This window comes from Doryrhamphus excisus, chromosome 1 (assembly GCF_030265055.1).
Source record: "Doryrhamphus excisus isolate RoL2022-K1 chromosome 1, RoL_Dexc_1.0, whole genome shotgun sequence".
In the NCBI taxonomy this organism is placed as follows: domain Eukaryota; kingdom Metazoa; phylum Chordata; class Actinopteri; order Syngnathiformes; family Syngnathidae; genus Doryrhamphus; species Doryrhamphus excisus.
The window spans coordinates 14671848-14948621 of record NC_080466.1 but is presented as its reverse complement, the minus strand read 5'-3'; the positions used below and the strand labels follow the sequence as shown (position 1 = coordinate 14948621).

Here is a 276774-nt window from a genome sequence, read left to right as displayed (position 1 = left end):
TGATGATTAATCCCCATCAGATGTCCAGAGTGTCCCCATTGGTCGGATGGTTAGTTCGCTGATTGATTGCTCGTGTGTTTGCTGGATCCCTCGTTTGGTCCACTTGCTTCATCAATTAGCTGGTCAATCAATCCATGAGTTAGTTGATTGGTTTGTTTCGTTTAAGGGTGTCGAAAGTGCGGCTTGGAGGCCAATTACGGCCCACTGATGTTTTTTTTTATTGGCACGCCGCATACGTATTCTAAAAATATGATTCAACAAAACGACAAAAAAAACAAACAATGGCAAAAAAATGAGAATAAAAAGAGGAAATAAACGTCATTTTAGTAGCATAGAGTGGAATAATATTATGAGAAACAAACAAAACAGTGAAAAAAGTTGCAGAAAAAGTTATAATCTTACCAGAATAAAGTCAAAATATGATGGAAATAATTTGGGATGTCCGATAATTATCGATACGCATAATTATCAGCATAAAAATGCAATATTGGCTGATCAGAATTGTTCCGGATCATGAAAATCGATATTTTTTTAAAATGCTGTATACGAAACATGTGTTCATTCCACCACAGGAGATATGTCATGTTACACATATCGGTATTGGTACAGCCGTCTCTCAGGCAACGAATTTCTGCAATATAGGAATCAATATATTGTAGTTAGAAAATAGAAAACCTTTCTATTGACTTTCTAAATGTGTTTTTAACATTGCTGTGGGCATGAAATAAAACACATACAGTCATCTTTCCACTCCTAGTATTGATTGTTTACACCACAGGACACTGGCTAACACTCGCTAGCTTGCTAGCTAGCGAGCTAACCACGGGCTAACTGGCTAACACTTCAAAAAAATGGATGGTTAGTTCGCTGATTGATTGCTCGTGTGTTTGCTGGATCCCTCGTTTGGTCCACTTGCTTCATCAATTAGCTGGTCAATCAATCCATGAGTTAGTTGATTGGTTTGTTTCGTTTAAGGGTGTCCAAAGTGCGGCTTGGAGGCCAATTACGGCCCACTGATGTTTTTTTTTATTGGCACGCCGCATACGTATTCTAAAAATATGATTCAACAAAACGACAAAAAAAACAAACAATGGCAAAAAAATGAGAATAAAAAGAGGAAATAAACGTCATTTTAGTAGCATAGAGTGGAATAATATTATGAGAAACAAACAAAACAGTGAAAAAAGTTGCAGAAAAAGTTATAATCTTACCAGAATAAAGTCAAAATATGATGGAAATAATTTGGGATGTCCGATAATTATCGATACGCATAATTATCAGCATAAAAATGCAATATTGGCTGATCAGAATTGTTCCGGATCATGAAAATCGATATTTTTTTAAAATGCTGTATACGAAACATGTGTTCATTCCACCACAGGAGATATGTCATGTTACACATATCGGTATTGGTATCGGCTGATATCGGTATCGGAAATTGAGAATTGGATGGTTTTCGGCAAAAATCCAATATCGGATAAAATATCGGATATCGGATAAAAAGAATGTTAAAAACAAGAGTAAAAATTAAAAAAAAACATCTGTAATATTTCAAGAAAACAATTTCACCCAAATGAGCCTGTAATTTTACAAGGAAAAATAATGTAATGTTTTGGTCATTAGAGTTGAAATATTATTCATTTAAAAAATTGTCAAAATATTGTGAATAAGAAAAAAAAGATATATATTTTTTTAAGTTGTAACATTACTAGGAACAAAATAAATTTGTTTAGTGAAAAGAAGTTATGTCATCATGGGAATCAAGTCAAAATATTATGATCCTAATGTGATAATATTTCATAAAATTGTGAAGTATAGCATGGTGAGTTCACTGATTGGCTTGGTTAGTCAGTTGGTGACCTCGAGGCTTTCTTGCTCTTTTATTGGTTGGCTGTTGAGCAACTCGACCGTCGAGTGCTTTGATTGGTTGGTTGCGCACCAGGACTCGAATCTTCTAGTTAGCGTCCTCGTCTAGTTTGTGGCTATAGTAATCTTTGCGCGCTTGACTATTGTCATCAGCGCTCATCAGTGATGTCGCTGTAATCCTTTAAGAGGATTTCATTTTGTCTCCAAGCTGGATGCCGTAGGCAGACACGCTGGTAAACAAACCACTGCTGTGATTCAGCGTTCCAAGTTCAGACCTCACCTGAGGCCGCACCTTCCCAATAGCATAGCATTATTACTATATTTTCATTGAATTTCTCTCTGGGGCCAAATGAAAGAAATACATTCAAATACTAATGATAACCATTATAGTAGTATTGCTGAAAAAAGGTGTATTATAAATGATGAAGATCTTTGTTTTGCTCGTTTGTTCCATTTGTTCTTCCTGTTTTACTTCATTCCACTGCCTCTTAATGCGTCAAAGCGCTGTGACGTCACCAGGTGACTTCCGGTTTGGGCAGGTGATCGTGGTAGACGGACGCTTTGAACCAACGACGAAGAACCAAGAAGAACTAAAGAATACGAAAGCCAAAAAAAGACGCGATCGACGAGAAGCTTCCGTTTGTGATGAGCTCGTGCGGGAGTTTGACGCGCGTGCCGCAGGGGAGTCTCACCACGTGAAGCATGCTGCCGGGTGGTGCGTTCAGGGCCCTGTGGATGTTGCTCGTCGCCGTGGCGTCCGCTCAGCCTGGTTTGTTTGTCACTTCTTTACTTGACGCTTTTTGCAGAAACACGTTTTCGCACACAAGCAAGCTGTTTATGTTGTTAATATATACAATAACTACATAGATGTATATGCATAATAATCAACGAATGTCACTTTTTTTTGTCTTGTTCATGATTGTGTTCATGTGGAAAAAGTCCTTGGCAGTGATTGTTGACGGTGTAACGTTTGGACTAATGAGGAGGAAGGACTTAAAAATTAAGTACTTAGAATTAAGTTTCACTTTAAGAATAGTTTTACAAAACATCTGTTTTAAAAAGCTAAAAAAACAACAACAACGGGTGCGTTTCAAAGAAGTGATGTGTTCAAGGTTCAAACTCCAGCCTTCTTGTCACCTTTGCCTGATTGGCCAACGTGACAGTGATAAAACTTTGATGTTTGTTAAGAAAGACACACCTAAATAGCTTATGGGAAATATTGGACCTGGCTGGCACACCTTTTAAAAACCAACGAAGAAGAAATATTTTCATGTTGATCTGCTGCTTTAAAGGTCAAATGTCAGGTGGCCAGCCCACGGAATCGAACCCGTGTTCAACTCACCCGATTTTAAAGGAGGCACAATGTGGATGGTGATGATTCACATGGCGACAACGTCTGGCGCCCTACGTTTGACTCTTGGCAGCACATGAGCATGGAAACAGGAGTTCAGAACATTCCAATTGTGAAAATGAGCAACGTGGACGTTCTCCCTGTGTGCAGTGGCTCCACCCACCAACGTGACGGTCACCTGTCGCAATGCGCTGGCCAGCGTCAACTGGGATTACGGCGGCGACGAGGCGCCCACCAGCTTCCAGGTGTACGTGGGAAGCTCCGACAGGTGAGATCACCCCCCCCCCGCACCTTCTGTGTGTGTTTGTGTCCCGTGTGTCCGACTCCCGTCTTTAGACGCCACCTGGAGGACGTAACGGCAGAGCACAAGTACGACAACGTGAGCGCCCTGGTGTGGGACTCGCTGGAGAGCGTCATGGACGTCCATTACGTCACGCTGACGGCGGCGCGGGGCCGACGTTTCTCCGCCAACGTGTCCAAGACGTTTACCTTCAACCACTTGAAGATGGCCGACGTGACGTGTGAGTGACGCGTACGCCTTCCTCCCCCCGCCCTTTTGCTCCCATGTGAGTGACGCTGCTCCGTTTGCAGGCCAGTTGGACTTCCCTCCCGTGCACGTAAGGGCGGACGACTCGGGGACAGTCGTGACCTTCCCGAATCCGCTGCGTTATTACCCGGAACTGAGACAGGCCACCAGGATGTCGGCTGTCAGTTTGGACTTCAGCGTGTCCCCGCATGGCGTAAGACGGATTCCATCATTCGCTGTAGTAACCGCCGCCATCAAACGTTACCACGGTCCTCCTTTCAGTCTCAGGGGGACGTCCGAGGTTCCTGTCAAATTGAACAGAAGACGTGCAGAGTAGATATGTTGTTCCCAGACGGAGCGGACCATTGCGTCACGCTGACGGGCGCCATGAGCGACCGGGCCGGACGCTATGTTGCGTTCCAGAAGACGGAACCCGTGTGTGTGGACGAGTCTGGTGAGTGTCCTGCAGTGTTAGTGTCATTGAGCACCATTGTGACTCACTGTGTGTGTGTGTGTGTGTGTGTCAGCTTTAGAGCCAATGATGCTGGCTCTCCTGCTGACGTTCTTATTCATCATCATCACCGGGTTGGCCCTCGCCATCTGGAAGCTGAGGGCGTGGACCATGAAGATCAACAAAGATGAGCTTCCAAAAAGCCTGGTAAGACCATCTCCATGCATGGATACGCACAGCGACACGCTTTTGTGAAGAAACAAAACAAACATCCGACATCTTCTCACAGCGATCAGGCCGCATTTTGTCGAAAGGCGAGTGCAACATGGACGCCGACTGCAGGGTGGAAATGGTCTCTGGTGTGGAAGACGTCCGGTTGATCTCCCGGTGTGGTGAGGACTCCTCATGCGAGTCTACGGCAACGGAAAGCATTCCCATCCATCCAGAGGAGGAGGAGCAGGAGGTGGAGGAGGTGGAGGAGGAGGAGGAAGGGGAGTCTGCTTATGATTGCACGCATGTGGAGGTGCAAGTGGACCTGGGTGATGGAGCCACAGCTTGGGGTTACACCGAGAGGTAGAAGACAGACCTCCATCGTGTGGAACTTGAGATGGACAAGCTGTCAGTTCGATGGACGTCCCAAGACTTTTGTCTTCTGATGAGCCACGCCTCTCCCCTTTAAGGAATGTACCGTGATTCAGCATCACGCCTACGTGACGCCGTTGCTACGGTGACCCACCGACTGGAAAAACGGGTTCCCTCAGCAGGAGATTGTTAGTTCGTGTTACTGAAATAAACATTTTTATTTGCGTGGTTTGAGCTCTGGGATTGGTTCCGATGCCGAGCAGCTGAACCAACATAACATAAAAAAAACCAAAGCGATTTCGAAACCAGCATCACGTCTTCGGGGCAATGCCGGGTGGGAGTCGTGATCCAGTCCAACTTTTGACAACATCTGAGATGTTTTTACGACAGTTTGAGACCCTGGATGTTGTTCCTCAGGTTCAACATCTGCTTCTCCTGACGCGCCTTTTCCTCCTTGAACGCCGTCTTGTTGGCCTTCTTCTCCACTCGCCTTTCCTGCAAATGAAAAATGAACAGGAAATGGAACTAATTGCACAAGCTAATTTTAGGCTGCTAGTTGACTGCAGGAGGTCTCGAAAGGGTGAGCAGTTTTATTTGACTTTGATTATAGAACACTTGGGTTATATTGTAAATATTGTATATATGTTCATAATTATACACATTTCTGTTTAATTTAAGTAATACCTGATGTGTTTGTGTTGTCATGTTGATGTGGAACGCTAAGGCCGCCACCGTGTACCCCCTACTGCTCCTAATTAGTGCAACACCTCCTGTGTATAGAAATTTTGGCCACTGGGTGCTGGAGCCTATCCCAGCTGTCTTCGGGCGAGAGGTGGGGTCCACCCTGGACTGGTGGCCAGCCAATCACGGGGCACATATAGACAAACAACCATTCACACTCACATTCATACCTATGGACAATTTGGAGTGGCTAATTAACCTAGCATGTTTTTGGAATGTGGGAGGAAACCGGAGTACCCGGAGAAAACCCACGCATGCACGGGGAGAACATGCAAACTCCACACAGAGATGGCCGAGGGTGGAATTGAACCCTGGTCTCCTAGCTGTGAGGTCTGCGCGCTAACCACTCGACCGCCGTGTTGCCCAATGTCTTTAGTTTGGTCATTTTTGTCTTGTGTCGTAATCTGTGTAGGGGCACGTTATTCGGCCATATTTGTACTCCTACTCACTTTGTATAACGCCTATTCTATTCTTTCTATTCTATTCTTTGACGCGACTTCCCCTCACCTTGCGCTCCCCCTTGATGGCCTGCTTCCGGGCTTTCCTCTCCTCCGTGCCCTCGTCCTTGTGGCGGGCCTGAGTGGAGACGCGAGGCAGGTCAGAGTCGTTGATCCTGCTCATGCGCTCGGCCTGCTTGCTGGTGGGCCCTCTGGCGGGGAGGACGTCCAGGGGAACGCCGCTTCTGTTGGACACGCGGATGGGCTTCACCTGGAGAGCAGCAAAAGACACGATCGCCTGTGATTGGATCATTTTTTTCCCCCATCTGGTTGAAAGGAGGCAGGGGCACGGCTCGGTACCTTTGGAGGATGGTCGATGACTTTGGGTCTGTTGTGGATGTTGGAGTAGGTGCCTGGGGGGGGGGACCACAGGTAGGTGGTTACCAATTATCGGTGAGGACTTCTGGAAGCAGTCATCTTTGTCTTACGTTGAGCCACACGTCTTGCACCAAAATACTGGTGCCAAAATGTATTTCGTGACAACTTTCATCTCACTTTAACTAAAAATGATTTGACTTATTTCCTGCAGTACAATTCCTCAATACGATGTATAGTAAGTGTGTACACAGTACACACAAATGTCCGGTCTTCAAAATAGGCAATAAAATAAGAGTGTCATAAAAAATAGCCTCTGGACCTATGTCTTCTTTAATCACAAGCATGGATATGGTCTTTGGTTGAGGATTTTGTAGCAATGAAACGTTAGCAAAGCTACATCCGTTCCTGAAATACTGGGCACAATTGTCCAGTGATGTATCAAATGTACCAAGACCTATTATGCTTATTTTTGACCCATAGTATTGAGTTTTGGACTCCTACAGAGCGGCTACACATGATAACCCTCAGGATTATACCGCTTATCCTCAGTAGGGTAAAAAAACCAACAAAAAAAAAAACGGGTAAAAAACCTATTATGCTTATTTTCGACCCATAGTATTGAGTTTTGGCCTCAGAGCGGCTACACACGATAACCCTCAGGATTATACCGCTTATCCTCACTAGGGTAAAAAAAACAGAATTAAAAAAATGAATAAAATGGGTAAAAAACGGAATTAAAAAAATAAAAATGAAAAAAAAAAACAGAATTTTGTAAAAAAAAAAAACGGGTAAAAAAACGGAATCGAAAAAATAAAATGAAAAAACAAAACAAAACAGAATTTAGTTCAATAAAATGGGTTTCCGTGTTGGTGTGCATTGTTATCCTGCCTGAAAAATGTCCACTTCCTGTCTCTGAGGCTGTGGACGTGTCCTGACAGCTGATTGGATGAGCCAGGAAAAAGGAGGGGCATGTACCGGTATAGTAGTTTTAGCGTGGATGTGTCAATAAAGTTATTGTTGTCGAGCACCTCTTCGTCATCCTCTCAACGCCCGGACAAAAACTACTGATTTTAATGCCCGGGTAAGTTTGAGTCCAATTAGGCACCAGTAGTAACAATGGTTGTGCAATTAGTGCTAAATATAACTTGATGCTAATAATGCTACAGGACCAGTCTATTACTTTACTGGTTTTAGCTATTTTATAAACAAGGCCGTGGGCCTTGAGTTGAGACATGTGGTCGAGATCAGTGGTCCCCAACCTTTTGACCCACGGACCGGCTCAGGTGGACCGGGGAGGGCAGTATAAAGCTAGCTGAGGGTGATGGGACTCACTAATGATGGTCTCGCAGTCCCATTTCTCTTCTGGCTCCTTGATCAGCAACGTTTCCATCTCCTCCACCTCGTCGTCGTCATCATCTTCCTCCTCTTGTAAGACAGGAAGTTCTTTCGGGCCCAAGTCATCAGGCCTCAGCGAGCTGAAGCAGAAACAGGATCAGAGACTCGGACATTGACATGAGGCGTCCCTGCAGTAGTTCTGGACTCACTCTTTGTCTTTCTGGACAAAGTAGTCTTTGATGACTTCCTCCAGTCGAGCGCTGTCCAGCTGGATGAAGCCTTCCAGCTCCGTGTTGTCCAGGGCGCCGATCTCATCGTCATCGTACTGTTCGTAAATCTGGACAACGCACGCTTCCTGTAAAACGCCAACGCAAAAGCCAACCGGGCGCCAAGGTTAACAGCCACTCACCTTCTCAAAGCGGTCGTCCAGCAGGGTGAGCTGCTCGTTCCTCCTAATCACCGACGAGGTCATCGAGTACTCGGTGAAGCGACTCTTCGTCTCTACGTCTGAGAAGAGGAACTCACGAGGTCCGCCGTCTTCTGACAGCCCGCTCTCTGAGCCGAAATCGCCTTTGTCGTCTGTGTCCTCCCACTCATCCTCTTCATCACCATCGCCTCTGTCAAACAGGAAGTTCAAATGTTGAGCTGAAATTTGAATCAGGTGGCTGCCTGGCAGATAAGCCCCGCCCCTCTTAAACACCTGGGCTCGATGGTGCCGCACGCACGGTTAGCTTTGACGATGAAGTCATCTTCCAGCTCGTTTTCGGGGTCTTCGTAGTCAAAGTCCAAGTCGAGAGCGGCCACAATGTCCGGGTCCAGGTCCAGACGTGGTCCTGACAGAAAACACATGGCAATCAGCACTTAGACTCTCCCCTCGCTACATCGCGGTTTGAATATCTCTCCCTCACTAAAATTCATCGATGATTGCTCTTTAGTCGTTGAATACAGCCTCTTATTAGTAAAAAAATAAGAATAATATTTAAGGAAATTGTACATATTCTTGGCCTAAATTTAGTATTTTCAAGCATAAAAATAGCTACATGAACTAAAATACAAATATACAAATATAATATACAAATATACAAGTCAGAAAGTGTATGCAGTACTACACATTGGCCACTAAGTGTCGCCAAAACATCAACTGTGATGCCAGAACAGGCAGTTATTGTAGGTTTAAATCATCTCACACAATAACATAATAATAATAATAATAATAATAATAATAATACTAATAATAAAAAACATTGTCTACTTAGGGCCATAATCTACGATAAGTTAAAACTCAGCGGAGAACCTCCGTCACTTCCTGTCCATCTGGCACTAAGGTCCCCCAGGAAACATGAGCAGTTGCTTTATTTACATCTTAAATGGCTTAATTGCTTATTTATTATGTCTATTATATTGAGTAATATGAGTGTAAAGCCATTGAATGTTGCCATTACATTACATTGATGAGACAATAGCCACTGCATGAAATACGTCGTCCAGGAAAAAACACCAAACAAAGGCTGAATCTGTGAATCTGTTATCTTACTGATATGTCTAATATGTCTTTTCTTCTTAGCCTTCTTCTTCTAAGATCTTGGGCCCATCTCCTAACCAATACAAAACTAGCCAGTATGTGTTGTTCACCCATTAGAACAGGGGTCGGGAACCTTTTTGGCTAAGAGAGCCATGAAGACCAGATATTTTAAAATGTGTATCTGTGAGAGCCATATACATTTTTTTAAACATTGAATGCAATAAAATGTGTGCATTTTTATGTAAGACCAACAGTTTTAGATATAATGGGCTCTAATTACGTAGACCAGGCACACTACCCCACGCCAATGGGGTGTGGCCAGCACACTTTCGTGAGCAGTGCAGTGTCTAATAATAAATCAAATACTTGTTGCCATTAATACAACTTCTGCTGCTGCATGGTTTTGCACCATACTTGTATGCTCCGTACATGTATTTCATTCTTTTGGCCATCTTCGTCAGAAGGCTTGGTTCTACAGCTTTAGCTAGGTGACTATTTGACTAAAGGAGTCTACATTTACATGTTGACATCTCAATGACCGAGGTAGACTACCGCATTACCCAGTAATAATCGAGTTTTGGTGTTTGACCTGGAAAATATCATCAAGAAAGATGGATATGGTCGGCCGTATTGCAGTAGAAAATAGATGGACGGATTAAAATGCATAAGAAAGTTGTTGATTTTGAATATTATTTTTAACAGTCATTTCTGTGATGGTTTACTTTAAAATGTTAGCAAAAATGCATTTTTATTGTGGTAAGAAATGCTTGAGAGCCAGATACAGTCATCAAAAGAGCCCTACCTGGCTCCCGAGCCATAGGTTCCCTACCTCTGCATTAGAATGTAAACATCACATTGAGGTTGTAGCACAACGACAGCACCCCCGTGTGGTCAGTGATTAAAGTGTCACTTGTGTCATCAAGGCAAGCTCACCTGAGATCGGCGCTGCCTTGTTAAGAAGTCCGACATCTTCTTCGAAATCAGAGGCGAACACTGACGATGGCAGCTTGATTCTAGCACCCTGGAAGACACCGGGACACATTTTTGAGCAGGGAATTCAACACAAGTACACGTGGTGACGGATGAGTGGACGTACAGGTATGACGTTGTCCATGTCAACTTCCTCTCCATCGTCCTGCTCCCCATCATCACGGAGGTGAAAATGGCCGGAGGAGTCAGCAGCCACCAGCTCAGTTTGGTGGGACGCCTCCTTCAGGTGCTGCAGGTAGTCGTAGTCGTCGTCAAAAAAGACACCGTATTTCCTCTGCTCCTCTTGCCGCCTCTCCGCCTCCACCTGGAAGAAGACGTCCATCAATGTCTGGTCGGCACCCCCTCGCTGTGTGCGTAACATGTAACATGACCGTGACATGAGTGTACCTTGGCGGCGGGCAGGAGGATGTGCTGTGGAGCCGTCTCATCGGCGACCAGGGGGTCCCTCTGACTCCTGTGGACCAGGTGAAAGGTCACCGCCTTCTTCTTCTCAATGAATGACTTCTTCTTTCGGTGAGGCTGTGAGAGACAAAGTCGCACATCATTGCAGCTTAAAATACAGAACACTAAATATTTACTTCTTTCGGTTTTGTTACACGTCTAGACTAGTTCATTAAAACAAATGTATAATGTTTAAGCTTCACAGGAGCATATGATGTAGCTTAATGAAAATAGAGTAAAACTAAACGACGGGAGTGGGTAATTAGAACGTCTTTATTTGCTGTTATTTGCCAGACTAGAATAATATGAGTTAATACAAAAACTGTTAGTAATTCACTTTAAATCAAAAAGCCTCGGCACGTAAGTCAAATGAGGCGTTCGTTTACCTGACACGAAGCTAAGTTAGCTACCGTAGTTAGCTAGTGGCTAATAATAGCTTGCTGGATAAGACTTAAACTTACCATTTTCCCACACGGATTCGGTTTTGGGTTTCTTCGGGTGTTCTAACGTAGCGTTCGTCTAATTTGGGGTTGTTGTGGGTCGTTAACTAATAAACTATTAAAAGAAACAAACAAAAAACTCAGAAGAGCGTTTCATTATTTTTCTTGCGCTGCCATGCTGCTGGTATCCGCACTGACTGGACGAAACCATTACACGCAAAAACGCAGGGATTATTAAAAAACATAAAACATAACAGTTGGAAAAAACGTAACATTTATACTACGACAAAAACGTATATAATATAAATATATATGTTCACGATATGTGGATGCCAGCCAAAGTCATACTGAAAGTGTAATCAATATTTCGCCTTGCCGTATGGACTGATTAGAGTGGTATAGTCCATTTTTTTAATTCAAACTTTATTTAAAGTGTGAATGCAACGGTGAAATGTGATATTGATACAGTTGTATTCACGTATTCGTGGCATTATCTAATTGTGAATATAGCATACTGTTCATTTTTCATACATGTGTTGTAATACAATACTTTAATGACTTTTATAGCAGCAACAATATCAAATGAAAGTCTTGACAAACTTTTCACAGTAGCAGAAAAAGAAGCTTTATTCACAATTTATTAGTTCATTAATTTGTCATGAAGAAAAGTAAAAGTCCGTAAAGGTCAAAGTTGAATCCCTCAAAGATCTCACATTATTTTATTTCCGGTGTGGACTCACAGTGGAGAGACTTGAAGAAAATCAAATTTAAAAGAAAAAAAAAGAACACGTATGTCTGCATAGCTATGGTGCAATGGCTCCTTCAGGCAGTGTGCACTCTCAGACTGGTTTGTTCTTCTGTTGGCTTCAGTTTTCCGTCAGCCTCTTCTCACACGGACATGGACAAGATCAGAAACTAAGAAGGAAGCAAGGAGTCAAATTAGCAACATACTACATGAAAGCACTGTCAAAAAAGGGAATTAAACATCTATTTGCACAGACTCAGGTGTGTTGTGGATGTACTTTTACCTGCAACATGTTGATGTTCACCCTCCCCTTGTGGTGGGTGTCCATGGCCTGGAAAACTCCTACATGGGCACAAAGCGGACAGATGGTGTTAAAAGTGAGACATTGTTGTGGTGACGATCACGCAGCGCTCTTTGACGTACTGAACATGTTCTCCAGGCGGACGATGCAGTTCAGGTAGTCGTCAAAGTCGATGGTGTAGTTGTCGTCAGCGAACCTCAGGGCCAGCAGTTGCAGGAGCCGATTGTTCAGCTTCATCCCTGAAGGGCACACGGGCACATTCACACGGGGGGGGTTGGGGTTGTGGTTGTTTACAAAAACACTTGTGTGGGATCAATGACGGGGAGAACTAGGGCCCCATTGAGAAAAAAGTTGTTATTATTTTATTATTTATTGTTAAATTATTATTTATTTAATTATTATTTTATATAAATTATTATAATTAGATTTTAAGAATAAAGTAGTAAATTTACCCCCCCCCCCAAATTTTTTGTGGGTAATTAGAACGTCTTTATTTGCTGTTAATTACCAGACTAGAATAATATGAGTTAATACAAAAACTGCTATTATTTCACCTTAAATCCAAAACACCAACAGAAGTCTCGGCACGTTATTATTATTATTTTTAAATTATTATTTATATGTAATTATTATTTTATATAAATTATTGTAATTAGATTTCGAGAATAAAGTAGTAAATTTACCCCCCCCAAAATTTTTGTGGGTAATTAGAACGTCTTTATTTGCTGTTAATTACCAGACTAGAATATGAGTTAATACAAAAACTGTTAGTAATACACATTAAATCCAAAACACCAACAGAAGTCTCGGCATGTAAGTCAAATTAAGCGTTCGTTTACCTGACACGAAGCTAAGCTAGCTACCGTAGTTAGTTAGTTAGCTAGTGGCTACTAATAAAGTAGTAAATTTACCCCAAAATGTTTTTTTTTACAAAAAAACCTAATAGTATAAGAATAAACTCCAGCTCGTCTTGATTGGACGCCCCCTGGAGGCAGAAACGGTGCATTGAAAATCCTAGCAAGTCTTACCTGCAGCTTTGAGAGCGCTGCGGAGCTCATAAGAGGACATCGTTCCCGAGCGGTCGGTGTCGAAGGACAGGAAGAGCATCTGACAACAAGAAGACATCAACATCTGCCCTGGTGCATCATCACCAAGCTCATGAACAACAACAACAACACGTACGATCCACTTCTTCATCTTTTCCCAGAAGACCTTGAACTCTTGGAACTCCATCTTCCCGGTGTTGTCCACCTGGGTTTGCTGAGTCAAAGGAACCGTGATTTATGTCTAAACATGGAGGCATCAAAACGACAGAAAGGATACATCCAGCAGGTTTATGATGTTGTGGCACGTGTGGAGGCTCAGGCCGTCAAATTTGATCTCTCTCCCTGAGGACAAGAGAAACCAGACATGACATCATCATCATTATCATCTAACCGTCGGAGAAATGAAGAAGAGGAGAGTCGCTGCGTACTCGTGCTGAGGACGCCATTCAGTATCTGCTGAAGCTCCCTAACGGAGATGGCCTGGTCCTGTAGGAAGATGAAAACCATCAAATTCCTGATCCTGACGACAAGATGTGTTGATTCATGACCACAACTTACCCTTCCAGCCACCTCCTCAAAGAGCTTCCTGAGGGTTTTCTCCTCATCTGTCTCGTCCTCCGGAGCGCTGGGCGGAGGCGGCTGTAGGAGAACAAGGGGGGTCTCAAACGCTCTTAATTTTGGCTGATTAACAAAAGACTAACTCACCTCAGGCAGGTCAGCATCAACGTCGCTCCCCATTTCCCTGAGGGACACAGTCACATGACGTCACGTCTGAACGCCACTAAAAGCAGAAGTACTCTCTCTAGTGTCGCCTTTACTCACAGAGCCGACACCTTCTTCTCGGAGAAGATTCGGACCAGGAAGTCGGCCTCGTGGTGAGGCTGGAAGGTGGTGGGCACCAGGAGGTATCTGCCGGGGGGCAGCGTGAAGCGTTCAGACACCTCACGGAGGTTGATGTAGGTCTTGCTGCGAGCTTTGGATGCATGCATGCGGAAGAAATCTTTTCCCTGTTGATCTGCATCGTTTGGTGCCTGGGGAGTTCATACAATCGTTAATGTGACTTTAACTTCATCACTCATCAAGTCATCTCATTCTTCATCTTGGCAAGACATCACTGTATACTTCCAACATTGTGGGAACACATTGGGGAAGACCCTTTTCCGCAAGGGTCTATATACGTATAATCACGTGTGCATAACTACATCATTTTTGGAAATATGGGCCATTATTTTGTTTTTTGCCAGCGCCAACCCGTTCCACTTTGTTTGACAGTGCCTTGAACGCACCATGTATACATCATGTTGACCAGAGATTGTCCTTCACCTTGTATTTGCTCCCAAATGCTGATACTAGTATGTGAGAATGCATCAAGGTAATGGTAATGGTATTATTTCATTTGCATCAGATTACAATTGAGTGCATCCCATAATCAGTTCCACATGTCCAAAAGGAGTAGAAAGAAGCTAAGCTTATTATTATTATTATTATTATTATTATTATTATTATTATATCCTTGTTGTCCTTATTATTATTATTATTATATAATCCTACCCATCCATCTGGTACTTTTACAATCAGTAACTGTTACATTTGTTCACTTCCTGCTTGTCTAATATAATTTTTAATTTTTTAATACGTTTTTTGTTTATTTTATATTTTTTATATATTTTTATTATAATAAAATAAATAATTTATTATTTATAATAAATAATTTATTATTTATTTAATATTCTCTATATATTATATAAATAATATTCATTTTTTAATCACATATCTAAGTACGATGTGATATGACCATACAATGACATAATGGGTACCATAGCAACTTTAGCAAACATCAACTGCTTGTATTGTTTCTTGAATTAGCTCATCGTTGTGCATTTTTTGATTTCCTTACTCACTCCAGGTAAGTTTTGATGTTATTGAGGGCATATTTGTTCAGTGAACAACATCAAATGAACTGCTGCTAGCATACGACGTATAGCTATGTTGAATTTTCTCTTAAAAACAAACGCCAGTCTTGTACTCGTGGATGGTGGCTCTGGATTCGATTCAATTTGACGTTTTTTTTTCCTGTCTGTTTTACACAATAAGATCAATTTGATGGCTATAACATGCACCCCCGCCCCCTTCGCCCCCACTTCTGTGTGTGCGTCAGTCTAACTAACCTCGTAGACCGCAAAGCCGATAGTCTGCAGGTCCATGCCCTCCTTCCTCAGCCGGCGTCTGTTCTTCTGCATTAAGGCGATGACCACGCTGCACACGTCGTCTTCGTCGTCGGCGTCCACCAGCTCCAGTTTGAACTGAGGGTTGGTCCAGAATGTGTCTAAAGGGGGGTGGGGGGGTGGGGTGTCACGCAACACTTGCATTGGAATATTCGAACTTTGCTTGGGAGTCAGGTGGTTTCATTTCTCACCGATGAAGTTCCTGCATCCGCCAGCGGTGGAGCCTCGGATCCACTCGCCCTCGAACAACTGGACCTCCCAGTGGCGCTTGGTGTTGTCCGTTAGGGCGTCGGGCGTCATGTTGCATATCTCCACCTTGTCATAGCTGGCCTTGAAGTCCTCAAAGTCCATCCTGAGGTCACACACACACAGCATCACATGACCTTTGGAGCTCCAAAGGGCATGGATTAATCCAACTCAACAAAAAAGACTCACCAGAATTCACCATCCTCTGTGGAGTGCTGCAGAATGCGGTTTTTCTCGGCTCGGTCCACATAGTCCCACTCTTTGGAACTGAAAAACAAACAAGATCAACTTTACTTGGAAATTGTCACAAGTTGTCATCTCATTTTCATAATAAAAGCAGGGGTGCTGGAGCCTATCCCAGCTGTCTTCTTCAGGCGAGAGGCGGGGTACACCCTGGACTGGTGGCCAGCCAATCACAGGGCAAATATGTGCAACAACCATTCACACTCACATTCATACCTATGGACAATTTGGAGTGGCTAATTAACCTAGCATGTTTTTGGAATGTGGGAGGAAAAAAACGGAGTACCCGGAGAAAACCCACGCATGCACGGGGAGAACATGCAAACTCCACACAGGGTGGGATTGAACTCGGGTCTCTTAGCTGTGAGGTCTGCGCGCTAACCACTCGACCGCCGTGCAGCCAAGCCACAAAACAAAAACACATTTTTCCTTACTTGTCACTCCACGGGCCGTTCCACTCGACTTGACCCCAGGGGTTTCTGACACGGATCAGTTTGACCTTCCTGCCTCTGAAATTGATCTGAACGAGAGAGAGCAGACATTGGAACATTTGAGCTCGGTGGGTTTCTACCACCAGGACGCGACTCTGACCTCCTGCAGGCCTGTGATGGAGTAAGCGTGGCCCTTCACCAGGCCGTTGGACAACTTGGCCTCCGACTCTGCAGAGCTGCTAATCTGTACACGAGTGGGTGAGGACAGTGGAGGTCAAGGGTATTGAACATCTCCGGGAGACATAAAGAGGTACGGCTGCGCTCACGTCAATGGAGCATGCCATCATGGAGCCTCTGTCCAGGGCTTTCTTCATGATGGAGAAAAGATCACCGGAAGCTTTCTTGGTGTCGTACATTTCACCCACGCCGCCGGTGAAGTCCTCCATGGCCTCCATGGTGCTGCCGCCCTTCAGCGACTCGTAGCTGCCGTGCAGCCTAGAAGAGGAGGACACGGCTTTTGGGTTCCGAGAAGCTTAACAAGGCAGCGAAGTGGCCTCCACAAGTTAGCGGTGTTACTTGGCATAGGCTTTCTCCAGCAAGGCGCTCCAGAACTCGTTGTTGGAGGCCGAGTGAAGCATGATCAGCTGATTGCGCACCGTCGGCAGACGGTCGTCCACCACCACGTCCAGCCATTTGTTGTGCTGCCAGAACTAACGGAGCAGATATCAAAAGTCACACAAAGGACTCCTTTCCTCTTTGGAGCGGGGATTCCCACACACAAGTGAGGAACGCCTACCTGGAAGTGGAAGATCCCCGCGTAACGGTGGTCAAAGTCCTGGTCGTGGGGCACCACTCTGGCCAGAGCGTCCTTCTTCAGCGTCAATGATGCAATGGCAGCCAGGAGCCAGCAGTCCCCTGTGGAGACACGTAGATGCAAGGTGGGTCCAACCAGAGAGAAGATGGCACCTTGCCGTGACCTACCTAGCTGGCCCTGGCAGATATCGGTCCGGTTAGCGTCTCCTACGATGAACTTGGGCTTGGTGCAAATCTCCTGCAAAGAACGAGGAGAATGAGAACAGGTTTCGCTATCATGGCAGCAAACGGGTGTGCTCGCATTCCAAACAAAGCGATCATGACAAACACGCCACACACAAGCAGCTCAGGTATTCACGCAGGAGAAACGCCCCGCTAAGAAATGTGTAGTAACTTCCCAGAGGCCCATCACGCCCCTCTGGAGGTCATAAAGCATTCAGTCAGGTGTTGCACATGGTCTCGGAAGTCTCGGAATGGTTATTCCAAGACTGAATGAAAACACAAGACAGACTTTTCCTGCAAGACCAGTTTAAGTGCAATAAATCTTCTGAGTTCTGCTGCTTCAGAGTCCACCAACCGATCGGTTTTGTAGCCGTGTATGACCTGCTATGATGCACCCCCTGCCCCCCCACACACTGTACCGCGATGACAACAGAGCCGTACTCACCGTCGGCCTCTTCCACTCCATTCTGACAGGAACACTCTGACTGAAAAAAAGCGAGGAGTCCGCGGCGGGGAAGTCCGGATCCTCAAACAAAACCCTCCTCTGCAGACACTCCTGCCTCAGCTGCTCAAAGGACCTGCCGTCCATCTGCGTGTTGATGGCCGCGGTGGCGGTCCGCCCCGTCGAGTTGGACTGCAGTGGCATGGTGATCAGCGAGAGGAAAAAACCTGTGCGACGCCGCCGGTCGCCTGCTGTGAGTCTCTGATGCCACGGCCAGTGGAGGAGATCCGTGGCGGCTGAGCCGGGTCCACGCCCTCCTCATAAACTGGTTTGTCCTCTTGAGGTGCTCAACCTCGCCTCGTCACACTCGGGAAACAAACAAAGGGAGTTAATACACACAAAGTATTAGCCGCATTATTACTACTTGGTGTAATTATGTCATCATATACTTCAAGTAGGAACACACGTTTGCATAATGTTCAATAAGGCTTCTGCTGTCATTCGGTACACAAATAATAATGCTGACGTTTGACTGACAGTGTCAAGAGAGCTAATATTTGGTACCTTTTTAGTCAATTAAAGTGATTTATTTACACAACAAAGACGGTTCTTGGTTGAAACAAAAGAACATGTGCGTCCTAGCTCTGATAAAGCATGTTCTATCAAACATAATAGAAAAATACACTTTGATATTTATTTACATTAGTTGAGGAGCATTGCACAATTTGTGTTGCTCAGTGCTGAAATATACAAACTTGTTCTCCAGAAGCCCCGCCCGCCGTCTGCACCTTTGGCGACAGAACATAATCAGTGCACCGAGAGAGGCCTCGAAAAAAACAACAAATCATAGACAGCAACTTTGCTTGTCATCGCATTCACTCAACCACGTTTGCGATGTTTGAATCCAATCCTAACTCTGTCTCATCCGTCAGCACGACAAAAGACTAAATGTTTGCTTTGCCACTAAGATTCTGTGTTATCGTGTGCGCTTCCGGTCACCAGCAGCAGGTTGCACGCCATGAACTGCACATTGAGCACGTTGCTCGTGTTCCCTGCGTACGAGCCCACCAGCTCGCCGGATGAGCCGTCCGTCGGCGTTCCGCCGTGAGAGCCGCGGACGTCCCAAACCCTGACAGAGTTGTCCATCGACGAGGACGCCACCAGGCTGCTGTCGGGGCTGAAAGACAAGCCGGTGACGCTGTCCGTGTGTCCCCGCATGTCCTTGAACAACGTTCCCGAGGCCAAATCCCACAGTTTGATTCTCTGGTCCTCGCCGCCAGAGGCAAGGTACTTCCCATTAGGCGAGAAAGCTAACGACAGCACGGGGCCGCGGTGGCCGGTGAAGAGGCGAACGGACGCCCCCTGCTGGGTGCTCCACAGCCGCACGGTTTTGTCAGTGGAGCCAGTGGCCAAGTAGTTGGAGTTGGGATGGAATTTGATGCAGTCCACATCCGCCAGGTGTCCGGCGTAGAGCCGTAGCGGGTACGTACGAGAAAAGGTCCAGAGGCGTGCCGTGCGGTCGTGGGAGCCGCTGGCGAAGTAGAGGCTGCAGGGGCTCACGTCAACGTCCCACACGGGGTACGCGTGACCCTGGTAGAGCACCGTATTGGTGAAGCTGCCCAGATCCCAGTAGCGGATGCTGGTGTCCTCGGAGCAGGTCAGCAGCCCGGAGCTGTCCGTCAAGAAGGCGGTTCGATACACGGGACCGCTGTGGCCGCGGAGCATCTTGATCTCGCTGCCCGAGGCGTCCTCCTCATCCATCTGAGGACACACAAACAGCTGAGATGCGTCCCACCAACAAGAACATAACGGCTTCCGATGAAGTACTCACTTCCTCCTCCAGCACGTCGCACGCCAGGTGGACGCGGGACACGTCGGTCACGTGCGGTTTGGCTTTGAGCTTCCGGGCACGTAGGCTCCACAGCTTGACGGTGGAGCTGTCGAAGCCGGCGGCCAGCAGCCGACTGTCGGCCGACACCTCGGCGGCGTTGAGGAGCTGCTCCGTGTGATGGAAGGCGTAGAAGCACACGGTGGTGAGCGAGGGGGGGCCCTCGTTGACCTTTTTGATGCAGTCCTGCAGAGCCTCCAGTGCCGCCTGGCTCTGTGGGATTCCAGCAGGGAGCTCCACCCCGTCCCCGCCCTCCGCACCGTCCACTCCCGCCCACGTGGAAGTCGAGTTGGGCGCACCGGCATTCCCGCCTGCTCCGCCGTATAACTGGTAGTCGGTGCGCCGTGAGACGCTCACCTCCAGCTTCAGGTGCGTACTGAGGACCCTGCAGATGGTGCTGTTGTCCTCGCTCTGCAGGTAGCGTAGCAGGTAACTGTAGGCGGGCTCCGTTAGATGTACCACAAACTTGTGCTCCAGAAAAGCATTGAGCCTGGGGTTGGCGGCCACGTCCTGACTGGTGAGGACGTGACGGAGCTGCTCGATGGTGGCACGCTGCTCGCTGTCCTGAAGGAAGGCGCCGTGGAAACGGCTGTAGAAGCCGTCAACTGCCCCCTTCAGGCCCAAGTGCACCATGTCCAGGTGGAAGTAGACAAAAAGCGGGTAGAGGATGCTGCTCACCTCCTTTGCCCATGATATGTCCGCTTCTGAAGGGCAAAGAGAGACAGCGGTTATCCACGTTTATATCGGGTCTTCAAATCAACTTTATTTGTATAGCACTTTTCCTGCAAACAATTGCAACACAAAGTGCTTTACAGAATTAAAAACAATTACCACAATTAAAAGGAAAAACAATTACTAAGAAAGCCCCTCCCTCCCACCCTCCATACTAGACACACACCCACCAACACACAAACACACACAATCGGGAGACATGGCATGGCACTGAGGATCAAGGAAACGCCACCTTTGGGGCCGTCTACACTGGGAGGAGCCGCAGGCCGTGCCATCGGGGAACCAGCACCTGGGCCCCCCGACTCCGACACACGGGCGGACCCCCACATTAAAAGGGAGGAACCCCCAGCCGGCCGGGTCGAAGGGACCCAAGGATGACACCCCCTCAGCAGACCCGACACAGCCCCCAGTGTGGAGGACCCCCCCTGAGGAAACACTGGAGTTAAAAGCTAAAGACTAAAAGCATAAAATAGGACTAAAAATATATTAAAACAGTTTAAAAATCACTAATTGTTTAGGAAATGACTTTACTACCACCGACAATTTCTCTTTTACTTGAACTATAATTGCAGTTTTGCCATGTAATTCAGAGCAATAAAACAACACCACCAACCACGATTCACGGCCATTACCCTGAACGCCTCATTAGAGCCATTATGTGTAATTAGTGGAGTTATGTGGCGAATGCAGAGAAACACAAGCAGCAATGCGGGACGTCATACCTGACAGGAAGCAGCGCAGCCTCGAGTACTGCAACTCATACTGCTGCGGGTCCGACTGACAAGGCGCTGCGGACACCACATTGGCGCAGCCTGACTCGGTCTGAACTGCTTGTACACACACACATATAAAAAATACACTCAGAGAAGTACACTTAAACTAAAACTATACAACTTAAAAGCGCAATAATCTAATAATGAAATGGTGCCACAGCACCACCTACTGTATCTTCTGTGGACTACACAAATGTACACACCTGTGAGGCCAGCAGCCATTTCCTCAGCTGTCTGGAAGAATTTGGCTGCTTTCAGGGAACCCTCAGTGGAGTCCACATACTGTCTCCTCTTCAGGTACTGGGCCACTGCGTACTGGATCTGCTCCGTGCGGACCCGCTTCATGACCTGTGGACAAACATCCCACGTCACATCAGGCAATAAAACAGGCGCCACTAAAATACGCTCAATGATGACGTCACTCTGATTGGATGGAGTGCTAACTCGGTGCACTGTCACTCAAGCACCCAACGTAGCCACCTAACTCCAAAACTTGTATAGAAACAATCAGTACATCTTGACATGGCGGATAGAATAAATAAACAACAGGAAATAGATACACACAATCAGTCTTACCGCTGTCATGTTTCAACGCTAGCTGAGCTAAAGGCTAATTTACAGCGGGCCCGGCGGCTTCAACTATACACGGGATACTTCCGGGTCTTATGTGCAAACGACGCGAAACCGGAACTCACTGCATATCGGTCAGGTCTTCAGCGATCCGGTACTGGTTTCACTCGACGCAGGTTCAGAACAAACAGGACGTGTAGTTTAGCTGTTTCTCCATCTCGGCTCTTCTTCTCCAGCTCAGCCTCCAGGTTGCTTCTTCTTCTGCTGCTGGTGCTGCTGGCGAGTACTTCATATTATTTTGAACGTCATTACCGCCCCCTATGCTTAGAGATGGGAATAGCAACAACTCCTGATGCATACTGCACTGTAGACAGATTGAGCCGGAAAATATTTGGACATCAAGTACAAATTATTTATCACATAAAAATAATTACTTAACAATGCTTAACAATCAATATCTTTCTTAAATAAGTATTAATATAATCGGTACTATAGGTTTTCCTTACAGGATGAATGGATAGACAAACAAGTATTGACCTGGATGCACTGCTCACATTGCTATGATATGCTGTGATGTGATGTATTAACCAGCATTTGAAGTTTTTGGTTATGGTTCAATTCTGTCACATCACCTCTGAGCAGATACTCCGAGGGTCCTGGCATTAGTTATGGCATTTTGTTACATTAAATATGTAAATATTTGGTGTGTATTGTAATTAACCACTTATACTGTTGGAGCAACAACATTGAGAGTAGTCTAAGGAACTCTATAGTACTACAGTACTATTCTATACTACTATACTAGTACTACAGTACTACATGATCCTGTCAATAATTGTCACTGAGCCCACCTGAATCACGCGGAAGGTAAACTTCCCCCCGTTTTAGTGTCTGTAATTTAATATAGAATATTTGCCACATTATTTGCTAAATTTTTTTAATAAAATTCAATAATTGTGAAATTCCTTCCTTTACTTTGACCCTTTAATGCTATTTGAAAAAAAGTGTTTCTTTAAAAAATGCTCGAGCGGGTCCTACTGCTGTAACATGTTGATGACGTCACTTACAAGCGACTTCGCGCGCTGTTTTGGAGAAGCGTAGGAGCGGAAAGAAAAGAAGACTTTTAGATTAGAAATCGTTTCTTCTTCTTTCGGTCATTGAGCCTGAAGGCCACCGGGGCAGGGATGTTTTCTCCGCGTACCGGCCCGAGTTCGGCCCGCAGGCAGCAGAACAGAACACCGGCCAGGAGAGCGTCCAGTAGCCTGATGCTCACCCCGCGACGGACGCCTCTGTCGGCGAGGTAATGAAACTTAGGAGAATTAACTCCGTTTACGTTGTTTATAAATACCCACATGTGTTTGAATCAAAGGGAAAAAAATAACACACACACACAGAGTTAATTGTTGTTACATGTTGTCAGCCCCCAAGATGGCTAAATCAATGTAACCAACAATGTCATCCAAGTTGTCTTCTTATGAGACATGACTGTGTGTCGGCAGGCCGACACCAGGTCGTGAGCAAAGCCACGCCGACTGCCTCAGCTATGACGTGCAGACGTTTGGCTCGTCGCTGCCGGTCAAGGTGATGGAGGCGCTGACCATGGTCGACGGTAAAGCGAAGCTGGATCTCCTTCCGTGTAGATCGACATGTGTGTTTTGTCTGTTTGTTGACGTCTTCGTCCACATTCTCTCCAGCTGAGGAGCCCATTTCCGTGAAGGTGAGCGAGAGCGGCTGGGCCTGGATGGTTTGTGGTGACAGACTCATCATCTGGAAGATCTCCCAGAGGGCTGTGGCTAAGGTGGTCCTTTTAAGTTGCTTGGCGCTCAAAGCAGTGTCCCGTTCAGATGGAATACTGGTCGCTTGACAGCACGACTTTCTTGTCTTGTTGCAGCTGTGTGTGTGTAAGGAACTTCAGCTGCCGAACAGCCAGTACGATTACACGGCCGACCTCGTTGCCGTGACATCCATAGCCCCTTTGGAGACTGCGGCGGTCCAGGCCATCTCAGTCCTGGCCGTGGCGGCCGAGGGAACCGCTCGTTTGTGGCCCAGCTTGTCTCAGGAGGGAAATTACACAGAAACCGACCTGGACCTGGGAGACCTGTGCTCCTTCGTGGTGGCGGTCGCTGTGAGTGTCGCTGCTATTATGGGATTTCTTTGTAGTCACAATTAGTGGATGCATGGGGGGGGTAATAATGGCGTTCCTCTGTTAAGGATTAAGCATTGATGCTACTGAGGTGACGCATTTAAGCTGGTGGTCTTCCTCCCCCCAGGGTGACAGCTTCATCGTGTCTTCGGCTATGAGTCGCCACATGAGAGTCGGTGCGGATGCTTCCGGAAGACTGCAGTACCGAGCTGTGCATCAGGGCCAAGGTGTGCTGTCAGGCATCGGACGCCGAATGTCCAGCCTCTTCGGCATCCTTTCGCCACCTGCCAACGACACCGTGAGTTCCATGTTCTTCAGAGCATACGGACATCACATGGAAGACGGTGAAGTTTCTGAAGCTGTGTGTGTGTGTGTGTGTAGCTCCACAGTGTGCTGTGGGTGGGCGAAACCGGCTCTTTCTACACGCTGACCAAATCCCATTTGAGTAAATGGGAAGTGGACAAGAACTCGGAGCAGCAGACGGTCAGCTGGGATGCCCAAAGAGCTCTGACTGAGAGCATCACCAACGCCATCCTGGTTAGTAGACCAATCCAATCCAGGGTTTCGTGACACAGCTGATGTTGTGTAGTTAATAATTAAGTGATTAAAATTATTTGTCATGAAAAAATGCAGATGCAGCAGCGGCACGATACAGCGGCGGGAGACCCATGCATGTCCACAACACAGGTTTCCTCCGCCATTTTGTTTTTTTTTCCATAAATGACTCTCTTCAGGCTGGTGGCTTGAATGCACTTGACACCCTGCAAGCTAAGCTAGGGAGTATTTAAGACACTCAGTGTTTTGCCTCTACCAGGGCCCCAAGAGCAACTACGAGGAGAAGCGTGATGAAGTCAACGTGAGCTTTTTGGACATGAAGCACGGCCAGTGAGTGTTTTTTCTTTGCTCTCCTTCAAACAATGTCATCAAGTCTAAATTGAACCGTCCGCTGTGCTTCCAGAGCCGGATTGGTGGTTCTGGCGGCCGCCTGGCACCCATCAGACAACCCATGCCAGGTCTACTTTTGCCTGGTCACTTTGCAGGATCTGGGTGCTGCCATCTCTAACCAGTTCACCGTGGAGGTCACCAAATACAACCCCGTCTTCCAGGTGGGCTCCCATGTGGCTTCCGGTCACAATAACTAGTCTGTTAATCAGACCGGACCTAATTTGATATTGATCATGTTTTGTCAGAGCGAGGCAGAACTGCAGTCCACACGTCTCATGTTGCCGCCTTTTCCCGGCCTCACCGCTTTTATCTACAACGAGGAGCTCGTCTTCGCCTGCTCCACAGGAAGCAGCAGGGGGGGGCTTCCAGACGAGAGGATCCATTTTAGCTCACCCGGTGGGCATCTTGACACAGCGATGTTGTCCTGTTGGCTTTGGAGGTCTTGCAGTCCGACGTGACTATGCGCGTCTCTGCAGGTGACGGTGTGCGTGGTGGCGGATGCTGCACCAACCTGCCCATCTTCTTCTCTCAAAACAGTGGCCTGGTGGCTGTGGTGGCCCGGGAGAGCACCTCCATTCTGCCGGAGACCGTGGAGGACTCTCTGTGCTCGTCTCTGGCAGCGGCACCGGAGGTAAAACGACAAGATCCAACCCCCCTGTAGCTCAGAATGAAGAGTTCTTAAGACTTGTTCCTGTTAAAGGTGTCCATGATGGAGCAGCCAAGCCAAGCTGAACCTGTAGCTCAGGAGGACAAACCAAAGATCTTGAAGGCAGCCTTTTTGCAGTTCTGCCGGTACCGAACTACTTTAACCGAGATCTGCTCTCAGTATGATGCAATAGCTACAACTATAACCAACATGTTGTTAATCCAACCTCAGAAATGACCTTCTGGGTGCTCAGACGGTCACAGACGAGCTTTTCCCAGCGGGCGGCGATGCGGTGGAGGGAGGTGAGCTGGATGCCATGGTGATCCAAATTAACCTGGACCTGCTGGACGACTACCCGGCCTCCGACCCTCGCTGGGCCGAGTCTGTACCTGACGGTGAGGATATACGGACATACGCCCCGCTTTTACTTATGTTTTAACTGTGTATTAACGAATGAATGAGGTATTTTAATGTTATTTGAACTTTTACTCTGTTTACTTGCTTTATTCAACTCCATTCTTCTGTAAAGTGTCTTTGAGTATTTTGAAAAGCGCTATACAAAATGTATTATTATTATTATTATTATTATTATATATGAGGAGGTTGCATCATTGTTTAGACATTTTGTCTAAAAATGCACTCCCCCCTCTGTTTTCTTTTTTCTTCTTTTCTATCCCCTCCTGCTCCGGTCTGACCACTCCAAATTTACAAAACATTCATTCATTCATTCATTCATTCATTCATTCATTCATTCATTCATTCATTTTCTACCGCTTATCCTTACAAGGGTTGTGGGGGTGCTGGAGCCTATCCCAGCTGTCTTGGGGCAAGATGCGGGGTACACCCTGGACTGGTGGCCAGGCAATCACAGGGCACATATAGACAAACAACCATTCACACTCACATTCATACCTATGAACAATTTGGAGTGGCTAATTAACCTAGCATGTTTTTGGAATGTGGGAGGAAACCGGAGTACCCGAAGAAAACCCACGCATGCACGGGGAGAACATGCAAACTCTACACAGAGATGGCCGAGGGTGGAATTGAACCCTGGTCTCTTAAGGCTATCATGCATCAGGAAAAATCCATCTAAATTCACAAAGAGTGACAAAAAAGTCACAAAAGGCCCCATGGACATAATAAATGTTCTTACAGAGAGCGCTGGCTTCCCGCTGACATCCCTCATCATCCTCCACCAGCTGGAGGACAAGATGAAGGCCCACAGTTGCTTCATGGACTTCCTTCTGCAGGTACGCACCCCGTATGTTGGGGGTCATATGATGCTTCCGGCCCACTAATGCTGTGGTTCCCCATCAGGTGGGTCTACTGGACCAACTTGGCCAAGTGACGGTGCGCTCGTCTCCCATGGCGACGCGGCTGCTTCTGTGCGAGCACGCCGAGAAGCTGCAGGCGGCCATGGTTCTGAAGAACCGCCACACCAAACACGGGGAGGTGGTGAACCGCGCCATCGCCGCTGTGCTGCACAGGAACAACGCTACAGTTGCCCCCAGCCTCACTGTGGCCGACGTCTTCTTCAGGGAGGTGAGAGGCGGCACCAGAACCTCTGACAAGGTTGGAAGGCGTGGATCACTCACGCGTATCTTCATGGCAGGTGTCGCAGATCTCTTCCATCTTTGATTGTCTGCTGGAAGAGGAGGAGAGGAGCATCAGGGAGAACCCGGTGGACTCGGTGCAGTGGGCCGAGGTGGTTTTGACCGTCAATGCTATTGTCAAGGTGAGTGCGTCCTGATCCCTTCTCATTTATGTGATGTTTTCAGCAGGTCCTTCACAATAAAAGCATGAAAGAAGATGAATGAGTGAGGCAGTGAGAAGGTTCTAACGAGTGTTTTGGTCGGTGCAGGACATGCTTCACGCTGCTTTGCAGTACCGAGAGACCAAAGCGTCTGTGTACAGAGCTTCTGAGAATGCTGCTGCGGAACCAGAGTACATGCCGTGGACAGGTGAGTCCTGCTGCTGCTGCTCCTCCCACACGCTTGTCTGATCTGTGCTCCTTCTCCTCCTCCTCCTCCAGCGTTGGGAGGCGTGGGCGGCGTCCGCACGTTCATCTCGCGCCAACACGAGCTCATCCTGCGCTCCATGTATCCGCACGCCGACTCGGAGCTGCGCAGCGTCCTGTGCGAGCAGCTGGTGGCGCTGTTGGACTTCTACCTGGGGGGTTACGTGGCCCAGCTGAACTCTCTGCAGCAGCAGGCGCCCACTGGCGCCCAACAGGAGCGCTACAACAGCCTGGAACTGGAGTACAGCCAGCGCCGATCCGAGCTCCTGGCGCCGCTCCGTGAGTGGATCGTGACACTCGGTGTCATGAAGCACACGCGTGTTTTGGTATCAACCGGTGGTCTCTGTTGCAGTGGAGCTGGGTCAGTACCAGTGGGTGGCGGCGCTGGCTGAGAAGTACTGTGACTTTGACATCCTGGTCCAAATGTGCGAGCTGACCGACAACCAGAGCCGCTTGCAGCACTACATGAGCAAGTTTGCACACCAGGTGAAACTGCAGACTTTATTACAGTAAACCTCGGATATATCGGACTCTGATATATCGGAAATTCGCTCACAGCGGACAGATAAAAAAGAACCGATTTTTCTATAATGCATTTCCAATAAAAATTCATTGCATATATCAGATTTTTTATAACGGATTTCGCCTATTTCGGACAAAATCTCCAGTCCCGTTCCAATGCATTTCCATTAAATTTCCCTCACGTATATCGGATGGCCGCATCGTGGCTCTCCGATTCGCCGAATCGTGACAGGCCGCTATACGACGTCATTTGCAGCGTTTGCAGCGTTGCCTGCGCGTCCAGGTACATTGGAAACATAGTCAAGGAAGTGCCTTTTTATAACGGATAAAATCCGATTTACGCATATACCCGATATAAATCCGATATATGCGTAAAACGGACATTTTCCGGTATACGCATATAACGGATTTCGCTTATATCGGACAAAACCAGTGGGAACAATTGGATCCGATTATATCCGAGGTTTACTGTATTAATCTTCTGACCAACACCAGATGTGTCAGCTGACATGTTGTCATGTTTAAACAGAACTTTGCTGACTTCCTGTTTCGCTGGTACATGGAGAAAGGGAAGAGGGGGAAGCTTCTGTCCCAGCCGGTCGCTCAGCACCAACAGCTGGCCGGCTTCCTGCAGGCCCACCAACACCTCAGCTGGCTGCATGACATCCACGTGCATGACTACCAGAGCGTACGCTCGCCTTCGCTCTTCTTTTGTGGATGTGTTGCGGTTTCGTTTTGTTGCATTGTGAGCAAGTATGTCGTTTGTTTGATGCCGCCTATATATGTGTGCACAGGCCCACGGCACCCTGTCCAAGCAGGCCAGCATGGAGACACGTTACTTCGCCAAGAAAAAGACTCTCCTGGCTCTCAGCAAGCTGGCGGCACTGGCGTCCAACCTTCCGGATGATGAGCTGGGAAAACAAGTTGAAGGTAAACGTGTGAACACCAGGCTCGGACTCTGGTCTAGTAGCACTCCCGGCTGACGTCTCCCGCCCCCCCAACCTGTGTCCCATCAGACGTGGTGGAGCAGGAGCGCTTCCTGCTCCACCAGGAGACGCTACCCAGGCAGCTTCTGGAAGACAAGCAGCAGAATCCCGACACCATGCCCCTCCTCAGCGCTTACAACCTGATCCAGGTGAGCTAGCTCGCATCCTGGTACCACTGATGCCTCGGGACCCCCACCGTGAATAATCAATCGGCTTGTTTGTGCAGCTTTACATCTGTGACGACAACCGCAGGGCCAACGAGTATGACTTCAAGAAGGCGTTAGATCTCCTGGAATACATCGACCAGGTCACTTCCTGTTCTTCACGGCGTGTTTTAGACGCTTGCCTTTGGAGACGGCTTCAATTTCTCTGTTTTTTGAGCAGGAAGATGACCTCGACATTGACGCGCTCAAGTGTGACATCTTTGGAAAAGTTCTCAGGAGGGACGAGTAAGATGTTTTGGGGTTTTTTTTCTTCAAGTTTGGCATCAGTGTGACCACGATGAGTATTTGGCTTTGATCTGATTGGCTGATCATGTTACTCCGTCCCCAGCTGGTCCTCTTCTGACGCCAACGATGACCCTCTGGAAGCCGCCAAGGACAGCATCTTTGTCAAGATCCTGCTCAAGCTCATCGAAGAAGGTAAGAGATGCGACTTTTAAATCGTTTCAAGATGTCCTTTCTTCGCTCCACGTCCACTTGTGGTTGCGTTTCAGGTGTTCCTCTACAGACGTACCTGCCGGACGTCAAGGACCTGCTGGAGCTGGAAGAGCTGAGCAGTTTCAAGTCCAAACCTTACTTTGAATTTGTGCTGAGAGCAAATTATGAACATTATCTGCAAGCGCAGATTTGACCGTATCCTGTAAAATACACTACTTGTGTACTTTTCCAAATAAAGGTTTCTAGGTTTTTTTTGTATTTGGATGCCTGCTTGTTTGTGACAAGCAGGCACAATGACAAGTACTACAGCCGCAGGCAGACTTGAATGCGCAAACATAAAAACTATTCCGACACATCTTTGAATTTAGTGCTCAACTGGCTAAAATGTATTTACTTAAACATGACTCACTGAGGAGGAGACATCTCATTTCTGCTGCTGGATGACGAGCCTCCTATAAATGTTTGGACAACTCCGACTGGGACTGGCAAAGTGATCCTTGATCCACTTTCACGCTCCACTGTGCTCGACACTCCTACCTCCTAAAAATAGCGGAAGCAGGTTATATTGGAGCTCATGATAATAGATTTAAAAATGACAATAGACTAGTTAAAATACTGACCTTGTGTGTCAGCAGCTGGATAAACAACACCAGGCTTCAGTTTGTTCTCCATTTTGTTTGGGAGGAATTAGTGTGCAGCTGTCTGCTGGAGATCTGTCTTCTTTTAGACGTCACTTAAAAAGCATCCTCATGCGCTCAGCATTGTGCCGCAGTCCGGGTAGCAGTGTGCTACTTTTGTTTTTATATTAAAATGATGCATCATATGAACAACAGTAAGTATGTTGGTCCTATATTCATGTAGTGATGAGTGCCTTTGCAGGAAAGCTAATGGCCACCAGGGGGCGATAATTGAATTATGCTCTATGACCTCACTATGTTTTAATGTTATTAACATTATTAACTGTTGTTTTATATGTTTAATATTATTGTTCATTCTATAAACAGCCAATATTGGCCACACAACACTGTAGATGACGAAATATGAAAACCAAGCTAACAGTCATTATGTATTGTGTGTATTAAGTTGATATCATTCATAACATTTCACTTAGATTATTTTTTAGCTTAAATTAATTAGAAAATGACGTCTTCAAATGTGAGCTGGTCCCCTAATTGTCGTTATATATCAATGTGTTAAAAGATGCTATTGCAACCTCATAATATGACTAATGTAAAGAGAGCGAGAGAGAGTGTGTGTGTATGTGCCTTCCTTCCTTACACGGCCAGGGGAGAACCACGGTGGTCTCGCGGGGGTCTTCGTGTCCATGTTTGGGCCGTACACTGCATCCATGCGTGCGGCGACCAAATATGGAGGCAGCAGCGGCAGAATTCCAGAGGAATCCTCGGACATTCCGGGCGTTCGTCGGCGGGGAAGACAAACCTCCGAGGCCGCCTATAAGACAGCCGAGCCGGGGGGCCGACTGTCATTCCTTCGGCGACCACCGAGATTTCAATTGACTCACGCCGGGACACAACCCGAGGTAAGCGGCTGACAGGAGAAAGGTCTTGGGGGGAAATGACTAAAAGGTTAGTAAAAGTCAGTTTTAATGAGCAACAAAGCGACTCGTTAATGGTGGACGATAGTTTCACTTGGATGCATTTACCCACTCGCGAAAATGTTACAAACATGCGAAAAGGCAGGTTTTTAAAGACGATATATACTTTTTTTCGCTCACGTTTGCCTGCTGTCTACTATTATAGCTACCTTCATTTAATACAATTGACTAAAAAATACTTGTGTCCAAATGATTGCCGGCATAGGCTATGTTCACTGAGCAACACTTGAACGCCTCAGTAGCCATGTTTACATGAGGAGTCTCCATGCACCGCTATAGTCAAACAGCATAGTCAATGGGGCATGCGCAGTAAAGCGTAAACATCAACATCACGTGCCGGCTTCCCCGAGTTTTTCTTTCACTTGTTGGAATAACTCCATATTTCGAGTAGTTTTTCGTCCCTCCAGCCTTGAAAGTTAGTTTGGATCATAAACAAACTTTCAACGACAGTCCAGTTCCGATTGCTCGCCTCCATTTTTAAAACTGAAGACGGTCTCGAGCTTGCTGTTACGTCATATCTGAGCATGCGCTGAAAGAATGCACCCGGGATAAATGTAAACAGAAAAAGATACAATTGTTGCTGTGGTACAGGGGTTCTTAAACTTTTTGATGTCGAGGCCCGATTTTGTCATTGGCCCGGGGCCTATTAAATATTAACACTATAGATTTAATTGATCTCATCAATTTGTTTTCACTCATTAACCAAATCTACTCACAGTTTAACAAGCTAACAAGCTAAAACCGGAATAAAGTTTAATGAATAACATGACATGTGATCATCACGAAGATGATTAAACCCATCTTAACTTTTGCTAATAATTCATGGAACAAATCAAGCAATAAAAATGTGAAGGCTTAAGTCTGGTTTATTAATAAAAAAAGACCAATATTTAGATTTTAGCTTTAGATAGCGTCATGTCACACTCCACGCACTGCCTCGCTTCCTCTATTTACAAAAGTCAGGATTGTACTTACGTAAAAAATGTCGTCTTTTGGGGGGAACTGGCACCACTTTAGTCTTCATTTTTTGTTTTAAGAACTTCACCATTGCTAGTTGTAGTTGAATGTCTTCTTCGGATCTTATGTGAGCTTGTTAAACAACTGACTGACACACTACCGCCACCATCTGGTCGGAAGCCGCACTGTTATTGATCGTCTTATGGATAGCAAACAGTAGCTATGCTATGCTAGCCTACCTCTGGTGTCTTTAGGTGAAAACCTACTACCCAGTCCCACTGGTGCAAAACTCAAACGTTTTCGCAGCCCTATAGGTGGCGCTTGAGGTCCAAGTTTGAGGTCCTATGGTTAAGAATCACTGCTGCAGTAAACCATACACATGGATAAACGCCCTCATCTAGCACTGAGCCGTACGTCAACGTCGTCACCATATTGAAAAAAAAAACGTGATTGTGATTGTTTTTGGTGTGTTTTTGGTTTCCCACATATATTAGTACGTGTGTGAATGTATAAATTAGACGAACTAAATTAAATTTGTTTGTAGAAAGGCGCTAAAATGGCGCTAATACATTAACTTGTATTCATTTACAGCCAGCCTTGACACATCCAATATGGCGGCGACATTGATGTATGGACAGTAAAGAGTTGTTCAATGGCAGCCATCTTGTAAACAACACAAGAAGACTTCAAAAATCATATAAATCTGTTTTTTTTTATTCAACTTTGCACTTTTATTCTCTTATTAACTGTTCACATCTATTAAGTTGTTACTGTTAATTAATAGAGAAATACTTGTTTTAGCTACTGTTTTAGCTACTGTGCTAACTACTATTTTTATAAAATGTGTTAATGGAAAATATAGGAATTGTAATATACTGCTGAGTTTCCTGCAAAATCGGACGCCATGTGTGATGACGATGAGACCACCGCCCTCGTGTGCGACAATGGCTCCGGCCTCGTCAAGGCAGGCTTTGCCGGAGACGACGCCCCCCGCGCTGTGTTCCCCTCCATCGTGGGGCGCCCCCGTCACCAGGTTGGCCTCATCGTGCTGTTTAAATACCTTACTAGAATATTTTAGACATTTTCCTGCCTCACGACCTGGACGCTGCTCCCCGCAGGGTGTGATGGTGGGCATGGGCCAGAAGGACTCCTACGTAGGCGACGAGGCCCAGAGCAAGAGAGGAATTCTGACCCTGAAGTACCCCATCGAGCACGGCATCATCACCAATTGGGACGACATGGAGAAGATCTGGCACCACACCTTCTATAACGAGCTGCGCGTGGCCCCCGAGGAGCACCCCACTTTGCTGACCGAGGCGCCGCTCAACCCCAAAGCCAACCGCGAGAAGATGACCCAGATCATGTTTGAGACCTTCAACGTGCCTGCTATGTACGTTGCCATCCAGGCCGTGCTGTCCCTCTACGCCTCGGGCCGTACCACCGGTGAGAAAGTAGCTTTTTTATTATTATAAAACTTTATTTCACAATAAAGTTTTCATGGTCTTTTTGGGTCTCCTTTCAGGCATCGTTCTGGACTCTGGTGATGGCGTAACCCACAACGTGCCCATCTATGAAGGCTACGCTCTGCCCCACGCGATCATGCGTCTGGACCTGGCCGGTCGCGACCTGACTGATTACCTCATGAAGATCCTGACTGAGCGTGGCTACTCCTTCGTCACCACAGGTAAGATCTCGATACTGACAGTGAGTCCCGTCACGTCCAGCAAGCTGCGGTGCTCTCAAGATGATGTACGTGTTTGTTCTCCTCCGCAGCTGAGAGAGAGATCGTGCGCGACATCAAGGAGAAGCTTTGCTACGTGGCTCTGGATTTCGAGAACGAGATGGCCACCGCCGCCTCCTCCTCCTCGCTGGAGAAGAGCTACGAGCTGCCTGACGGTCAGGTCATCACCATTGGCAACGAGCGCTTCCGCTGCCCCGAGACTCTCTTCCAGCCCTCCTTCATCGGTTTGTACCACAGGACCTTCTTCTGACAAAGAACAAAGGACAATAGCATGTTCTTGTTGCAGGCATGGAGTCTGCTGGCATCCACGAAACGGCCTACAACAGCATCATGAAGTGCGACATCGACATCCGTAAGGACCTGTACGCCAATAATGTGCTGTCTGGAGGCACGACCATGTACCCGGGTATCGCCGACCGCATGCAGAAGGAGATCACGGCACTGGCTCCCAGCACCATGAAGATCAAGGTGCTCATCTTTAGAAACGGCAGAAAAAAGGATGAGGAGTCGTAAGATGATGTTTAAACCACAACAACCTCTCCTTGCCTCCACAGATCATCGCCCCCCCAGAGAGGAAGTACTCCGTCTGGATCGGCGGCTCCATCCTGGCCTCGCTATCCACCTTTCAGCAGATGTGGATCAGCAAACAGGAGTATGATGAGGCCGGACCCTCCATCGTCCATCGCAAGTGCTTCTAAGTGCCTCCTCAGTCCACATGTACATATGTTATTTATTCCTTTTTATGAGCATGATGGTGTGAATGCGAAACAGAAGAACGTGTCTTCTGAGTGTGCAAGCAACTGCCCGGAACATTAAAAAAACATGCAAAAAGACCAAAAACAAGAACATATCAAAGGAAATAAAATACTTTTATTTTCACACATGATGTCTTTGTATTTATTGTAGTGCTGGACAAAGATAATATCGAAGAAATTAAAAACCTGAAATCAGGAAAAAAAACCGAAAGAAACAAACAAAAAATAAACTGTGTGTAGTTTTACTTTGGAACCGCTACTTTTCCGGTTAAAATCTTTTATTCTGAAAGTCAACCACGGAAGCCCTTCTCAGTGTTCAAGCTAGCTTAATGTCTCCTGTCTGCGCGAGGTAGGTGATGGCCGTCTGTTAACGACAACACGACGCTTTAAAAAGGTTCGGTGAACACACCGAACACCTGCGGGAGGACTTCCGGGTGAGTGGAAATATTTTATGTCGCTGTGTCGTCGTTAACTTGGTCATTTAAGGCGAACGAGATTAACGCAGCAGGCAGGTGCGTAACGGTGGATGGGAATGTGTGGTGTGCGCGCCCACACGCTGTCATTTCGCCTTAAGAAATTAGCAGGACGCTAACAAAGGTTAAATATACAAATATCGACGTTTTATAACACAATTGGAATGACTGGGCTCATAAATAAAAGGTAGCTAGGATACTCTGATTAATCATTCATGTCGTTTCCGGTGACAGCTTGACCTGTCACGAGACCCTAATTAGCGCAAAGCCTCTCACTTGGGGGCGTGGCCCGCCCGCCTGACGGTCTCGTCAATAGAGGAACTTACTAATAATTAGTAATACGCTGGTATAGGCTCCGCCCCCCTGGTGTAGCCAATAGATGACTATAAATAGTTTATGGAAGGAGGCGGGACTTCTGTATCTTTCTGTCCAATCAGCAGCTATGTTGTTTGTCCTGATGCTTCAGTAACCCTGAATCTATGGCCATGGTGACCAAGAAAGTCCGCTCCGAGTACATGAAGCGGTTCCGGGACCCCAAATGGGAGACTTTCTCCAAATGCTACGAGGACTCCCTGAAGTACCGCCTGACCCGCCGGGTGATGGAGCATTCCCACAAGCCCTGGTTCTGGGAGGGCTGGGATCGGGGCTCGGAGTCCAGCGGCTGGTCCACGCCCAGGTTGAGCTGCAACAAAGTGGCACCGCTGCAATCCAATGATGGAGACCAGCTGCCCGAACAGCCCGGGTCCAGTCCAGACGCCAGGCAGCCATCGGAGGACGGCGTGGACGCGGTGGTGGCAACGGAAGTGGCCGTAGTCGATGCTGCGGTGCCAGCAGGTGAGAGGAAAAATATTTGGTTCTGTGGCATTCGGCCATCTTATTGTTTCCGTGTTAACCACTGACAGGCACTATCAAGCCAAACAGGAAGTGATTAACTTTCTTCTCTTGAAGGGGCGGAGACAGAAAGCGGCGACTCAGCGGCTGTGGCGCCTCCTTTAAACCCCGGCGAGGCCTCCGATGACACCGACAACGGGCCGCTTCATTCGCCCTCCTCGGACGGTGAGATCGCCAACTCGGTGCCGAGGCGACGTCACCACCGCCGCCGCACGCCCCACTCGGATGCGGGACGCTTGGACTGTTCCCACGGGGACAAGACAGCCGCCGTGAGAAAACCTCAGCGAGCCAAGAGCCAGCCGCCTGCCAGCTCGAAGGAGAACCGCTGGCCTGTGGGGCGACTGGATTGGACGGAGCGCCATGACAGGACGACGCCCAATCACGTAAGAGATGTAGACGTGTAGACTCATGTTTACTTCAGCCCGCCGTCTTTTGCAAGACGAGTCGGCCATGAATATTTAAACGGAAACGGGTGTCTCCTTCCACAGAGTCACGTGTCTGACGCCTGCGTTCAGACACGCCCACCCGACAAGCGTGGCAGTGCGGAGCGGCGCCGGGCGCGATCGGCCGACCTCGACAAGCTCCGGCGCTCGCAGCTGGCGGACGAGCGCTGGGTGACCGAGTACATGCGCTGCTTCTCTGCACGCACCAGGTAGACAAGACACGCCCACAAGCCGGAAAGACAGGAAGTAGTCTGACATCTTTCAAAGTAAAAGCACCCGTGTGGTGCTTTTAACATGAGCCAGCAAGAATGCGAGTGATCAGAATAATCAAATTTTTACCAGCACTCAGATTTTTACATTTACTATTAATATATTTATTATTATTATTATGTGGTTAGCGCGCAGGCCTCACAGCTAAGAAACCTGAGTTCAATTCCACCCTCGGCCATCTCTGTGTGGAGTTTGCACGTTCTCCCAGTGCATGCGTGGGTTTTCCTCCGGGGACTCCAGTCGCACCCCCCCCCATTCCAAAAACATGTTAGGTTAATTAGCCACTCCAAATTGTCCATAGGTATGAATGTGAGTGTGAATGGTTGTTTGTCTATATGTGCCCTGTGATTGGCTGGCCAACGATAAGCAGTAGAAAATTATTATCAGACAAGACCCCACCCCTTTTTCTTCTTCTGTCTGTGCAAACTATGCAAACACTCCGAAGTGAAGATAAAATATTAGTTATGACCTTTTTAGTGACTCATTTGAAGAACTCATGCGACTTTGATTGTTTTGCAGCGTAACTTATGTATTTTGTAAGTTATCGATATTGAACACTTGACAAAAAAAAAAAGATTGTCGTTGAAAAGCTAATGCTAATTAGCTGCCGGAAAGACAAAGAATTCACTGAAAGTTTGCAATGTATTTCATAGTTCAACAGTGGAGGTCAAAGGTCACATTGCTACTTATGTCTGAATGTTGACAATCAAAGCTGACATCAATGTTTACATTGTACATACATCAATAAAAGTACACATTTAATACGTGACCTTTGTCTCCATTCCGCATGTTTGTTCCGACGAACAAAAAGGTCAGTGAACACAACATTTGGATAAAAAAAAAAAAATCAAACATCTGTTGGTTTATTTTCAACAAATGTGATGTCAAAATTATTCTCAGCAAAAATGAGAAGTACGCCAAAAAAGAAAAATCAACTTTTAAAGTTTAGCTTAAAAAAATACAAATAAAACGCTCACGGCAGTCCAGCTGCCAGGATGCTGCCAACCAGCGTGCGATCCTTCAGTGCGTTCTCCACGTCCTTCTCCTCGATCTTCAGGAACACCTGCAAGGCACAGGAAGTGACTGTGTGAATGACGGGAAACAGGAAGGAAGGGACATTGGACAGTAAATGGAAACGGCATTGAGGGCAAACAGAAGATGGCATAGCATTGCGAGCGAATGGGGGCAAACAGGAAGTGAGTGTCAGCAATCAGGAAGTAGTTGAGAGTAAATGATGCAAACAAAAGTGATGTGAGCGAATGACAGCAAACAGGAAGTGGCATTGTGACTGAATGACATCAAACAGGAAGTAGAATGGGTGACAGAACATCATTGAGAGTAAACGATGCAAACAAAAATGTGATGTGAGTGAATGACAGCAAACAGGAAGCGCCATTATGAGTGAATGACATCAAACAGGAAGTAGAATGGGTGACAGAATATCATTGAGAGTAAATGATGCAAACAAAAAAAGTGATGTGAGTGAATGACAAAACAGGAAGTGGAATTGACGGCAACCAGAAAGCCACATTGTGAGTGAATGACATCAAACAGGAAGTAGAATGGTGACAGAACATCACAGAGTAAATAATGCAACCAGAAAGCGACATTGTGAGCGAATGACAGCAAACAGGAAGTGGCATTGTGGGGGGAGGCATACTTTGGTCAGACGTGCTTCTTTCGCCTTCTTCAGAGCGAAAACTCCTCGACTCTCCAGCAGCGTGCAGAGCGACAAACATTCCGCCTGGCTGACTCCGCCCACCTGCCTCTGAGCGCACAGGCGGCTGTGGACCTCATGAAGCTGAAAGGTCAAAGCGTGACGTCTTTAATAAAAGATGTGAAACGCCGACATGGCGGTGAATCTCCACGTGGGAAAAAGCAACATCTGCTCACCTTTCCGAGGACGACCTCTTTGCTCTTCCCGCTGCGTCCCAGCAGCAGGAGGCAGCAGACTAGAAGTTTCTGCTGAAGAGGGAAACTTTCCCCATCGGAGGCGCCGCCCTGCGACGCCATGCGGTCGCCGTACACCTCAGAGAGGACGCGTGCTACTTGAGGGACGCTCACGTGAGACTCTGCGGCGCTACGGTCAGTGGCGTCGGCCGCCCTCTTCTTCCTCTCGTCAGACTCCACGATCTCCACCGCTCTCCTGCGGACACAACTGGTCAGTTCCTGCGCGAAGCCAGCGACCCCACGGAGACGGCGAAAAGTCACCTGCAAATATCCAGAGCCTTCCTGGCGTCTCCCGACACGGCCGAGACTTTACGGGCGCAAAACTGCACGGCGGCGGCGTCCAGGATCCCGCCCACCGATACCTGCCGAACCAGAACATGAATAAAAGAAACCAAACCAGGAAGTAGTCAGTGTCTCGTGGCGAGAGCGCTACCTGAGCCAGGCGGTCCTGAACGATGGCGGTTAGCTCCTCTCGACTGTATGGGGGGAAGTTGAGCAGCTGGGGGCGGCAGCCGGGACGCGCCTGAAGTCTGGGAAGGATGCGGTCGGTCAAGTCCAACGCGTTGGCGATTCCTGAGGAACGACACCATCAGAACCGAAGACAGAAGGAGAAAGAAGATGGCCGCTGCACGATGGCACGCTCACCGATGAGACAGAGGCGGGACTTGGGGAGGTGGGGCCACTCAAAGATGGTGTACATGACATCCTGGCATTTACTGTCCAGCTGGTCCAACTCGTCCAGAACCAGAAGCCTGCGGAGCGTAGTCAAAGTTAAAGTTTCTTTTATGCCACAGTTTGACCCTGGAACAGATCATTTCTATATACTGTACATTACAGGGGAAAAACAAGGTATTTTTGTGCATTACTTCAAGTATGAAGTAACGTTGACTCACACTGCAGGTCCTGGTCTTGTCAGGTGACCCCGCAGACCTTTGTGTCCTCCCGACACTTTCAGTTTGTCGGCCAGCAGCGGGAAAATGGCGTGCGAGCTTCTCAGGCTCATACAGTTGACCACCAGCGTGCGAACGGACGCCATCTCCTCCTGGAAAAAAAACAACCCCAAAACACTGAGACGCTGTCAGGTGACATATTAAAAGCGCATCCTGAAGCGGACTCGCCGACGCCAACCTTCATTTCCTGCAGGACACAGTTGAGGCAGGCCGTCTTGCCGGTTCCTGGCGCCCCGGAAATGTAAAGGCTGCCGGGGAGGCTCCGCAGGGCCTTGTCCTCCAGGAAGGAGTGGATGGCGGCTCGCTCGTTCTCTCTGGATAAAAGGCGCTCCGGGACGGCGGTGTGGAGCGCTTGCTTCACGCTCAAGAACCTGGACTCTGAAGAAGCAACTTCCTGTTATGATCCGTGGGTGTTCACGCCACAATAAGACAACAAAATGACGCACTTTCTGCACAAAGTCGAGACGCCGCTGGCTTCTTCTCCGGACTCGGTCGTGCGGGACTTCCAGAAAGGACTTCCTGTTGCCTCGGTGATGAAGCGGTGACGGGGGAGTTTTCGTCGAAGGCCAGACGCCGCGGCGACAACAGAGACACTTTGCGCTGTTTGGGTGGAGACACCATCGGGGTGGCGGCCATATTGAGGATGTTGTCTTCGCCTTCGTGGGGACGAACAGTTTCATGTTAGCATGGTGGACCGAGCTGCTCGATCTCTGATGCTCACCTGTGCGTTTCCGCGGGCTGAGGGGCAGCCTGGCTGGCGAGGGAGAGGGCACCACGGCAGGTGGTTTCTGCGAATGTGGGGACAGGGCGGCGGCCTGCTGCCGCCCAGGTGAGAGCGGCCCGATGCCGTCTTCAAGCCGGGCCGGTGATGGGAGTGCACACTTTTCATTTTTGGGGGCTTTGGGCTTCGAGGACACCCGGGAGGACTTCCGTCTAGGGAAGGGCAGAGTGGGTTGTGTGCGACCCTGTGAGCGCGTGCTCGGCATTTTCTCCACCTGACCGGAAGTAAAAACACTCAACGTCACGAAGGACTTTATCTAAAAAAAATAGCCTGGTTATGCATTTAGCACAACATTAGCGACTTTAATTTCACCACAAACATCTAACAAAGCCAACATAACCACATTTAAAGAGTTTACATGCATTTACATTGTAGTGTGTTCGCTATACAGTTAGCATGTAAACAAAGGAAGTAGTTTGTTTAATGGCGCCAAACGATTTCAACAAGGAAACACATATTTAGACAAAATCACCGTGACTGGTTTAAGTTAGTACTTCTTCTAAACACTAGTACTAGTATTAGTACTAGTACGAGTGCACCACTGAAAAGGAATACTTACATTGTAAGCACAAAGCACTTTTAGCCGACATGCTGTAAACAATTGAAGCACAAACTACTCCTTCGCTCAACATTCGTTCATTCGCCATATTAAATTTTGATAGTTTAACTTACCCACCCTTGGATCAAGTATAAAAATATCTCGTCGGTGAAACGTTCGAACGTCCTCGTCCTCGAAAGTCCACAGAAACCAAACTTTTGCGCCAAATGTTCTTTGCCTCCGAAGCAAAGCAGCTGGTTCCCGCCGGCAGCTCTCTGATTGGTCCGTCCAAGCCTGACAACAGCTGGCCCTCGGCGCTCATTGGCTCACCCCGAGACGGAATATTACGTCATATTTAAACGCCCACCAAGGAGCTCGTTGGCGGGAGATTCGGCAGTGTAGAGAGAGAGAGAGAGAGAGGCAATATTTCCCGGGAACTTTTGTATAGTTGATTAGGCGCGTTTGGTTAAAGATTAGATTTTCAACTCACTTTTAATGGCGCGTTACGTTATTACGGCAATATTTGAAGTTATCTTTATTGACAACAGTTTTTGTTGGTGCACAGTATACTGCTATATATTGACGTTTAACATTTAAATTTAACTTTTACTTACTGAGGATCACACAATTCAAAATTACAGAGCTGCTTAACGGACCCGAGGGAAAATAATTTAATTTTTTTTTGTTTTGTGTTATTACGACCCCAAATTTGATCATGGACTTCCAACAAGAAGTCATGCTCTAAGTTATACATAATTTCTCAGATTCAGTGGCCATTATTATCTGTTAAAGCTCACTGGTGACACTTGGATCAGCAATTACATTACATCCTCTTAACATCAAACCAATAAAATGCTGCTGCGTCAACGTCATCGCGTACCGGATGTTTGCGTTGCATCTTCAAATTAAGAGCAGCAGTTTGCGACAGGACACTGTTTAATTCATGAATAGGACAAGCTGTGGACACAAGTGAATGATTTTAGCATTAGCAGTGTACCTGTTTGCTGTTGTCTCATCAACAATTACGTTGCTGACACCTAGTGGTCACACAGGAGCTGCTGTCAGCCACAACTCAGTCCCGTCAGTGACACTCTTCAATAGGCGTCAGTACATATTTGTATTGTATTACAGTATTTGGACCAAGAATACGTGCAATTTGCTTTTATATGTATATTTCGAAACAGTGGCCATTTTTTTAAAGAAACAATACAGTAACTGATGACTGTATGTTACTAGAAATAGCAAAATATTGTTCTATGCTTATTTACAGGCAATTTTAATTAGCAAGAATGAGATGGAATAGAAAGTTTCAAAGAGTTATTGCATTAATAACGAGTTTCTTTTGTGAAAGTGAAGTTATGGTCAGATGCAAGTGTAATAAAAGTGTTCCACGAGGATGCACCCTTTTCCCCAACAGGAATATATTTATTGAAAATGTTTTCAAGTGATAAAAAGATGTGATTAACAGGAAATGAGACATTGTAAAAATGCTCCCCTCGGCTGGTTTGAGTGACGGCGCTCCAACATCCACACAAGCTCATTTTCAAATCTTCACCTTCTCTCTCTTTCCTATATTACACTCTTTTTACAAGACAAAAAATAGAGCATTAATAACTAGGATTATCATATTCTATGTAAATATACATTTGCAAATAGACTCGGATCTTATTTATTTATTCACTTTAAAAAAATAATAAAAGTCAAAGCACTGGTACCGATGGGACAAGTGTGTAAGGCAAAGACCAGTAAAGTGTTTTTTTTTAATATTTTTTTTTTATAATATTCTAGCTTCACAGCTGAGTCTCGGTGCGACTAGGATGACGTTAGTGTTTTTTAGAGTCACGCTTGATGCTTCATGATAAGTGAAAGTGACGTAAAGAAGCTCCATCAGCTCCAACCCTCTGGCACTTTAGTGTTTTCTTTCTTTTTTTGGTTAGCAACTATGATGTGTACAAATTCTTGCATAGTAAAACCAGCTGATCATTTTCTGCAAAAAAAAAAACAATCCCTTATGATGGCGGCCCAGTGAATGCATTCAAAGTGAGAGGCTTCTGCCGTGTCCACGACCGGTCTGTGAGGACACATGTTACGTCACGTGTCCCCGAAGTGCATAAACGGGCTTCATGCGTCCCTGCTAGCCTCTGTGTGCAACATCTACCAAAAGACGGAAATGAGAATAATGCCCCCCAAAACAAAATTAAAATAAAAAAAGTGGGGGCGGAGGGGTGTCAAAGCAGGAAATACAACCCCCCCTTCCCCACCTCGGAATGCAATGAGACCAACAAGCAGACGACGCATCGTCACGTGTTGGCAGGAATCATCGTTAGTTACACTTACAGCATGGTTCACTTAACTCCGCCCACTTTTGGCACATGGTCGTTCCAAGCGCACCATCGGCCGCTGCTGGAGAAACGGTGACTCGGTAGAAATGGAAAAAAAAAGAAAAGCCGGCTGCAGACGCACGTTCATGCATGATCACCCGTACGGGACACCCAACCAAGCCAATCAATCAAGACGAGACCAACATGCAGGAAACAAAAAAGATACGGAAGCTCGGAGAGTTTTTGGTCCCGATATGCGACGCCAGACAAAAGCTGTCAGCAGGGAGACGTGGCGTCCATGAGTGGTTCTGATGTCTCGCGTCAAAGACAGAAGCTCGTCACAGCGGCGTGGCGGCGTGTTGACTAGGCTGGTGCTCGGCTTGTGTGTGTGTTGTGTGTGTTGTGTGTGTTGTGTATATGTGTGTGTTTGGACCCCCCCTCCCCACCAGACTAGACGACCACTCGCCCGCTTGGCTGATGAGAGTTCAAGTCCTGAGCTGAGGTCCGTTCACCTCCCCACCGGCGGTGCTGGGGGTGCTCCTCTCAACAAGGCTGTGGACACAAAGACACCCAACGTCACGCACCGAGGTTACACTGCGGCACACACTCTTTTCTCTGACCAACGTGTGAGCGTTGTGTTTGTGGGTAAGGCTGCGCCCCCTGCTGAAGGGAGGCGGTAATGCCCACACATGGATCAAGCGTAACGCCGTGCTTACTCTTACTGCTCTTGCTGGGGTAGACCTTGTTGAAATGACGGTACTCCTCTGGAGGCGGAAGGTCATCCATTGGATGGAAGTTGAACTTGGATTCAAAATCATCTGAGCAAGTAAAAAAAAACAGAAAAGACGTGAATAGTATATAATATACATATTATATAATATATAATATAATACAGTGGAGGAGATGACTGGGAGGATGCTGGCAGCACAGCACGACTCACCCAAGATGGACTTGGAGGAGGAGATGGAGGAATGGCCGTTCCGGATGGGAGGGGGCGGCGGAGGGGGTCCGGCGGGAGTGCGGGAGGAGGTGGATGACGATGAGGAGGAGGACGAGGAGGAAAAGGTGGGAGGCGGAGGTTTGCCCGCTCGGCTGAGAGACTCTGAGACCGCGGTGCTCTGGCCACGGTACGGGGGCGGCGGGGGCGGAGCGTCCCGGTTGCCGTTGCGAGCGCTGGAGAGGGGCACCTGGGGAGCTTTGGGAGGGGGGGGGGGGGGGACACACAGTTACACAATGAGCTGAGCACAACTGATGAGGAGGCGATGCACGGATGCAGACGTCCTCCTAGCTTGTTGTGTCCACATGAGAGCACGCTCTAATGCTACACTTTGAGGGGGGGAGAGAAGGGGGGGGGGGTGGAATGCTGGAATATTCCACGGGGCCTGAGGAATGCAGAGGAACCAGGAGGCCTGGTGGCGATGCAGGATGACGAATGTTGTCAGTGATAAATGCTGAAGTAAATCACGTTTGGAAGTGAAGATAGGTCACCAGCGGGGGTTGGGGGTTGGGTTTCTCCATTTGACAGGAGCCAACCATGAGCGATGACAAAATGAGCTTGTCAAGCCATCGGAAATCGCAGGTGGTTTTTACTCAACAAAGAACACTAAACTCATCACACAGCAACTTAAACAGAAAGGTAGTGAACAAATGGCCATGGCTGCAATGATTGACGTCATGAGCTCCTTGGCCAATGAAATGCGCTGTTGGGAAGAAATGCATGATGGGAAAAAGTATCATAAACCCTTATTGGTACTTGCATGTTTCCTAGCTACCTATTGAGTGTTAAGTTGCTGTCTGATGATGTTATAGGCGAAACATGTGGTCATACAGGTGAAGGTGTCCCTACCTGCTCGGCGGCTCGGGGGCTCTCTGGCGGGAGGCGGCGGTCTGCTACCTTGCTGCAGCGATGGCGATGACGAGGGAGGAGGGGGAGGGGCGTGGTTGCGTCCTTGGCCACCACTCCCCGACGTGTTTTTCTTAGTCAGGGAGTTGTGCCTCTGTGGAAGCTCGGGAGCTCCTCCCCCGTCGGGGTGGGAGGGGCCGTTGGACAGGCCGGTGTGCATCCTGTACGGCGGCGGAGGAGGTGGAGCCGACGAGCCGCTGGTGGGGGGTCTGCTGGAGGATGACGAGAGCTTACTGGCGCTGGTAGGGGCAGGGCCTCTGTTTGGCGTGGGAGGGAGGGGCTTCTCTCTGCTCTGCGCCGACGATAGCCCCGACGCCTTTTGGCTGGGAGTGGGCGGGGCGTTTCCACGGGCACCCCTGGTGAACGGCGGGGGAGGGGGCGGAGCTGACGTGCTGTGCTTCATCCCGCCGCCGGAGGACGAGGAGGAGTTACTGCTGGTGGTGGGGGGGCGAGTGATGTCAGGCAGCGAGGGCCGGTGGGAGCGCTGGTGCTCCGGCGGGGAGGGTGAAACAGAGCGGCCGGTGGGGGGGCGAGGAGCAGAAGGCCGGGACACCGGGGGCCTCAAGGCGGATCTGCCCACCGAACCCCCTGACGAACCATCTGAGAGGGACAAGACATGCGGTGTGTGATGTACTGCATGAATCCATGCTGGTTACTATGGTTACTTTACTTTACCTCCAACTGGACGCAACTTTGGCACACCTCCTTGGAAAAGACCCCCCATTCCCATTGGGCCTCCGCCTCCATGACCACCTCCTCCTCCTCCTCCAGATTCTGGTGATTGGACCTTCAGTTCATTAGTTAGCCTTGATGAGCAGCAATGAGTATTAAGTATGTGACGCGACTCACGCTCCAAAACAGGGGCGCTGCGGTCGTTGACCACGCCCACTTTCTTCAGCCTGGTGCCTTTGCAGATGTCGGACAGCAGCGCTCCTCTGCCTTTGGCCTCAGACGAGCTCAGCTTGGGAGGAGTGGTGTTCGCCTGTGGGGAGTGTGCAGTCACAGGTCAAAGGTTGCACCGGGCAGCGGCAAGCGAGTGCCAAGTGCGCAGCCTCACTGACCTGACCGAAGGTAGGCGGGGGCGGGGGCCCCGGGGGAGGCGGGGGAGGGGGAGGAATGGGCATCCTGTCCCTCTGTTGGCACTTTCCTGCGCGGATTCAATGACACCTCAGTTTCTCTGCTGGGACGATACGCTCACACTCCTGGGAAAAAACAGAAAACCATTGATTCCATTGGCGGCCATACATCAGCTCATCACATGACACAACGCTTCTCTTCTTTTTATACTTTTACACCAAACCACTGTTTGGTTAGTGTCCACACGATTTATGACCAAACAATGACCGGGTAAAGCCTGCATTCTAAGTGTGACAGTGCAAGATGATTGCACTATTGCATAATTAGCATGATTGGCCATGACTAATGTGCAGGTTATTTTTATGGATCCCTCCTGTCCCCAGAAAAAGTCCCGTCCGAATGGCATGAAACTCTGAAACCGGTGTGTGGAATTATTGACCGTTCTAAGATTCGGAGAACAGAGGGACTCATCGGCTTCCATTGTGGACCATGAAGTGTTCAGTTTAACTGATTACCAAAACACTGTAAACAAAGGCAGCATATATAATTGCACATACTAAGTGTCAATTTAACTGTCGTCCAAGTATTAGCATATGCAGGTTAGTTATGCTAGCTGAACCATCGAGCTGTCATTTTGTAAATAACATTAAATTTGATGTAAAGCCATATCAGTTTTGGAAATCCTCCAGTTTTTGCATGTTTAATACGAGCGGCGACTTGACCGACTTTGTTTGACACAATCTAACGTTCTCCCACGCGACAAAGATAAACTACTATACTGTATTTTTTTGTAGTTTTCTTTCTTAACTACACAACACTGCTGTCTAAAACACAACATTTCTGAAATCTGCACATGTACCATATAAAAAAGTATATAAAGTTGGACATTACTTTCAGAATACACAAACGCACACAATTCCCTCACAAAAAAAACACACACACAAAAGACACACACAAAAAAATAAAGGGAAATGTATACAAAACTGTATTGAGACCAGCTATGTTGTTTGGTCTGGAGACGGTGCCACTGAGGAAAAGACAGGAAGCAGAACTGGAGGTAGCAGAGATGAGGGATGCTGGGGTTCTCATTGGGAGTGACCGGGATGGATAGGATCAGGAATGAGTACGTCAGAGGTACATTAAAAGTTAGAGGCCTTGGAGATAAAGGTCAGAGAGGCCAGACTGAGATGGTTGGGACATGTCCAGAGGAGAGATAGTCAATGTATTGGTAGAAGGACGCTGCTGTAGAGGAAGACCAAAGAGGAGGTTTATGGATGGTTTGGATGGAGGCGGTTGAGTTGCTGTGGCGACCCCTGAAGGGAAAAGCCCAAAGAAAAAGAAGAAGAATCTCCATGGCACGCTTGTTGTGTATGCTCTTTAACATTCAATTTGTGGGTACTGAACTCCTTCACAGGTTCAATTCCACTAGATGTCACTCAATATTAAAAACAGTTCACATCCTGGAGGCCAAAACAGGCTTCAGATTAATATATATATATATTTTTTAATCATCTTTGTTGCAGCTCTAGTACAGTGGATGGTGTTCATATCTGACCAAACAAACCAAACACACCCTTAGTGTAAACATCTTCAAAGGAAGTAGTTTGTTAGCAGTTAGCCACAGGTCGTATGCACAGGTGACAAACCAATCAGAAAAGATCTCTAACCATCGGGTGTCAAAAGAGGAGGGGAGCTAACATCAGCAGGATTCAATATCTTGGCAGCTTGTGGCTGGGTTAGCATGAAATGTTTTCATGCCTGCCGAGGAGGGAAGCAGGAAGTGGCAGGCAGGGATGTGCTCAGACAGGTTGTAACACAGACGAATCGTCTTTTTCCTCGTGTGTTGAAATAGTCCCACGGCTCTTCTCAAACATGCTCCAGCTTATGTCCACAGACAGGCTTTCACCTTTTGGAGACACCAAATCCTAAGACACTTTTCAGTTCTGTAAGTTTTCGGTTTCTTCAGACTTCTGAGAGGTTCAAACGGTCTTACCATGAGAAGCAACGGTGCCATGGCTCGGTTTGGCGTGCACTTGGCAGCCTGTCAACGTGCGGTGAAGTTTACAGAGTTTGAACACGTGCGCCTAAACGGCGTGCGTCAGTCACTTCGGCACACAATGACCAAAAAAAAAAAAAAACAACCCTTCTAGGAGCTCCCCAAACAGGTTTGCTCCTCTCACGCTGCCCTTCCTCCGGCGGCCTGCTGCAACAGCGTGCAGGAATCTTGCCAAGCGAGCTGGCGAGTCAGCCAGTGACATGATTGTTCAAGCAGAAAGACACGGTGGAAGAGTGGGTGGGTGGGGGTGTGGGGGGCTCCGTTTCCTTGCCTGCAGGTAGATTTCATGTTTCTTCACTAATATTCACAACAATTAAATCTTGTTTAAGAGGGGAATTGTTCAGCAACTTTTAACTAACATCTCCTGAAAACGAGGCAGCTTTTCTCAGGACGTTAGGACAGATTCACCCATTAAGAGGACCTTTTTTTTTAATGTACTTCGGTACGAGGTACATTATTAAAAAAAAAAAACAACCTTAAACTGTATTATGGAAAGCAGGAAGTGAACAAATGTAACAGTTAGTGATTGTAAAAGTACCAGATGGAGGGGTAGGATTTAATAAGCTTTGCTTCTTCCTACTCCTTTTGGACATGTGGAACTGGGAACTGATTATGGGATGCACTCAATTGGAATCTGATGCATGTTCAAATGAAATTAAACCATTACCATTTTAAACATCTCGCACTTTAAGAAGCAATTTGAAGCCTCGGCTTCAAATTGGAGCCAATGCCAAAATGTTCTGCTGATGTGAGAACACGAGCTGACGCTAGACAAAAAAAAAACAAACAAACATCAAAATGGATATAAAACACGAGGCACTGGATGGGGGACGTTCACCATCAAAAACTCTATATTCTGACCACTTCCTGCGCCGTCACTGCAAGCCTCACCCCACGTAACACACAAACGTGTGTATTAGATATTTGCTGTTACAATTCTCGGCTGCACAGCGGTCGAGTGGTTAGCGCGCAGACCTCACAGCAAGGAGACCAGGGTTCAATTCCACCAATTTATCATAACCACGCAATGACTCCTTTTGTATACGCACGTGCCATACATTTATGTTAATAGCAGAAACCTCTTCTTACTCCTGAGTTAATATTTGAATTGTGACTATGACGGGCTAACGATGGATCTGCGCCATCGATCGATCGATAGCGCTGCGCCCGAGATGGATCCATCGTTAGCGCACAAATCGATCGATTTCTGCACTCACGATGGATATAACTGCCTTGCGGTGTAGACCGATGCTTTGACACTGCGCTGACGATATAATGACAATCGTTGATCTGCTAATTGCATACAATGACAGGGTTAGGGTTTAGGGTTCACATTCACCCCGCGAGAACGGTAACAAAGTGACAATTAATCAAAGATTTGAAAATTTGCATGCATCGACTTCTTGTTGATTCTTGTAAGTAACAACGCTCAGCGCTGCCATCTGTTGGCATCTAAACAAACTACACACATCCATCCCGGGCGCAGTAATATACCATCGATTGTGAGCGCAGAAATCGATCTATTTGTGTGCTAACGATGGATCCATCTCGGGCGCAGCGCTATCGATTGATCGCGCAGATCCATCGTTAGCGTGTGACAGTGACAACCATTTATTCATTTTTTTCTTTTTAACAACTATTGGTAACATCTGTTATCAGGCGGTGGTGTTGGTATACTTTTATGGTTGAAAAAACAAAGTGTAGCTTGCAACTGGTGGACACCTCTGGACAAAAGGGGCGGAGTATTGCTGGATCACCTATTGGAGCGATTAACCCCGCCCCTGAGAACAGCCTGCTCTATCAAATGTAACGCACCAAAACGTATGGGCGGTTATGGCATCCGTGCTCACAGATTGTTGCTAACACACACACACACGTTTCTTCACTTTCATGTCAACGAAACATACAAACGTTTCCAGTCGTTTCCTCTGATCAGTAAAGATAAGGGGAAGTATCACGGAAGTAGCATCAATGTCATTGTTTTTACAAGGCCCTGACCTTTCATCCCAAACAAGTGACTAATGGTTGCCATTAGAAAGCAAAAACAAAGCAAAAAAGTGGGTCGTTTCGGTATGGAGGTCCTGCCGTACTCATCCACAAAGCAGCTCCGGTGTTGACTTCACATGTTTTTGCGTGCGGAAATACATTGAACACGAAGGCCCAACCTGCAGCCATATTCGGGGCCTGACGTACATCACTGACACAAACAGGTTGGCCTTAAAGAACAACTCTGTGATGGTTGACAGCAATTAACAGTCATCACGGAGGCTAAATCACAGCCGCTTTCAACGATCAAGGTGAATACCAAATGATGAAGATAAAAAAACAAAACATGGTCTTCCGGTTAGGTTAAAATGATGACATGCCATATTGTAACTACTTCTGGCTAATTTCGAACACAGGTGTAAAGTAAGGTTAGCTTAGTTTACTCACCCGAATTCGATGACGAGGTGGCTAGACAGCGTTGCCCAAAACAACATGAATGGAAAGTGTCGTTGTGGCAATCCTTCGCTGAAGCTGAGCGACGAGCTTCATAAGACGTCAGGCCTCTGGCGGAGCGCAGGCAACGCAGCTGAAGGCAACCGAAAAACACCCAGGTTAGCCGGCTAACGACGCCCGCTGAGATAGCCCCCCTCTGCCAGAGGCGGTTAGCCTAGAGCTAGGTACAGCTAGCAGGTTAGCTTAGAGCTAAGTGAAGCTAGCTAGTTAGCACGGAGCTGTTTACTTCCAGCTGTCAAGTGTCGGCGCTCCGGGCAGCGACAAGTTTTGGCCGCAGAACGTCTTTGGGGTGGCGCCGCGCCGTTTTGAAAAACTACGCTAAACGTTCGAAAGCAACTTTTCAACTTTGGCTTAGAAACGGAAAACTTTAACCCCACTCTGGACGCGCGACAAGCGCCATCCTCTTGGCTGGCTGTTTTATCACAGCCTTCTCGGAAGCCCGGAAACGAACGACACAAAATGGAGGGAGGCAGCTCAGTGGTGCGTTTGGGAACTACGGAAATTGGAAAAGTTCAGCAGCGCTGCGAGTGACGTATGCAACAAAGCGTCACAATAATGCCGAAACAATTACATTTCGATTTACATAAATTATTTATGCTATAATTAACGTGAGGTCTGTACATATAAACGATCGTTTAAATCAGTTTAATTGTGGGAGTGTGGTTCTCAAAAAGATTTAATCGCACAAACATACACAAATATAAAACGCAGGCAAGAAATTATATTTTTAAGAATAATTTATAAACTTCTCTCTCTTTCAAAATGAGAAGTATTCTGTAAAGGCTTTTGTCATGGTAATTCGAAACGTGTATCTGAGTCATTTGGTAAACAAACTACATTAAAGTTATTTTTTAGCGACAGATGTAACCTATTTATGGCACATTACATTCGGCTTTGAAGCCAAAAATACAAAATAACACCCAAGACATGTCTGAATGCACCAAAAACTTAAATTAGATGAATTTTATGAACTTTTACTTTCAGCATTCCGAGAAACAGCGACACTCGTCGGTCGAAGGAAGAATATTTTAATTGAGCACATCCGGTAGACTACTTCCGGTAAAGATGGCGCTGAGCAGAGCCTACACGACGCTGTGGAGGACATGCAGGCTGTTGACACCCAGACACCCTGTCCCTCCTCTCGCTGCAGTCCGGACTCAGAGCTCAGTTAGCGGGGACATAGCGCCGCGGACCTCCCTGTCCATGCCTCCGTGGCCGGAGACGAGGTTGTTACCGGAGGAGGATCAGCGCAGACAGCACGCCTCCCTGGTGAGCACCGTCAACCAGCGGATAGAGAACAGGGACTTCGGTCGACTATTCGCTGTGGTCCACTTCGCCGGGCATCAATGGAAGGTCACAGATGAAGACTTGATCCTGATCGAGAACCACATCGATGCGGACTGCGGCGAGCGGATCCGGATGGAGAAAGTTTTGCTGGTGGGGGCGGAGGACTTCACCCTGATCGGCAGGCCTTTGCTGGGGAAGGAGCTGGTCAGGGTCGAAGCCACGGTGGTCGAGAAGACCGAGTCTTGGCCCAAAGTGCACATGGTGTTCTGGAAGAGGCATCGTTTCCAGCGCAAGCGGTTCATTGTTCAGCCTCAGACGGTGCTGAGGATCAACCGTATCGAACTGGCACCGAGACTGGTATGACCAACAAACCTGGTGGTCCTGAAGGGGCCACAAGTGCCACACGGGACTCTTTAGGCTTACGGTATTTGTCTCTTGTACCACTGTAAATATAAATAAAACGTTTGTAAATCAACTAACATCGTCTCAACTCTAAAAAAAGCATTTAGCGCCTAACACAATTACGAGTGCGTCTAAACACCTAGCGGTGCGAATAAACCGTAGCAGGAAGGAGTGTGCATCATATCAACAAATATTGGTGTACCAATCAATTCTTTGTCACTGTGAGTGGAGATTTACCCGAAAATGAGGTTTTATCGTTGTTTGTATGTCTTTTTGTATATCTGCTACTATTAAAGGGGTGGTAGTTCTCTTCAAAAACTAGCAAACTGCTATCGGTGCTAACCTAGCTGTGGTGCATTCGGGTGCATCACGTAACTCCTCTGGCAGACGTTGCCGCTGCATTCTCGTGATAATTTACAAAGTCACGTGATATTTACAAAACCAACCTGAATGTTGTACTTGTAACACACCTCAACGTTACACAAATTAACTTTCAGACTGAGTGGACAAAAAAAAAAGTTTGACGAGAAAGCAGGGCTCACTTCAAAAAGTATTTTATTTCTGTAATAAAATTCCTTCGATCCAGGAGGAAACGGAGAACCGACATGAAGGCACTGTGGGAACATTCCTCCTGCGTGCTAGCCGCAAAGTGGACAGCGGAGAAGTTGTCATCACGAGCGTGTAGAGCAAAAACAACCTGAGAGCTCACACGACGGAATAACAACCTGCTCGGGTTCTTCTTCACGCCTCGGTCGTCGCACACGTTTGACAGAAGACACCAGAAGGAGACACAATTTTGTCAAATATGTGAATGAACCATTTTCATTGTTTTGGGACAATTTTTCTCACAAACGTAATTATTCCGGGGTAATTCATAGAAAAATAACAGACTGAAAATAATCTATGAAGTCCAAAACACGGCACGCTAACTCGACAGGACATTCGTGCACGTAATAAAGTCTTTGGGGGGCGTTGGGAGATAATAGCGCAGTGTGACTAAAATTGCATTTTTTTAATTTTTTTTTTCTATTAAACGCAGATTATCGTATTTAAATATTAGTAGACTCAGCTAGCCACCAGCTAGGATAATCCCTGGAAACGCAACGTTTTGGTGTCTTCTCCCAAACATGTGTCCACCGACGCTTGCCTTGAAGATGAGCAGCTCGTTTTCATTCATCCTTCCGTTCTTCACGTGACTAGCCCACAAAAGCTTTCCATTTCTCGGAGGTGAAGATAGAACACCAAGCAGCAGCAATGAAGGCTTTCTTTCAAAATAAAATTTCTAAAATGATCTTCAGCAATCCAATTAGAATGGTCCAAAATATCGACTCCTCTTCCTCAACGTTCTCGTCGGCCGTCTGAGCGGGTTTCTTCTGTTTCTGCGCATCCTCCGAGCTCATATCGAAAGGATCCTGCGGTGCCGTCTGGTCGTGGAAGACCCTCATCTCGAACTCGCTCTCCCTGTGGGATGGGTGTCCATAGATGCCGATGCCCACGGGGCGTGCAAAGTCCATGGGGACCACCACCACGTCCCGGCCGCAGGTGGCCGACTGCAGCTTATAGCTGTCGAAACTGGGTCGTAGCGTCTTATCTGACACGTAGAGGTCGGCGTCGCCCTTCAGGCTGTGCATGTGCAGGACGATGGTGCCGTCGTGGTTGAGCCGCAGGTAGCTGTAGTTCCCCGCCCCGATGTGGCCCTGCACTACGTGGAGCAGAACCCATTCTCCGGGAACGCTGTGCTGCTCCTCCTCCTCCTCCAGGAAGCTCACCAGGCCTCGGAACTGAAGCAGCAGGAGGGCGACGGACAGGGTGCGGCGGCTCAGCATCATGGCCAAGACATCTGTCAATCAATCAGCGCCTGGGTGAGAACAGATGGTTCTGTTCCACTGGACACACCATTAGGTACACGACTTGTTTACTTTCATGACTGGTACTTTACGCTACTGCATCATACTGAACGTTCTTGTATCATCTTGTGTCACTCAAGGTTGGATATTGTTGTTGTATATTTGTAATATGCGGTTTCCAACTCATATTTTCATCTATTGTGATCCCAATAAATTTATTTTCCTTCACCCTTTCAATGTCTACACAGTTTATTTGTATTTGTTGGTACGTGTCCTTTCTGCTGTTAGCAAACAGCATGATTTTAGTTTTATTTAGGTTCAAGGACAATCTATTATCATCAAATGTGTGTGTACTGAGGCAAAGTACTGCATTTGAAATACAGTCACTGTCAACATACAGGTCCCCGTTTACGTTCTTACATTTTTAACGCACTTTTCGACACTTTAGGATGGTAAAATGAGTGTCGATTTCACAGAGTATTTGATATATGAAGAGAACTATTGAGTCACATGACACCTACAGAAGGAAAAGTAACCTACTATGCACTGTAGCTAATACTTATAGACAAACAAAGTGACATTAGTGATAGTGACAAAATAAACATGACTTGTTTTTAAAGGACCGGTAGCGCTAAACACGCACCTTCCGCGACCTTCTTATCGACAAGAGCCCAACCTTTTAAAGTCCGCCTTCATGCGTATGTTAACATTAACATTAGTATTTTATTCAACAATATACCACAACTCTTGTGTAGTTTTTGTCGGCATACATCGTAGTTATATACTTGGTTAGCTTCTTGGCTAAAGCTAGCACGCAGCTGCATGCTAGCTTGTTGAGACATAGCTAACATCGAGAAAAAGCCGAAAGCGATCAAAACAATCGACGGGGTGGCGTGAAATAAATATCAGTAAGAATACACACTAAAACAGCACTTTTTAATTAAAAAACACGAGGCTCACTTACATGTTTGTCATTTCCTCATCAGCATTATCAGCTCAACAACCTGCTGGAAGTTCTTCTCTTCCTAAAGAGACACGAAAGCGATAAATACGACACAGCGCCCCCAGCGGCTCCATGGTGTTACTGCAACTATACTGTATAATGCTTACAGGTGCTATTCCTGAATGGGGTAAGTGCCCAAGGGTTAAACCTTGTCAGTAAATGGGTCACACATTCATTCACGTTTACAATCCTTTCACTTTAATGAACACCAACCACACTTAAAGAAATAAAACCAAAATATGACCACATATGTTGTCAAAAAGCACATCAAATTTTTAAATTCTATATTAATATACTCGCTCAACAGTGTTGCATATTGTGACACATTAGATACGACATGTCGTGGAAGTCGTTACTTCAGCGTTTTGTTACTGCAAAGCAGTCGACCAATTTAAGGCTTCCAAAAGTTCCACAGTGGAGTCAAGTCTGATGTACACAAATTGTAGGTGGTGTGTGTGTGTGTGTGTGTGTAATGGTGGTGCAATACTTGTCAATGGACAATGTCACCTTGTGATATTTGCTTCCCTTTCCAGTCAGAGAAGATTTGATCAACAAAGCTCTGCATTGGATATCTTCTAAAAACATTTCATGATTAGGACACATGATCAAAAAAAAGGGGGTGGGGGGCTTAACCAGTGAACTTTTTCAGTCTTTGATTGACATGGGGCAGCTGAAAACCAAGCGTTTCCATGACGTGGTTTGGTAGGCAAGTACCATGACAACGCCGTTCACCTCGCCCTGACTGCTGCATCCTGACACAACAAGCTGAAAAAGTGCAGAGAAGTACAAAAGGACCCGCCCACCACAAGCCACCATCACATCCGTCACCGTTAGCGGGTGAAGATGAGGGTCCACCGCACACGCGCACTCATGCACACCTTCGCTCCTCAAGCAGCAGGAAGTGTAAAAATGAAAAATCGAGATGTCACCTTCTGTTTCTATGAATTATTATTTTAATATCAGTGATTGACTGCACTTCCTGTCTTGATCGTGTCCATTATGGTAACGATGTTGATGATGATGACGGTGTAGAAATCTCGTGTATTGCTAGAGAGCATGAACAACAACATAGTTGGCCAATAATGCTGAGTCATGCATGCACAATAAAAAGGGAGAGGAGTCTCACAGTTGTTGTTGGCATGTTAAGCGATTGAGTCTCGGTGGTGGGGGCAGGGTGGTGTCGGGCCGGGGGGGGGGGGGGGGGGCAGACTGGGCCTAAAAACAAGCATCCTGGTCCAGATGGGAATGGATTTGATGCCGTGGAAAGGAGTCTCGGATTTGTGGTGGAGACAAACAAAGCCTGCGGTAAATACGATCTCTGCTCTCCCACCCTGCACGGCCCAGCGCTCGGCTTGAGAAGGGGGCTCAGGCGACTGCGATGCAGGGAGATCCGCGCTGAGGGGACGAAGGGTGGGGGTGGGTCTCAGACGGGGGGAGCCTTGCGCTGCATTAGATAGTTGTGGATGTCGTCGGCGTCGCGCTTGAGCCAGGCGGCGTTGAGGAGGATGTTCTCGCAGCACTGTAGCACGGTGCGCTCCACCGCCGGCGTCGGGTGACTCTCAAAGAAACTCTGCAGCAAAACAACACAAAAGAGTTGTGACCCCCAACAAAAAATCAGGAATAAAGGCTGGTAGGGTTAGGACAAACACTGGCCGGCTCCCACCTTTATTTCTGCGGCCATTTTGTCGATGGCAAATCCGTCCACTGTGAGCTGGAACAACAACAACGATATGAATGCGGTTCCTTGCAGTCTGGTTCTTCAGCCTGGTCGGGATTTACCTTGATGAGACGCGATAGGAGGAACCCGCCCTGGTAGTGGTTGTAAAGCTCCTCCCAGTTGTCTTTTACAAACTTCCACGCGGCTTTGCGACCTTGTTTACTGCTTCCTGCCACACCCCCGATGACCGAAACCGTATCCTGAGGACGAACCTCTTCCTGTGGGCGAGGAGAGCGGTTACGCGACGTGCGACCATGTGATTCAGAGCCAGGCCACACGGGAGTGAAAGAAACAGGAAGTACCGAGAGGGCGAAAGTGAGGACTCTCTGAATGAGGTCGGGAGCGGCAATGGCGCCGAGTACTCGCTCTATACGATTCTTCTCCTCCTGCATGTCCGCTTGCTTGTGAAGCTAAAGGGGACGGACAAAGACCGGGTGAAATATTCTGGCCAATAAGGACTCGGGCCAACGCTGAACTGTGGAGAAGGTTTACCCTCAGCATGGTCTCTAACGTGGTGCTGTCTCCGTGTTTGAGCACTGTCAAATAAACCTGGAGAGAGAGACAATACATCCTATACTATTAGTCTACTGCCCCACATGGACAAATCGGGGCGTAAACAGAATTGTATTTGGAGGATCCGCCCTCGCCAATTACAGAATGAAGAATCGGGCTAGGCATTGAGTCTTGTGCATGGATTGGGAACTGGCACTAACAAATCGCTTCTCCTGGAATGGTTACTTTTTTTTTTGGATTCCTAGACGGGTGCACGAGCAACATGATTAAACACCTCCAGGATCATGGTGAAGAAATAGAAGAGCCCCGTCTTTGATGTTCTACATCAGACTTCCTCTGGACGGGCTCTGACTGGCCCGTCATCAACATGTGACCAAGTCAAGCGAAAGTGAAACATGTAATCATGCTCGCGGGCTGATGGCAGCGGCAGTTTGTGGGCGTATTTACGTCGGTTATTTTGGTGACGGCACTCGAAAACGAGCCAGTGAAATAATTAGCCAAGCGAATGAGAACCATCCATGCCTTTTCTATGTCAACGGACCAGTGCATGTTCATTCCATAACAAAGACATATTTATTCGTCTTTTTTTCCCAACCCGACCGCTCATTCTCAAAGATGTATTTATACGTCATTTACATTAGCTGCAAAAGGGGTGATGACGCAGTTATATAAAATAAAAGAGCACATTTGGTGCAGTTTTAAAAGGGATAGTTGGGATTTTTTGACATAAACTTGTATGACGCCTCCATAAAACAGTGTCGTGCACCCCGTAAGCTAGCACTAGCATGCTGTGCTAAACTAAGCTAGCCCAGCAAACTTCCACTCATGCTTGGTAAGAGAAGTTTTAATGCCAATGCTTCAGGTGGCCACTGGGACGTTTCATTCGGATCCAGCCACGACTGAGCAACCTCACTTGTTAGCAAAGTTAAACAGTGAAATAATTAGCAATGGCTTTGGTTCTTTTTACACTGTGTGACATGAATGTTAAAAAAAGTAATAAGTAAGATGGTGAGGCATACCGGGCTCCTGAGGTCTGCAGGTAGGATATGTTTTCCCTCCACGTGTTCCTTGAATCTCCGCCTGGCCTCCTCCAGCGTGGGCTTGTGTCCCGCCTTGCCCAGCTTCCCCAGAACCAGACCCCTCAGCAAAGCATCCAGGTGGCCTGCATCACACCAAGACTTCACGTTCGCAAACAGGAAGCTTGATAAGACCTCACGGCGCGCCTCACCTTCTCCGTGTTTGCTGTCCCAGCCCAGACGAAGGCCGATGGGGGTGAAGAGGTCGCGGATGAACTCCTGGATTTCCTCGTGGAAGTCGGTATGGGAAAGCAGCGAGGACAGGACGCCCAGGTTACAGCTGAGGTCGCTCCACACGGTGTAGTTGGGCTCGTTGACAAACGCCTCCATCAGCTTCAGCACCTCCACTGTGCTGATCATTCCTGCACGCGACTGCAACGCAAAATATACATGGAAAATTTGATTCATTCGAATAAAGGGATTTTTGATGAGGTGGTTTCTGGTCTCACCAAGGAGAAGAGGTCATTCTGGAGGCTGAGCCGGTCCACGGGCTGCAAGCTGAGGTCTCGGATGCCGGGCAGCAGACTCTGCAGCATGGCCGAGCTGTACTGGATGCGGTAAAAACCCACTGTGCCGGGATTGACCTGAGCACGAGTGGTGGGGCGATCCAAATGGGTAAAACAGGGGGATGAGATCCGTTTTAATGACGGGGGCACACTCACCTTGATCCACTGGTCAGAGGTGACGCCTTGAAGGGTGACGATGGTCTCGGGTTTGTCCAGTAGAACCTGGAGTTTGGAGCACCGGGGATCCTTGCTGGTACAAATACTAATGGGTACCATCCAGCTGGGGCAATCTCCACCTGTCCCAGCGATACAATAAGAAAATAATTCTTACTAAGGTTGGCGGAATCAGACCAAAAAACAATAATTTAATGGTACACAACTAAAAATGACACCACTGGCTATAATCTTGTATATTTAGTCATGCCGACGTTCAACATTTGCTGATCTAACAAGTACTTGCCATTATGAGGTCCGCTGGCGCAGAACTTCTTCTGGGATATCTTGAGAACGCGGTTGTCGCCATTCTGTCGACGACAAGACAGAGAAGTCGGCGTGAGCGAGAGCGCGACGACATGCGGATGCCAAACCTTTGATTTGGACCTCACCTGCTCCTGTTCGACTAGGATAATGGGGAAGCCCATCTGCTTGGTCCACGAGCCCATCACTGTGGCGATGGGTTTCCCGCTGGCCTGTTCCAGACAATCCCACAAGTCCTCTGCAGAAAAGCAGAACCCACACAGGAGGTGAAACTGCCGTCGGAGTACCGGTGGGTTTTAAATTTCGGGATCTTACCCGTGGATGCATTTTTGTGCTGGAACTTTAACAAATAGGCGTTCATTCCTTTCCTGAAGTCCTAGAGAAAACAGAGGCGGGGATGAAGATGAGATTCCCAAGATTAAAAAAAAAATAATAAAAAATATGGGGCCACCTCGTCTCCTATGTAGTTGTGCAGCATACGGATCACAGATGCTCCTTTGCTGTAAGAGATGGCGTCAAAGATTTCATCCACCTCGGACGGATGGCCAACATTCACCTGGAGAACAGAACCAGCGTCACATGGTCAGGTCAGGGAACCAGATAGGCGCCACAGGGACGAATTACAAGGGACGAATGTAAATACTTGGATCTCCCACACACACCATCTCCTCAAGCTAGAGCTGTCCTATCTAGTCCTGAGCACAAACTGACAAACAGTCCACCTGCAATTGATTTGATGCCAGGAAGTTGAAATATGAACATGGGATATCAAACCGTATCATCAGTTTATCCCGCCGATAACGATGCGGCCATACACAACAGACAGTCATCACGTCCGCAAAAAAAACACCTGCCCACCTCGATGGGATGGCTGCTGTCCAGGGCATCCAGGTCCAGAGCACGCGTGTAGTCTGCCGACACAAACTGAGTCCAGATGTCATATTCTGGGAAGCAGTGGTCCACGCACAAGTACTCGATCCAGGATGCAAAGCCCTCGTTAAGCCACAAATGCGTCCACCATTCCTACACACACACACACACACACACACACACACACACACACACACACACAACTTCCTTAATTTGGGCACACAAGTTGTAACGTTAGCATGCATGTCATTTAGGGGCTGCTCTGTCCACACGGGAATGTTTTTAGGTTGAAACTGCAACGTATTTAATCGTTTCAGCCCTTCATCCACCCGGCTACGGCGTTCCGGGCGTGTCAGAAAATCTGATTACGCCAGCTTTTGTCGTCGAGGTGTAGACAAGCAAATCGCTGCTTTCTGACATCGCTGTCACATGACCAGAAGCGAGTGCTGCCGACACACCAACATCATATCTGAATATTTCGACTGGCGAGACTCACCCCGGTCGATATTCTCCTGACATTTTGTTGTCTTATCCTCCCGGAAGTCATTCCGCTTTGCCGTCAGTCTAGACAAGCCCTGAAAAGCGCAAGACAACGGATTTGTGTACGCATTCTTCCTTCGTCTGTAGTTTTGGTGTCACGTGGTTCTGTCTGAGTGTCTGTTTACAGCATCAACAGGTCGTTGCGTCTCATTGACAACATCGCTTTCACGCAGTGATCCGCTCCGGATGCCAATGTTTACGAATCCCACACTGTGTGGACACGTTTTTTTTTTTTTTCAACCCGGCAAAAGAACACACAATCCCAAGAGCATTCGCGTGTGGACAGGGCCTTTGTCTTTTCTGAGGGCGTTCTGGCCGGTTACCATGGTGACTAAGTTTCCAAACCACTGGTGGGCGAGTTCGTGACCCACCACCAGCGCCACCCACTGCCTGGAGGACGCGCAGGAGTTCTTTGGGTCAATCAGCAGCGCGGTCTCCCTGCAACAACACACACAAGTTTAGATCAGGGGTGTCCAGTGTGGGGGCCCGACAGCGCCGTATCTAGTGTTCAATAGTGCTTTATTTATCACGTTTAATTGTTTTTGGTGCCATAGCGACCCCTTAAGTAAGTGTGCAGCTATGGATGTTCATCTTGTTACATTTGTAGTTTACACTCGCTAGCAGCTGTTAGCTTTGTGCACCCCGTTGCTATGCCGAGCAATCGGACATCCCTGTGGAGATGCGGCAGTGGAGAGGCTGCATAGTGGGAGTGAGCAGCGGAAAACACAGTATAAAGGTTGCTGGATTAAAAACTATATCAACCATGTCGTCATGGGGAAGGCGATATGGCAGCGCAAAACGCAGATACAGAGGGACTACCGTGAGTGCAGAAGGACTGCACATATATATTATTTTACTTTTCTATATTTATTTACAAAAGAATATAGTATTTTATTTCAGCGGCTATTTTTGTATAAGATTTTTACAATTTAATAAAATTTTGCACACACATTTGGCTTTGATTATTGTCTAAATTCAGTCTGTGGAAAAAAAACTGTTGGGATATATATCGTATATCCATATCCAACCTAAATATATCGGGATAAGATTTTGTAGCAGATGTGTGCCGAGGCTGACATCCCGAAATAAATGTGCTTTACAATTTGAGACAAGTGTATTGAATTATATAATTTAAAAGGTATATAGCTTCTTATACAAAACTCCACTGAATATACATTTTATATCGTTATCATCATATGGTGATATATCCCAAAAATAACGTGATAGGTCCATATCGCCAAACCTGATGATACATAGTACGTGATATTAGCGGTCAGCTGTTGAAAAATGTTTGATCCAGATTTGATCCAGGTTGTACATTAGGTAGAATTGTAAAACACAGTTTGTTCTTGTTTTGTTAGGGGAAAACTGCACCATAACATTGACAGATTTTGAGGATATTTTTATTACCTGTAAGTAACAAGGCCCCAGTTTTCCATGGCACCTGAAGGTGAGGAGAAACGCACAAATACATTTTACTTTCATGAGACTCGTTTGAGAAACGTGCGTGTTTACACAATGTGGTTCAGAGGACAACTAACCAGCAGCAAAATCTGCAATTGCGATGAGGTCAATCTTGGGCAAAGGATAAGGAACATTGAAGTAGTCTTTGTAGAACGGTAAAGTCTTTGTGGCAACCTGAAAAGACGACAAAGAAAGTCAGCCCATCTTAAAACGTTCTGAGGTCGGGCGAGATGTCGCTTACCTCCAGCGCAAAGCGGCCTTGCTCCGCCTTCCCCACCGGCGTGTAGACGCGCACCAGCACGCCATCCGACGACTGACTCTCCACAAAGTCAAACTCGCCGATGACAAACGCTACGAGGTAAGTGGACATGATGGGCGAGGTGGCAAATTTGATTTCCACCAGGTCTTCTTCGCTTGGATATGGCTGTCGCTCAACGACATTCTGGACACAGCAGAGCAAACGGAATGGCGGCTAGTCAGCGGTCACAAAGACACGTGCCGTGTCTCAATTGGCACACTTGGGTACGCAAAGCTAAACATTACACAAATCACAGTGTTAAAAATATAAAAACTCATGCATTTTAATTGATCCATCCATTTTCTACCACAATGAGGGGTGGCCAGAGCCAATGCCAGCTGTCCTGTCGTCGGTATTTTCCAGATCAGACAGCCAAACTCGACTATTATTGGATAATCCAGCAGCCTACCGGGGTCAGCTTCAGTAAAAGTGCTAAAAAAATATGATATGGCTCGCTTAGCCAAAAAGGTTCCCGACCCCTACACCAGGTCATGTGTCCACCAAGCCCCAGCCCAGTTTGAGGTTTAGAAGTGTAAATTCTGACTTCATAGCGTGGATGACCAGTCACTGTCCACCCACCAAAACGATGCACTTGGTGGACTTCCCCCCTTTTAACTACCGTACCACAGTTATGTCATTTTGGTGTCATTCACAACGGTGTACTGAACTAAAGAGCTTAATGGAAATGGGACTTGAAGCCTTGTTAAAGAGCCTGACTGGGAGTGCAGCTAAAGACTGCACAGTTTGACCTGACGGGGGCACTAAAGAGCAGTAAAAGTCACTCTTGTCCTCCAGTCAGCTCATTGAATTTAAGCACTTTCATCGGCAAAAAAACACCAACAAACATCAGACTTGACTAAGACCTGTTTTAAGAACCCAGCATGATATTTGATGTACCTTCTCAGTCACGGCCATGACTAAGATGGGCTGGGGGAGGGCCTGACCCGACCACATGACACATACCATGTTTGACAAGGCGATGCGGTCCTTGGGGACGATGAGAGTGATGTCAAAGGTGGCTTTGATGGCGGGCTCGTCCCAACAGGGGAAAGCGCGGCGAGCGTCCGTGGCCTGCAGGAGGGAGGAGGGGACAGAAAACAAACAGCATGTGTGTCGATGTCAACGTCGGGTCACAGATGTCTTCAGTGGGACTCCAACTATGAGCAAACATCACTTGCATGGTCGTCTACACTCGGACACTGCGCACCACTGGTAATTATTAACACAAAAGGTAAAATAGTACAACATATAAACACCTATCTGACACGGTCATCAGGACTATTAAGCATCATCTCAGTAACGGCTCGCTTCCTTTTATTATTAAACTTAAACACAGAGTGTTGAATCAGAGAAAAGGGACTCGCTTAGTTTTTTACTTCTTTGTTTCAGATATTGGAGAAGTTGGCATTCAATAATCGTCGTTGAAAGGTGACGATGGTTCCCGCACGGACGGTTGAGCAGAGCAAACATGCTTCCGAGGCGCGGATGAATGCGCCAAAGTCAACTGCAGCTGCTGGCGTTGTGGATGAACATGTTAAGGAGGAAGCCGTTCACAGATGGACAATACATGAAAGAGGCGTTCATAAAAGTATTGCAGCATCTATTCTCACACTTTAACGATAAACAGGAAGTGATTGCGAAAATGTGTGAACGTGAGTGTGAATGGTTGTTGGTCTTGACCCTGCCTGCGATGAGTCAAGCTATGCAAACCATATTGAGCATAATATATGAATTCTGATGGTCTTTTTTATGTTAAGGTTTTGCTTGAAATTTGACACAAATATGGGAACCACTCCCAAGACTACATAGTTCAGGGTTTTTATTATCTCAAAGTAGGCCTACACATGCACTCTATGCTTCTGGAGGCAAAATGGCAAAGGGTTGCCGCCGCATGGTCACACGCGGATATGCCGTCAAACCGTGATTCAAAATTTAAAAAAACAATAAAATAATGCGTTCTCTACAACGACAATAACCTGCGGCACAGCTGTGCTAAAATCACAACAGTTGCGTCACAGTGCATGATCAACGCGTACGAGTGGGAGGGTACTGACAAAAAGTTCTGGGAGTACACCGGACATAAAAGGTTAGGAAACACTACTTTATATGTCGTCGTCATCCCAGTCTTACCTCAAATTGCGTGACTGCAGCGTAGCGAGTCTCTCCTGCGGCGGACGTGTATTTACTACGATAGAATCCTTTCATTTTGTCGTTCAGTTCTCCTGCAAATTTGATCTTCAACACACCAGAGCCTGGACGTCACGCGAGAACAGAGAGACAGGAGGCGCCACTTTGGGTCAATTTGAAGTACTTTTAAATTACTACACTAAAATGTACATTTGTGCAAATATTTCATGCATCAGCAGGAGACAAATTACCTTTTTTTAGCGCGCTTGGAAACGACAAGGTCACTTTCTCATCCTCGTTTTGATAGTTAAACCCTGTGGCATCAATTTCTAAAAGAACAAAAAACAGTGGTCAGCATGTTACAATACATGACCTGATGGAGGAGGAAGCAATCAAGGACAGAATCGGGAATCAGATTCTCACCGTCTCCTCCGTTAGGCACAAAAGAGGCTGTGATGATGTCGATGTCGGCACAGTTCATCACAATCTGATTTGTGGCTTGTGTCACCTGCGCATGTACAAAACAAAAAAACAACACACTTGATTGAAGCACTTGTGTGCATGTATACAGTCTTTTCCCATACATTCATTCCTTTGTGGTGGCCTGCCACATATACATTTTAACCGCCACAGACCGATTGGGCGCGACCGGTTAAGAATTCTCTTTGGACACGCAAGTTTGTGTGGTGGCTCTTCCATAAAAATGACACGCACATGCGTCATGGTTGGATATGCAAATTAGATGATACAACACAACCGGCAACGGCATGTGTGCAGTGTATGTCGACTCTAATGCATCTTGCAACCTGTCGTAATCAAGCATAGAAGTAGGAAATCATATCATAGTTCATCTCCACATGATGATTCTGATGTTTGAACAACCATAAAAGCAAGGATGTGACAAGTGACGAGCGGCCGTGCTAGTTTTTCAACTTTGGCAGAGGAACTGATAATGGAACGAGAAAGCGTGACCATAATTTTGCGTACTGCTTCATCACCTGAGGAGCTGCTGCGTTCCTGCCAGGTGAATGTTCATTGTCTTGCCGGAGGGCACCTGACAACCTAAACAAATACACACACCCCTACTTATCAACTAGTTACGTTCCAGAAGCCCGCTTGTATAGGGATTGTTGTTTAGTCAGCATTTTGCTCATTTTTCCAATTGTTTTTTTTTTAGTACCATTCCTTACGCCTGTTTTTGTACGCTCCTTCTTCCTGCCAAGCATACAGGTCATCAAGACATCATGGTTAGCAAAGAAGGCAACTAATTCGTGATTATCTTATCGCGGAGGACAACAGACATCGAAATGTACATCAGGCTCATCCAAACACCGCTCAGTTTTTCCCACACAGCAGTGTGGGAAATCAAAAAAAAAATCTCAGAGCTCTGAAAAGGAAGCCACAAAAAACGAGGCTAAAGAGCCGCGGTTTGCCAAACCCATTACTCCATTCATTGAAATTCAGATTGACTAGGACAATAATCGTGGGTAGCGGCCCTACTCTTGATGAATTGAGGGATTTTACCCTTTTCTGTAAAGCACTTTGAATTACCTTGCGTATGAATTGTGCTCTATAAATAAATATACAGCAACCCCCCCATCAGACACGCATCTTCATGCCTACATTGTAATGATTTACTCAATATGATGTTACGCATAACGAAGTTAAGCAAAATGAGTAATTAAATGTGTGATATGACAGCTCTTATCACAACTACGTCAGGACACAGTTAATCAATTAGCAGCCTGATCAATAAACACCAATGAACTTCTTGTTAACTGTAGTCTAATTTTAACCCTGCTGTGATAACTAGCCACTCAGGATATTCCCATCATTTAGTCACGAAAATTAAATTCGACTTTAAGATTTGACCCCAGCGGAGTGAAGTGTGTACAAGGTGGGAGGGGGCGACGTGACGATGCCATGATTTAGCAAACACCAGCTAGCTAGCTAGCTAGCTGGCTAGCAGCCACTTGTCGCTTTATAACCACATTCACCGAGTCACAATAAATATCATAAACATAATCACTGCTGCGAAGAGTCGTTAGGGCGTTCAAGAGGTGTGCTCGGAGGTAGCCAACAATTGATTATAATTATAATATAATTCGCACTGCCAACCGTCTTAGCAGGCTATAGCCAAGTCTTGCTAAGCTAACAAGAGCGTACAAGTGTAGTCACACACACTTCAATAATAATAATAATAATAATAGTGTGCATATTCACTAGTGTCTCTACACACACACATATATATATATATATATTTATATAATGACGTGTATGAATGACAAAAGGCGCCATATTTGTATCATTTAGGTGTGCTAGCACAGGTGCGTGAGCGGCTAGTAGTTGGCCGTTAGAGACCAATCAGGTTAGCTAATGGCAGCTAGCTAAGCACATATTACATGGTAAAATGCACATTTTGCAGTGTAACAAGTGTTTGCATTTAACATACCTCCACCATAGCTTGCAGCTTGCCCGTGAACGTGAAGTTGATCAGGTCCGGTTTGAGACACAGCCCGTAGTTGACGGGGAAAACGTCAGTCGGTAGCCGCTCGAAGGGCCTCCTTTTGGCCATGGCTGCTGAACAGTGACCGGCAGCTCCCAGCTCCGTCTTATCTGCAAAGAGTTGGACTTTTATTGGAGTGCACCGAAGGACTGGCCGGGAGCGGACACGGATTGTTTGCACCAATGTCTGCGTCAGCGTGCGGCTCAGAAGGAGCGACATCAAACGGAACGCTCTGTCGGATACGAGTCTCCTCCCGATCGCTAGACTGAATTTCCCACTTCACCCCCCCCCCCCAAAAAAAGAAAACCCACATGCGCACGCGCGCACACACTGAAGTGACCGAGCTGCAAAGCTGTACATGTTCCACACTAGTCAATAAAGTCAGTAAATGATTTTCATACTCACTCAGAAGTTCGGAAAAGAAGTGTTAGAACATCAACAATGTTAGCCTTACTGGAGAACACTAAAGATGCATTTCGCCGTCATCATCATCATTATTATTATTATAAGTATTATTTTGAAAAGACATTTGTTTGCAGCCTTTAATTTGATATTGGCTGGCAGGTCGCAAAGGGCATGTGTGCGCGCGAAGCATGTGCTACGTCACGCCGGTGTGTGTGACGTCACCCTTTGACTGACCCGTTCACACGGGCACGAGCCATGTGACGTCACAGAACGCGTCTTCTTTGTTGGGCTGCACATGCATGTGTGATGATCGTCAGAGAAGCGAACTTTTTGCTGGTGATAATATTGCTATTATCAATGATTATATAATAATATAAATGGATAGATGGATATATCATAATTCACAGATATATTACGAAGTGAAACGGCGGCATTCACAACAACACTTGTTCGTGTTGAAAAAACAAACTATGTATTGTACACAAGTATGCATGCAGTATTCATATTGTGTATGCACAATATAGAGCTGACTTACGCACGGTCCAGATATTAGCCAATGAGGAATACACATTGAAATATTGTTTTGACCATCACTTACATGACCCAGTCCTACCAAACCAAAGCCATTATCTGAACGAACGCCACCAAGAAAAGTGTTTATTTTGAAAACCATGACCGGATATAGTTTTTTTCTGTAGCTTCCGCCCATGAGGCTTCCGCATCAACATGGCGGCGCCCATGACTAGGATACTCACAGCATTTCAGCGAGCGACATGGAGCAGTTTAAAGGTATGCGTACTTATGGTCACTATTGTCAAACAATTGAGGAAACGGACATTATTTCAGTACGTGGATAATAAAAAAAGTATAATATCTCACGAAGACACCGTGGCTAGCATTAGCTTGCAATAATACAACCAGTTGGAGGACAACTGTCTGCTGATGAATTGTTTATAATTTGGTTATAACTTAATGACCTAATAGTTATAATTTTAAAAACAAATACTGAGTGCTAAGGACATGTGTGTGTAATTGTACTGGCGCCAAACCTTTATACAGTGGAACCTGTATAATTGTTAGCGTCTCAATCCATTCCAGAAGGTCCGACTCTAACCGAAATGAACGCTAACCGAACACTAACCGAAACACGTTGTACAGTTTTACAGTTATAGTTTTACACGCAGAAAACAATTGGAAATGCATAAATACAAATAGATGATGAATGAAAGGTCTACATGAACATTTAAGGTTACTTTTACCTTAATTTATTTCTACAAAATCATCATCACATTGTAATGCCAGTGTTTGTGGTTAAGGAAGATTTAGTCACCAATGCAATTCTAATTATAAGGTTTTTTTTTATATTTATGACCCTTTTTTAATGAGTTGTGGACTAATATACAGCACACAATACCCTGCACAGAAAGCTTTCTAGATTTTCCAGAATCTGCACCTATCACAGCGGTATTTCCTTGGATTTCCAAAACTGTCTGTTTTAATTTACGGCCCTCCTTTGGACACGCCCACTCTGCCGTGATTGGTCACACTTCCAAGCGCTCCCGAGGACTTCCTGACTATCATCCTCTGCTAAACTAAACCAACCCAAGTAGCTTCCATAGATTTTTCCCAACTTTCGCCGCTGTATCAGCATGTTTAGTTCGAGAGGGGGGGGGGGGGGGGGCACCGGCTACTGAAACCATCGATTCACTTCTTTTTTCTCCCATCAGGTTGTCAAACCCTCAGTGGGTGTGCGGCAACACCCGGTGCCACTTCTCGTGCCCGTGAGGACCAAGAAGCGTTACTTCATCCCTCCAGCTGTGGGCCTGAAGAGCAAGAGGGACATGAACCCAGAGGCCAAGGCGCGAGCGGCCGGCGTTGTGCTCCGACAGGAATACATAGAGCGGCCCATCAACATCTCCTGCACCGGTACTGTGGACTTCAAACGTATATCACAACTGTTTGCACCAGATGTCAGATTTGATCATGTCTTCCTGGTTATTAGCGGGAATCTTTGACCCCTACGTCCCTCCAGAGGGAGACGCTCGTTTGTCGTCATTGTCAAAAGAAGGTTTAAAGCAGCGCACCGAGCAGATACGACAGAGCGCCTCCTCGCAGCTGGCGTAAGATGCTCTCCACAGCCATGTCTGATTCTTCTTGGGGCCAACAAGGCAACTCAAAGAGTTTGCTGTTTTGTCATCTTCACAGGATTCGTAAGATAAAAGAGTTTGATTCGGAGTTTTCCACAAAGGGTTTCGCTGAGCGAGCTCAAGAACTCTTCATCGAGGCCCACAACGCACTGTGCACGTAAGACGCGGAACGTAAAGTTCTCACACAAGCTGCTCCGATGAACATCTTCTGGCTGTTTTTTTTTCAGGTTCAACAAAGAGAAACTTCACTCGCTGGTGACAGAGCGATGTTACCCCGTAAGTTCCCCTCACCTGCCCGTCAGCACTTTTTTTTAATGCAGCTCCCATCACACGTACGTCTGCCGCACAGGAAATGACCAGAGGGAACCGCTACAAGACCCTCCGCTGGCGTTTTGTGGAGTCGCTGGAGGCCCCCAAGGTGGTCCACGCCCGCTGCCCTGACATGGTCACCAAGGGCAACTTGTACGGCCAGGTGACGGTGCGCATGCACTCCAGACAGGTGAGATGCAGCCAATCACATCGTCCTGTGTCAATCAATCCATTTATTCATTTATCGTGTCATTCATTCATTTATTTATTTATTATCGTGAGACTGAAATCTCATCCTGTTTTTATCTCGCAAAATCTTGCGACACACCTAGTAAATAATGACGGACATGTTTATCCAGCACAGTGGAAGAGTGGTTAACTGGACATGTGTTTACGATGAGTGTTATTGGTTCGACAACTCCATTTATTATTTATTACTGGCTACATTTGAACAGTAAAGACTTCATACATGTGAAATGCTTTCTTCCGGTGGTGGCTAGCAAATTAAAAAAAAAAAAGTAAATGTCAGATGTTCAGTGGTAATAAATTTGAGAAGAAACGCTAGAAGTGTCGGAACCGCGATGTAGCGCCGTAGTTGAGGTTGAGGAATGTGTCATCCTGCAGACTCTGGCCATCTATGACCGCTTTGGAAGGTTGATGTTGGGCAGCGAGGAGCAACCAAAGGACGTCTTGGAGTACTTGGTGATTGAGCGACACCTCGTCAACCCCTACGGCCGATGGCGGCTCCATGGAAAGATCATGCCATCCTGGGCCCCTGCCAAGGACCCCATCATTAAGGCGAGTAATGATAAATAGACCAGGGCAGTCCAAATTTTCATTTTTTATTTTTTGCTGAAAATGTAAGTGAGGCTTATTTCCAAGTTCCGTTTGTAAATATGGAATTTACAATGACCAAAAAGTGAAGTTTATGCGAGGCGGGGAGCGACACACCCAGTATGAAACACTGCCAAGTCACATGCAGCGGTTTTTGTTAGTCTTATTTTGCACAATTGCATCCCCTCGCTGTCACATGACCAGAACCGAGGTTTGACGACAAGCCAAAATAATATCTGAATATTCCGACGGACACGACTCACCTCCAAAACGACTCGCAAAAGTACTTTGTCCACTTTGTCCTATGTCTAGGTGAGCCTTGGGGAAGTGGAAGACGACGGACTTTGTCACTTTATAGCGCCACACGTAGGCGTGATTTGTGTATTACATGGTGTGATCAGTGATCCATTCCCGCCCGGATGAACCTAATCCCCGGAACGTTTCTGTGTAGACAGGGCCTAAGATCAGCTGTGAACTGTTCACCCATTTTATTATTTAAAGCAGGGGTCTCAAACTCAATTTACTTGGGGGCCACTGGAGCTCGGGTCTGGGTGAGACTGGGCCGCATCAGGTTTTCAAAAAAAAAACGCATTTATTAAAAACAAAAATATTTAAAAAAACTTTGCTTTGGGTCCAATTTTCTATTTTTTTTTGCTATAGTCACATTTATACTACAAATACTATTTATTTACAACATATTGCGCAACTGCAGGGTCTTGAGACACATGGTAACTCGCCAACTAGAGAGCTAGCGACCTAAACGGTAGCCTTCAAGTTATTTCCTTTAAACTTAAATAGCCAAAAACTTACCACTTCCACACGGATAGGGAGGATAACTATTAACAGTTATTTAACCTTTAACATGAACATTAATCAAACGTAATAATTTTTTCTGGGTACATGATACCATACAGCATCCATATCAAACTTGCGCGGGCCGCACTAACATTAAACTTTCATATCAAGGCGGGGGCCTCAAACTAGTGTCCTGCGGGCCACATTTGGCCCGCGGGCCGTGTGTTTGAGACCCCTGATTTAAAGCGTCCTCTCCATTAATTTCAATCCAACTCTTTCTTTTAGACTGTAGCGATCCCGGGTCCAGACCTGAAGCCGGGAGAAGAATTCGAGGCCCTCAACTATCAAGTTCCCAAAGCGCAGGCAGTGCAGTGGTCTAAATGAGCCACCGGGTGGTGCTGCTTCAAACCACAGTAGGACATGCAAAGCTTTTTTTTTTTTGTCACTAAACATCAGCAGGCAGGATGATCGTTGATCATTCACACGTCATGTGTACGAGTAGAGAAAATGGCGATAAACAGATGTTCACGAATGCTAAGATTTATTTCTCATGACTCTCCTGTATTGTTACCATTGGGAAGTACAAAAATAAAATGTCCCTACTTGCCCGGCAAAATAACAATAATAATAATCTGAGCAATCTGTCATAAAAGACACACACTCGCTTTCTTACTTCCTACATGAATATGTTTATACTTTCCTTCAACAAGACAAACATTCATAAAACTCATCCAATAAAAAACACCTGATAAATCATTAAATGATAGCAAAGGGAATGATATTGTACTTTTCCACCGTCATGCTGCTAAAATAACATTAGCATTGAACATAACCTTTTGGACATCTTCTTATATTTATGTATTATTATGAAATTATGTCCTTCCCACTATAATCTCCATTGGCTGCATTGCTTTAAATATATTCTCATTTAGTTTACTTGGAAAAACAGCGCCATCGCATGGGCTACATTTGCTATTGCAAGCACTATGCCTTGGCACCACTTCAGCTTGGTAATGAAAGGAAGGAACAGGAAGAGAAACGGGACTCCATCGCCCATCCAAAAGTCAGGGGTGGTCAAAGGTCAGGAGGGAATATGAGTGCCTCAGCGGCACATTCCGCATCGTCATCCTCATCCTCCTCGGGAATGTTCTCAGGTTCCCACGTGAAAACGTCCGAGTTGTTGTCTGTGAACGACCCGGAGCTGCTTCTTACCATCTCCCAGGGACACAAGGCGTCACGGCGACCTAGCGCCAAGCCGGCCTTAGTACCGTCGTCCTGCTCTTCGCTGAGAAGACCCTGATCCCCCAAGACCTCGTTGGGGTTGCTTGGGATGTACGGATCCTGGATCACACCAGGACAAACTTGGGTTCCAGAGCTATCTTGGTCTTGGACACTTCCTGTTCTTTCTTCTGTCTCCCACGGACAGACATCCGGACGTACGCTTTCTTGTTTATTCAGGACTGCTGAGTCCTCAGTCTCCCATGGACATACGCTGGTACGGGTGCTGTTAGGGTTTTCTTTGTCCGAGGAACAAACATCCGCTTTAGAACTGTCCCGCTCCTCTGTCTCCCAGGGACAAACATCTCCTCTTGTGCCATCTTGCTTCTTTGTGTCTTCACAAATATTCTCTCCAGAACTGTTACGCTTCTCCAAAACCTCCACTTCCCAAGGACAAACATCTGTTCTGGAACTGGACTGCTTTGTAAGTACTTTTGGTCTTTCAGTGTCCCAGGGACAAACGCTTTCTAAAGAACTGTCCTGCTTTTTGACAACCTTTGGTTCGTCCGTCTCCCAGGGGCAAACATCAGCTCTTGAACTGTCCTGTTTTGTCAGTACTTTTGGTCCTTCGGTCTCCCAGGGACAAACGCTTTCTCGAGAACTGTTTAGCTTTTTCAAAACCTTTGGTTCTTCCGTCTCCCAGGGACAAACATCACCTCTTGAACTGTCTTGTTTTGTAAGTACTTTTGGTCCTTCGGTCTCCCAGGGACAAACACTTTCTCGAGAACTGTTTTGCTTTTTCAAAACCATCGGTTCTTCGGTCTCCCAGGGACAAACATCGGATCTGACGCTGTCCTGCTTTTGCTGAATTTTCTGTGCCGCTGCTCCTTGCTGCTGTTGTTTTTCCGATGCTTCTGTTTTGACTTCCGTTGCGTCCTCTGTCTCCCATGGACAGATATTTGCTCGGGAAGTATCTTGTCTCACGTGATTTTTCGACATTAGGTCTGTTTTTGCCGATATTGACTGTTCGTTGTCCCAAGGACATACGTTGATGCTGAGATTGGCGGTCTTCCGTTGGAATGATGCAACGTCTGAAGTTAAGACGCCTTTTGGGTCATTTAGTTTGTCCTGTTGTCCGCTGTCCCAGGGACAGACGTCCGCCTTGATGATCATTTGTGAAGGTGAGATTCTAGTCGTTGGTTCTACTTCCAAAGGACAGCCATCGTCCATAATTTGGGGGGGATCTGGGAAATCCCATGGACAACTTTCTTCTGTCTTGGTTATTTTTCTTTCCATAAGCTGGACTGGAGATTTAGCGGGGTTGGGTTGTCTCTGACCGGACATAGTCGGGTATACCGCGGCTTTCATTGCTACTTGTCTTGAGGGCACCTTGAGGGATCCTTTGGTCTGGATGGGATTGAGGTTCTCATACACAACTTCAGCATTTTCCTGAACATCCCAAGGACAGACATCGGCGTACTCGCTGTCTTGTTTTATTATCGGTAGCGGTGTTCCTGTGGGTGTCTCCCACGGACAGATGTCTGCGGAACGTTTCAGAGACAGTTGTGTCTTTGAGGGGACGGCATGAGAACTCGACGGAACATCCTGGGACTCCCACGGACACACGTCTGAACGACCGCTTTCTTGTCTTTTGACGATATCTTGCTGGTGAGACTCCCACGGACACACAGCGGACGCCGCCGTCTCCCACGGGCAGATGTCTGATTTCATGCTTTGCTGCTGCTTGGAGGTCTCGCCTTTCTGTGGAGCTGAGGGTCCTTCCCATGGACAAATATCCGCATGAGACACATTCCGAAATGAAAGTCTTTTGCTTCCTCTTCGGTGAGTCGAAGGCGTCCTGGAGCTGCTGGAAGTGTCCCAGGAGCTTATGCTGCTTCGTTTACTGCTCTGCCTGGACAGAAGGACATTTTCATATGTTCCGTCTCTTTGAAGATCATCCGCATCTCCAGGATAGATGGCGGACTTGACAATGACCAGCCTTCTTGGACTCCTGTCAGAAGAATCCCCAGAGGACAGTCGGATGGCGTTCTGCTTGACTAGGCAAGGTTTTCCATCTGTGGTTGTCATGCTTCTTCTTTGAAGGTTGCTTGGATGTCTACTGGATGTTCCTGACCTGGATGTTGAGGAGACACTTTCTTGACTTTTCTGTGAGACGGAATCTTCTGTATTTAAAGGTTGGTCTTTACTGGACCTGCTTGCTGCTTCCACTGAAGTCAGGAAGGATTTGACCGACAGCCACTTGGTGGTGGTGTTTCGGAACGAAAATACTCGCTGATCTTTATTGACTTTGGGTCTTGGAGACCCCGGTGCGCTTGCGGACACTGGAGACTGTGGTTTTGGGGACTCGGATTCTGCCTTGTCTTGTGGGAGATTGTTCTCCAAAGGCAGTAAGTGGTCCCAGGGGCATACGAGAGCGACTGGCGAGGTGGGACTCTGCGTTTCTTCATCCTGAGATTCGGCGTAGGTGACGTGCTTGTGGCTTTTGTCTCCTGATTGTCCTTGCTCCACTTCCCAAGGACAAACCTCCGCTTTGTCAAAAGACTCGGACTGTAGCGCGCTCCTGGTCTGCTCGCTAATAGAGAGGCTCTGCCGGGACGTGGACCCGTTAGCCATGGTCATGTTCTCCACAGAATGATTAGTAGTCGACGTTAGACTCCAGGACTTGTGAAGCCTGGTGTGGTCTGGGTGCAACAGGTTGGTGTCAATTGTCAAATTTTGCGCACTGACCGATTTGCAGACTGCTGGATGGATGTCTAAAGAATCGGTCTCGGATCTCTGAGAGGATCTTTTCACAGCATTGATCTTCAGCGTGGACGAGTCCCGCGAGAAGGAGCCCCCGTCTCGGACATAGTAGTGATCACTTCGGGACTTATACGGAGACGGGGTTGGTGACTTGATTGAACTTCTGATGCTTAAGTTGTCCGCTGCCTTCCGAAATGACCCGGAGTGATTCCCGCTTCGGAAGGATCCGTCTCTGTCCTCGCGACTGCACTGTCGGCTCACCGCGATTCTTTTGATGATGGATCTCCCCAAAGTGCATCGAGAACTTCTCTTCTTTGGTAGATGAGGATTATTTGCGCTCATCTTCTTGGCTTTGTTGACTTCCAACTGGGAATATAATCTCTTCAGTTCATCCTGGTTACATGACGACAGAGGGATGGCGGGGAGGACAGATACGGAACATCAGAAGGTAACTTGGTGGAGAACGGTTTTGCATGACGACAGTGATAGATTTCCATTTCAGAATTATATTTTTGGTCGGAGGGAACAACGGAGTTTACCCGGAAGTCATCAGGATCCACGCTGCGCTCACTCCAAGCGGACCGGAAACTGCTGTTGAGGTACGACCGCCGCAGATCCACCTCGTCTTCGTACACCTCAGCGGCGATTTCCTCCCTGCCGGGTTTGCTCATGTACAGAAACTGCAACACGCAAGCAGAACGTCGATCCTGCGGCGTCACAATCAACGCACACGAGAAGACTACGATGTTTACCTTTGGGATGAAGAGTAGAGCCAGCGTCACGGTGATGGTCACGTGGGTGTGGGCGAAGGAGAGGAGCAGCATCCAGTCGGGATGCAGAGAAGGAAACGTAAACCTAAGGGACAGCACAACAACGACATTCCACCTGAGTTCCCGAGGGTTTTTCCTGTTGGGACCAGGGTTGGACTGCCCATTGGGACCACCAGGATATTACTAGTGGTAATTACGCTTATGGTAATTAACTTGGTAATTAAGTGGTAACTAAATCACCCCGGCTAGCCCCAGGAACATGCCAAATTTTTGTCCCCCGTTCAAATCAAATCAACTTTATTTGTAGAGCACTTTTCCTGCAGAGACATGCAACACAAAGTGCTTTGGAGCAGAGGTCTCAAACTCAATTTACTTGGGGGCCACTGGAGCTAGGGTCCGGGCGAGACTGGGCCGCATCAGGTTTTCAAAAAAAAAAAAAAGCGCATTTATTAAAAACAAAAAATAATTAAAAAAACTTTGCTTTGGTTCCAATTTTCTATTTTTTTTTTTTACTATAGTCACATTTATACACTTTTTATTTACAACATATTGCGCAACTACAGGGTCTTGAGACACATGCTAACTCGCAAACTAGAGAGCTAGCGACCTAAACGGTAGAAAATCAATCAATCAGTAATAAATAAATAAATATAATAATAACAATAAAATGGCAAATAATAAAAACTTAAGAAACCACATATAGTTGGTGGGTAGACAAATTATTTTTTCAGATTAAAATTAACAAAGCATTATTAGAGCCCTGTAGACATGACAAAACACGACTATAGTCACATTTATACTCTTTTTATTTACAACATATTGCACAACTGCAGGGTCTTGAGACACATGCTAACTCGCAAACTAGAGAGCTAGCGACCTAAACGGTAGCCTTCAAGTTATTTCCTTTAAACTTGAATAGCCAAAAACGTACCACTTCCACACGGATAGGGAGGATAACTATTAACAGTTATTTAACCTTTAACATGAAGATTAATCAAACGTAATAATTTTTTCTGGGTACATGATACCATACGGCATCCATATCAAACTTGCGCGGGCCACACTAACATTAAACTTCCATATCAAGGCGGGGGCCTCAAACTAGTGTCCTGCGGGCCGCATTCAACCCACGGGCCGCGTGTTTGAGACCCCTGCTTTATAGAATTAAAAATAATTGCCACAATTAAAAAGAAAAACAGTGCGGCACGGCGGTCTAGTGGTTAGCGCGCAGACCTCACAGCTAGGAGACCAGGGTTCAATTCCACCCTCGGCCATCTCTGTGTGGATTTTGCATGTTCTCCCCGTGCATGCGTGGGTTTTCTCCGGGTACTCCGGTTTCCTCCCACATTCCAAAAAAAAACATGCTAGGTTAATTAGCCACTCCAAATTGTCCATAGGTATGAATGTGAGTGTGAATGGTTGTTTGTCTATATGTGCCCTGGGATTGGCTGGGCACCAGAAGACAGCTGGGATAGGTGGGGGCCATAGTGGCTAAATGCTGCCTCAGTGTGGGTTCACACCAATGGGGGCCCAACCGGGTGCTTACCTGCACAGGTGGAACATGGTGGAGAGAAGCAGCTCGTTGTGGATGGCGATGCCCATATAACGAGGCTCGTGGAAGGCAGACGGCACCGGCCGGACAGCGGTCCACAGGGAGCTCCCCCAGCACAGGAACAGGAGCTCGGCTGCGGTACCACAGTCCCGTTAATCCTACCAAATCCTACCGCTACCTGGACACGGGGACACTTTCCTGATTATGTGTTCCAATTACTCACCCACAGCCATCATGTAGTCCCAGCGGTCCAGGTAGCACAGGTTGAAGTCCTGGCCCTCATATGTGCTGCCTGTCACAAACACCGGAATGTTCCGGTCGCGGTTTTGCAGGACCCCCACCGTCCAGGCACACAGGAACCAGCTGACGGTCATCAGCATCACTCCCAGAATCCTCAGCAGGTGGAGGCTGGACATGTACGGGACTCTCTGGGCCGTGCGGGACAGGAACACCTTAAGGACCCTGCAAAGAGGTGACCTGTCAGGTATTTGTGCCGACCTTAAAGTTGTACAAGCGAGTACCTCCACACATAATCATCTCACCTGTACATCTTCAGAGTGAGCGTGCCGTAGACGATGGAAAAACCCAACATCCGAACCCAGCGCAGCAGGATGCACCTGAACGTGCTGGGCCTGAAGTACAGGATGAAGACCTGCAGAGGCCCACAATGAGGACTTTTAGTGACATGTAGACGGGCCCGTATCTTTACAGTAATAGGAGTGTAAAGGTGACTATAGGGGTGTTATTTCATGTCTACAGAGCTCTATTTCAATAGTCAAAACTAGTTTTTTTTATGCTAACTATCAATATGTTCCATTTATTAATATTGAATCATACTTTACTATTAAATCCTAAAATCACTGATCACGGTCGGGTCTGCAACCAATTAACCGCGATAAACAAGGGATGACTGTAGGTGACCTTTGGCTAGTGTTAGCTCAGCGCTTCTGTGACTTTCGGACTTTATTCACGACTACTATTTGGTGAAGTAAAATATGGTTGACATTCATTCATTCATTCATTTTTCACCGCTTTCCCTCACAAGGGTGGCGGGGGGGTGCTGGGGCCTATCCCAACAGTCTTGAGGGGAGAGGCGGGGTATACCCTGGACTGGTGGCCAGCTAATCACAGGGCACATACAGTGAAGAAAATAAGTATTTGAACACCCTGCTATTTTGCTATTTCTCCCACTTAGAAATCATGGAGGGGTCTGAAATTTTCATCATAGGTGCATGTCCACTGTGAGAGAGATAAACTAAAAAGAAAAATCCAGAAATCACAATGCATGATTTTTTAACAATTTATTTGTGTGATACAGCTGCAAATAAGTATTTGAACACCTGTGTATCATCTAGAATTCTGACCCTGAAAGACCTGTTAGTCTGCCCATTAGAAGTCCACCTGCACTCCATGTATCATCCTGAATCAGATGCACCTGTTTGAGGTCGTTAGCTGCATAAAGACACCTGTCCACCCCATACAATCAGTAAGACTTTAACTTGTAACATGGCGAAGACCAAAGAGCTGTCCAAAGACACCAGAGACAAAATTGTACACCTCCACAAGGCTGGAAAGGGCTACGGAGCAATTACCAAGCAGCTTGGTGAAAAAAGGTCCACTGTTGGAGCTATCATTAGAAAATGGAAGAAGCTAAACATGACGGTCAATCTCAATCGGAGTGGAGCCCCATGCAAGATATCACCTCGTGGGGTCTCAATGATTCTAAGAAAGGTGAGGAATCAGCCCAGAACTACACGACAGGACTTGGTCAATGACCTGAAAAGAGCTGGGACCACCGTTTCCAAGGTTACTGTAGGTAATACACTAAGACGTCATGATGTGAAATCATGCATGGCACGAAAGGTTCCCCTGCTTAAACCAGCACATGTCAAGGCCCGTCTTAAGTTTGCATATGACCATTTGGATGATACAGAGGAGTCATGGGAGAAAGTTTTATGGTCAGATGAGACCAAAATAGAACTTTTTGGTCATAATTCCAATAAGCGTGTTTGGAGGAAGAAGAATGAAGAGTACAATCCGAAGAACACCATCCCTACTGTGAAGCATGGGGGTGGTAGCATCATGCTTTGGGGGTGTTTTTCTGCACATGGGACAGGAGGAGTGCACTGCATTAAAGAGAGGATGACTGGGGCCGTGTATTGTGAGATTTTGGGGAACAACCTCCTTCCCTCTGTCAGAGCATTGAAGATGGGTCGTGGCTGGGTCTTCCAACACGACAACGACCCGAAGCACACAGCCAGGAAAACCAAGGAGTGGCTCCGTAAGAAGCATATCAAGGTTCTAGCATGGCCCAGCCAGTCTCCAGACCTGAACCCAATCGAAAATCTTTGGAGGGAGCTCAAACTCCGTGTTTCTCAGCGACAGCCCAGAAACCTGACTGATCTAGAGAAGATCTGTGTGGAGGAGTGGGCCAAGATCCCTCCTGCAGTGTGTGCAAACCTGGTGAAAAACTACAGGAAACGTTTGACCTCTGTAATAGCAAACAAAGGCTACTGTACCAAATATTAACATTCATTTTCTCAGGTGTTCAAATACTTATTTGCAGCTGTATCACACAAATAAATTGTTAAAAAATCATGCATTGTGATTTCTGGATTTTTCTTTTTAGTTTATCTCTCTCACAGTGGACATGCACCTACGATGAAAATTTCAGACCCCTCCATGATTTCTAAGTGGGAGAAATAGCAAAATAGCAGGGTGTTCAAATACTTATTTTCTTCACTGTATAGACAAACAACCATTCACACTCACATTCATACCTATGGACAATTTGGAGTGGCCAATTAACCTAGCATGTTTTTGGAATGTGGGAGGAAACTGGAGTACCCGGAGAAAACCCACGCATGCACGGGGACAACATGCAAACTCCACACAGAGATGGCCGAGGGTGGAATTGAACCCGTGTGTCAGTTCCAAATGTGAAATTTGTAAATAGTTAATTGTATTATATTAGTAAATAAATAGTTATTTTCATGTAAAACGACCATTTTTGTGTTGTTTATGCTGGAGCCTATCCCAACTGTCTTCAGGCGAGAGGCGGGGTCCACTCTGGACTGGTGGCCAGCCAATCACAGGGCACATATATGCACGGGGAGAACATGCAAACTCCACACAGAGATGTCTGAGGGTGGAATTGAACTCGGGTCTCCTAGCTGTGAGGTCTGCCCTCAACCACTCAACCACCGTGCAGCCCCTTTGCATTGACATTATATGCTAAATAAAAGGAATTAACAATAATGATTCATATAAAATCATATTATTCCTGGGATTTACCCACTTAGTTGAATATCCCGACCACAGGAACAGGCTTTAAATTCTCCATGTTGACTTGAACCAGCAACCTAACTGACAGTTTGGTTTCAAAAGGGAAACAAGATGTCTGACAGCAGTTGTGCCTTCTAGTGAGCGGACCTCCGTAATCCAGGAATTAGCGCTCATTCCGCCGTCAGCCACTCGGGATGAGAGCATCAGCTAAAAGGTCAAAGTGTGAGTGCGGCTGCACATCATTGTGTCCGTAAAGCAGCTCAGAGCGAAACACACGCAGACAACGTGCACTAAAGATGGCAGCTTTTAATCAGTGCAAATGGGCGCCCCCCCCATGTATTACAGCAAGAAGCTCCCAAAACCTTAGCATACGCAACTTTAGCATTTGCACAGGCTAAACGTTCCGTGTTGTACTAGCTAAACGACTACAAATCAGCCTTTGAACGCACCAACAAATTCAAAGATTGATTATGTCGCAAGAACAAAAAAACACGTTATGCTTCTCCGCTAGTACCGCCCCTTCAGGCATTATGCTATAATCCTCATGGCGCGGTGCACTGAGCTGTAAACTTCTAATCTGGCCGCCGTGCACAGCCACAGATGCGTGAAAAGGAATCTGATTGGAGCCACTTCATTAGGGACGCTATCTTATGAGATCTGGCCATTCCAGTCTACTAGTAGACTAGTAGACACCGCCAGCAAGGACAAAACTCATGACGTGTTCAATTCCAGCCCTGACCATCACACTCATGCACACGACAAAGTGTTTTCCATCTGCTGGTGAATTTGTTGGTGCATTCAAAGGCCCCGATGCCAGCAGACTGTGACAGCCAGTGGAAAATACATTCCAATTCACAATTAATTCACAAATAGAATGGCTTCTCCTCCTTTGGTCATGTGACCGCCATTTATCTATCTTTCTTTGTGGAAGGTGTTTGAAGACAACATAACATCTCCTTCTGAGATGAACTCTTACAGGGAAGTAGAGGAGCAGCGATCCAAACAAGATGATCTCCAGCAGCAGGAGTCCAGACGCCCGTATCCTCTGAGGTGGGGAGTGACAAAGACGCCATCGTGTTAACATATTAGCTTATAAAAAAGCTTTCATGGAAAAGGTCATTGGCGTTCCGACCCACCCTGCTCCGTCGATGGCGGTAAGCCACCAGCATGCTGATGAAGATGAGCGCCATGAAGGTCCCCTGCACAGCCAGCACGCCAGCCCTCAGCGGCCAGTCCTCCTGCACCCAGCACGGGGCGCCATCCTGGCACCTACGGCAACCCGGCCAGCATGGCAGGCAGGTGGGCATGGACGGGTAACACCGACTGCTGGTGCCGCTTTCGCTCGTGTTCTCGCCGCCGCCATCTGCATCATCATGAACAGTCAGACTCATGTCATAAACATGTTTGTTTCCTGCTGCCATCAATGTGACAAAGACCATATTTGGTGTTGCCATGGTTACCTGTGTCCTGATTGGCTGCCTCAGGGTTGTAGTATCCTTCTTTACAGCGACAACAGTACTGACCCAGCCTGAAGCCCCGCCCCGGGATGGGCACGCACTGCGAGAAGGAAGTAAGTATTTTAGGCTGCATGGCGGACAAGTGGTTAGCATGCAGGCCTCACAGCTAGGAAACCCGAGTTCAATTCCACCCTCGGCCATCTCTGTGTGGAGTTTGCATGTTCTCCCCATGCTAGGTTAATGAATTAATTAGCGACTCCAAATTGTCCATAGGTATGAATGTGAGTGTGAATGGTTGTTTGTCTATATGTGCCCTGTGATTGGCTGGCCATCAGAAGACAGCTGGGATAGGCTCTAGCACCCCCCGTGAATCTCATGAGGATGAGCGGTAGAAAATGAATGAATGTGTGCGGGCGTGTCTCGGAATTACTACGCTGCGCTGGTCGGGTACCTGAACGTGTCACGGTAGCTGTTAGCTTCCGAAGTTGATGTCACTGGAACAGTTTAGCTCCGGGAGTTGATGCTATTTAAAGCCGTGTGCGTCTATAAACGTGAGTAACGTTTATTCTCACTTATTTAACGTAAGACGCCGCCGGTCTATATCCCTGTTGTATCGTGTTTTGTACCTTTACTCGCAAACTTTGCTAACTGCCTGTTAGTTAGCCTCGTTAGCATCGCTACTGTGTTGCGGTTCAGTTGTGAAGATATTGCTAACTTGTGTATATTGTATATTGGGCTTTGTGCTTGTGCTTGGTTCCATTGTAGTCTTATATCTTACTTATAAACTTAAAAAGTTTGTCCTCACTAGTATTGTTTTGTGTGCTTGTTCCCACACATACGTAAACCACAACAGAAACCACACACAGGTACATATACATGCCCCCATGCGCGCGCACCTACCTGTGATGTGACACGTGATCTAAGATAAATAAATCAGTATGTACACTGTACATTCTGTACACAGTATAGAATGGTTCTGTTTTTAAATATACTGTTTTTGTATCATAACCCGTGTATCTAGATGTATATAGAATCATCTCTCACCGAGATATATACAACCCTAGAAATCTTAGACCAACCTGAGTACATTAGTATAGTACATCAGTTAGTATTTTTGTGCATATTTTCACTCCAAAATAATGGGGGAAGGTTCATTTTCATTACTTCTGTGTTTAACAGCTGCTTGTGTAAATGTTAGCATCAATAACTCTCCCGTTTTCTGTGTCCAAATGCTGCAAAACACAGAAACGCCATATAACACATGCAACAGGAAAATGTAAAAATACTGCACTGGCATAAATACTACAAGATCAAAAACAAACGCAAAAGACTTAAGAGGTAATACTTTGCAATATAATAGACTGACTAAAAAAAAAAACAAAAAAAACCCTAAAACTGTATTATGGAAAGCAGGAAGTGAACAAATGTAACAGTTACTGATTGTAAAAGTACCAGATGGAGGGGTAGGATTTAATAAGCTTTGCTTCTTCCTACTCCTTTTGGACATGTGGAACTGGGAACTGATTATGGGATGCACTCAATTGTAATCTGATGCATGTTCAAATGAAAACCATTACCATTACTAATTAAGTGTTCTGGATCAATTCTGTGTCTGGATGTTGCTGTGCGTTTGTCCCTGACAACATATCATGCACACACACACACATACTGTATGACGCGTGATGATATAACACACACACACACATATGACACTAGGACTGCCTAAAACAACAGATGGCCGCCTCTAAACTACAGCGCGTTCTTCTGACGATACCTGAATAAAAAAACAAAGGTTAGAAAGGAGGTCGTGTTTCTCTGACACAGTTTCACTTTAGCCAGTTGGACGACAACACACACGCACACACACACACACACACACACATGTATTAGTTGTGCCTTAATCTAAGTTAAAAGCTAAATGGACACATAAAACCACCACTGAGTCTTTTATCCTTTTTCTGGAGAAATCTCATCCATCACCACACAAACACACACACACACACACACAACCCCGTATATCCTGTAACCCCGCCCTCTCAGATGCGGCGAGGTCTAATGGCACAGCCTGAACATTAATGTGATATGGATTATAGATAACTTAATGCTCAGTGCAGTTATGTTCATGCTTGTGTATGCCAACAACACACGGCTGGATGTGATCGTGTATCTCGGCAAAACGGGATGGCCAAACTTTTTCCACCGAAGGATGCATCCTCAAAAAAAAAAAGCCACTAACTGTGGCGGGAAAAGGCTATTAGCAAACCCCTCACCCTGTGTGCACACTCTATAATGCTACATAGACAAGCGCTTTTGCTCCATGACTCCCCTTCTGTCTTCCACACCACTAAGTAACGTTGGAAAGACGTAGGGATTCAGAAAGTTTGTTAGCTAGTCCAGCTGCATAGTGGCCCACAGTCCAGTTGGAAAAGCTGTTAACAGATTAAAATGCATTTTTTTGCTGGTCTGGAATCAGGAACTCCAACCACTTGTACCCGAAGGTGGCGTCTCTAGGAATTGTAAACAAATGTGGCTTTCCCGTACGAGTCGTTGCTAGCCACGTTAACAGAGAAGCAGAGAGCTTATCTGGCTTACAGCCCCGCCCATATAAGGAAGTCCGCTTCTCTGTGACATCACAAAGGGCCAGTTTTACCACGCCTTCTGAAACCCAGCGTTCAGAGCCATCCAAAACTTCTTTCAAGGCTCACTTCCAAATGCGCAAATCTTATTATCTAAAACTTTGGCATGGTTTAAAACGATAATATAACATTCTAACGACATTTATTGGTCAGAAAAGTGGAAAAAAGCATAATAGGTCCCTTTTAAAGGGAAGTCAGCTGTTCAAAAGCTGATCAAAAGTTAAAAAAAGCCCCGAAACTCTGCAAAATATATTAGTTACATGACAAGAGTATGACAGGGAAAGAGTTCCTGACCCAGTACAATCTCTGCTCGCTTTGCACCCGCTAAGCCAGGTAGGACGGGACAAAAGGTGCCCGCTGGATTTGGCGGATATTTAGGCCTTTTCTTCTTCTGCATGTGTTTGGGACCTCCACCAGGGAGGGGCGGAGCGGGAGGGAGTGTGTCAACGGGCCGGATTAGCACCGTAATCCATCAGATCATCTACAGGCCGCTGCCCAGCGCCGCCATTTTTAAATAGACAATGAGGTGACAGGTGGGCTCCGAGGGGCGGAGGGGGCGGGGGCAGATTGAAAGTGTGAATGAATGGAGCGAACACACACACACACACACACACAATGATGATGGGTAGTTTTTGATGATGTAAGAGGAAGAATTGTGCTTTTTTCACCATAGCGCCATCTGCTGGACATATCGAGTCCCTGCCCCCTTTTGACCTAATGCAAGCTGACGTTACCAGCCAAAACAAATAATGACATCTTCTCTTCCCTCATCCCATGTGACACGTTGTGTAGTGTGTGTTTTCATGGCTGATTGTCCACATCCATATCAACGTTTCCTTTCCTTTTGACGCCGTGTTTACCTCCATGCTGGTGCGGTTGCACTGGTGTGTGTCGGCAAACCAGCCGTCTCCTGTGACGCACTGATCCAAGTCCACATCCTGGATGTCCACGTCAACACGGATCACGCCTCTACATATGAACACACAAAAATGTCACTTTTTCACACACTTTGTGTTACTCACGGGTCAACAAAGAGCAAAACAGGAAGAATAACTAATAAGGTAAATATTTGACACACCAGATCGGGGGTGGGCAAACTTACTGACTCTGGGGCCACATTGGGTTAAACAATTTGGGGGGGCATCAAGCAGAATGACTTGAACACGGTGCAACAAAATGAAAACTAAGCGCTAAACATAACATATAAGCTAAAACTATTATTGCTGGGTAGTCCGTCTGCACCAACAATATGAACTATGAATAATACAACATTGGATATCAAGAGTATGTCAAAGCTACCCAGCATGCCTTGCGGCACGGATATAGGTTTTTTTTTGGCACGGGTATTGCACGTAGATATTTGTTAGTATGCCGACGTGGAAAATGACCAGTTGGTCGGATGTGGCACTAGATGGACAAAAGTATTGGGACACATCCGGTAATCAATGAATACATAAATGAGAGGCCGGACTTGAGTTGTCCCTGAATCTTCATTCTTCAGCTTAGCAAAACACTCAATTGTATGCTTCCAACTTTGTGGGAACAGTTTGGGGAAGACCCTGTCCGGTTCCCAGTGTACGCAGCAAAGTCCATAAAGGCATGCTAGGAGGAGTTTGGTGTGGAAGAACTACGACCCCGCAAAAGTCCACCTATGGACTTCAAGCTTCAAGCTGATTAAGACACCACATTGCCCTCACTTTTCACTTCCTGTAGCTGTCCCAAAACTTTTGGCGTGTTAGAAGTCCATGTGTGACATCATCAACGTGTGTGTCTGCTGTACCTGAATTCAGGTGTCAGGTCTGGCTTGAGTCCGTAGAAGGACGTGGACAAGGTGAGCATCCACCTGGGCACAAAGCGGCCATCTTGACAGTCCAGGTAGGGGGCGCTGGCCCAGCGGACCCCGCTGCTGTTGGTCACGTAGCTGTCGCCCCGGCCCCACTTGGGCGTGTCCAAGGTGCTGAGGTCATTGAGGAGGACCCTCTTGGACAAGGCGGGCTGAAGCGGACTGGACTCCGGGAACTTGAAGTGGCGGAACCAGCTGTCGTCGGGGGCGGGGGGCGGCAGGTGAAGGCGTTCCCAAGTCTTGGATAAGTCCTGCAGCACGATGGCCTGCATCTTGCTCGCCAGGCCACGACTGGCCCGGAGCACCAGCTGCGGCGCCGGGCTGGAGGGGTCGCTGTCGAAGGTGAGCAAGGAACGCCGGATGAGTCCGTCTGCCTCCAGGAGGGCCCGGACCAGAGCGTGGTACCATTCCATGTCCTCCTGCACTGTACTCTCCCGCAGGTCGCTGGCCTGGAAGATCATGTTGAGAAAATTGGCCGTGTTGGCCAAAGCGTCCAGCGCCGGTCTCAGAGGGGCGCTGAAGCTGTCTGGAAGTGGTCCGGACTGACCCAGTAGGCCGTAGGCCCGCGAGCAGCGCCTCACCTCCACTGCAGAAGAATCTCCAGTGTACAAGAAGTTCTCCGCGGGGGTCCAGTCATCCTCCAGGGGAGCTTGGGAGATATTTGTGGCCCCGCTTGCAGGTTCTGTCGGGTCTGAGGGACCTGGCGGGTCTCCTGTGCTGATGTTGTTGTTGCTCACGTCCTCCATCACATCTCCTGCTGGAGTCACCTGGGCTCTGAGGAGCGAGGGCAGCAGGAAAAACCAAACGGGGAGCATTCTGGAACTTTCTCTGGAGAGGACGTCTGCGGAGATCCTTTGTCCTCCTTCAGCAGAGTGTCACATGATGATGGAGGTTAGCAGCGAGTCCACCTGAACTGCAGCATCAGCAGGATGCTCCCCCTCGCTCAGAGTGCACCGCTCCATCACTCACCACACGCGGCACCCCGTCTTTAAAAATGACGTCCTCCAGATGGTGGCCAGAGGTCCCACTCCTTCTGAATGTTCTTCTTTTGCCTCCTCCTGCTTTGCTAACTGTTGCTCCAAAGAGCTTCCACAACCTCACTGACGCTCATCCGTCCTGCCTCCCTCTCTCCGCCTCTTTCCTCTCCCGCCTCCCTTCGCCCCGAGTCTCCCTCCAACATTCACCGTTTATGAAAGGTGATGAGAGTGGGACATCTGCTGTGTGTGTGTTTTTCAGAAATGACGGTTAATCTCTGCAGCATTTGAGATTAATCCTCCATAAAGACTTGTTGGATGCTCTGTTACTGCTCACACACATCATTGTTACCGCATCCTCAAGTGTGTGTGTGTGTGTGTGTGTGAACAGCAAAGTAACGAGGGCGTTGTGTTAAGAAAATAAAAGAAGTGTGGAGTGAAGTAGACCAGCTGGGAGATGTAATGCTGGCAAGAACTCTTGTTTTTGGTAACTATAGCAACTGATTCCTTTCCTCTATTACATGCAGGAGTAAAACATGTCAACATTTGTGGTGTTGTGCACAGATTGACAAGCATGATGGGCAAAGTGGGTAAAGACGATGCCTTCATTTTGTTTGTGGTCAAAGGTGTTTGTTGTGCTAAACGATGAGCTGACCTCACTTTGTCTTCTTTGTCCTCTTCTTCCCTCGTGATGTTGCACCGCCCCCTGTCGGCTCTTAATCAACACTTTTTAACTAATATATACGCTTAGGGACTTCATTAATGTCTTTTGAGATTGCAAAATAAACATTTTTTTACCCCACCAGAAACCATTATGACTGTGACCGCGATAAGTAAGCATTTAATATTTAAAAATTCACACTTTTGTACTCAGCGCATCGAAAACTTTGACTTTCCAAATATGAATCTTACTATTATTCCTTGTTTACACCACATTGCGCAACTCTAATGCGCAGGCTACGGAATCCCCACAGGGACAAAAGAGACGGCGATGGCGTTAGCAACCTAGCGAGCTCACTAGTTAGCTTCTCCAATTCAGTATAAACTTAAGAAAGAGGCTGCCATGGCTGACTGCATGCGGTGAAAAAGGTAATTAATCTAATGATGTGTAACATTTATGACGTCTAGTGACCAGAATACTATACATGACTTGTTTTTCAATATTATCACACAACAGGCACAATAGTAATATCATCATATAATCATAATAAAAAAACAATGAATGAATGAATGAACTCTGAACCCCAGACGTCACTTCTTGTCCGCCATCCATTCTTCTCCCCTACTGGAAGATACTGGAAGTTATGTTCTTGTTCAATTTCTTCTTCTTTTTTATTCAATGATTTGTTGTTTCTGATTGTATATATATTGTGTTAGATAATATGACCGAGAAAGTGACCGAGTGAGTGTTAGTTCATCTGTTATGGAGCTGTAATGTAAAAAAAATATTTAGGAGATTGTAAAAAGTGTGAAAAAATATGGAATTCAAATCCGTATGAACCCTGTCATTGCATCACTGCAGAAACAAAACAAAAAAATGTAAAAATATAGCGAAAGGCACAATGAGATATGTATATACAGTGTTTATATAATAAATGTATATACAGTATATGCAGTAAACCGTACAGTACGAGTGTACTGTATACTGCAGTACACCATTGCTCCTGTTTGTCTTTGCTGCCACCTGCTGGACAAACGGAAACTGCAACAACCTCCTCGCTTTGTTTCATTGTGACATCAATTATGGCTATTAATTTATGCTTTTTATTGATTTCTCTCGTGTATCTCCTGGTGGAGTCACAAGAGAGCAAAGTGACTGCAATTTTACTTTAAGTCTCTATTCGTACCAATAACTTGCATGCATACATTGTTTATCATATAATTGTAGTATTTGTAAGGCTTTTAAAGAGGCCAGTCAACGTTGAAAAAGGAATAAGGAATAAAATAGATGAAAGTATGGGATATGGTGAAGAATTAAGTGTGTCATCATCCTCTTCATCATCATCATCATCATCATCATCGAGCGGGTGGGGCCAGGCTGTGAACAAGGTGGCGTCGGAGGTGGGGGGAGGCTGTGATGGTTTGCGACCGGGGTCTAGCTGTTTGAGGCCGGACTCCGCCCGCGGTTGGCCCGCGGCAGCGACCCTGCAGAGGATGGATGCGAGCGGCTGACATCTTGTCTTTCTGCGGTTTTGTCTCCGCGCACGTTGACGGCGCGGCCTTCGCTCGCTGCTGCAGGTCGTCGCTATGTGACGTCGCCTCCTGATTGTCTCCCCGCAATCGTGACCGAGAATGACGAGCAACGCGCAGGAAATGTCGCCCGATTTCGTGCTCATGCGTCTGGTCTCCGCGGCCGAGGAGGACCGCCTGGACGCGGAGAACGGTAACGTGCCGCCGGGGGGCGTCGTGGCCGGGCTGGGCCGAGAGGTGCTGGCTCATAGCGGCGTCAAAGCCAGCTTGGATTTCGGCCGAGACGCGGGCCTCGAGCATCCCAGCGGATGCCGGAACAAAGCCCCGGCGAGCGGCTGCGGCCCCGCTGCACCTGACACGGGCCAGACGGACGGCCGAGACCCGCTGTGTGCGCCTCCTCCGCCGCAGAGCCCCGTTGAGGCCCAGGGTTGCGAGTTCGGTCCCGGAATGCGGCCTCAGCTGCTGGTCTTCTCGGATCTAATGCGGAATGGGGATGGGATCTTTGAACTGGATCGCCTGAACCAGCAGAGGAATCCTCTCGGTTTGGACCAGAGCTCCGGGGTGCCCGGTTGCTTTAACCCGGGTCTCAATAACAACACGCTGAACGCTGCTGAAGTCCAGCAGCAGCAGAACCTCCTGGATGGCACCTGGGTGGCACACAGTCCGGTCTCAGTGACCACGGAGCTGCAAGGACCCGCAGAACTCTGCCACCAGCACCGACTCCTCAGTGGCCCCCCCGAGTGGCCCTTGTTGTCAAGAGGCTCCGGCCCGCTTGCCGTCATCAGCCAGGACCGAGAGGGAGCCGTGTTGGAGCTCGCCCGGAGGTTTGGCGAGCTGGGGGTGGGAGCGGTACCAAAGATGCTCTTCAAAGCAGGTGAGCTCCCTCAGTGCGCATGTCACGAGCCCGGGTCACGCGGCGTCGAGCACACGGACGACCCCGCCGTCACCAGCGACGCGCTCCTGGTGCTGGAAGGGCTCGGGAGCGAGGACGTGGCCGGCCTGGGCCTGGAGGAGGCGCAGGACGAGGAGCGCCGTCGTGAGTGTCTGCTGACCAGGAAGCGAGACATCGTGGAGAAGATGTCCATCACTTGTTTACAAGCTGAGCTCAGCAGGAAGCCGGAAGTAGCAGCCGAGCCGGACCGGCGCCGGGATTTCGCTTCTCGCCAGGTCACCGAAGGACAATCCCGAGTGGCCGTCCCTGTTTCACACACACCGGTACAGAACTCATCTTGGGCCAGCAGTCCCGACCACAGCCAGGCGTCCACTCCTCGCAGGAGGCCCGAGAGATGCGCCAGCGCGCCAAGGACTCCCAGCGGAGCCGACAAGACTTTGAAAGTTCCGGGGAAGTCCAAGAAAGGCTCGTTAAAGGTCCGACTCAGCAGATTGTTCCGGACCAAGAGCTGCAGCGGCTCCACCCACCTTTTGGACAAGAGACCCTCAGTGGCGTCCTCGGTGGTCTCTGCGGGGAGTCTGATGGACGTGCAGACCGCCTCTGGACCTGCACTGGACTCGGACAGGTGAGTGGAGCCAAGCATCTCAGCTTTTTGTTGTTTCCTGTCCTGACTTTTCTTTTACGAAGAAATCCGATGTCGTCCTTCAGCCTCAACCAGCCCAGACTGACCCGGGCCCACAGTGCCTTCTCCCCCGCCTCCCTCTCGGCTTTCACTGGTAAGACCTGACTAACCTCACCACACCAGAAGAGGAGTAGGAAGAAGCAGAGCTTATTTAATCCTACCCCTTTTCCGTGTCTCAGTATCGACTAGTGATTTGACTAATGATGAATATAAGTGGAAAACTCACAATTACCAGCGCGCCTGAACGCTTCACAATCTATTACTGCTACTTGAGTGTGTTTATCTATCTATCTAGTATCTGTCTGTCTGTCTGTCTGTCTGTCTGTCTGTCTGTCTGTCTGTCTGTCTGTCTGTCTGTCTAATCAATCAATCAATCAATCAATCAATCATATGGATCTGCGCCAAATGGCCCCGCCCCTCGTAAGTGTTGTGTTTGTGAGGTGTAATTATCCTGGTGTGTTTATTGCCACTGCATCACATGACGTTGTTGTCGTTCAGGTTCAGGGTTGGGTTTTTATGGTTTTGGTTTTTTTCACCATGAGCACCTTTTGCTTTGCAGGTGAGACGGTGTCTCTGGTGGATGTGGACATCTCACGGCGAGGGACAAACACGCCGCACCCCCCCACGCCACCACCTCCCCCGCGTCGAAGTCTCAGCCTTTTAGGTACTTCCTGTCTGTCTCTCATATGTCACTGTCGCTTGTTCCACGGCTCAAACGTGTCGTAACTTTCACTTTGACACAAATGTAGCCATATGAATGTAGCCTTATGAATATAGCTATATGAATGTAACTATATGAATATAGCTATATGAATGTAACTATATGAATATAGCTATATAAATGTAGCCATATAAATTTAGCCAAAACGTCCAACCAATGATGCCACAACATAAACAAACACACTCGGAGCCTTTTCACTTCCTGGTTGCTGCAGGCTCTATTCTGATAAAAAAAAAGCACCTCTGCCATCTTGTGGCTGTTTTTTCAGCTTAAAGGGGACCTATAATGCTCATTTGTATTGAGTTGTGGACTCCCATAGAGCGGCTACACACAATAACCCATACAGAAAGCTTTTTGATCTTCCAGAATCTGCACCTACTCCAGCTGTATTTCCTTGGATTCGTGCTTCCCACCAAATTGGTCTGTTTTCATTTATTCCACCCACAGCCCGCCTCTGGGCATGCCCACTCCGCTGTGATTGGTCCCACCCCCAAAGTGCTTCCAAACTATGAACAAACCCCACTTTCTATTTTAGTAGGTATAGGAGTTGATAATAAATGAATAAGGTCTTTGGGGAGTGGTTAGGAGCTACTTAGGCGCTACTGGCAGCTCATGGGCTGCTGGTTGGAGACCCCTGACTTACAATGTATAAACTCAAAGAGTAGGCTCCTACAACCTGGCCTGCACTCATTTTCGGACAAACTTAAAAGCTTAATAGGTCCCCTTTAAAATGGCATCAAACGTGCTCTCTTCTATTGTAGAGTTGCATCATCACCTTTGCATCAAAAACGTAAAAGACATATAAATACGTCTTTGGTGGCAAATTAATTTTATTTTTAGAACAGGTCATTTAAAAAATGTCCTTGGGACGGCAGTTTGGACACCCCTGGTCCTTTTGTTAGGAGTCTGAAAAGTGGGGATGTTTCTTAGAAATGAGAAGTGGAGGTTGTGCAATGAGAGCGTGGCGTTCTAAGAGCGCTTTCCTGCGTTCCTGAGTCATAAATATTTGAGGGGAAGTACGTGCATTATACTCGCCATGTGAAACCAAAGCCTTTCTATGTGGTCATTCAATATTTTATAGCCTTTTGTTGACCTTCACGAGATGTTTTCTTACTTTGTGTTTTTCTGCAAGCCGCAACCTACTTCACTGTTTTCATTCATTTTCTACCGCTTATCCTCACAAGGGTCGTGGGGGTGCTGGAGCCTATCCCAGCTGTCTTATATACATATAGACAGACAACCATTTTTCGGGCGAGCCAGCCAATCACAGTGCACATATAGACAAACAACCATTTTTCGGGCGAGTCAGCCAATCACAGGGCACATATAGACAAACAATCATTCTTCGGGCGAGCCAGCCAATCACAGGGCACATATAGACAAACAACCATTCCTCGGGCGAGCCAGCCAATCACAGGACACATATAGACAAACAACCATTTTTCAGGCGAGCCAGCCAATCACAGGGCACATATAGACAAACAACCATTTTTCGGGCGAGTCAGCCAATCACAGGGCACATATAGACAAACAATCATTCTTCGGGCGAGCCAGCCAATCACAGGGCACATATAGACAAACAACCATTCCTCGGGCGAGCCAGCCAATCACAGGACACATATAGACAAACAACCATTTTTCAGGCGAGCCAGCCAATCACAGGGCACATATAGACAAACAACCATTTTTCGGGCGAGCCAGCCAATCACAGGGCACATATAGACAAACAACCATTTTTCAGGCGAGCCAGCCAATCACAGGGCACATATAGACAAACAACCATTCCTCGGGCGAGCCAGCCAATCACAGGACACATATAGACAAACAACCATTTTTCGGGCGAGCCAGCCAATCACAGATCACATATAGACAAACAACCATTTTTTGGGCGAGCCAGCCAATCACAGATCACATATAGACAAACAACCATTGTTCGGGCGAGCCAGCCAATCACAGGGCACATATAGACAAACAACCATTTTTCGGGCGAGCCAGCCAATCACAGGGCACATATAGACAAACAACCATTCTTTGGGCGAGCCAGCCAATCACAGTGCACATATAGACAAACACCATTCTTTGGGCAAGCCAGCCAATCACAGGGCACATATAGACAAACAACCATCCTTTGGGCGAGCCAGCCAATCACATGGCACATATAGACAAACAACCATTCACACTCACATTCATACCTATGGACAATTTGAAGTGGCTAATTAACCTAGCATGTTTTTGGAATGTGGGAGGAAACCGGAGTACCCGTAGAAAACCCACGCATGCACGGGGAGAACATGCAAACTCCACACAGAGATGGAATTGGAATTGAACTCGGGTCTCCTAGCTGTGAGGTCTGCGCGCTAACTACACGACTGACTGTTTTCAATTGTTTAAAAAAAAACAGACAAAGCTCCTCCCTCTTTTTACTTTTTCCTTCACTTCCTTCATTTCCTCTGTCCTTCTCTCCTACCTCGCCTCATGACTTCCTGCCATTCTTGCATCCCTCCTTCCTTGCATCCTTGCATCCTTGCTGTCCTTCCTCCAGATGACATATCCGGTCCTCAGCCAGGGCCGTTCCTAGTGACTGTTATGGGGGCGTCCCTGCAGTCCCTCCCCTTGCCACTACCCCCACCCGCCCCCCCTTCCCACGGCACCATGCAGCACAGTCTCAGCCTCAACGGTAAGACGGCGCCGGGCGCTCGGACGCGCGTCCGGGTTCGGTCTGCGGTCCTGAAGCTACAACAGGACGTTAAGATGCTTCATGTTGTGTCCATCTTGTCTCACTGTGCTTTAGACGCCTTCCTGCGAGCACTTCCTCATTCAAATCCATCGCAGGCCGACGCCCCACCTACTGTAAGACAGGCCCCGCCTCCCATGCTGTGTGCGCTCCGCAGGTCCGAGGCCGGCAACTTCACGGCCAGCCTGAGAGAGCTGGAGAAGGTACGTCTGCTTCGTGATGGTCGTATGACCGCATGTGCTCAAGTCATGTGATCATTGCTTGCCCGCAGTGCGGCTGGTACTGGGGTCCCATGAACTGGGAAGATGCTGAGATGAAGCTGAAGGGAAAACCGGACGGATCTTTTCTGGTCCGAGACAGCTCGGACCCAAGATACATCCTCAGCCTCAGCTTTCGCTCGCAGGGCGTCACGCACCACACGCGCATGGAACATTACCGAGGTGAGCGAGAACGTGTCACGTCACCTCCTCAAGTCAACTTCAAATGTCACTTTGTTGCATAAAGTTCTACCACAAAGTTTGAACCTGGAGGTCAAGTTCTAACAAAGTTCTAACGCAGAGGTAAAGTTGTCAACACAAAGTTCTTACAAGGAGGTGATGTTCTAACACGAGCTTCTAACTTGCTGTTGAAGTTCTAGAAGTGAAGTTCTCACACAAAGTTTTCTAGAAGTGAAGTTCTCGCATGACATTCTAACACAGAAGTGAAGTTCTTGCATGATGTTCTAGTTCTCGCATGATGTTCTAACACAGAAGTGAAGTTCTGGCATGACGTTCTAACATAAAATTGAAGTTCTCACATGACGTTCTAACACAGAAGTGAAGTGAAGTTCTGGCATGACATTCTAACATAGAAGTGAAGTTCTCGCATGACGTTCTAACATACACGTGAGGTTCTCGCATGACGTTCTAACATAGACGTGAGATTCTCGCATGACGTTCTAACAGAAGTGAAGTTCTCGCATGATGTTCTAACACAGAAGTGAAGTTCTAACATAGTGAAGTTCTCACATGACGTTCTAACACAGAAGTGAAGTTCTCGCATGATGTTCTAACACAGAAGTGAAGTTCTCACATGACGTTCTGACACAGAAGTGAAGTTCTAACATAGGGAAGTTCTCACATGATGTTCTAACATAGAAGTGAAGTTCTCACATGATGTTCTAACATAGAAGTGAAGTTCTTGCATGATGTTCTAACATAGAAGTGAAGTTCTTGCATGACGTTCTAACACAGAAGTGAAGTTCTTGCATGACGTTCTAACACAGAAGTGAAGTTCTCACATTACGTTCTAACACAGAAGTGAAGTTCTCACATTACGTTCTAACACATAAGGGAAGAGTCAACATGAGGCTCTTGCACTAAGCTCTAACATGAACTTCTAACTCAAAGTTCTAATGTTAAGTTCTACCATGAAGTCATGACACAGAAGTCAGGTTCTCTGTCCAGGAGCCACATTTGAAGTGTCAAGTGTCTGTGCTGCCCCCTGCAGGCACCTTCAGCTTGTGGTGTCACCCCAAGTTTGAGGACCGCTGTCACTCGGTGGTGGAGTTCATCGAACGAGCCATCATGCACTCCAAGAACGGCAAGTTCCTCTACTTCCTGCGTTCCAGAGTCCCAGGTAACTGTATACTGTGTACTGTGTACTGTCTGACTGTATACTGTTGTACACACTACTACTGTAGAGCACATAGCAGGGATGGCACAATGAGATCATTCACTTCCTGCCTGTTTGGGGGCGAGAGATGACGAAAACAGACACATGGCAATATATTGGGGCCCAGTTGATTTTTGTATTTATTATTATATATATTGTTATTATATATAGGATGTTGTGACTCCCCTGGTATATGCTGTATGTAGGTCACCATGAAATATGAATGCCTTGCATCCTCAGCATGCACTTAGCATGATGCATGTCTGTTAATGTGATGTCATCCAACATCCAATACAAACATTCAGGAATATCGTTTGTTTAGGAATATCCTCACCCTGCCCTCTTTACTTACTGCGTTCCTGTTTCCAGGACTTCCTCCAACGCCGGTCCAGCTGCTCTATCCCGTTTCACGTTTCAGCAACGTCAAGTCGCTGCAGCACCTCTGCAGGTTCTGCATCCGACAAATTGTCCGCATCGATCACATCCAGGAGCTTCCACTGCCCAGGTGCTTCCTCATTTGCATATTCACTAATACTACTACTACTACTACTACTTCTAGTCTTTCAAGAATGATGAGTGTAATGTGCATGCCAGCATGGCCAGCTATTTATGGCCGCTGCCACTATGTGAACCGTACCGGGGGTATGCTGGAGCCTATCCCAGTGACCCTACGTAAAAACGTATGCATTTTGCACCGTAAACATCATATCTGATTACATATAATGTACGTGAATAAATCCAATAAAACATATAAAACTACACATAAAATACAGTGATATTTGAGACAGGTTACTCTTACCCTACTGATGATGTTGTAATCCTGCCAATAAAAAAAGGGCTTGTAATTTATCCAATGCGTCATGGATATGCAATAAAAAAACATTGATTATGTTTAAATACATATTAAACATGTTTCTTTCCCTTTTATGTGCATTATCATGTGAGAAATCCAGTTGATATGAACTAGCTAACAATGCACATCATTGGGTCACACCTAAAAAAAACCCTGACGTTCTAACACAGAAGTGAAGTTCTCGCATGACGTTCTAACACAGAAGTGAAGTCCTCACATGACGTTCTGACATAGAAGTGAAGTTCTCGCATGACGTTCTAACATATATGTGAGGTTCTTGCATGACGTTCAAAAAAGAAGTGAAATGAAGTTCTAACATTGATTATGTTTAAATAGATATTAAACATGTTTCTTTCCCTTTCATGTGCATTATCATGTGAGAAATCGAGTTGATATGAACTAGCTAACAATGCACATCATTGGGTCACACCTAAAAAGAAAAACCTGACGTTCTAACAAAGAAGTGAGGTTTTCGCATGACGTTCTAACACAGAAGTGAAGTTCTCGCATGACGTTCTAACACAGAAGGGAAGTTCTCGCATGACGTTCTAACACAGAAGTGAAGTTCTCCATTATGTTCTAACAAAGAAGTGAAGTTCTTGCATGACGTTCTAACACAGAAATTTTATTTTTTATTTTTTGGTTTTTTATTTTATTTTTTAAATAATGTACCTCGTACCGAAGTAGGAGGTGACATGAGCATCCAATGCCATAATGGGTACCATAGTAAGTGTCAATATAGTGATATATATAGCACATCATGACTGGTTCAAGACTCCTTGGATTTAGCAAACATCAACATTTCAAGTATAACTTTGACTTTGACTACGCTGCAACATAAAGAACAACCAAAAAATATTTATTTACAAATATAACACCATGAACTATTTATAATTTTCACATGAGGAACATGTGACATGAACATGTAGACGTAGATAAGCAGTCACGTAATGATGTGTCCGTTGTGTGTGCAGGCCGCTGATCTCCTACCTAAGTAAGTTTTATTACTACGACCCCGAGGAAGAGATGTACCTGTCAATCAAAAACATCCGGGCGGCGTTGACCCCAGAGCGGGAGGCGGACTCTGAGACGTGATCCCGCCTCCTGTGAGTCCCATCATGTTGATTTTTAAAGTTCTCGCTCACGACATGTATAAGTGTAAAACTTTCACTGCGACTCCCCAGGGTCGAGTGTGCTGGTTTTGCAGTCAGTCCCTGGACGGAGGTCCCGCTTCCTGGTCCAGCTGTTTTCTTGTTGGGACCGTTGAGCAGCAGCAAGCGGTGTTGCTGCAGCAGCTGCTGTTAGGCTGGCTGGGTGGAGAACGCCACAATGAAAGACGCCAGCAGACACGAACTGAAGCCCATCCACTGGATTTCGACTGGTTTGTTTGTGCCGCCGTCCTTTCCGCCTTTCCCCCCCTGTCTCTTTTTTTGTGTCCGAAATGAGACGGCTGAAGATGCTTTCAGGGCAGATATACACACTCGCATCATCATGGTGGACCATTGCAACATTTAGCTTTGTGCTTTATTATTGTCTCCTCAGTTGTGGAATATTAATAAAATATGCGATAGATTTCATGGATTCATGCGTGATGATGGTTTGAATTCCAAGTTTTGGTTGACTTTTGAGGCAGATTGTCTTGTTTGATTGCTTTTAAGAGGTTCCCCTGTGTGTTTCCAATTATTATTATTGTTATGAGTGTGTTTTGATGTCAGGAGAAGGCAGCATTCACCAAAGACAAATGATTTAATGCAACCGCCATCCTTGCGGGTGTGAAGTTATTACTGAGTTGTTACTGATGTATAAGAGTTTCCATTATGCCTTGCTCCACAGTGTGTGTATCTGCCATGACTGACCTCTACCTGTCCACGTCCAAATGTCTTTGCTCATTTTCACAAGTTGGCTGCTGTTGTTTTTTTTAAATAAAGACAAAAATAAACTTTGAACCGTGTTTTGGTTTTATTTGACCATCGCATCTTAATTCCCAATAAACAAGAAAGCAACATTTGAGTACAGTCGTGCTACCTAGTGGTCAATTTGCTAAATTACTGTTTTATTAACTGAGCGTCTGTGTTGTCAGTCTAGCGTGAGGGTACCACCCCTCAAATCTCGCATTGGATGTTTGACACGTCAGTCAAACTGATTCCCTGCTGTAATAGGCCGTATAGCTATAAGGGACAATAGTCTTAGAAACGCCCTCTTAGGGCAACAGCTCAGAATTCTATTGGTGGAGCTTGCATCCATCGATTGACGTACCCAAATGCTGTATTACGATTTGTTGAGTTTAAGCTCAATCACCAAGACACCTCAAAGCAATTGGTAGCAACAGCCGTCAATCAACTGTGCCTTGTACGTGCATTGGTGCAGACCGGGCGGGCGGATACCTCCAGGGGCTCGGTGTTCAAGGCTCACGGACAGCGAATGTCGTCATGAGCGGTGGGTAGGAATTTAAACATTGATGTTTATATTGCATTCAGCTAGGTAAAACATCGTATTTTCGTGGCGCGGAAACACACGGAACGGTTCGGTGGTAAGAGGACGGCAGTGATAGGCGGGCTTGCGCAGCTGTGTGAAGGAAAAAACGTCGCACTTCCGGAAGAGGCTTTCCTTTTTCTGTGAGGCTATCAAAGAGTTCAACTCGCTCAGCGCTAACAACATCATGCTAGCCCCTCTTCGTTCACTTCTTCTCCTAATGTAAGACAAACATCTCCTCGCCTTAGCTATTATGATATTATGAATCAAAAAGTTATATACGTTCAGCTGTAACGGTCCCCGCGGGCTTGTTTCCCCATTTAAAACTAAGCTGCACAGCAGTAAATCAGCTTAGGCTAGCCGCTGTGCTAGTGCTAACCTGAGCACAAACAAACCAGCTTTTTAAAATAATGCGTTTTCATTTGTTATCTATATTCACCAAGACTTCTTAGTCAAGCCATTTTTCCTGAATCGTTGTCATGTTTATTATTTGTGTTGCACATTGCAGACCTTTTGCCTGTTGACTTTTGGCCGACAGTTGTTGTATTGATTTAATCGGAAAGCTAGCACAATCCAATGACATTCAATTGAAAAGTTCCAGCAAACAAACACACTGACATTTGCTATCACAATGTAACACTTCAGGATGCCACAATACAGTAGCAAACCAAAGTGAGCATCAGTATTTTTTATATATCACATTTCCAACTCTTATTGGATTGATTGTTTACGTCATGTTTTCATTGATAGTGTGTATTATGATTAATCAGCAGCATGTCTTTAAAAGTTCATGGCAACTGCTCGTTTCGTTCAAACTAGCTTTGCATCTTCGTATCTTTAGTGTATGTGTGTGTATTGTAATTGTCATAGTGTTCCAGTTTCAGTTTGGTGCCTTGTGTGTTCCAGTGTCAAAGGACAACATGGCCACCGTCGTTGCTGTCAGTCCCAGTGAATATCTTCAGCCTTCCACCACCACCACCACACAAGTGAGTTACAACCGCATATTGTTTGTGTTGATTGTTCAATTATTTGGTCGAGTAATATTTGTGTAGGGGCTGCACGGCGGTCGAGTGGTTAGCACGCAGACCTCACAGCTAGGAGACCAGGGTTCAATTCCACCCTCGGCCATCTCTGTGTGGAGTTTGCATGTTCTCTTCATAGGTATGAATGTGAGTGTGAATGGTTGTTTGTCTATATGTGCCCTGTGATTGGCTGGCGACCAGTCCAGGGTGTATGCCGCCTCTCGCCTGAAGACAGCTGGGATAGGCTCCAGCACCCCCGCGACCCTCGTGAGGAAAAGCGGCAGAAAATGAATGAATGAATGAATAATATTTGTGTAATGTCTATAAGATAGTAAACTACAGTGGAACATATCAGGTCAGTTCCAGGGTTAAACTGTGACTGTTGTCAAAAGCTTAGATACAATAATAATGGCTTTCATTTAATTGTGCGTGTACAGGACAGTCAGCCGTCTCCTCTGGCCCTGCTGGCTGCCACCTGCAGTAAGATCGGACCCCCTGCTGCTCAAGCCCCTGTCAGCACCCCCCCATCCGGGCCGCAGCCTCGTCGCCTGCTGCCCATCAAACCGGCGCCCATTGCACCCGCCCCTCCTAAAAACCTGAGCTTCTTGCAAGCAAAGGGCAATGTCATCCAGCTTCCCACTGGCCTGGGCGCCACGACCCCCGGCAGCCCGATCGTGCTCACCATCCAGCAGAGCCCGGCACATCCCAGCCCCCAGGCCCCCGGTAACATCCAATACCAGGTGATGCCGCAGATCCAGGGCGCTCAGACCATCCAGGTGATGCCGCAGGGGGGCCAGATCCAGCTCATACCGGGTACCAATCAGGCTATCATCACCACCCCCATGTCGGTACCAGCCCCGGCGACCTCTACCCCCGCCACCGCCCCTGTCCCAACGCAGAAAACTGTCGCCATCAAGCCCTCGCCCAAAGTGAAGAAGTCAAACGCCGCCATCACTGCCGCTAACATGGTGCAGCTGCCAGGTGGACTCACGCTGCCCATCAACGTGGCGACAGGAGAAGTGGGTGGGGCTCAGATCGTAACTGAGACAGCGGCCGCCCCCACTGCTGCGGGAAAGGCGCGACGAGGGAGGAAGAAGAAAGTGGTGCTGGCTGCTCAGGCTACACCTGCAGCTCCTCCTCCGCCTCTGCCGCAGGCCCCCTCCCCGCCCCCGGACCAGATGGAGACCATCCTGATAGAAACGGGAGACAACATCATTCAGGTGCAGCAACACGCCAAACGCTCTTCACTTCCTGTTCTGTCTCATGAGCAGACGTGGTAGTTGATGGATGACCTTGATGGATGACCTATTTGTGTGTGTGTGTGTGTGTGCGCAGGCGGGTAACAACCTGCTGATCCTGCAGAGTCCAGGCCAGCCGGCTGTGGTCCAGCAGGTGCAGCTGGTGCCGCCCAAACAGGATTCTCAGGTGGTCCAGATCCCTCAGCAGGCTCTGAAAGTGGTTCAAGCTGCCTCTGCCTCGTTGCCGCAGGTCCCGCAGAGACAGTCATCGACCTCCTCTGGCCTGCAGGTGGCGTCACAAGAGGCACCGACACAGGTTCAGCAGACCTTCTAACCTTCTATTTGCTTCTTGCCTGCCGTGTTTGCTGGTGTTCTATCCGCATGACCCAAAATGTTGTTTTGACATCAAATGTCGCCTTTGTCAGATCCTCTTCAAGACAGGGGCCGGCGAGTGGCGGTCTGTCCAACTCCAGGATGCGGTTTCCACGGCAACAACCCCCACGACTCCCGTAACAACCACCGCTGCCCCCGCCTTGCCGGTAGCTGGCACCAAGAGGACACAGACAGGGGTGCGGAAGGAGCGGACTCTGGCAAAGATTGCGCCCGCGGGGGGGATGATGCCGTTGAATACGTCGCAGATGTCCTCGGCGGCACAGGCAGTGCAGACCATAAGCATCAATGGCGTCCAAGTTCAGGGAGTTCCTGTAACCATCACTAACGCAGGAGGTGAGGAAACGCAAAGTTTTCCATAGAGGGGAAGTTCTCACATGACGTTCTAACACATACATGAAGTTCTCGCATGACGTTCTAACACAGAAGTGAAGTTCTCGCATGACGTTCTAACATAGAAGTGAAGTTCTCACATGACGTTCTGACATAGAAGTGAAGTTCTCACATGACGTTCTGACATAGAAGTGAAGTTCTCACATGACGTTCTGACATAGAAGTGAAGTTCTCTCATGACGTTCTAACACAGAAGGGAAGTTCTCTCATGACGTTCTAACACAGAAGGGAAGTTCTCTCATGACGTTCTAACACAGAAGGGACGTTCTCTCATGACGTTCTAACACAGAAGGGACGTTCTCGCATGACGTTCTAACACAGAAGGGACGTTCTCGCATCATGTTCTAACACAGAAGGGAAGTTCTCGCATCATGTTCTAACACAGAAGGGAAGTTCTCGCATGATGTTCTAACACAGAAGGGAAGTTCTCGCATGATGTTCTAACACAGAAGTGAAGTTCTCGCATGACGTTCTGACATAGAAGTGAAGTTCTCACATGACGTTCTAACACAGAAAAGAAGTTCTCGCATGACGTTCTAACACAGAAAAGAAGTTCTCGCATGACGTTCTAACACAAAAAAGAAGTTCTCGCATGACGTTCTAACACAGAAAAGAAGTTCTCGCATGACGTTCTAACACAGAAAAGAAGTTCTCGCATGATGTTCTAACACAGAAAAGAAGTTCTCGCATGATGTTCTAACACAGAAAAGAAGTTCTCGCATGATGTTCTAACACAGAAAAGAAGTTCTCGCATGACGTTGTAACACAGAAGTGAAGTTCCCGCATGACGTTGTAACACAGAAGTGAAGTTCCCGCATGACATTGTAACACAGAAGTGAAATTCTCGCATGACGTTCTAACACAGAAGGGAAGTTTCAACATGACGTTCTGACACAGACGTGAAGTTCTCGCATGACGTTTTAACACAGACGTGAAGTTCTTGCATGACGTGGAGGTGAGGAAATACTCAGCCTTCAAAATAAAAGTCATGGCAGCTTGGTCATCCTGGAAGGGGGATTCCCCCCTTCTGCGGCAGTTCAGGGGTGTATCGTCGTGTATCGTCCTCAGCTTGTAAAGCCTTTTGGTGCTGTTTTGTCATTCAGGGCTATGTAAATAAAGTTGACTTTACTTGACGGTGTGCATGTCATGTTGTGTGTGTGTGTGTGTGTGTGTGTTTGTTTGCCAGGCCAGCAGCACTTGACGGTACAGACCGTTCAGGGTGGGGGCCTGCAGCTGGCGGCAGCGCAGGGCCAGTCCACCATCCACATGGACCAGACGCTCACACTGGAGCTACCCAGCCACACGGGGGAGAGGAAGCGACGCATGGCGTGCACCTGCCCCAACTGTAAAGACCTAGACAAGAGGTTAGCGTTAGTCTTTTTATTATTGCATCATCATGGAGGTGATGTCATCCAGGTTTTGAGTCACGAGATTAGTGAAAGTTCTTTTCAGTGTGAGGATGTTGAGGAGTGAGGAAGGAGTAAGTCCACTGTTTTGATTCCTCCATTCCCCTTTGGAGTTATTGAACCTTTTCCACTTATGGCTTTCTTCAGGCCTGTTATTGGCTAGTGTGACCTGTCGCCTGTCACGAAATTACCTGTAACCGCCACGCTCTGTTCCTCTACGTGCAGGCCGGGCGACGTGGGCAAGAGAAAGCACATCTGTCACGTTCCCGGCTGCGAAAAGACGTTCCGGAAGACGTCGCTCCTCCGAGCTCACGTCCGTCTGCACACGGGGGAGCGTCCCTTTGTCTGCAACTGGGTGTTCTGCGGGAAGCGTTTCACACGCAGCGACGAGCTGCAGCGGCACGCCCGGACGCACACGGGTATGATGCTCCTGTACTGCCTTTTGGCGAGAGCTTTTTTTTTTTTTTTTTCATGCCTGTGTGTGTGTGTTGTGTGCTTGCAGGAGACAAACGCTTCGAGTGTTCTCAGTGTCAGAAACGCTTCATGAGGAGCGACCACCTGACGAAGCATTACAAGACTCACATAAACACCAAGAACCTGTGAGAAGACTCCGGACTGAATGCGGACAAACTCGCCAGCTCGACACTGAGGGGAGTTTGTGACTTGTCCCATAATGGGACATCCCACGCCCTCCCACACATCCCCACTGGGACTCTGTGTAGCATGATTAGAAACAAAAGCCCTCCTGGTGGATTTGAGAGGATCCATATAACCTTGCTCTGCTCGGCGGTGACTGGCCCGGAGAGTGCAGATGACCCACTCTGCTGCTTATTTATGGATCCTTGTGGACAAAGATGGTACACAGCAGCAACTCCAATGACTCCACTCTCAAGTTCCCTCCATTCCATCCAGTAGGGTTTCGAGGTGGAGAACAAAAACAGCCTGGACACCACACGTTTTTAACTGTTATTTTAAAGCATCCGCGTACAGCCACTTCATACATACCAAGCCAGGCTAAACCATTCCCGAGCCGAGATAAGCCGTACATGTTCTCCAGCATGTTCTGCTCCGAAGCATCTAAAGCGAACTTGTGACCTGAAATGATATTTGTACCTGAGTCGGTTACCTGTGTCTGTGGCTCACGGCGATATAATCATCTGTCCAGGGAAGTCGGTGTCTTCTCCCGCATTGAACGCAGTTACAAAGGCGGCAGCGGGAACATCCTGTTTGGTGCCTTTTTAAAAGCTGCCAATCATGAATGAAGATCAGCTGCGTTGCCATGGTGACTGCGTGTAGACACGCAAGGAAGAAGCATGGAGGTATGGAATGCTATTTGGGAATGAATGCAGACATGAGAGGGGCATTCAAATTTATTTAAGACTTCATGGAGGAGAAATTGGAAAAGCTGCTCTTTATAACCTGAAACAAAGATTTAGGAAATAACAGAGGACGTCTCTTTGCCTTTTTAGCGGGACGAGTCCTGGTGTGTTTATCTTCCTTGGTGGTTTGACTGGTATTTACATGTGTTTTCAAATACCAGTCAGATTCCTTTGACCGAGTTGAAGATTATACAGCAGGTAAATTCAATATTGTACACATCATCATTTTTCTTATTAAATATAGGTCCTATTGACAAGAATTTTTCACCAGCTGTCGTAAATAACTTACAGTAGATCCCCACTATTTGTAGGCTTCCGGTTTGAACTGGGAAAGGGGAAAAAAAACATAATTGAGACAGCCGTTATTATCATCCCCCTAGCTTGACATCCTCCGATTTTGGCTCAACATTTGCAATAAAAGTGCCTGTTGTAATTATTAGATTATATTCCGCTCCAAAAGCTTCCCCTCTCATAATAAGAGACAAAGAGAAGTGCATAAAGGCATGGAAAAAACATCTGAAACAATGAAATTCCCAAGCCATCCTGCTGCCCCTCGTTAGTGTAAATTAAATCAGCTGGTTCAGTCCCACATAAAGCGTCCTTATTAATGCAAAACCGTGCTGATGGTTTGTGTAGAGAAAGATATCTAAACTTCTGAATGTTCCAAAGAGCACTGCGGGGGGGCGTAGATGACCAGGTCAGCTTTCTTTCAAGGGAGTGACATGCATTTTAAACGATATATTTACAGCGCTGAGGAAAAAAACGGTGTTCAATACTTACCCACTGTATATCCTACTGTAGACGTTGCCAGTATTAGCCTGTACATTGTTGCTGTACAGTCAGACATTTAACCACTTCAAACCGCTTCTGTGAGCTGCAAGAAGTCCGTTTACCTCAAGTGTTTCAGTGTCGTATCACTTAAACAGCCACGCTTTGACTGGTGCGCATAAGCTATCGGAAGGCGGGCAGACATTTGCAAACATAAATCCGAATATCGGTTGACTTGTTGTGACAATCACAATACAGGACGCAAAGCAGGCCTGCGGTCACTTGCTATTTGATAGCTTTAATTCCACACCAAGTCCAAACAGCGCTTGTCCGTGTGCCCCAAAGAGTCACAATGACTTCACGTCACTTTGCTTTTCTCTGTGCTCGATGACACAAGGTGCGGGAGGGAGATGCGGAACCTGCTCATATTTATGTTTGTATACTTCCTGTTGTATTTGCAGTGTACTCGGTGTAGGACATGCTGCCCGTGCTGTGCTTGGCCCGAAGGAAAAAGGACATTGTACAGTGTGTATGGATGCAAATATAATGTGACTTTGTATAGCTTCGTTCCTGCTCTAGATGTTTTTTCTATTGAATGAAAGATGCCTTAGACAGCTGCACCCACTATTTAAATTGTTTCTGATTTTTGTGTTCTTAACTTATGTTTCATGCTGATGTGACGTGCACTAACACGAAACCACCCCGATGTGTACATTGATTATTATAATAACTAAATGTAAACAACCCCCCCCCCCCCGATTGACATTTTGGTTTCTTGGTTGCTGTGAATTGATTGTTTTTCCTTTTACGTCAAATAATGTCCCCGCTGCCAACTGTGTATTTCAAGAGAGCCCGGAAAACCAGCAGCTAATTTTATACAGTGTATAAAGGTGCTACTTTTCTACAAGCAGCCCACAAATAAACAACTTAAAAGTAGTTTGACACCCTGTCTTTATTTAGAGTACTACCTAAACACTGTCAAAAGCAGATAGATTCTACTATTTGGTACATTAAATGTTATAAATTTATCCAAAACAGTTCATTATCTGCTCGCAGTAGTGTTGTTTTTTGCGTTAATCAGATTTGAGCTTCTGTGTATTGCCATTGGTGGTGGGCAAAACGGTTCATTTCAGTGAACCGTTTCATTCAGTAAAAAGATCCGTTCATTTCGGTCGGTCTCGGTCTTTCAATCACCTAACCCCACCCATCCACAGAGCGAGGCGCTACGATAGGCTAAGACAGGCAATCACGCAGATAGTCCCGCCCTGCAAAAAGGAACGATGAACTGACTCTCCAGAAAAAAAGCATTTGCGACTGAACGGGTAATTTAGGGGCGGTGACCTCGTTCATTCCTTTCACAAAAAAAGAACTAGTTCTTTTTACCCGTTCGTTCATGACCGACACACCACTAATTCACCACGATATCAGTAGTGTTGAACATCATAACAGGTTTGGGGAACCACTTCTTAGAATTTTGTATTTAAAAGCAAGCGACACAAGGAATATAACATCGGTAAGTCATTTTGCTAGCTGTTAGCACAGTGTTAGCCACACTGTAGTTGAAAGTTTTCATCAATGTGAAGTTTCCCAACGTTAAAGTTCGCCATTTTATTTATTTTTCTGGACTATCCATTAATCGGAACTTGTTGCTCCACTTTAAAAGAAAAATGTTTGTAACTGACTTTGGCAGCGTTCAGCGTTCAGTCACGTGTAGCAAACGTGAACGCCATTGCACCTGCTTACAGCGTCGCTTCATTATAAGCTAGCATTAGCTTGGAAACATAAGATGATGGCTGTGTCATTTGAATTCCACGAAGATTGCAGTGCAAGCATGCAGTTATTCCAATTGCGGGAATTCGGTGTGAAGCTTCTTGAAGAGCTCCAGAGGCAGCAAAACAGTGCACAGTTCTGCGATGCACTTTTGCAAACTGAGGGTGAGGCCAATAAAAAAACACCACAACCACTTTAGGTCTGTCACGATAATAACACTTTGCTGGATGATAATTGTCATTGCTGATAAACACTATTATTGTCAACATTATTTTTAGACTTTTTTTCCACGATTGTAATGATAATATATGGCATAATAATGGCTTTGCGCATTAATTTCCACACGATTGTACAGGTTTAACGTGATACTATTAACTATAGGAACACGTTTTCAATTCAGTGGTGATTATTCGGCTCGTCTTTTGACAATAAAATAACATCCGGTCCGAGTCTGTGTTTGTTGCTAGAAACTCATCTATTTGAGTACTGGTGCTCGAAAGGAAATACTTTTGATTAGTTATACATCGGGTTCTTTACCTTGTGAGCACTGGTTGTCCTCTAAGTAAACAGTCATATCAGAAAGTCAAAGATTTACTGCTCTTAATTTGAAGTTCCACCGCAAGCATCCTCTGAGTACGGAAGTAACGCGAAATAACACAAAACGTTTGCTAGCTCTTTATAAAATTCGTCATTTTTTCCCGTGGCTATAAAATGAACAAACAAAAACACCCCAATCAAAATGAAAATGTTGCTTTAGCAAAACTTACAATTACAATATTTCCAATTCTCAATCAGTGAATATTGGAAAACGAACGTCATTGTGTGTCAATGGAGACTCATTTGCATATACAATGTTGCGCTAAATATGCAGTTTACTTTAAATGAGTCAAAGTATATATTCTCGATGCACCAAAATGTACTCTCATTCGCTGGTACACCTTATATTTTAATGACATCATGCAGTTAATCTATTTATTGATTGTCGTGACAGGCCTACAAAAACAAACAAAAAAAGAACACATTGACTGAACTTTAAAGCCTTTTCTCATCTTGTGTCAGGTATCTCCGTACCCGTCCACAGCTGTGTCCTAGCAGCACTGAGCCCATACCTGTCTCAGCAGTTAGCAGCCACCCCGTCCCCTCCTTTCGGACAGAAGCGCCGGCTCCCACTTCACGGTCTGAACACCCACACCCTACTGAAGATGGTCGGTCTCCTCTACTCGGGAGAAGTGCAGGTGAACGAAAGGGATGCGAAGGATGTGATGGCTGCCGTCCACAAGTTTGGGATGACACCCCTTGTGGAAAGACGCGGGACCAGAAAGGAGGTGGAACCCAGAGAGATTGAAATGCGAGATGCACAAGTGCAGGCCCGCGTGAGAGATGCTGTGGAAAATAGGAGTCCTGTATCTACGGAGGCCCAGTGGGAAAATCAACCTCTGACCCCAGAGCGTGTCACTGTTCCACCCCAAAGCATCCTGCCAGACTTGCACCAGTCTATAACGCATCCCACCTCAAATACAAACATCTCCCATGATGCATCTACTGATTCCGGCCGTGTGCCGACTCGAGGTGGGCAAGACACGGGTGGCGAGAACATGCCGGAAGATGAAAATGCCAACTCGGCACCGAGGAGGTCCGCCAATATCGCAAAGAAGAACCTGGCCAAGATGGAGCAGTTGCACAAGAAGCAGATTTCTGTCAAGGTGAGGAAAGGTAGCAGGGGTGTCAAAACTGCGGCTTGAGGGGGGAGATACATGCGTTCACATTTAGCGTCTCCAAAAGCGTCCAATAAGAGCAGAAATTTAGCTACACTTGTAGAGTGGCATGAATACAGAGCCCAGGGGTGTGCCCAAGTTTTTCCATATTTTTTTTGATATTTTATAAGATATGCTAAGAAGTTTTATATATTTGAAGAAAAAAACTGCATGGCCTTTTAGTACAATGCTTTTTTTCCCCAATTTCTGCTGTTTTTTTATGATTAAAAAATACTGTTTTCTCTTAATAGTTAGATTTCATTCTTGTAAAATGACACCTATTTTTGTCATTTGACACCAAATTTTCCGACCTTCTAAATATGTTTTTTAGCGTTATTAGACATGAAATAACACCCCTATAGTCACCTTTATACTCCTATAACCCAATATAGTAGAGTTAATGCCCGAAAATATGATCTCAATTAGACTCATGTGTGTTAGCATCTGTAAAGTTAATTGTTTTTCCTTTTTTTTTTTTAACGTCAGGTTTCTGTACAGTACTTCCTGCGGTGGCTGTTGTCCCCTCAATGTAACAGTAAAATACTACATATCACATGTCCCTAAATGTGTTTTCACCTCACATTTATTAGTATGTTTCGAAAAACCGTGATCGAGTCAAGTTGCGAAATTTGAAGCGCAAAGCGGTGAGGGGATGACCCTGCTCACGTAATCGCATGTCATCTGGGATTTGTCGTCTAGGTGACGCTGAGGAGGAACAAGAGCAAGACAAAAGGACACACATGGGAAGTGGTGTCCATGCAAGAAGATGAGCAGACGATGTCGTTTGCTTCCTTGTCTCAGGTAAGAGAAACAAATCACATACCAATAACACGTATTGTCGATACTCTACGTATGACTGCATTGTAGAGTTGCTGTGTAAGGACTGGATCATGCTAGCTTCCATGGAGAACAACGTCATGTTGATGTTTACCCTCTTCCTGATTTCTTGAATGTTCTTAAATGTTTCAGATCATCAGACAAATTTAAACATTAGTCAATGACAACACAATTGAACACAAAATGCAGTTTTTTGTTCCCCCAGAAAGAAAGTAATTAAGATCTATTAGCTATTTCTAAAGCTTTGGGACTCCAGCAAACCACAGTGAGAGCCATTATCCACAAATGACGATAACCTGGAACAGTGGTGAACCTTTCCAGGAGTGTCCGGCCAAATGCAAAACGACCCCAAGAGCGCAGCAACAACTCATACAAGAGGTCACGAAAGACCCCACAACAGCATCCAAAGAACTGCAAGCCCGCCAGAAAAATTGGCACGACCTTTTTAAAAAGCCTCCAATGTGGCCGAATGACAACAATTCTGCAAAGTCGAGTGGGCCAAAAATTCCTCCACAGCGCTTTAAGAGACTCATTGCAGGTTATCACAAACGCTTGATTGCAGTTGTTGCCGCTAAGGGTGGCTCAACTTATTAGCTTTAGGGGGCAATCGCTTTTGTAGCTTTGGATGTTTTTTTCACCCTTAATAATAAATGTGACGTAATGACTGCTGGGAAACACGGGTCCCGGGTTGAGACCCCTGCTCTAAAACCGGTGTAGTAGCTAAAATGCTTAGTGAAGCCAGCTTCCTTGCTAACTTTGATAACTGGGGAAGCTCGCTTCGTGTTCTACCACAATGTGCTTGTAGGTACTTGTCTCATTGCAGTGTTTAGGTGTTTCATTCAAACGTTTGTATTTTATTTGTCTCAATAGCACCATCTGCCAAGTAGTGCACAGCACGAAAGTATGAATTATGTTGCTCATGAACTACAAAACATTGATGCATCATGACAATTGTTCTGTAATCACCTTCAGGCACAGGATGTGGCAGAAAAGACTATATCGATATCGAAAAGTGTGATATGGAGTTATATTTCATGAGAACGGTGATTATCTCTCCATAGGAAGACTCCAACCTCCAACAGAAAGAAGTGGCCGACATCCAGCCCGCATCCTCCACGGCCCATCCACCCCCCAAGTCCGCAACACCTCCATCCCGCCCCGACGCCACGCCTAACCCATCACACCGCAGCCATCGCACCCCCCCACACCAACCGGAGCAGCTTGACTGTGACGGCCCCGCAGGAGAATACGAAGAGCAGTTAGAGAAGATGTTGGAGGACATCATGAAGGGCCTGAACATCCTGCCCAACGTGGGGGTTCCAGAGGGTGAGGCGGGTCACCGGAAGATGCTTGCTGATGTACCGGCACCGCAATGCCCGTCTGAGCGGAACCTCGGGATTGAAAGCGAGCAGCCGTCGGCACACAGAGGTGATTTAAGAACGCTGGCTTACGTCAGCAGGCGGTGAAAAGCAACACGGTGTAAACACGCTAGCACACACGCACGTACACACGGCTACAGTCGGCTAGCCTGGCCTGTTTCCATTCCCGCTCCATAAGAGGAGGGAGGTGACATTATGGAGTTTTTATGAATTGATTATCCTGTCTATGCTTAGGTGTCGTCCTTAGTAGTCTACACACGGCCCCATTATGATGGCTTTATGAGCGAGATGGCATCAAATCTCCTGCTGGAGGCCCAAATATGTATCAGTACTAGGGCTGTCTTTAATTAACGATTTTCATCAAATCTGATACGTTTGATTTTGTCCACAAAAACACAAAACTGTACCTTTTTTAAAAAAAAAAAAATAAAAAAAAAAAATTATTTATTTCGGGATGCAGAAATGAATTCACATAAATACACAGCACATATTAGAAAATGGGGGCGGTCGAGTGGTTAGCGCACAGACCTCACAGCTAGGAAACCCGAGTTCAATTCCACCTTCGGCCATCTCTGTGTGGAGTTTGCATGTTCTCCCCGTGCATGCGAGTTTTCTCCGGGTATTCCGGTTTCCTCCCACATTCCAAAAACATGCTAGATTAATTAGCCACTCCAAATTGTCCATAGGTATGAATGTGAGTGTGAATGGTTGTTTGTCTATATGTGCCCTGTGATTGGCTGGCTCGCCCGAAAAATGGTTGTTTGTCTATATGTGCCCTGTGATTGGCTGGCGACCAGTCCAGGGTGTACCCCGCCTCTCGCCCCAAGACAGCTGGGATAGGCTCCAGCAACCCCCGCGACCCTCGTGAGGAAAAGCGGTAGAAAATGAATGAATGAATGAATATTAGAAAATGGAGAAAACCAGCATTTCTGCCACCTTGTTTTTTAAATATACTTTATTTTTTCAATTTTTTTTTTAAACAAAGTGGTAGAAAATGAATGAATGAAAACGTCAACATTAATACAAACAAACTCAAAACAAAAAGGGGGCACTGGACATACACAGTATCCAATTTAGTTATGTCCCATTCCTTGTCATGGTGCAATTTGAGTCATTTCCTTGGTTCCATATTGTGTATTGTGTTCATCCCACAAAGCCAGTACTCCAGTACCGGGGGTCTTGGACTAACGCCTGGCTTGTGTTGTTTCTTTAGCTCAGGACCAGCTCGACCGTGAACGTGTTCCAGGCTACGACCCCGGTGGCCTGGTGGTCCGTCAGCAAGGACTGACGGGGGATCTCTCCGCTGAGGAATCAGTGGGGCAGACCGATGGCTCGGTCCACATTGAGGCCTGTCATAGCCGTTTGATTCCCCACAGAAGCTCTGCAGACTCAGCTTTAGTCCCGGGTTCTGATGAGGGAGTACAGAATCGACACTACTCGTCATTCCAGGACAAGCATCCTCCGCAGAACCCGCGCTTCTTATCGGCTCTAGCTTCCAATCCAAATGACAACCAGCCCTGGTCTTTGCTTTCCTTGCCCTGCGTGGATGATTTGCGACTTCCGAGGTGCCTTTCTCCGATAGACCCGTTCACCTCGTTGGCAGTCGATCAGCCCGTCACCGACATCAAGCAGCAGTTGTCTTGGTTGACAAACCCGTGGCTCACTGAGCAGTCGGGACTTCTACATTTCCCTTTTGCTGACGGGGAACACAAAAGGCCACCTCGATGGAACCCAAGGCCGATGCGATGCCTGGACCATCAGCAGAGCAGACCCTGGAGCAGACCACCTCCAAACCGTGTGTGCCAAACTGTCGCAGAAAGGAAGTCCTACCCTACTAGGATGAAGAGAACTGCGGTACGGAAACAGGGTGTCGGGAAGGACGGTCCCGCATCTCCGAAAAAGCGGCGGGTGCACACTGATGACGATGTAGCAGATGCTGCTGGTTCAGTCCATTACGGGATCAAACTTGAGCAAGGCATGAGGTTCTGTTCGGTTAGTTTGGCACAAAACAACATCCTGGCAAAGGAAAGAAATATGTCCTCCCAGGGAGTCCAAAGCAGGAGCGTCGGACTTCCCAACGCTAGCCAAGCTCGCGTCAGGACCAGGAGAGCCGCCAGAAGAACAAGAACTCCAGAGCCGCAAGAGAGCACCTCGGATGGAAAACCCACAGCCAGAAGACGCGCTAAAGTCCCTCCCTTGAAGAGGAAACGAGGGTGGGCGCCAAAGACCCCCACCGTCCCTCTCGTCATTTCAAAGGGCCAAACCAAGGAGCCGAACCATTCAATCAAGATGGAGCCCGACAACGGCACGGGGAAGCCGAAGTGCCAAAGTACGAGCCAAACGGCGGCGGCGGTGATGCCGGTTCCATCAGAGAAGAGTACGGCGGCTGAGACGACACCTGATAATCACAATCACCAGCAGGGTACCTTTTTTTTCCTTGTCCATTTTCCTGCCAACGTAGTTATGATAATTGAACGTTTTTAAACGCCTCACTGATAATGTTTCATTATTAGCGGCGAGTATTTGTACGTTTATACTTCAAATATGTTCATCTGAAATCGAGTGAGAACCGACATGAGGATTTGGGTAAATATTAGGGGTGATAGCGCCAAATCTACTGTGTTTAAGATAAACGATGCCTTCAGATGCCTTGCGTTTGTTTTATGCACCACAGGCAACAGCCAAGGTTCCTCTCCCGGTGACGGCGAGGAACGTCCACACCCGAATGATCAGGACCCCGCCGCCACCAGGTCAGCAGAGATCCCCGTCTGCAAACAAGACGACGAGGAAATGGAGGTGGATGTTCTGCGGTGCTCTCCGGATAAAGTGCCTCTCGTCAGGCAGCGTGAGAATTCTAATCCGCTCCATCACACCGACGTCACCTCAGAAGAGGAGGATGAAATCGATGTGATTGGATGACAGGTCAGGAATTGACGGTCTCCATGTACTGTCTGTTGTTCGGGTTTTAGTTTAATATTCACAGCTATGCAACTTTTGTATAAAAAAAAAAAACAGACTTTTATATCGTAACTGTTCCTCCATCCATTTTTTATTGTTCTCTGTTTGTTTTGTATATTTTGTGTTGTCTGTTGGAATTATTCCAAGTATTTTTGTATCCTAAAATTTAAAATAAACCTTATTTGACGTTGGACCGGAAGTTGTGTTCCTCTGGCAGAACCGGAGGGGATTTTTAAAAAAATCGTTCGAATTAAAATACGGGAAAATATTAAAATTAAAGGGGACCGGGACGGAAATGCTAAATAGGGTTAGCTTGTTTGGTTTTTGCACGCTATTTCTCAATCGTTGGCATCCATTGAACACAACAAATACATTACAACAGAGGGCGCTGTGTCTCCCAGCCTGACTTGAATGCAACTTTATTGACACCGGAAACAGCGGCGGTAACAGACTGCACGTGTATACGTATTATCTGAAGGTTATAGAGAAACACCGGTGAGAAATCTCATCGTTTCACTGTAAGAGAACCACGACATTTTATTTGTAGTTGAAGAGGTCCCGGACTACAACACTGTCATGGATCCCATGAAAGCGCAGCAGTTAGCGGCAGAGCTGGAAGTGGAGATGATGGCTGATATGTACAACCGGTAAGGTACCGACAAGCTAACGTGAGCTAGCTTGAGTGGTCAGGCTAGGCTATATGTAGCTAGTCATCTAAAACTACTCTGTTATGCAAGTATACATTGTAATATTGTAAACATTGTAACATTAACTCAGATGATTTCTGCCAGTGTGTATGCAAGCTATTTAGATGTTTCTGGGTAATGGCTGCATAAAACATCCACCTCCTAGCTGTGTTGAAGCTGATAAAGCAAATTAGTCCAATGGCTAAGGATATTTCTCCGGATTTTCACTTTCGACGCGTTCATATAAGATTCGAGTGTAACCAGATCTCGCGAGATGAAAACGTGAAAGAGTTTTCAGTCAGGAAAAAGGCTTGTTTTTTTAAATATATTTGTTATTATTTATTTATTTTTGTTTTGTTTGTGGAAAATGGACTTGTTTCTGTGCAAAATGTATCCGTTATTCCATATAATCAATTTGTGAGGAGAGAAATTGTGTTTGAACGTCCATGAATCCAGTGCTTGCTTGTGAAAAAGGGATAACTTAATAGGTAACTTAGAACATTTAAAATTACAAGTCAGCGGGAACTTGAGGCCACCACATTTTCAAACACAAGGTTGGGGAAAAACAAACCAAGGACTTTTGTCACACATCAGACATTTTTTTGACCCATTTGATTTTGAACATATGGTTTGGAGAGTTTCAAAGTCATTGGCATTGAATCCTCCTTTCTAATCATTGTGTTCCTCTTAATATACTCTGTTTTATTTCTCCATAAGAATTTAATGTAGTATTGATGGTGGAGGATGTTTTTCTGTCAACATATAGTGAATAGGGCAGGATAAACAATTCTAGAAATCCCATCAGCCTTGGAGAGCATAGCAAAAAGGCTTGTGGGCACTAAACCTGGGATGATGGTAATTAGTCACACTATAAATGAAAATGAACTGGATAATTTTGCCGGACTGAATATTCACGTGCATGGTTTTATGATTTCATGTCCCGCCTCCAAACAGGCAGGAAGAGAGGGGTCACTCTCTGCATTGGTTTGTTTGTGGTTTAAAAAAGAAGCGACAGAAGAACATTCATTCTGAGTTCTAAACTCACTTTTTGCTCATGCGACATGGCTAAGTATTCAAAATTTTCCCACAAACCTCCACTGCCACCGATAGATTGCATTCCTGTGGGAAACATGATGATAAAACATTTAATATCTGTACAAGTCAGTTTAAATATAATTTGTGGAGTATTATATCATCAAAATGTTGTTTTATAGTACATGTTTAACAACCTCAGGCCAAGTTGCCCTCTTTAGTGTATTTAGAATTATAGTTATTTTAACAATATAATAGCCACCTATTTCAGGGGGTCCCAAAACCCCCGAAAAGCTTGCGTAATAACATGGAAATTATAGCATTTGACATTCCGCTGTACCAAGTGTCCCCCATTCTTTCCAGGATGACCAACGCCTGCCAAAGGAAGTGTGTCCCCCCGCTTTACAAAGAGGCGGAGCTGACCAAGGGCGAGTGTGTGTGCTTGGACCGCTGCGTGGCCAAGTACCTGGACCTCCACGAGAGACTGGGCCGCAAGCTGACTGAGCTCTCCGTCCAGGATGAGGACATGATGAGGAAAGCGGCCGTGGGCAGTAGATAAAGATGAGACTGGGATGAGATGGGAAATCATAGCTAGCGTGGTTTTCCGATAAATTGGTCGAAGGTGATGGAGGAGAACTTTGTGGGCTGCACCTTCCAAGCTCATCAGAAAGTGGACTCGTATGTTCAGCCAAAAGTGGACTTGAAATATGAAATATGAAACATTGTCTGGTGTTTGAAAGCAAAGTGAGAAGTAATAGTTGGAGACTGTCTTTTTTTTTTTTTTTTTTTTAAACCGTTCTCTCCGCCCCAGGACAGCACTTTCCAATCCACCAATCACAGGTGAGGTGCGTTCACTGACATAACAGAAAACACGAGCAGGTGGCTCACATGTACTGATATGGTAAGCTAGCTCTCGGGTACACGTCTGTTACTTTATACAAGTCGTTTTCTCAACCCTGCTGATGTTGTGTACAATGAATCCGGTGATTCGAAATAAATGAATAAAATAATGAATCGAATAAAATGTTCATCATATCAGCTGTAGTATGAGTGACAGTCGTAATCTGCAGCGGATATTAACATTGTTATTGCCGATAAGAAATGTGTGCTTGTACCTTTAAGACAAACACGAACAACAGATGGGGAGGAAGTGAAAAAAAAGTCTCTTTCGGTTCCCCGTGAAAGTACTTCTACTTGTACCTGCTGCATGGAAAAGGGAAGTAAAGACTTTTAGTGCCGCTTGTGTCCTTCAGGTGGACAATATTCGACCCTTTTTTGTGCCAGGGCGGACACGGTAAGTCACGCTAACGCTAGCTTGATTGATTGATTAGCTAACACCTTGTGATTCAGCACCGTTCTTTATTAACAAAAGTCCCAAAGTTCCAGTGTGTAGGGGCGTATAAATGATGGAAATAAAGGTTTAATGTGCTATCCCGAGTTAACACAGCATTTAAAACTATATTTGTAAGTGTTTGCAGCTACCTACTTCTTACAAACCAATGATATTATCGGTACTGGATCAATTGGGATGTTCGTGTTTCACACAAAGTAACAAAAGCTATCTTACAAGTAAACACTAGATGGCAGTAAAAGCACATTTTCTCAACTAACCCATTGTCATTTTACTGTATAGTAATCCCTCCATATACTGTACCCCCCCCAAAAAAAAAACACTAGTATTTTGGTTTAAACTTAGTGACGTAAAATATAAATATATAGCGTATTTTGTCTACTATATTGGGTAATACATGTGTGTAGCCATTGGAAGCCAAAAGGAAGTACGCTGTCCTGAAAAAAACTGGAACTGCTAAGATGCGAGTCTTTGTTATCTTATTTATGTCTAATATGCCTTACTTTCTGATTATGTAAAAGTTTAGGATTATAGTGAAGTTAATGATGACTATAGGGGTGATGTTTCTTGTCTTGAGGGCTCTAGTAATGTTAAAAAATCTATTTAGGAGATCGTAAACAGTTTTTTTTTGCTGTAACTGAAATATTCGCTTTATTAATATTATGAACTCGGGATTACTGTATCATAACATGCAGTACCAGAGAGGATGACATTCAAAATCCGGGTAATGCATATTCATCTAAAAAATCTAAATTTACAAGAAAAAAAAAACTCGCAAAAGGGGGCACTTATTTGACCTTTGGCCTTGGGCATGTGGAGGGGGCGGGGTGAGGAGAGAAGGGCTTGATATGCTAATTTATTTAGTTTTGCTGCCACATCGTAAATAAAAGCTTGTTTGAAACAAGGCGAAAGTTTGGAAATTTGTGACTTTTTGCGAATTTACAACTTCATTTTTTAAAATAATAAATATGCGTTTTTATTCTTGGGAATTTGCGACTTAATTCTTGTAAATGTACATTTTTTTCTTGTAAATGTACAACTACATTCTTGAAATCTCATAATATATTTATTTTTCAATAACACTTCATTATAGGTTAGAGTTGGACCATCTAGAGCGAATTCATGACACCAAGGTTCCACAGGTTCCACTGTGTACTGTGTACTGTATACTGCTTTCTGCCCACTAGATGGCGGCAATGGACGTCCAGCAGGAGTTTAAAGACGCCGATGAGATTCTAGCGCCCCCCAATGGCCCTATGAATGAAATGCTGGACGTGGGGCAGGAAGAGCAGGTGACATTTCTGATGTGATCATTACACTTTCCTGTCATTTTAAAAATGTCATTAATTTTAAAATCTTATTTAATCTAAACAAATTGTGTTTCTGTTTGCCAAAGATGGAGGAGTTTCTGGGCCCGCAGGCAGAATACAACGAGGAAGAGGAGGAGAGAAAATACTACAGACGGAAGAGATTAGGAGTCATCAAAAATGTGGTTGCAGCCAGTATCGGAGCCATGATGGTGTACAGCGTGTACATGGGTGCGTACGGTATTTGTGGCGGTGTGAGTGAGTGAGACAAGCGCACACGTTCCTCATCGGCGACGTGTGTCCTCCAGGGTTGCTGCAGATGCAGCTCATCCTCCATTATGACACGACCTACCGGGAAGTCAAGTACAGCAACCTGGGTCTGGAGGACATTGATCGTATGATGCAGAGGGGCATCAACGTCACGCCCGTCGTGGCCCTGCTTTATACACCTGTTCTCATCAGGTACACACACACACACACACACACATTGAAGTCAGACCCTTGCTCATGTGTGTAAACCTTCATCTTAGGTTTCTAGGAACAAAGTGGATGATGTTCCTCGCTTCAGGAATCTATGCCTTTTTTGTCTCCACCAATTACTGGGAGCGCTACTACACTCTGGTTCCCTCCGCCGTCGCCATCGGCGTGGCCATCGTGCCTTTGTGGGCCTCCCTCGGAAACTACATCACGAGGTGAGACACGTGACAAACAGGGACCGTGGAAGAGGTTCCACCGGACTGGAGGTAAACTTTCAGGATTGGTGAGCAGTACGTGGAATATAGCGAGGCGCTCACGTCTATAGGACCAGTATAGGACCAATTATAGGGCTGGTATTGTGCAAGCCAATACTGACGCCATCTTAGTAATCCCTCCTTTATGGCGGCTAAATTGGTTCCAGACCCCATCATGATAAGTAGAAGTAGAATCCCTTATTTTTATTTTTATTTTTATTTTTATTTTTATTTTTATTTTTATTTTTATTTTTATTTTTATTTTTATTTTTATTTTTATTTTTATTTTTATTTTTATTTTTATTTTTATTTTTATTTTTATTTGTATTTGTATTTGTATTTGTATTTGTATTTGTATTTGTATTTTCATTTTTATTTTAAAAACAGTAAACCTGTTTTTAAATCAGTTTTTAACATTATTAGAGTCCTCTAGACATGTAATAACACCCCTATAGTCACATTCACACTCTTATTACCCAAATAAAATAAACACTACCAAATAGCCAAATAAAATATCAACTCATTCAATTCCGATCCCAACAAGGTACTGATGCATTTGCCAACATCCAGGTTACCATGGAGACTGAAGCGTTCTTTTGGAATGATGCTGACTTTGTTGTCGTCATGTCCTGCCGTCTCGCACGCAGGATGGCACAGCAGTACTACGAATACGTCAACTACAAGGAGGAGCACGTGCAGGACCAGAAGAAGATTCCCAAAGGAGCGTGCCACAAATACATCATCATTTTCCACTCGGTCTTCAGTCTCATCTTCCATGTGAGTAAAAACATTTCCTCAGAGCAGACGTGAAAAGGCCTTAATGGTCACACACATCCATGTCTATTCCAGGGGTCTCAAACACGCGGCCCACACTACTTTGAGGCCCCCGCCTTGATATGAAAGTTTAATGTTAGTGCGGCCCCTGCAAGTTTGATATGGATGCTGTATGGTATCATGTACCCAGAAAAAATTATTACGTTTGATTAATGTTCATGTTAAAGGTTAAATAACTGTTAATAGTTATCCTTCCTATCCGTGTGGAAGTGGTACGTTTTTGGCTATTTAAGTTTAAAGGAAATAACTTGAAGGCTACCGTTTAGGTCGCTAGCTCTCTAGTTTGCGAGTTAGCATGTGTCTCAAGACCCTGCAGTTGTGCAATATGTTGTAAATAAAAAGAGTATAAATGTGACTATAGTCGTGTTTTGTCATGTCTACAGGGCTCTAATAATGCTTTGTTCATTTTAATCTGAAAAAAATAATTTGTCTACCCACCAACTATATGTGGTTTCTTAAGTTTTTATTATTTGCCGTTTTATTATAATTATTATATTTATTTATTTATTACTGATTGATTGATTTTCTTTGTTCTTGATTTGTTTATTTCTTTTTCATCTTATTTTGTGTAGAAAAATAAAAAGTAAGATATTTGTGAACAGTGGAATGTTTTATCAGAGCTTTTCTTGTAGAAAATTGGAACCAAAGCAAAGTTTTTAAATTTTTTTTGTTTTTAATAAATGCGTTTTTTTTTGTTTTTTTTGGAAAACCTGATGTGGCCCAGTCTCACCCAGACCCTAGCTCCAGTGGCCCCCAAGTAAATTGAGTTTGAGACCCCTGGTCTATTCCCACATTGAGTTATTTTAGCCGTCTGTACTCGGCGCCACCGCAGGGGGGCGCTAATTCCCATTCATCAATACACCGTCACTGACTGACTGACTGACTTTTCTGTTGTTCTCACCAGCTGAGCTTCATCTTTGCTGAGTTCCCCACGTGCTTCTTCCTCAACGACCACCTGCTCAACAACGACCACGATACCTACAACGTCCAAAAGTGCGGTAAAGTCACCTTTTGTCAAACCTTGTCGAACCAGACGTACCCGACACAATTGAAGCCTCACTATGAAATGAGATAACCACGACATAAGAAATGCCAAACGTTAGCAAATGTTAGCACCGGTCACGTCTAGGCTGGTTCTAAGATGGCGTCGTGTGTCCTACCAGGAGCCACAGTCCAAGGTGTGATTCCTGGATTTAATACCACCGTGCTGAAAACTCTCCCAAGCTCCATGCTGCTGATCAAAGTGGAGAGCGTTCTCATGGGCTTCGCCTTCCTTTCCATGATCATTGTAAGTTCTCCGCCATCTGCTAACATCGACTTGTGGCGTTGCCGTCGTCATTGGAGGTGGGAGTGTGGGGCGGGGGCATTGTCTATGCACAGGCAGCATAGGCAATGGATGGATAGTGCTGCACTGCTGCCTGTGTCCATCAGACAGGGAGGCTGACGTCATTGCAGCACCTCACATTCATTCATTCATTCATTTTCTACCGCTTTTTCCTCACGAGGGTCGCGGGGGATGCTGGAGCCTATCCCAGCTGTCTTTGGGCGAGAGGCGGGGTACACCCTGGACTGGTGGCCAGCCAATCACAGGGCACATATAGACAAACAACCATTCACACTCACATTCATACCTATGGACAATTTGGAGTGGCTAATTAACCTAGCATGTTTTTGGAATGTGGGAGGAAACCGGAGTACCCGGAGAAAACCCACGCATGCACAGGGAGAACATGCAAACTTCATGCAGAGATGGCCGAGGGTGGGATTGAACCCTGGTCTGCGTGCTAACCACTCGACCGCCGTGCCGCCCACCTCACATTGCACTATGGGAAAAACCTAAAAGCTTTTTTTTTGTAACTTTAAACTCGTATTGGTATGTTTGTATATTTCCTATGTGTTAAGTTAAGAGTGTTAAGTTGCTGTGTGAGGAGTTTAGTGTTCTTTGTAAGATGACACCTTATATTGTTATTTATAATGACGTCCTGATATTCCAAATGGGTTGACAAGCTGGTTGCGAGTACACTGGTATCTTGTGATTGAGCTCTAGCTACAGTAGTACTATATACTACAATTATACTACAATTAGTAGTAGATTATAACCTAGACGAAAAGTAGCTGCACAGCTGTATAGGAAGCAGGGTTCAAAGTACAGCAGGTTTTCTCCCCTATTTTAGTCGGGAGCTGATATTTTCCTGAAAGTTACCCATGTAGTATGTGCTACTGCTGATTACTAAAGAAGTGAAAAAGGTGATGAAATCTTTGTTTTGGTATGTGCCATGTTCATACAGCCATTGAACACGATACTCGGTGTGCCTTGAAACAAAAATGCCGCCACTGAGACGGATGTCTATGGGAAAACGGTTGGGATTAAAGAAGCCATGAAGAGTAAAGGTTAAAAAACGGATGTCAGACGACCATGAACCTGTTTCCTGGTTCATGGATGCTAGCTTGGTATCATTGCAGCGTCGGCGTTCCGTATGAAGTACTTCTTTTCCCGTTCGTTCAGTTCCTCGTGCTGTGTGGCGCCGCCTACCGCCCGACGGAGGAGATCGACCTCCGCAGCATCGGCTGGGGAAACATCTTCCAGCTTCCTTTCAAGCATCTCAGGGACTACCGCCTACGACTGCTCTGCCCTTTTTTCATCTACAGCGGACTTGAGGTCCTCTTTGCCATCACCGGCCTGACTTTGGTGAGTACCGTCTTGGGAATGTGCTGGAATTCATGAGGATTTGAGTCCTACAAGGATTTCTCATTTCTCATTTCCCGCCTTGCAGTCCTACGGCGTCTGCACGCTGGGTCTAAAGAAGCTGTGTCTCCTCATCATGGTCTACGGATGTTCTTGCTCCGTCTTCTCCTCCCTGTCCCTCGGCCTTCTGCGTCTCCCGCGATGGACGTGTCTTACGGGAGGCGCCGCCGTGCATTTTGTGCTTTTGGTGGTCCTCATGGTTTTTTCCCCGACTCCCCAAAACCTTAAATACGAGGCCCCTCTGCTGGTCATCTCCATCCTGTGGGGACTCGGCACGGCCCTGAACAAGACTGGAGTCAGCAGTAAGCAGGAAATCTGATTAATGTGTGGATGTTCTGTGCACAAACATATTTATTTTTTTTTAATTTGATTGTGTCAGCCTTGCTTGGTATTTTGTATGCCGAGGAGAAAGAACGCCTGGACTTTGTCTACACCATCTATTACTGGTTGCAGGCCGTCGCCATCTTTATTGTATATCTCTGGTCCAAGCTGCCGATGAGGGTACGTGATGCTGCATGTGCTTCCGTGTTTACATACTGTATGCTTATTAACGATATTATTATTATTTGAATTTTTTATTTTTATTTTTTTAGAGTAAACCTGTTTTTAAATCAGTTTTTAACATTATTAGAGTCCTCTAGACATGTAATAACACCCCTATAGTCATGGAGGACCTTATTTTGCCCGTCACTGTGCGTCGCTGGCATAGATGACGAACAAAGATATACGTTATTTCTAGTAATAAGTAGCCATTTTGGAATACCCGCTAATCTTTTCTTTTCTCCTCTCCAAAAATGGCAAGGCCAAACTTGCCATCCTGTTGACTACGTTACTGCTAGCATGCTACTGCTACTGGGTGATGGAGCGCCGCCTCGCCAAGAAAGTACGCCACAGACTGCCCCGCATCCCTCGGCCAAGACACAAGGTGATATGTGTTATGTTATGTAATAATGTAAATAATCTTTGTACAAAATAACAAAATAAGAGCATGAATGTTCAAGCAAATAGTAACTACCAATTCCAACATTTTTTATGATGACTCAGGAACGATGATGTTTGTGTCCACAGGTGAAAGGCTATCGCTACCTGGAAGAAGGCAACTCGGATGAGTCGGACTCGGAGAGAAGCGAAGAGGATGACGAAAAGGATGTGGAGCACGTCGAGGAAGAGGAGCAGTCGGCAAACGAGATGGGAGCGGAGGACACGGAGAATGAACGCCATGATGGCGAAGCCACAGGAGCTGACTCGCTCAGGCCCAGGAGGAAGAGGGCGGAGGGGCAGCAGCAGCACAGAGAGGAGGACGGCCATGTGAAGGAGGGCCATAGAGGGTGACGGACGTTCAGATGGGAGGAAGAGGGTGAGCGGTGTCGCCTTGTGTTGTTCATGCAATTTGGGATCATAATTGAATGATCTTTAAGACCATAATTAGCTAATTCACATGAACGGGTGCAGGGAATTCACCAAAATGGCAGCTGTTGTATTTCTGGACAACAAAAGAGCATTTTAATGGACATATTTTACTAACCGGAAAAAGTGTCTCCAAACCTTTGAATGCGATCAGAAAGTGTCTCCAAAACCTTTTAGTGGTAGCAGTATGAGTCAAAAGTTTGGAGACACTTTAACATTCTATAACATGGGACACTGTCTCCAAACTTTTGAGTCAAAAGTTTTGAAACACTTTATCATTCAATAATATGAGACAGTGTCTCCAAACTTATGACTATTATTGCTCACAGTCAAAAGTGTGGAGACAATGCCTCATGTTATTGAATGATAGTGTCTCAAACACTGTCTCATGTTATTGAATGATAAAGTGTCTCCAAACACTGCCTCATGTTATTCAACGATAAAGTGTCTCAAAACTTTAAAACTTTTGACTCAAAAGTTTTGAGACACTGTCTCGTGTTATTGAATGATAAAGTGTCTCCAAACTTATGACTCTTATTGCTTATCATTCAATAACATGAGACAGTGTTTGAGACACTTTATCATTCAATAACATGAGGCAGTGTCTCCAAACTTTTGACTGTGAGCAATAATAGTCATAAGTTTGGAGACACTTTATCATTCAATAACATTAGGCGGTGTCTCAAAACCTTTGATTCAAAAGTTTGGAGACACTATCATTCAGTAACATGACAGTGAGCAACATAACTGTAACATAACATAACTTTGAGCAATAATAAGCCATAATAGTCATGAGTTTGGAGACACTTTAACATTCAATAACATGAGGCGGTGTCTCCAAACTTTTGAGTCAAAAGTTTAAAAGTTTTGAGACACTTTATCATTGAATAACATGAGGAAGTGTCTTCAAACACATTTCATGATTTGGCTCCGAGACGTTGTGAAGCAGGAGTATCAAACTTTTTTGTGCCACATGCTGAAAAATCCAACGCTAGACGCTAAAGGGGTCATTTTCACATTTTTCATATATTGACAACAAATATAATATATATATTATTATTTGCATCAACATTTCAACTGTCTTTTTGCTGTACATGATGCTAAGTGCTAATGTTGGCACGTGCCAGATTGTGAGCGATACCAGATATCATTAGTTATTGAAATATTGTGCTGGTTGTTGTCCTGTGTTCCTCCGCAATATGAAATATCAAATATATTATACCCAAATATCATTACACTTGTTGCATCATATCTTCACATGACTCCTATTCTTCAACTAGCGTAGTCCAACCTCGCTGCTGGTGGGCGGGATGCAATGGTGACAAACAGGAATATCCATCCACGGTTGGCTGTAGCATAACAGGGAGGCGGATACAGCGACACCTGGAAGAGCCGTAGTGTTGGGAACATGGGAGTATGGGACCAGATGAATCCGGGGGCCTCCTTCCACGGTAAGAAGGAAGATGATTCAGCCTGAAAGAACCTTGTGTTGTGTTCAAGTGTTAGGGTTCTGGTTTGGGTGAGGGTAAGGGGTTGTTGTTAGGGTTATGATTGGGTGAGGGTTAGGGTTGGGATTTCCTGTATCCCGCCCAATCACAGTGCCAAGTCGCAATGACATCATACCCCCCACCCAAAAAAAAAACATCCCAACAAATAATTCCGCAATATACATGAAACAGCACAGTCTGAGAAAAAATCATCTTTTTATTAAAACAGTATTGCTAGTTACATTATTCATTCATAAATGAGAATGTGCAACTTTAAGAGCCAAGGCAGAGACTAAAGTGTAGTGTTTTTTTAACCTCGATGTTCCAATAGCTTTTTCTAATTAAGACACTAACAGCACAACTGATTGCATATGCGTTCACCCCCGGCACCCGAAACAATTACGCCAAATCAATATATAAAAAAAATTACATAAAGCCATTAAAATTAACAAATATTCTCTTGTATATATAGTTTAAATGTGCTTTATTTTTTTCTCCTCTCCTTCCGACTTTAATCAGCGGCCTACGCCTCCTTAGACAAAACAATCCCAGCCCCAGTCTGCGCTTCTCGGTTCATTATGGACAAAAAGCTGAAGCAAAGTGAAAGAAAACATGACATAGTGCTGGTTCCCATCAAGTATGTACATCTTAGGTGGCGCTAGAGTACGTCAGCCCGGACACAAAATGGCCGTGTGTTGTTGTGCAGACATGAAGGCGGCTGTGTGTTGTTTTTTTTTCCCAGACATTAATTTTGCAGATTCGAACTAAAGCGTTCCACATCACAGCTGAGGTTTGATTGACACATCTGACATACCTGTCCTGAGTAAGCAAGGCACTCCAGTTGGCCCACAACGACAGCGTACTGGTACTGCAGTACAACATTCAGATCATTAAGGACTTATGGAAAACAAAAACTGTTTGTGGTAGAATGCCTGATATCTATATAATGTCTGAACTAAAACATGTACAAATATGTATATAGTATATAGTATACATATACACTGTACACCCTCGCTAGTTTCTTCGACCACACGCCCATAAAAAACATAATTTGGAAGACAAAATGCAACAGTAGGCGAATATACAATACTATTTCATACTAATGTGCAACCCGCAAGGCATGCTGGGCAACTTCCTGCTGTGGGGCAAGCGTGCACAGGCATGCCAGCATGCTTTGCGAATCAGTATCGCATAGTATAATAGTACTTTTGCATGTATCTTCCTGCGTGGGCGCCTATTCCGGTGTTTTTGGTTGCACCGTGAGCAAGGGAGCGTTGGAAATATCAAATCATGCTTTTTGGAGATTATATGCAGAAATATGCTGGGATCCACAGTATATATACACATACAGTATAGATATACACACACAGCATGTAGCCGACATGTGGATTGACTATAGAAAGCACGGCAGGCCCCGGCGTCCCAGCGATGGAGTTTGACATCAAACTTTGTCCCACAAGCGAGCCGAGGCGTCCTTGAAGTGGTTAGTAGAAGAAACTCCGTCATGGCAGTTGTAGCGGCAGCGTTTGGCACAAAAAGCGAAACATTTTTCTCGTAGTCGGCGCCCGTTTAGGAGAAAGAAATGACACAAGCCCTGGATTACTCGTGTCCGATTACACCCGAATGCAACATCCAGGGTATCTGCTCCATTAGTGTTGTCGTGGCGAAGGGTTTTTAGTCACAGTTTCTGACCGACGCCTTCTCATAGCGGCGGGGGTGTGGTCATCATAGTGTCACAATCTTGTCGTCGCATCCACGTCGTTCATCCAGTTTCTCAAAGGGGGGGGGGGCATTGGTCAGCGGCGAAAGGAGGAATGTAATAACGAGCAAAGAGACGCTCCAAAAGCATGAGGGGAGGGGCGGGGCGTCCCATCGCGGGGTGTCAGTTCAGCAGGGGCAGTGGGCTGGAGGAGGCTGTCGTCTCATGATGCACACCATCAGTTTTTCTGCATGGGAGGGGGGAAAAGCCATAATATGAGCACATATTGGGGGTGTCCCAATCCAATATTATTAGCCATCTACGTCACAGATGCGGCTAAAATGCTTAATGCATTAGCTTGGTTTGATTGGTCCCAACTGGTTCCAGGGTGGGACCAGTTGGGACCGTCCGCCTCTCACCCCAGGGGGGCTTCATCAGTGCATGCTAAAAGACTGGATAGGACAGCGCCGGTCTTTGAGCATGCTCACTGAGGCGTTTGTGACGCTGACAAACTCGGCTGAACTGATGAAGACTAGATAGGACAGCTCGAGAGTCGTCCTATCATCTCTGCGGAGAGACAAAACGTCCTCTGGGACAATCTGAGCATCCATCCAATGCCCTGACAATTTTAGGGGGACTTCAGACCCCCTAAAATTGTTTAAATATTAAATATAAAATTTAAATATATTTTTACCAAAAAATCTGACAAATTTCATATAATAATAATAATATATTAAATATAAATAAATAAGACAAATTTCATATAATATAGTAAATAATGTAAAATTTCATAATTTTTAAAATATATTTATTTTTTTTTTTTATGCGTACTACATTCATTCATATGCTGTGCATCTCCAGGGGGGCTAAGCCCCCCCCCCCCCGTCCTCAGACCCTAGCGCCACCCCTGGTCTACAGTTCAGACTCCAAGTAGACGTTTGAGGAAACGGGAACCACAGAAAAAGAAACAGCGGCAGGCGGTCTCCAACCTATGGAAACATGGCATCTACGAGGACAACACAAGCGGTAACAAGACGGGTAACAAACACAAGGCCATGCAGTGAGGGGGACGAGCGTAGCAAGCAGTGACATGCAGGTTAGAGAGTGGGTGTGGCCTAACCATCGTAAGAATCCATTAGAGGCAAACAGGCGAGCCTCTGCCCTGACTTCCCTCCCTGGGGGGGAGAAACAGGAGAGGAGGAATGTAAGAGAATGGAGCACAGAGGAAATGAACAGCAGCAATAGAAGACGACCCGCCATGGAGATTGGGTAAAAAGTGTCAGGTGATGTTAGGAGAGAAAGGAGTGAAGCGTCAGAGGAAGAGAAAGGCTTTAGAAAGGTTGAACGTGTGCTTGAATTGGCAAAGAAATAAGAAAGCAGGAGCTGGAAGACGACCTGCAGGGACATGCCTTGCTTTAATGCTTCCCGTGGGCGTGAGTGGGAGCGTGTCGTTTCACGCAGCAACCTTTGCTGCTGGTAACCGCTCTGCCCATCCTGCACAAATGGATGACCTCATAGGTCCCCCCCTCCCCGTCTCACAGCTTTTCCAATTACTCAACACAAGTTCAGAGCCAGTTTAGCAATGATAAGAATCAATACACTACACACACGCTTGTTGAATGGGACTGGAACTCGTGGCTGACGATAGTTACCCATAGTTACAGATAGTTACGATACCTCCCAATAGTTACCGATGGTTACGATACCTCCCAATAGTTACTGATGGTTACGATACCTCCCAAGTTTCCAATAGTTACCGATGGTTACGATACCTCCCAATAATTACAATACATTCCAATAGTTAGCGATAGTTACGATACCTCCCGATAGTTAGCGATAGTTACGATACCTCCCGATAGTTAGCGATAGTTACGATACCTCCCAATAGTTACCACTAGTTACCAATAGTTACGATACCTCCCAATAGTTACCGAGAGTTACGATACCTCCCAATAGTTACGATACCTCCCAATAGTTACGATACCTCCCAATAGTTACGATACCTCCCAATAGTTACCACGTTAGCGATAGTTACCACTAGTTAGCGATAGTTACCACTAGTTAGCGATAGTTACAATACCTCCCAATAGTTAGCGATAGTTACGATACCTATTGGAGAGTTATATTATTGGAATATAGTCCAAAGATTATAGGAATAATGTCATAATTTCAATAGAAAGTTGGAATATTGGGACAACCACTGTCATAATCATTTCTGTCGTCTTCCACTGTAAAGTTGAGAAAATGGCGTCTATGACATATTTTCTCACAGGACCGCTATTTGACAAATGGAAAACAATTCTGCCCCCCCCTCCTCCCCCCAAAAAATGAAGCTAACGGTTATGGACTGTATGGACTGCTACCTGTACTGCGTCTTTGTCATCGGGCTCAATAGTGTTGTCCAGAGTGTTCCTTCTCCCCCTCTGGTCCAGTGTGGAGTAGGCATCTAATGACAGGAGCAGGAGGGAGTTGTGTTATCATCATAAAACCCTCATATGAACCAAAAACTAATAAGTTGTGTGTACTGAAGAAATACTTGCCTGGTCCCATGTCATTCATTGGAATCATCTCCTGATCACTTTTGCCTCCTGAACACAGACCAAAATAAAAGGGATGATATTAAAGTGTCGTGACCCCAGGGTGAGACCAGCTGAGTTGGCACTAAGGGTTTCTTAGGCACCACTAAGGTTCTCCAGTCAAAAATGAGGGCAAAGATTTGGGCAAGTACAATAGTCCCTGGTTCATCCTGGTTCCGGGCCCGAAGTAGGATTCCTTATTCATCACTGGAATATTTTTGCAGTGAGAGCACAGAAAACGTGTTTACAAGCTCCTAAATGCGCTTTGAAAACATTATTAGAGTCCTGTAGACATGAAATAACACCCCTATAGTCACATTTACACTCCCAATACAGTAGAAATAAGAGAAAATGCAAATGTTCCAAACGCGTGGACAGGAAGTAAGTTGAGTGTTGGCTGGCTAACCAGCAGCACATGTCAATGTTGTGGTAATGATTATTATTATGTACTTTTATGTATTATCATTGTGCCTGCAATAAAAGGCCAAATATCCAGTGTGGCGCTTGTATGTTTCACTTACCGCCACCCAGTGTCCGGTGTAGAATGCGTCTTAATGCTATATTTGTATTTTAGTTCATATAGACATTTTGACGCTAGAAATTGCTTCACTTGGGCAAAAAAATATGGAAAATGTTCATAAATGTGCATATTCAACAATAAAACAGCACCATTCATTAATTGATATATTTTATAAACCATGATGGAGTGAAGCCTAATGCATTCGTGATCAGATGGAACGTTAACATTTACATATAAGAATAGCAAGCGCCCACAGAAATGATTTAAACTACAAGTTACAATAAAAAGACTACAAATGAAGATAATTGTGTTTTTAACTGATTCAAATGAAAAATGTATCCAAAAATAAAAATGTAATGTATCTGACCTTTGTCTATGAGCGGCATGGTGCTGTCCTCATAGCCCCCGTTGGCCCTGGTGGTGTTGCTGGGGGGGTTTAGGTTGACCATGAAGTCAGTTTTCTTCCAACCATCCTTTTCTAAAGTGCGCCGCAGCTCCTTGTAGCCCCAAACCGTCTGCAGGACCAGACCGGCCCCGCGCACTTCCCTCTCCGAACGATTCCTGGTGGTGAAAGACGAATGGGAACTTCTCAGACATGGACTGCATTTAAATCCCAGCACGCGTGCTGCGATTCCTGGTAGACCCCTTACCCGTCCTTGTTGATGAGGACTAGCCTCTCGATTCCCTGCGAGGCCCTGAGAGTCTTTGCTGCTTCCAGACTGGAGCCCAGCACCTCCTGGAGCGTGCTCAGCACCGACACCACCGTTGCCTCCGACAGCGCTCGGACGGGCTGACTCTGACCGCCGCCAGGCAGGTTGGCCACTAGGTGGGGCACTGCGTGTTTGCCTGGAACGCAGGACAGTAATGATGATATGGGAGTGAAATGGGAATTTCTAGCGGACCATATGCCTTATTCAAACACGAAGGGAGTTGCGAGCCTCACCAAGTAGGTCTCTGTTGCGGGCATCGATGGCCAGATTACGGAGGGCCCCCGACATGGCTCGAACCACTCTGTCGTTGCCGTGGGCCAGTAGCTCAGTCATCATGGGCAGGCCTTTCTCCTGGCGCAGCAGGGCACGAATGTATCTGCCGTACTACACAAATAAAGACGCTACTTCAAAACAGGTTTCAACAGGTTTTCACATCTATTTGGGTTGTGAACCATCAACCCGTGTAACCACATATCTGGTTTGACAAGCGACGGATGTGGCTGCATTCGTTGCAGACTCCCGGAATCTATAAGAATGACTTGCATACTAACATTATTTGATTGCGGAGACATGTAGCGGGTATCAAGACTAGGAACCGTTTGGGAGTCTCTCCATAAACTCGAGAGTCTGGGCTGCTGGATGTCACACTTAAATAGATAATCACATTCAAATATTAGCCAATGACTATTAAGGGAAATAATAAGTGGCTGCACGGTGGGCGAATGGTTAGCGCGCAGACCTCACAGCTAGGAGACCGGGGTTCAATTCCACCCTCGGCCATCTCTGTGTGGAGTTTGCATGTCCTCCCCGTGCATACGTGGGTTTTTTCCGGGTACTCCGGTTTCCTCCCACATTCCAAAAACATGCTAGGTTAATTGGCCACTCCAAATTGTCCATAGGTATGAATGTGAGTGTGAATGGTTGTTTGTCTATATGTGCCCTGCGATTAGCTGGCCACCAGTCCAGGGTGTAACCCGCCTCTCGCCCGAAGACAGCAGGGATAGGCTCCAGCACCCCCCGCGACCCTCGTGAGGAAAAGCGGTAGAAAATGAATGAATGAATAATAATAAGTGGTTGGGCCCCCCTGAGCAACAACTGCAATCAAGCCTTTGTGCTAACTTGCAATGAGCCTCTTATTTGGCTGAATTGTTGTGATTCGGTCACATTGGAGGCTTTTCCGACATGAAGCCTTTTTAAGGTCATGCTGCAGCATCTCAATGGGATTCAGGTCAGGACTTGGACTAGACCAGGGGTCGGGAACCTTTTTGGCTAAGAGAGCCATGAAGGCCAGATATTTTAAAATGTGTATCTGTGAGAACCATATACATTTTTTTAAACATTGAATGCAATAAAATGTGTGCATTTTTATGTAAGACCAACAGTTTTAGATATAATGGGCTCTAATTATGTAGACCAGGCATACTACCCCACGCCAATGGGGTGTGGCCAGCACACTTTCGTGAGCAGCGCAGTGTCCAATAATAAATCAAATACTTGCTGCCATTAATGCAACTTCTGCTGCTGCATAGTTTTGAACCGTATTCAGTACACGTATTTCATTCTTTTGGCCATCTTCGTCAAAAGGCTTGGTTCTGCAGCTTTAGCTAGGTGACTATTTGACTAAAGGAGGAAAGTTTACATTTACATGTTTTTTTGACATCTCAATGACTGAGGTAGACTACCGCATTACCCAGTAATAATCAGGTTTTGGTGTTTGACCTGGAAAATATCATCAAGAAAGATGGATATGGTCGGCCATATTGCAGTAGAAAATAGATGGACGAATTAAAATGCATAAGAAAGTTTTGATTTTTAATATTATTTTTAACAGTCATTTCTGTGATGTTTACTTTAAAATGTTAGCAAATATACATTTTTATTGTGGTAAATGCTTGAGAGCCAGATACAGTCATCAAAAGAGCCCTACCTGGCTCCCGAGCCATAGGTTCCCTACCTCTGGACTAGACCAATCCAAGTTCTTCATTTGGTTTTTCTTTCTTTGTTCACTTTTCACAGGGTCATGTGGGTTTGGATTTTTTACCTCCCTTAATAATACAAAGTTTCATTTGAAAACTGATTTTGTGTTGTCATTGACTAATAATTATGTTTGTTTGATGCTCTGAAACATTTAAGTGTGACAAACCTTTTCCCACCATTGTGTATTATTATTATTTTTTAATAGTATCTTAAATCTTCTCTCACAAAGAGAGAGCCCTCCCTCGTATGTGTTAGCTTCTTGTGGATCTATGTCGGCTAAATAAAAATGGCTGCTCATGCAAAGAGGCTTCTTTCTTACTGTCCAACGTCCAGCGCATAGATTCTGGACAGCTCCAGCTGAGGCCTCCAACACGGTGGGGTTCTTGGACTCCTTCAACAGAGAGGTGTAGATACGGACCACCTCCGGCTGGAACAACAGCTCATAGCCTGCGAGGGAGACCAGGAGAAACGGGGTCAACAGTGGAAGGCAACACGTCGGGCGTAGCCTGTTACGATGTTGATGAGACTCGGGTTACCTTTAGCAGGTGTGGTCCTCTTTGGGATGTCTACGATGTCGGCAGCTGCGTCCTCATCTTTCTTTCCTGGAACAGACATCAAAGTTAGAAGTTACACTAAATAAAAGGAAATACGCCGCATTCCTCGCCTACGTTTGTTGTTCCTGTTCTTTCACAGACCGTTTATGTTAGTACAAAGACAACTCTCTAGCCCAGGGGTGTCCAACGTGCGACCTGGGGGCCATTGATTGACCGGTGGCACATTCTAAAAATATAATATATCAAATAGAAATAATAAAATAGAACTAAAGAAAATATATTTTTTTTAAGTTGCCGTGTTATGATAAATTTAAAAAATGTCATTTTGGGGGAAAATATACTATGGAAATAAAGTCAAAATATTATGGGAATAAATTAATAATATTACAAAAACAAGATTTAAGAATAAAGTTCAAATATATATTAAAAAAAAATCAAAGTAGCCCTTGCTGGAAAAAGTTTGGACACCCCTGCTCTAGTTAGTTCAACTACATCTAGTACTACTACTACTACTACTACTACTACTGCAGTGTTTCCCATACATTCATTTAATCGTGGCAGTACAGTACAGTACAATAGTATACAAAATATATTAATTGTGCTGTTTTGTGGTTGAATATAGTGTATTATTAGTAAAAAAAATATGCACTTTTAAGCACATTTGACTTCTGTTACCCAAATGAAGCATTTTTAAGCATAAAAACAGCTAAATAATGATCTCTCAGGAACAATAATCCCAATTACAAGTTATTTTTGCAGCGTATTTTTGCACTACTTTTGCAGCCGTTTGTCTTTACCAAATATCATGACATCACTTTCTTACCAAATGTTAAAAAAAAAATCGTATAAAAACATACTCTGTGACAAAAGCTGGTATCTTCAACGATGGTAAAAGGGCTCGCCATCCAGCACTATTATTTCCATGAGGAAATCACTGATCGTCTCTAAATGCCACGATAGTAAAACAAGCCCGAGGCGTTCGGGGGTCGTAGCGATATTGGTGTTAAGGTGGCTGATAAGGTTTGATTATCCGTCTCTCCTACAGCACCCATTACACTTCCATGCACAAGCGTCATGGCCAACTATGCTAATTATATGATGCCCTTATCTACACTACGGGACAAATGGACTGCAGTCCTGTGGGAAACACTGTACTACTACTACTACTACTAGCACAGAAAGCGATAGGGAGCTTACCTTTGGAAAACCATTCATCTGTAGCCCAGCGCCAAAAAGGAAAGAGAAAAGTAGAAGATCAGAGCAGGAAGAGAAAGGAGCAAAGAAAAGGCAGCATGTAAGTGAAGCAATCAGGTGACACCTGTTCAAGTCCCAACACCACTGATTCACCCCAAGGACCAGCAGGAGGAAAGGAAGCACACTCCCAAGCTGCAAGCCGTGTGTGAAATAAGGTTGAGGCACTTAGCAACAAAAACTCGGAATATCACGAGACTGAAGTCATACATTTACCAGAAAAAAAAAACTATTGCTAAAGGTGGACCTACTGTATGTGACCTTTTGGCTTTGGGCACTTAGGGGGGCGGGATGAGGAACGCAGACAGGTGCGCGCCACATGCGTAAAAAGGGCTAGACATGCTAATCTGTTTGCGCTCAACTACGCTGTTTTGCTGCCAAATTATAAATAAAATCTTGAAGCCTGAAGCAAAGAAAAAAAAACTTGCTTCCTGAAGTTAGTTTCTGGACCAAGAGAAACCAGAGCGATGCTCCATTTTTTTTCTCGTAATACTGCAAATTTCTCATAACTTTATTACTTTTTCTCTTAAATTTACAAATTTCTGCTCATAAATTTACAAATTTATGTTTGAAATATTTTTCCTCATACATTTACGACTTTATTCTCATGAATTTACAACTTCTCGTAATATGATAAGCTTTTTCTCGTAAATTTACCGCTATTCTAGTTATACAATGACTTTTTTTCTCGTAAATGTACAACTTTATTTTCATGAATTTGCGACTTCTCATAAAATTATGACTTTATTCTTGAAAAGAGTTTTAGTTCTCGTACATTCTTGTTATATTGAAACTTTTTTCTTGTAAATTTGACTCATAAATTTGAGACTTTATTCTCACAATTTATTCTAACAATGTTTTTCTCTTAAATATAAGACTATTATTGTAATATTACATGTTTTTCTTGTAAATTTACGACTTTACTGTACTTTTATTACAACTTTTCCTTTTAAATTTGACTTTTTTCTCATACATTTGTGACTTCATTCTGATACATTTGTGACATCGTACATTTAAAACTATTCTTGTAAATGTACGACTTTATTTTCATATTATGAGTTTTATTCTCATAAATGTATGACTTCATTCTCAAACTCTCTCTCCATTTGCCCTCAATGTGGCCCTAATCTCAATATTGAGGCAGACAAAAATAGCAATTAGATTATTTTAAAAAATGTTACAGCCCCAGCAAACACACATGCAAAGCTACTGAAAAATAACCGACAGGAGTTCCAACAGAGAGCAGCTGGCGGAGATGAGCTTTCTCTCACATTCCCAACATTCCAGTGCAAACTTGTAGCTTTGTTCGAGTGGGAATGTGTCCTTGTCGGCCTTGTAGACTCAATAGTCAACCAGTGACCAAGTGAAAAGTGATACTTTGTTAACTGTCCACATGGATCGCTCCATGGGAAACAGACCTTTGCTCTTTCGGGAGCTGAAACAGCCCCCCTTCTGGCTGGACTGGGCTGGACCCTGGTGGACGGGAGCGGCTTCTTGGTAGCGCTCGCAACCCGGGATTTCACGGTGGACTTGGTAGGATAGGTTCCTCAGCAGACATACGCTGTTCTCTATCAGCTGTATACAAAAAAGGGTTAGATAAAAAAAAAAAAGGAGAACACACCAACAACGCATGCTCTAGATGGGAATGGGAACGGTTTACTGGAACGTGCCTTATTGTCCACGTCTTTACAGTCAATCTGGGACTGGACGATGTACATGAGAGAATCCACCAATCCTGTGCACTCCCTCAGCTTCCGCCGCGCTTCGCTTCGCTCCGAACTCACATTTCTTCCACGGAGAAGAACAGAAACATGGCAACATTATCCAAACGCTAAATAATGCAGGAAGCAGGGAAGCCAAAGACTCGTGACTCTGGAAAAAAAACTGGACACCCATGCCCCCCCATGTACCTCAGGCAGCCGGCTGTGTTGGTGAGGGCCGTCTCCCACTCCAGGTGTCTCGGCTTGCAGTTTTCCTCCCCCCCGCCACCGTTGCTCCCGCGCTCCCAGCCCGACCGGGGCACCATCACTTCATCGGAGAGAGCGTGCAACGCATGGTCCACAATCTCCATTTTGACAGAATCGTGAGAAGAGAGGTTCCAAAGTGTCCCTGCGACATTTTGCAATTTGGAAAAAGCGTTTGTGTATGCAAACACTCACACAACAACATAATAGGGCCGACATCTTAAGTTGACAGCGTGCATCTCACCTGTGATGATGTCGGTGAGGTCCTGGTCATGCGTCTTCCTGAGAAGTCTAATCAGAGCAGGCACGCCATCACAGTTCTTGATGGCAATTTTGTTGTCTGGATCTTTACCGTAGGAAATGTTCTTCAGCGCTCCACAGGCTGCGTAGTGAACCTATGAAGAGGTATGAGGACCAGCTCGTGTCTGACAATAACAAACTGTAACTTATACATAAACAGCTTCAAACTCCTCCCTCTAGTCTTTCAATAAAAGGTCAAAGCCGGTGGTCTCAAACTTGCGGCCCGCGGGCCAAATGCGGCCCGTGGGATGCTAGTTTGAGGCCCCCCACCTTGATATGAAAGTTTAATGTTAGTGCGGCCCGCGCGAGTTCGGTATCATGAACCTAGAAATGATAGCTTTGTGCACAACGGACACAATTGATGCGATTTTCCCAGATGTAACAATGCTAACTTGCTAATTGGGTAAAAGGGTTAAGTTTCATTAATGTTCATGTTAAAGGTTATCGGACAAAAAAATAATTTCTCTACCCACCTACTATATGTGGTTTATTAGTTTATTATTTGCAGTTTTATTATTATTTTATTTATGTATTACTGATTGATTTATTTTCTTTATTTTTTCATTTTATTTTGTGTAGTAAATAAAAATTTATATATTTGAGAAAAGTGGAATGTTTTATCAGAGCTTTTTTCGTGGAAAACCGGAACCAAAGCACTGAAAAAGTGTAGGGTAGAGTAGAAGCAAATGCATTGAAGACAGTTTTTAATTTATTTTTTTCTGTTTTTAATAAATATTTTTTGTTTTTAAACCTGATGCGGCCCAGCCTCAACCAGACCCTAGGTCCAGTGGCCCCCCCGAGTAAATTGAGTTTGAGACCCCTGGTCAAAGCTATCAAAATAAAAACAGTTCACATTTTTGACTCTTCTCTGGAGCAAAGTATCGTTTGTGCTCGCTTCGTGCCAACCTGGGCTGTGCCTCAACAATGTGTTCTACTCACACATACTACATACTCATACGGCATATCTGATTGGACCAGGAATGCTGAATGCAACGTCTCTTCCTCCCCTTCTTCCAGTGACTATTTGTCTTTGCATTGTTCCACGAGTAAAACCAAGCACATAACCCTGACACTTTATCCAAGTACAAACATAATCATCATTTCAAAGACTTTACCACCATGGAGAAAGGGTAAGCAAACCTCTTTGTTTGGGTTGTCCAGCATAGAGACCAGCGCTGGGATGCCTTTCAGACGACGAACCTCCGACTTAACCTAAAAAGCCAAAGGTTTTACAGAAGTTGTGATGCGGTATCATAGCAAACGTATGTTATGTAAGACTTTTCCTTTCATTTGAGACAAAAACAAACACACTCAGATCTTACTTTGTCATTCTTGTAAGTAAGATGTTGCAGGTATGCGGCAGCGTTGCTGCGGACTGGATCCAAGCGGTAGTTGAGCATTGCGATAACCTCTGGCAACTCTGGCTGGCGCCATCCACCCGGGCCCGGGCCTTTCCTCAGAGTGCTGTCCAGTGAAGCCATGCTTCCTCTTTCACCCTGTGCCAAAGGAGCGCCCCCCCAATAGTACATGTCCCCCGGACCACTCATACTGGCATCCAGCGTGCCCTCGTAGCTCCTACGGAGGAAGGGGGAGAAACATTGAAATGTAAGGTGCAACAATTAACAACATGCACGCCCTTACCCGGTCCTACGTGGCGGCCCTTGGGGGAAGCCATGGTGGTTACGGGGCACCGTGCTGTAGTGTACTGGATGCCCCATGCCGTAGTCGGGCTCATCGTAACCCATGCTGCGGCTATCATCCTCCAGACCGTATGGCTCTGGGACGAATCTTGGGATGGAGGAGAGCTCCACTGAACTTCCCATGCGCCCGACCTAAAAAAGGATATCATAGCATCACATTGGCGCGCAATGTACCACTAATTGCACGTACAGAAGGTGAAGAATTGCTTTAGCATGAGAGTACATCCATTGTAAAATATTCAATTAAAAGATGGAAAGACTGTAACAAGCAGTGATTTTAAAGATGCTAATTCTACCTGAGGCTGAGCAGCGTAGGGGTCCAGCTGGCTCCTGCTGGGGGCTCTGTAGCTTGGATCCAAGGTTCTGTAACCGTCTGGATGGACTGGTCTGGATTAAAAACAAACAAAGGGTCTTATTTCAGGGGAAAAGTTTTGTTTTCATAAATAACTGCCATTACCTGTAGTGATCGTCCATGCGGGCGCCCCTGTTGAGGCTCGCATAGGCTTCAGAAGGGGGTCCAGCGCGATAGTCCTCATAGCCGCCTGGAGGTCCGTAGTGGTAGTTTCGGGGCACAGTCTGGGTGGGGTATTCCATGGGTACGCCTACTCCGGGGCCCTGCCTGTAGCCCCCTGCCATGGGCGGGATGTAAGCTCCCATACCCGTCACTGATCCCCCACCATCCAAGGATAGTGTGTCTGATACGGAGGGGATGACTGTGCGAGTGGTAGTGGTCTTCACTACTTTTTTTACCTGAAAGGGCGCCAGAGGAGAGGAAACGATGCAGGACGTGTTTTTTTTCCACATTAGAAGTACCTGGTATTCAACTCAATTTGTACTTGGGAATAGAATGCATAGTATCTGGCATGACACGTGTTAAATGACGAATATTTGCCGCCATTCTTGGTACATTCAGTGTTACCGTGGTTTCTGTGCGTCGTGTGGTGCCGTCATCATTGGTCTCCACAGAGACAACGGGGGTGGACTCCTGGGGCGCTTCCTCCACTGTGTACGTCTCCTGCACCATCGAACCAGGCTCCATCCTGAACTGCACAAACCGTAAGCGGATTTAAGGAAGAAGAAAAAACACTAGCTAATGAAGGAGAGCTGAAATAGGAGAGTGAAAAGTTGCTTACATGATGTGTCCCGTTGACGTAGCCCTCGTTAAGTGTCAGCCTTTCTATGTCCGCATCACAAGGAACGCGGCCGTTCTATGAGGAGGAAATGTACACAAGTGTTTTAACGACTTTTTCTCGTCTATTGACCGCAAGCCATAAGAAGCTCGTGCATGATGTTATTTGATCAGACGTTATTAAAACACACCCTGAAATTCTACACACGCAACATGCAGACAGCAGCAAGCAAACAGAGTTCCAAGTTAAATTCCTCAATTCAATGTAGGGGTACCAGGGACCACAGACGGGGCTGGACTTGATGTGACATGATGATAACCATAGACAATTACATTTCTCACATTAGAGCCAAAAGGTGCTCAGAGCTGCTGAAAAGATTTTTTTTTCATTTTGGCAGTAACTTGGGAGATTACTCAAGCTTTGAAGAAAAAAAATGTTGAACCCCCTCCCCAAAACAAATTGACATATACATTTGTAATGTGTGCACAGCCGTATGACAATTTTTTCACAAATTTTTTTTTTGAAAAAAAATAAAAAAATAAATAAAGAAAAAAAAAAGAATTGCCATCTTGCTCTTTTGGACCTTAAGTAGGTTCTAAGTAGAGGTTGAAATGAATTTAAAAAAGAAATGAGAGTGAGACAAATCATATTTGAGTAAGTAAACAAGCGTTAAAGTCAAATAGGCTCTTCAGCTGACCAAAAGCTCAAAAGACCACCCCCCCCCAAAAAAAATGAAATAAAATGAAAAAAGTCATGCATAGCTATGCCAATCATGTTGGTCACCTTAATTACCTTTATTTATTTATGCTAATTTGACAACCCCTCCACTGCCACGCATAGATATCAAAGTCCTGGGAAACACTAACTCCAAAGCGGTTGAAGCAAAAACGGACCCATGCAGTGACGACAGGATGACACACGACAAGACGATGATGTCCAGTAGTGGAAGTCATTTTCTTGGACCAGAAACAAATTCAACAGACTTTGACTACAACTAATCAAAGCTAGATGGGTCCTTCTGGAAAGTAGAACAATAAGGAACCGCTTCCAACATGATGGGCTGTCTTGGTGGAGCTGGAATAGGATGAAACATGGTCTCCTACCGAGTCATGAATGTGGGATGGAACGCTGCAGCGTGGAGGCTAAAAATGTTGCAGATAATTGCGATACCGAAAAATGTGTTATCGTGATAGAGATCAGTCATACGACATGATTGGTGATGTCTCAAAATACACATGGAAATGCAACGTTGATCTTTAATATTCCAATTATCTATCTTCTAGAAAAGTTGAGAATTTTTTAATAAGATGGCTTGACTTCAGCTTAATTATCTTTTGCATCAGCTAACTTGACGCAATACATGGAGCGTATCTGAAGAACGCTACCTAATTACCTAAGTATTCAGGTTATGCAATCACCTTTATTGCCGGCATGATTGTGAATTATCAAACCATAAACTATTTTGAGGACATGTCAACTTTGAAACTGTGAATATGAAATTATTAGTATTTGGTATAGTAGGCTGCACGGCAGTCGAGTGGTTAGCGCGTAGACCTCACAACTAGGAGACCCTGCTAGGTTAATTGGTGACTCCAAATTGTCCATAGGTATGAATGTGAGTGTGAATGGTTGTTTGTCTATATGTGCCCTGTGATTGGCTGGCCAACCAGTCCAGGGTGTACCCCGCCTCTCGCCCAAAGACAGCTGGGATAGGCTCCAGCATCCCCCGCGACCCTCGTGAGGATAAGCGGTAGAAAATGAATGAATGGTATAGTAGTCTCAAGGTATACTGTTTAGCTTTATATGGTGTATATATTGTATGAAAAAGGGGGCTCGAAGGGGCTTTTGCCCGCATGATGGTGGATGGGAACAGGGTGAGGATTCCGAAACATTACCTGTATGCTGGGGAGCGGGCGGGGCAGGGTGCCGGCGCACGACCTCCGCTCCTCCTCTAGAGCTCGGCTCAGCATCTCAAACTGTCTCTCCTGCTCCCGCACGGAGGCCAGCAGGGAGGCCGTACTCGCACACTGCTCCATTCACACGCTGAGAGCAGAGCAGAGGAAAGGAAAGGACAGGGTCAACACCACAGAGCCAGGAGGGCTTCCACCAGCAACCAAAGCACCGACAGAGCAGAACCAAAATCACCCAGGTACATAAAGGCATGAGGCGTACGAATGATTGATTTTTGATGAAACGGGAGTTGACAGTCATGTCAGTCAAAGCCAGAGAAGATTAAGAGGTTAAGTGCAAGAAAATGAAATGACAAGAATGAAGTGCAATCTAAGGGTCAAGCATCAGCTGTACAGAGAACCAGAACCAGAACTGTTGTGGATGTGCAGGGTGGGTTAAAAATAGAAAGTGTGATACATGAGAGATTACAGAATGTTTGAAGCTGCAGAATGAGCAGCTTGTTAGCACGTCTTCATTGCAAGGATGCAGTGAAAGTGAGAAGGAGTAAAAAGTGTGAGAGCGACACGTTCTCGAGCCAAAAGGAGATGGCGTCGTACTGACGTTACGCCAAATTTACTGAAAGGAAAACTGCACGTCGATTTTGCCCATCATCCCTAATCCTTATGTGAAACATGAGCACACATCTTCCTCTTTTGTGTTGGTTCGAAAACGAGAAAAATGGAGCTAACAATGCAAGTCGTGGGACAAACCTATTCAATTACAAAGCCCTCAAAAAAATAAAAAAAAAACTCCAACAAGGTTTTATATCCATTCTGTGGTCATGCAACAACAGGTACATTCATGATAATATATAATACTTACAGTATTGTCTGTTTGCTACGACTACTCATGGCAGACTTGTGGATCCAGAACTGTATCTTACTGGGCCTGAATATATAAACTTCCTAGCAGATGGGGTGGGGGGGGGGGGGAGTCATTGCACCGACATGACTTGTAAATGTGGAGCTTGCCAAGCCATGCTAACAGAAACGTAGTGGCATACAGTGTTAACATGGATGGAAATGTTGGACATTGCTCCAATGGATTACATCATAACGAAGGAAGAATAAACCCTGCGCTGATAAAAAAAACAAACATTTTTCCACCTACCCAAAATACATAGAAAAAGACGCCCCAGACCAGCTGGACCACTGTGCATTGATAGCGATACATGGAGCGCATAGCATATGATATCACAGCACAGTCCACCTAAATGTGTATAAACAATGTCATAAATAAACAATATTAACAATGAAACGTGGGCTAATATTTCACAGATCACTTGGTTGTCTATTCATAGTCTTTTCCTAGTCACTACAGATTGGTTAAGCTGTACATTGTTCATATTTGATGTCATCTATTTATTCTCCACATTATTGTTTATTATTATACAGGAGCCAGGCAACAACGTTTGGTTGGCAATTTCACTGCTGTGTTTATTGTGCAATGACAAAGAAAGTCTATCTACGTATCTCTAGCTATTGGTGTCGGCTCGCTACTGCTAGGTAGTGGCACTGTGTCGCTACACCAGTAAAATAGTTCTTCGAGTTAGCTACAATAACAATGTCACTGTAGCAGGACGTGTGGTCATGTTTCTGACAAGTTTTGATCGGAATGTCCCGAGTAACTAACTTTTTCCTTTAGCTTTGTATTCACGACATGTCTTTTTATATTCATACAAAAAATACAGTGGAACTTTTTGTGTTTTTCGTTCAGATGCCATACTAAAGAAGGATCATACCATCTGTCACTGCAGTGTTTCTTTCTGACGGCCCACCATGAATAAATGTGGACCACCACAGGACTGTGTGTAGCATCATAAGTTGTACCAACAAATGACTGGGCAGTGCCTTCATCAACATAGTGAGATATTACATCCGTAAGTCAATGACTTCTTATGTCGTCAAATCAGGTTGAAAAACATGACAAGATGTCACATTTTGATTTCTGACACAAACCAAAAGGCTAGTTTTTACAGGTCCACGCACACTAACGCTCTGGCCAAAGTTTTGCATCAATTAGACTTAAAATTATTAAAATAAATTGTAATAATTAATACATGTCATGCTGCACTATAGTCCCTGGGAGGATCCCACATAAATTGTCTACCAGAAGCTCCACCGGCGGGTGTAACTACAACTCTGCTAACCAGACTAACAATGGTTCGTGGAAGCTCCCCCCCCCCCCCGGAGAAGCCTCCACTCAGTTGACTCATGATTGGCTCACTTGGGAGTAAATGAGGTTCAAAGTGAATGAAGTGGTCCCCCCCCCCCCCCAGTTTCTTACAGCTCACTCGGTAGAGAGAGGAAAGTGGAATCTGGGAACGCTTGCTCCAACTGTCTAGGAATGATGACACCAGCATGGCTGCACACCAGGGCAAAAGTCTTCCTGTCCATTTCAACTCCCTGACTCATACTCGTAAATACTCTTTCCGGGCGAACTAAATAAAGATGGGTATTTGGAGTTTGCGTGTGTGTGACGACCAGAAAACTATTTTTTCTCCCCACTCAGCCATCCAAATATCCCTAGTGAGCACCTTCTTTTCCAGAGCACAGCAACGGGAAAAGTCATAGGAAGCCACAAAGGAAGAGTGCTATGAAAGTTGACAGCAGGGATAAACTCTTCAAGTCCTGACATGACACATCAGGTAAGCCCTCATACCAGTCAAGAGCTTTTTGTTTGTCACGCTGTCCAAAGCGTCAACACGTTTTATACGAGCACGGCAGAGGACAACCACTTGAGTGCTTCAGTGGTCCAAACGCAACAACCTCTGCAGCGATGCACCACCAACCCACCACTAGCATTCTTGTGGTCGGGAGGATCTCTTCTTCAAATGGCTTTAGCTAGTAAAAGCAGCGGTATCGCTCATGAAATTGCGATTAGGTCATTAGCAGCGATGCTAATGGCTTGGGGGTACATGCATACAACCGTATACAGGCCACAGCTGTCTATAAGACGTTGGCGTCCATGTCGTAACAATGGATGTTTAGTACATGTAAAGATGTTACACAGAAAGATTGTTTTAACTTTTCATAAAATAAACAGAACAGTGCATGTAATATTGCTAGTTAAACAGTAGCCTACCAGAAAAGTCATTGGCACCGTCGTCATCCTGGGAAACTAAAACCACTCAAGTCACCTCATAATTCCTTCATCACACACGTTATCTGTCTCTCTTACACTTTTCCATTGTCGCTTTGTTTCAGTTTTGTCTCAAAGACATTTAGCCTTTCCAAACCTGTTGGTGGGCTTCAAGTAATCAAAACACTTCGATCTGACTTCCATGATGTCACGTTCCGCGATATTCCACGTTCAACGGTAACAGCAAAATTAGCGACTTTGTTGTTATTTATCATGCAATTAATTGATTTATGGCGGCACGGCGGTCAAGTGGTTAGCGCGCAGACCTCACAGCTAGGACACCAGGGTTCAATTCCATCCTCGGCCATCTCTGTGTGGAGTTTGCATGCGTGGGTTTTCTCCAGGTACTCCGGTTTCCTCCCACATTCCAAAAACATGCTAGGTTAATTGGCCACTCCAAATTGTCCATAGGTATGAATGTGAGTGTGAATGGTTGTTTGTCTATATGTGCCCTAGGGTGTTCAGAAAAATAAAAGTTTGTGATATTCGTTGTGCTGAGTTTTGATTCAGCTCTACTACCCGAGAGTATTGCACCGCAGTTTGCAATTTCTCCCGCGACATCCCTATCCCGTGCCTCACCACATCCCGGATCCTGAGGGTGGGCGAAGCGATCGCTTGGCGATTGTGGTGACAGGAATGGGTCTGGAGAAGATTTTGTCCGTCCCCTCCATCCTGGCAGGGACTGGCGTGGCCATGGGAGGAGCAATCCTGAAGGTTTTGGAAGAATGGCCTCAAGTCAAACCTTGGCTGGCGGGACTCTGCTTCGATACGACAGCTGCCAACACAGGCGTTCACGGTGGCGCTTGTGCTGTAGTGGAGCGAGCTCTTGGATCCCGACTCCTCTTCCTGGCATGCCGTCATCACATGGCAGAGTTGGTAATGTCAGCGGTGTTTGACCACTTCTTCTCCTCGTCTGGACCAGACATTCCCATCTTTGGGAGATTCAAAGACTTCTGGGGCAGGCTAGACCAGTCCTCCTACGATGACTCTAACCAGAGGTCCCATCAATGGATATCGGACAGAGCCAACGAGATCGAGCAGTTTGTCCTCAATCACATGGAGAAGGCCGAAACCAGGGACGACTACCTGGAGCTGCTGAACCTGACACTGGCCTACTTGGGGAAGAAGCCCAAGATGGCATTCCGCCGACCTGGAGCCTACCACCGAGCCCGCTGGATGGCAAAGGGGCTTTACTGTCTGAAGATATGCCTCTTCCGACGGCAGCTGAAGGAAGCAGCGAACTTCGCCATCAGCAAGCACCAGGAACAGGCCATCCAGCGGTTGTGTACCTTCCTGGTCTCTGTCTATGTGTGCCACTGGTTCGAGGCTCCCTACGCCGCGGATGCTCCGATCAACGACCTGCTTCTGGTGAAGGAAATCGAAGCCTATGGTCAACTGGTCGACGCTGACGTGGCGGGGAAGGCGATGCAGAAAGTAAAGGGCCACTTATGGTACCTGAGCGAGGATCTCGTTGGTCTTGCCCTGTTCTCCAAGAAGTTGTCGCCGGACGAGAAGAAGGAGATGCTGGAGAACATGGCATCTGTGCCGCCAACAAAGAAGGACCTCCGTCGGGTGAACCTCAACTTGAAGGCTGGTCCAAAAACAGCTGACTTGAAGTTAAGTCTGTTCGTCACACAACGGTCTCAGAACCTATTCTTGAAGTTGATGGTCGACACGCCGGGTAATGGCATTGGCTGCGTGTAATGGTGTCTACCTATGTGTAATGTGAAAATAAAGGCATCGGCTTCTCGCCCCTGTGGCAGCGGACTATAGGAGCTTTCGCCTAGGGGCAGCAAACTGGACTGGGCTCGGCTGGCAGTGCATGCAACTTCGTCCTTCAGTGGGCACCTGGTACTGGTACAATGTTGTTATCACATACCTGGGTATAGTGAGGCACGGGAATGCGTGTGTGAAAAAAGCTGTTATTTTGCTCAGTTAATGGTTTTACGAAATGGAACCGATTCAGCACTTAGCCGCTTCAAATTTCGAAAGAAAAAAAATCACCATATAAGGGCTGAACACCCTAATGTGCCCTGTGATTGGCTGGCCACCAGTCCAGGGTGTACCCCGCCTCTCGCCCCAAGACAGCTGGGATAGGCTCCAGCACCCCCCGCGACTCTCGTGAGGAAAAGCGGTAGAAAATGAATGAATAATGGATTTATTGTCACAGGCCTTTGTAAATAAAATAATATTTATCTGCAATAATCGCCCAGCAAAATGCGTTATGGTGACAGACCTATGCTCCTCTAACTTCTAAGGACATGATAACTTCTAGCCTTCTAACCTCTAACTCAATAGGGAAGTTGCATGCTTATTCATGCCAGTGGCACAAGGCCAAGTGGTTCAATGGTTAACTTGACAGGTCTGTGCAACTCATACGTGCAGTCTGTCACTTATTCACGTGTGCATAAAAAGGAGATGTAGTATAATGGCGCACATTGAGCTCACCCAGCTGACGCGCTATCATCTGCCACCGATGCGAGCGTTTGTCGTCGACAGCAGCGCTTTGCAAAAACAATCGCAGCAAAGAAAGTCCAAACAAGGACGAGCCACAGAAGAGCAGAAGAATCGGTCCTCAGTTGAACTTGACAGCACAAAATAAGGAGGGCACAGTGCTGGGAATTGACCAAAGTGATACTGTCACACAGGGCCAGAATGCTAGCCATCACCGTTGCATTTGATGGCCGCCATCGAGCTTCCATGACACGTGGAATGCCACTGTGCCAGACTGGTATGCTTATAATGCATGGATGTCTACCCTTGGCTGGCAAGGACATTACCACAACCACAAAGTACACAATACAACCTTGACATGTTACTTAGTAAGTGAAACATAGGCCAGCATTTCATCAATATAGTCAGATATTAGATGTATTGAACATTATCTGCAACTTTTTTCTCTTCATATCATGTCTTCACAATCATTATATTGTGACTTTATTATGGCAATATTATAACTTTTACCCAACCTACATTTCTTAAAATTGCAACTTATTTTCAGTTTTGTCTGTTTCTCACAATATTACCACCGTTAATTAAAAAAACAACACATTTTTAATATTCCAACTTTATGCTATTTATTCTTAGAATTATGACTGGATTTTTGCCCAAAACACAAAAATAATAGCTCTGCTTTCATTATGACTACAGAAATGTGCCAATATTCCCATATTATTTAAGTGCATGAAATGAGAGGATAGTTATATGTTGAAACAAAAAAAAACAATTAAATACCAAAATAGTGGTCAAGTAATTGGATAATTAATTAACTATGAATTCATTGTTGAAGCACTACCCAAACCACAAAAATAATAGGTCCTCTTTCATGGATGATGACAAAAATTTAAAAATACACAAGAGGAAGAAATGAGAGGATATTCACATTTTAAAACTAAATAAACTATTAATCCAATACCAAAATGGGTCAATTAATTGGATAATCGATTAATCATTGATTAATTGTTGGAGCTTTAGCTAAAACACAAAAACAATATGTCTGCTTTCATGGATGACAACAAAAATTTTAAAATATCCTCATTTGAGAAGCTAAAATGAGAGAATATTTATAATTGCGAACCAAAAATACATTTGAATCAAATGCCAAAATAGTCATTGATTAAGTTAACAATCGATTAATCATTGATGAATTGCTGATGCTGTCGCTAAAACACAAAAATAATCGGTTAATAGTTGTTAAGTAAATGATCGATTAATCATTGATTACTTATTGAAGCCATACCTACAACACAAAAATAACAGGTCTGCTTTCACGAATGACGACAAAAATGTAAAAATATTCTCATTTGCAAGGTTGAAATCTGAGGAGAGTTACATTTTTAAACCAAACCAGGAATGGAATACCAAAAAAAGTAATCGATTAATCATCAATTCTGGTCGCTGCAGCTCTACAAATAAATCTGAAAGTGAAAAGACTTAGGGACCAACACAAAAACATTAACCAGCATTTCCAACACGGGAAAAAAGGCTCGGTGTGGAACATCACGTTCACCTCGGAGAGTGACGTGACGTGATCAGGGTTCAAATAAAACAGCACCACACTCCAACCGTTGGGCCATAAAGAGCGAGGGAGACAGGGAGGAGTGTGACTAGAAGAAAGCGCCAGCTTCTGAGCGACACACCCATGCTTTGCTCTGGAAGCCCGTCATTATGCAGGCTTACAAATGATAGCCCTGGCTAAAACAACGCACTTCAGGACTTTTTACGTCCTTACAGGCAACACTGGCTGCTGAGAATCAACACAGAGTGAAACTTCTTAAAACTCTTGCAGAGATGAGAGAGTGCGGAGGTATCTGCTCAAAGGGCGTGTTTAAACCTGCCCCTTATCTGACATCTCTGCTCCAACAGGTAAATTCAGTCGCACCTGCGGGCCATTTCAAGGAAAATGCAAGGCATGTCCTTAACACACAAAAATCAAATCAGCAAGTACTATGTGTGCATATGTTCTGCAGTTGGACACCACAGACAGATCCCTTCCGATCCCACTGTAAGAGGAGAAGGCGGCTGTGGTGCAAGCCTCTACAAAGGACACCGAATAATGCAACGAAGCACGCTTGTTATCACGCCACACCCCAAACACAAGCAGACCCACGCAACAGGTTCTTGCTTTTGTCTGCACCAAGGAAGCCACTCCCGTCACCCGCCTCTCCAACTTGGAGCAACAACATTTAAAAACACTGAATTCGGACACAAATGGTGAGAGAAGGCGGCAAAAGAGCAGGAAGAATTCATCATGACACCACTGATAAGAAACCCAGACTGGACTTTGACCTCTTACAGTCTGGCTAGTCACTTCCGTGTCCTCTTGTCACGCATATTATTCATATTATACTTACGTATTCTCTATTAAAAGGCATACACGCTACTGTTTTCAACGCCAATCTACCAATAACATTCTATATTTAAATGGTAAACATCGCACGTCAGGTTTTTATTATGGAAATTGGCATAAACTTAACACAAAGTTTTTTAACACAAGTATGCAGCCACAAATTTCAGCGACACATAAGCTGAGAGAAACATTTACCATAAACCAGTCGAGCAAACAAATGTACAAACTTACCGCAGTGGTGGCTTTAGCTGCTGTTTAGCTAGCATGCTAACGTTGCGCTTCAAGAAAAAAAATGTAAAAAAATAAAATTCCTGTTTTATCTATGCAACGACACCACACCCAAAACAAGCGCAAATCACATCAAAACAGCACATTACCGTTTCTGGAGAATGATATCCTCGCTTTTTTCCACTTTATTCGGTTTCGGGCCTAGCATAGCATACTTTAGCTTAGCCTAGCTTAGCCCTACTGCACGTACGTTCAACCCCAATCACAAGCTACAGTGCCAGAGAGAGTTCGGACTCGTTTGGCGCGGACAAAAAATAAACAAACAAAAGGAGTGTTCGCACAAACGCCTTAAAATGCAGGAAATTAAATATCCGTAACAGTAGTAGGGCTGAAAATAAGGTCAGAGAAACCACCCACCTATGCAATTTCCTCTGTCAGGCTTGTTGTTCACTTGACTCTTCCTTCTCCACCGGGAGAGGAGGAGTAGAAGGCGGGGGAAAGGAGAGTAAGAAAACGCGGATTTACGGAGACATTTTAAATACACATATACATATAAAGTGTACACACAGATGTCAAGTTTTCACAAGTTCATAACTTTGCTTGACGAGTGGTATCTTACAACGACTTCAATTGGTCTTATTTCCTGGCGGAAAATACTTCTTAAATACGTCTCAATTTCAAAGTAAAATACAACCCTCCATGAAAAAGTTAAAAACAAGTACAGTCGTATGTGTATTTTAATGTCAGACATATAATGTAAAGTTGAAGCGATGTATTGTATTTCGGTTGCGTTATAATACCGCCCTCATGTGGCAGCTCTTCTAAACACAGCAAAGGCGTCGTTGAAGTCAAATGCTTCACTTTGACATTACACCGGAAGTAGCGTGGAAGCTAATTGATGCACATTAAGAATTATGGCGAATACGATATGTTTTAAGTAAAATGTTCAATCTTTAAATTGTTTTGAAATTTTGCCTTTAATATGTTGATCATAGTTAGATTTTCAGCAAAGACTCGACCGCGTATTGTGTCATCTTATGGGCACGCTTTTATTTTGAAAGCTTGACTTTACCGGCGACAGAATGTGTTAAAAGACTTTAAACTAAAGTTATGTGGAGCAGTGTTTTATTTTGGAGATCAGGAAGTGGGTCTACGCTGTTGCTTCACCGCTTTATGGAACATTAAACAATAAGTTCAGTGAATTGTAATAGTAGTGATGTTTGAGATATTTTGGCCTTCTGTAAAAAAACGATTTGGTTAATTTTGCGCAAAAAGGTGAAAATGGACGAACATTTATGACACTTCTCACCACCATTAAAGATAATTTAAATTCAGTTTTACACATTAAGAAAACATTACAGGCACACAGTATTGTACCTGTGTATCCTACACTGGACACTAGGTGTCAGTAATGTTACATTGATGAGACAATAGAACAGGAAGTTAATAAGTTTATCTTATTATGTCTACTATTTAGGGTAATACGAGTGTAAAGGACACTATATGGGTGCTATTGCATGTCTAGAGGGCTCCAATAATGTTAAAACCTGTACTTAGAAGGTTATAAACAGGTTTTCTGTGGTCCTATTCATGTATTCAGGTGATTATGGCTTCTGTACGGCTTCTCTGCCATGATGATAAACATGGTGGTTGACACAATTTTTGAATCAGGCACACATCCCATCAAGATGTAGCTCTGTCCCAAGATAGCATGATGGACCTCAGGAAGCCTCTGGTAGTATCTAAAGCATCTTTGTCTTGCACTACTTGTTTACAGCTGACAACACTGATTTCTTTCTTTCTCCAGACCACAAACATCTTCTGTAAGATGTGTTCCTTTTCGTGATATAAAGTCTGAGCGTCCAGAATGGAGAACTCCAAAGACTAAATGTTTCAGGAAGTGTCGTGGAGAGGTGAACTTTGGGTAAGGATGCGTTTGTCCACTGCTTCAAGCTGAACTTGAAAAAGTCAAGTACGCCTGCGGGCAGCATTTCCACGCTTGGAAAGATTGCAGTGGATCCACTACCACTTCATCATGGGGTCTCATCATCTGACAAAAGTTGTATTCAGAGCAAACTGTACATTCACACCAAATATTCTTTCAGACGCAGTATTTTTCTACCACTTAAACGCAGTAGAATAGAAATAAAATAATAAAAATAAGTGAAGAAACTAGGAAGGTTTTGTTGTTGTTCATAATACTTAAACAAATGTCTGTTTAATATTTCAACTTGACCTTATTTAGTCCTTCGTGTCCTTAGAAACGTTCCCACAGAGCAACTGAAATACACTTGCATATGGCGCCAAAATGAACGCGCGTAAAAACCTAGTCCGCACGCGGAGTACGTTTTGACGCGCGTTAATTTCGGCATCCACCTGACGCCTATACTTGCACTATTCCGAACGTCACATCAAACAGTTGAAGCGCGAAAGTCATTGCTCGTGCTGAATGACGTCACCAATCGACGATTGCGGATTGCTCGCGCGCGCACACGCACAGATAGAATGAGGAGAAGCTGTACAATTGCAAGGAGAATGTTTGGACCTGCCGGAGATGATAAGGTAACAGTTCTCACTTCTTAAAATGGCTAAGAATGACTAAATATGGCACTAAATATGACACTAAGTACATTTTTGTGACTTGATGTTTTTATCTGTCCGTCTTGTGACTGCTGTCCTGTGGCAAGAGAGACTAGGAAAACATAGTGTATTTGCTACTTCAAAAAAAAAAACATCCAAATGATAAGTGGTATGAGGTAAAAAGTCAAAGTTGTGTGTTAGAAAGTCAGAATTATGTGACAAAGTCATTATTGTAAGATTAAAACTCCAAATTAAGAGATAGAAAGTCTTAATTATGACATACAAATGTCATAACTATGAGGTAAAAAGTCAACATTGAGATAATTATGAGGTAAAAAGTCAACTTTATGAGATAGAAAGTCATAATTATGTGACAAAGTCATTATTGTGAGATGAAAAGTCCAAATTATGAGATACAAAGTCTTAATTATGACATAAATGTCAATGGTGAAAAGTCAACATTATGAGATAGTAATTCAGAATTATGTGATAAAAACTCAAAAGTACGAGATAAAAGTCACAATTATGACATAAAAAGTCCTAACTATGAGTCAAAAAGTCATATTTATGAGATGAAGTCATAATTATGAGGTAAAAAGTCAACATTATGAGATAGAAAGTCGGAATTATGTGATAAAAAGTCAAAATTACAAGATAAAAGTCACAATTATGACATAAAAAGTCCTAACTTTGAGTCAAAAAGTCATATTCATGAGATGAAGTCATAATTAGCAGACAAAAACTCAAATGAGTCAGTTTTCTTGGCGCGGGGGAGGGGGGGGGGGGGGCATGTTTGTCAATTTTTTCCTATGATTGCGCATCATAGGAAAGATAGCTGACCAAACTAAAATAATGGTCACCATGGGAGATGGAACCAAGAACAAGAACGTGCAGGAGATAAACACCAACAGCTGATGAATTTGCTCCAATAATTTCCTTGTTTAAGGACGACTCTCGTCTCCTTTGCAGAATCTTGTACTTACCATGTAAGCGACTTCAAAGGCCGAACGACGTTTTCATAGGGAGTACCTTGGTCTTGGCGAATCGCTTGGACGCCGGAAGACGTGAAGCATGGAGAGTCGCAAGAGCGGCACGAAGACGCTCTACATGATGACCCTGCTGTCGGGGTTGCTGGAGTGTATGTTCTTTGCCGGCATCGTCTTCGGTTTTGCCTCCTTGGTGTTTGTGTTGAAGGAGGAAGGATACTTCGCTCATCGCTGTACCGGTTCTCCGGGTACCAACCGGACAGACACTGTTCAAGGTAAGAAGCAACATGAAGACACGGATGTAGGGGACAATCAGCGATCCTTTCGGTTCCTACCCAAAGCTGATGACCATAAGTGAGGGTAGGAACGTACGTCGACCGGACGCCGCAACAATCTAAGATCCTACGGACGGAACGCCGTAGGATGCCTGGGCTCTTCTGAAGGGAGGACCCAGTTGAGGTGGCTCAGCTCTCGTCCGGACCCCTCCCTGGTTTGTGGTCTGGGGATTATGTCTGACAACTGACCATCCATGGCCTCAGTGTCCACTCCTGGCAAAGTTTGTCTTCCATGAAGAAACTATCCCATTCCAAACGATGAGCATCTGGAAGACCGGGAGAGAGACTGGTTTTGGTTTATTTGGCAAACTTGCTCCTCAGTGACGCAGACATGATGATTGGTTTTGTGTCCTGTTTCCAGACTGCGGTGGTCAGGATGAGAAGTTCGCTCTGGTCTTCACCATCGCATCCTTCCTCAACAATTTCATGGTCCTGTTTAGCGGCATCGTCTTTGATCGTTTTGGCACCCTGGTCACCAGACTTCTGGCAATGTGAGAACCAATCATATACCAGCTTGTTTCTTAGTCATAGAATCCCGAAATCCCGAAAAAAGTGTGATATCTCACTAGAAGACCTGAGTTCAATCCCACCCTCGGCCATCTCTGTGTGGCGTTTGCATGTTCATGTCAAAATGTCATAATTATGAGGTAAAAAGTCAACATTATGAGATAGAAAGTCAGAATTATGTGATACAGTTATTATTGTGAGATGAAAAGTTCAAATTATGAGATGGAAAGTCTTAATTATGACATAAAAATGTCATAGGTATGAGGTAAAAAGTCAACATTATGAGATAGAAAATCAGAATTATGTGATAGTCAATATTGTGAGATGAAAAGTCTCAAGTCAAATAATAAAAATCAACATTATGAGATAGAAAGTCTTAATTATGACAAAAATGTCATAATTAAAAAAGTTATGACATAAAAATGACATAACTATGAGGTAAAAAGTCAACATTATGAGAGAGAAAGTCAGAATTATGTGATAAAAACTCAAAATTATGAGATAAAAGTCACAATTATGACATAAAAAGTCCTAACTATGAGTCAAAGTCAACATTATGAGATAGAAAGTCAGAATTATGTAATAAAAACTCAAAATTATGAGATAAAAGTCACAATTATGACATAAAAAGTCCGAACTATGAGTCAAAAAGTCATATGTATGAGATGAAGTCATAATTATGAGGTAAAAAGTCAACATTATGAGATAGAAAGTCAGAATTATGTGATTAAAAAAGTCAAAACTATGAGATAAAAGTCATAATTGAGATAAAAAAGTCACAATTATGAGAAAAAAAAGTCCTAACTATGAGTCAAAAAGTCATATGTATGAGATGAAGTCATAATTATGAGGTAAAAAGTCAACATTATGAGATAGAAAGTCAGAATTATGTGAATAAAAAAGTCAAAACTATGAGATAAAAGTCATAATTGAGATAAAAAAAGTCACAATTATGACAAAAAAGTCCTAACTATGAGTCAAAAAGTCATATTTATGAGATGAAGTCATAATTATGAGACAAAAACTCAACTCAAATGAAATGAATGATTTCAATATATGCAATAATATGACACCCTATTGGACTGCAGTGGCTCAGGAAGTAGACCAGGTCCTCCACCCAAGTCGCATGACCCTTCAACCTCCGCTGTATGAATATTTGGCGGTGGTCGGAGAGGCTGGAGGTGCGAATTTGGCGTCACATGGCCAGGGCAGCTGTGGCTACAGATGTAGTTTACCACTGAGGAATGAATGAATAATGGCTTCACTTCATTGTGAAGCTTTAACCTTGAATAGCATTATATAAAATGTACTAACAAGATACTCATTGTTTGATATTTGATCCTTTACAAGTCATTTTGCTTTTTCTCTCCAGAAGTATTTACAGCATTGGGACTGTTCTAGTGGCCTTTTCTAATGCAAGTAGGTGCACACACACACACACACACACACACACACACACACACACACACACTGGGAATTGTCACTGACAAAAACTACATGATGGGAATAATCCATGCAGCACTTTCAGTCCTGCTGTTTCCTGCGCTGTCCTGCATCGCCGTGGGAGGACTGATGCTCCTGATGACAAACATGCAGGTATGAACAGGAGGACCCTCGCTCATCAACACACGCCTGACCTGGTCTCGCCAATGTTGCACCCCACTTAACACCCCTTTATCCACATTTATCCACATCTATTATTTCAATGTTTACACCGCATTGTTACATATTAGTTAGCCTCCCCAATTCATTCATTTTCTACCGCTTTTTCCTCACGAGGGTTGCTGGAGCCTATCCCAGCTGTCTTTGGGCGAGAGGCGGGGTACGCCCTGGACTGGTGGCTAGCCAGTCACAGGGCACATATAGACAAACAACCATTCACACTCACAATTTGGAGTCGCTAATTAACCTAGCATGTTTTTGGAATGTGGGAGGAAACCGGAGTACCACACATGCACAGGGAGAACATGCAAACTCCACACAGAGATAGCAATTATTGGGAACGGGGGTTACCTTCCGGATCGATAAGTGGATCGGCTTTGTGTGTTTTGGAAAGGTTGGCAACCTGTTTGTGGCTCATCGCTCCACCATCATCACCCTCTACTGCGGCGCCTTCGACTCCTCCGCGGTGGTGTTTTTCATCATCAAGGTAAGGTGATGCAGTGACAGAAAGCATTAGCGGCATCTGAAATGTACAGGAAGTGCAGTGTCATGTCTATTTCTCTTGGAGATGTATAAAGCATCTAGGTCCTCCTTTCCTGTGCAGGTTCTGCACCAACAAGGCATCACCATGCACCGCTCCTTCCTCTTTCTGTCCTTCTGCTCCATCCTACACATCCTGCGCACCGTCTTCCTGCTGCCCCACACACGCATCCCCTACCCCGTGCCGCCGCGCTACACCTACGGGTGAGAACGCCGTTGTTGGCATATGGACCGCACGGGAAGACGCTACACATTGCATGACTGTTTTTACAGGCTGAAGTTGGGAATAACCAAGCACTGCGTGGAGCAGAGGGTGAGGGATGAAATGCCAATGTCCAATTTGCCAACCGGCACGCCTGAGGATGAGACGGCGGTGAAAGAGCATGGAAAAGGTAATTTTTTCAAAATGTCCAATGTCAACATCAGCTCATAAAGACGGAACACAAATGCCCCCCCACCCCCAATTCTGGTCTCTTGACTTCACAAAATAAATTTCCCTCCAAAAAATGTGACTTTTAGGCTAGGTTGACTTTTATACATCGTTTTTCTTCTTCATTGTGCATTTGTGGCTGGTGCAACTTACAGTATGGAAAGTACACCATATTTTGGCCTTCTTTGCAGGTTCCAATGATCATTTAGTTGCGACCCACACTTTCATTTTTTTTTACACTTTATTGAAGTCATTTTTATTTTTATTCATTTTTATATTATTTAAATCATTATTTGTATTTATTACATTTTTATGGAAGTCATTTTATTTATGTTTCAATATTTTTTACACTTATTTAAATAAACCTTATTTGTATTTATTTTGTGTGTATTTTGTTAATTTTAATTTGTTTAATTTTATTTTAAGTAATTTGTGTTTTTATTTTTTTTTGTATTTTAAATTATTTTTTACACATAAGTGATTTTATTTGTCTTAATTTTTATTATCTTTTACACTTGTCAAGTCATTTTATTTGTATTTATTTTTTTAATATTTTTTTACACTCTATTTACATAATTTTATTTGTATTTATTGTTTTAATTATTATGTCTAACAGCGGCCCAGGCCAACACCATTCATCATAAATCAATTGACATAATTACGTAGACTCAATCTATGTGATGGTACCGGCCGAGATCACTCATGGATGACTGGTATCGAAGCATCATCCCTCGTGAACATAAAAACAATCTTTTTTGTGTCCAGGAGATTTAGTGAAGAGTTTCCAGAGCTGCGTGCAGTCCTGGTTCTTCGTGTGGAACCTGTTGTGGTTGTCCATCGTACAGCTGAGACACTATATCTTCATCAGCACCCTCAACCCCAAGCTGGTCCGACTGGCCAACAACGACCATGCCCTGGGTGAATCTGCTCGTTCCATAAGTTTGCAGTGCCAATCTTCGTACTTTGCTGATGTGGTCATCGTCTGCCCCCCCCTCCCCTCTACAGTGAGTCAGTACACCAACGCCTTCGCCATCACTCAGCTGTGTGGGATGCTGTGTTCCCCCTGGAATGGGCTCTTGCTGGACAGACACAAGGGAAAGCCTCTCTCACCTGGTGAGTCTTTAGGATTTTTGGAATTGAAAATTAACTTGGGAGGGCAGGGGGCGGAGCTTGGAGTGTGAGTACTTCTGGGTTTTGGGGAGCGCAGCCTCTCAAATTGCAATCCCGCCGAAAATGGAAAATGGAGGCCAGTAAGGTGTGAGTGTGAGCCTTCTGGACATGAAATAGCACCCCTATAGTTACATTTACACTCCTATTACCCATTATTGTTGACACAGTAAGAGAAAATAAGATAAATACGACTCACAAATAAGCATTATCATCGAATACTTCCTGTGGTGACTATTGTCTAACGTCACACACACTTCTGACAACCACTAACCTGTGAAAATACTGCAGATACTAGCACCTTCTCAGTGAGGTGGCTCCCTGACGACTTGTCCTTGCGCAGGAGAAACGGAGCAGGAGGCGGACCTGCGCTCCTCCGTCCTGTCGCTGTTCCTGACCTCCCTGCAGTGTCTTCTCTTCTCCTTGTGCGCCTCCATTCCTTCTTTGCCCGCGCAGTTCTTAACCTTTGCTTTGGAAGTCATTAATCGCTCCTTCATCTACGGGGGAAATGCAGCCTTCGTTAGCATGGTGTGAGTAAACATCGTGTTTGGCGTATTGTTCACCTACGGGGGATCCAGATCAATTGACTGTCAATGAGTGTGTTTTTCCACAGCTTTCCGGCGTGTCACTTTGGGAAGCTGTACGGCCTCACCATGTGTTTGTCTGCCGTGTTCTCCCTGCTTCAGTATCCCTGCTTTGCTCTGTTCAAAGAAGCTCTGGATGGGGACAGTATTTATGTAAGTACTCCGTTATGTGATACTTTTAGTCAAACTTTACAGAATAATCAGACAGGTGCTCTAAATCAGGGGTCTCAAACTCAATTTACCTGGGGACCACCAGAGCTAGGTTCTGGGTGAAGCCGGGCCCCATCAGGTTTTCAAAAAAAAAAAAAAAAAAACGCATTAAAAACTGGAAAAAAAAATCAATAAAAATCTCTATATCTTCAATGCTTTTGCTTCTGCTATACCCTACACTTTTTCAGTACTTTGGTTCCAGTTTTCCACACCAAAATATCTGATAAAACATTCCACTGTTCTCAAATATCTTAAATAAAATAAGATAAAAACAAAAACAAATTAATAATAAAGACAATAAATCAATCAATCAGTAATAAATAAGTAAAATAATAATAAAAACCTAAGAAACCACATACAGTTGGTAGAGAAATTATTTTTTTCAGATTCAAATGTACAGTATTAACAGTTATTTAACATTTAACATGAACATTAATGAAACGTAATAATTTGACCCAATTAGCAAGTTAGCATCGTACTCAGTTCCATCTGGGAGCAGTGTCGTAACTTTAACATGTTTGATGAGATGCTTTATCTTGATGTGTATTTTCAGTTTTATTCCTGCATTTATTTGTACCCAGCGTTATAAGCCTTTAGCTTCATTGCTAATCCAAAGCAAAACAGGGCGGAGTAACAGGGTAGGGTAAACAGTATGGGCGGGGCAAAATCATGTTAATTGTGTCCGGTGTGCACACAGCTTTGAGCTGTCATTTCAACATTAAACTTTGGTATCAAGGTGGGGGCCTCAAACTAGCGTCTCGCGGGCCGCAAGTTTGAGACCCCTGCTCTAAATAGTACATTTTTAGATCCCAAGTTTGCATCACTATGATTTCCGGTGAGACAACGGAATATAACGGAAGTGTGGTTCTGTGTTGCAGGCGGACATGACCCTGTGTCTGATCACGACGCTGACGTTTATCCATCCACTGTACGTCTTCATGCACTGCTGGAAATTAGCCCAGGCCAGGAAGAACAGGCAGCCTGTGACATTGTAACGACGGCTAGCAAATGTGAGGATTGATGCTTACGATATCACATTTCAAAAGCCATTCTCAAATAAAAACTATCCATACTTCCAATACGTTCCAATACGTCACAGCAGACTCGATGCTGAATGCTTATGAATGCCGAAGGGGTCTGTGCGCTGTTCTTCCAGACCAGGTCAGGCCAATAAGATGGCGGAAAGGCCTGCAAGACAACCACAGTAATTAAAAAGAAAACGTTGTTGCAATTTAAATTATGGTGCTTTGACATTTTATTCAATCCTCTTGATCAGGATGGAACTACTATGAAATACCAAACACAGCACGGTCATGGAACTACAAGTCGTGATTCAGAAGACAACTCGGACTTTTAGCTGCCATGTTTGAGGGCGGATCTTCTCAACAGGCAACGGGTCTGAAGCTCAACTTTGAATTCATGTTTTACTTTTGTGTCTGATCATGTGGTTGTGGTGCAGAAACAGGATCGCGTCCAAACTTTCCGGCGGGATGCTGTCTCTTTTCCTGTTGGTTGCTCCCGCTCTGTCCTGAACAAAGTCCTGCGCCATGTTGCCCGCCACCGCCGGGGCGGCCAAGTACGCCTGCGCCACTTTAGCCAGCATCGGGAATTGCACCGCCTTTGTCCTCCACCAATGGAGCGGCTCCACTCCCATCGAAGCTCCCTTGTCAGCTCGGAAGACCGATATCTCCAAGTCTACCGACTCCTCCACCGAGTCCTGCCTGCTCCGTGGCGTGGAGAACAGGTCTCCGAGCAGGAACTCCATACCGGATACTTCGCCTAGTGAGCTGAGTTCTGGCAGATCCAGTTCTTCTTCGTCCTCCATTTCCCTGAAGTCCATCTCACCCAGTTTGCTTCTCTTCAAGAAGTGAGTCTCTGATTCTGGTCTTTCAGAGGAGAGGAACCGCTTGCCTGAGGTTGAGTAGGTCTTCTTCAGTTTGTGCGTCTTCCTGTCTTCGGCCATCCTGATGGTGTCCTTCTTCAGCCAATCAAAAGTCTCCGCTTGCTCCTAAAAGAAACACCAACATTAATCGCATTCGCATGAAAAACAGCCAAATCTCAGTTGTCTTAGACCAGGGGTGAGCAAATCATGGCCCGGGGGCCACCTCCGGCACGCCAAGTGTTTAAATACGGCCCGCCCGTTCCTTCCAAAGTATTTCATTGAATCTCAGGGAAGAAGTACATTTGAAACACTTCTATGTTAGGACTACGTTATGCTAGCCATAGCATTTCAGTATGTGGAATCAAACTATGGAATGGATTGAGTAAGGAAATCAAACAATGCACAACGATGAGCCAATTCAAGAAACAATACAAGCAGTTGATGTTTGCTAAATACAAGGATGAAGAGTCTTGAACGAGTCATGATGTGCTATATATATATCACTATATTGACACTTACTATGGTACCCATTATGGCATTGGATACTAATATCACCTTGTACTTTACTACGTGACAAAAATTCAAAAAAATTTTTTAGATTTTAATTTTTAGTGATTTTTGACATTTTTAGAAATTTTAGTGATATTAGATAGAAAATAAAAATATTAGGAAAGCAGGAAGTGAACAAATGTAACAGTTACTGATTGTAAAAGTACCAGATGGAGGGGTAGGATTTAAAAAAATTTGCTTCTTTCTACTCCCTTTGGACATGTGGAACTGGGAACTGATTATGGGATGCATTCAATTGTAATCTGATGCATGTTCAAATTAAATTCAACCATTACCATTACTTGTAAAATATATAGTCTGGCCCCCCCGTCAATTTTGTTAAATCAATGCGGCGCGCGAGTCAAAAAGTTTGCCCCCCCCCGTCTTGGACGATGTTGGGACTCATTCCACCTTGCTCAAAGACTAGATAGGACAGCTAGTCTGCTTAAATGTGTTACACTGTCACGACGCAATCCCTAGTCCAAATGTGTGCGGAGTTTTAAAAACAACGTTGCGGCCTACATGTTGGCAGGTCTGGAAGTAAGCATGGGCGGTGAGAGATTCCCACGAGATGATAACTAAATATTTTACTGAACGTGAAAACGGTCATTTCTTAGCATATAATTGGATGAGATGCTAAATCTCACACCTGTGGTTACACCGCATGGTAGCCCGTGTCCGACCGCGAGGACAACACAGAAATGGTATGACCCAAAATCTTACCGTGGTATACCTTGAAACCGGCAACTGACCCATGCCTAAATGGAAGCATGCAAACATCACACAGGAAGGCCCCCCCAGGTGAGGTACTAACGACAAGGCTACTCGATGGGAACTGTAACACTCACCTTCTCGCTCATGAACCCCAGCCCGTGAAACTGGGGGTCGAGGGAACAGGCCACACTTAAAATCCTGTTGACTTCCGGGTTGTTGTAATGCCTGGCCAACATCTGCCTCACCATCTGCTTCATGTCGGTCAAAATGCCGGGGTCCCCCGGCCGGCACACGAGGTGGCGGGACAGCAAGCCGGTGAGGATGGGTTTGATGAGAGACAAGCGCGGGAAGGCGTCCTTGGCCAGCGTCTGACACGCCACGTCCAACGGTTTCAGCACCGAACACAACTCCTCCAAGATCTTCCACTCGGAGTGCAACGGTACCGTGTTTGACACATCCGCGGCGGGTGACGGATTCGCATAGCAACAGCTACGCGCACCGGACTCCGAAGCGACGTCTTCATCCGTGAGGTTCTCGTATTTGACCTGCTTTACCAAGCTAGCGATAAGGCTTTCGTGTTTGAGTAGGGTGCTCAGCAGGGGGTAGAGCCTGTCCCACGTGGGGCGACAGTTGGCAGCCCACGACCTCAGCTCCGCCTGCTCCCGTTTTGTCAACGTTTCCAACGCGCTCTGGTGATAACTTAACGGAATACGACACGAGTCCCTGCGTTGACACGATGCCGGGAAGAGATTTAAGAGAGCGGCCTGGAACTGGAAGAGGGTCTTGGAGATGAGCGGGTGTGACATCAATTCCTCCACGCAGCCGTGCACCACGCTGAAGAAACACGGTACAAACAGAAGCCCGTCGCTCGGGGGACCCAATTCCATGGGCGGCGCAGACTTGCCCTTCTCCCGAAAGGAGTTTGACCGCAAGGCTTCTTCTGCGTTATTCATCATCTGCAGTCTCATCTTGTTGTTGCCTTTCCCTCCCAGCAAGACCAGATGAAACTGGGACACCCCCCACTCCTGGGCCATCATCTTGACTTGGGCTTCCAAGCCCTGGAGGCAGCTGTTTGCCGCGTCACTCTCTCGGAGTCTTTGCGTTGCCAGCGTGACGTTCTGGCACTTCATGTTTGAGTCTACGTAATGCGCCCAGAGGGTGAGGTAGCCCTCGTTGTGCCCCTCCCAGCTGTGGACCCAAACGTCCACACTTAATGTGACAAAATACGGAACGTCCTCCCACTCGCTGGGAGGCCGCGCGAGTCTCCCGCATTCATACTCCACAGGCGCGGTGTAATCGGATACGGTTTCGTTCTGCTTGTCGCTAGATGTCTTCAGCATCTGAGCGAGGAGCTTCTTGTCCCTGCTGTGGTGGTCATTCAGGAGCTTCTCCAGCAGGGACGGGGATGGGAGCTTGTAGGCCGGAAGCAGGGAGTGGATCAGCTCCGTGAAGCCTTTTCCACCGACCAGAGCTGGAGGCTGGAGATCCATGATGAGGAAATTGACGATGGCTTCCGTCAACTGAGCGGATGAGCCTGTAGAGGGGGTACGGAAAAGACCAACCGTCCGTTATCCATGACTGACAGACGGCGTGGAAAACACCACCGCATTTTCCAGTCAACTTTAAAACCTGGTTCATCAACTTTGCTTAAATATGTTACATATTGTTTGTAATCATGTTCTACATTGTTACAATGATACATTCGCCAAAATGACATTCGCCATCGGGGTGACGCCTCTCAGCTAAAGCAGAGACACAATGTCGACTTGGTTCAGTCTATTTTCTATCAAAATAGTAGTCATGACTAAATGTTGTGTTGCTGCTGGATGTTCATTTTCTTTCTTCTAAAAGAGGAAGCTTTAAAACAAAAATGGACAAAACAATTGCAGAGAACGAGACTGATGGGACGCCCACTTCCTGTTCAGCTCTTTGTGCTGATAAATTCACTAATGACTGAAGAAACACCTTTACAAGAAGCATTTGGCTTGGAAGTATGATAGAAACTCATTTGGGAAACATGATGCTAATCAGACAACGTCAAGGTTGCCACAGAACACAGTAAATCATGTCTTGTTTACATCATCTAAACACTACTCTATGATAGCGCCGAGGCTGTAAAGCAGGGGTGGGCAAACTACGGCCCGGGGGCCACATGGCCCCACCAAGCCTTGCTTTCTAAGTATTTCAACTTTTAACTTACAAGCTGGCAACATGACTTGCAAGTCAGATGTCCTATTCGGTAAAATAAATAAAACTTTTAAAAAATTAAAAAATAAATAAATAAAATAAAATAAAGAAAAATAAAAAAATTAAACTGTAAAATTCTATGAGGACATATAACTGATAGTATAACACTTTTACAGATAAAATTAGACAAATAATTCAATGTTAGAATTAAATATTCATTCATTTCCTACCGCTTATCCTCACGAGGGTCGTGGCGGGGGCGCTGGAGCCTATCCCAGCTGTCTTGGGGTGAGAGGCGGGGTACACCCTGGACTGGTGGCCAGCCAATCACAGGGCACATATAGACAAACAACCATTCACACTCACATTCATACCTATGGACAATTTGGAGTTGCCAATTAACCTAGCATGTCTTTGGAATGTAAATACTTTAACTAAATAGTGTGTGTGTGTGTTACATATATATTCTGGCCCCCTGGACAATTTTGTTAACTCAATGGGCAGGGGTGATATTATGCAACAAATTAGGATATAACGACCCCTTTATGCTCATTAAAAAGTCACTTTAAAACAAAAAGGCTCATTTCCACTAACAGTTCTGTGTTTTGAAGGCTCAAGTCCCGGTTTTGCAAGTCCTCTATTTCATCTCCAAATGTTTCTCACTTCTTTTCTCCTTGAAAACTATTGACACGTCGCTGAAATTAATCACTTCTGGACATGTGACTAAACAGCGAGAGCTCATCACGTATGATGCCATGAACTACAAATGGTATTTTTACACATTTACTGTTATGGCTTTCAAAAAGTGAACATTGTAGAACATAATTACAAAGAATATATAACAGATTTAAGCAAATATTTAGGCATGGCTTGAAGTTATTGATGGTGTATCAAACCAAAGTAGCAAAGAATGGTTACCTGGGATTGAGGAAGTAAAGGCGGAGTGAGAGATCTGTCCTGAATCACTATTTCCATCTGGATTTGACAAGGTGGTCACGTCACTGATGACAGGCAGTGATTGGTTGTGGTCGCCAGTCTGGAAGGACATGCCGGCCTCCGGGAGGGTCACCAGCTGAATATCCGGAAGAAGTTGCAGAACCGTTTCCTTATCGCCAAGTTCACATTTCACATTCTCACCTGGACCCAGAAAAAAAAAAACATTGGACGTTGAGTGGAAAGTTATTGTTATTGTACGGGCCAATGTGTTATGTGTGGGAAGTTGCTTCATGAATTTTAATTTGCTAAATGAACGCACATAAAACAATAAAATACTCTGTTTCTGTCTTATTTCTTCTTTCTAATTCTAATAGAATTATAAAATTAATAAAATAACCCAACATGACACACGCACGATATCGGGCCATCCCTACTAGCGTTTGCTTCGTTTCTTTGAAACACGGCGGACGCCATCTTAAACTCACCCATCCTGAGGCCCAGCAGTTTAGCGTAATCCCGGCCGATCCAGACCCTGAGCTCATCGCCCTCCGGGATGGGCTGTGAAACCTTGTAGTAGATGTTCCGATAGAACTGGAAAACTACCATATTGTGTTGGGCCTCACTGCTGCTGTATGTTACATACCTGAAACACACACACAAACAAAATGTTACGTTTTTAAGTCAAAGTATATATAAATAAATATGTTTTGGACAATGGACAACGCTTTAAAAGCACCCCACCTCATCCAGTTGGATCTGTTTTCATCAAAGCCATCAACGTAGACAAAATCAGCATCATTCCTGATCTGAAAAGCACAAAAAAGAAGTTTGTTTTGGAATTCCTAAACGCTCCCAATGCAGTGTCCCCCCAAAACATGCAGTGACTTACTGCCCAGGCATATTTAAGGCTTGCCGGCATGTGACCTTTGGACACTTCTCCAACGTACGGTCCGAATATGATACCCTGCTGAAGGTGGCACTTGGCATACACCTTCCACTGGTCCGTTCGTTCGTCACCAGAAGATCCGGGATCGGCGGAATCATGGAGGCACAGACAGGAAGGCAGGGAAAGCACAGCTCGCGAGGGTCCGCCTTGAAGCCAGGTCTCACCGGGTGGCAGAGCGGCGTCCGGGATGTAGTTGTGGTTGGATCGAGTCTGGATCAGTGACATTCCCTCATAAGACTCTTGCCGTTCGTCCACCCCTGGAAGCAAAACAAATACCAACTGTCAAACAATTACATTTTTTTAAACCACATCACCGCCACTCCATGGGTCAATACTACAAATTGGTTCAAAGATGGTGGACATCTAGCATCTCTCCCATCTAGCATCTTGTGTTGCTTTAACCTGGCTCATGGCTACTGTCTTTATTCACCTTTAAACAGCACACATCTTCGATCATTTGACTCAGTTGTGGAAGAGAAAGACCTACTGAGTCCCCGGCGCTTCGTTAGGGCGTTTTGTCGAAAGACGGCCGATGAAATACTCGCAGATGAATCCCCGGCAAATGTATGCTTGGCGTTGATGTGGTACTTTAAGCTGGACGTGCTTCGGTGAAACGAGAACTCCTTCCGGCATAGTGTACACACCACCTTCTGTCGGTCGATTGATCCGTCCTGGTGTTTTTTGTATTCAAACTTCCCATTGAGAGGGCCGATGTGTTTAGGGTCGTCCATCTTGATCCGGTTGCTTCTGCCTCCAGATGAGCGCCAATCCGGGGCACTTCTTCTTCTTCGGCTACTGATTTCTTCTTCTTCCTCGGCTACTGCTGTCTTCTTCTTCGGCTACTGCGCTCTTCTTCTTCGGCTACTGCTAGCTTCTTCTTCGGCTATGCTAGCTTCTTCTTCGGCTACTGCTGTCTTCTTCTTCGGCTATGCTAGCTTCTTCTTCTACGTCTACTTTGGTTGAAAGAGTCGAATCCATGACTTCAAATGTATTTAGCGCCACCTACAGTATCGGATAAAGTCAGCTAATATACGTCTATTTTTTAAAAACACACACATTTCGTAATATAACACTACGTTTTTCAAATATTCTCTACAAAAATAAAAAAAACAACTGAGTGTGTCTCTTTGAAGTGTCAGTCAGATTGCAACCATGAACATGAGTGATGGTGGAGTATTGACCGAGTCGTTCAAAACTCGCGAGTTTTTTTTTACTGAGTCGGAACTCGCGGGTATTCATTCAACTCGTTCACTTACCCTGCTGCTGTTAGCTCAGTCACAAGGGAAAGCGGGTGACATGGTGTTAAGTTACTTTAACTTTATTTGTAGAAACGCATTAAAAAGCAACACGTCTGCTTGTAGACCCAAAACAACTCTCTTTTCCACTTCCTTTTCCTGTTCCTGTATGAGCTGCTCGCTTGCTAACATCGTCACTACACGATACGTGCCGGCAGGGCCGTTGACAGCTTTGATGGGGCCCGGGACTAAATAATATGAGTGCCCCCCCTGGTGTTTAACACTTGACTGAGCAAGACATTCAACTGAACAAGGTGTCCCACCAGGAAGTGTTCTCAGCCCCCTGCTTTTCATCCTGCTGACTTACGCCTGCATTCAAACCTCTAGTCCACGTTTGGGGATCATACTGGGTCTCATCAAACGCCATTGTCGTCGACTTACCCAGCATCCTCCACTGACCATCAACAAAGTCAGTGTGGAAAACAGCGCAAAGTTGCTGGATGTTCACATCACCAAGAACCTTACCTGTCAAAAATAGACATCAATTACTCATTTTGACACTTTTTTTTGTCATTCGCTGAAGGTCCTGGAGAGCAGCCGGGGGGTCTCTACTGGACTACATCTCCCTTCCAGCATCTCCACAAGTCTAATGGTCCAGATTTGTTCTAAACTCACGTGTTCTTCAGGTGGGCTGCACACTGTTGTTCATTTTTCATTAACCCAAACCATCTTTTTCATGCTGACTCATTGGATCGTTATTGTTTGATGAGCTCCAGTGATGGTTAACAGGCAGAGCGACGGGACTTCACGGTATTTGGTCGTCTTGGAGGAATGCATGTTACACAGTACACGCTACACATTGCTTTGTAATACTACAAACGCTGGCCAAGGATACTCTCAGTACTGCTTTGTTGTATTTATACACTGTTTGATTGCTGGCTTGTTGATAAAATATGTATTTTCATCTCCTAAAATATTTGTATTTGAATCTTTTGACTTTGCTTTCCAAAATCACTAATAATTCAATGAGAATTTCCGGTTTAAAAGATATCGATATCAACACATGTATCGTCCCTGTTTTTGATTGGTATCAAATTGATCTTCAGTATCGCCCACCGCATTCTGCTCGCTGGGGATGCAAGAACTACATGTGTGTCCGAGGGGCCCTAAATGCACCACCCGTGGGCATCAAGGCACAGGTGAAGTAGAGCCCCACGTTCCGTCCATCTTTGTACTGTTGGTAGAACTTCGCCTCCATCAAGTACTCCCACTCGGCAACTTAGCAACATGGACGGCGGGAACAAGACAATGGAGTATTCGGAGGGAGTGAGGGAAGCTTCGGAGACAAGTGGAGCGGCTCTTCCGAGTTTGTGCTCGGGACGCCTCGGTTCGTGTATCCCGGTCAGTTACCGTAATGAACTGCTTCAACTCTTCAAGCTAGCAGGGCCAGTGGTAAGTGAACGCACCGCAATTTGTCACAATGGAAATGCATTTACTACTACAATATACTAGCGCATCTTCATTACTTCGAATATGGTGGAAGATGTATTTCTTTTCAGGATTATACATATATCTGTATGAATAGAATGTATGTGAAAAAAACTAAATATAACAGTCGCATAAAGTTGAACTATTAAGGATACAATTATGAGAAGCAATCAAACAATGAATAAAGTTAGGTAGCAGAAAATATTTAATGTTACTAGAATAAAGTCAAAATATTAAGAGAAAAAAAGTCACAAGTTTACATATTATTGTGATGAAAATGTCATTTTTGTAGCATAGAGTTGAAATATTTAAGAAGAAAAACAAAATAAATATAACAGTTGCACAAAGTTGAAATATTAAGGATAAAATTATGTGAAGTAATCAAACAATGATTAAAGTTACGTAGCAGAAAATATTAAAAGTTACTAGAATAAAGTCAAAATATTAACAGAAAAAAATCACAACATTACATACTTTTATGATAAAAATAATGTCATTTGTGTAGCATAGAGTTGAAATATTTAAGAAGAAAAACAAAACAAAATAATGTTGTCAGTTTTGAAAGAATGGGTTAATATAGTAAAAATATTATGGGAATTAAGTCATAATAGTGTGAAAAGAATTAAGAAAAAATATTTGGAAAATAAAATAAAATAAAACAACAGAAAAAGGGGGAAAAATAACAAAGACAGAAGTTGATACTAATAATACCCTTTTTCACCTATATCACAAAGATGAAATAATTTTTTTTCTTGAAATATATATAACCTCTTGGCATATCTACATGTGTTGCTTTACAACATCAAAGTGTCCCTCGCTGTCACGTCTGAAGACCCGAATGAAGACCTAAATGAAGACATGATGCATCTGACGTTTCGTTCTGGTGTGAAACAGGACAATAGTTGACAAATGATATTTAACAGTATAGCGGACACACCACAGTCTTATGTACATACCCTAAGAGGCCATAAGAACATGTACCTATGTCTGCTTGACGTAATATGATTTAAAAAGCAGGATTATTAAAAAGGACCCAAGTTCAACACCACCGTTTAATAGCAAAACGTTGATCCATTGCACGGTTGAGCACGTGAGCAAATGAGTACACCGGCAGGTTAGACATTTACAGTAGCTTGTTTGGACAGCCGGAACAAACCGCACGCACACACACACACACACACCATACACTATGCACAACTACAGATAAAACACATTGTGATATCAAAACAACATTTTTGGTGAACATCCATCCATCCATTATCTGACTCCTGGTCTCCGGCCACCCTGGGCCATCCTAGGCTAAGAAACTAAGAAAACTAAAGAAGTGTTTTCTCTACTCCAGGTCATTTCCCAGATGATGGTTTTCATGATCAGTCTGGTCAGCACGGTGTTCTGTGGCCATCTGGGGAAAACGGAACTTGCAGCTGTATCCTTATCAATAGCGGTAAGGACTGCTACTTTGTTGGAAAAGTCTGGTCACGTCCTGGTGAGCCTGGGCATGTAACCCTCCATCTTCATTCAGTAATTCAGCAGCCCATAAAAATACCTTCCATGCATTTGACTGTACTGGCTTCTATTCTATGGAAAAACGGCAGTGACAAGCACCTTCCACTGTTCTTTTCGACATATGAGCAAGAATTATGATGCCATGTTACATTAAAGACATTATAAAAGTTATAAAAAGCCACGCTGTGTTGTAAATATATTGTTATATTCAAGAAAATCGCAAAAAATGCAGAATAGAGCAATGCTAACATTCTAATGTTAGCACCTAACTTATGAAAATGGCAAAAAACGCTAATATGCCAACATTAAGTATATGCTTAAGTTCATAATCACAAAAATCGCAAAAAATGCAGAATGCTAATGTTAGCTAGAGAGCAATGCTAACATTCTAATGTTAGCATTAAGATCCAATTAACACATTCCAGAAAGCCAAAACATGTTTTTATAATTTTACAATTATAGTTTTATAGATTTTCTCATCAAAAGTTTCTACTTTTCTTTGGATCACGGCTGCAAATAACCCAAAATGGAGTCAAAGAAAGTTCCAAGTGCCGACATTTTGATAAAGAAAGTGAGAAACACTATTGAATTAAAAAAATACTACGTCTTTGATGTCAGTTGAAGTTAAGGAAACTGCCGTTTTTAGGGTTTTTTTTGCCCATCATTCACAATCCTTTTCTGTGGATTCTAAAGAAAAATGAACAGTTAGCATGAGGAAGCTAACAAAGCACGTCATGGGACACACCTATTTCAAGTATAAAGCCATCCAAAATACCTCCAATTAGGTTTTACATCCATGCTGAGACATGCAGTAACAGGTACATTCATGATAATATGTAATACTTATAGTATTTTTATCATTTGTAGCGTTATGTGCTCGCTGCTTTTCTCTGTAAAAATTAAAAAATAGCGCAGTTTTCCTTTAAGTATTCATTTACATACATATTGATTGCGATTTTTATGTATTTATACACATTTAGAAGTGTATCAAGCATGTAATACATAGGCGTATGCTAACCAAGGTTCCACTGTATGATGCTGTATTTGTCTCTTTAATTGCAGGTGGTTAATGTCACGGGTATTTCCATTGGCACCGGTTTGGCGATGACGTGCGATACCCTCATATCTCAGGTAGCGTCCTCACCAAAGGTTGCTCTTTCGCTTTATTTATCTTATTGAAACACAACCACTCGGACCGGGCCCCCCGGGGGCGTCCTGGGGTCCACTTGCAAACATTTCAACAATGAACGTTTGTATCAAGTTAGTTTTCTTTGATATAGCAAAACAGTAATTATCGGCACGCTGCGGCGTTTCCTCACGTTGCTTTTCCGCGTCTTGTCTTTGTGTAGACATATGGGAGTGGTAACCTGAAGCGTGTGGGGGTGATTCTCCAGAGGGGCATCCTCATTCTGCTGCTGGCTTGTTTCCCATGCTGGGCTGTCCTCATACACACCGAACCGCTTCTACTGGCTGTACGACAGAGCCCCGATGTCGCCAGGTCAGTCGCTATTCATTCATTCATTAATTTTCTACCGTGGGGGTGCTGGAGCCTATCCCAGCTGTCTTCTTCAGGCGAGAGGCGGGGTACACTCTGGACTGGTGGCCAGCCAATCACAGGGCACATATAGACAAACAACCATTCACTCTCACATTCATACCTGTGGACAATTTGGAGTGGCTAATTAACCTAGCATGTTTTTTTGGAATGTGGGAGGAAACCGGAGTACCCGGAGAAAACCCACGCATGCACGGGGAGAACATGCGAACTCCACACAGAGATTTTTTTTTCAGAATCAGAATCGTCTCCATTGTCAACGAAATTTGAGAAAACAACAAAATTTGAGATGACAAGGGCGGAATTGAACTCGGGTCTCCTAGCTGCAAGGCCTGCACGCTAACCACTCAACCACCGTGCAGCCTCAGTCGCTATTCAATATGTAAAATAACTTAATAACTTGTAAAGAAGGATATTTGCGTCACTGAGGTAGTGGAAACTGAGGGCATGACAGTACCCCCCTATTCAGAAAAATCCATTATTCGCAGATGAGGGATCTGATTCAAATATTGCTAGCCATGTTGGAAAACAGCAAACAGGGACACTTGGTGGTCATCAACTAACTGAGTGGGCGGGCGGGTGGGTGGGGGGGTAGACCTTAGTGTGACGTCCCAGTTTACATACTTTACATCTCCAATGCCATTATCATTATCAGCCATACGCTGTGTACGCCTACCAAACACTCCATGACGGAACTGGAAGGGATGGCGGGAGACCAGGAAATCTGTGCTCCCCGACTGCTGCCCCCTCGACCTGGAAGCGGAACAACATGATTTTTCCCATTGAATTTAAATTTATGTAATTCCCATTTTTCTGTTGTGCAGGCTATCACAACTCTACGTGAAGATCTTCATGCCTGCTCTGCCGGTAAGTTCATTCTCAGTATACGTGAATAATAGACATGAAATATTTGCTTCCATCGTGCAAGATTATGCTTTTGCACCGCAGGCAGCGTTTATGTACCAACTACAAGGGAGGTACCTTCAAAACCAGGTGACGTGGAACCTTGATATGAACCGTAGTAATGGCAGTGTGGGCATCACATAAGAAGTATTTTTTTGGTCATATTTCAGGGAATCATTTGGCCTCAGGTCATAACTGGCGTGATTGGAAACATCCTAAACGCAGTCAACAATTACGTCTTCCTCTATCCGCTGGATTTGGGAGTTGCGTGAGTTTTCCTACATCATACAGAAGTTGCAGAATGAGTGCGTCTGGAAAAGTAAAGTTAACACGGTGAAACAATGTGTACAGCAAAGATACGCCTGAAATTAGAGTTTGCGGTATTTTATTTATAATAAATAATGTTAAAATGAAATCTGCATAGCTACCATCCTTTTTTTTAAGTATAAGTGGTCCTCCCCAAAAAAACATCAATTCTACAGCAGCAAAAGGTGACATATATATATATATATATATATATGTATTAGGGCTGTCAAAAATTTAGCGTTTATTTTATTAATTACGTTACATTTTTTTTACTGTAAATAAGGATGCACACTGTAGGATCCCAAGTGTTTGACGCTTTTTTATAACTTATAACTTATAACCTCTGATCTGAACACATCAACAGCAGTGCAACACCAACACCATATACCGTATTTTCCGCACTTTTTTTTCATAGGTTGGCTGTTCCTGCCACTTATACTCCAGAGCGACTTATACATGAAAAAACTGTTTATGTTACATAAACACTGGACACCTTTTCTGTTCATGTTTATTTTTTTTGTAGCTAATAAGCATTGTAGCTAATAAGCACTTGCCTTCCAAGAGGACCTAATGTCTGTTTTGGTCAAGTAGTTTGGAAAATTAATTACCCGCAAAAAATGCCACTTAGACTCCAGTGCGACTTATGTATGTTTTTTTCTGCCGAACTATGCATTTTTGGCATTGTGTGACTTATACTCCAGTGCGACTTATGTACTTTTTTTTCCTATCTAATTATCCATTTTTTGGCCTTGTGCAACTTATACTCCAGTGTGACTTATGTATGTTTTTTTTCTACCTAGCTATGCATTTTTGGCATTGTGCGACTTATGTATGTTTTTTTCTACCTAATTATGCATTTTTGGCATTGTGCGACTTATACTCCATTGCGACTTATGTATGTTTTTCCTACCTAATTATGCATTTTTGGCCTTGTGCGACTTATACTCCAGTGCGACTTATGTATGTTTTTTTTCTACCTAATTATGCAATTATTATGGGGGGGGGGGCACCAGCAGGACACACACAATCCAGCAGCCATTATTATTTGGCGTGCATTCTCTGTCTTTTTAGCTTTTTATGATGTTCATTTTCACTTCCATGCTGATGGCTTTCCTTTTCTTTGACACACAGCCGCTCGGGAGACATAATTGAAGTCTTCCGTAACGCTTGTGTTTGTGTTTGTAAGCATGAAACAATAAAAACCGAGGACCACGTTATAACATGTCAAACAAAGACTAGGTTTTCCAGTTTTTCCCTGTGTTTCCAAACTTGTTGTGTTTGTCATCTTCAAGTGGATCCGCAGCAGCCAACGCCATCTCACAGTACCTGCTGGCCGTTGTCTTGTTTGTGTATATTTGCTCCAGAGGTTTGCACAAAGCCACGTGGGAAGGTCAGTCGCCCTTTTATTCACTCACTGAACTTGATGAGAATTGTCAAGAAAAACAAGGAATACTTTGTGAGCCTCAAGGAATGTTGACGATTTAAACTTGGATTATAGTAAATATAGACTATTATGAGAAGTAAAAATAAAAATATTTGAATTTACAGTGGAACTTTAGTTGGCGTCATTCATTTGCTCCAGAAGGTCTTACTCTAACCAAAGCGGACTTTAATCAAATCAGTTTGTCCCATAAGAAATAATGTAAATCCAATTAATTTGTTTTAGATAACCAAAATACATGCAAAACTGAGGCAAAATTGTGGCGCAAATGTTAACCAAAAAACACGCTAACTGGGGCGGACGCTAAACGAGGTTTCACTGAAATGTGAAAAGTTGCATGTTTTTATAAAAAGTTGTTTGACGGACAGATGTTCGACCCACAGGCTGGTCACTGGACTGTCTCCAGGAGTGGGGGCCCTTTGTCAAACTGGCCGTACCGAGCATGCTAATGCTTTGTCTTGAGTGGTGGATGTTTGAGGTGGGAGGAGTCCTGGCTGGCCTCATTAGTGAGGCTGAGCTGGGAGCGCAAGCCATAGCATACCAACTGACAGCTATAGCGTACATGGTAATTCCTCCATGAAGGAAATCATCCGCAGCCCTTATGCGACGCGTCTGCACGCGGCTTTCTTTTTTCTGTGTTCTAAAGAAATAAAAAAATGGCTAAAAATGCTAATATGCTAAAGTTAAGTATATGCCTATGTTCCTATTCACAAAACTCGCAAAAAATGCAGAATGCTAATGTTAGCTTGAGAGCAATGCTAACATTCTAATGTTAGCACCTAACCTATGAAAATGGCTAAAAATGCTAATATGCTAATGTTAAGCATATGCCTATGTTCATATTCACAAAAATCGCAAAATATGCAGAATGCTAATGTTAGCTTGAGAACAATGCTAACATTCTAATGCTAGCACCTAACCTATGAAAATGGCTAAAAATGCTAATATGCTAACGTTAAGTATATGCCTAAGTTCATATTCATGAAAATCGCAAATAATGCAGAATGCTAATGTTAGCTTGAGAGCAATGCTAACATTCTAATGTTAGCACCTAACCTATGAAAATGGCTAAAAATGTTAATATGCTAACGTTAACTATATGCCTAAGTTCATATTCATGAAAATCGCAAAAAACGCAGAATGCTAATATTAGCTTGAGAGCCATGCTAACATTCTAATGTTAGCACCTAACTTATGAAAATGTCTAAAAGTTATTTTATGCTAATGTTACCATGCTACCAATGCTAACATGCTAACACATACCATAATAAGTGTCTACTTAAGAAAATGACCTAACTTTCCTAAAAACCACAAGATGGCAGCGTATGCTAACACTTGCTCTCTCTTGCTTACCGTCATGGCGGACTTTCTGCTCCAAATGGTTCATGTAGTTGTCATGTTCCTGTGGACCACAAGATGGGAGCACATGCTAAGGAATAACATAGCTTTCTCTTTTTGAGCTTTATATATCTTTAGAACACACAGTAAAGAGAAAGATGTGCGTTGAAGTCTCATATTGAGATTGTGGATGATGGGCAACATTTCCAGTCATTTCCAGTGAATCCAAAATACTTACATTGACATGTTGTACTTCCAGTTCCCACTTGGATTTTCAGCCGCTGCTAGCGTGCGAGTGGGGAATGCTCTTGGTGCAGGAAACATCGAGCAGGCCTGGCTGTCTTGCAAAGTTCCCATCATCTGTGCATGTAAGAGACTTGGTTTGCTCATGGGTTGGTACAATTATACACAGTTAGAACCCCTCAATCACAGCTCAGAACCATATGCATTGAAATATCATATGAATACACAAGAGCCCAAATAAAAATATAAAGGAAAACCATGTACAAGCAATGGCTAGTTTGGTTTTTGGAACTGTTGGACAGCCAATCCGACATTGGAATATTATCACAAAAATTTTACTAAAATTTCTAAAAAATTCTAAACAATCACTAAAAATTCATTTTAGGAATTTCTAATATTTTCCTAATGTAGTTGAAGTTTTTTTTATGTTATTAATTTTTTTTTTTTTTGTCACGTACCGAAGTACGATATATATATATATATATATATATAATAATATAAACTAATATAGTTTAAGTTTTTTGTTTTTTTTTAAGTGTTTCAAATGTAGTTCTTCCCTGAGATCATATTTCTCCTCTCTTGTAGAGAAGTATTGGATGACATTTTTAGCTAATTGGTTATTTTTAGCCTTATGCATTATTTTAGCTGTTTGAAGATGAACTATATCAGCAAGTTGAAGTATTTGTGATTTTAGAAATAAGGAGTTAGTATGTTCTCTGTCGGCGGCATTAGGAATTATCCTTACTGACCTTTTTTTGCAGATTGCTTTTATAGTTATTAGCCCATATTTCCACACAATAAGTAAGATATGGTAGAACCAGAGAGCAATAAAGAGTGTGGAGTGATTTATGATTGAGAACAAATTTTGCTTTGTTCAATACTGAAATATTTCTGGCCACCTTATGTTGTATATTTGTAATATGAGGTTTCCAGATCATATTTTCATCTATTGTGATCCTCAGAAATGTATTTTCCTTCACCCTTTCAATGTCTACACCGTCTATTTGTATTTGTAATTGGTGTTTTGTGGTTGAATTTGTTAGTAAAAAAAAAAAAATCATATTGAAACAAATTGTCTGTATTCATGCGTGTAACAATATGAATTGAATTGCTAATGTTGTTAATATGCAGACCGTCTCTGCTCTTTTTGGTAAAAGTATTTCTCTTCCGTTGCAGTCATAACAGCCTGTTTTATTGGAGCTACCTTCAGCCTTTGCAGGAAAGTAGTTGGATACATTTTCACCACAGAACAGTAAGTTACAGCTTCTTGACATATATTGGTATTTTTTTGCCGTTTTGTGTATTGTATGTAGTATTTTTACCAGTCGGAGTATTTTGAGTCTAGTGTTGCCCATGCACAGCCCTCTGCAGGTATCCCAGTCTATCCCTTCAAACATTTACAGGATCCGGGTTTGGGTTGCAGGGACAGCAGTCGAACCAAAGATGCTCAGACCAACTCCGCTAACAGCAAGCTAGCTCAAACATGTATCGGCATGCAGTTGTATAATTATGATCAATATCTGCGGTCAGGAAAAGGGCCAAAAAAAGAAAATAAATGTGGTCTCACCGTGGTAGAACCTTTTCATGGGTTTGTGCTCAACCAGGATTTCACCAGCAGGTCCTCGGTTGTTCCCGTGAAGGGGTCTGACTAGTCGTGGCTGCCCCCCCACGAAAACACCACAGATCAGTTCTAGAACACCAAATCAGGCATTTGCAGCTGCATTCATTCTCCAAAAAAGTCTGATGAGCTAATCTACTAGCTAAAATGCTACTATTCTATCTTCTATGTTTTTTTTCCAGAGACATCCTGAAAAGGGTTGCTGACGTCTTGGTGGTTTTTGGCTTCATGCACATTGCTGACGCTGTTGCGGTGAGAAACCAACTCATGTGAGATATTGGAGACGGTGCAAACGAGCACGGAGTCATGACACCGCCACTGATCACGACAGGGTGTCAGTGGAGGCGTCATTCGAGGAGCGGGAAAACAAAAGATTGGCGCTGCGTGTAATCTGGTGGGATACTACTTCATCGGCTTTCCCATTGGTGCCTCCTTGATGTTTGCAGCAGGAATGGGTATCGTTGGTAAGTAGTGAGCATCCCAGGGATTGTACAGTGGAGTTTACCATCCCGGACGGGGATATATGGTCATGGTAATGGTAATGGTTTAATTTCATTTGAACATGCATCAGATTACAATTGAGTGCATCCCATAATCAGTTCCCAGTTCCACATGTCCAAAAGGAGTAGGAAGAAGCAAAGCTTATTAAATCCTACCCCTCCATCTGGTACTTTTACAATCACTAACTGTTACATTTGTTCACTTCCTGCTTTCTTAATATAGTTTAAGTTGTTGTTGTTTTTTAATGTTATTTTAAAAAATATATATATTTTTGTCACGTGATATGACCATCCAATGACATAATGGTTACCATAGTGATATATACAGCACATCATGACTGGTTCAAGACTGGTACTGGTAAGATCTGGTACTTTTACAATCAGTAACTATTACATTTGTTCACTTCCTGCTTTCCTAATATAGTTTAATTTTTTTTATTATTTTATTTATTATTTTTTTATTATTAAAAAAATATTTTATTTTAATTTTTGTCACGTACCGAAGTATGAGGTGATATGAGCATCCAATGCCATAATGGGTACCATAGTAAGTGTCAATATAGTGATATATATAGCACATCATGACTGGTTCAAGACTGGTACTGGTAAGATCTAGTACTTTTACAATCAGTGACTGTTACATTTGTTCACTTCCTGCTTTCCTAATATAGTTTAATTTTTTTAATTTTTTATTTTATTTATTAATTTTTTTATTATTATTTTTAAAAAAATATTTTATTTTAATTTTTGTCACGATATGAGCATCCAATGACATAATGGGTACCATAGTAACTGTCAATATAATGATATATTATATATATATATATATATATATATATATATATATATATAGCACATCATGACTGGTTCAAGACTGGTACTGGTAAGATCTAGTACTTTTACAATCAGTGACTGTTGCATTTGTTCACTTCCTGCTTTCCTAATATAGTTTAAGTTTATTTATTTTTTTTTAATTTTTTATTATTATTTAAATTTTTTTAATGTTTTGTATTTTTACATTTGTTCACTTCCTCCTGCTTTCCTAATACAGTTTAAGTTTATTTATATAAAATTTTATTTATTATTTTTATTTTTTTTTAATTGATTTAAGGTTTTTTATTTTTAATTTGTTGACTTCCTGCTTTTCTAATATAGTTTAAGTTTACTTATTTAATTTTTTATTATTTATTTTTTTTTCATTTTTGTAGTACAAGGTGATATGAGCATCCAATGACATAACGGGTACCATAGTAAGTGTCAATATATGCGGGGATCCACTATCCGGTGAATGTTTTGCTATCCCAATTGAAAGAAATGATGTTGTCTCCTGAGCAGGACTTTGGACTGGACTGACTGTGTGTGTGTTGGCTCAGTCCATTTTCTTCATCGCTTATTTGCATAAGCTTGACTGGAAAAAGGCCGCTGAAGAGGTGTGTCATTTCATCCCCATGAGAAACATACGACACGAAACATGAAAATGACCCCAGTCGTGTCTTTGAGCAGGCACGTTTGAGAGCTGGAGTCCAGGTCAAGGTGGAGGTCCCGGACACGGACACGGACGCAGTGGAAGATCCAGGCAAGTTCAAGTGAAGTTACTTCGGTCATCCGGTTCAAATAACTCCAAACTTTTATGATTGGATCTTTAGACTCTGTGGTGAAAGCGGGTAAGGTTACCGCCGTCGCGTCCGGCTGTGAGAGCGGCGTTGAGGACCACGTTGCAGCCACCATCGTTGGAGATGTTCTCTCAAGAACACAGCTGCTTGTACGGCGGGCTTTGACTTTACTCATCATGGTTGTCATCCTCGTGGTTGGAATCCTGAGCAGTGGCTTCCTCACTGGATTGCTCAAATGATGCTTTGACCGGCAAACGAAAAACTGTTGGACCCCTTAAAGGGGCCCCGTCCTTCACTTGTCAGGCTTATGTTTCATAGGTTGTATTCTTCTTTGACATGACGTGGAAGTGTCATAGCCAAAATCTCGTGTATTTTTGGGTGAGACAACATCACGGGATTTCCCACGTCTGTAGGAAGTCCATATATGGCAGCTTGACGGCAACGCAGTACCGCAAATAAGAATGGTGATTTGTTGTTTTCTGGGGAGCTAAAGACCCACCTTGGGAGCTAAGTACAGTCCCACGCCAGATTGTCCGATATTCCAACCGTTCCAAAAATAATAACTACCACAGCATGTGAGCTTTGTCTTAAAAATTTGTTGACGTAACTCCTGTGAATTTGCAGACCGATCGTGTTCCCAGTGCGGATGGCCTAGTGTCAAGCAAGCTAGCGAGCTACTCAGTTAGCCCTGAATTTATTTCTTTTAAACTTTAGAAGCCAAAAATGTACCACTTCCACACTGAATGGGAGAACATTTTTTTTACATTTTGGCTGACTTCATGCAGTGTTAAGGTAATGCAATGTAAGGTACTGTCTAATAATAGACATAATAACATAATTGCTACCAAACAGCCAACATTTGTTTTGGCTGTTTTTCTGAATTAATTTCTGATATGGCGTTGGGAGCGGTCATCAAATACGTCATTTTGTAATACTTCACCTGAGGGCGGGCCAAAAAATACCAGAGAACTAGTGTTCGATATTTCATTGGCTTGTGATGTTTATAAGAATTAATTATTGGCCACCTTCCTATTCTCATTCAGAGCGCCTGTTTTCACACCTGCCACCAGAGGGCGCTGCCGGCCCTTCATTCTCTTGGCTGGGGCGTCAATTGCTGAACAGCACTGTTAATTCATTCAGTGTTGAATTATTATTATTATTATTATTATTTTACAGGTACTGCATCGTAAAACAAAGCACATATATTTAGGGACTTGTTCAGAAATAATCATGGCATGTTTTTCTTAAAAAAATATACAGTAACAATGTTCATACAGTAGTTCAGGCATTAGTTGCAAATGGTGATTAACCATGATTAATTCGTTTGAAATGATATGACAGCCCTAATAAAAACATAAACTAAAAATTGTGAAACCTGAATTGTCTTGATCATATTTCCACATTTTACCCTGCTTATGGTGAAACAAAATGGCTTAATTTGATTAACAAAAGAGTAAAATCTTTTTTAAAAACCAAAAATCCAAGATTTTGCGCGGTTGTGAATGCTGAATCCCAAATTTTCTTTATTATTTTGTAATCATTTTTTGTATATATTTTGAAAATATATTTAATATATTTTGTAATATTATTTTATTATTATTTTGCACTATTGAACATATTTTTCTCAAACAATTGTATGTAATAATTGTATTCTTAAATTATTGGATTTAAGGACAGTAATCCCCCACGGTCTATCCAATTTATCACAGTTTTAAAAAAAAATATATGAATTAATACATCTATTTAGTGGTTGAATATTGTCTATTAGTAATCAAAATATATTGATAATTAATCAAAAGTATCTTTTTTGCCTAAATGAAACCTTCTTCAAGCCTAAAAATTGCTAATGAAATAAAATACAAATACAAGGCATTCAGAAGACGCATTCAAAGATGTGATGATATGCTATGTAGTACAACAGCCACCGCAGGAAGTACTGGACAGAACAGGAAGTAAAAAAGATCTTATTTATGTTCTATATGTCCTATTTTCTGTTATGATGTCTAATATATTGGATACTACACGTGTGAAGGTGAACATAGGGGTGTTACTTAATGTCTAGAGGTCTCTAATCATGTTAAAAAATATTTAGAAGGTCGCAAACATGTTTCCCATTTTCCTAACTATGAAAATATTAATATTTAGAGAAAATTAACTTTTAGTTGTCAGTTAATCGTCATATAGGATGGATTGGGTATTGGCAATACTGACCTTGTATTTACCTGGTATTGGATCAATACAGGATTGAATATCAGAAAGCCAACATACATGAGGTACGACGGGGATTGTTTGAGCCTTAAAAGGTTGTTGAGCAAAGATATGGGATATGGGTGGCTCTATTTTAAAGGCCATTAACTTACATGATGAATTTCAAGTGGATACCTTGACACGCATTCTTGTTGTTATGTGTTATGCGGTGCGGCACGACGCCCAAACAACCACATAACTCAAGTCGCCGCTGCTACGCTACGGCAAAAGAAATCCATTCTGTTGCATGTTAACCATTTGACATATGGCGTACATGACATGTGGCTTATATAATGTTACGTAAATGTCCGCCAGTGGATCCCCAGCCATTCCTGGGTGGGCTGAGAATGGAACCCCCAACACCCCCACCCGACGCGCGATTAGCGAGCACTTAGAACAGCCATGAAAATGTCAGTTTTTACACTTTTAACATGTCATCTGGGAGAAACTCTGGTCAAGATGGCACCCGGACGCCCCCCTGGGGGGGGACCAAAAGTGAGAGCGCTGCTTGTGACCCCACCTTGGATAAGCAGAAGACGGATGGATACATGATTCATAATGACAATATTTGGGGTGTCAGTGAAAGCACCTAGCATCGCTTTATATTGACAAAATGACTACGAGTGACGGCTGCGCGGTGGACGAGTGGTTAGGGCCACACAGCTTGCATAAGAGAGTTCTGCAATGTGATGTCAACAATGAATAATCGGAGTGTAAAGGTGACTATATGAGTGTTATCTGAAAGTCATAAACAGGTTTTCCGTGCTCTAAGTAAGAAAATATTCATTTTATGAACTTACTCAACTCTAGCTATTTAGCTGTCACTCTCTGTGTCGGCCATTTTTGATGTTTTTGACTGACTTTTCAAGGCACACAGATTATTGTGTTAAGTTTCAGCTAAATATCTTGTCTAAAAAAAAAAAAAAGAAGAAAAAACATACATTTCAAGTCATAGCTATTTAACCAATAGCTTGTACTTCGGTACGGGACAAAAAATAAAAAAAATCAAAATTCCCCAAAAATTTAGATATCAATTTTTAGTGATTTTTTTGACATTTTTTGAAATTTTTGTAACATTTTAATGATATTAGATAGAAAATAAAAATAAAACAACTATATTAGGAAAGCAGGAAGTGAACAAATGTAACAGTCACTGATTATAACAATTTAAATAAATGAATTAAAATAAATTATATTAGGAAAGCAGGAAGTGAACAAATGTAACAGTTACTGATTGTAAAAGTACCAGATGGAGGGGTAGGATTTAATAAGCTTTGCTTCTTCCTACTCCTTTTGGACATGTGGAACTGGGAACTGATTATGGGATGCATTCAATTGTAATCTGTTCAAATGAAATTAAACCATTACCATTACCAAAATGTATAACCAATGATTCAACAACTTAAAAAAAAAACAATAAAAAAATGTCTGTTTTAGATGAAAATAACATTGATCTATTGACAATGTAGACATTTGCAACTGAACTGAGTGCATTAAAATTCAAATACAGGTTCTTATAAAAATGTATTTCTGCCACCTTGTGGTGGTTTTTAGGAGACGAAAACTGCACCAACCATGCTCACATAATCAACTCTTTGGGCCTCTCGCACAAAAAAAAAAAAATCATATAAATACGTCTTTGGGAGCGAACGAGTTAACTTGTTAACGAGTTAACTGACAACTGACATATCACTGTTGCTAAAAATGAAAAGATGATGTGGATCTCAACCACAATCGATGCTGTTATTATTGTCTTGGCCTTCATTCCATTCTTTCACTTCTTTGTGTTTTCCATTCATCTCCGTTCACCTTTTTCCAGACTATTTGCTTTCCCAGTTCCTGTTGAGTCTGGTCAGATTGTTGCGGAGTCTTTAGCCAAGCTTGCCTGCACGTGTCCAGTCTCGTCTGTCTAGTCTTTCATGTTTCCTGCTGTTTATTTGCGTGTGCTGCGTGCCGCCTCAGCGGCCTGAGGAATCGGGTAGACTCATCAGGACCGATACCGTGAAAAAACCTGCGATTTCAAAGCCAGCCCCGCAGCTTTGATACCCGGGGGGATGAACGCACTGACTGTTTTGGTCTGGTTGGTATTGATGTGGTCTGTTTAGGACCTCGCTGGATGACTCCATTATCAATACAACAAGCTTCACATCAATCAATCAAGAAAACGACTATTGGTCGCAGCCCCTAAATATGCAAATTAACAGTCATAGCCTGCACCACTTGTTGGACTTGACCACCAATACGGAATACGATATTCAGACGTAATCATCTTACGTCAGTGGCCAGACGCCAGCTTCTAATCCAGTTAATAATCAATGGGAATGAAACCATTAAGAATTCCTGCTCTTACGTTGTATTTTTCTTGATTTACAGGTACGCAAAAACAAAAACCAGTTTGATCTGGAAAGGAGAGCATCTTCTGCGTCAAGGAATGACTAACCGTTCTGGTACAGTGACCTCATTTCAATCGGATTGCGTGAGGTCAAACGGGATGAGGAATACCGGGCGGAGTCATGAATGGGTCAGTCTTTGAACTCACGTTACATCCTGGACGTTTGTAATGAAGGTTGGGTACAATGTGTCTTGTCGCTTGGACTTGTCGTCTCTGTCAATCATCCACAGACGGACAGGACAGCAGCAGTCCATGAATGATCAGGACACCAATGCAGCTGGCCAGGGCTGTCCTATCAGGTCTTTAAGACTGATCGGATGAGAGAAGCAACCGGACCAATGCTTTTTGTTTCAACCTAAATCAGTAGCGGTTCTAGCTACCGGGATTTATACAAATAAAATAACTTAAAAGTGTAAAAAAATTATTTAAAATACAAATAAAAATGTAAAAAAATTAAAAAGAAATGACATTATTTAAAAAAATTAAAAAATACATACAAAATAAATAAATATATTCATTCATTTTCTACCGCTTATCCTCACATACATGAAAGTAAACATAAATAAAAGTGATTTACATAAAAGTGTAAAAAAACAAAAAACATAAATGAACTTAAATAAAAATGTAAAAAAAATAATTAAAAAATAAATACAAATAAAATGACTTAAATAAAAGTGTAAAAGATAATTAAAAAAACAAAATAACTTAAAAGGGTAAATAAATAATTTAAAATACAAATAAAAATGTAAAAAAAAACAAAAACTAATGACATTATTTAAATAAAAATTTTAAAAATACATACAAAATAAATACATTCATTCATTTCTACCGCTAATTCTCACAAGGGTCAAGGGGGTGCTGGAGCCTATCCCAGCTGACGGGGTCCATACATACATGAAAGTAAAAGTAAAAAAAGTGATTTACTTATTTATTTATTTAAAGGTGTAAAAAAATAAAATAAAATAAATGAACTTAACTGAACTAAAATATGTAAAAAATAATCTAAAAATAAATAAAAATGATGTAAATAAAAGTGTAAAAAATAATTTAAAAATAAATACAAATAAAATGACTTAAATAAAAGTGTAAAAGATAATAAAGAAATACAAATAAAATAACTTAAAAGTGAAAAAATAATAATTTTAAATACAAATAAAAATGTAAAAACGTTAAAAACAAATTACATTATTTAAATAAAAATTTAAAAAATACATACAAAATAAATACATTAATTCATTCATTAATTTTCTACCGCTTATCCTCACGAGGATCGAGGGGGTGCTGGAGCCTATCCCAGCTGACTTCCGAGAGGCGGTGTCCATACATACATGAAAGTAAAAATAAAAAAAGTGATTTACATGAAAGTGTAAAAAACAATTAAAAAAATAAATGAACTTAAATAAAAATGTACAAAATAATTTAAAAATAAATAAAAATGATGTCAATAAAAGTGTAAAATTGAAAAAAAAAAACAAATAAAATGACTTAAATAAAAGTGTAAAAACGGACTTGTACGGTTTACCCGGTAATCCAAACATCGTCCAGTTGTTTGTGGTATTTGAAAAACAACAACCAAGGTTGCGTTTGGGCTGGCCATCTTATCCTCATTTTTATGTTTGTGGAGTTTTAGAATCTCTCGCAGACAAAACGTTCCCCATGTGCAGAATCACTTGACGGCAAATGGGACCAACCCTACAGAACATTTTCATTCAAGACGTTCAATACGGCAATATACAGTATGTATATTGTTCATTTATACGCTTGACTAGCAGGATTCATCAATAAAAAAATACAAAGAGTACTTAGCGCCTTCGAGCCGCCTATTTCTAGTGCAAAGGTTGTGCTGCCGAGCGTGATAGCATCCAATATATCAGCCTGGACAAGCAGAGTGAAGCTGATACATTCATTCCAATACTTTTTTTTGTTTTTTTTTTCAAATGTAGGTGATAGGATACTTTGTAAAGTTGTTTAGGTTGAGCCAACGAGCTGTGAATATCTCATGGTCAAAATACGATGCTGATAAGTTGTCGAGCAATGGGCAAAAAGTGACACCCCGTCGCTGCAAGGACAACACATGCGATCAGTGGGAAAACATTCCAAGCGCAGGAAAATTCCACAAAATGCTACAGTATTAGCAAATGTATGAATTAGTAAATGATGGCTGTTTGGTGCTAGACTATGGTATACTATTAGTCAAAACATGTTGAAATACCAGTAGAAATAATGTGTAGTATTCCGGTCACTAGGTGGCGGTGATGACACAAAACGCATACATAACATTACCTTCATTAATTACCTTAACCAGGGGTCTCAAACACGAGGGCCCGGTTTGAGGACCCCACCTTGATATGAAAGTTTAATGTTAGTGCAGCCCGCGCAAGTTTGATATGGATGCTGTATGGTATCATGTACCCAGAAAAAATTATTACGTTTGATTAATGTTCATGTTAAAGGTTAAATAACTGTTAATAGTTATCCTCCCTATCCGTGTGGAAGTGGTAAGTTTTTGGCTTTTTAAGTTTAAAGGAAATAACTTGAAGGCTACCGTTTAGGTCGCTAGCTCTCTAGTTTGCGAGTTAGCATGTGTCTCAAGACCCTGCAGTTGCGCAATATGTTGTAAATAAAAAGAGTATAAATGTGACTATAGTCGTGTTTTGTCATGTCTACAGGGCTCTAATAATGCTTTGTTCATTTTAATCTGAAAAAAATAATTTGTCTACCCACCAACTATATGTGGTTTCTTAAGTTTTTATTATTTGCCGTTTTATTATTATTATTATTATATTTATTCATTTATTACTGATAGATTGATTTTCTTTATTCTTGATTTGTTTAACACCCGGACGTAACATAAGAGATGATACCAGAAAGCTAACACAAGAGGAAGGTTAAGTCATGAAGCCAGCAATGGTATGCCTTGATGTAGCAAAACAAAAAACGTTCTTCTCCCAACCAGTGTGGAAGTGGTACTTTTTTTAGCTTCTTAAGTTTAGAAAAAAATCCATTAAACATGAAATGGTTTTGGACGATAATTCATGACCTGATCCTGTACAACTTATTTCCACCTTTGTCAAGTGCTAGCCACGTCATGCATGACATTGGTGCGCTTTGTTCCCTGTGCAGAAAGAGCAGGAAGTTGGCACTTTTTTCAAGTGCATTTTTAAAATTTCCGCAAAATTTCCTGCCAAATGTGCTTTTTGTGCTTTTGACCCAGTAACCCATTCCTGACGCGGGGACACGTAGTGCAAAGTAATGTTCTGACAAACATCATGCCAAAAAATGGAATACCAGAACCTGAGGTGTCTCAAGGACCACATTTTGCCATGATGACACGCACCCACGCAATCAGAAGGTGTTAACAATACAAGTCACACACTGACGATGCTGGCAACAATAATAGTTGCAGTGACCTTATGGGAGCTATTTTAATTGCGCAACAACAGGCCGAAGACGTGAGGTCTGGATAACGGAGTGCATGGGTGACGGCGAACGCACCTGCTGCCGCAGAGGTGAAACTGTGAAGGTTAAGAAGGACACGTCTCGGTAAACATGGCAACATGACACAACCAAGGTCGAATTACGGTGTATTATTCAGGTTATTCATTCATTCCAGAAGAGCCGACTCTGACCAAAACGGATGCTAACCAAATCATTTTTTTCTAATAAGAAATCATTAACACCAAGCACGTTTTTATAGTTTTAGTTATCATTTTTCCTACAAAAAGCAAGTCTAAATGCATATAAGTAATGTGTAAGTGTTGCGCAACTCTGATTGTGCTATGCGAGTGTGGCCTACTGGTTAGAATTTTGGCCACACAGGGTGGAATTTCCGTCGGGCATCTCCGTGTGGGGTCTTCCCCATCCGGATACTCCGCTTCCTCCCACATTGCAAAAAAAAAATACATGCTAGGTGAAGTGGAGACTCTGAATCGGTACCAATGTGAGTGTGAATGGTTTTATGTCCGATTGTGCCCTGTGATTGGCTGGCCACCAGTTCAAGGTGGACCCCGCCCCTTGAGCCTACCCTGCTCAAAGTCAACTAGGATAGGCTCCAGCATAACCCCGTGACCCTAATAAGAATGAAGCTGCACGGTTGTGCTGTGTGAGTGCACTACTATGAGACGCTACTGAATGGAAAAATAATAATAATTATGTCTGAGCCTGTATAATGCAAGCATTATAGATATTAATTATAGAGACTACATGCACAATGTTGACCATCAAGCTCGCCACACTTGCTTCAAACTATTTCAAAGACCCCAAAAGACAACGTGTCCGCTGTGACCCGCCCCTTTAACACAAAAGTCAGTCTAAACAAAAAGCTTGGAACAATAAATGGGACTTCATTCACCACAGCTCCGAGACTCCTTTCCATCTTCTTCTTTGTTGATTCAGAACATTTGCGTTTGTTTTTGTTTTGATATGTTCTTCTTATTAGTCCAACTCTCGCCTCAATCATTTGCCCATCATTGTTTAGTCTTTGTTCAATACTTTAGTTGGCTTTTTGTTCCTTCAAAAATATGAAAAGAAAAGATTCAGGGCCAGATATTAACATATTCACAATATTACATATTCAATAAATAGGCATATTTACATGTATTTCTTTCATATATTAAACAATATTTACTGTACTACCCATAAACATGTTGGCTTGTTGTAAGTATTTGCTTGTGCATGGAATTATTCCCTGATATGACACAAAGTATTATTATTAAACAGTGTTTGAAGGCAAAATAAATCTATTTATAAATAAATTTTTTAAATAAATCCGTAGAAATCTACACAATAAACTCTGCATATGTGTGTTTTTTTGTGTAGTACACTTGACCTCAACTGTATTACTCTCTGGCAATACTTAATAATAATAATAATAATAATATTTCTCGCAAATTTAGCCAGTTAGTCTCAAATTTATTTCTTGTAAAGCTCAAAAGCCAAAAACGTACCACTTCCACATGGGATGGGAGGATAGCTTTTTTCATTAAATCATGTGGGGCATGCAATGGATGAGCTCATGTCTCAATGTTTCATGTCATTACTGCCACCCAGTGACCACAATACTACGTACGTACATATCATGTGTATTTACAAGAATAATAATAATAGACCACGGTCTATCAACATATTTTTCCTTGCAAATTAAATTTACAACTTGATTCTGGTAAATGTAAGACTTTTTCCGCGTAATATTGCAAGTTTTTTCTCCTAAATGTACAATTTTAATTCTCGGAATTTTGTTAGTTTTTGACTGATAAATTTAAGCCTTTATTCTCAGAATATTACATGTTTTTTCTCAGAAATTTACGACGTGATTCTTGTAATATTGCAAGTTTTTTCTCGTAAATGTACAATTTTAATTCTCGTAATTTTGTTAGTTTTTTAATGAAAAAAAATTTACGCCTTTATTCTCGGAATATTGCATGTTTTTTCTCAGAAATTTACGACTTGATTCTTGTAATATTGTGAATTTTTTCTTGTAAATTTACAACTTTATTCTCCAAATCTCAAATTATTTTTTTCTCAAAGTGAGGGTGGACTGTGCCAGGAAATAAAGGTTGAGACGTTTGATGACAGGAAGGTGCTGACGTCGTGTCCAGTTCAAAGATTGATCAAATGATGCGATGACGCAAATGAGGTGTTTTGATTTGCATTCATTGACTTGGCCTGTGACGACGTTGCCTGTTGTTTTTTTACCACAGTAGCTTGAAGTTGGATTACATATTGTAAAGTACACACATTAACAAAAAGGTGTCCTCATTTCAGTGGGATTGTGCTCTTTTGATGTGCTCCTCCAATGTAAACAAATAGTTTTAATGACAGGAAATACCGGTTCTCAGAAAAAGGGCTGGTTGTGGGTGAGGTCTTGCCCTGGGTGGAGGAGTTCAGGTATCTCGGGGGCCTCTCAGGGTTCAACGATGCACGTGTCTTGAAATTCAGCTTGAGGTTTTCCCAAAATAATATTCACTAATAAATCATGCAATTTTATGGTTGAATGCCGCCTATTATGAGCAAAAATATGAGTATTTAAGCAAATGTTATGTTTTTCTTTTCGCTGGTTCTCAGCTGCCATGGTTGATGGGATTTATGGCATTTTATTGATGATTTATGCTCATATTTCTTTATATTCTCTATAATCTAGCATATATCTATTCGGGGTGTGAATCTCAGCACTGAGGACGATTCGACCCTTAATATCTGCATATACTGTACATACTGTATATGTATATTCTAATAATATTCATGAATAAATCATGCTATTTTGTGGTTGAATAACGCCTATTATTAGTAAAAACATGAGTATTTAAGCAAATGTTGTGTTTTTCTGTGTTTTTTGTGTTTGTGTTTTTTGTTGTGTCTAAATAAAGTATTTTCAATGACAAAGTGTAAGGCATTCGGAAGACGCATTCAAAGGCATAGTGATATGTAGTATTCTACACTGGTCACTCAGGAATGTTATATTGGGAGAAGGTGTCTGCCGGTGTGTGTTCTTAGGACTGGGAGTGCTGGGAGTGCTGGGATTGTCAGCGCTGACCACAGCAAGATGCTAATGTGAGTTAGCATTTATTAAACAGAGCAGTTGAGCAAACAAATTAGCATGGATTAGCGTCATCTCATTCCCGCCTAATCCCTGACCCCGCCTCACACAAGGCCCCCATTTTCATAGCTGCCTCAGGCCATGCCTGAAACATAAAGTTACGATGTTTTTCTTGTAAATTTGCATTTATCATCTTAAATGACGGAAAATTGTTTTTGATATTTAATCTCTCTGCTACTGAAATGACATTAGTTTACGTTCTTATTTGCATAATTTTACAAAGACTTTTTCCCTTAATATTTTTACTTTACTATTTTTTTTTAATTTCTTCCCTTTTTCAATTACATTTTTACTTTATTCTTGTCACATTATAACTTTATTATTATAGCCTAATTTTCAAAAAATTACAGCTTCATTATTCCTTTATTATTAATAAGTAATATTTTGACTTTATTTATTCAATTTTCTTCTCATAATGTTTGGACTTTATTCCCATAATAGTATAATTTTTTTCCCCCAAACCTCATTTTATTTTTAGCTTGTTTATTTACTATCCTACTAAAATTATGATCTCATTCTCATAATAAATAAATTCTCATAATATAACATGACTTTTTTTCTCAAAATATTTTGACTTTATTCTCATAAAAATCACTGGCTTTTTAATATTTTCTGCTGTTTTTTTTAAACAACTTTTAATATTTTGACTTTATTCTCATAAAATCACTAGCTTTTTAATCTTTTCTGCTGTTTTTTTTAACAACTTTTAATATTTTGGCTTTATTCTCATAAAATCACTGCCTTTTTAATCTTTTCTGCTGTTTTTTTTAACAACTTTAAATATTTTGACTTTATTCTTGCTGATTTGTTCGGTGTTGTTGTTCTTCTTTTTTTAAAAATGTATTTTTCCTGTTAAATGCTATTTTTAGAACGTGCGGCAGACGCTGTGACGAGAGGAGTTAGCATGAGAATGTTGAATCTGTTGAATACTGATATTGTACCATAAATCTAAAAGTCACACCTATGCCATATTTGTCTGATGTGAAATGGTTTTGCCACTGGAGTGAAAATATGTTCCAACTGGAGAAGCACTTGGACAGCGCAGACCTCCGCCAAGCACCATAGACCCCCCTCGTTTTATGATCATTTTGTTTGACCATTTCTTGTGGAGTGATATGCAAAAACTGCTGAAAACGGTCCTACACGATGTCACAATCAAGAATCCTGGATCTAGACCTTGATTCGGATCACCACCAAAATTGTCCCATTTCCGACTCTGAAGTTCTGAAGTGATTTTAAACCCAAAAACCGGATCAACGTCGACAAACATGTAACTTGATGGAGGTAAATATTTATTTTTGACAATTAACTTCACCTGTAACAAAAAAAACCCCAACGTTCCTGAACATTTCTTTGCAGAATTCCTGCTTATTTGTCGCATCCCATGTGATTGACTAACTGGTTGGGGCACCCAAGCCTACGCAAAGAAACAAGGAGAGCTTTGTGGAAGTCCCGAGCAAGGAGCCTCACACGCTAGTAAACACCAACCCACCTCCGAGGGGCAACACAGGAGATGCAACTTCTCCACTGAATGTCATTCCAGAATTCCAAATCAGCACCAGTTTATTTCAAAGAACATTCCAAAAGTTGTTGATTGGGCTTAATTTCATGCAGAGATCACGACCCCCCCCCCCCCCCAAGGAAGATCCAAGCAAGGGGCTTAAAGCACGTAGAGTGGGAGCGTGGCTCCACTTCCACAGCCCCCATATAGACGGCAGCTCCACGTGGGCCGGGCCTCCCACTTGCACGGAGATCTCACCTAATTGGCTGCCTGACAGGAGCCTTGGAGTGACCACCAATCGGGTGGTAGTGGTCGCGTTTCCCCCCTTCCACTTTGACCGTCTGGCCACGCCCACTTGGTGAGCTTTAAAAGAAAGGCTTGGATGCCGCTTCTAGAGACTTCCATCCTCCCTCATTGAAAAAGTCCAAGGGGTCCACTCCAACTTTTTAACTTTTGCTATAAAACTGAAACTAAAATTTATATTTTTTTTTTAGAAGAAAAACAAACATAACCAAGCAAGAAAACTCAATTTTGTTTCTTTGTGTTGCTAAAACTCTTTGGACCGCTTCAGCGTCTCTGCATGGTTTTCCCATCTTTCCTGGACTGACTGCATCATCTTCATCACTAAGTGAGACGTTTTAGGTATGTATCATATTGTGTTTGCTGTTCCATTATTGACCCCCCCATACGCCACCCCCCACCCACCCATGCATGCATGCATGTGTGCTTTACATGACTTTTCAAGTTGGAACAGGACACATACCAGCGCTCCAAATAGCCTTGAGTGGATTTGTGTTGGGGCCACATTGGCTCTAGCGGGTCTAGCTGGACCCTTCTTGAAAGGAGTTGTTCATTTTTACACCCGATTGAAGCAAATTTTGCTAACTCTAGTCGTCTTCCTGTCACTGTTCCTTAATGTTCATTCTGGTTCCGGTCCAGCTGTTTGAACCCTTGGAAATGAAACCAAGACTGGGCTTGATTCCAAAGAACCTGCTCTAAAAAAACAATTAGCGTGTACTCCATCTGAGAGATGATATGTTTGTGTTTAGCAGTCCTATTATGCACACGCATGTACGGAATCCGTGTGAGTCAATATTTGCATACATTTGGCTAATAGCCGCGGAGAATAACCCATCCACAAACACGGGATTGAAGGGGTGGGAATGCAGCGGAAAAGTACTGAGAGGCAGGGAAACGGAGACCTGTGTGGTATTCATGGAGAGCATGAGGCCGGCCTTTGCCAAGTCACACTTCTGCACCTGTATCAAAGACTGGGGGGGCTTATTTTGCCCGGAGCGGGGTCCTCATGTCCGAGGCCGATCTGGTTACAGCGGCGTGGAATAAACCCCGTGCCAGCTTCCTGTCAGCCAAGCGCTACCAAAGGTTACATTGATGCAACGCCTCTAAATGTCAGTAGGTGAAGTCGGACGTGGCGTGCGTTGACTGTCAACAGGAAATATGCCCGTTGGCCGCCACTGTCAGCGGCGGGAACAGTGAAACCTGTGGCTGTACCTCAATTGTTTTGTTTTTAATTAAAGAGTTTGATGTCGACATCTCTCGAACGACGAATGAAAAACAAACGATGCCGGTTGTCATCGTTTATCTTCATGATCGCATACTTGCCTGAAAAGCGTCAGCCCCGCCCCCCCGCACATGCTTTCTCCAAAGCTTGTTGAGTTATGGAAAGTTACCAAGTGCTCCGTAAGCGAGACGCGAGGTTAAGAATGCGAGGCACTGATGGTGAGAGTGACAGAGGATGATCCTGTCGGAATGTGATTGTTCCCGCCTTTATTTGGTGGAGCCGCTCGGCATCGTGTGGCCACTCCGGGCTCGCCACTCGTCCACTTGCAATTAGCTGATTCCCACTAGAATTAATCATAATTGAAATACAGTGGTATTATCTTGGTTAGCGTACGCCCCTGGTTAGCATGTTTTTGAAACTGTACTGCCAAATTTTCCTGCATTTAGCGTACAATATGGCGTGATATTAATTCCCGCCAAAAGCGTCTTTATTTGGTGGAGCCGCTCAGCATCGCGTGGCCACTCCGGGCCCGGGACCTCCAAAGTTAAACAAGCACGAGTCCACTTGCAATTAGCTAATTCCCACTAGAATTAATCACAATTTAAATACAGTGGAACCTTGGTTAGCGTACGGCCCCGGTTAGCATGCTTTTGAAATTGTACTGCCAAATTTTCCTCGGTTTGCGTGCATTTAGCGTACAATATGGCGTGTTATTAATTCCCGCCAAAAGCGTCTTTATTTGGTGGAGTCGCTCGGCATTGTGTGGCCACTCTGTGCCCGGGACCTCCAAAGTCAAACATACTGATATTAATTAATATTAGATATTAATTATAGAGACTACGTGCACAATGTTGACCATCAAGCCAGCCGCACTTTCTTCAAACAATTTCAAAGACCCCCAAAAGACAGCGTGTCCGCCGTGACCCGCCCCTTTAACACAAAAGTCAGTCTAAACAAAGGGCTTGGAACAATAAATGGGAAGACATATAAAAAAAAAATAATAATAAAAAAATAAAAATGAAAAAAATAAATAAATGGGAAGACATATAAAAAAATAATAAAATAAATAAATAATAATAATAACAATAATAATATATCCTCATGAGGATAAGCGGCAGAAAATAAATGAATGAATGAACCCGGTAGAAAACGCTGTAAAAAACACTGTAAATATACATTTAGCCGAGCAGGTGGAACCAAGTAGTCATGTGATACGTTTATGTCAACGGCGTGGAGCGACTGTTTACTGCCACTTCAGTTGTGAAAGAGTACATATTTGTGTAGGTCGGCTAAATGAGTGATGGGAGGTGTCGGCTAGCAATGTTGCCGCCGTGCACACGTGCGCTAGGCGGACGCAGATGAAGGGGCTGCCCGTCATTTTAGGCCGCTTTACAAGTAGAAATGTGGAAACCGGCAAGTTTTATGAGCTGCGTGGCTTGCAAACACCCCCGATTGCAATGTTGCTTCGGGCTGCTTCGCTGAGTTCTGTCGCTTACGTTTAAGGCGTCTTGTAAAACCAGAAAGATGGACCTTCGCTAACGAGGCGCAGTTTGCTATGTCACTGTAATGTGGCGTCCGTCCAACCAAGAACGGTTCCACCAAACCACTGTCGTTGTCCATCCCAGAAGAGTCCAGTTGCAATCGATACAATGACAATCCCGCCATCCCTCCTTTGTTGCGACTAATCACTTCCGACGGGTAGATCCTTATTTATAAATGGAATATTTCCGACTTAGACCTTCTTTTTAACATTATTAGAGTCCACTAGACATCCCTTTGCAGTCCTATTACCAAATACAGTACACATGGATAGGATATAAACATAATACAGACTCATAATATAGGCAACGGTTTCATTTGGTTAGTTCCGGAAGGTTAACCAAGGTTCCACAATATCATATCAACCTCTTTATAACCTTCTAAATTTAGTTTTTTAACATAATTACAGCCTGCTGGGCGTGATATCATCACATAAATCAACTACTTCGATAACTAAGCGCTTAAAACTGCGCTTATTTCCAAATGCCCGCAAGGCATGCTGGGTAGTGCACCAACAATAAAAGTACAGTATGCTAACTCATCCTTGTTGATTTCTCTGACAATGAGATAAACATGCTTTGAAATCTAGCAAAAATGCGACAAACACAAAAAAAAAATTCTAGTTGGGAACTGGTATTTTCCTGAAACTTACCTATGTTGTACTGCGGATTACTAAAGAACGGAAAAAGGTGGGAACAAACTTTTTTTTTTTGCTGGAAGACAAGAGTCTAATCTTTCTTTTGGTAGGTTCCATGTTGACATAGACATAGAACATAATATTCTGTATGCCTACAAAGATCAGTCAAAATAATCTAAAATGGCCGTTGTCTTTGGAAAAATAGCTGGGATCGAATGAACTGATGAATGATCCAACATCCACATATAGCGAACCCAGTTTGGCCAAGAGCCGTCTGCAGCACATATGGGCTGAAGATTAACTTGGCGTCCTTTCAGACAGCCGGCCCCGTGGTTCTGAAAAGGATGCATACATTGGAGGAACCCGGCTTATATTGAATCCAGACTTGGGACTACGGACCCGACCTACACATGAAAGAGCATTCGGCATGCAGAGAGCCAGATGAAATGTGACGGAATCGGTTGAAATATCCAAGGCAATGCGTTTCTCATGTATCGCGTTTCAAGAGCGGCGTAACAAGAGTACATGCGGCCTCGCCGAGGAATGGGCAGATGCACAATCACTGCCCGGGTCACCATCCTTATGAAGGAATCCCGGCCACACTCTAATGTGAAATCTCTTGCGTACGTACAAGAAAGGAGGGGACCGGTCCGGTTCAACCACGTCCCCGATCATCATCAAGTCAAGAAAGTGGAGTCGTAGTAAGCAAATGTTACTCCGACTGTCACTTGTGGAATCTTTCTGATGAAAAACACCAGCAGCCTCCAGGGGATTGTGCTATAGCACCCTGCCATTATATAACTCTCCATATACATTTTACAGTCCTGGACTCATTCCAGGCATGGCTTGTTTCTGCTGGGCTTCATGCCTCATACTACGTAGTACCTGGCATGGCTTACTCCAAAGTACACAGGATATTTGCAGCTTTCAAACAATTGCCAAGTCCCGTCCACATTTATTCTCTGATGCAATTCATGGATGTTTTTTGCTGATGTTTTTTGCTCATTTGCTGAAGCCTATGATTGAAATAAGACATTTACACGTCAGCTTTAATCCACAGTTTCTTTCCACACCTTTCTGACCAAAACCGCTAACGATTTGTGTTTAATTCCTATTGATTTGGTCCGTAATTTTGCTGAAATTTCAACTTTATATTGTTTGTTTCTAATATTATGTCTATAAAAATGTTAAATTAAATTTTTCCCCCTTTCTGTCAACACCGTGGTACTAAAATAACTCTTTTCTTTAAATTCTTGTAAAATTGTGACTTTTTCTCTTAATATTTTGACTTTATTCTGGAAACAAATAGTTTTTCCTTGGAAACTTTCTTTTTGTAGTATTATGACTTCATTCCCATAATATTTTGACTTTATGGTAGTTTTTTAAAACAAATATTTTATTTTATTCCCATAAAATGACATATAAAAATATATTTCTGTTATTTAAAAAATGTTCCAACTTTCTTCTCGTACATTTTTAATTACAATAATTATTTAATTTAATTAAAATAACTTTACTCCCATCATATTTACACTTTATTGTAGTTTTTAATAACTTTTTTAAAACAAATATTTTGATTGTATTCTCATTAAATGACATTTTAAAAATATATTTCTGTTATTTTTTTAAATGTTCCAACTATTTCAACTTTCTTCTCGTATATTTTTAATTACAATAATTATTTAATTAAATTAAAATAACTTTATTCCCATCATATTTACACTTTATTCTCATGAGATCATAATTTAAAATTTTCACAATTTTTTTCTTGATGAGTGTTCAATTTTTGCTGTTTTTTTAAAGCTGATATTTTTATAACCAGTCATGATGTGCTATATATATATCACTATATTGACAGTTACTATGGAACCCATTATGGCATTGGATGCTCATATCACCTCCTACTTCGGTACGTGACAAAAATAAAAATAAAATAAATTTAAAAAAATACAAAATTTAATCTATATTAGGAAAGCAGGAAGTGAACAAATGTAACAGTTACTGATTGCAAAAGTGCCAGATGGAGGGGTAGGATTTAATAAGCTTTGCTTCTTCCTACTCCTTTTGGACATGTGGAACTGGGAACTGATTATGGGATGCACTCAATTGGAATCTGATGCATGTTCAAATTAAATAAAACCATTACTATTACCATTACCATAATGGGCAACCGGCCAGAAAAACCCCCAATGGTTAATGCAGGCCAATACTGTTTATGCCACATTACAACCTGAGCACTGCACCTTGCTGCGCTACAGAGATGCACATTTACAGTTAAGAAGTATTGAATGTTTGGGCTGATAAGAGCTGCACAGTACAGCATACACACACACACACACACACACGCACACACACACACAAACAGCAGCCATGTGAGTGAGCTTTTCAGACATTTGTTGACTTTGGCAAGAGTCCCAGTCCCTCATCCGTTCCTTCCATGCCTCCACATAAATGGATATACACACTCAGCTTGTGTTTTTCCGAGCCTTCCCTTGACCAACACTTTCTTTTTTAAATAATCCATACATACGCAAGAGCACGAGTTGCGTTCACTTCCCAGTGCTCACTTGCTCATTTTGGTGGGATGCCCTTTTCCCTCGACCGCCCGTCACCTACACCCTCGGCCTTGTTGGGTTTTCTTTTTCATGTCCTACTTTCAACTTCTCCTCGCCCCCACACCTCAGTCTGCCGCGAAAGCGGAGCCGGGTCATGAAAATACTACTGTTTCTCCCACCGTTGCTCTCATCTTTCCGCTCTCCAAGAAAACCGCCTCACTCATTTCCAACTTGTCAGGAATATTTATTCTATGCCGCTTATCCTCGCTAGGGTGAGAAAGCTAGGGCTGCTTCACAAAATTCACAATGGAATCCTATAATAACAAAAATAATACATCAAACTTTCTTTCAATAAATAAAACTACTGTGCAAAAAACATAAAATACATGAAAAATAACAACAGATGTGGTTATGTGTGTTCCTACAAGAGCACTTTATCTTTCCCTAGCTTTCCACCATCACTCTCACTCCATGTGTGTGCGTACAAATTAGGTGTTACAGTTTGGATGAATGCCATCGTTAATCATTGCAAACGAGGAAAGAAAAAAAAGCTGAAAACTCCCGGGTGCTGGTGCATCGCGGTGGTGCTTTTATGGTACGCTATCGCCATTTTACACAGGTCACAGACCACCGAATCGTTACCTTTAAATGCAAAGTACTCACATACTTTACACTAGAATGAATCACAATTGAAATACAGTGGAACCCTGGTTAGCATACATAGCATCTTTTCTTCTCCGACGCGACTTGATTTTTTGATGACACATTGACGCGCAGTAGTGGTGTGTCAGTCATGAACGAACTAGTTCTTTTTCGTGAACGGAATGAACGAGGTCACCGCTCCTAAAATACCCGTTCAGTCGTTCAGTTGCAAATGCAACGCAACGCCGGATGTAACCCCGGACCGCGGAGCTGAGACAGCTCGGATCTGGAAGGCTATCATCATAATACTTCAGATTTCAAGGTACGTCATCGCGTGTTGCGCTGTTGACTCGGAACGAACATGAACATGAGTGAACGGACTGACTCGACACGGCTGACCGGGTTTCTGGACAGGGGGACATCATAGGCTAATGACCAATTGACCAAAATGAGCGAAATGAACTGATCTTTTTACTGAATGAACCGGAATGATCCGGTTCACTGAAATGAACAGTTTTGCCGTTCAACGTCATTGATGACATTAATGCGTCGTCCCGCCCCTAGGGAAGCTGGAGCCTATCCCAGCTGACTTCGGGCAAGAGGTGGAATATTTGTAAAATGATGAGGAATAATAATGAATAATGAAAATATTATGACAATAAAGTCAAAATATGATTTCAAAAATATCATTTTTCGTAGCATAAAGTTGAAATACTTTATTTTTTGCCGCAATATCCGAAACTTAACAAAATGAAGTTGTCATTTTTTTTCATTTTTTTCTTAAAAGATAAAATGTGATCGTTTGTTGCTGTGTTTTTGACGCGGTTTGTGTTCAACAGCGACTCCATCGACAACAATGACGATGAACATACCGGGTCTGGTGGTGATGGCGGCGTTCTACCTGCTCATCCTGGGAACGGGCATCTGGGCGTCCATGCGCTCCAGGAAGGAGGAGAAAAAGTGGACGGGGGATGGAATGGAGATCACCCTGCTGGCCGGGCGGAACATCAACTTGCTTGTGGGCGTCTTCACCCTTACAGGTTAAAATCTGGACTCTTTCGGGATAGAAGAATCAAGTGAGAAACGATTTGTATTAAGAGGAACATGTCATGTGTTTGCAGCCACGTGGGTAGGAGGAGGCTTTATCCTTGGAATTGCTGAAGCAACATACAACCCGACATTAGGAGCGGTTTGGGCTCTCATGCCTGTGCCCTACGTCCTCACATTCTTCCTCGGTAAGTACGACTTGAAGCCTGAAGCGATGAACTGACAACGTCGAAGTTCCAGCCGCATGATAAACGATGTGACTTGAGCGCTAACCTTAGCGAAGGAAAGACCGGCATAACTGCACACAAGAATGACGCCTTTGAAAATGACACCCGGCAAGCAGCAGGAAATGCCAGTAAAATGAGATGCTGACAGGAGTGCTGGTTTACATTACGTAACCTACACAATACCCTATGTAAATGTAACTTGAGCTGGAAGGACGGGCTTCTCGTGTTCAGTTGGCCGACAGTCTTTATGTCACAGTATGCTGCCATAGGAGAAGGTCCCGAGGTCCCAAAGCTACTCCGACCGAATCCACTTTCCCCTCTGAGAAATAAGAAAGCAATAAATGTTTACAGTTTTCCAAGACAAACTCGCCATCCATTCATCTTCTGCTGCTTTTCCGAGGTTGGCTTCCAGGGAAGCAGCCCGAGCGGGGAAACCCAGACTTGTTGTCCATGGCAATAGCCTCCAGATCCAGATTCCAAGGTTTTTCCAGGCCAGTTGAGAGACACAGTCTCTCCAATGTGTCATGGGTCTTCCTTGAGCCCTGCTCCCATTTGGACTTGTCCTGAATACACCCCCACCCCCGAAAGGCTTCTTGACCAGATACCCAAACCACCTCCTCTCAATGTGGAGGATCAGTTTCTCCCGGTTGACAGTGCTATCTCCATCGGAGAACCCCGTCGCCCTACACAGACAACTCAAACTCCAGAAGCAGGAAGCGATTCTAAACGCATATACAGTGGAACCTTGGTTAGTGTTGGTAATTCCTTCCAAAAGGTCTGTCTCTAACCAAAACGGACACTAACCAAATTAATTTGTCCGTACAAAATAACGAAAATCCAATGAAATCTTTCCAGATACTTCTGACTTGAAGTATCTGGGGTCTCGTTCACGAGTGACGCAAGGTTGGATTGTGAGATCGACAGACGGATCAAGCAGCATCCGCACTCAGGCGGTCGCTGTGCCAGACTGTCATGGTGATAGTCATAGTCTGGGGATTGCGGATACTAGCGGCTGAAATGAACGTCCCTGCGTAGGGTGGCTGGGCTCACCCTAAGCTCGGTCATCTGGGAGGGCCTCAAGACTACAGCTGCTCCTTAACGTGGCGAGGAGCCAGTCGAGGTGGCTCGGGCATCTAGTCTCCCGCTGCCTTCCGGGTGAGGTGTTCCGGGAATGCGTAGGTCCCGGGGCAGTACTAGGACACGCTGTGGGGATTATGTCTCACAGTTGGCCTGGGAAGGCCTTTGTGTCCGAGGTTGCCAGGGACTTCTGGAAGTCCGGACATCCCTACTGAGAGCGCTGCCCCGTAACCCGGACACACTACGTCACAATACTACGTCTTTTTCACGGCGGAATCAACAAGATTGTGTGTTTTGCCGTCGTTGGCCTCTGACGCAACTTCATTAACTCTGTAGAAGTATTAAAGTGTCCCTCAGGTTAAAAATAGGTCCAGAAGAAATGAGTCGAGGATGGTAATATGAGGCAACAGGTGCAAAGTGATGACTTGAACCCAAGAGACCTGTAATCACACTCGCTCTGAAACATTTGAAGCCGTGAAGCCCTAGGCCCCGATCTCTGGTCTCGGTGAAGTGTTTCGCTGACACCGTTCTTTGTCGTTTCCCAATCCTAACCTCTTCTTCATCAACCTTTTCTCAGGTGGCTTTTTCTTTGCAAAGCCCATGAGAGAGAACAACTATGTGACAATGATGGACCCTTTCCAGAAGAAGTATGGAAACGTGCTGGCCAGTGCCCTGATCTTTCCGGCACTGGTCGCCGACGTGCTGTGGGTGGCACGCACACTCGTCAGCCTGGGTGAGTTCCTTCACGCTGTAGAACTGGACTAGAATGTGAGAGTGCATCATGCAGACATAAACCTATCCAGGCGTGCAATGTTTAGAAGACTGAAGTCAAACAAGATGGCCTTTGATGATACGACGCAGAACCAATAAGTTGAGAAACTCTCATGGATTCATGTTCCAAGGTGCATGGCCGATCTGGTGTTTATTTCTGCATGTGTTGCAGACACATGTATTATTTATGTTTGCATGTTAACTTGTTAAGTCCTTCGGCGCTGGTAGGGGGTGGGGTCCCCCAATATATCGAGGTCAAGGCCTGTGTACATGCTCTCGAGGTCTAAAAAGTGACTTAAAATGTATTGAAAGCGTATACTCCTCAAAAGTGTGGGATCGCTTAGAAAATTCCTTGTTTATCACAAAAAAAGTAGCAGTAGCCAATACTTCCAAGTAGCAACCACAAAACTACGATCTGAACTATGCTAGCCTTTTGGAGACTAAGACAAGAAAATATCAGGAGAATCCCGACCGGGGAGAGTCATATCCGTGAAAATTCAGATGTCATCACAGCTCACCTCTGGTCAGGTGACGGCCATGGATCGGTGACATCAGTTTTCAGATTTGCCCGTTTGTCTGATACAATAAAATACTATGCCGTTTCGACCCCAAAACATTCTGTATCGTGGATAGTCCCTTTGACATCGAGTAGGAGCAGCTTTCTACTGGTGGACATCAAAAGTCCTTGGACCAGAGTTTTAGCATAAGCCCCGACCTATACCAAAATGATACCTAAAAGAACCCCTAAGTCCCAACAATGTGCTGGAAGTCCCAATATTTATTTATTTTATTTTTAAAACTTGTCCCGAGTTTAATTATAAACTATTAGCAAGATTGAATTGTATCTTTTCCTGTTTAAATTTATCCCGGGTGCGTTCATGCTCAGATATGACGTAACACGCAGCTCCAGACGTTCTTCACTTTTAAAAAATGGAGGCGAGCAATCGGCACTGGACTTCTGCGGAAAATTTGTTTATGATCCAAACTAAATTTCAAGACTGGACGAACGAAAAACGTGATGTTGATGTTTACGTTTTACTGGGCATGCCCCATTGACTATGCTGTTTGATTATAGCGCCGCATGTATACTGGAGATCGGACTATTCCTTTCCATGTATACCATTGTTTTGGGAAAAGTCATTCGGAATGATGCCGTTCGGAAAAAGTCCTCATGTAAACGTGGCTACTGTTTCTGTCTTTGCATAATCCCTGCTGTATTATTTGTGTATGTAATATGTTGTATGTGTGTGTGTGTGTGTATGGGCGTTGGCGTGCAAGTGCGGTGTGAATGTCGCTTGCCTGCGGTCGTTCATCATGTTTTTTGTGTGTGTGTGTGTTTTAACGCTGTCTTCTTTTCCAGTGGTAGCAGCCTGTTGATTGTGAAAGGTGATCGATTGTTCAAAATCAGGTTGTTGATATGACGAGAGATTCTTTCCTATTCTTTGACTGACGGGTTCAATGATACATGCCTTTACATAACATCATGTGTGTGTGTAATATGTTGACATGTCAAATGTGTGTTTGAGTCACCATGGTAGCACCATAAGCCGTGCCAGCACACCACAAAAGGAATGGCGAGGAGGCAGGAATGTTCCTGAGATACTTGGTCCAAACCTATTAAACCAATTTAGCCTTGGGTGGGGGGGCCTCACTCCTCAGTAAAACCTCCTGTTTGTAGGACGGCTGTGCATCCCTACTGTGTACCAAGCATGACACAAACACACACACAGACACACACTTGATTCAGAGTACGCTCAGCTTTTAGCTCGCAGGGCTGCTGTTGCTTAGAAAACTGGTTCACTTTATTACTGTGTGTGTACGTGTGTGTACGGTGAGACTGAATGTGACTTTAAGTACTATCAGGACAATATAGTATCAACAGGACAGGAAAACGGTGTGTGTGCGTGTGTGTGCATGCATGTGTGTGTATGTGCGTTTCTTCACACACCAAGCCGTGTATCCGGGCAGGCAGAGGATCTAAAAACAACACGGGGGTATTTAAGCAGCTCTATCTGGTCTACTCGGAGCCAAAGGGGCACCTGAATCTCGGTCCAGATTTTTTTTCAAGCTAAAATTAACAGCAAGGCAAAGGGCGCAGCTCAGCACACAAGAGATGAGAGATCTGCTTCTAAAACTGGAAAGCATGCCAACCAGGAATTCTTTATGATGCGGTCCATGTTATGTCATGGCCCAACCGCACTTTAAGTCAGGGGTGTCCAAAGTACGGAGCGGCGGGGCCGTTTGCAGCCCGTGGATGTGTTTTTAATGGTCCGCTCCACATTTTTAAATTGTAATTTGGCAAAAAAAATTAATAAAAATGTCAAAATCTGCAGTCATTTTACAAAAGTCTTTTACAAAAGATTTACATAAAAGCGTAAAAAATTTTTTTTTAATAAATACAAATAAAATGACTTAAATAAAAGGGTAAAAGATAATTAAAAAACAAATACAAATAAAATAACTTAATAAAGGGTAAAAAATTAATTTAAAATAAAAATGTAAAAACATTAACAACAAATGACATTATTTAAATAAAAATTTAAAAAATACATACAAAATAAATACATTCATTCATTTTCTACTGCTTATCCTAACGAGGGTCGCAGGGGGTGCTGGAGCCTATCCCAGCTCTCTTCAGGCAAAACGCGGCGTCCACCCTGGACTGGTGGCCAGCCAATCACAGGGCACATATAGACAAACAACCATTCACACTCACATTCATACCTATGGACAATTTGGAGTGGATAATTAACCTAGCATGTTTTTGGAATGTGGGAGGAAACCGGAGTACCCGGAGAAAACCCACGAATGCACGGGGAGAACATGCAAACTCCACACAGAGATGCCCGAGCGGGGAATCGAACTCCTAGCTGTGAGGCCTGTGTGCCAACCACTCGTCCACCGTACAGCCCAAGTTGTAATACAGTGTTAGGAAAAACATAATTTTTGACAAAACTGACTTGTGAGAAAAAGTTAGCAAGTAAAGTCCAATAATTATGACAATAAAGTTATGAGACTTAAGTTCTTACTATGACACATTTTCAGCCATATCACAAACTAACATGTATAACATAACATTGTAGTACGTATATCTACATTTCCAAAATTTCAAAGCCTGGTTGGACAGATTTGGACACCCCTGCTTTAGGTGATAAGACAAAGTGACGTCTTACAACTTCATGGCAATACATTTAAGCAGAGACTTAAGTCATGCGTCATTCAGACAACACTCAACACTCTCAGACGAGAGCTGTCCTATCTAGTCACTGAGCATGAACTGATGAAGCTGCTGGGATGAGATAACCTGAACAGTCCAGTTCCCACCGATTTAAATGGCCCGAGAATATCATGATCTAAACCAGGGGTCGGGAACCTTTTTGGCTACGAGAGCCATGAAGGCCAGATATTTTAAAATGTGTATCTGTGAGAGCCATATACATTTTTTTAAACATTGAATGCAATAAAATGTGTGCATTTTTATGTAAGACCAACAGTTTTAGATATAATGGGCTCCAATTATGTAGACCAGGCACACTACCCCACGCCAATGGGGTGTGGCCAGCACACTTTCGTGAGCAGCGCAGTGTCCAACAATAAATCAAATACTCGCTGCCATTAATGCAACTTCTGCTGCTGCATAATTTTGCACCATACTCAGTATATTTCATTCTTTTGGCCATCTTTGCCAGAAGGCTTGGTTCTGCAGCTTTAGCTAGGTGACTATTTGACTAAAGGAGGAAAGTCTACATTTACATGTTGACATCTCAAATGCATAAGAAAGTTGTTAATTTTGAATATTATTTTTAACAGTCATTTCTGTGATGGTTTACTTTAAAATGTTAGCAAAAATACATTTTTATTGTGGTAAGAAATGCTTGAGAGCCAGATACAGTCGTCAAAAGAGCCCTACCTGGCTCCCGAGCCATAGGTTCCCTACCTCTGATCTAAACGAATGAGAATATGAGGGTTTTATTTTGAAAGGTCTTTCCATCTGCACCGAGGAACACTAAGTTAGAAAACGGTTTCAACCAATATGACGGGAGAGCTACAGTGGCATTTTGAAGATTTGTCACCCACGGTCTTATTTGGTATATGCCAGTGACGTGCGGTGCGGTTCATGGCTGGTGAGGCACTGACTCCTTTGTTTTTTTTTTTTAATTTAATACAGGTTGCTCATTAAAATGATAAGAAAGAATAATAAACTTTTCACTTTCTGATACAACATATGTGATGTTACCTTCTATCTGCATATCTTTCTAAGTTCTGATACCTTGTTGTAAAACTCTGATCGCCTCCTGGTGAGCCTGGGTATATAATCCTACACCCATCCGTATCTATGCCACTTGTACTGGGTATGGTCCTTGTGTACGGCGGCCTTTCCTTCTCCGGGAAAAGTCATGACACTTTTCTGTTAGATGGTGCTAGGGAAAAAAACTGCTGGCTTTTCCTCGGTGGTAGGACGGTAGCGACAAGCCCCCTCCACCTTCAGGATGCAGTGGTACTGCAAGTGCCTCCCGTCATGACATATATACAATATTTATTTAGTTATTCATTTTCAGATACCCAACCACCCCCCCTCCTCCGACCGCCGCACGTCACTGGTATATGCTTATGTCACTCACCACATGTGAACGTGGGGTACACAGTGTCTTGTGCTTTAACACCACCATGTTGAGCTCACCTAGCACATTCTGGCATTTTAGTGCCAAGTGTGAACAGACCGTTGATGACTGCAGTCAAAGTTATGTAAAGGTCAGTAGGTCATGGGTTACTTTAGGTGTGTACAGACTAATAGACTAATATCACTAATGTATTCAATGTGGGGGGGGGGGGGGCGAAAATTAGCAGCCAAATATCCAAGCATTCAATACAAAAGGTGGAATTGGGCTGGGGATAAAGTGTGTTGGGGTTCAGTCAGCGGGGTGGGCAGGGTAGGTCAGAAGGGGGGGTAAGTGGCGCTAGATGGTGCAGATCTGACACTTCTCTGTTTAAGGGCATTGTTGTGGTGTGGCTGCAGGCTGCGGCTGGGGGGACCCTGGCAATGTGGGAGAAGAGACTGTAAAGGTAGTGACGTTTTGCTTGCCTTGTTTGAGTAACAAGATGTCTTTTTTTTTTCATTCATGTTTACATTTACTCATTTCAATTTGTTTATTACCTGAACACACGTTATGTTGTTCTTTTCATTTCTTCAATTGTTATAAAGGGTGAACACATTTTTTTTGGAGGCTCACAATCAATAGGCTGCTTTTGTTATGTTTTTTTTTCTATGGTTCTGTTATCACTTTATGTCGGCGTGTGGCATTAAGCTCTTTAATGTTTTTAAGATGTTTAAAGCTGCCCAAGCGTAACTTTATTGACATAGATGACTAGTCACGCACCGCTATGCACATGTTATTGTTTTATCAGGTAATACATTATGGAATAAATAACTGTGCAATGTAAATAAATAGCTTCTTAAAAATGGATGCATGTATATATGTGTGTCTGTGTGTGAGAGAACAGAATTAAACGCAAAACGAGAGATGGAGAACCTAATAATAATCACCTAAACCTGTGATAATCAAATGTTGCATGTATCTCCAGCAATAAAATATCTGTGCATTAGACAACTTACTGTGACTGTAACGTTTGTCCCATCAGTCCCCACAGTGCTGACCGCCATGCTGTGTTGTTCCAGGTGGAACTATGAGTGTGATCCTGGACCTCTCTTACGTCTACTCCATCATCATCTCGTCAGTGGTGGCCATTGTCTACACGCTCCTGGGGGGGCTCTACTCTGTGGCTTACACAGATGTCATCCAGCTAATCCTCATCTTTATCAGCCTGGTAGGTACAAGTGATATTTAGTCGACACAAAAATTGATTTAAGCTTTTGATTTGATAAACATAACGGTGTGTGTAGCCGTCCGTCACACACTTTGTCAGTCTCTCTCCCTTTCGTTGTCGCAAATGAGCTCTTTACCTGGAATAGTCCAAATCCTTTGGGAATACTGTAGCGTCCGAGGTGTAGGGCGTCATACTGGCTCTGTTTAGAGATTCCTAGTGTTGATTCCGGTTCGTAATTGTCATAAACGTTTTCATGCTTGAAATGAAAATACCTAAAACAGAGGGCAATCGTCATAAAACATTTCATACAAATTGCAAACCTAATATCATTTCATTTCTCTTTTAAAATACATTGAAATACATAGAAATCAATCATTATAATACAGTAAATATTATTTCATTACAATACTCTTAACTATTTCCACAGTTTTTGAATGTTTAATGCGATTTGTCCTACTTTTTTGACGGTCATTGAACGCACCGACCTCCGATGCAAACATGGCTGTATGGAAGTATTAGGATGTATTTTACACCTTTTTCTTTCACCTTATACTTACTACCGAATGTTGATACGATGTGGGAACCGATAAAGGTAAGATTTGATGACTTTGAGCGCTAATGTGCATCATTGTGGTAGTTCGATGCTAAATGGCTAACGCTAGCAAAACACCGAACTTTAGCCATGTCATCACATTGACAGTTGGAAGTCCAATTTAGCTAACAGTTCAATGCCAAAATCATCAGAGAGATGTAAAAATGTGGAAACTACCGATTAGTTGTGCCACTCTTATGCCAAGGTAGCATCGTATATGACAATAAAAACAATACCTTCACTGCTACACAGTCTCTGGCAGGCCATGGAATCCGTGATAAGTCAAACACGGCGACAGTAGATACAAATAACTTTGCTAACTTGCTACAAAAGCCATCTGCCTGGGCTTTGAAGCTAACTTTGCCAACCTAAATACTCTTTTCTTTGTCCATTTCCAATCAATATTTGTTCTATCTTATGGCTAGCTAGCTCTTATGGAGTTACTGTGCGTCAACCAAAGTACGGTGGTTGCCGAGGGTCAAACAAGAGGAGTGCAGTTAATCGCGTTTAAAAAAATTGCCGCGTTAAAGGGAACTTCCGTCAGCGTTAACTTTGACAGCCCTAGTCAAAACACCGAAGAAGACTTCAAAACCTGACATTAGTGTCCACTTCACTACTTCCGGGAGCGGCACTCTAAGCATCATGGGTACTGTAGCTTTAGCCACAAATTAGCTGCATCACTATTGAAGCCACAGGGTTCAAATCCTAATAGGCTAATACTGTACGCTGCAAATGACGGATCCCTTATCTTTCACAGACCCTGGTATCCATGCGGTATGGTATTAAGCATTTAGCATTTCATGGCTAAAGTAATATCCAACACTCAAGGAAAATAAGACTCCTCATGGGGTAATTGACGAGACTGTAAGCCCGCCGTGTAGTTGCTAACCGACTCGAGCTAAACACCAACAATGCAGCCGTCTAGGAACAGCTGTCACAGGAGCTCCAGGTTTCTATTTCCTGCACGCCGTATCAGTCCCAGCATGAGTAATTTGCCTCAATATTTTTTGAGCTTAAAAGGTCTTCATCCTGGTAACAGGAGCTGATTGACCAACCTCTCCACAAGCTATATTTATTTTTAGAGTTTGCGATCTGGAAGCTCGCGGTCATTATGAGAAGATGCATTTGGCAGAGTTGTTGTGGAAATGACTTTATATTTTGGTCTGTGTTGAGTTTCACAGATCAGGAAATGCCTTCATTCAACCTTATGATTACATGATATTTGTCATGCAGTGAAGACAATTTAAGCCTGAGCGTTCTGTGACATCACAGCACGGTACGGCGAAGAGAAACTTGAGCTGAAACCCAAGATTTAGGGTCGTAATGTTCAACGTCAGACAGCAAACTTCCTCCTGCACGGACTACGTGATCAGCTAAGTTCTTGTTTGTGTTTGTGTACACAGTGGGTGTGCGTCCCTTTCCTGTTGACCAACCCTCACTCTCTGGACATCTCGGTGACGGCCTACAACCAGAGCTTCCAGGCTCCATGGGTCGGCACGGTGGAGCTTGACGAAGCCGGCAAATGGTTTGACGACTTCATGGTGCTGGTGAGTCTAAAGTGGACTTTATAAATACACACAGCGGACAGTGAAAATACCACATGAGACGCAACCTGGGTTGGGTTTTATCACCCCTTGCCTCACAGGATCTTCAAATGAAACTGACCTTTAACCTTATTTGCTTATGAAAGGACCATGATCAGTCATCCCAGTGCTGACTTCATGTTAACTGTGCTTCTACCAGGCTCTGGGAGGTTTGGCCTACCAAGCGTTCTACCAGAGGATCCTGTCCGCCTCATCTTACACCCAAGCTCAAGTGACCTGCTTTGCCTCATCTGCCTTTTGCCTGGTCCTGGGCATCCCCTCCGTACTGATAGGAGCCGTTGCCGCCTCTACTGGTACATATTTAACTTCGCTTCTCTAAGATTTTTTTTAAATTTGAACGGTTTTATGATCAACGGTCTTTGTATGAAATGATGGCGTAGACTGGAACTCAACAACTTACGGACTGCCAACTCCGTACGAGCGTGGCGAGGCCGGTTCCATCCTCCCCATCGCCCTGCAGTCCCTCACGCCGACCTACGTGTCCATCATTGGCATCGGCGCTGTCGCTGCTGCCGTCATGTCCTCCATGGACTCGGCACTGCTGTCCTCCGCTTCGTTGTTCTCGTCCAACATCTACAAGAACATCATCAGAAAGCAGGTGAGAATGGGAACTATATCTGTCCTTAAGTAGAATGACTAAAATCATTATTTATTATTTCTAAAATCACAAATACTTCAACTTGCTGATATAGTTCATCTTCAAACAGCTAAAATAATGCATAAGGCTAAAAATAACCAATTACCTAAAAATGTCATCCAATACATTAAAAAGCCATCGCATTTCAGTATGTGGAATCAAACTATGGAATGGATTGAGTAAGGAACTCAAACAATGCACAACGATGAGCCAATTCAAGAAACAATACAAGCAGTTGATGTTTGCTAAATACAAGGATGAAGAGTCTTGAACCAGTCATGATGTGCTATATATATCACTATATTGACACTTACTATGGTACCCATTATGTCATTGGATGCTCATATCACCTCCTACTTCGGTACGTGACAAAAAAAATACAAAATACGAAAAACAATAAACAAACAAACAAAAAAAAACTATTTGGAAAGCAGGAAGTGAGCAAATGTAACAGTTACTGATTATAAAAAATTTAATTTTAATTTAAAAAATTAATAAAAAAAAACCTTTATATTATATTAGCAAAGCAGTAAGTGAACAAATATCACAGTTACTGAAATGAATGAATGAAAATTAAAATAAAAAAAATAATTTAAAAAACTTAAATTATATTAGGAAAGCAGGAAGTGAACAAATGTAACAGTTACTGATTGTTCATTCATTCTAACCCTATTCATTTTCTACCGCTTATCCTCACAAGGGTCGATTGTAAAAATTAAAATTAATTAAAAAAAAAAACTTAAACTATATAAGGAAAGCATGAAGTGAACAAATGTAACAGTTAGTGATTGTAAAAGTACCAGATGGAGGGGTAGGATTTAATAAGCTTTGCTTCTTCCTACTCCTTTTGGACATGTGGAACTGGGAACTGATTATGGGATGCACTCAATTGTAATCTGATGCATGTTCAAACGTAATAAAACCATTACCATTACCATTACTAGTACTGCGAAAATATGGTAGAGTTGTTTTTCAGGATATGGTAGGCCAATGCCTAAACGTACTGGACACTTTAATGGCCAATTCAGCCACCCTATTTTGACCCGTACGTATCACCCAAGGTTTGTTGACACTTGGGAGGTGTCCGTATGGCTAGCGCCCATCAAGCAGTTGTGACATATTGTTATGCAGGATGGTCATTCACCAGCCACAACAACAACAACAACAACAACAACAGCAACCATGTTGTGACCGCCCCCAGTGAACACACCCAAATTGGGAGACTTCAAACAATTTCCTGGGATTATGGTTTCACATGTTGTGTACATTTACAGTCTGGTGACAGCGACAAAGTGGCTATTCTGTATCTGCAGGCTAGCAATGCATAGCCCACACAAACGGTCACACTGAACGGTGTCTATGAAAAGAGCCATTGTACGAGGGAAAATACCGTAAAGTTCATGAAGAATGCCAACCATACTGAGACATGTTGCTGTTATGTGGTCTTTTTACGATGTACTGTCTCTCTGTCCCGCCTCAGGCCTCAGACCGCGAGATGCAGTGGGTGATTCGTATCTCGGTGGTGGTCGTGGGTCTGGCCGGAACCGGCCTCACCTTCCTGGACAGCAGCGTGCTGGTCTTCTGGCTAGTGGGCGTGGACATGTCCTTCACCATCATGTTCCCTCAGCTGGTCTGCATCCTCTTCTTCAAAGTGTCCAACGGCTACGGAGCCAGTCTGGGATTCATCGTGGGAATCATCATGAGAGTCATGAGCGGGGAGCCCCTCATCGGCTTGCCGCCCGTCATCCGCTACCCCGGCTGCCGGCTCAACGACGAGGGCACGCTCACTCAGTTCTTCCCCTTCCGCACGACCATCATGGTCACGTCGCTGCTATCCATCCTGCTCTTCTCCTGGCTGGCGGCGATCATTTTCAACAAAGGCCTGTTGTCCGAGAAGTGGGACGTGTACAAGATCAAACGCAAGCAGACGGTCCCGGAAGAGAAGAAGACCAGCGGAACCAAAGAAGAGGCCTCCGTGTCCAAACAGCTACTGGACACCACCAGCTGCTGAAGGTCCTCACATGGAGCCAAAAGAGGAGGCAAACATGCTTGTCTGCTCAACAGGAGTTCACAGAATCAGTACCCAATCAGTGAATCCGTGTCACTTCAGATCAACGGAATCAGTTAACTTCCATTAACAAATCGTTAAAATCATCAATTTAGCTTGTTTTTGAACGATCCATGAACACGTATGGCAAATCATGTGACTGATTGAATGATTACATAAGCCTTCTTATGATGGATGTCGCAGTCTTGAAATGGACAGACTGAGCTCAGCCTTTTAGATTCCTTTCCATTTGGAGAAGAAAATATTGATACTTTTATGAAATGGATGGATTTGGATTTGTACAGATTTGTAGAAATATATTTTATCACTCTGGCAAATGGAGATAATGTTCCTTTTTTGGGTTCTAAATGTAGTCCCTAGACTAAAAATGCCATCTTCAGTCCAACTGAAGAACAATGAAGTAGTTTACAGATCCCCAATCAGCAAATGTAGACTTTCTACGCTTGTTGGCTCTTCTAGCAAGACTCCAAATTGGCACCCTCAGAGACTTTAGACCTCCAACCATACCGTCTATTCGGGCCGACTCTCTCAGCATGTTGTGTTGACTTTTCACATGTTGGACGGCGGCCATGTCAGTACAGAATCAGACGCACCGCAAAGTTACCCAAGAACTCTCGTATCCGTAATGTGAAAACGCCATTTTGCCTCAAGCAGGATTAACGTAGCCAAGCGAGCCTGTTCAAAACCTTGTATTATTTGCAATAATGCTGTGACAATGAGGCGACCCCCCCTTGCAGGTCGTCCTATCAGGTCTGACTGCTCTGGTCCGCAGTCTCTTGCTGCTAAGCAAATACTCCAACACGCGAATGTGAACAACAAACACTATTTCAACGTCTTTCATGGAACTCGTGAGGATGATTCTCACAAAGACTCGTGGACTCCTCCTAAGAAATGTGTCCTTTCCCTGTGAATATCGTCGTCCTTTCAGGTCATTGTGTTCCTCAGGGTATTGCATCCATCCCTTCATCCGAGCAGGCTACATCATTTTAAGCTCAACGTGGAATGGAGCTGTCCTAGCTAGTCTTTGAGCATGGACTCACCGTGACTAGATAGGACGCCTCGAGTCCACCATAGTCCAGAGCTGTCCTGTCTTGCCATTCACTCTAGCCCACCATAGAATGGAGCTGTCCTAGCTAGTCTTTGAGCATGGACTTACCGTGACTAGATAGGACGCCTATAGTGAACTAAAGCTGTCCTATCTAGTCCACATGCTTTTTAGTCGGTGGTGAACTAGAGCTGTCCTATCTAGTCCACATGCTTTTTAGTCGGTGGTGAACTAGAGCTGTCCTATCTAGTCCACATTCTTTATAGTCTATGGTGGACTAGAGCTGTCCTATCTAGTCCACATGCTTTATAGTCTGGTGGACTAGAGCTGTCCTATCTAGTCCACATGCTTTATAGTCTATGGTGGACTAGAGCTGTCCTATCTAGTCCACAGGCTTTATAGTCTGGTGAACTAAAGCTGTCCTATCTAGTCCACATGCTTTTTAGTCAGTGGTGAACTCGTGCTGTCCTATCTAGTCCACATGCTTTATAGTCTATGGTGAACTAGAGCTGTCCTATCTAGTCCACAGGCTTTATAGTCTATGGTGAACTAAAGCTGTCGTATCTAGTCCACATGCTTTTTAGCCAATGGTGAACTAGAGCTGTCCTATCTAGTCCACATGCTTTATAGTCTATGGTGGACTACAGCTGTCCTATCTAGTCCACAGGCTTTATAGTCTATGGCGAACTAAAGCTGTCCTATCTTGTCCACAGGCTTGATAGTCTATGCTGAACTAGGGCTGTCCTATCTAGTCCAAATGTTTTTTAGTCAGTGGTGAACTAGAGCTGTCCTATCTAGTCCACATGCTTTTTAGTCAGTAGTGAACTATAGCTGTCCTATCTAGTTCACAGGCTTTATAGTCTATGGCGGACTAGAGCAGTCCTATGTAGTCTTGAAGCATGAACTATTGAAGCCTGCTCAGGTGAGAGGTGAAACGTCTCCTAAGAGAAACCGACTAGTCTCGTTGCAATCAATTGAATGCCCTGAGAAAAGCTTTCTCCCAGCATTTTGTTGTAGGACAATCTAAACACCTCCTTGCATCACACAATTAGCGTAAACATCACTGGAAACCGGTCCCCTCTGTCTTGTCAGTGTTTTTTTTGCTGGATACCGTAAAACGGGTGTATACCAAATACCTTGTGGAGTAGCAATGTAGCTCAGGAGCTCATCATATGAGGCCGACTGCCATTGAAAAGAAATAAGATGGTCAAAAGCTGTTGTTTTTCCAAAGACATCTTGTTGAGAGCAAAACAGGACTATTTGCATGCGTCTTTGTTTTTATTTTTTTTATATATAGACGTGATTTTTAAATGTATTATACTCTTGCACAGCCTACTCGCCATTTGTACATTAACACTATTTTTTATCAAGGTTGATTGCCATGCGTTGTTGTCGGGGAAAAAAATAAAAATTTTTATTATTGGTATGGAGTTAGCAATGTCGGAAGACAAATTCTCACCCTGAAAAATGAATGTAGACCGGATGACCTTGTTCACCTTTGCCGTACCGTTGGCCTGCACTTTCCGCCAGTGTTATTTGCCTTCATGGTCGTCACAATGACACAACGCCAAAAGGCCGTGCATTCAATTTCAGATGGAAAACCATCTATTAATTTGGTCTCTTTAACTTGGTCATTCTCGGGACAAGAATATTCAGTTTTTCCAAAGGTCACTTACGTCCTGGACGGGTTTATTTTCATGAACAAAAAAAAAAATATGGAGCTCTTTATTTCTCCCTCTTTGTCTGTATTTGGTTTTCTACTTATATGCATGACAATTGTCAATGAACTATACGGAACTTTCGTGAAGGCTGTTCTTCTCTTGCCACTTGGCAAGGTTCTACTTTGTAATCAATTAATGTAAATCCCCATGGGGTGAGGTTCTTTCACAATAAAAGCTAATATAACAACTTTGCGGCTTTGCTTTCTTTGTCACATTTATCGCATTTCCTTCTGTATCCCCAAAACATGCATGTTAGCTTCATTGTAGACTGGATTAATGGATGTCAATAAGCTGTCAAAATAGTACCCCCCTACCTTTGCAAAGTCCTCCATTGATAAGATAGTGCCTAATAAAAAGCGTTAAAAGCATAAATGATGCAAGTATTCTCCGAAATCACACGGATTGAATGAGTTTCGGGGGCGGCACGGCGGTCGAGTGGTTAGCCAGGGTTCAATTCCACCCTCGGCCATCTCTGTGTGGAGTTTGCATGTTCTCCCCGTGCATGCGTGGGTTTTCTCCGGGTACTCCGGTTTCCTCCCACATTCCAAAAACATGCTAGGTTAATTGGCCACTCCAAATTGTCCATAGGTATGAATGTGAGTGTGAATGGTTGTTTGTCTATATGTGCCCTGTGATTGGCTGGCGACCAGTCCAGGGTGTACCCCGCCTCTCGCCCGAAGACAGCTGGGATAGGCTCCAGCACCCCCCGCGACCCTCGTGAGGAAAAGCGGTAGAAAATGAATGAATGAATGAATGAGTTTTGGTCATATTCCCGTCTATTTCCCAATCCGTGAAAGCATTTCACACAGATTGGCTCAGCTTTTTATATGATTACTTTGTCATGAATACTTGCTGTATAACAACAAAGTCAGCTTGTGATTGACTGATATTGTTTTAGGAGGACTTAAGAAGACAATGGTATTTGTATAAGTCCTAAATGTGTTTTCTCAAGTCAAGCGCAAGTCTAAAGCCCTCCGCTAAAATGGGATGAAGTTAGCTTAAAGTGATTGACTTGTTAAAACAAGCAGAGATCAGTTCAATGGCGGCTAAGCCACGTTTATGTCAACAGCCGTCTCGGCTCTTCTGTTCTTCAACCAACATTGACTCTGTGTTGAGTCGAGAGCCCAGCCACCCTGTGGAGGAAACTCAGTTCTTGTACCCGCCATCTTGTTCTTTGGGTCACTACCCAACGCTATAATGACCATATAGGCGAGGGTATAGGAAGAAAGATGGAGTCAGATTGCCTTTTGGCTCACTTCCCTGTTCCGCTCAAGACTGAAGACAGATCCATAAACTAATGAAGATGGTCAATGACAAAGGGAAGTCCTGGTGGAGTCCCGACTTACTGCTGGCAATACAGGCCAAGTTCTGAAGGTGGGTCATGGGTGGGTCATGACCCAAAGCATCCATCCAAGGCAGCAAGGGAGAAGCCCATAAAGATACTAAACCTCATCAGTTTTTTGACCTGAGTCGCATTAAAAACCATCCGGTCAATAATCTCCAGCCCCCGACTGCCTAAATATGTTCTTCTACTTCTGAAGCAGACGTTTGCCAACTCAGCTATTTGGAGCCGTAGGCTAAACAATGGGCTAATTTGAATTGCATGAGAACAGTCTGCAGCTGACTGATAAGACGCCTTCACTTGTCAAAGTCTGCTCTACGTTGCCCACGTTGGAACGTCCTTAGGAACCAGAAAACCAGAATCCTTGGTGTACCAACTAACACATCAGCAGGTGAGGACAGAAACATTAGCATCTCAATCTACCGTTCATAGAAGACATCATGAAGAAAAGGACAATGGTACAGCAGAAGATGCAAACCACTGGAGCAACAAGGCAAGGTGGACTCTCCGAAATAAAGGACTTGACTTGACTCTCCTAATAAGTGGCAATACTGTAAGGGGCCAGGAGAGAAAGAAAGCAAGATCCCGGATCATCTTACTGAAAAAGGCTAAGAATAAACCTTGAAGACAGCATAAGACAAGCTCAGCAGCTGTTTTATTTAGCGCCGCAGGAAGCATCACAACAGGTGGATGCAAAGGGAAAACGCCTCCCAGAAAGAGAAGCTAACTTTCACAGCATCTGCTGCTGCTGCTGCTCCCCAGCGTATCGGTATCGATCATCAAGATCATTGAGATCATCTGCTTGGAACACAAATTTCACACCATATCGATGTCATCTTTCAAGGCAGATCTGGTTAGCTTCCCCTCACCTGTGGTCATGAGCGTGGAGCAGTGGCCCAAAGGTCGGTCGCAAGGTCGCAGGTGCAAGCGGCACCAAATGAGTTTGGTCAGGACCCCCCCCCCCCAGATGACTCCCTGGGGAGGTGTTCAGGGCACGTCCGACCGGTAGGAGGCCCCAGGACACGTTGGACAGACTATGTCTCTCAACTGGCCTGGGAAAAATTTAATTTAATTTAATTTAATTTAATTTAATTTAATTTAATTTAATTTAATTTAATTTAATTTAATTTAATTTAATTTAATTTAATTTAATTTAATTTAATTTAATTTAATTTAATTTAATTTAATTTAAATGATATATGATATATGATATATGATATATGATATATGATATATGATATATGATATATGATATATGATATATGACATATGACATGATATGATATATGATATTATATTATTATTCACACTTCAGTTTTGTAACATTTTCAACCTAATTTTTGTATTAAAAAAATGCAACTTTATTTGTTTTGTTTGCTTCTGGTAATATTCCATTTTTGTGGTAATATTCCAACAACAAATCTTTTTTCTTTAATATTATGAATTTAGGCTATTGAAATGTCTTTTACTTTATTGTCATATAATTGCGACTTTTTTCTCAAATGACGGCAACTTTTTGCTGATAATGTTATGACTTGATGGCTGTAATATTTTGCCTTTATTCTGGTAATTTTCATTAAAAAAACATACATTTTTTTCTTGAATATTTGAAATGAATGCTTTTAAAATGTCATTTTTTAAAAACTTTATTCTTGTACAATTATGTAACGTTTTGCTCCTAATGTTATGACATTATACCCATAATATTTTGACTTGCTTCTTATAAGATTATAACTTTATAACCCAATTTTAAAAAAATAGCGTTTTTGTTTTGTTTATTGACTTCTAAAATAGCATCCTGTTTGTTTAATTATGCTACTTAACTGTTATTTTCTTATTTTCCAATGACATAATTCTCATAAAACTACTGCTCTTATTAGATTTTGACTTTATTCTTATTAAATGTCAAATTATGTTTTTACAATGTTCCGTGAGCCAATAAAAAACAGCCCTTGCTGATGCCCTTGCCCCCCCCCGCTAATCTTAAGTACTTGATCTAAAATGTCACCTGCTGTGGTCATCTGAGACCTGACGTCTGAGTCATGCCAAGGTCTTCTGGAAGAGGACACAACCCCATCCCCAGCATATGGTTTCTTCCGTTTCACATGGAAAAACCATCCACTTCATTTTCATTTATTGGATGATTCATACGCATTTAATATCCTATTGAAGTCTCGTCATGTTTGGATCTCTCTGCAGTGGCGAGACGCTGTCTCTCTCCAGCAGACATCTGCAGCTGTGTGCTGGTCTGACTGAACGTGAGGTCATTCCCCTTCCGCTCAAGCTTGACTAAGTCGCCCATAGACTAAGACCAGAACACGTGGTGCAGGCAAAGACCCGCCACCCACCAGTTGACAACCACTGTCTTAGAAGATGTCAAAATTGAGCTAGAAAAGCTGACATGAAATAATAAATCAAATAATCGTTTGTCATCAAACCGAAGCTTTACGCATTCCCAGGTAATGTCAGCATTATTTTATTATTATTATTATTATTATTATTATTATTATTATTATTATTATTATTATTATTATTATTATTATTATTATTATTATTATTATTATTATTATTATTATTATTATTATTATTATTATTATTATGCCAAAAGGAGGGCCATTTTGAGGGCCTTAACATGCCCACAAAACTCACCAAATTTTGCAAGTGCGTCAGGTCTGGCGAAAATTTGTATACGATGTTGGTCCCAAATATAATGTAGTATAAAATATAAAAATATAAAATAATAAAGGAGGGCCATTTTGAGGGCCTTAACATTCCCGAAAACTCACAAAATTTTGCAAGTGCGTCAGGTCTGGCGAAAATTTTTATACTATGTTGGTCCCAAATATAATGTAGTATAAAATATAAAAATATAAAATAATAAAGGAGGGCCATTTTGAGGGTTTTAACATTCCCGAAAAATCACAAAATTTTGCACATCCGTCAGGTCTGGCGAAAATTTCGATATGGTGTGGATATAATATAATGTTGTAAAATTGACTCACTAGCGCCACCTTTTAATTAAAAAAAATAATTAGCCCCAGCCACCAGTTTCACGGATCGTCACGAAACTTGGTGGAGACGTCTATCACGACAGGATGCATCAAAAAGTCTCAAAACGAACAGTAAATCAGCCATTTTGGATGACGGCGGCGGCGATTTTTGAGCCAAAATTAGGGGTCCTATAATAAAAATGTGAGAAATGCAGCATTACTTACCACTTCCACACCGAATGAGAGGAGAGTGATCTCAGCCATGGCATGTCAGCGATCTCTGTTGGTCGAACAGCCATTGTCCATGCAGTGTGAAAGAAATACCACATGTAGCTCGACTCAGTCTCTATGGACAAATAATAGGACATAGTCAACCATGCAACGGCCATCTTTTTTTGGAAAAGCCTGATGTAGCAAGGGAGTGATATTGGAAACATGATACAGCGAGGGAGTACTGCATAGGTACACTGGCGATCCGGCAATCCCGGGGGCTGTCTGTGGTCCTACTGTCTATCACCTCAAACGACACCCAACATAAACGCTCACTCACGGTGCCAACAAAAACAAATAACACTCAATGTACGTAAATGCACCACTGGTCTAAAATAGCATTGCTTGTGTATTAGTGTGTGTATTAATGTGCGTATGTGTCTATTTCCACACCCGCATGGTCCGTGCGGTACGGTTACGTTGTTTGTTCCACATGTGGTATTTTTGGTTGCACCGTGAGTGGGGTCGACGTTTGTTCCTGTTTTACCTCAGTGCAACCAATAAACACCATCTGATGGAAATAACATCCAGCAGCAACACGACGTGCCGCTGTTGTATCATCTCCCTCTTTATCGATAACTTTTTAACGTTATCAATGATCTCCTCCGTCGATGACTTAGCCATGACAGGAAGTCCAGCTCAGTCCCGGGTCAAAGAGACCCATAAACCAGAGGCCGGCCAATGGAGGATTGTTGTGGTTCTCCTGCTGCTTGTGCAGATACACACGGAGGCTCCCACTGGTTTGTGATAGCGGCGATACGAGTCCACGCACACTCCCAGTGCTGCCGTGCCCAGTACTTTTCCACTGGCCCGGCCACCGAGAGTGGGAGTACGCGCGTGCAGGGGGTGAGGGCGGGGGCACAAGAGCGCCTCTGTGGGGCCAAAAACAACCCAACTTGCTGTACCTTGGAGATGGGAAAATATGCATTACATACATCTTTATGTATGACTGAGGTGTTCACAGTGCGGCTTGAGGGCCGTTTGTGGCCCTATTTCATAAAATTGTCTCCTGGCACATTCTAAACACAACTTAAGGATAACACTGAAATATTTGGCAAAAAATTATTAAGAAAATAAAGTTATATGAGGAGAATAATGTCATGATACTAAATAGAAAAATGTATCTTACAAGGAAAAAAGTACTAATTTTTTTAGAATAAAGTCAAAATGACATGAGGGAGAAAAATATAATTTCAGAAGCATACATTTGACATATTATAGAAATAAGATGTTATTTTTAAAGTTGTCATATTATGAGAATCAAACGAAACAAGCAACAAAGTCGCAATTTTTGTAGAAATTAGCTTGGGAAAAGTTTAAACTAAAAACAAAAAAATAATAAAATTAAAATTAATTATTATTACAATATAATATTAAAATTGTTTTAAGAAAAATGTCCTAATTTCACAGGGCTAGCGTTTTTAGAAGTTGAAATATTAAAGAAAAATGATGAATAATGTAACAATTATAACATTTATTACCGCATAAACGCACACAAAAGTACTGAAAATGGGAAAATTGGTACTGCTGAGTAGCGGTATCGATTCCCAAGTTCAGTATCAGTTCACATGGTAACCCCCCCCCCCTGCCACCCCATTAGCGGTTGGCAAACAAGCTAATGTGAAGTTCATGTTACTTCTCTTGGAGATGAATACAGTATCTTTGCATCTTTTATAATTGACAGGGCATGCTGGGTAATTCCCATGTTTGTTTCTGAATGCATCGTAGGTCATGAGGTCATGTGTGGTACTGTGGTGCTGTCTTACCCTGAAGGGTGGAGGTCAAGCTGAGGCCTGCTTTCTTTTCTTTTCTTCTCTTCTCAATTCTAGACGGTAGATTGCTGCCACCTCCTGGAATCCCTTCCACATTACAACCTTTTAGCTTCTTCCTGAAAGTTCCCCCCCTGTAAGGATGGAGGATCCCATTGGGGATCCATCCTCGGCCCAAATGTAGGTTCTTCCTGGTCTGAGTGCGGTCCAATAACCATGAGACGCCTACAAATATCAGTTATCGGCCTCCTTGATGGCGGAAAATCAGTATTGGCCCTGAAAAAATTCCCATTTTCAATGCTCTAACTACCAAAATATTAGTTCTTCATTAGTTCCTCAGTAACTACTCATTAGTTCCTCATTAGCTACTCAGTAACTACTCTATATTCATGTTCCTAAGTTCTTTATTAACTACTCATCAGTTAATCATTAGTTACTCAGTAACTACTCTATATATGTGCCTTAGTTCTTCAGTAACTACTCATTAGTTAATCATTAGTTACTCAGTAACTACTCTAAATTCATGTGCCTCAGTTTTTCTGTTACTACTCATCAGTTAATCATGAGTTACTCAGTAACTACTCTATATTCATGTTCCTCAGTAACTACACATTAGTTAAACATTAGTTACTGTGTAACTACTCTATATTATTTAATGGAGAATAAAACCTCTGAATGCGTCTTCTGAGTGCCTTGTATTTGTACCATGTAGCCATTTTGTGCCAAAAAAGTACATGCGATTAGCTTGAATATGTATATTTATAGATTGGTGATTATATTTGATATACGGATGACATTTTGTGATGTCATCCTTCACGATGCTACTCTTCATGACATAATACTTTTCCATCTTTATGATATCGATACTCGTAATAGTAAATGATGTTTGAGTTCAAACAGGCGGGTAGGAGGACAACCGGGCAGGGCTTTGGAGTGAATTTCCTTCAGCCTGATCGCTCATCAACGATATTACCGAACACAGACGTAGCGGGTGGATACCGAAAACTCCAAGAGGACACGTGGATTCCCAACATGGGGCTGGGGATGCCGTGATGAGGCACAAATGATGATTGTGGTTAAAGTGGGACGGAGAACCAGGGTGGCTGCTGTTTAGCGGTTTGGGTTGATATCACGAGGTAAGTGGTCTATCCACTCTTTGGTGTTCAAAAGCCAGTTGGCAGCGTGGATGGAAATCGTAGCGTAACGCAGTGCTTCTTAAATAGTGGGAGTGGGGGCGTGAGAGGCCGGCAGACGACACAGTAATCCCTTGTTTATCACGGTCAATTGGTTCCAGACCCGATTCAATATTCATCCATTTTCTATGCCGCTTATCCTCACGAGGGTCGCTGGTATCCTGGAGCCTATCCCAGCTGTCTTTGGCCGAGACGCGGGGTACATCCTGGACTGGACCAGAATCAATATTAGGATTTAATATTAATAAACTTTTCATAGTTAGAACATAGAAAACCTGTTTATGACTTTGACTATATTATTAGAGCCCCGCAGACATGAAATAACACCCCTATATTCACTTTTACATTCTATTCTTTTTTTCCCATTTTCTGCATTAGGTGTGCAATTACAATAGTGATAGACAAAGTGGATATTATGATGATTATTTTATTTTATATTTTAATGTTAATTCAATGTTAATTTTAATAATTTATATTTACGTATATTTATATTTATAATGATTATTTATTAATTACATTACATTGTGCAAGCCACTGCTAGCATAGCAAGCTAGAGAGCTAACTAGTTAGCCTCTCCAATTTACATATTCTAAACCTAAAGTGTTTCCAACAGAGTGGGAATAAAGGACAAAGCAGACAAAAACTTACCACTTCCACACAGAACGAGAGAACCTTTTTTCCAACTCAATCTCAGCCATGGCAACTTGTCTTTCAAAGTCTAAGCAAGGAAGTCCAGACTTCCCTCTCCCATCAAAGCCCTGGTCGCACCTAGACATTCTGGCCATAAAATCAACAGAATTGGTGACAAAGCAGTACCTGGTGATAGGATGAAGGCCCGTGGATGGGATGAAGGCCCTCGGAGTGGATGAAGGCCCGTGGATGGGATGAAGGCCTGTGGATGGGATGAAGACCTGTGGAAGGGATGATGGCCCATGGAGGGGATGAAGGCCCATGGAGGGGATGAAGGCCTGCAGAAGAGATGAAGGCCCGTGGATGGGATGAAGGCCCGTGGAGGGGTTTGAAGGTCCATGGAGGGGTTTGAAGGTCCTTGGAGGGGATGAAGGCCCATGAAAGGGATGAAGGCCCATGGATAGGATGAAGACCCTTGGAGGGGTTTGAAGGTCCGTGGAGGGGATGAAGGCCCGTGGAGGAGATGAAGGCCTGCAGAGGATATGAAGGCCTGCAGAGGAGATGAAGGCCCGTGGAAGGGATGAAGGCCCTCTTTGGGGATGAAGGCCCGTGGAAGGGATGAAGGCCTGTGGAGGGGTTTGAAGGCCCGTGGAGGGGTTTGAAGGTCTGTGGAGGGGTTTGAAGGTCCTTGGAGGGTATGAAGGCCCTTGGAAGGGATAAAGGCCCATGGATAGGATGAAGACCCGTGGAGGAGATGAAGGCCCGTGGATAGGATGAAGGCCTGTGGATGGGATGAAGGCCCGTGGAGGCCTGTGACAACCCAGGATAATAATTCCATAAATCAATAAGGAATCCTACTTGGCAGAAATTCACTTGTCATGGTCGGGTCTGGAGCCAATTAACAGTGATAAACGAGGGACTACTTTATATGTATTTTCCATAATAAATATTTGTGTATTTTTTAAAGTGACCTGTTCTGTGTAACTTTCGACATTTCTGTCATTTCAACAGCGTCCACGTTTGTGGTGCAAAATGCCGAACACGGCTCGCTTTCAGCTGGCGAGCATCGAGCGGCGGCGCAACAATGAGAGAGAAAGAAAAGCCCGAATATTTAACGACAAGGTGAGAACCATCGGGATTGACAAGGAAGGCCTTGACAAACAGCTGGATGAGAAGAAGCGAGAGAAAGATGCCGAAAAACTGGAACAAGAAACGTTTGATGCCCAAATGCTGCACAATTCCAAACAAGCACAACTCCTCCAAATGAAACAAGACAAGGAGAAGCTAGCCAAACAGAGGGCCAGCTTTGTGGACCAGTACGAGAAGGCCATGCGGGAGCGGGAGATGATTCGGGATGTCCCTCACGGAGAAGTTGAGGAGATGATGCCTCCCGGTATGGCGGGCGAGGACCCAGACAACGAAAGCAGGGTGTGCAGGCAGCGGGAGCAGCTCAGGGAGTGGCTGCTCCAGCAGAAGGAAGAGCAAGCCTGGGAAAAGGAAAGACAGAAGATGGAACAGTTGGACTACGACAAGTTCCGAGTCCACATGGACGGCGTCGCTCTGCAGCTTGAAAACGCTCAGATGGAGAGCAGAAAAAAAACAGCTGTGGAAACCACGAAGTTCAATCAAAGCATGGCCGAAGAGAGGCATCGCCAGGAGCGGGAACTCAAGGACAACCCGTTGCGGGATCTGCTTCCGAGTAAGTTGGGGGCGCCTGGTCTTGTTCCCAGCCGCGACCGGAGGCCCCGTCCTGAGAGCTGGCAGCAGATGAAAAAGTTCTGGAACCTTCAAATCCAGGAGAAAATGATGAGCAAATTAGACGGGATCAGGGAGGCGCAACAGCACGACTGTTTCTCCTCCAAAACGACCCGCACGGCTCTGATCGTGCAGCGCGAGCAGGAACGGCAGAGGAAGCAACTCCGGCAACAACTGGACCACTGCAACAACGAGGCAGCGGAATTTTACCGACGCAATCGACCTGACATTGAAAGAGGGGGCATCGATGACAGTTTCTTCACTAAATTCAATACCTGCAGTCGATGAGACATTTTCGGCCATTCCGGATCCCTTCCTTTGCCGTGTCAGACCAACCATCCAGATGATTCCCGTTCATCCATATTTTAACATTTGAAGCGAGAGAGCGAGAGAACTTCACGAGGCTCGGACTCCTGGAATACAATTCATAGGATAACAACAAATAATTCACGTTTGTTAAAAAATGTTCTTCTCTGTCTCATTTATTTATTTTAAAACTGAAAAACGTTTGTGTCCTTACCTTTTATTTGTGCCAGAAATAAAGTACATGCACTTGATACTTTGTAAAAATCTGATCCCCTCCTGGTGAGCTTGGCTATTGCATGCAACATTTGAAAGTCGAATAAAATTTTATAATTTTATTTTATTTTATTTTAGTTTATTTAAAGTTTAAAATAGTAAAGAAAAGACCTAAGTTGATACTAATAAGAGACTTGTCCACCAATATCAGAACATTAGAACAGAATAATTTGATTTTTATTTTATAATAAATATAATTATAATATAATAATTGTAATACATTTTATATTTTATTTTATTTTAGTTTAGTTTAAAATTGTAAAAAAAAGACCTGAGTTGATACTAATAAGAGACTTGTCCACTAATATCCCAAAAATTAGAGCAGGGAATAATTTTATTTATTTAATTTTATAATAAATATAATTACAATAATTGTACAGTAAACCTCAGATATATCGGACTCGGATATATCAGAAATTCGCTCACAACGGACAGATAAAAAAGAACCGATTTTTCTGTAATGCATTTCCAATAAAAATTAATTGCATATATCGGATTTTTTATAACGGATTTCCGATTCGCCGAATCGTGACAGGCCGCTATACGACGTCATTTGCAGCGTTTGCAGCGTTGCCTGCGCGTCCAGGTACATTGGAAACATAGTCAAGGAAGTGCCTTTTTATAACGGATAAAATCCGATCTACGCATATACCGGATATAAATCCGATATATGTGTAAAATGGACATTTTCCGGTATACGCATATAACGGATTTCGCTTATATCGGACAAAACCAGTGGGAACAATTGAATCCGATATATCCAAGGTTTACTGTAATACATTTTTAGTTTAGTTTTTTTTTGTTTAAAATGGTAAAGAAAAGACCTAAGTTGATACTAATAAGAGACTTGTCCACCAATATCCCAAACATTAGAACAGAGAATAATTTTTGTTTTTTTTATAATAAATATAATTATAATAATTGTAATACATTTTATATTTAGTTTATTTATTTTTTGTTTAAAATGGTAAAGAAAAGGCCTAAGTTGATAATAAGAGACTTGTCCACCAATATCCCAAAGCCGAGAAGCATCAAAGTTGCATCGATGGCCGAGGGTGGGATTGAACTCCTAGCTGTGAGGTCTGCGCTCTAACCACTCGACCGCTGTGCATCCCCGAGAAAATACATTTGAATTCAAAATCAGCTTTTTTTGTTTTATTTTTCATCACGGCAGGTGAGGCTCTGTCCAAAACACAAAAATAGAGAATTTTTAGTTGATAAACACGATACCTAAAATGTATGTTTTGCGTGTTGATTTGGGCTGGGTGTCAAAGTACTGGTTCTTGTGACAACCCCATGCAGCAAAATGCACACAATACAAACCGACGGCCATTCACACACTAGTTTCTTTCCTCACGAGCAGACTGCTTCCTGCTTCGGGAAGCTCTGCGTCCCGGCTGCCAGGGACAGCGACAGAGCCCGGAGAGCTGCTTGCTTATCAGGGAATTCCTCGCACACGCTGTGAATAACGATGCTAATGGCTTGTACGCGCTCCAAGTGCCTCTGCAGACTCGCCTCCACTGACCGGCTGGAGGAGGAGGAGGGGCGGTACTTGCCTTCAGTCACCTCTTGGAGCTTTTTGGCCTTTTCCTGAAATTCTATGAGTTGGGCTTGAGCCTAGACCGGAAGTGTAAAGATAGGGTCATAAATGTGAGGAAAATATGAAATGTTTTGTATGAACTAAGCATGAGGGACTTTGATAACTTGTTCCATACCATGTCTTTGGTGTCCCGGATATTAGAGAGATCAGTCCCAAGGGCAGCAGAGGTGCCAGACAGGTCACTCAGTTGCTGTTTGTGCTGCAAAAGCGTGTCGTTTAGATTTTCACGGCTTGTTTGCAGTCCCTTTATTTCCTGCTCACACTCTTTGACCAGCTGAAAATAAAACACGATGTAAGACAACAATAAACCGATGCACAAAAGCTTGACGTTCACCACCTTATGTGTTTCCTTGACTCTGCGCCGCAAGCCTTCGTTGACCAGATTCAGCTTCCCCGTGGTCATTTGCTTTTTAGCGTGGCGGGCCAGGGCCTCATCGCGCTCCATGATGTTTCCTCTCTTTAGCACCGCCGCTACACTGTCCCTGAGGAGCTGCTCTCGCCGCTTCATCAGCTGGCTGAGTTGCCGCTGTACATAAAATCACACTGTTAACACAACCAACCAAAATATAGGACTGTGACTACCCTTGTAAGCAAAACTGTTGTAATGTAATGTAATCATAGGAGTATTCTAAATAAATAATATGTCATAATAATGCAATATTTCCAATATTAATGTGTCTTTCACTGGTGTAAAGTTGCAGAATTGCGATTTGTGACATGGCAATTCGTGCTGTCTGTCAAACATTTGCAGCATTTCCTGAAATGATGGGTTTTCAGCTGTACAAAAGAGCAAAACATTTTTTTTTGCAAACTAAATCATGTTGATTTAGTTTGATTTTGTTTGGACTTACTTTTCCGACCAAATTATTTTATTTTATTTTATTTTATTTTATTTTATTTTATTTTATTTTATTTTATTTTAGTTTAGTTTAGTTTAGTTTAGTTTAGTTTAGTTTAGTTTAGTCTGAGTGCCGACTGTCGAAAATGTATGCCAACTTTTTTTTTCTGAAACGGATTGCACTCATCCCTCGTTTATTGCGATTAATTTTTCCAGATAAATTAATTTCCACGACATACTACAGGATTTAGTGGTAATAAATGGATATTTATAGTTCAAGCATCTATCCATTTTCTATGCCACTGAGCCTCACTAGGGTCGCGGGGGTGCTGGAGCCTATCCCAGCTGACTTCAGGCAAGAGGCGGGGTACACCCTGGACTGGTGGCCAGCCAATCACAGGGCACATATAGACAAACAACCATTCACACTCACATTCATGATTAACCCTGGTCATTACTGTTGCCTAGCAACCAGTATTCTATACATCGCTTGTATTTACATATCCTTTGAGTGATAATAGACCATAGTCTACCACAAAACATTGGTAATTTGTATATATACCTCCATACAGTGAATGTCGTTCTTCATGATCTGGATGTCTCCCTGACTCTCCTCCACAACAGAACGTGTTTCCTTCACAAGATGGCTCTTCTTTTCCCACAGCATGATCTGATGCCTGTCATGGAAAACACCAGCACAAGTACAGGCATTGATGAGTCGGTGGGCCCAGAAAACGGGGACCAATAGGGGGGGGTTCCGAGCGAGAGAGCGGTCGACACGTAAACACATGGCTAGAAAAATGCAAGAAACTGACTCAGTCTCCACCAGACCGCTGACAAGTTTCTTTTTTTCCTCCTGGGTCTTCTCCAGTTTCACCTCCATCTCGATGGACTCCCGCTCTGCATCCTAAACACCAGACGTTACGCAAGATCAGCGTTTGGCAACAACGCCGTGAAAATTAAAATGTGGAGGTCATTCATGCCTTGAGTTGGTGAAGGAACTCGGTTTCCATGATCATGTTCTCCTGCTCCAAAGCCTGGCACAGCTGAGCGTTCTTGCTGAGAAGAGTGTTGAGCTTCAGCAGGTCTCGCTGAAGCATCTTCTTGCTCTTCTCCACGTCGCTCTCCTCACGGTGCAAGACCTCGAACTGACCTTGAAGTGAGCGTTCATTAGGAGTTAGGATGTGCAAGCGGTACAGAGTCTCATGGCTTATATATGACGTACATTCCTGGTAAATCTTCTTCTGGCGGATGATGGTGAACTTTGCTTGTAGTTTGTTATATTCCTGGGTGTGGTCCTGTATCTCCAGGGTTAGCCCCACCAGCGTTCCTTGATGCTTCAGCCACTGCTGCTGATCATTCTGGATTTTCTCTGATAACTTCTCAATCTCAGACTTGATTCCCTCCATCTTAATTTGCAGAGGACTGAGGTCTTCATGCTGGGAACGCAGATACGTATGTGTATGATAAGTCGTTATGGATGAATAACTTCATCTGAGTCAGGTTTTAAGGTCCTTACCCCAGTACGAAGCGCAATGAGAGACATTTTTTTGTTGTAGTTCACGATGGTGGTCTGTTTCTGTGCAATGAGTACATCCATGGAGGAGCTGCTGGCCTGGTTGGATGCGACCACCTTGTTGGACTTGGTGATCTCCTCATCCAGCTCCTTTAGAGTCCGGGTCAGGTTGTCCAGATTATCGCTGATCACATTGCTCTCCAATGTCGTCGCCATTACGTCACTATCCAAATGCCACAGTTGGTACATCTAATAAACGAAAGCAAATGATGACATCAGCGTCATGGAGGTCAGCTAGAAGCTCAGTTTACCTTCTCGGTCTTGAGAGAGGCTTTCTTGTTGGTCAGACGCTGATAGTACTGAGCGGCCTTGCTGTCCATGAGCTTCTGCAGCATTTGGGTCATAATCTGGTCCTCTAACTGGAGATGCTTATCTTTGTTTTTCTCCAGCTTTCGCCTCTGGTCCGTAACCTCAGCGTGAAGACTGTTGTCCTCCTAAAATGTGAGAAGAATTAATAAGTAGGACCATATCCGTCTATTCCCGCTAGAGTCTACCTTAGTGAGCTCTTCAAGGGTGCGCTCTGTCTCCCTGAGAGCACGGATGAAGGTGCTGGATTGGGCCTGCAGAGCTTCCTGTTGGGATCGAATCTGACTGATCATTTTTCTGGAGACATCGCAGTCCATCTGAGCACAGTTCAGCTGCATAGTCAGAGTCTCGCTCTTCTCCTGGAGCTCGGAGATGGATTTCTTGTCGCCTGCAATCTCTCGATCCAGCACCATCACTTGGCGCTCGGCCATGCTGGGAGAAAAGGCCATGACAGGGACAAAAGAGATGTTATCATCATTGGTTCCCAAAAACATCACATCATCCATCCATAACTTCTGTCTCAAACTCGACAGTGCCACCCTCATTCCGTCCCCGCTCATCCTGGACCCTTAAGAACAACTGCAACAGTATTCTTTACGGTACTACATCCAAAACCCTCAACAAACTACAAACCACTGGCTTCCCGTCCCCCAATGTATCCATTCCAAAGTCCTTCTCATCACCTACAAAGCTCTCCACCCACACCATCCTCTGCATCCCCTTTGCTCCTCAGACTCCAACCTCCTGGCACTCCCCAGTAAGACCAAGCTCCGAACCCACCTGGGGAGACAGATCCTTCTCCATCGCTGCCCCCCACTCTTTGCCCCATTTACTCCGTGCTTGCCCCGACCTTCCCAACACAAAACCCACCTGTTTAAATCCCTTTTTTAATGTCTAAATTTTTATACCTGACTGCTGCGCCCCGCCCCGCTTTTAGCCTTGTTTTAGCTCTCAATGAATGTTTGGATATTGTATTTTAATGCATCTTTTACTCTATTTTTACTCAACTTTTTTTTTTCTATTATAAAGCGTCTTTGAGTACTCTGAGAAGCGCTATACAAATAAAATGTATATATATATAATATATATATATATATATATATATATATATATATATATATATATATATATATATATATATATATATATTAATTATTATTATTATTATTCATTCATTTTCTACTGCTTTTCCTCACGAGGGTCGCGGGGGTGCTGGAGCCTATCCCAGCTGTCTTTGACCGAGAATCAGGGTACACCCTGGACTGGTCTCGATTCAATATTAGGATTTAATATGAATAAACCTTTTCCTAGTTAGATCATAGAAAACCTGACTTTATGACTATATTATTAGAGCCCTGCAGACATGAAATAACACCCCTATATTCACTTTTACATTCTATTATTTTTTTCCCATTTTCTGCATTCGGTGTGCAATTACAATAGTGATAGACAATGTGGATATTATGATGATTATTTTATTAATTTTATTTTTATTTTATATTTTAATGTTAATTTTATGTTAATTTTGATATTTTTAAAATGTATAAAAAATTATAATATTTATAATATATTTTATATTTTATATTTTATATTTTATATCACAAAGAAAGAAACCGATTCATCTTTTCAGTCTTTTGCCACACATGGAATGATGAGAAAGCACCTCGCATCTTTTATTCTGTTTTTACTCAACTCTATTTTTATTTATTTTTCTCTATTGTAAAGCGTCTTTGAGTACTCTGAAAAGCGCTATACAAATAAAATGTATTATTATTATTATTATTATTATTATTATTATTATTATTATTATTATTATTATTATTATTATTATTATTATTATTATTATTATTATTATATCACAAAGAAAGAAACCAATACATTGCTTCATCTTTTCTGTCTTTTGCCGCACGTGGAATGCTGAGAAAGCACCTCGCTAAAATACCCCAAGGACGTGTTTTTGTGACCATTTTGGAAAATAAATCCATCCATTCTTTTCACTCAATCTCACCCAACTGCCTCCTGTATCGCTCGGACGTCTTCATCTCGTCTCCTTAAATCCACCAAGCTCCCGTTCCACTGCTGCAGCAGCTGTTTCCGTGACATCCCCAGCGACTCCGTTTGAATTTCAGCCTAAAACGCACGCATGCTCACAAGTTATGATGCAGCAAAAGCAAATATAAGCAGTCAATCACAATATTTTTCCTTGCAAACTGGGTTGTGCTGCAGATACCTCAGACAGAGCCTCTTTGGTTGCCCGTGTTGTCTCTCCCTGGGCTTTTCTCTGAACATCATAAAGGTCCTTCTGTTGTGTTAGCCGATCCAAGTCCTTGGTAAGTTGCTCCACGTACATATCCTAACCATACAGCAGTTCATCAACATTTATGATTTCTGGACGGTATGGATGTTCTTTGAAGGAAACATTCTCACCTGTTGGAGTTTCTGCTCTTCCACGTGAGACCTCTGAGCCCTCGCCTTGCTTGTGGCGTTCTCCATGGCTTTTACGTTGCAATGCAGATCTTCACTGGCTTCTTGTGTGTAGATGAGGTGCGGCATCAGTTTGTCCAGCTCGGTCTGCAGGCCGGACACTGGGGACAAACCAATAGGAGACCTGGACTGTTGAAATGAGGGGCGCTCCATAATGATGTGAGGGAATTGTGATGTCATACCGATAAAATGTTGAAAAAATGTTAAAAACTGAGCTCGCTTGTAAACAAATATTTGCTTTTTCTGCGGATGAGTGGTTAGCGCCTCACAGCTAGGAGACCCGAGCTCAATTCCACCCATCTCTGTGTGGAATGACATGTTGAAATGAGGGGATCTTGATAATGATATGAGGGAATTGTGACGTCATACTGCTAAAACGTTCAAAATAGCTCAGATCCTTTTGAAAAAACTTTATACGTAAATCAAGTGCCCCTGTCATAACTTCCCCTGAGCTCGCTTGTAAACAAACATTTTGCTGTTTCAGAGACATTTTGCTAACTATTTGTACCAAATGGGCTGGCACGCAGGCCTCACAGCTAGGAGACCCGAGTTCAATTCTACCCATCTCTGTGTGGAGTTTGCATGTTCTCCCCGTGCATGTGTGGGTTTTCTCCGGGTACTCCAATTTCCTCTATCATTCCAAAAACATGCTAGGTTAATTAGCCACTCCAAATTGTCCATAGGTATGAATGTGAGTGTGAATGGTTGTTTGTCTATATGTGCCCTGTGATTGGCTGGCCACCAGTCCAGGGTGTACCCCGCCTCTCGCCCCAAGACAGCTGGGATAGGCTCCAGCGGTAGAAAATGAATAATAATTAGTACCAAATTCTCTGCAATGATTGATCACACAACAAATATTTGGGGCTTTTTGTGCCGCAGCGTTACGTGTATAAGGGTTAGGATCCGGCTGCTCGTGTGCCCGAACACAGTGCACCTTGCTGGGCCACGCCGGGTGGCTCCTCCCGCTCTCTAGTGTTCCAGTATCCTCACAAAGATACCATCACAGTTGGGTATTTTTAAGGAGGAACAATAGTCATGCATTACATCTGCACTGATATACAGTGGCGCTGTACTACCAAATGTGGCCAGTAGATGGAGACATATAATGGGTAATGTTCAAAGGCTATTGATTCTTTAGCACATGTAAATAAATGTTCTTTTTTCCACAAAAACGTTTTGTGCAGGGGTCCAAAGTTTTTTTTGTGACTAGTGAAAAATGAAAGGATGCAACTTTACCACTTTATAGCTATATACTCTATTTCAGGAAAGAACTGCATCACAGCTTTGTGATATAGGTGTAGAATGATATATTATTAGTATTAACTTCACTCTGCTTCATATTACTACTTTACAAAAAACCTCTATGCTACTAACTTTGACTTTATCCATGTCAAATGACTGCCTGGGCCGCACTTTGGACACTCCCAGTGAAGTTTGACGTCCCTGTCATGTTTTTTTTGTGTGTTACTAACTGTAAAATACCAGCGACAACACATACTCATACACTATAAACGGCCACCACGATAGAAGAACCCGCCGAGGGTCTCACCATTGGTCCTGGTCTTGTCACACTGGCTTGTAGTCCTGATATGACAAGCCTTCACCGCCTCCAGTTGATCTTGCTCCTGCCCACGTTTGCTTGAAGCCAAGATCTTGGTCTGATGTTGACCCTCCAGCCTCGTCTGGAGTCTCTTCAGCATCTCCTGTTGCCGGAACAACTGCACGTATGTTTCCTCTGTTTGGCTGGACTCTGCCATCTCGGCTGCCACCTGCAGGGGTGGGGGGGGGGGCAGACCGGGTGCAGGCAGGGACATCAGAAAGGAAGTAACGAGGAGGTCTGGCTGAGTCTCAGCATGTGGGAAAAGTATCTAACCTCTTCCTTTAGATCCAGGTTGAGCTTCTCCAGTTCCTTGGTGAGTTGATGCTTTAGCACAGCTTGCTTCTTGGCGACCAGAGGCTGTCGACAGATAACAATGGAAGCAGAACTCAAACTTGTGGGAAAAAATGGGCACCCATTATATGAATCTGAAGATATATTTAGTTGTTTTCACTTGAGGGTAAGTACGGATCAATCCAGTGTAGTAATGCCATGATTCAATAAATATGGGAGACGCTACACACATGTTCAGCATCCAGAATAATGACTTCCTCCTCGTCCTCCTCCATCGTCATCTTGTTCTCCTCCATGTCCTCTGAATTGTCCAAAGGTTGGGCTGTATGCAGCTGCTCTGAATGCCAAAGAATACAGTTTATTCTATGAAAATACTTATTTTATTAAACCTTAGTTGCTGGCAGTGATGTCTTTGTATTGAAACCTAAACCTCTTTTCTGTATGTTATAAAGATATACAAACAGCTAAAAAGACACAGTGAAGAATGCACTTAATGGTAACAATATAACAATAATGTAACAATGCGCCATTTACATAATGCACAGCGGCATTGTTATTATTATTATTATTATTAACGCTGGGCTGCACGGTGGTTGAGTGGTTATCACGCAGACCTCAAAGCTAGGAGACCCGAGTTCAACTGTTGAAATGACTGTTGAAATGAGGGGTGCTCAATGATGATATGAGGGAATTGTGACATCATACCGATAAAACATAAACAAAAAACAAAAACAATACAATACAAAAACAAAACAAAAAATAGCTCAGATCCTTTTGAAAAAACTTTATACGTAAATCAAGTGCCCCAGTCGTAACTTCCCCTCAGCTCGCTTGTAAACAAACATTTGCTGTTTCAGAGACATTTTGCTAAGTATTTGTATCAAATGGGCTGCATGGTGGTAGAGTGGTTAGCGCGCAGGCCTCACAGCTAGGAGACCCGAGTTCAATTCCACCCTCGGCTATCTCTGTGTGGAGTTTGCATGTTCTCCCCGTGCATGTGTGGGTTTTCTCCGGGTACTCCGGTTTGCTCCATCATTCCAAAAACATGCTAGGTTAATTAGCCACTCCAAATTGTCCATAGGTATGAATGTGAGTGTGAATGGTTGTTTGTCTATATGTGCCCTGTGATTGGCTGGCAACCCTCTAGGCTGAAGACAGCTGGTATAGGCTCCAGCACCCCTTGTGAGCATAAGAGGTAGAAAATGAATGAATGAACATTGTTACGCCAAAGAACTACTTTCCTGGCGTAGTGACACCTTGCCTAGCGACGAGCAACACTTGCCCTCACAATGCCTCAGGCTAGGAAAAAAAATGCTAACGCTACATATATTGGAGCTATGGCTTGTTGTTTGGAGTTTGGAAAAGTTTAGATAGATACTTTATTACTCTCCAAGAGAAAGTTTCTTTCTGATTGGATTGTGGATGATGTGTGCAGTTTTCCTTTAACACACCAGAATTTCTGATGGATGCAGAATCATCATCAGAGTTTCCTACGGGTTCTGATCCAGTCGCATCCTGTGGGAATGACGGTCACACATGAGTATGGAATGACGATGCTTAGTTTGATGACATAAAAAAAAACACATTTACCCGTGGAGAAGGAGGCCCGTTTGCTGCTCGCTCATTTCCATCTCGTTGCTCTGTTCTCCCGTCGCCACCTGCTAACTCCATTTGGACTGACGGGTTTGTGGTGCTAATATTTTTTTGCTACTGTAGCTACCTGAAAGTGTTGCCCACCGTCCCACATAGAGAAAAAAATGTGTTGGAAGTTTTCCGATAAACATCTGTAGAGACTGCATTTAGAGGTGAAAACAACATGAAAAGAAGAATGGGCAAATGACTTAAATTTTGGGGGCAAATTCCAGCCTTGGGACACTCCAATGTTCTGATTGGTTTATTCTCATCTCATCTTCTCTCTGTTGTTTTTCACCCATCTCTGGTTTTCATGTTGTTTTCACCTCTAAATGCACCAATCTACCCAATCTGAAAGTGAGCAATAGACATTCAATGCCGTTGATGGATTGAAAAAGCAATGTGGTAGAAACTAAACACACCTGTCAATCACAATTTTGCCCACATGGAAAAATGGGCGGGTTCAAAGCTCCGATCATTGGCTACCAATCACTGTCAGATGATTTCCATGAAACAACATGTGATCGGCGTATGGCGATAAAAGCCTTTTAAAGTCGATCACAAAAAGCCAAAGCGTCTAGAGTTGAGTTGGACACAGGCTAAACCAATCGATGCCAGCGTGTTTGATCGCTCCGTTCCACTATTCTTGCATCTTTGTTTACACGCTTTGCCTAGCTAGCTAAAGTTATCCGCCTAGCTTTTTGGTCTTTGGACTACAAATGTGACATTCCAGGAGATTCACAAAAAAATTATTTTTATTCTGGAATTACAATTTGCCCCTCCCCCCCAAAAAAATTGAACTCTTCATATAGAAAATGAATGAATGAATGAATGAATGAATGAACATTCCCCCCTGTCAGTCACAATTTTGCCCACGTGAAAAATGGGCGGGTTCAAAGTACGCATGTTCTTTGATTGGCTACAGATCACTGTCAGATGATTTTTGTAAAACAACATGTATGTGATCGGCATATAACGATAAAAGCCTTTTAAAGTCGATCACAAAAAGCCAAAGCATCTCAAGTTGAGTTTGACACAGGCTAAACCAATCGATGCCAGCATGTTTGATCACTCCCCATCTCCGTTCCACTATTCTTGGATCTTTGTTTACATGCTTTACCCAGCTTTTCTGGTCTTCGGACTACAAATGAGACATTCGAGGAGATTCACAAAAACTTGTTGTTATTCTAGAATAACAATTTGCCCCCCCCCCCCCCCCAAAAAAAAAATATTGAACTCTTGGTATAGAAAATGAATGAATGAATGGGCATTCGTCTTACTCGAAAAGATGCATTTCATTAAATTCAGATTATAGTCAAATTGTACAAAAAAATTCGCACAATAAAAAAAATACTCCGGTACGTGTGGGGTGAAGACAATCGAGTCGCCCCTGCCAACATGGACTCCCTTATTTATTTTTCAGGCAGTAAAGGTTCAATACAGGTTCAATACAAAACTGTTTGCTAGCACCGAACGCTAACACCTAAACTGATGTAATATGTCATTGACTTAATACGTAATTCACTTACCCAAGTGAAGCTCACCACTAGCGTCAAACACGAAGATTGCTAGGCAACCATTACACTTCCGCTTCAGCCGAACAAGCGAAACTAACCTGAAAATGTCACCGACATATATATATATATGTGTGTGTTAAATTACTTGCGTGTGGCAAATGTAGCAATGGTGACGGCCAGCAGCAATCTGTAGTCTCTATTTCTGTGTATTAGAGATGGGCGAGTCATGGACGAGTCGTTTTTTACTGATTTGTGTCCAAGGGTTGTCGTCTGTTAACTCGTTCATTCACGCACCTCGCTAAAGCTAGCTAAACTAAAACATAAAGAGCTAACATGTCACTATTGTGCAACTGTTATCCTAGCTGCATTTGTGTAAATGTATTAGCCACGTGGAAAAAGCAACAGATCTGTTCCTTGCCCCCAACCAATTCTCCTGCATCACAGGTTCAACAAAACGAACGATTCGCTCGCTCAGCATGCGAGTTTTGGGATTTGGCAAGTGCCAGTTTCTGCACATGCGATTCTTAAGTACCAGAGCGGTGGGGGATTCAGTTTTGATTCGTTTGATTCAAACCACTCTTTTCTGTTTACTTTAGTGCTGCGTTATTGGTAGCATTGATCTGATTTTGAGGGAAAAAAAGAGAGTATTGTGCAAACAGATTGACACAAAAAGTATTTGTATGTGCTCTCTTTTTTAAGTATGGGGGAGAAAACATTAACATAATTCAACATAAATAAACATTAATCGCAAATCCTGAGAACACTGCAGGATAATCTGTTTTGATCATTAAAAAAATCACAATCAAATCACAAGAAATCCTGGTGGGATTGACAATATTAGGTGAGAAATAGTAAAAAAAATTAAAATCAAACAAGATCTTTCAATAAAAACACTGCTCCGATAATGCTGATTTATTGAGCTTTATTTTGACCATAAATAAGGCAGATACATCACTGAATTTGGCTTTTAAAATTGCACATTTTAGATGTAAAGTAAAGTAATAGTGAATATAATAACATAATTTACACGACTCGTGGCGTGATGATCTTCATATGCCTTCAAAATCCTTGTCCTTTCTATTTCAAAGTGGACAAAAAATACCAGAAATCAGCCATCCCATGTAAAAAAAAAAAAATAACAAAAAAGGCACATGGAGAAAAGTCATCAAATGAAAGATGCAGTGTTGTATAGCACATTATAACAGTATTAACTGCTGTAAACAATCATACATTGTAGTGTAGCATTTGGAAAATACCCCATTGTGTGCCTTTGAGCGGGGAGAGAGAGAGGGGAGTGGCACAGTTTGCCCGACGGAAGGACTTTGGTAAGTACGACAGTTAAAAAGGCGTCCTGGCAAATCCTGGAACTGTGCACTCTTTGCAGGGGGAGAGGCTTAGCTAGCTGTCAGCAGGGGGTCCCAACCACCAGGCGACGGGAAGCTTTCAGGTGCAATGAGATTAAAAAAACCAAACAAAAAAAATACATCACATGCATATCAATTTGGAAATACGGGCCGTTATTTGATCGGGAAAATGCTGTCGGTCTGCGACTGCATAAAGGTACGTTTTGATGACGTTATTGAGCGCTGATGTGCATATTTCTTGGTGTATTAATTGAGTTTTACACAGTACATAATAGGTTGGGGACCTCTGCTTTAAAGTCGTCCTAATGTGGTCGGGTCTGACGTCCAACGCCACAATCTGTCCAACATAGTAAAATCGACGACATTGCCTATCATGTTTAAGACTCCACAGTATTCATCACAAAAACACGAGGAGTCTTACTTTTGTGCAGGAATTTGCATACCCCCCCCCCTATCAAAACTCTTCATACGGTCACGTCACAGCCACACCCACACCCACACATACATTCGACACATCAGTTTGACAACAAACTTCTAGAACAGTTCTAGCAAATCATTCATTAGTCATTGCAGCATTTTTATCATTGCACTTGTTGTGTTCACACACACACACACACACACGTATGGAATGTACATAGTAAATGATTCCCATACAAATATGAATATACGGCATCGTTGGCATAACGTGGGCTTCAGTTAGTGGTCACAGCACAAATACGGAATACTGATTATCGACAATCTTGAGCTCGTACCTCTCAACACCGTGGTGTTGTATTTGCAGGCCTTTAAGGTACTCTGGTGAATGCTTCTCTTACCCGTAGCGCAATACGTACTTCATAACGCCGAGCCGCTGCGTTTCCGTCGTTTCGTCGTCGCTAAAAGTCATATCGACATAAAAAAAAAAAAAAACATAAAAACACCAACATTTCTACATGAACAGAGCAGCGAGTCCCACTTTCTTGTCCGTGTTTCCTGGCGTCAACGACCTTGTTCGTTTTACCTTTTTGACGTTGGCTGATTGGCATCGTTTCGTCGTATTTCTCTCATTAATTTCTACACTCCAAGACTGTAAAGCGACATTCTTTGTGCGGCTAGCTGGCGCCAGCACTCTCGGAGTGCCCGGCGGGCCAAACGAGCGGTCCGCCAGCGGTGCGTTGGTCCATGGCCGAATGCATCAGGGTCAGCCACACGTCATCCATGTTTGGCATGACAAAGATTTTCTGAGAGAAGCAGAAAAAAAAGAGTCATGTGATCATTGGATGGTCAGAGTTGATTGTGGAACCTCTGGGGTCAAATTCGTTTGTTGTTGTTGGATGCTGACATCTTGGATTTCTTTGTATTCGTTCAACGTTCTCAACTGGTCGACTGACTCGACTGGTCACCTGTTCAGACACAGTCTCAAGTTCTTGTTTTTTAATGCGCAAGATTAGACACATGCAATCTAGAAAATGATATGTAAATGTTACACTTAGGGGGGAAAAAGTGGGCTAATAAATTGACAATAAAAGCACAAATAATGCGGATTTCAGAAAACTACAGATGGAATGATACAGCACTCTACAAGAAGCAATGAAGTCTGTAAAATTAAATAATAATAATAAAAAAACTCCAAAAATTGTTACAACTAAAATGATGAAAATGGTAATATTAATGATGATTATAATAACAATAATAAAGGTTATAACAATAATGATAATAACAATAATAATATTACAATGATAATAATAACAGGGGGAAACAAGACTGTGGTATGAACATGATTATATCTTTCAAAAAAAGGGGTAGGAATTCATAAGCTTTTGCTTCAGCCTACTCCTTTTGGGCTTGTGATCAGATAGTTGAATAAAAATGTAAATAATGGAAAGTTATATTTTGATTGATGCAAGAAATGCACTGTAATGTTTCATATATTTGCCCAAATAAAAACAAAACAAAACAAAAAAAAACAGTCGAAAAGAATAAGAACAACACGCTTGATCCTCACGGCGGTATGCTGGAGCCTATCCCAGCCCACTTCCCTGGTTCTTACCCGTCTCCTCTCCGGGACGTCGAGCAGGCAAACCTGCTTTTCATTCCGGGTTTTCGGTTACAAATGTGAGAATTAGAGATAATCGCATTGTGAAATAGTAAAGGTGAGTTGTGGATACCAGCATTTTGTTCAGGTTCTGGTAAAACCAGCGTATCCACTTTGTTTTTGGTTTGAAAGAAGCTATGAATAAGCTACGAACGTTTTGTAAAAGTAGCTATCACCAGAAAAAAACCTTGGTGAGCCCCAGTATAGCTAGTAGTATTTGATCGTATCGGTTGAGTTCACTCAAGGGTGATAGGGATCGGTATCGGCAGTACAAAACCCTGATCGGAGCATTCCTACTAAAATCCGATCTTGGAATAACGCAACTCGTGAATGTGAAGGCGAAGCTGACACTCATTGTCATGCGTTTAAGCGAGCGTTTGTGCTAAGTTCGAGGATTTTGTGCAACGGGAGTCAAACATTGGTTGGTTAGTTTCTAAATTGTACCACCTCAGGGGGGCATTTGACTCGAAAGGTTCCACTCCATCTTGGACGTGTCTGCCCTAAATGTCGAAATAGTGGAGATCAGCACCTGAAACTCCTGGTCCAGTTTTTTCTCTATCCAGTCAGTGACGGGAGCCAGTGTGACTTCTCTTTCTCCCAGTTTAGGTCGTGCCTTCAGTTCCAGGTGTGGGGGCTTCCTGAAGCCGTACCTGGGAAACACAATGCCTACACATTAGCCCCCCTACACACAACAGGGGGGGGGGGGCTTCATTGGATCCTGAGAATAAAGACAATCATTCCAGGTAATGTAGAGGAACATACCAAATCCTGTCAGTGGGCGGGGGCGGTATATTGACGGCAAGCGTTCCTCTGACTTCCTGCAACTCCACCGTTAGGAGGAGCGGCGTATTGGAGACCTCCTCCAGTTTCTTTTTGATGAACTCCGTCTCGGTGGCTTTCTGGAAGTATTTGGACTTGGCGATCTTGTCTACGAAACGCATGATCTTGCTGGGTTTGTGGCCTCCGACCACACTGGAGTTACAGAAAAAACATTGGAGTGAAATCACAACATTTTTTTTTTCCGGGAATCAAATCCATTTCAAAGCAGTTCAAGGGTGCAGTACGTGTTTGGCTTCAAATTACAAAAAAATTATAAGACCACCACCACTAGTTAGCACATGTGGAAGGAAAATGTCACCCTTGAACACGTCTTTCCCTTTGCTCTTTGTTCTGAGAGATTAACAGCGAACAATGCAAGTAATTCCATCCCAAATATTCCTTTAAAAGAATTCCTTCAATACATTTTAAAGTTTTCCCTTCATGTATTTTGCTTGAGCAAAGCATTTCATTGGAGGACAAGCATCACAGAAAATATGGTGGATGGCGCGGTGAAGCTGCCTCTGCCCGTCGGAATCGAACCAGAGGAGCCCAGAGAGGGAGGCTGACGTCATTGCAGCACAATGCTCAGACGCACTGCATTAAGGGTAAACATTAAAAGAGAAACCTGTATTGGTACGTAGTTGTATATTTGTCAGGTATAACTTTTGAGCGTTAAGTCGCTGTGTGATGAGTTTAGTATTTTTGTAAGATGACGCCGTGAACCAAGTCTATGTTATCTTGTTATGCTGTTATATATAATGTCCTACTGCATTTTTGTTGACAAGCTCGTCGTGACTGCAGCGATAGCATGTGATTGGCTCCTGCCAAAGAAAGAGCTACCGTTTCCTCACTGACTAGCAAGCGGCACAGTATTCAAACAAATAGTAGTAGTTATGAAATAAAGGAGTAAATGTATTATGTGCCACAGGGTTCAAAGTTAAGAGTTAAAAGGTAGCAAGGGCAGCACTTTGGACACCCTTGGCTTTTTACAGCTCTGTGTCAAGAGCGAGCATGTGACGTGACATCAATTCGGTGAGCAAACAACTCTCGTTAGCTTTGCGTCGCGTGGCAGCTGGAAGCGGCCGAGGCGTGCAAACAGCGGGCTGCCCCTCCGAACTGAGTCCTACGCCACGGGAGGAAAGTCGTTCTCACCTTTCTGCTCCGGTGGCTTCGTTTGATTGCTCAGAGGCGTCTTCCTCGTCTGATGAGCCCGCACTGGACGACTCCTCATCGCTGTCAGCCAGGCAGTACGTCCGTGGTCTGAATCTGGAAGGGATAGAAATTTTGTGTGAAAAAAAGCGACTTCTCGTGCACCAGCAAAAATATATAATAAGCAATTGCAACCCTAACTGGCCTGACTGGAAAAGAATGTGGTCAGCCAGCACTTACCGTTACAGATATAGGAGCGATTAGGTAGAATCCAAGAGTGTAGAAAAGGAAGCAGCGGGAAAGAGAAGGAATAGAACATTAAGAGAAACAGGTAAGGTAGGCTATATGCAGAAGACGAGGGAGGGGGGGGGCATTCAAATCAAACATTGAAACAATCGCTTAGCATCTTTACCCGTCTTCCCCGACACGGAGGCTCTCTTCTTCCTTGCCCAGACGAATCAGGTTCATCTTGGTTTCCAGGGTCATCAGGAAGGACCCGCTGTAAGAAATGTCCAAGTCAAACCAAAGACCTGTGGGGCAAATGCTGGTGGTTAGATGATAATTACATGCAGGTTGGAGTCAAATAAACAAAAAAAATCAAAAATAGCCAAAATAGTACGAAAAGAAAAGGTGTCCGAAAAAAATGTCAATTTAGTGGCAAAAAGCTGAAATGTTACAGAAAAAAAAAGAGTTATTTTTATAGCTCCTATATTATTTTTATAGAATTTATAGCTCTCAGATGAGCTCCGTTCTACCGCTGGCAATAAACAGCAATAAAAACTGAGCATATGATGTCGGAAGAGCAACTAAAGGGCGAGGAAGACAATCAAATATGGAATGTGAGGACAAACTATGAACTAGAAAGCGCCTATGAAGATACATACCAGATAAAAAGAGTACACATTAAAAGAAAGCCGAGTGCTGACACGTTTTGAGCAGAACTAGAACGGGACATTTGAATTCCTTCTCTCTCTCTCTTGCCTTTGTAGTCGATGGAGGGTCTGGATGCTCCAAGGATCTTGGGTGTGGCCACACCCATGTCCAGTTCCGTCAGGGTTAACTCGTTCATGAAGTAAGGTAACTGGAAAAGACAGCGAGGAATTACTTCTTCCCAATTACTATTCAACGGAACATCTGTGAGTGAACGTCCAGGTTAGTGAACGCCCTGGTTAGTGAACGCCCTGGTTAGTGAACACCCTGGTTAGTGAACGCCGTGGTTAGTGAACGCCGTGGTTAGTGAATGTCCAGGTCACTGAACGCCCAGGTTGGTGAACGTCCTGGTTAGTGAATGTCCTGGTTAGTGAACATCCAGGTTAGTGAACGTCCTGGTTAGTGAACATCCAAGTTAGTGAACGTCCTGGTTAGTGAATGCCCTGGTTAGTGAACGCCCTGGTTAGTGAATGTCCAGGTCACTGAACGCCCAGGTTGGTGAACGCCCAGGTTGGTGAACGTCCTGGTTAGTGAACGCCGTGGTTAGTGAACGCCGTGGTTAGTGAACATCTTGGTTAGTGAACATCTTGGTTAGTGAACATCTTGGTTAGTGAATGCCCTGGTTAGTGAATGCCCAGGTTAGTGAACATCCAGGTTAGTGAACACCCTGGTTAGTGAACACCCTGGTTAGTGAACGCCCTGGTTAGTGAACGCCCTGGTTAGTGAACGCCCTGGTTAGTGAATGTCCAGGTCACTGAACGCCCAGGTTGGTGAACGTCCTGGTTAGTGAACGTCCTGGTTAGTGAATGTCCTGGTTTGTGAACATCCAAGTTAGTGAACGCCGTGGTTAGTGAACTTCCTGGTTAGTGAACATCCTGGTTAGTGAACGTCCTGGTTAGTGATTGCCCTGGTTAGTGAACGCCCAGGTTAGTGAACGCCCAGGTTAGTGAACATCCAAGTTAGTGAACATCCAAGTTAGTGAATGTCCTGGTTAGTGAACGCCCTGGTTAGTGAATGTCCAGGTCACTGAACGCCCAGGTTAGTGAATGTCCAGGTCACTGAACGCCCAGGTTAGTGAACGCCCCGGTTAGTGAACGTCCAGGTTAGTGAACGTCCTGGTTAGTGAAAATGAGCTTCAAAAACAGGCATGATAGCACAGATTTTGTAGTTGAAATGTCAAAATGGGGATCAATCAACTCACTCGTATTTTGCTAAGTTTCATTTGAATCTTCTTGGAGACCACTTCAGCCCAATGAGGCTCGCGCAGGAAATCCCAGAAGACGCGACCAAGCGCTGCATTCACCCAGGCCACTGGATCCTCCTCCTCCTTGAGCTGCTCCTGTACTGAGCTAGAACTCTGAAACTAGAAGAAAAGTTGACAAATTCACAAAAAAAGCCTAAAAAAAAGATCCTACGACAGTGAACTCCCAGTACGTTTTATAGTCATGGAATATCTGCTACCTTTTTGTCAGCTCCGGGGCTGCTCTGGGGACTGTGAAGCTCGGAGTTGGCGACAGGAGAGGCGACCCCTTCTTGTTTTGGCAACACGGAAGCCATGTAGACACGATAGTCCAATAGCTTGGCTTTGTCGCTCTCTGCTGTCGGGGAGTCCTTCGCCTTGGGCTGTGATGCCACGGCATCGTCCAGACTGCTACGGCTGTTGCTGCGACTGTGGCAGCGCTGAGCTTTGGTCAAAAACACACATGAGAACGGGGTAAGGGATGACCTTGACCATAATTAACAGAGCTCATTAAAACAGAGGAATGGGATACCATGTTCTGTCCATATATAAAATGCATCCATAGCGTTCCCAGAAACATGTTTTAGCCACTGAAGATAAAAACTAGCATGGGTGCAACTCTTGAAAAGAAAAACAGAGAACCATTGTTGCTCACCACTTTTCGACTCTACAGGACTCGCAACCTTCTTCAAATCCACCTTGAGCTTCGAGGCTGAAAGCAACCTTTGGAACCACTCCTCCTTCTCCCGCCCAGTTCTTCCGAACAGATGAAGAGTCATTTCTCGACAGGAAGAGGTTGACCGGACCGACTCTGAGGCCCCTCCAGTTTCTTCGCCTTTGTTCTTCGCCGCGACGCCCTCGCCGTCGTCACCTTCAGCCTTGGATATGAAGTCGTCCTGTTTCCCGAGCCTGATGCAGATGGGATATTTTTTGTTCCATATTCTCTTCCTGGCGAGGCCGTGAGGCACGAGATATACCTGGAAGATGGTTTGAATGAAAGTCGCGTTAGGTTTGGTTGACATATTCAACATGTACCACAGTACGCGGTTTAAAAACCATAAAAAATTGCGCGTTGTGCTGTTTCTACGATTTGAGAAAAAGTGGACGACCAATGTCGCGTCCGGTGTTGTGGGTTGACATATTACTCACGCCACTTGTCGTACATTACAAAACCTTCAAACCATGATATTTTTACAATCTGATACGATTGTATCAATGACTATCCATGCTCACTACTAAAACCACGCTATGATAACCTTGTTTCATCGAGGAAACTAGGAATTGGGTAACGTACTTTGCTGTTGGTTAAGTCATAAATCTTCTGACTGACGTAAGTCACGTCGGGTTTCGGTTCGCTGTGTGTGGCCCGCCGTGCAATGTTGTGGTTGGGCTTGGACAGACGGATGACAGAGCCCTCCAAGCGGACAAACACTGAGTGGGTCAGCGTGGCGTGGTAGGTTTCTGGGTCGTAGTTGATCATCTCGTTCATCCAGCCCTTCAAAGGAGGAACATTTGTATCAACATATTTATCAATGGTCAAGTTTTCGATTGGGATACCATGGCAGTAGCGGTAGCAGTATTTCATCTACTGCTAATTTTCCAAGTTTGCCCCCTTACATAGACATGACCAGTCCATAATTTCAGGTTATATATTTGTATTTTTTTGAGGGAAATAAGTATTTAATGTGACTACTGGTGGAGACCTGGACTAGTGGCCAGCCAATCCCAGGGCACATATAGACAAACAACCATTCTTCGGGCGAGCCAGCCAATTACAGGGCACATGTAGACAAAAAAACATTCTTCGGGTGAGCCAGCCAATCACAGGGCACATGTAGACAAAAAAAACATTCTTCGGGCGAGCCAGCCAATCCCAAAGCACATATAGACAAACAACCATTCTTCGGGCGAGCCAGCCAATCACAGGGCACATATAGACAAACAACCATTCCCACCCACATTCATACCTATGGATTTTATAATTTGGAGTCGCCGATTAACCTAGCATGTTTTTGGAATGTATGAGGTCTGCGCGCTAACCACACGACCGCCATGCAGCCCCACGGAGAACACAATCTACCATATCTCAATATGTGTTGGCCGCACTGATTACGTATGCGGGGGGGACCCATGTGGTGGACAACACACGGGGAAGTCCACAAGTGGACGACATACAAAGACCAACCAAGTGCAAAAGTTGCAACCTGAAATAAACACAAGTGTCCGTTGTTTGACATGACATTGTCATGTGACACGATAAAGAAGCCAGTCGATGACTCAAAAATCGGCATGCGCCCTGCATGCATTCCGTTTTTTTGCACGTACACTGGCCGTACGAGGCCCTACAACGGCTTGTGACCTAGGCTTCCATTTCAAATAAACGCTCACTGACCTTGAAGATTTCTGGTTCCCTAATGTCCAACCTTGCAAGATTCCACCGTTTTCCGTGGCGTTTGGACAGTCTGAAGAACCGGTCTGAAGGTTTTGGCCCCGTCAACCACACGACTCCGATAGCTGCGAAGAACCCCAAAGCCACTCCCAGCAACATTCCTCCAATGTACTCCGGCATAGGCAATACAAAATACCCATAGACCAGAATGGTCAGGATGGAAAGGGTGTAGTGGGGAACGCTTGGCGCCGGCACGATACTTTCACATTCGTCCTCGCTGCACGGCTCAGGACTTGTACTCAGAGGCACTTCGGTCGGGTCGCCGGTTCCGGGTTTACCGTCAGCACACGTTTCAAAGTCGTCGCTGTACAGAATGCAGAAGTCCTCATCCTCCTGTTTGGCGAGAGCAGACATGGAGCACTTGTCCAAAGATATGGGAAAAGAAGACGATGATCTGCTGGGACTCTTTGTGTCAAAAGCGAGCGCCGCATGGGATTCGGCTGGACCGGAGGCGCCGCTACTCGGGCTTTCGCCCTCCGCGTCATTGCCGTCTTCCTCTTTGATGCAGTAGTTGTTGTTGCTCTCCAGGTGACCGTTGACGGACGTTAGGTTGTAGAGCTCGGTGGCGCTGGCCGACAGAGCCTTCGGTCGATAGAGGCCGCCGCTGTTGCCGCCCTTCTCGTCCATGATCTTACTCAGGAGTTGAAGCGGTTCGTAGATGGCCTCGGAGAGACGGCGCTTGGTGTCTTCGATTCGCGCCTCAACCTCGGCGACTTTGAAGAAGCTGCGGCTGTCCGGTGAGCTTAGCGGAGTAGCGGGGGCTGTTTTGGAATCGTTTGGAGCCGATGACGTGCTCGCAGTCTGCAACCGAGACTGAGTGAATTGTTTGAAGAGTTGCAGATTAAGGCGGGAGGTCGAATCCTGAGATGTGTCTGAAGATAAGGACTTTACCAGCGATTTCATTAGATGTTTATGTTTTCCGGCGGGGGCAGTAAAAAGGGGGACTCCATCTTTACACTCAACGTCCGAAGAGAAGGATTTAACCATGTTGAGGAAGGGTTTGTCAACCGAGGGAAAGCTCAAGGATTTGGTGGGGGGTGAATTGGAGCTGGGGCCTTTTTGTTCGGAAAGATGTGGCGGTGACGTCTTCATGGAGTTGTTAGCGTCAGAAGAGGAATCAACCTCGGCCGGTTCGTCCGACTCCGCTTCTTCAAACATTGCCTCGCTCGCCTCGAGAGCGGTCACGATGTTTGACTCGTCCCGCGAGACCGATGTGGTGTACAGCTCTTCCTCCTCCTCCTCTTCCTCCTTCCCAAGAGCTGAGAAGTGAATGGTGATGTTCTGATTGGACGGTGATCGCTGGACATGGAGCTTGGGGGCCGACGCGGGTGGCTGCTCGTCTGTGGGGTGAGTGCTGTCTGCATGGCTAGGGGGCTGGCTGGTCATCGCAGTGCTCCCGCTTTACGTCTGTCACAGGGAGCAAGAGACAAAATGAAAGTCAGATCATCTGAAGACGACAAAAAACAATTTTAGGACCGACAAACCCTAGAATGTTTCATCATGCCACACACTCCTGGTCATGTATGAACAAATCGCTTGCATATAATTTTCCAATGATATCATACATTGTTCAAGCCAATGGTAAATTCACAAAATGCTATTTATAGTCGATAATGGCGCCCATTACTACGCTATCTCTTGCTGTTCGGTCATGTTTCCGGAAGTGGCGTCATCGGGGTGACACCTATCCACTAAAGCGGAGCCAACAAAACCCAAAGTCGACTATATTTTTCATCAAAATAGTTATCGTGCCAAAATGTAGTGTTGCTGCCGGATGTTCACAAATTTGTTTTCTTTTCCAAAAGAGGAAACTTTAAGACAACAATGGTCGAAGCAAGCGCAGGGAACGAGAGACACATGGACGCCCAACCTGGAGTTCGGTTCTTTGCAGTGATCGTTTCACTAATGACTATGAAAGTACAATGTAAACACATTTTGAAAGAAGAAAGAAAGAATGAGGTCCAAGTAGCCACACAATCAGCCATTTCTTGCTTACATAATGTCTTCCAAACACTATTCCATGATAGCAAGAACGCTGGAAAGTATTATGCATACCTCTAGGGTCAACTAAAAATAAGGTGACAGTAGGAATATACCATATCGGGCATCTTTGGCAAACAAACCAAGATGTCAACAGCATCATATTGAGCTGCACAATGTCCTCCTTGACAATTTGACGTGCCCTTTAAATGACGGCCGTACCAAGTTTGAAAACAATCCAGCTATTTCGGTTTTTAAAAGAGGTGATCCTTCCTTGGCTTTCGCTGCGAGCTGCGGGCTATTTGACAACAAGATCAAATTCGGTGACGCATCCTGTGTGTGTGCTCCTCGGTGCATCGACATCATCGTCATCATCATCATCAGCAGACTAGTTCAGACACTCCCTGTCTAGTCAACTTTCACAATTATTCTTCAGATCTCATGGTCTTTCCTTTCCATTCCTTGGGTGAGCCAGCCAATCACAGGGCACATATCGACAAACAACCATTCTTCGGGCGAGCCAGCCAATCACAGGGCACATATAGACAAACAACCATTCACACTCACATTCATACCTATGGACAATTTGGAGTGGCCAATTTAACTAGCATGTTTTTGGAACGTGGGAGGAAACCGGAGTACCCGTAGAAAACCCACGCATGCACGGGGAGAACATGCAAACTCCACACAGAGATGGCCGAGGGTGGGATTGAACCCTGGTCTCCTAGCTGTGAGGTCTGCGCGCTAACCACTCGACGTGGGAGGATGACAAATGGCCAAAACGCTACACGGACTCCATTTCCTTGCTAAACTAACCAGCCCGGCAGACAGCACATCATTTCTGCCCAATTTGTCATTGACCAAATGTATCAATAACCCTGAGTAGCTCATGGAGCGAGGATGACTCAGGCTTATCTCAACTTGTTGCTATGTGACTGTGGGAGGAGAGGCCATCTGGGCTAGTTCATGTTCTAGTTTGCACCACAACATTCTCCTTTGTATCTAATATCTTTGAATCAAGTTATTTTTTTTATCCTTAACTTACTAATCACATGATGTTTAAGATATTTGAAGGAAAAAAAACGTCAGTGTGCAATAAATATCACCTCCACCAGAGCGGCATGGCTTGGTTTCACAGCCGATAAGAGAATTTTCAAGGTTTACGTCCTATGACTGAACAGAATAAGGAAAACAAACACCGGCATTGAAGCAAAGGTCACGCAGACGGCGGACAAGTCAGATCAAAAATGATGGTTGACATTTTAAGCTGCGCCAAATTTTGGAAAACAATTAGACCTTCTCTAGTGTTATAAAATACTTTCCACCAGTGGGATCCAGATAATTGCTCAATCACTAGAGGCAATGGTTATGAAAAACACCCTGTCTGATGGAAAGCATGTGACAGAGTAGTTTTTAGCAGTACAAAGTAGGGATGCTCTGATCAGGATTGTATGCTAATTCCAATAGCGATCCTTCATGAGTGAAATCAGACGATCACATGAATTAAACATTTTTGTATTTATGTGCTATCGGCCAGCGGTGCGTATGAATTTATAAAACATACAATTAAATAAAAGTAAATAAAATTAGATACAATTAAATAAAATTGATGGGGGAGATTTTTGTTCTTTTTATGGAGCCCAAAATTCCTGGTTGAGCCCGGCTATAGTTCATCACGCTGTCATGTTCCGGATCATCACATAAAATTAAATATTAGTCAGTGACAACACAACTAAACACAAAATGCATTTTTTTTAAAATAAACATTTTTTTTTTCAATTACTCGTTCAAAATCCCAGCCATTTTTCAAAAGACGACTCCTTCAGCAGCGGCCTTTTCAGACCATTTGACTCATCTTTCAAGGCTTCTACGGCTATATCAACACGAAACGTGTCAAAAGAAAGATTCGACTCCCGTCTTTCATCAGGAAAAAAAGTTTATTTCTACACTTTTCTGTTCTAATCATCAGGAGAACATTAGTAAGTTTCAGGAAAATATCAGTTGCCAACTAAAGGAGGTGAAAAAATAGATTATTATTTATATTCATTTGTTATTGAATGAGTGAAGGCAGAAAAAATATTTTCTAAATGTGAGAAACATGCAAAAAAAAAAAAAGAGAAACCAGGAAGTGGTATAGTATCCGCATTTGTGCCGATGCAGTCAGTGTGCTGACGCTAGCCAACCCTTCAGTGCTTTATAGGTGTGAAGTGGGCATGGTGCGACTGGCCGAGTGGGAGCACACCCTTAGTTTACGCCAGGGTGACAAAGGGCTGCATTGTTACCGCCTGAACAGCAGCTCACCGGAGAGGAAACGGTCCGGAGTTATGTCATTGTTTTCCAAACTAATCTGCAGCTCATGGTGAGTGAGTGCTGGAGATGTGGAAAAGAAGTGGCATGATTATTATTTGTCAATATTCTAGCGGGTCCTGAGGTGGGGGGCAGCTTTCACCGCCTGTCTGTAACAACAATAATATAGACATATGCCTATGAATCAAAAATTCCCAATACAATTGGAATTCTAGTATAAAGTATTTTATTAAAAAAGGCCTTGTGTCTGGAGGCTCCGTCATATACCATGCTTGGAAGCACGGTGTTGAATAATATTTCTGCTTTTATTATTATTTATTTATTTATGCTTATATTATTTTATTGTATTTATTTCTGGCGACAGACGACGGACGAACATACAGTGGTGTGAAAAAGTTATTTAATATTTTTGCATGTTTGTCACACCTCAATGTTTCATTCAGATCGTCAAATAAACCCAATTTGCACGTCCAATATTTTGGCTTCACTCTATCACGTTTTTTTTTTTTATTATATTAATAAATCATGCTCTTTCATGGTTCAATCCGGCCTATTATTTACGTTTTTTGAAATCATATTAATAAATCATGCTCTTTCATAGTTCAATCCGGCCTATTATTTACGTTTTTTGAAATTATATTAATAAATCATGCTCTTTCATGGTTCAATCCGGCCTATTATTTACGTTTTTTGAAATTATATTAATAAATCATGCTCTTTCATGGTTCAATCCGGCCTATTATTTACATTTTCTGAAATTATATTAATAAATCATGCTCTTTCATCGTTCAATCCGGCCTATTATTTATGCTTTTTTAAAATGATATTAATAAATCATTCTCTGTCATGGTTCAATCCAGCCTATTATTTACGTTTTTTTATTATATTAATAAATCATGCTCTTTCATGGTTCAATCCGACCCATTATTTGCCAAATTAAGCAATCCCATACATAAAAATGGCTAAATAAACTCATATAACTATAAAGGCATTCAGAAGACGAATTCAAACATGTTTTTAATGATACAGCATGTAGTAATCGACACTGGTCACTAGGTGTCAGTAATGTTACCGGAATGTGACACACAAGCACCAGACTTGATCATTGTTTTTTTTTTATTGCAGGTTTGAATGACCTCACAACAGGCACAATAATCCCTAACACGGACTAACCTGCGGCTGTAAGCTAGGCCGAGCTAAAACTCCGCTATGAACCCCCAATGTCACCGGAACGCATTTATGACAACACACATGAGGAAGTGTCTTATTTATGTCGTAAATGTCTGATCCTCCTCTTATTACGTCAACTATATGGGTAGCAGGAGAGTAAAAGGTGACTATAGGGGTGTTATTTCATGTCTGCAGGGCTCCAATAATGTTAAAAATAGTATTTCTATTCTATTCAACCAAATTATTATACTTCTTAGTAAGGAATCCTACTTTGCGAAAAAGCCCTCATGACAGTGGAGGGTGTAACCGATTAAAGTCCAGTTGTGTAATGAGTTGTGAACCAGTAGTTTAGTAGTTTTAATTACAATAATAGAAATTAAATTCATTACGACATAGAGTGGATCTCCGCATAGTTACCATTCAGCACTTAGGTCCCTGCAAATGTATATGTTTGGGGGGTTTTATTATTTTTATTAGCTGTAAGACATAATCATCAACATTGTTCAGAAATCTATGTTTAGTTCATCTATAGAATTCCAGAATTTCACTTTCTTTTTTAAAAAAACGTCACGTAACTGAGTGTGAGTTTGACCCAGCAGGAAAAGAAGCCAAGTGAAACTGAACTGCCTCTACCAGTTTTACTGCATTTCTAGGAGGGGAGCTGTTTGCCTTTCAAAGAACAGACGGCCCGCGACGAGGCGCCGCATCACTGCATGCTTGGACAATTCAACCATTAGTGGCAGCCACCAGAACCAGACTATCAAGCCTGGCATTTATTTGTAAGTCACTTTCACCGCCAAATAACAGAGACCGGATTCATTCAAATGATTTAGTGAAAAAAAATTATTACACCCCCCCCCCCATACCTCATAACTGCTTTACAAATCATGGTTCCATTTATCACAGCCCTCCTGAAGCAGCAAAACAGCCCTAGACCATCACACTACCACCACCATATTTGACCATTGGCATGATGTTCTTTTTTTGGTGTCATGGGGCACTCAACTTCCTAAAAGTTACAATTTTGACAAAAGGTCTTGGTCTTGGATCCCTGCCATGCAGGCCATTTTTACAGAGTGTCTTTTCGTCTGTTCTTTGGATGTTGTGGTGGGCTCTTTTGTGACCTTTCTCGCCATCTTGGGGTCATTCTAGTTGGTCCGTCACTCCTGGGAAGGTTTACCACTGCCATGTTTTCAACATTTGTGGATAATGGCTCTCACTGTGGTGTGCTGGAGTCCCAAACTTTTAAAATGTTCCCAACCTTTTCCTCATAACTGCTTTACAAATCATGGTTCCATTTATCACAACCTTCCAGGAGTCCTCCTGAAGCAGCAAAACAGCCCCAGACCGTCACACTACCACCACCATATTTGACCGTTGGGTTCTTTTTCTGACGCCAGGTGTCATGGGGCACTCAACTTCCTAAAAGTTACAATTTTGATAAAATGTCTTGGGGAACATCATGATGTGGTTTTGGTCTTGGATCCCTGCCATGCAGGCCATTTTTGCCAAGTGTCTTTTCGTCTGTTCTTTCAATGTTATGGTGGGTTCTTTTGTGACCTATCTTGCCATCTTGGGGTCATTCTAGTTGGCCCGCCACTCCTGGGAAGGTTTACCACAGCCATGTTTTCAACATTTGTGGATAATGGCTCTCACTGTGGTTTGCTGGAGTCCCAAACATTTAACCTTTTCCCAGACTGATAGATCTCAGTTGATTCCATACATCCATTTTGTATAGTGCTTATCCTCAGGGTCATGGGGGGGGGGGGGATGCTGGAGCCTATCCCAGCTGGACTGGCAATCGCAGGGCACAGGAACCGGAGTACCCGGATATAACCCACGCACGTACGGGGAGAACATGCAAACAAATTCCTGGCTGTGTGGCCAACATGGTAAACACTCGTCCACCGTGCAGAGCTCTCAATTCAGATTTGGATATTTTTCTCCCATAATAATCAAATAAACTGCATAAACGTCATTGCAGATCTCACAAAATATCAATATGTTGCCCCCACAGGATACAAAAACCGGACACCCCTGCTTTATCTGGACTTTGTCCTCATGCAGGTCATTTGGAGCTCAAGAATCGGATCGATAATGAGTTCACATTTACTGGCAAAGTGCTTACCGTGTATTCTCAGGGCCATTCAATCCGACGGAGAACGTACATATTCCCACTGCAGAGTCAAGTTTCACATGGCCGTCATGTTCGGGGGGATTCTGGAAAACGTCAACAGATATGGAATTCCATGTTATTCCATGTTTGGGATATGAAAAGTGTGTACATCATCATGGAAGCGCACTAATAGTCGGCATATGACCGCATTCGACCTCTTAATGAATATTATTAACCCCAATAATGGCCACCACGAGTTAATCACACACGAAGAGTCTTTGAGTCGCGTTTAGCTCACCGGACAGAGTCGACATGAAAGAGAAAGTGGCTAGCAATGCCGGAGTTCCAATCCCCTGCGCTGTCAAATCCGTATTGGTCGAAGGTTATTCCGACACATATTGTTACAATAACAGGTTCCAAACACACACATTACCGTGGGAAGAAAACTTTTTCTCCTCCTCCGGTATGCGTCGAACAAAACGGAGTATCCAAAAGACTCCTCTTCGTCCCCGCAACACCCCAACGCGGTGGGCAAAATGCGGGTTTTTATCAGTAGTTCTTCAACTGTTCCTTGTCTCGCCGAGCCTGTTGACAACTGACTCAATTCTATGAAGAAAAAACCCACTGAATGTTATCGAGGCGTAAGTAGTCAAACACCGATTCAGGGCATCGAGACTTCATTATGCTTTCAATGCCTTGTGGAGCGATGTTGCGAAACTCTACTAAAAGGGTCTAGAAGAGGCGACGAACACGTGACAAGGAAAACAATGCCCACTTGAAGAAGTTGATTACATTTACGCAGTTGCACATTTTGGGTCAACCGACGAGCAAAACAAAAACAAAATAATGATATTGTTATTGTTTCGTAATGTTTTAAAATTAATACTACATAAACAGAGTACATCTTTAAATGAACTGAAATAGAAATGATGTGTTCCAATCGTAATGGTCCGTGTTGACGTTAGTGTAGTGATGTATTATGTGAATGGAGGCGTTGAACATGAAACATGATGGAGGATTAGGTCAACACTAAAAAGTTTAAATATTAAAAAAAATATCACAATAACAATATTCATAATTACAATTACAATTCAGTGAATTCCTTATCTACAAATGAAGTACTTTTGTATGTACACAGTAGCATAGAAAACCTGCTTACAACCTGAATATGTTTTTAACATTATTAGAGCCTTCTAGACATGAAATAACACCCCTATAATCACCTCTGTGGTTGTATTTCCCAATGTAGTCAACGTAATAACAGAAAATATGTAGAAACAATAAAGTGGCCTGCCAACCTGAGTGACAAAAGAGGTCACAAAAGACCCCGCAACGATCCAAAGTGTTCATGACTCCACTATAAGAAAGACAGAGGGCATAACAGTTCCAAGACCAAAACCACAGCTGAACAAAAACAACATTAAGGATGGTCTCAATTTGACCAGAAAGCCAGTTTTGCCACACTTCAGAACAAGAACATCATACTAAGAGTAAATTATGGTGGCGGTAGTGTCATGGTCTGGGGCTGACTTGCTGTGGTAATGGAACCAAGAATTCTGCTGTCAACCAAAAAGTCCTGAAGGAGAATGCCCGGCCATCAGTAGGTTACCTGAAGCTGAACCCATCTTGGGTTCTCCAGCAGGACAATGATCCAAAACACACCAGCAGGTGAGCAAATTGGGAAAAGTTTGAAGTAAATGTGAGGGGAAGGAGAAAGAGCTGTTTTATTTATGGTACTTTTTGCAAGACTCTACCGCCCCTGTGTGGAATTTTGATGAAGTACAACTTTTCTAGTCCACTCCCCTGAAGACGCTGCCCGTTTTTAAATCTTCTTTCTCAAAGATGAATAAAATGCTTTATGTTTTTCCTAAACACTTGCCTTTTTAAATTTACATTTTATTGAATTTTTCCCCTTAAAAGTATAGTTCTGCTGCACACACTTAGCATCGTGTAAAACTAAGGAAAACACCATGTAATAATAAGAATATGAAAATAAATATCTGATGGAGATCCATGTGGTGCATTCTTAGCAGTTGAATAAATATTATTATTAAAGATATTTGTTACTGATATCAAATAACTTCATACAATTCATGCTACATTTTGTACGCCATTATCAATATGAATAAAGATCATAATTTCATAGTTTCAGTTTCTAAGTATACATGTCAAGTATCAAAATAAATCAATAAACATTGCGGAATAATTAGCAACGTTTCAATTCAATCTTGTTGCTCAAGAGTGAGTTTGTGTTAGCGGCGCTGCTAAGTTAGCAGTTAGCTTGATGAGCCGCAGCTGACGCGACATATTGTTCGATACCCATGCGTACCACATGTTTCCATGAGTCATCTGTAAGTGTTGTGCAGCTGGGTGCGAAGTGTGTGTATAGCAAAGGCCAAGACAGGCATTGCACTGAGATGTTGGAATGGATGTAAATGTGCAGTAATAATAATATATATATTAATTATATATAATAATAACATCTACCTCCCTCGTCCCTTGACTTTCCTCCAGCATGGATGGTCTCCCTTCTCCAACTTGACAGTCGTCTTCTGGAGTGTCTTAGTCTCATCCACGGCCTATTCATCTCCAAGAAAAGAGCCAGAGACGAGAGGCTTTACCTCATGCTAGGTAGCAGTTTTATGTGGCCCATAAGAGAAAAAGCCAAAAGAAAGGAGTGTTTTCTATTTTTTGGACTTGGCAAAGAGAGCAAGGAGCCCACTTGAGGAGCAGAGGGTCTTAGAGCTGGATGATTTGTTTGGAGGAGATCTCTCCAGCCAAAAAGGGGGATTAGCGGCATACAGGTTCCCATGGAACCTTTGGAACCCAGGCAGGTGGAGGGGGCTTAGGGGGGTTTACCACACCCCTGCATGGTTAGATGCTCCACGTGAATGGGGGAGGGGGGGGGGCACACACAACATCCGACGTCATCACACAGCAGACACCTGTCCATGGTGGGGGGAGGGGGGCATCTCACACAGGTAATATTTAGCCAGCATTGGGACTTCAAAGCTGCAGGAATTTACACTGATATCATCGATACAGATTGGTGCCGCTATCATTGATACGGTATTGGTTCCGCTATCAGCGATACGGTATCGGTGCCGCTGTCATCGATACGGTATCGTTCCGCTGTCATCGATACAGTATTGGTTCCTCTATCATCGATATGGTATCGGTGCCGCTATCATCGATACGGTATCGGTGCCTCTATCATCGATACGGATTGGTGCTGCTATCATCGATACGGTATCGTGCCGCTATCATCAATACGGTATCATGCTGCTATCATTGATATGGTATTTGTGCTGCTATTATCGATATGGTATTGTGCCACTATCATCGATTCAGTACCGCTATTATCGATATGGTATTGTGCCGCTATCATCGATACGGTATCGTGCCACTATCATTGATACAGATTAGCACCGCTATCATTGATACGGATTGGTGCCGCTATCATCGATACATATCGGTGCCACGATCATCGATACAGTATCGGTGCAGCTAGTATCGATATGGTATCAGTGCCGCTATCATCGATACAATATTGGTGCCGCTATCATTGATACAGATTAGCGCCGCTATCATTGATACGGATTGGTGCTGCTATCATCGATACAGATTGGTGTCGTTATCATCGATACGGTATTGGTGCCGTTATCATCGATGCGGTATTGGTGCTGCTATTATCGATATGTATCGGTGCCGTTATCATCGATACGGTATCGGTGCCGCTATCAGGGAATTTGGAATCTCACTGAACAAGTGTTCCAATACCAGTTGCATGTGGCCAGGTGTGCAACCTGTGGGTAGCGAAGCAAAGCTGGCCACGGCCAGGCACATTGCTGTTCCCGCTTCTTACCTTTATTACCTTTGTTACCTTTATTACCTTTGTTATCTTTATTACCTTTATTACCTTTATTACCTTTGTTACCTTTATTACCTTTGTTACCTTTGTTACCTTTATTACCTTTGTTACCATTATTACCTTTATTGTTCTTCCCAGCAGCCAAAGCAAGAATCTTTCTTATTTTTTTCCAGCAATCTCCGTCTCCTCATCTAGCGTCCCCCCTCAGGCACCGCATGGCGGCCAGTTTGAGGAGTTCTCCGACAGTAAATTACGAGACTTTTGAAAGAGACGATCGCCAGGAGTCGTGGAACAGAGAGCGCGTGCACGGCGGGGTTTGGGTTTATTAATCCTCGGCTGCCACCACGGCCGCAACGACACAGCATCCTTGTTTGTACGAGTCCGCTCATGAAGGCGTCAAAGCGTCTTTGAAACCTGTACTGGGGGGGAGGTGGGGGGGGGGGGGGTCCGCTAGTCAAGTCTACTCCATCAGTTGTCATATTTCATATCTTAAAGTGGCAGACACTCGTATACACACGGACGCCATATTTTATGTCCAATGAACAGTCCCAACAGGAATAATGTTAACCAAAAACATGGCAAACGGGGCGGACGCTAACCAAGGTTCCACCGTGCTCCTACCGCCCATATTCGGGGCAAGCAGTGGGACTCTAACACGGCTTTTTACCAACCATTAAAAGCCAGAAGGACCTTTGAAGAGTCCTATTGAAAGAGAACCTACCTATTTATGATGTAAATGTCTTTTTTTTCCCAATTCTTTCTTCTCCTTTTCCCAGCCTTTGAATCCAGTCACGTTCACATCCAATCTGACGGCCGGAGAGACTTCCTTGCCCCCCCCCCCCCCCTTTTTTTTTTTTATTCACAACAATCAATAATGATATCTACTTGAAAGGATTGGGTTGAATATTGACGCTTTGCTTGCAGCACGTTGGACTCATGTTCTTTTAAGAAGGTAATTTTCCGTCACTCATCTTGGATTGCAAATTCTCCAACATTAGACTAGGTTATGATAACTTTCCTTGTGTTCTTCATAGGAAGAAATATCAATGGCACACATGAAAGTCAGGATGGATGACGATAAATGGGACTGTGGGGGTGTTATTTTCACATTTACGGTGCTCTTGTCATGTCGAAAATCAGATTTGGTGAGTTGGTGATGTCATTTCCAGCAAGGTGACTAATTTCGCCACAGAACCTGGCCCATTGCATGCAACATCTGTTAACATCCAATCAGCACTCGAAAATTTTCCACTCTATGACTTCAGACTTGACTAGAGACTTGACTTGACACCTTTTTTCCCCAGATTTTGGGGTTTAAAGACTTGTGACTTACTTGAGACTTGCAAGATCCTGATTTGTTCCCACCTCTGCTACCCCCCCCCCCCAAAAAAAACAAGTTTCCAATCAGTTTTCAAGTCTATGATTTGACTTCAGACTTGACTCGATATCTTGACTAGAGACTTGACTTGACATGTTTTTTTCCCAGATTTTTGGGTTTAAAGACTTACTGGAGACTTGCAAAACCCTGATTTGTTCCCACCTCTGCTACCCCCCCCCCCCCAAAAAAAACAAGTTTCCAATCACAATTTTTCCAACCAACCAGTGCAATAAACGAGGGACGCCTGTATAGCAGATATCAGCTTTCAGAGACTTAACCTAAAACTGAGTGCGTACCTGGAGAGTCCAGGGCGTATCGAAGGGTTTTACATCAAACTTGACTTTATTCTTGCAAAAGTACTGCTGATTTTTTGGGTTTGTTTTGTTGTTTAATGACATTTTTAGAATGTGTGACGGGCTGCAGTTTGGACACCCCTGCTATATTATAATATTATAATAATAATAATATCGCTAATTACAGTCTCTCTATTAGCTGGCTGAAACAATGCATGGTATGAACATCCAGCAGCAACGCAACATTTTGACACGATTGCTATTTTGATGACGATCAAGTCATCAAACTTTATTCTTGACTTGACTTTATTCTTGCAAAAGTACTGCAGATTCTTTTGGGTTTGTTTAGTTGTTTAATGACATTTTTAGAATGTGTGACAGGCTGCAGTTTGGACACCCCTGCTATATTATAATATAATAATAATAATATTGCTAATTACAGTCTCTCTCTGCTAGCTGGCTGAACCAATGCATGTATGAACATCCAGCAGCAACGCAACATTTTGACACGATTGCTATTTTGATTACGATCAAGTCATCAAACTTTGTTTTTGACTTGACTTTATTCTTGCAAAAGTACTGCTGATTTTTTTGGGTTTGTTTTGTTGTTTAATGACATTTTTAGAATGTGTGACAGGCTGAAGTTTGGACACCCCTGCTATATTATAATATAATAATAATAATATTGCTAATTACAGGCTCTCTCTGCTAGCTGGCTGAACCAATGCATGGTATAAACATCCAGCAGCAACGCGACATTTTGACACGATTGCTATTTTGATGACGATCAAGTCATCAAACTTTATTCTTGACTTGACTTTATTCTTGCTTTCTTCCATTCCAGCTGCAGTTTGGACACCCTCGCTATATTATAATATAATAATAATAATATCGCTAATTACAGTCTCTCTGTGCTAGCTGGCTGAACCAATGCTAACATCCTCGCCTGCACTCCCCTGAGCCAGCCCGCGTCTTAACAAAGCCTTTTGAAAAAATCCCGGAGTCGGGCTGACAGAGGGGTACATATAGAATTACAGGACCCGGCTTCTTGAAGATGAGCATCTTTCTTGAAGACTCGGTGTTGACAGACGGGAAGAGAAAAGGCACGGGAGGGATTGCTGCAGATCTCGGCCTTTGATGAGACGGAACAATATCGGAATCCCCAGCCGCTCCTTATTTAAGTTACCCAGAACTCTAAAAAAGGGAAGTTGTTCCAAAGTCGCTCAGAAGCTGCTGCGCTTATAGGTGATGGGAGGGAACGGAGGTAAGTAGAAGTAGAGGGGCGGGGGGACGGGTTGGGAGGGGGGGGGGGGGGGGATAATGTTTATGCATTAGATTTTCAAAGGCCCTTTTTTCCTGCAAGGAAATTCAGATTCAAAGGTGTATTTCTTGCAGGAAGATCTAAGGATTCTTTCTCCCTGTTATTGCTTGAGTGACAAAGTCTCTCCAGATTAGGCGGGACTTTGTATGCGCATGGCAACCCAGCACGAGGAGGTCCCACATAGCAACAATATATCCACCGGGGGATATGTGTGATGTGTAATATATAATATACAATATTTTCTATGCTCAAACTACACATTTGACATCAAAGAGAACAGTGACACCGAATAGTAACCTCGGCCGTGCAATCAAATGCGAGCGTTAAGTCACGCACGCCGCGCACGTACTTGTCGCCGCAAATTCAAACACGCTGGAACAATATTAGCTGAGACGTTTTTTTAAGTGAAAGTTTGAACTCCCCGACTTCACAGGCGGAATACTTTGAAAGAGCTGAAGGAGCAGAGATGAGAACGCCGGGGCGTGGATGCGCTCGCTGGCGTCTCCGTAGTTGCTGAGTGCGCCGGTCGTACGTACGTGTGATTAAAAATTCAAATGAGCGCCTTTAGAATCAATGCCAGGCTTTGAGGCTTGGTAATGAGGATGATACGGGAACTTTAAAACATTCATTTCTGCCACCCTGGAAGAAAAAAAGGCAACATTTGCGGCTTTGATGAAGGGGTGTCACCGTGGGGCGTGGCTTCTGGGGTGGATGCTCATTCCGACCTGACCCTTCGATATGCCCTGGACTCTCCAGGTACGCACTCAGTTTTAGGTTAAGTTAGGTTAATAATAAGAAAAAATGTTTAGTCGACTGAGTATTTGAAATATATTATTTTTCAAAGCGGCTCAAATATGCTTTTTCTACTTTTCCGACCTTTTACTGCCAACGTTTCAGATCACGAGGTTCGCGTATTTGGAAGTGAGCCCTTCGGACGTTTGGGATGGCTCTGATCGTCATTAAAATAGCAATCATGTCAAAATGTCGTGTTGCTGCTGGATGTTCATACCATGCATTGGTTCAGTCAGCTAGCAGAGAGAAACTATTATTTTTGTATTTTTAGTCGACAGAGTTTTTGAAATATATTATTTTTAACGCGGCTCAAATATGATTTTTCTATTTTTCCGACCTTTTACTGCCAACGTTTCAGATCATGAGGTTCGCGTATTTGGAAGTGAGCCCTTCGGATGTTTGGGATGGCTCTGATCGTCATCAAAATAGCAATCATGTCAAAATGTCGCGTTGCTGCTGGATGTTCATACCATTCCAGTAATTTTCCAGTGACCATTCCATTTGTTTTCATTTCCAAAAGAGCATTTTTGAAGACAAAAACGTATGAAGGAAGTGCAGCGCATTGGAAATGAAGCCGAACTTCGAGAGCTAGCTTGTCCAGCTAGCGGCTGGCCACATATGATATCATTTTTGTGAATGGACTAGCCTCCGAACGACGGAGAACATAAGATGAAGGCCTCGGCAATTAGCAATCACCCAATGAGTTCTCTCAGATGTTAGGAAGTCTTATCAAATCATCTTTACCACAAAACAATTCCCTGCTATCATTGTCACAGCAGGGCGTCCATTTTGCCGTAAAAGTGTGCTGTAATGCTTTAAAGTCACGATGGGGAGGAAATAAAAGCCCGTCTTTATTCTTTGCACCTCGTAGCCTGGATACATTAAACAGAATCAAAGATGCCATTTGCATGCCATCTGTGTTTCATCTTTGAAGACTTGAGACGGAAACGGAGCTCATCCCGCTTGGAAGTACGGATGCTTTGACTTTCTCAACCTTTTCACAACAACACATCGGATTGAAAGTTGGAGGTGGAGGAAAAAAGACGAGAGACAAATTTGTCTCTTAAGTATTCCCGTGTCATTTTTTATCGTTTGTCATCTTGTCATCGTGCAGCTTTACAGTATTTACAGTATTTGTATTTGTCACGGATGAGGCTCCTTAAATCCTTGAAATCAGCGTTCCGCATCGCCACTTGTGACGCGACTTGACAATGCGGCTAACTAATGTATCGACTCATAAACATGACTACTTTTTAAAAATGACTTTACCCGGAAAATGCATTCTAAAACTTCTGACTGCATTCATACAAAAAAAATGCTGCCTTAGTCACATCTTGTCTCTAGTCAAGACATCGAGTCAAGTCTGAAGTCAAGTCATAGACTTGAGTGCTGATTGGAAACCTTTTTTTTTGGGGGGGGGGGGGGGGGGGGGTTGCAGAGGTGGGAACAAATCAGGGTTTTTCAAGTCTCAAGTTAGTCTTTAAACCCCAAAAACTGGGAAAAACGTGTCAAGTCAAGTCTCTAGTCAAGACATCGAGTCAAATCTGAAGTCAAATCATAGTCTTGAGTGCTGATTGGAAACTTGTTTTATTTTTATTTATTTTTGGGGGGGGGGGGGTGGTAGCAGAGGTGGGAACAAATCAGGGTTTTGCAAGTCTCAAGTAAGTCTTTAAACCCTAAAATCTGGGAAAAAAACGTGTCAAGTCTCTAGTTAAGACATCAAGTCAAGTCTGAAGTTAAATCATATACTTAAGTGCTGATTGGAAATATGTTGTTTTGGGGGTGGGGGGTAGCAGAGGTGGGAACAAATCCGGGTTTTGCAAGTCTCAAGCAAGTCTTTAAACCCAAACATCTGGGAAAAAACATGTCAAGTCAAGTCTCTAGTCAAGACATCGAGTCATGTCTGAAGTCAAATCATAAACTTGAGTGCTGATTGGAAACTTGTTTTTTTTGCGGGGGTAGCAGATGTGGGAACAAATCAAGGTTTTGCAAGTCTCAAGTAAGTCTTTAAAAAAACGTGTTGAGTCAAGTCTGAAGTCCCGGGTCATTGATGGGTGTGGTGGAGACACGGATCTGGACATTTCCCAGCCTGGTGACGTCATGTTCCCAATTAGCCCCAAGGTGAGTCGCGGTAAACGATGACGGGTACTAAGCTAAAGTTGTCGCCCTCAGCTTTCCGTTTCTTTGCCCCAACTCTAATTTGTAGGCCGAGGCGGAATACTGTAAAGTTGTGAAGTATTTTGAGAAGAACCTAAGCGGAACCTAAGCCTCTGACGTCGGAACATGGGGGGGTGGGGGGTGGGGGGTATGAGCAAAGAGGATGAGAGGGAAAGGTATAGGAGACCTTTTGTGATTTTACATGTGACAGGAGTGAAATGAGGGATGGAAATAGAACAATGGAAGAAGAGCTGAGCTTCTGAGGAGGCCCTCAAAGACTTCCATCTTAGAAGCTGATAAAAGCCCCTCCACTTCATATCGCCGCACCCCTCTTCTTCTGTGGCTCAGACACATGCGCACACATATACGCGGCTCTCTGAAGAGAAAATCTTCAAGCTCCGTGCGTGTGCTTCCTGAGCGACGGATCACCAAGATGTGACAAAGATGATGGTTTCAAGCCGCGGAGTCAGAGCGATGCCGAGTCCTGATCCTGGCGTGACAAAAGTAGAGTAAACATGGTAAACATACCAGGGAATTTTGCTCCAAGCTCTCGGTATCCGCAGTAAATGTCAAAAAAAGGGCGACTCAACTCACATGACTTGACTCGAGTCAGACTTGCGTGACTAGCACCGTAAAAAGACTTGATATTGCATACCATCTTCATGACTTGACACTCGACTGAGACTTGTGATACGGCCCCTGACATGATTCATCAATTTAGATATTGTTTGGAATTATGTTCTGCATCGTTTGACTTGACTTCCAACTTCCTTGGCACTCATTGAAATTTCAGCAGAAAAGACCAATGTTGTAGACCACAGGAAGTGATTTAATAAAAGCCTTCGAACTATTCACAATATCCAAATTACAAAACAAGATATGGAATCAGGGGATTAGCTTAAAGATATGATGTGGCGTACCCCAGGGGTCAATACCAGGACCAAAACTGTTCTATTTTCATTAAAAACGACATCTGTAAAGCTTTATTTGGAGAAGAAACAACCACATTTTGTTTTGGAATTATGTTCTGCATCGTTTGACTTGACCCAACTTCCTGGGCAGTCATGGAAATTTCAGCGGAAAAGACAGATGTTGTAGACCACAGGAAGTGCACGGCTGCAGTGTTTATGGATTTAATAAAAGCCTTCGATACAACTATTCATAATATCTGAATTACAAAACAAGATATGGAATCAGGGAATTAGCTTAAAGATATTATGCGGCATACCCCAGGGGTCAATACCGCGACCAAAACTGTTCTATTTTTTTAATTAAAAAACAACATCTGTAAAGCTTTATTTGGAGAAGAAGCAACCACATTTTGTTCTGGAAACCGCATACAAGAGCTTCTTTCCCACCATAACGAAATAGCTCTCACTCCGGAAGTGACATCATCAGGGTGACGACTCTCATCTTAAGCAAAGTAAACAAGCTAGGTTCACTAAATTTCTCATCAAAATAGTAATCAATCCAAAATGTTGTGTTGCTGCTGGATGTTCATAGTATTCTGATACTTTTCCTTAATAGGAAGGTTGACTTGACCCAACTTCCTTGGCACTCATTGAAATTTCAGCGATAAAAGACCGATGCTGTAGACCACAGGAAGTGCACAGCCGCAATGTTTACGGATTTAATAAAAGCCTTCGATACAACTATTCACAATATCTGAATTACAAAACAAGATATGGAATCAGGGAATTAGCTTAAAGATATGATGCGGCGTACCCCAGGGGTCAATACCGGGACCAAAACTGAAATAAAAAAAAAAACTAAATAGATCTCACTCCGGAAGTGACGACTCTCATCTTAAGCAAAGTAAACAAGCTAGGTTCACAAATTTTTTTATCAAAATAGTAATCAATCCAATATGTCGTGTTGCTGCTGGATGTTCACAGTATCCGAGTGATACTTTTCCTTAATAGGAACATTGAAGCGAGTGTAGAGTGATCATTTCACTGATGACTGCCATGAAAGGAACAAAGTATTTGGTGGAAAAAAAAACGATGTCAAAGTTGGCTACGGAACAGAACAAGTCATGTCCTGTTTACATAATGTCTTCTAAACACTAGTCCATGATAGCGACAAGGCTGTAAAGGTGCAAGTTTTTTTCACGAAGACGGGTTGCACAATTACTGTCCACCATTTTTGTCTCCTAAAAATGGCAGATCCCATTAGAAATAAACGCAAAGGTGTCTGTGGGGTCTAATTCGCATGATCACACGAGTGATCCGCTAAATAATAGATCACAATGATCTTGTGAGTCTTTTGTTTTGACGTTTGCGCTGTGATGAGACGCAGGAAGTGCTTCGTTTAACTTACACGCCGCTCCTCAACAGTTTGCCCCGTCGCCCACAGCGCCAGGCGTGTTTTAAAAAAAAGGAGAAATCGTCGGGATAAGAGATAGCTGTCAGGCGGCGAGACGACGACGCCGTCGCTCCTAAAATTAGCCGGGCGAGGACTCTTTGTGTCAAAAATGAATGGAAGCCAACCCGCGACGGCAAAGGTTATCACACGGGAAAGATGACTCACTCTGATTTTCCCTGAAAGGAAATCAGCAGAAATAAAGGCGGGAGCAAAGGGTGACTGATTACAACGACGAGGAAAAAAAAAACAAACCGAAGTCGTCGCCTCGTCGCTAATCGCTATTGCGCCTTTGATATGTCAGCAGCGTACAAGCTATAGTTCTATCATTCATGACTTTTGGTGAACACGCCATGGCGGAGGACCGTATTTGCTGACGGGAGGGGGAAGGAACGCTTTGAAAGAGATATGCTAATTTAGCAAAGGAGCAAAAGAACAACATGAAATATCTCCCAATGAATAGCCGAGAGACTTTTAAGTCTGAATATCCTTCAGAAGTTCTTGATCTTCTCACCACAACCTACATTTAGAGCAGGAAAGGAGCTTCAAAGCGCCGCCGAGTTTCATTCCCAATCAGACTTAATAAAGGTTATCAACACTAATGGGACAGAGGAAACTGCAATATGTAAACATTAGCATGTTAGCATGTTTCACATTGTGTCCCGTTTCTTGCTCTCACTCACTCCTCGTTTTCCTCCCTTCTTCTTTCATCGTTGATGTTTGATTTCTTTGTTTTGTTTTTGTGCGAGCGTTTTAAGTTCGGCTTCAAAGTGAAAGTAAACAACACAAATTCTTTGGAATCGTGGAAGGGTGGCGCTTGTTTTTGGCCTCCACAGTCATTTTTTTGGATGAAGCAAGTTCAAAGAAAGAAGCAATGCAGTTTTTATTGTTTTATAATTTTTCTTAGAAATTGTGCAAACTTGTTTTTTTTGGGGGGGGGGGGTAACATAAATGGGAACAAATCAGGGTTTTGCAAGTCTCAAGTAAGTCTTTAAACCCAAAAATCTGGGAAAAAACGTGTCAAGTCAAGTCTCTAGTCAAGACATCGAGTCAAGTCTGAAGGCAAATCATACTTGAGTGCTGATTGGAAACTTGTTTTTTTGGGGGGGGTAGCAGAGGTGGGAACAAATCAGGGTTTTGCAAGTCTCAAGTAAGTAACAAGTCTTTAAACCCCAAAATCTGGGAAAAAAACGTGTCAAGTCAGGTCTCTAGTCAAGACATCGAGTCAAGTCTGAAGTCAAGTCATAGACTTGAGTGCTGATTGGAAACTTGGGGCGTAGCAGAGGTGGGGACAAATCAGGATTTTGCAAGTCTCAAAGAAGTCACAAGTCTTTAAACCCAAAAATCTGGGAAAATAACATGTCAAGTCAAGTCTCTAGTCAAGTCTGAAGTCATAGACTTGACAAATTTAGGTTTTGGGGGGGTAGCAGAGGTGAGAACAAATCAGGGTTTTGCAAGTCTCAATTAAGTCACAAGTCTTTAAACCCAAAAATCTGGGAAAATAACATGTCAAGTCAAGACATCAAGTCAAGTCTGAAGTCATAGACTTGAAAATTTTAGGGGTTTTTTTGAGGGGGGGGTAGCAGAGGTGAGAACAAATCAGGGTTTTGCAAGTCTCAAAGAAGTCACAAGTCTTTAAACCCAAAAATCTGGGAAAATAACATGTCAAGTCAAGTCTCTAGTCAAGTCTGAAGTCATAGACTTGACAAATTTAGGTTTTGGGGGGGTAGCAGAGGTGAGAACAAATCAGGGTTTTGCAAGTCTCAATTAAGTCACAAGTCTTTAAACCCAAAAATCTGGGAAAATAACATGTCAAGTCAAGACATCAAGTCAAGTCTGAAGTCATAGACTTGAAAATGTTAGTTTTTTTTGGGGGGGGGGGGGTAGCAGAGGTGGGGACAAATCAGGGTTTTGCAAGTCTCAAGTAAGTCACAAGTCTTTAAACCAAAAAATCTGGGAAATAGGCGTCAAGTCAAGTCTCTAGTCAAGTCTGAAGTCATAGACTTGACAAATTTAGATTTTTTTTGGGGGGGGGGGTAGCAGAGGTGAGAACAAATCAGGGTTTTGCAAGTCTCAAGTAAGTCACAAGTCTCTAAACCCCAAATCTGGGAAAGAAATCTGTCAAGTCAAGACATCAAGTCAAGTCTGAAGTCATAGACAAACAACCATTCTTCGGGCGAGCCAGCCAGCCAATCACAGGGCACATATAGACAAACCATTCCCACTCACATTCATACCTATGGACAATTTGGAGTGGCTAATTAACCTAGCATGTTTTTGGAATGTGGGAGGAAACCGGAGTACCCGGAGAAAAACGTACGAAGTGCGTCCGTTTGTCTTGCATCCCCGAGAGTTGCTTTGACATGACAGAAGTCAAAAATCAGCAAACGACATGTTGTTGCACGTAGGAGCCCGTACGACCGGTTGCGACCCGGGTCTTCTAAATCTCGTTTGCCACAGCATTAAAGCAACTCTGAAAGTTTGAGCAATGCCAAAAGTGACTTCCTGTTAGACTACGGGGAGTTTCTACCGCCGATACTTTTTGACTCAGATCCCAACTCTTGCTAGGAACGGAAAAAACATTAGGACAGCCTGGACTCAGTGACATGAAAACACAGCAAAACCAACTGTAATGAAACCAAACACATCAGGCCTCTGTTGCTCATGGGTTGTCCGTCGCTTGTAGGTTGGTTGACCAACCCAATTAAAATGACCCCTCACGCCCCTAAAAACAGACGCGCATCCACAGGGCGTTGTTTACGTACTCTGTGTCAGCAAATGTGGCGATGTGGGTCCTGCGTGCGGCCGTTTCTAATGATGCCGGTCCGTCGTGGCGGCACAGTCAGACAATGGCAGCCGAGCGCTAAAGTGGAGGAACTCCAGCCATTATTATGGAGTTGAAAGACGGACATCTTTTTTTTTCCTTCATGTGAGAAGAGAAGAAAGAAGCCGTCGCAGATCCAAAGACCAAAGACGACCTTTAAGGTTACACGTCAAAACCCAAACCCCTTGACCCACGGAAGCTGGCAGGTGCCCCCCAAACCCCCCCAAATGGTGCGAAGGCATCGTCCCAGGATCTGCTGAGGGATTGTCAGAAGCCCGGGAAGAGGTCAAAGAGCCAGGTAAAGATTCTCTATCAGTATTATATTTCTTAAAGCTGAGCCTTTGAAGTGACACCAAAGTCTGTTCCAAGTATCTCTCATCTTCTTCTTTCTTTTTTTTTTCGTCGACATTTCAAGAATCTTTTTAACGTTTAATGTTGGGCCTTTGATTTTTTTTTAAGACACTAATTTTAATATCTTCAAGGGAGAAGTGAAGTTTATCTTTTTGGGTTCTTTTGTCTGCTGTCTCAAACCCTTTTTCTAAACTAATAGTCTTGTTCAAAGGAACGTTCATGAAAAGCAACGCAGGACGGGATTTTTGCCGACATCTTTGCTACTTCGCCAACTTGACCGTTTAAACAAGACGCCTGTCACCCCGAGGCTTTTTATTCGTTTTTGTGTTTGACAAAATACACGGGAAAATTTTCAAGATGCAAACACGCACTGGTGTCGCAATTTTGAACATGTCATTCTGTGTGTTATAAAGATATCAAAACAGATAAAAAGAGACAACTCAATATGGAATGAAAAAAAAAGCGCATTCATGACAAATGATTCCAACAATTCAGACAAATGAGCAAATAATTCTATGTTATTCCTGACAAGGATGTATGCTACGTTTTGGTGAGCTAAAGGGCCAACACCCTCCACTCTTTCCATCCCCATTTCCACTTTAAATGGAATGATTGTTAGGAATGATGGTGTTCTGGGACTTCCGTGGAACCACAGGGGTCTGCGTTTAAAAAAAATTAACATTTGTCTCAGAAATCACAAAAGTAAAGAATTAATTAACCTGTCTGATTAATCAGTTTGGCTCACAGATTTTCTTCTTGGTGTATTCAAACTATACCAAAATATTAATCATTTGTCAAATAGCTTAATTAGTCAATTTGTCTGGTTATTATTAGCTGGACATAGCAATAAAATTCATGTGGAAAAAAAATATGGAATAAAATATGACATACTTATGCTAGCTATCCTAACACCCTCATCACACTCTAAATATTCAGAGTGCAGACCGAGTATTGAGGTCGGATCGAATGTTTTGGGAATGGAAAAATATCCAACAGCAATCAAGAGGTATTCTAGCTACACACAAAATATTTTTCGGTATTCCAGCAGCATTTCAAACATTCTGATCGGATTTGTTGGCGGCACGGCAGTCGAGTGGTTAGCACCCAGACCTCCCAGCTAGGACCCCACCTCTCGCCACAAGACAGCTGGGATAGGCTCGAGCACCCCCGCGACCCTCGTGAGGATAAGCGGTAGAAAATGAATGAATGAATGATCGTATTTGGAAAAAAAACATGCAGCCGCTGAATCATCCTGAAGAAGCGGGATTCACGGGAATCACTTCATGCCGCCAAGGGAAAACGGAGCCAAGCTCAACCAATGGTTGCCGGCACATCACGCCAGGCCGCCAAGGAAACAAGGAGCCAAGCTTAACTCCACCCAAGAAGTTCCTGGAAGTGCCAGTTCCTGTTCCTGATGATTATTCCACTTAACGCCCCCCCCTCCCAATTGGACGCCCCACGGCTCCAATCATCTCTTGTCCACTTTAATCCCACGAGGGAACAGGGACCGGCTTCTCTTGCTATGAACCGGGGGCCCCTGGAAGTTGTATATGAAACAAACGGAGCAGATCCTCATCCGGGAAAACGTAGTTTATGTCTTCCGAGAAATAAACGCTGTAACCCAAGGGTGTCCAAAGTCGTGGTACTTCTCGGCTTTCCGTTAAACTACGCTGTGTAACAGGTGTGGCGGAGCAGTTTCCATCTTTCCATCCTCTCCTCGGCTTCCTTCCTTCTCGTCAAGGAAAAACGACATTGTATCTATGTATGGAATCATCAAACAAAAGTAAGCTTCACATCTTATCCCGTAACTAAGGAATGCCCGGGCACTTCTAAGAGTCTCCCAAAGACGCATTTCAAGTGTTCACAAGGCTGCCTCCCATTGAAGTTCAAATGGATAGCTCTTGGGCATAAGCTTTCCATGGGGGGAGGAAGGGTGGGACGACGGTGGGGGGGGGGTGTAGGGCATCTTGCTCACCTCTGTTCCAAACCTTCTACCAGGCAGCAACATGAGAGTAGAAATAAAAACTCATTGTTCTTTTTTTGTCTCTCAAATACCCCCCCCCCCCCCCCCCCCCCCATCACCCAGCCACCCCCCATCCAAGGCCCCCCATCTCCAACAGCTGCTATGATCAGCCAGCATCAGCAAATAGCCAAGACTATCATGACGTGAAGGTCTGGTTTTTTGGTGCAAAGTAGTCTGTCCCCAAATAAATCCATCCATTGGATAAAGAAAGTGAAACTACAAAGACCTCAATTACAACTCTGACACTTTGATGATGAAAGAAGCCGTATCAGTTCTTAATATCCTGAGGGTTAAGCGTTTTGCAAACTGGGTTAATCTGGATCACATTAAGGCCTATGGGGGAATTTAGTTTATTAGCTTGGAACTTCTCATCTGAGACAATTGCTGCACATTTTGCCTTCTTTTTCCAGTCTTCCGAGTCCTGATTGGCCAAGATGAGCTGTATTTGTTTACTCATCGCTTCGTCAGACAAAAAAAGCAAACCTCGCTCTACCCATTGAGTCATTTATGGGGCGGCATGGGGGCCTCCGCAGCAACCCTGGAAGACCTCAACAGGGTGACATCGGGAAGGCTTGACCAACTGATTCCTCTCCATGTCAAGGAGTATCTTGGATCTGTGATCTTGCCCTTTCAGTCGCTACCTAAAGTTTGTCAGGGTGGGAATTTCGGAACGTGATCAACTGGTGAGTTGGATATTGAGACGGAGGAAGTAAGGTTTCTGTGCGGAAGGATGATTGTTGATAGGCCGGTTCGCCACCTTGATTTGACAATGGTGACCAGTTCTGGGAAAGGTGGTCCAAGAAGACCGGGTGTCATACAAAACACACAAACAGACAAGAGTTAGGGTTTGTGCAACGACAACTATTTTTCTCTGGGTGCGTAGTGGTCCATACATACTGCTGCCTTCCGTGCAGACAGCTCGGGTTCAATCCCCGGGTAGTGTCTTGGCTCAAGGGAAAATTTAATTTAGACTCAGGGACACAGAACCAGACCACATGCATGATGGTATGCAAGCATAGATACTATACTGGTCGGTGGGGTTTCAGACTAGCATCTTGTCTCAAATCGGGAAGTTGTAATTCCAAACAACTAGTTAAAGACTGCAAC

General features: G+C 43.9%; 28 protein-coding genes and 1 long non-coding RNA gene across 65 annotated transcripts in view; 15 read left to right on the top strand and 14 right to left on the bottom strand.

Annotated features, from left to right (window-relative positions):
* LOC131134767 (small integral membrane protein 28-like) overlaps positions 1-134 on the bottom strand; it is a 5683-nt gene extending 5549 nt beyond the window's left edge. The window contains exon 1 of the mRNA XM_058080396.1: positions 1-134. This exon is cut by the window's left edge and continues 84 nt beyond it. The gene's annotated coding sequence lies outside the window, so the exon portion shown is untranslated.
* A 1828-nt stretch (positions 135-1962) lies between these two features.
* ifngr1 (interferon gamma receptor 1) lies at positions 1963-5004 on the top strand. Of its 2 annotated transcripts, XM_058080340.1 has the most exons (8): positions 1963-2099; positions 2406-2635; positions 3368-3485; positions 3554-3738; positions 3809-3957; positions 4026-4197; positions 4271-4401; positions 4484-5004. In XM_058080340.1, exons 2-8 carry the CDS (start codon positions 2569-2571, stop codon positions 4769-4771), a joined length of 1110 nt encoding a protein of 369 aa, XP_057936323.1. In that variant the 5' UTR covers positions 1963-2099; positions 2406-2568; the 3' UTR covers positions 4772-5004. The 2 variants fall into 2 exon arrangements, with proteins under 2 accessions (XP_057936323.1, XP_057936313.1); XM_058080330.1 differs by lacking the exon at positions 1963-2099 and having other exon boundaries at positions 2343-2635; positions 3368-3738.
* Positions 3524-11275, bottom strand: ltv1 (LTV1 ribosome biogenesis factor). The gene is made up of 11 exons (XM_058080351.1): positions 11082-11275; positions 10567-10698; positions 10286-10483; positions 10123-10210; positions 8368-8500; positions 8077-8284; positions 7877-8004; positions 7665-7807; positions 6315-6367; positions 6025-6225; positions 3524-5271 (listed from the first exon to the last, which is right to left on the bottom strand). Exons 1-11 carry the CDS (start codon positions 11082-11084, stop codon positions 5158-5160), a joined length of 1401 nt encoding a protein of 466 aa, XP_057936334.1. The 5' UTR covers positions 11085-11275; the 3' UTR covers positions 3524-5157.
* Positions 11276-11660: 385 nt separating this feature from the next.
* On the bottom strand, positions 11661-18126 carry capn9 (calpain 9). The gene is made up of 20 exons (XM_058076571.1): positions 17778-18126; positions 17279-17348; positions 17094-17212; positions 16874-17007; positions 16624-16792; positions 16458-16541; positions 16301-16386; positions 15813-15890; positions 15569-15729; positions 15321-15478; positions 13975-14183; positions 13858-13894; positions 13711-13791; positions 13581-13638; positions 13430-13494; positions 13289-13357; positions 13135-13213; positions 12229-12345; positions 12089-12147; positions 11661-11975 (listed from the first exon to the last, which is right to left on the bottom strand). Exons 1-20 carry the CDS (start codon positions 17976-17978, stop codon positions 11949-11951), a joined length of 2061 nt encoding a protein of 686 aa, XP_057932554.1. The 5' UTR covers positions 17979-18126; the 3' UTR covers positions 11661-11948.
* Positions 18127-18735: 609 nt separating this feature from the next.
* taf5l (TAF5-like RNA polymerase II, p300/CBP-associated factor (PCAF)-associated factor) lies at positions 18736-32574 on the bottom strand. Of its 3 annotated transcripts, XM_058077807.1 has the most exons (7): positions 30279-32574; positions 30068-30198; positions 21863-22010; positions 21371-21515; positions 21117-21224; positions 19606-20366; positions 18736-19535 (listed from the first exon to the last, which is right to left on the bottom strand). In XM_058077807.1, exons 4-7 carry the CDS (start codon positions 21510-21512, stop codon positions 18738-18740), a joined length of 1809 nt encoding a protein of 602 aa, XP_057933790.1. In that variant the 5' UTR covers positions 21513-21515; positions 21863-22010; positions 30068-30198; positions 30279-32574; the 3' UTR covers positions 18736-18737. The 3 variants fall into 3 exon arrangements, with proteins under 3 accessions (XP_057933790.1, XP_057934597.1, XP_057934930.1); XM_058078614.1 differs by lacking the exons at positions 30068-30198; positions 30279-32574 and having other exon boundaries at positions 21863-22031; XM_058078947.1 differs by lacking the exons at positions 30068-30198; positions 30279-32574 and having other exon boundaries at positions 21117-21221.
* Positions 22788-29916, top strand: nup133 (nucleoporin 133). 2 transcript variants are annotated; one of them, XM_058074541.1, is made up of 26 exons: positions 22788-23037; positions 23237-23346; positions 23432-23535; positions 23629-23862; positions 24008-24178; positions 24262-24417; positions 24514-24567; positions 24695-24765; positions 24839-24986; positions 25071-25221; positions 25302-25456; positions 25526-25617; positions 25703-25866; positions 26630-26724; positions 26792-27016; positions 27087-27209; positions 27336-27435; positions 27507-27770; positions 27844-27977; positions 28543-28701; positions 28808-28943; positions 29030-29148; positions 29226-29306; positions 29384-29448; positions 29552-29640; positions 29715-29916. In XM_058074541.1, the coding sequence occupies exons 1-26, from the start codon at positions 22922-22924 to the stop codon at positions 29849-29851; spliced, it is 3453 nt and encodes a 1150-aa protein (XP_057930524.1). In that variant the 5' UTR covers positions 22788-22921; the 3' UTR covers positions 29852-29916. The 2 variants fall into 2 exon arrangements, with proteins under 2 accessions (XP_057930524.1, XP_057931322.1); XM_058075339.1 differs by lacking the exon at positions 24514-24567.
* acta1a (actin alpha 1, skeletal muscle a) lies at positions 30948-34823 on the top strand. Its single transcript, XM_058079822.1, has 7 exons — positions 30948-31198; positions 33093-33263; positions 33349-33673; positions 33753-33914; positions 34004-34195; positions 34258-34439; positions 34526-34823. The coding sequence occupies exons 2-7, from the start codon at positions 33135-33137 to the stop codon at positions 34667-34669; spliced, it is 1134 nt and encodes a 377-aa protein (XP_057935805.1). The 5' UTR covers positions 30948-31198; positions 33093-33134; the 3' UTR covers positions 34670-34823.
* A 203-nt stretch (positions 34824-35026) lies between these two features.
* Positions 35027-42561, top strand: ccsapa (centriole, cilia and spindle-associated protein a). Its single transcript, XM_058067342.1, has 4 exons — positions 35027-35160; positions 35666-36033; positions 36148-36473; positions 36579-42561. The coding sequence occupies exons 2-4, from the start codon at positions 35679-35681 to the stop codon at positions 36744-36746; spliced, it is 849 nt and encodes a 282-aa protein (XP_057923325.1). The 5' UTR covers positions 35027-35160; positions 35666-35678; the 3' UTR covers positions 36747-42561.
* On the bottom strand, positions 37412-42273 carry cdc6 (cell division cycle 6 homolog (S. cerevisiae)). 2 transcript variants are annotated; one of them, XM_058067298.1, is made up of 11 exons: positions 41157-42273; positions 40425-40698; positions 40150-40359; positions 39882-40081; positions 39647-39795; positions 39399-39505; positions 39187-39326; positions 39015-39115; positions 38697-38949; positions 38464-38604; positions 37412-37866 (listed from the first exon to the last, which is right to left on the bottom strand). In XM_058067298.1, the coding sequence occupies exons 2-11, from the start codon at positions 40687-40689 to the stop codon at positions 37777-37779; spliced, it is 1656 nt and encodes a 551-aa protein (XP_057923281.1). In that variant the 5' UTR covers positions 40690-40698; positions 41157-42273; the 3' UTR covers positions 37412-37776. The 2 variants fall into 2 exon arrangements, with proteins under 2 accessions (XP_057923281.1, XP_057923289.1); XM_058067306.1 differs by having other exon boundaries at positions 41161-42273.
* On the bottom strand, positions 42422-51360 carry wipf2a (WAS/WASL interacting protein family, member 2a). 2 transcript variants are annotated; one of them, XM_058067329.1, is made up of 8 exons: positions 50813-51360; positions 46308-46448; positions 46096-46228; positions 45922-46020; positions 45190-45846; positions 44284-44538; positions 44066-44161; positions 42422-43895 (listed from the first exon to the last, which is right to left on the bottom strand). In XM_058067329.1, exons 2-8 carry the CDS (start codon positions 46368-46370, stop codon positions 43852-43854), a joined length of 1347 nt encoding a protein of 448 aa, XP_057923312.1. In that variant the 5' UTR covers positions 46371-46448; positions 50813-51360; the 3' UTR covers positions 42422-43851. The 2 variants fall into 2 exon arrangements, with proteins under 2 accessions (XP_057923312.1, XP_057923303.1); XM_058067320.1 differs by having other exon boundaries at positions 44060-44161; positions 50813-51359.
* On the top strand, positions 51063-54548 carry mrpl21 (mitochondrial ribosomal protein L21). The gene has a single exon (XM_058067354.1). It carries the CDS (start codon positions 51944-51946, stop codon positions 52526-52528), a length of 585 nt encoding a protein of 194 aa, XP_057923337.1. The 5' UTR covers positions 51063-51943; the 3' UTR covers positions 52529-54548.
* c1h6orf120 (chromosome 1 C6orf120 homolog) lies at positions 53106-55495 on the bottom strand. 3 transcript variants are annotated; one of them, XM_058067369.1, is made up of 2 exons: positions 55379-55495; positions 53106-54407 (listed from the first exon to the last, which is right to left on the bottom strand). In XM_058067369.1, the coding sequence occupies exon 2, from the start codon at positions 54394-54396 to the stop codon at positions 53836-53838; it is 561 nt and encodes a 186-aa protein (XP_057923352.1). In that variant the 5' UTR covers positions 54397-54407; positions 55379-55495; the 3' UTR covers positions 53106-53835. The 3 variants fall into 3 exon arrangements, with proteins under 3 accessions (XP_057923352.1, XP_057923367.1, XP_057923358.1); XM_058067384.1 differs by having other exon boundaries at positions 53106-54453; positions 55379-55469; XM_058067375.1 differs by having other exon boundaries at positions 53106-54425; positions 55379-55455.
* Positions 55496-56633: 1138 nt separating this feature from the next.
* On the bottom strand, positions 56634-67792 carry npepps (aminopeptidase puromycin sensitive). Its single transcript, XM_058067285.1, has 23 exons — positions 67458-67792; positions 65429-65513; positions 65257-65334; positions 65009-65130; positions 63842-63949; positions 62822-63022; positions 62658-62754; positions 62527-62560; positions 61440-61554; positions 60565-60729; positions 60158-60262; positions 60022-60082; positions 59835-59944; positions 59690-59753; positions 59386-59525; positions 59173-59307; positions 58876-59095; positions 58667-58809; positions 57627-57683; positions 57437-57544; positions 57197-57352; positions 57081-57128; positions 56634-56987 (listed from the first exon to the last, which is right to left on the bottom strand). The coding sequence occupies exons 1-23, from the start codon at positions 67728-67730 to the stop codon at positions 56841-56843; spliced, it is 2772 nt and encodes a 923-aa protein (XP_057923268.1). The 5' UTR covers positions 67731-67792; the 3' UTR covers positions 56634-56840.
* Positions 67793-68600: 808 nt separating this feature from the next.
* Positions 68601-72817, top strand: mrpl45 (mitochondrial ribosomal protein L45). Of its 2 annotated transcripts, none has more exons than XM_058082290.1 (8): positions 68601-68705; positions 69644-69842; positions 69919-70036; positions 70122-70220; positions 70291-70339; positions 70413-70562; positions 70997-71170; positions 72287-72817. In XM_058082290.1, exons 1-8 carry the CDS (start codon positions 68643-68645, stop codon positions 72383-72385), a joined length of 951 nt encoding a protein of 316 aa, XP_057938273.1. In that variant the 5' UTR covers positions 68601-68642; the 3' UTR covers positions 72386-72817. The 2 variants fall into 2 exon arrangements, with proteins under 2 accessions (XP_057938273.1, XP_057938281.1); XM_058082298.1 differs by lacking the exon at positions 68601-68705 and adding an exon at positions 69097-69164.
* Positions 72010-88731, bottom strand: gpr179 (G protein-coupled receptor 179). The gene is made up of 11 exons (XM_058082278.1): positions 87463-88731; positions 86543-86651; positions 83050-83146; positions 82726-82952; positions 82566-82634; positions 78847-78956; positions 78528-78766; positions 78299-78437; positions 76735-76837; positions 76522-76662; positions 72010-76375 (listed from the first exon to the last, which is right to left on the bottom strand). The coding sequence occupies exons 1-11, from the start codon at positions 88338-88340 to the stop codon at positions 73076-73078; spliced, it is 5412 nt and encodes a 1803-aa protein (XP_057938261.1). The 5' UTR covers positions 88341-88731; the 3' UTR covers positions 72010-73075.
* Positions 88732-90536: 1805 nt separating this feature from the next.
* socs7 (suppressor of cytokine signaling 7) lies at positions 90537-100164 on the top strand. Of its 4 annotated transcripts, none has more exons than XM_058090170.1 (10): positions 90537-92206; positions 92290-92357; positions 92823-92927; positions 95527-95661; positions 95776-95921; positions 95990-96158; positions 97207-97335; positions 97741-97876; positions 99199-99330; positions 99409-100164. In XM_058090170.1, exons 1-9 carry the CDS (start codon positions 90792-90794, stop codon positions 99317-99319), a joined length of 2424 nt encoding a protein of 807 aa, XP_057946153.1. In that variant the 5' UTR covers positions 90537-90791; the 3' UTR covers positions 99320-99330; positions 99409-100164. The 4 variants fall into 4 exon arrangements, with proteins under 4 accessions (XP_057946153.1, XP_057946144.1, XP_057946168.1 ...); XM_058090161.1 differs by having other exon boundaries at positions 92269-92357; XM_058090185.1 differs by lacking the exon at positions 95527-95661.
* A 415-nt stretch (positions 100165-100579) lies between these two features.
* sp2 (sp2 transcription factor) lies at positions 100580-108228 on the top strand. 7 transcript variants are annotated; one of them, XR_009132357.1, is made up of 10 exons: positions 100580-100660; positions 101603-101682; positions 102156-102938; positions 103054-103272; positions 103382-103682; positions 104926-105103; positions 105371-105564; positions 105648-106464; positions 106615-106722; positions 107754-108228. XR_009132357.1 is itself a non-coding variant. In XM_058090246.1 (9 exons), exons 1-9 carry the CDS (start codon positions 100654-100656, stop codon positions 105746-105748), a joined length of 1800 nt encoding a protein of 599 aa, XP_057946229.1. In that variant the 5' UTR covers positions 100580-100653; the 3' UTR covers positions 105749-108228. The 7 variants fall into 7 exon arrangements, 3 of the variants coding, with proteins under 3 accessions (XP_057946229.1, XP_057946196.1, XP_057946220.1); XR_009132356.1 differs by lacking the exon at positions 106615-106722; XR_009132352.1 differs by having other exon boundaries at positions 106615-108228.
* A 411-nt stretch (positions 108229-108639) lies between these two features.
* LOC131131811 (uncharacterized) lies at positions 108640-116200 on the top strand. Of its 2 annotated transcripts, XM_058076720.1 has the most exons (7): positions 108640-108805; positions 109110-109226; positions 110122-110765; positions 111516-111617; positions 112715-113081; positions 114246-115454; positions 115707-116200. In XM_058076720.1, exons 2-7 carry the CDS (start codon positions 109124-109126, stop codon positions 115949-115951), a joined length of 2670 nt encoding a protein of 889 aa, XP_057932703.1. In that variant the 5' UTR covers positions 108640-108805; positions 109110-109123; the 3' UTR covers positions 115952-116200. The 2 variants fall into 2 exon arrangements, with proteins under 2 accessions (XP_057932703.1, XP_057932713.1); XM_058076730.1 differs by lacking the exon at positions 109110-109226 and having other exon boundaries at positions 108645-108805; positions 115707-116199.
* Positions 116201-116403: 203 nt separating this feature from the next.
* Positions 116404-118692, top strand: timm10 (translocase of inner mitochondrial membrane 10 homolog (yeast)). The gene is made up of 2 exons (XM_058074739.1): positions 116404-116637; positions 118072-118692. Exons 1-2 carry the CDS (start codon positions 116567-116569, stop codon positions 118265-118267), a joined length of 267 nt encoding a protein of 88 aa, XP_057930722.1. The 5' UTR covers positions 116404-116566; the 3' UTR covers positions 118268-118692.
* A 154-nt stretch (positions 118693-118846) lies between these two features.
* unc93b1 (unc-93 homolog B1, TLR signaling regulator) lies at positions 118847-127606 on the top strand. Its single transcript, XM_058074542.1, has 13 exons — positions 118847-119002; positions 120247-120351; positions 120456-120597; positions 120675-120828; positions 120897-121058; positions 121745-121874; positions 122836-122929; positions 123095-123219; positions 124438-124620; positions 124706-124979; positions 125057-125178; positions 125480-125602; positions 125746-127606. The coding sequence occupies exons 2-13, from the start codon at positions 120247-120249 to the stop codon at positions 126007-126009; spliced, it is 1878 nt and encodes a 625-aa protein (XP_057930525.1). The 5' UTR covers positions 118847-119002; the 3' UTR covers positions 126010-127606.
* Positions 127607-127767: 161 nt separating this feature from the next.
* On the bottom strand, positions 127768-155753 carry ctnnd1 (catenin (cadherin-associated protein), delta 1). 8 transcript variants are annotated; one of them, XM_058074365.1, is made up of 23 exons: positions 152270-152531; positions 152124-152170; positions 143848-143995; positions 141956-142030; positions 141742-141867; positions 141280-141572; positions 141119-141209; positions 140764-140954; positions 140445-140697; positions 140263-140334; positions 139067-139217; positions 138769-138967; positions 138529-138646; positions 138277-138433; positions 136805-136822; positions 135590-135655; positions 135373-135500; positions 133310-133460; positions 133017-133212; positions 132734-132927; positions 131811-131858; positions 131634-131716; positions 127768-129517 (listed from the first exon to the last, which is right to left on the bottom strand). In XM_058074365.1, the coding sequence occupies exons 3-23, from the start codon at positions 143986-143988 to the stop codon at positions 129509-129511; spliced, it is 2760 nt and encodes a 919-aa protein (XP_057930348.1). In that variant the 5' UTR covers positions 143989-143995; positions 152124-152170; positions 152270-152531; the 3' UTR covers positions 127768-129508. The 8 variants fall into 8 exon arrangements, with proteins under 8 accessions (XP_057930348.1, XP_057930171.1, XP_057930079.1 ...); XM_058074188.1 differs by lacking the exons at positions 152124-152170; positions 152270-152531 and adding an exon at positions 155730-155753; XM_058074096.1 differs by lacking the exons at positions 152124-152170; positions 152270-152531 and adding an exon at positions 152538-152760.
* On the top strand, positions 154463-162334 carry slc43a3a (solute carrier family 43 member 3a). The gene is made up of 13 exons (XM_058074601.1): positions 154463-154682; positions 155670-155961; positions 156383-156512; positions 157901-157947; positions 158048-158124; positions 158585-158677; positions 158795-158934; positions 159004-159122; positions 159926-160078; positions 160166-160273; positions 160671-160857; positions 160941-161064; positions 162000-162334. The coding sequence occupies exons 2-13, from the start codon at positions 155772-155774 to the stop codon at positions 162114-162116; spliced, it is 1485 nt and encodes a 494-aa protein (XP_057930584.1). The 5' UTR covers positions 154463-154682; positions 155670-155771; the 3' UTR covers positions 162117-162334.
* A 9-nt stretch (positions 162335-162343) lies between these two features.
* On the bottom strand, positions 162344-169282 carry LOC131129914 (uncharacterized). 2 transcript variants are annotated; one of them, XM_058073894.1, is made up of 7 exons: positions 168766-169282; positions 168279-168592; positions 168131-168195; positions 167875-168032; positions 167372-167590; positions 164401-165800; positions 162344-163129 (listed from the first exon to the last, which is right to left on the bottom strand). In XM_058073894.1, exons 1-7 carry the CDS (start codon positions 169064-169066, stop codon positions 162539-162541), a joined length of 3048 nt encoding a protein of 1015 aa, XP_057929877.1. In that variant the 5' UTR covers positions 169067-169282; the 3' UTR covers positions 162344-162538. The 2 variants fall into 2 exon arrangements, with proteins under 2 accessions (XP_057929877.1, XP_057929964.1); XM_058073981.1 differs by having other exon boundaries at positions 168823-169282.
* Positions 169283-170760: 1478 nt separating this feature from the next.
* Positions 170761-183454, top strand: LOC131127595 (multidrug and toxin extrusion protein 1-like). 2 transcript variants are annotated; one of them, XM_058069658.1, is made up of 16 exons: positions 170761-171022; positions 172401-172502; positions 173627-173695; positions 173914-174062; positions 174944-174986; positions 175068-175112; positions 175193-175290; positions 176621-176718; positions 177153-177334; positions 178367-178475; positions 179527-179602; positions 180151-180220; positions 180300-180432; positions 181804-181898; positions 181972-182044; positions 182115-183454. In XM_058069658.1, the coding sequence occupies exons 1-16, from the start codon at positions 170858-170860 to the stop codon at positions 182318-182320; spliced, it is 1713 nt and encodes a 570-aa protein (XP_057925641.1). In that variant the 5' UTR covers positions 170761-170857; the 3' UTR covers positions 182321-183454. The 2 variants fall into 2 exon arrangements, with proteins under 2 accessions (XP_057925641.1, XP_057925636.1); XM_058069653.1 differs by having other exon boundaries at positions 181801-181898.
* On the bottom strand, positions 171576-212066 carry LOC131127618 (uncharacterized). Of its 4 annotated transcripts, none has more exons than XR_009129529.1 (9): positions 211488-212066; positions 210796-210931; positions 210448-210656; positions 202613-202766; positions 179918-180040; positions 178346-178467; positions 178123-178171; positions 174796-174872; positions 171576-171938 (listed from the first exon to the last, which is right to left on the bottom strand). It is a non-coding gene; the product is annotated as an uncharacterized LOC131127618 (long non-coding RNA). The 4 variants fall into 4 exon arrangements; XR_009129530.1 differs by having other exon boundaries at positions 179918-180008; XR_009129531.1 differs by lacking the exon at positions 174796-174872.
* Positions 195227-218496, top strand: LOC131127608 (high affinity choline transporter 1-like). The gene is made up of 9 exons (XM_058069669.1): positions 195227-195458; positions 202551-202751; positions 202833-202946; positions 204640-204795; positions 210511-210659; positions 212655-212798; positions 212995-213148; positions 213236-213453; positions 214973-218496. Exons 2-9 carry the CDS (start codon positions 202568-202570, stop codon positions 215501-215503), a joined length of 1650 nt encoding a protein of 549 aa, XP_057925652.1. The 5' UTR covers positions 195227-195458; positions 202551-202567; the 3' UTR covers positions 215504-218496.
* Positions 218497-225613: 7117 nt separating this feature from the next.
* On the top strand, positions 225614-228854 carry LOC131134422 (RIB43A-like with coiled-coils protein 2). The gene is made up of 2 exons (XM_058079695.1): positions 225614-225833; positions 227532-228854. Exon 2 carries the CDS (start codon positions 227553-227555, stop codon positions 228561-228563), a length of 1011 nt encoding a protein of 336 aa, XP_057935678.1. The 5' UTR covers positions 225614-225833; positions 227532-227552; the 3' UTR covers positions 228564-228854.
* An 802-nt stretch (positions 228855-229656) lies between these two features.
* ccdc40 (coiled-coil domain containing 40) lies at positions 229657-240944 on the bottom strand. Of its 5 annotated transcripts, none has more exons than XM_058074540.1 (19): positions 240844-240944; positions 239140-239269; positions 239001-239064; positions 237780-237886; positions 237532-237615; positions 237208-237427; positions 235602-235759; positions 235405-235527; positions 235183-235304; positions 233363-233606; positions 233120-233302; positions 232812-233057; positions 232518-232731; positions 232276-232445; positions 232108-232199; positions 231855-231969; positions 230792-230980; positions 230570-230728; positions 229657-230471 (listed from the first exon to the last, which is right to left on the bottom strand). In XM_058074540.1, exons 2-19 carry the CDS (start codon positions 239218-239220, stop codon positions 230208-230210), a joined length of 2835 nt encoding a protein of 944 aa, XP_057930523.1. In that variant the 5' UTR covers positions 239221-239269; positions 240844-240944; the 3' UTR covers positions 229657-230207. The 5 variants fall into 5 exon arrangements, with proteins under 5 accessions (XP_057930523.1, XP_057930521.1, XP_057930522.1 ...); XM_058074538.1 differs by having other exon boundaries at positions 240711-240911; XM_058074539.1 differs by lacking the exon at positions 240844-240944 and having other exon boundaries at positions 239140-240331.
* A 666-nt stretch (positions 240945-241610) lies between these two features.
* Positions 241611-258918, bottom strand: LOC131137623 (testis-expressed protein 2-like). 2 transcript variants are annotated; one of them, XM_058085789.1, is made up of 13 exons: positions 258730-258918; positions 258309-258400; positions 250667-252130; positions 249569-249769; positions 248930-249251; positions 248496-248719; positions 248236-248397; positions 247086-247185; positions 246517-246634; positions 246108-246221; positions 244899-245108; positions 244666-244786; positions 241611-243282 (listed from the first exon to the last, which is right to left on the bottom strand). In XM_058085789.1, exons 3-13 carry the CDS (start codon positions 252107-252109, stop codon positions 243154-243156), a joined length of 3144 nt encoding a protein of 1047 aa, XP_057941772.1. In that variant the 5' UTR covers positions 252110-252130; positions 258309-258400; positions 258730-258918; the 3' UTR covers positions 241611-243153. The 2 variants fall into 2 exon arrangements, with proteins under 2 accessions (XP_057941772.1, XP_057941782.1); XM_058085799.1 differs by having other exon boundaries at positions 258595-258735.
* Positions 258919-276774: the final 17856 nt, after the last annotated feature.

Excerpts from the sequence above, each read along its gene's own strand:
- LOC131137623 (XM_058085789.1), bottom strand. The coding sequence starts at position 252,109 with ATGACCAGCCAGCCCCCTAGCCATGCAGACAGCACTCACCCCACAGAC. Across the intron at positions 247,186-248,235 it reads TGAAACTTAGCAAAATACGA|TTACCTTACTTCATGAACGA; the intron begins GTGAGTTGATTG and ends TGTCTTTTCCAG. Across the intron at positions 244,787-244,898 it reads CCGCCCACTGACAGGATTTG|GTACGGCTTCAGGAAGCCCC; the intron begins GTATGTTCCTCT and ends TGTGTTTCCCAG.
- slc43a3a (XM_058074601.1), top strand. The coding sequence starts at position 155,772 with ATGGAGAGTCGCAAGAGCGGCACGAAGACGCTCTACATGATGACCCTG. Across the intron at positions 160,079-160,165 it reads CAACAACGACCATGCCCTGG|TGAGTCAGTACACCAACGCC; the intron begins GTGAATCTGCTC and ends TCCCCTCTACAG. Across the intron at positions 161,065-161,999 it reads TGGATGGGGACAGTATTTAT|GCGGACATGACCCTGTGTCT; the intron begins GTAAGTACTCCG and ends TCTGTGTTGCAG.
- c1h6orf120 (XM_058067369.1), bottom strand. The coding sequence starts at position 54,396 with ATGATGCTGAGCCGCCGCACCCTGTCCGTCGCCCTCCTGCTGCTTCAG.
- ccsapa (XM_058067342.1), top strand. The coding sequence starts at position 35,679 with ATGGCCATGGTGACCAAGAAAGTCCGCTCCGAGTACATGAAGCGGTTC. Across the intron at positions 36,034-36,147 it reads CGATGCTGCGGTGCCAGCAG|GGGCGGAGACAGAAAGCGGC; the intron begins GTGAGAGGAAAA and ends CTTCTCTTGAAG. Across the intron at positions 36,474-36,578 it reads ACAGGACGACGCCCAATCAC|AGTCACGTGTCTGACGCCTG; the intron begins GTAAGAGATGTA and ends CTCCTTCCACAG.
- ccdc40 (XM_058074540.1), bottom strand. The coding sequence starts at position 239,220 with ATGGAGTTAGCAGGTGGCGACGGGAGAACAGAGCAACGAGATGGAAAT. Across the intron at positions 232,732-232,811 it reads TCATTGCGCTTCGTACTGGG|CATGAAGACCTCAGTCCTCT; the intron begins GTAAGGACCTTA and ends CTGCGTTCCCAG. Across the intron at positions 232,200-232,275 it reads AGTTCCTTCACCAACTCAAG|GATGCAGAGCGGGAGTCCAT; the intron begins GCATGAATGACC and ends TCTGGTGTTTAG.
- LOC131134422 (XM_058079695.1), top strand. The coding sequence starts at position 227,553 with ATGCCGAACACGGCTCGCTTTCAGCTGGCGAGCATCGAGCGGCGGCGC.
- acta1a (XM_058079822.1), top strand. The coding sequence starts at position 33,135 with ATGTGTGATGACGATGAGACCACCGCCCTCGTGTGCGACAATGGCTCC. Across the intron at positions 34,196-34,257 it reads CTTCCAGCCCTCCTTCATCG|GCATGGAGTCTGCTGGCATC; the intron begins GTTTGTACCACA and ends TTCTTGTTGCAG. Across the intron at positions 34,440-34,525 it reads CCAGCACCATGAAGATCAAG|ATCATCGCCCCCCCAGAGAG; the intron begins GTGCTCATCTTT and ends TTGCCTCCACAG.
- npepps (XM_058067285.1), bottom strand. The coding sequence starts at position 67,730 with ATGTCGCTCCTTCTGAGCCGCACGCTGACGCAGACATTGGTGCAAACA. Across the intron at positions 65,514-67,457 it reads AGCTGCAAGCTATGGTGGAG|GTGACACAAGCCACAAATCA; the intron begins GTATGTTAAATG and ends GTACATGCGCAG. Across the intron at positions 65,335-65,428 it reads TGTGCCTAACGGAGGAGACG|AAATTGATGCCACAGGGTTT; the intron begins GTGAGAATCTGA and ends TTGTTCTTTTAG.
- cdc6 (XM_058067298.1), bottom strand. The coding sequence starts at position 40,689 with ATGCCGAGCACGCGCTCACAGGGTCGCACACAACCCACTCTGCCCTTC. Across the intron at positions 39,506-39,646 it reads ACAAGACCAGGACCTGCAGT|GCTTCTGGTTCTGGACGAGT; the intron begins GTGAGTCAACGT and ends TACGCTCCGCAG. Across the intron at positions 37,867-38,463 it reads AAGAAGCACGTCTGACCAAA|GTGTTCCTGAAGATCGAGGA; the intron begins GTATGCCTCCCC and ends TGTGCCTTGCAG.
- capn9 (XM_058076571.1), bottom strand. The coding sequence starts at position 17,978 with ATGCCACTGCAGTCCAACTCGACGGGGCGGACCGCCACCGCGGCCATC. Across the intron at positions 16,793-16,873 it reads CTGGAGAAAGCCTATGCCAA|GCTGCACGGCAGCTACGAGT; the intron begins GTAACACCGCTA and ends CTCCTCTTCTAG. Across the intron at positions 12,346-13,134 it reads CAGCGCTCTCAAAGCTGCAG|GGATGAAGCTGAACAATCGG; the intron begins GTAAGACTTGCT and ends TGTGCCCTTCAG.
- unc93b1 (XM_058074542.1), top strand. The coding sequence starts at position 120,247 with ATGGCGGCAATGGACGTCCAGCAGGAGTTTAAAGACGCCGATGAGATT. Across the intron at positions 123,220-124,437 it reads CCTTCCTTTCCATGATCATT|TTCCTCGTGCTGTGTGGCGC; the intron begins GTAAGTTCTCCG and ends CCGTTCGTTCAG. Across the intron at positions 125,179-125,479 it reads GGTCCAAGCTGCCGATGAGG|GCCAAACTTGCCATCCTGTT; the intron begins GTACGTGATGCT and ends AAAAATGGCAAG.
- taf5l (XM_058077807.1), bottom strand. The coding sequence starts at position 21,512 with ATGAAGCGGGTCCGCACGGAGCAGATCCAGTACGCAGTGGCCCAGTAC. Across the intron at positions 21,225-21,370 it reads AATGGCTGCTGGCCTCACAG|CAGTTCAGACCGAGTCAGGC; the intron begins GTGTGTACATTT and ends TGTGTGTACAAG. Across the intron at positions 20,367-21,116 it reads GCTGCGCTGCTTCCTGTCAG|AAGCGGACATATCATGGGCA; the intron begins GTATGACGTCCC and ends TTTGCCCTTCAG.
- LOC131129914 (XM_058073894.1), bottom strand. The coding sequence starts at position 169,066 with ATGGACGACCCTAAACACATCGGCCCTCTCAATGGGAAGTTTGAATAC. Across the intron at positions 168,593-168,765 it reads AAGATGTGTGCTGTTTAAAG|GGGTGGACGAACGGCAAGAG; the intron begins GTGAATAAAGAC and ends TTTTGCTTCCAG. Across the intron at positions 163,130-164,400 it reads TGGGGTTCATGAGCGAGAAG|GAGCAAGCGGAGACTTTTGA; the intron begins GTGAGTGTTACA and ends TGTTTCTTTTAG.
- mrpl21 (XM_058067354.1), top strand. The coding sequence starts at position 51,944 with ATGGCGCTGAGCAGAGCCTACACGACGCTGTGGAGGACATGCAGGCTG.
- LOC131127608 (XM_058069669.1), top strand. The coding sequence starts at position 202,568 with ATGACGATGAACATACCGGGTCTGGTGGTGATGGCGGCGTTCTACCTG. Across the intron at positions 212,799-212,994 it reads TTGACGACTTCATGGTGCTG|GCTCTGGGAGGTTTGGCCTA; the intron begins GTGAGTCTAAAG and ends TGCTTCTACCAG. Across the intron at positions 213,149-213,235 it reads AGCCGTTGCCGCCTCTACTG|ACTGGAACTCAACAACTTAC; the intron begins GTACATATTTAA and ends ATGATGGCGTAG.
- mrpl45 (XM_058082290.1), top strand. The coding sequence starts at position 68,643 with ATGGCGGCGCCCATGACTAGGATACTCACAGCATTTCAGCGAGCGACA. Across the intron at positions 70,221-70,290 it reads GCCCACAACGCACTGTGCAC|GTTCAACAAAGAGAAACTTC; the intron begins GTAAGACGCGGA and ends TTTTTTTTTCAG. Across the intron at positions 70,340-70,412 it reads TGACAGAGCGATGTTACCCC|GAAATGACCAGAGGGAACCG; the intron begins GTAAGTTCCCCT and ends TCTGCCGCACAG.
- timm10 (XM_058074739.1), top strand. The coding sequence starts at position 116,567 with ATGGATCCCATGAAAGCGCAGCAGTTAGCGGCAGAGCTGGAAGTGGAG. Across the intron at positions 116,638-118,071 it reads ATGGCTGATATGTACAACCG|GATGACCAACGCCTGCCAAA; the intron begins GTAAGGTACCGA and ends CATTCTTTCCAG.
- sp2 (XM_058090213.1), top strand. Across the intron at positions 103,683-104,925 it reads AACCATCACTAACGCAGGAG|GCCAGCAGCACTTGACGGTA; the intron begins GTGAGGAAACGC and ends TTTGTTTGCCAG. Across the intron at positions 105,104-105,370 it reads TGTAAAGACCTAGACAAGAG|GCCGGGCGACGTGGGCAAGA; the intron begins GTTAGCGTTAGT and ends CTCTACGTGCAG.
- ltv1 (XM_058080351.1), bottom strand. Across the intron at positions 8,501-10,122 it reads CAAGGCAGCGCCGATCTCAG|GACCACGTCTGGACCTGGAC; the intron begins GTGAGCTTGCCT and ends GTTTTCTGTCAG. Across the intron at positions 6,226-6,314 it reads TCATCGACCATCCTCCAAAG|GTGAAGCCCATCCGCGTGTC; the intron begins GTACCGAGCCGT and ends GCTGCTCTCCAG.
- nup133 (XM_058074541.1), top strand. The coding sequence starts at position 22,922 with ATGTTTTCTCCGCGTACCGGCCCGAGTTCGGCCCGCAGGCAGCAGAAC. Across the intron at positions 25,222-25,301 it reads GATCCATTTTAGCTCACCCG|GTGACGGTGTGCGTGGTGGC; the intron begins GTGGGCATCTTG and ends GCGTCTCTGCAG. Across the intron at positions 29,449-29,551 it reads AAAGTTCTCAGGAGGGACGA|CTGGTCCTCTTCTGACGCCA; the intron begins GTAAGATGTTTT and ends CTCCGTCCCCAG.
- ifngr1 (XM_058080330.1), top strand. The coding sequence starts at position 2,358 with ATGCGTCAAAGCGCTGTGACGTCACCAGGTGACTTCCGGTTTGGGCAG. Across the intron at positions 2,636-3,367 it reads CGTGGCGTCCGCTCAGCCTG|TGGCTCCACCCACCAACGTG; the intron begins GTTTGTTTGTCA and ends CCCTGTGTGCAG. Across the intron at positions 4,402-4,483 it reads ATGAGCTTCCAAAAAGCCTG|CGATCAGGCCGCATTTTGTC; the intron begins GTAAGACCATCT and ends ATCTTCTCACAG.
- ctnnd1 (XM_058074188.1), bottom strand. The coding sequence starts at position 143,988 with ATGGAGCAGTGTGCGAGTACGGCCTCCCTGCTGGCCTCCGTGCGGGAG. Across the intron at positions 132,928-133,016 it reads GTCCTCATCAACAAGGACGG|GAATCGTTCGGAGAGGGAAG; the intron begins GTAAGGGGTCTA and ends TTTCACCACCAG. Across the intron at positions 131,859-132,733 it reads CATGCCGCTCATAGACAAAG|GAGGCAAAAGTGATCAGGAG; the intron begins GTCAGATACATT and ends GTCTGTGTTCAG.
- socs7 (XM_058090161.1), top strand. The coding sequence starts at position 90,792 with ATGACGAGCAACGCGCAGGAAATGTCGCCCGATTTCGTGCTCATGCGT. Across the intron at positions 92,928-95,526 it reads TCGAAGTCTCAGCCTTTTAG|ATGACATATCCGGTCCTCAG; the intron begins GTACTTCCTGTC and ends TCCTTCCTCCAG. Across the intron at positions 96,159-97,206 it reads GCGCATGGAACATTACCGAG|GCACCTTCAGCTTGTGGTGT; the intron begins GTGAGCGAGAAC and ends TGCCCCCTGCAG.
- LOC131127595 (XM_058069653.1), top strand. The coding sequence starts at position 170,858 with ATGGACGGCGGGAACAAGACAATGGAGTATTCGGAGGGAGTGAGGGAA. Across the intron at positions 177,335-178,366 it reads TGACAGCTATAGCGTACATG|TTCCCACTTGGATTTTCAGC; the intron begins GTAATTCCTCCA and ends TTGTACTTCCAG. Across the intron at positions 180,433-181,800 it reads AGCAGGAATGGGTATCGTTG|CAGGACTTTGGACTGGACTG; the intron begins GTAAGTAGTGAG and ends TTGTCTCCTGAG.
- wipf2a (XM_058067320.1), bottom strand. The coding sequence starts at position 46,370 with ATGCCCATTCCTCCCCCTCCCCCGCCTCCCCCGGGGCCCCCGCCCCCG. Across the intron at positions 45,847-45,921 it reads AAAGTTGCGTCCAGTTGGAG|ATGGTTCGTCAGGGGGTTCG; the intron begins GTAAAGTAAAGT and ends TGTCCCTCTCAG. Across the intron at positions 44,162-44,283 it reads CTCCTCCAAGTCCATCTTGG|ATGATTTTGAATCCAAGTTC; the intron begins GTGAGTCGTGCT and ends TTACTTGCTCAG.
- LOC131131811 (XM_058076720.1), top strand. The coding sequence starts at position 109,124 with ATGCAGTTATTCCAATTGCGGGAATTCGGTGTGAAGCTTCTTGAAGAG. Across the intron at positions 113,082-114,245 it reads GCAGCCGTCGGCACACAGAG|CTCAGGACCAGCTCGACCGT; the intron begins GTGATTTAAGAA and ends TTGTTTCTTTAG. Across the intron at positions 115,455-115,706 it reads TAATCACAATCACCAGCAGG|GCAACAGCCAAGGTTCCTCT; the intron begins GTACCTTTTTTT and ends TATGCACCACAG.
- gpr179 (XM_058082278.1), bottom strand. The coding sequence starts at position 88,340 with ATGCTCCCCGTTTGGTTTTTCCTGCTGCCCTCGCTCCTCAGAGCCCAG. Across the intron at positions 78,957-82,565 it reads CGCTGCTCCTCTACTTCCCT|GTCTTCATCCTGTACTTCAG; the intron begins GTAAGAGTTCAT and ends GGGCCTCTGCAG. Across the intron at positions 78,438-78,527 it reads GGACTACATGATGGCTGTGG|CCGAGCTCCTGTTCCTGTGC; the intron begins GTGAGTAATTGG and ends GTGGTACCGCAG.